The following is a 288,358-nucleotide window of genomic DNA, read 5'->3' as shown; positions in this document are numbered from 1 at the left end:
TTAACTGAATGTGTATGCATGTATGTCTATGCTTGGGAACGTGCATGTGAGTTCAGGTGCCCATAGATGCCAAAAGAGAGCATGGATTGGATCCTGTGGAGCTGGAGTTACAGGTAGCTATGGTGTTGGGTACGGTGCACAGGCCCTTTGCAAGAGCAGTATACACTCTTAATCGACAACCTATCTCTATAGTCCCTACAGCACTTACAAATGTTTCCATTCATATTTGAACTCCAGGCCTTCAGTGAGGGTATGATGCTGTACCAGAAATGTGAGGTCTTGAAGCTAGCTGCTCAAAAGCATGTGGAAAGGGTTACTGGGTGACTCTGCCCTGTTTGCCCCTGGTCTTTTCCATCTGTGTTTTTACTTCAGCTCTTGGCAGCCCTTCTGAAAGACAAGTGCTGAGTCTTGTCAAACAAATTTTTATTATACTGTATAGATCATGTTTAGGACATTTTTACAAAGCTTTTGTTGATGGTTTTCCTTCTTTGTAACATTTAAAGAACCTTTAGGAACATATTTGAACTTCAGTCAAATTGATTCTACATAGGTGAAGCCGGAATAAGGCTATACTGATTAAGTAAGGTTTTCTGTTCTCTCTCTCTCTCTCTCTCTCTCTCTCTCTCTCTCTCTCTCTCTCTCTCTCTCTCTCTCTCTCTCTCTCTCTCTCTGTGTACGTGCACATGAGACCAGAGATTGGTAATTGGTGTCTTCCTCTACCATTCTCCTCCTTGATTCTTGAGACAAGGTCCCTCACTGACCTTGCCGCTCACTGCCCTAAGCTCACTGCCCTGAGCTCACTGACTCAGACTCCCTGCCCTTCTGCCTTTGACTTCCCAGCTCACGGACTACAAGCACACACCACCACTCCTGCCTTTGTTGTGGGAGTTCTGGGGATCTGAACTCAGCTCTGCATGCTCATACAGCAAGCACTTTATCCAATCAACTATCTCTTTAGTCCCTGCTTCCATCCGACTTCTTACGTGTTTATTGATCATGATGCGAAAGGAAGCTTGTCTTCTCTTTCTTAAGTATCTAATATAGAATATGGAATCCATACATACAATTAAAATACATCCTTTGTGCTTTCTAGACACTTTTATCAGCATAACCATGCCAGCCTGCCAAGCTGTACCTGTGTGATGTGCTCATGAAAGTGTGGAGAGGAAATGAGAGGGGCAAGGCCACCACATCACCCCTGACTGCAAGGCACAGCAACCAGGCTGCCATAGTTACCTTCAAGTTCAGTTGCTAGACGGAGATAACTGAGGGTTACTGAAAACAACTCAAGTTTTGTGCAGGTGTGGTGTGTATTTGATAGCTAGACAGTAATTTTAGAACAATTTTTACCCATCCAGTAGTGATTTATTTTCTGAAATTGATATCCTGCCTGCTTGCACATTTTAAATGAACGTTAGCTGGTTTGGGTTACAAACACTTTGTAAAATGGTTTCAGTTGCCTACTTACAGCAATGCTTACCTATTCTCATTGAAATGTTTTGAACTTCACACATTCAAGCTATAATAGTATTTATGTCTGAACATTCATTTCTTTTAAAAAATACTTCTTTATTACTGCAGGCTTTAAATTATGATTGCAGAACAGGACTCAGAATGGGATTCATTTAAAATTCCTGTCAAAATTAAGTACGTTATTGTGCCAACATTTTTGAAAGAGCATAACATTTGGCTGCAAAATTCAGAATTGTCTCTTACTCTCTTTTGCCTAAGAAAAATTTGCATTTCATGTGTCAAACCTCTAGAAATTTGGTGACATGAATGTGAGACAGGCTCGCTGGGCTGTTCTCACCCTCCCCGGTCCCCACATCTTTACTTTTGCCCAGAGCGTACCACTGTGGGTGCAATAAGATTCACCGTGTAATGCAATTTAAAAATGAAAACGGGGCCTAGAGGCATGGCTAGGTCAGTGAAGAATTTGCTTTGCAAGCAGGGTGACCTGAATTTAATCCCAGAACATAAGCAAAAAATGCCAGATATGGTGGCACACTCATCATTCTAGTGATGATGAGGTGGAGACAGGAGGACCCCTGGGACTCAGGGGCTGGCCTACCTGGAAAGCTTTAGGCCGATGGGAAACCCCATTTCAAAGGAAGTGAAGGGTCTTCCTAAGGATGTCAGGTGAGGTTGCCCTCTAGCCTGCACACATACACACAGGCATGTACCAGCACGTGCATGAACTCACACACATGTATGAAAATGAAGTTGGTGTATTCAAGACAGATGGATACCATGAAAAGTCACATGGTCATAGCTCATAGAACCCCACGGACTGAAGCGCTGGCACATTATCTAACAGAGAAGCCCTCTTTCCATTGCAAGTCCCGCAGCCCTCAGGGCCTTTTGGCATTCAGTGGTGTTAACTATGACATCCGCTCCAAGGGTGTTAGCGCCGTTCCCTCTTGTGTCAAAAGCCATATCATTTCTGCACGTGAGCTCAACTATTCTAAAAGCTGTGAGAGCATGAATGTGGCTCGGTACAGGACCAGCGCTACTTAATCCAGGGAGAAGCTGCCTGGAGTGCCTCACCTCCAGGTCCCTCTTTGCAGAAGAGCCCTCGCATTTCCATCTGCAGTCACTCTCCACAGAATCAGAGTTTCATTCTGATTAGGACTGATCCAAGGGCTGGCAGCAAGGCAGTACCTAGCACATTCACTCCTCTGCAGAAGCCTGCATGGAGAGCTCAGATCATGTTTCCATCGGCCTCAGGTGCACAGGCAGGGTGGGGGTGGGGGTGGGGTGTCCTGCAAACCGTGTGGAGCCAGAGATGCAGCAGAGCCTGTCTGAGCATAGCTGCAGATATCCAGAGAGGAATGGGCAGAAATGAGGAGGACACAGAGATTCAATCACATCCCTGCTCAAGTTTCTCCTTCATTTTCTCTGCACACAGTCAGCTTCTTTATGGTTTGTTCCTTCGTTCACGCACAGATACTTCTTTTCATTGAGCTTTTAGTTACATGTACATAGAATAGACTCTTGCTCCATGCCCCCAAACTCTGTGTGACCTCCCACCATACACAAATATCTCTCATGGCCACAGCTATTGTTTCTCACCTACTGAGTTTATGGGAACTATCCACTGGAGCCTGGTGGGCTCACGAGTGGGTTTACAATGAATGGCAGTCAGTAACCCTTCCCAGAGTCTACCAACAGCCAACAGTTGGTCAGTGAAGACTGGACTCCGTGAGCCCCTCCCCCTTCCATAACTGTTGACAGTGTATATTCACTTGTGGAATCAGAGCGATGGAATGTGTATATGTTGTTTTGTTTATAGTAAATGCTTTGTCCCTTCCAAATGTTTTTGTTGTTGTTTTGCTTGTTGTTGTTGTTTTCTTTCTGACTTTGAAGGTGGCCACCACATGTAATCATCACTCAGCATTTCTCCACCTTCAATGCATGTACAAATCACCTGAAACTTCACTGAGATGCAGATGTCTCTTGGGAGGCCTCAGGGCCGTGATGGAAGCAAACTTTCTGTTTCCACCAAGTTCACAAGTGTGCTCTTGCCAATGTCAGCCAACCACAAGTTAAAGAGTAAGAAGCTAAATCAACTTTCCAGTCCGTTCTGTAGCTTCTGAGGACACTGTCACTACAATCCATGCCACAAGGGATCTTCAAGGTGTTTCTGACCTGCCCTATCCCGTAAGTCCCCAAATTGCTATCCCGATTTCTCAAGGCCTCTCTCTTATGCTGTCCTCCCTTTAATACTACACTCTCCAATTCCTTTCTTTGGTGTATTTTCTTCTAGTCTTATCATTTTCCTTGGCCTTCTCCAAATAGCTTCCCAGACCTCCTCTGTTCATAGGACCCCTTAACTACACAACAAGCACAGAAATGTCATCGTCAGAGATGAAGACTGCTCATTTTGGGTGGATCTTATGTGCTTCCCCCAGAACTGTGTAGTAAAAACTTTATTCCCAAATCCAGGTGCTGTTGGGAGGTGTAGGGAACATAGCGAGGAGGGGAGGGGGCTGGTGGAAGAGGTCATCTAGTCATCGGGTACGTACCTATAGAGGGGACAGCAGGAACGAGTCTTTCCCCTCACTCTCTGTTCTACACGTTGGCCAGGTGGTGAGGGGGTTGCTCAAACAGAACAGGAAAGCAGTGTGATTTTTTTTTCTCAAGTATGTGTCCCCCTACCGTGGCACAGGTTTACCAATACCAGCCAAAGAACCACGGCTAAATAAATCTCCAAATCTATGAGCCAAATAAACCTTTGCTCTTCGTAAGTTAATTATATCAGGAATTTGTTATAGTCATGGAAAAATGACTAACAAAGCTACTTTTCATAATTAAGAATGTATTTTGGCTGGTGATTGATATGGTTGAGGGTGAAGCTATTTGTTCTATTTCTGCCAATTTAATAAATTTAAAAATCTTAAGTTAGGTCGACTTTTATTTTAGGACCACGATGTATTAGAGCTATAAGACCTAAGAACGTACCGACACCGAGAACGTATTAGACCCTTAGGACCCTGATTATGAAGGCAAAACAGGGCCATCGTTCACAGGGAGAGTGTGTTAGCAAAATTGAATGGGTTAGTTAAGACACAGCCAGGAACTGTGGGCATGGTCACACCTGTCTGCTTAGAGGAACAGGAGTTTAAGGGGAGCCTAAAGGAAGCCAGGAAAGAAAAAAAGTAAAGAAGAGAAAACAAAAACAAAGAAAGAAGAAAGAAAAGGTGTAAAAGGGAAACAAAAGTAGACTCTTAAACAGGGCATTTCTGAGTTCCACCAAAAGCAAACTGCCAAAAAGGGTTAGAAATCACTGGATGAGATAAATGAAGTTGTCTTATACATAACCTTCCAGATTACATTTTTGACAAAAAATTTGAAAAGCTCTTTACCAGAAAATAGTGAAGAAGTCAGGCTTATTCCAAACTTACACAGACACCCACTGAGAACATGTGGTGATGCACACGGCAACACAGCACCATGGGAGCAGAGGCCTTAAGGCCGAGGCCAGCCTGAGCTGCAGGAGATCCTCCTTAATCGCCACTCCTCTGCAAGCCCCGAATCCACCACATCTGGAACAGATCTATGAGTTTTAAAGATGAAAAAGAGAAGGAAAGAGTGCTAACACACCAAGGCTGTGCTACATTGGCAAAGAGCTAGGGAAAATCAGGCAATTTCTTCCAAACTAGTGAAGGACTGAATATGCCAAAGGCAGAAAGAAGCCTGGCCAGTCTCCTCCCTTTCTTCTTTTCCAGGGACATCCATGGTCCCTACTCAAGATTCATGTGTACCAGTGTGTAGGAAACCATGGAAGGGCATCAAGTGGATGTGTCTGTGAAGGAGGTGCTTTCCAGGGTAAACTGTTCTGTAAGATGTTTGATGTTTACCATTGTCTAGACTTGTGCAAGAGGCTCTGGTGTTGTATCATTCCTGAGATTTCTGTGTTTCTACAAAGTTGCTCAAACAGAACAGGAAAGCAGTGTGGTTTTTAATGTCTAAAACTTTGCAATGGTTTTCAGAACATTCTAGCATGTATTCCCTTCTCTGCACTGTGGTCAGAACCCTGCAGGAGTCTATCATCTCGGTGGGTGACCTGCTTCTCTGGCCCTCTCCTTTGCATGCTGCTCCATGTCTTCAGTAGAGCGTTAATGGTACCCCGTGTTAGATACTATCTTGTGTCTTGTAATTCTTTCACTGTTTTTCAATTTTGTTTATCTGCTTTCTTCTTAACACTGAAACCGTCAAAAGAGTTTCTCATGAGACAGACATTCAGTTGTAAGCTGGACACTGACATGCTATCTACGATTGGCCCACCTTAGTAACTTTTCAAGTTTTTCTATTTTCTTCAGACAAAGCACTTGCAAATGCCAGAGCTTACACTATTGATTCCTGAGCCTACTATATTATTCTCTGCCTCCACCTCAGAGTTTAAAAGCCATTGATCATGGACTCTACTTGTGAATCTTACTACCAAACTCCCAATATTGCCTCCCTGCCTACACCATATCAGGTATTTAAGAAATTTGCATAAAGAATGAACTATCACAAGTATCGTGGAGTAATATGTCTTGATCCTTTTGGGAGAAAACAGGTGACATTTGAGTATTTCTGATTGAGGGGAGACTGGCTCAGCAATTGCATTTAAAGAAGCTTTGTCAATAATTCTGATGTTACAGTCTGTCCTAGATGTCACACCCAGGAAAAGGGACCCCCGATAAAGGAGTTCCCTCCACCAGATTAGCCTGTGGGTATTTCAGTGGGGCATTTTCTTCATTTCATGATCAACATAAGAAGGCCACGCCCACTGTGGGTGGTGACACCTGTGGGTAGGTGGTCCTGGGCTATGTAAGAAGGCAAGGTGAACAAGGCATGTTGAGCAAGCCAGTAAGCAGCATTCCTCCATGGTCCCTGCTTCAGTTCCTGCCTTTGAGTTTCTGCCTGAGTCCCTGACCTTACTTCCCTCAAGGATGAACTGCAACCTGTAAGCAAAACACACCCTTCCATCCCCTAGTTAGTTATGGTCTATACTTTATTACTGCAACAGAAAGCAATTAACTGTCTGGATACCTAAAGTAATAATATAAACTACCCAGACTTCAGTTACTTCATCAATGGAAAAGAAATCCTAAGCCGATGTTGCAGAGGTAGATGATTATAAGAAAAATCATTGGGAGTACTAATTATTTGATTGACATTATTATAAAAATCCATAGTGTCTTAGCATAAAATAGAGCAATGGATCCACGGAGGTACCAGTAGGAGGCAGCAGAATGAGGCATCTCAGTGTGAACTGAAGGGAGCAGTTCCTGGGTAGAACCCTCATACACAGGCTTCTCTAACATGTAGCAGGTGCTATGAACAAAACGACCAGCATTTATCTTGTGAATACAGGTCAGGATTCTGCTCTATTGCAGAGCCACAGTGCGCAGGTGCAAAGTTCACGGAGCCACGGTGTGCCAGTGCAAGGTGCCACTTAGTAAACTGTCAAGTCAGGAACTGCCAAATAATCTTTTCCTGTGCACTCAGGGTAATTCTTCTGGAAGAAAGAGCAAACAGCTGTAACTAAAGAAAACTCCTTAAACTCACAGACACAAAGGACTATTGGAATCGACGAGTCCATAGCACACTCTCACAGACTCATGCCTTAATCCCTAGGATGAAGTTGCCCTTGGCACAAGCTGCTGACCTTGGTTAGGAGTGTGACCTTCCTGTGACAATCTCTCTCACCTTCCAAGCTTGAGATGCCAGGAAAGTGCTGAATTTTCAGCCAATAGCTTTTTCCTTGTAAATTGTGCTAAAAAATCTCAGATGCAATGAATGTATTTCTAGCTACTGTCTGATGTGAGGTAATAGAATATTCAACTTTAGAAATACTAACATGGAAATGCTAATGTTCCCATTTACTATATGCTATGTTCATACATGAAGCACTTGAGGTAATCCCCACACAATCCTCATGAGTTGAGTAGTATTACAATGTTCCCTTTAAGCGACTCAAAAGCAATGGCTTAGAAAGTTTGTGTAAGTTATTCTTGCTGACTCTAGCCTGTGTCAACCTCTGGATTTGAGGCAGGTCTGATGTGCCCACCTATAGCCACAATGCTATAAATGCAAAAGAGAAGAATGGGAACAAGTTCAGGGACAGGGTGGTCTACACAGAGAGACTTTGTCTCACACAAACAAACAAAAAAGCCAGAAACAGATGACCTGGGTTTAAACTGAGTGGTTATATATATATATATATATATATATATATATATATATATATATATATATCAGTTTTACATCCTGATTTTATTAATTTTACCTTGAATTTACTTACTGTCAAGTTCATTAAGGATTTTTGTTATTGTTTAAATATTTATTTTTAATTATGTGTATGTGTGTCTATATAGGTGAATGTGAGTGCATGTGCCTACAGAGGCCAGAAGATGGCAAAAGATCCCTTGGAACTGGAGTTACCAGTGGTTGTAACTATGTAGGTTCTGGGAACAAAAGAATGGATATTTAAAATGTTATACATATATCAAATGGAATATTATACAGCTATAAAGAAAATGAAATCACAGGATTTGTTCGAAAATGGCTGGATTTGGAAAGAGATGTTTAAATAAGGTTACAATCTTACAAATGAAACATAAAACCCCAGCGAACACTGGACTGGCAGCCATGAAACCTTGCAGCTATATACCACACCAGCCTTTTCTCAGCCTTCCATTGTTCCTCATTCAGCCATGCCAAAGTGTAAGACATCCAGGACTCCCAGGCTTCAGCCTGGTAGACTTCTCTTATGGATCATACTTAACTGATGCTTCCTCCAGGAGGCCCTTCAAGGCACCCTTTCCTTCACAGCACAAACTTCCCCTGCCCAGCAGAGCTAGATCGAGCATGGGAGATTAGAGTTCTTCATCATTTCATCCCTATCGTTTAAACAGTCTGGCTCACAGCGGGTTCTCATGGAGACGTGTTGTAAGCACAAAGGAATACCAGAGCTGGGTGTGGTGGGCCCTGCTCGCTGTTTCCACAGCAACTTGACCCCGTTTTACGTTGCTAATTGGTGACATTTTATGGCCATGTTTTTCAAATGGGTTTTGAAGACTGTCAACAATCCTGAGTTGGTGCTCCATGAGAATATCATGTAACTAGGACAGTGTCTGGCAGTGGGCCAAGTAGAAACAGCATTTTTCATGTGTTCTACTTTCTGGCAATCTATGTCTCATTTTACTTTTAAGTAGTTAACTGAGACACGAGCTTAAAAAACATCTAGATACTCATGCATGCACATACATGCATACCACAAATGATTGATGGCATGGCCACTTGAAAATAATATACCTTAAAATCAACTACATCCTCTGCTCTTCCTTATCCTCTCATATTATCTTATATAGGTTTATGTGGGTGGATCTGGGAAGTCTGTGCAGTGGCTGGTAAAGGACATGAGGGAAATAATATCCCACAATTCAGTTTAGATTTGTATGATTGGCTCTTTCATCTTCATATACCTGTGATGTGTGACAATCAGAGGGAAAAAAAGTGATGGGAAAATTCAGGGATAGGTCCAAACTTCCACACCAGTGATGGTGAAGGACCACACCAGTGATGGTGAAGGACCACACCAGTGTTAGAGAAGGACCACACCAGTGATGGTGAGGAACCACACAAGTGATGGTGAAGGACCACACCAGTGATGGTGAAGGACCACACCAGTGATGGTGAAGGACCACACCAGTGATAGAGTCTTGTGGGCTGCAAGAATATATTATAGAGATTCAGCTGTATATTAAAGATATACTTTGACCAGCCAGGGGCCTGTCAAATGGGAAGCCATATATCATGGAATATTTGGTGTTACTCAGTTTTTAATATTTCAGCTGTCTTCTACTATGAAATTCTTGTGTTCCCAAATACTTCCAAACCATATTGACAAACAGCTAAGCTTCTCAGACACTGTTCCATTAGGTACTAACTTTCCCTCTCTGAGCCTAGGAGACAAGCAGGCTCTTAGATGCATAGCTTTGTATCTTGTGCAAATGAAGCTCAGACCATCCCCTTCCTTCATGCCTAGGGGCATGACAGAGAGACTGACTGAGGACAATAGGGCTTTTGCATAACCAGGAGCAGTAAGGACCAGAGCAGAACTCCAGAAAGGAAGACAGAACCACGTGGCCAGAGAGAAGAGAGAAAACAGGTTCTGTAGAGGGTAAAACAAATCTCTTATAGAGTTTATCAGGGCCAGGGGTAAGGAGCCAGGATGAAGGTGTTAGTTATTTGCAGCACTGTGCCCTTACCCTGCAAGGAAATGTCATGAAATACCACAGAATCCACTAATAAGAGTTTTATGAAAGATAAAAGGGACAGAGAGTGTGCAGGCCTGTGGAAGAGAAGAATAAGAACTGGGAACATGGTGCCTGCTTTTAAAGGCTAGGAGTGCACAGGTTGACGTCACTACTCTATGCATGCGTGTAGATCACATGGCTACATTGCGCGCCTACATAGCCGTGCAACATCACGGATTCTGGTCACGCAAGATGCCCTGACCCAAAAATGGCTATCCTGACCTGGAACTGGCTAGGTGGAAGTGTCCACTGGGCATTCGCAAACACACCCAACCATGAGTGTGCTGTGAACCCTCATCTCTGACTCCTTTAAAAAAGAAAAAAATTGTGGTTGACTGGGTATGGGGGTGACATTTCTCTCAAAGACTGCTTCCAGCTGAATAGTGGGCATTGGTTGGCTCTTGAGGGGGGATGAGAGGGTATCTTGTGAAGTTCTGGGGTGATGGTGGGGAGGTCCTGGAATGACATTCTGCTGTCCCCTTGTTCTGCAGCTGTCCATCCGTGCTGTGACTGGGAACCTTCTGTTTGACAAGATACTGTTGACATAGAAAAAGCTTAGAGAAAAAGAATCATTATTATTTTATTTTGGAGTTGGCATTTGTCTGAGGTAGATCTGGCCTGCCCAGATGGAGACATGTGACATTTACCTGACGTAGATCTGGCCTTAGTACTCTGCTTAATTTCTATCTGAGACAAGCCTTATTAGAGGTAGTTTATTTAAGGCACCTGTTTCCTTTATTAGGTTAGCATTTAGGAAACGCAGGTGATCAGTTGTTGAGTATTGAACAATGATAGATTGTTGTATTACATTTTTCCTTACCACCTGGATATTTTTGATGGTCCTTTTTGCCTCTGGCTCTGTGTGGCCCTAGTTGGGAAATGAAAGGATGATACCTTATTCCTCTGGAATTGGTGACAAGGCATTGGATCCTGATGTCCTCTGGAGCTTGAGAGTGAGAGGCCCTGTTTGTTTCACTGTATATGAAGAGAGATTTTTCTGGGATGGAGATGAGATAAAAGGTTTTAGATGAGGCAGGTGGCCCCAGTGAGGAAAGCCCTCGAGTTTAGCAGCTGTAGGAGTCACAAGAATTACCTTGAAGGGTCCCTGCCACTTAGGGGAAGGGGGTGAAGGGCGCTGGCCTGGAGGGAAGAGAAGAACCTGATCCCCTATGTGTATTGGAGGTGGACAATTATTGTCACATGGCTGAGGTAATGCAGTCTGCATAGCTCCATATAATAGAGCTTAGGTGACATAAAAGGGAGTTATTAGGCTATCTGGAACAGTTGGAGGGTTGGATAAAAGACCTGATGTTAGAACTGGCCTTCCATACATTAGTTCAAACACAGAGATTGAAAGAGGCTTTTTAGGAAGAGCCCTGAGCCTGAGAAGAGCTAGAGGCAATAATCTTACCTAGTCGAGATGAAGTTCTTGTGACATCTTAGTAAGAATAGTTTTTAAAGACCAGTTGGTACACCCCACCTTTCCTGAGGATTGAGGACGGTATGGGATATGAAAATGCCAAGGAATGTTAAGAGCCTTAGCTAGTGTCTGAGAAATCTGAGAGGTGAACTCTGGGCCATTGTCAGACTAGAGCGAAGCAGGAACCCCAAACCGAGGAATAATTTCTCGGAGAAGGAGGTCTGCAACTGTCTGAGCCCGCTTATTAGAAACCGGATATGCCTCCACCTAATTTGAAAATGAATCTACCATCACGAGGAGATATTTAACTTTCATGATGGTGGGCATATGGGTAAAATCGAGCTGCCAGTCAGTCCCTGGAAGGGAACCTCTAGCCTGGTGGGTGGGAAAAGGCTGACTCCTGTACTTGGTATTGGGATCTGTTTTTTGGCAGATCTCACAAGAGGCAGTGATAGTTCTTAACAACTGTAAGTCCTCAGAGGTGGGCTGCAGGTGAGCTTTTATGAATTGAGACAGAGCAAGATTATTAGGAGGAAAGAGCTGGTGTAGATAGGAAAGAATTTTCCCAGTGTCTGGAGTTCCCTGTGAGGGTGTAGGCTGTACTGTATGGATTCCCTGTGGTGGGTGAGATGAGACTTGGCCCTGGAGGGCCACTGTTCTAGCTGCCTGGTCAGCCCAGTTGTTTCCTCTAGAGATGATGGCGCTATTGGTCTGATGAGACCAGCAGTGGACAATTCCTATATCCCTGGGGAGGTGGGAAGCCTCCAGCATGGCCATTATTTGGCCTGAGTTAGATATGGATCCCCCTTTTGCTGTAAGAAGGCCATGCTCCCTCCAAATAGCAGCGTGGGACAGGAGGATATGAAAAGCATATTTGGAGTCTGTGTAAACATTTAGTGATTGTCCCTGTGCCAATTGGAAGGCACGGGTGAGAGCTATCAGCTCAGCCTGTTGTTTAGTTATGTGTGTGGGTAATGCCTGTGCCTCTATTATCTCAGTATCTGACACTATGGCATAACCCGTTTTATGGGTCCCTTCATATAAAAAGGAGCTGCCATCTGTGTACCAGGTATAAGTAGCCTGAGGCAATGTGCCCTCCTGTATGTGGGAAGGGTGAATTAGCAGCTCTTCTAAGGTTTCAGTGCAGGAATGAGAAGGAGAATAGTCAGCGTTAGGTTGAGGGAGGAGGCTTGAAATATTAAGAGGTAGACAAGTCCAGAAAGTAATTGTGGCATCCTCTAGTAATGCTACCTGGAGAGAAAGAATGCAGGAAGGAGGTAAAGTTTGTAAGCCTTTATAAGTTAAAAGATGGGGCAGATAATGGTGAGAGACAACAGTAATGGATGACCCAAAGCTTAGCTTCTTTGATTCCCGAATAAGGAGCTATGCGGCTGCTAAGGCATGGATGCAAGGTGCCCAGCCCTGACTGGTAAGGTCTAGCTTCTTTGACAGATAGGCTACAGGTGCAAAGGAGGGTCCCAACTGATGCCCTAGAGTTCCCAGGGCAAATCCCTCTTTCTCTGCTACATAGAGGGAGAAGGGACAGGTTAAGTCTGGGAGATGGAGCACTGGAGCCTGAAGAAGAGCCTGCTGAAGCTTTTGGAAAGGTTTAGTGACAGGATGAAGGAGGGGCTCGTGCAGCGAGCCCTGAGCTGCCTCATATAAGGGGCGAGCAAGAAGAAAAAAAAGATGGAACCCAAGACTGTAGAAAGTCAGCTATTCCTAGGAAAGACAGAATCTCCTGTTTAGTAGAAGGGACTGTGAGGGACTGGATTAGACACTTTCTGTCTACAGTAATAGCCTTGTGAATTGGAGTAATGGATAGAAGTAAATAGGTGACCTGGAAAGTTGACAGCTGAACTTTAGAAGGAGATTCCGAGTCACAGCACCAAAATGTTAGTTATTTGCGGCACTATGCTCTTACCCTGCAAGAAAATGTCACAAAACATGACAGAATCACTAATAAGAATTTTATTAAAGATAAAAGGGACAGAGAGTGCACAGGCCTACGGAAGAGACACGTGTGTGGAGAAGAAGAAGAACTGGGAACATGGCTCCGGCTTTTAAAGGCTGGGCATGCACAGGTCGACATCACTACTCCACGTATTCATGTAGATCACATGGCTACGTTACGCACCTACGTAGCCATGCAACGTCACGGATCCTGGTCACGCGAGACGCCCTGACCCAGAAATGGCTATCTTGACCTGGAACTGGCTAGGCAGAAGTGTCCACTGGGCATATGCAAACAGGCCCGACCGTGGGGGTGTGTTGTGAACCCTTCAGAAGGAACAGAGGACAAAGATCAGGTCAAAGGCATAGGAGCTTACTAAATCTATGAGGACAGGAAAACTGGGCACAGAGAGGAGCTGAATGTGAGGACAGGGCTGAAGCTGTATAAATAGAATTTTGTCATAGAGGAATAAAGTTTATGGACAAAAGAGCATAGTGTACGTAGATTCTTTTCCCTCAGATACTCCACACCATATGTAGCGTCTTCCCCTGGACTCTGGGAGGAATTTTCTCAGGGCAGGAACTTGAGAAAATTCTGTTATCCATAGTAGAGAAAGTCCACACCAGTGATGATGCAGAAGGGCCACACCACTGATAGTGAGGGGTCACATCAGTGTTAGAAAAGGTCCACACCAGTGATAGAGAAGGACTGCACCTGATGGGAGCCATAAGCCTAAGTGGCCCTTGACACACATGCTGCCATATTTGGGATTCTCTCCTCTTTTCTTAGATCTAGGCCTTGCTTAAGACTCTGTAGCACCAGAACCTCTTCTCACAAATACCAGAACCTCTTCTCAGAAATTGGGTGACCGAGCTGCATTTAGGCAATTAGGCAGTTAGGCAAGAGTAGATAGATAACCCCCAGAGCCACATTCCCTGCTGACTGAACAACCCATGATTAAAGTCTCTCCCTGCTTGGACCCCCCCTTGCCCTTGTCTATATATGCCTTAAGAGGAAAATAAAATTTTGGAGCTTGATCAGACATCCTGTCTTGCTCTCATTCTTTGTGTCTCTTGTCCCTCTCATTCGCAGGCCCTTCCTTCAGGTCCCCGTTGAAGACCCCGCTGGCTGGGGCACACACCAGTGATAATGTAGAAGGAGCACACCAATGAGAGTGAAGGGCCACACTAGTGTTAGAGAAGGGCCACACCAGTGATGATTCAGAAGGATCACACCAGTGATGATGCAGAAGGAGCACACCAATGAGAGTGAAGGGCCACACTAGTGTTAAAGAAAGTCCACACCAGTGATAGAGAAGGGCCACACCACTGATAGAGAAGGTCCACACCAGTGATGGTGAAGGGCCACACCAGTGATGATTCAGAAGGATCACACCAGTGATGGTGAAGGGCCACATCAGTGATGGCGAAGGATCACACCAGTGATGATGCAGAAGGAGCACACCAGTGATGTAGAGAAACCAACTAGAGCTGATGATGAAAGCCTAGCTCAGGCTCTCTTTCCACTGGAGAACAATGACCTTCCCCAAACATCTTGCTGTGACTACCAATATCTTCCCTTCATGTGGAACAGAGGGCTTCAATGCTCATTCTAGAAACTACCCACTAAACACTACAGACAACCCAAACTGCTTGCGCCTGAAGACCATCTGAGCCACTTCCCTTAAATTTCTTACTTGGCTTTTTCATTAGTAATGAAATAATGTGCCTTATTATTTACTTTATTATTTATGTTTTGTTTTTCGTTTTATTTACCTTGTGTCATGCTGGAAATAAAACCCAGAGCCTCTGCACATGCTATTAAAGCAATCTGGCAAAATGCATATATACCTAGAGTATTGGTCCACTGCTGTGTCTACTCATGCTTACTCAAGCCTCTACCTTGAGCAGTGTGCCTGAAACCAAATCAAACTTTCAGTTCACACACATACACACACACACACACACACACACACACACACACACACACACACACACACTGAATTTTCACACTCCCCACAAGAAACTCCCAGGTTTTTTTTTTTTTTGTTGTTGTTGTTGTTGTTGTTGTTTTTTTAATGAAGTCATGCTTCCCATGATCAAGGTCGGCAGGGCTCCCATTTCTGTCTAATCTATAGGTGAACTTCTCATGCTACAGTGGCTCTGAGAACTGCCTGGACTTCTTTAATGAATCACTGAACTATGCAGATTGGCTGACTGAAGAATTATTTCCTTTGGTAAATGAATTTCCCAGACAGTTGTGTGTACGTGTTCTGAATTCACAAATTTATATCTCTAATACTTTGTTTTATTATGATGGTTGCACTTAAATATGGAATGATTATGAGGAGTGAACAAGCTATAAGCAATCTTAGCAATTTTATCTTCCTGTACACATGTCTAACTTGCAGCAAGGATTATAAAGCTGGATGTGCACCCCGAGAATGAGCTGCTGTTACTCCAGCATGCTGTGTGAGATGTCCTGGTATTCTAGCTGAAGAGTAAGTGCATGGTTCACAGCTTAATTGCTACATTAGTCATCAGAGGGGAAGAAAGTTGGGCATACATAATAGGTTTGTTCTTTGTAAGGTGGCATTCTCTTTCCTATAAATCTCTGACCTCCTGTGGATGCTTCGAACAAAAATTACCATCATTTAAATTTCCATATGCTGTTAACAGGCAGATACACAGGATGGTTTAAATTACATTTAAGCACAATCATCAGCTTAGGAAATGAGCATTCTGAAAAAAAATAATTATTGCTATTATAGTATTACTGCATTTTAATAATGCAAACAAAGCCTTCACTTACACTTGGATGCTCTTGGAAAGATCCATTCTGGATCTGGAGTGTAGCTCTGCTGAAGACCACTTGACCAAGACATAGAAAGCCCTGCAGTCCATTCCCAGCAATCCCTATTCAAAAAGACTAATTCTAAATGAATTTATGAGCAGCAACTGGACTCATGTAAATTGGCAGAAAATGATAGAACAATTGGGGTTGGAGACATGGCTCAGGAGTTAATTTGCCCATGCTCCTCTTCTACAGAACCCCAGTTCAGTTCTTAGGGCCAATATGTAGCCAATTACAACTGCCTGTAACTCTAGCTCCAGAGGATTTGATGTCCTCCAGTGGCTTCCTAGGGTACCTGTACATGAGAAACACACACAGAGACAGAGACAGAGACAGAGTCAGACAGAGAGAAAGAGAGAATTTTTCAAAAGCTTAATGAAGTAGTAATAACTTTACAGATGGCTCCTATGGAGTTACAAAGGCATAGTAAATCACAGATAGACTTTACAGATACCAGTCTGGTTGGTCTTGGTACCAGCAGGTGTTATCTGCAGGTGTTACCTCCAATAGTTCACACTCTCTGAGGTAGGTGCTAGCTTGTATCATCCACATAACCCCATTGGAGTGAAGGATTCATTTCCTGAGGTCATGAATTATGATGATACTACACAAATGCCCTCAGCACAGATATCCTCTCAGAGACTACTGAAACTGTAGAAATTGCCCCTCTAGGGGTTCATGCCTCCTTATAGGGGCAGACTGCATTGAATGCCAGGCCATGGTAGGGAGATATGGGCCCCATGCCATTCAGCTCCTCCTGTGAACAGTCTGTGAGACCCAGGATCCTATCTAGTCCTACAGGTTTCTGTTATGCCCAGATTGTGACCCCCCAAAGAGACCACTGTAGACCTTTGGATGTCCAGAATGCAACAGCAAGGTTTATTCTGCAGATACAAGTCTAGACAGGGACTCATTCCTACACCCAATACAGTGAGGCAGGGAGGAGTCGTCTTTCTTGGGGAAGTTAGTTTTTATAGGCAAAACCCATAAAATTTCTTAGAGGGGAGGGGGTTAGTACGGGTCCATCCTTGATTGGTCAAGTTTTTCCCGGGCCTGGACTTTATCTTATTTTATCTTATCTGTTTGCCCAGTCAGGAGTTTTACAACTCATCTCCGGGGTCTGGTCTTGTTATCTCTGGAGAGGGGCATCTCCTGGTTAATTGGTTACCATCAGACATCCCCACTCTGTTATTTTGTTCCTGGGGCTGGCGCCATCATTTCTGGGGACTTGAAACTGGCCTGGCCTAGATCACAGTCCCCAAAGCTGCCACTGAATACTTTAGGTACAGAATGCAAAAGTAAGGTGTTTTCTAAGTCTCCAGGGAGGCTCTTCCAAATCTCTCACTCACAGCAGGGAGGTGGGGAGAAGGAGCCTCCCCTTTCTTTATGAGGCTAGTTCTTAAAGGCACAGACCATATAATTTATTTTAACCCACTTCCCTTTTTAGTCTTTTGGTCGAATATCCTGACTGTTTTCCAAAGTCCCTGTAGCAGATACAGCCACCTGGGGAAAAGGAGTCTAAGTTCTTATCTACACTTAGGAATCCTGGTTTAAGCTTCTCTTTGTCTGTAGGGGATAGAGTGGGGGGTTTTACTGAGGTATCACAGTTTCTTCGATGGGGTGCCCCACAGATCACAGAATCTTCCACAGAGCCTGCTTCCTTCCCTACCCTCCCACAGGTATCGATCTAAACAGACTTCTTAATCAATTCCAGACTCACAGATTTCCATGACAAAATTCTGGGAAGTCCAATCTATGATAGTGTACATTTCCTCTGTGTGAAACAAGGGTAAGATTCTGGAATGAAAAGTGAAAAACTGAAAATATTTATGAAGGAGAAAATGCCCTTCGAAGTTTAAATTGTGGTCAGTTTTATTACTCATTTTATTCAGGTATTTCCCTAAACCGAGAGGTCTCATCAGCCCCAACTGACTTAATAGAATTCCAATAGTTATGCTAATGAAAACACACAAAGCTACTTTCCTCCCTTCTCTGGGAAAGACACTTCTCTGGCCTGACTGAAGCTCTCATGTCCTCTGGGTGTGTATGGTCCAGTGTTTCTCCTGCTAATGAGTTTGTTCTCCAAACACAGGAGTGTTTGTTTTGTATCAGTTGACGCGCAGAGCACAGCTCTTGCCGTGGGCTGTTTGACAGAGTTTCAGTCCTTGGAGTTCGAACTCAGCGGTAAGGCCCTGCAGCCTGTGGTCTGTGAAAGGCTGTTACCCTCTGCTTTTTAAATAAGCTGTCTGAAATACAGCCCCAGTGTCCTTTGCTAGATGTGGTTGTCTGCCCTGAGGCCAGGTCAGTCTTTCAGCAATGTTCCTGCTTGCTCTTCCTGATGCCCGCTGGCCTCTGGAGGACACATAACTGAATGTATTCTTTTTCTTGTGTGTTCTCCTGCCTAAAGACATGCAACTTTAAAAATACATGGTGCAGATCTTCCACTGATACTTAGAGGTCATCCCAGCTCCTCTCATGTGAATGATTGCAAGTTCACTGAAGTGAGTAATTAGAGAAATCTACTGCTCTGTATCCATAGCTATTTGCTACTGCTTAATGAGAAAATGGAAACAAATAAATGGAAAGAAATATCTCTGAAACCTCAATTAATATAACGTGAATCACTTAAAGCTTGGGTATTTTGACTAGAAATAAATCCTGGCACTCAAAAGAATCTTTAAAAATGTTTTGTATAGCAAGTAGGCAAAGCAGTTAAGCCATTAAGTCATCTGCTCCCAGAGGGGAGTGAAGACCTCAAGGGACTGTGAGGTTCAACTCCATGGATGGCCCATTAAGCTCGCTCTCTCTCTCTCTTTCTCTCTCTCTCTCTCTGTCTCTCTCTCTCTCTCTGTCTCTCTCTCTCTCTCACACACACACACACACATACACACACACCACACACACACGTACACACACACACACACACACACACAGACAGAGACAGAGGAAATAGTGGAGGGAGAGAGACAACCTATGGCAAGCTGATCTAAAACAATCAGCTATGCCCATTTATCATGATTTTCAGGACAGCATTTAACATGTTAATATAGATTTTGTACAAAGGAAAAAAGGGGAAAAAGTCCCAAATATAGTTCAGATATGTGCCTTGCTCAATACTAAGATATTACATGATAGTCACAGTAAGCAGGACAGTGTGACATCAACACATACATGTGACAACATGGAAATGATCAGTTAACCATGGAAAGTACATCATGAGATAGAGGCTAAAGGATGGACTGCATAGTAAGCACTGTGTTCAGATTTTTACATGTAAGGGGAAGGCGCTTTCTGCTCACCACTACCAACTGGAAGGATAGCAGCACTGGTGGCTGGCACTGGTTACTGAGTGGAAAGGTCACAATCACAACAGAACCCAGTGGTACCTTTTAGAGCTTTATTAGGAGAAAGGGAGAGATAGAGAGAGCCAGGCCTGGTGGAGAGGAAACACAGATAGAGAGGCGCAGACCTATGCACACAGGCCCATGTGCAGAGATCACTCGGTCACGTCCGCATGACTATGTGACCATATAACCATGGGGCATGAGTCACGCAGGACGTATGACCCAGAAATGACTAGGCAGACATGATTAAGTGTCCTACCAGGCATGCATGACCATGGGGCGTGGTTGGAATTCCTATCACCAACTACCAACAAATAACAATTAGATTCATTAAGGACTTGCACAGCGAAGGCAAACACCTCAGACATCCACGTGGCAATGCAGGAGATCAGCTGTAATGGGAAAAGGTTTCTTACATAGAACCCACAATGTATATCCTTAAGAGTGATTAATTTGACTGCATTAAAATTAATTGTGTCTGTGTAATGTAAGACACTAGAGTAAGAGTGTAAAGATGAGCCCTTGTACTATGAGGAACCAAGAATTAATATTCAGAATTATTATCCATCCTGCATATGGAATGTAAGTAAATGGGCAAATGAATTAACCAAACATCTTCCAAAAGAGAAGACAAGTGTCTCTGAGTTATTGGTAAGAGTATGTATAATCTGCTACAGTTACGTCACTAAAGAGTTTGGCATACACTCATAAGGTACATCATGAGTTTATAGTATGTTCCTCATTTACATTTCTAGAGATATATGCAGAAAATTATTATGCATCTGTTTACCGCTATAATTGGTGGGGTGAACTTGGGAGAGTGGGGCCTTAAAATGAGGCAGACTAAAGTCTCATACAATAAACTGCTGTGGAATGTCATTCTGTATGCTGTGAATATGTGTTGCTCTGACTAGTTGATAAATAAAATGCTGATTGGACAGTAGCCAGGCAGGAGTATAGGTGGGATAAGCAGATAAGGAGAATTCTGGGAAGAGGAATGCTGAGTCAGGAGTCACCAGCTAGACACGGAGGAAGCAAGATGACAAAGCAGAACTGAGAAAAGGTACCAAGCCATGTGGCTAAACACAGAAAAGAATTATGGGTTAATTTAAGTGTAAGAGCTAGTCAGTAATAAACCTGAGCTAATGGCCATACATTTCATAATTAATATAAGCCTCTATGTGTTTATTTGGGTCTGAGTGGCTGTGGACTGGGTAGGACACAGCAAAGCTTCCAACTATAATAGACAACTTTATTCAGAGCATCAGACAATTTATACTCTAAGGGTAAAGAGGAGTCAAGTGAGTAAGATGTACAATCTCAAGGGAAAGCTACAGATGGCAAAAACATATCTCTCCCTAGAGACAAACAAATAAATAACAATAGCAAGTTGTAATGATAACAAAGTGAACTCACCTCTATCTACTACACCTGGGAAGGGCACAAAAGCACATTCCAAAAACAATTCCATGTTTTTGAAGAAACTGCGATAAAAGACTCTTGTCTTGTTTTCTTGGAGTTTTCTCACAAGCACTCAGAATTCCCCTCACAGGACTCCATTTTTGGGCTGTGTCTGACAAGTATCCATGTTTAGAAGAATTCATAATATATATATTCCATTTTATCAGAAAGGTGACTGATTGTCCAGACATCTGTCAAGAAGACAATGGGTAAGTAAGTGATTCTGAAACCTTCCAAACAAATCCCAAATGATTTATGTTCATGCACTGAAAATAATTATCTCTGAAAACAAAAACTACTTGAAGCAACATAATCACCAAACATAGACCAAATATTTCTTTCATGTATAATTCAAAATTGAGCAAAGTAAACCATTATATTTTCAGGGAAATACATTTATAGAGTAAAATTGTAGAGAATGTAAGACTAGTTGAACATCTAAGACATGGAACTTACAAGAAGGCAAGGAGGATGTAGAATTTCTATCATAGTAAGTGTTAGCTTTTACTGTCAGGCCACTTGGAACCTTTGTAATGTGAAATTTCACAAGAATCCCCAATTTGTGTAAAGTATGTTTCATCAGTCAGATGAGAATTAGTTTGTTTTTGACATCTAAGTGATTGTGTTCCTGATTGTAGACTGAATGGTAGAGTTGGAGTTTCTCTAAAGTGGTTTTTTTAAATTTTTTTCCAAAGGGATTGTTTTGCAGACATGTCCAAAGAAACTTAATTGTGCTCTTTGGGGTTCTGCACTTGGAGGAAGTGATTTTACACACGTGTTCTCTCCCTTCAGTGTCTAATACGGCCATGCAGAGAAACACTTCATAAACTCTGCTTTCACAATGTGGCATCTTCCTTCTCCTATTATTTCATCCCTCCTCCTTCTCCTCTTTCTTCCCCAGATAGTACTTATGAAAAATAAATTTGACTCTGCTCTGAGTGAAAATCCTCCTAGAGGTTGAAGCTAGAATGCTTTGAGTTTTCCGCTCGTGTATGCCAAGGATAGTTCTCCAAATTTGGCAGAAGGAGGAAGAGTCCTTAGCTACCAAATGATTTCCCAGATGGCTTACAGGAGAGGCATTGTGGTTATCATCAGTTACCTGAAATATGGACAGCAGAGGAGAAATGGTTCTGTGAATAAATGGAGCACGAGAGACTGAGCAGATTCTAAGTGGGTGAAGTAGTTGCTGAAGGCCATGGTCAGACGCACTGGAACCCAAACAAAAAAGCAGTGGTCCATGTTTGTAACTATGTCATTGCACAGGTAGATACAGGAGCTCACTGGCTATCTAACCTTGTTTGCTTGGTGGGCTCCAGGCCAGTGAGAGACTCTATCCCAAAAGAGAAGGCAGAGAGCTCCTGAGGAATCACACCTGAAGATGTTCTCTGGTCCCATCATGAACTTGAACACATATCACATCCACACATACACCTGCACACAAATGCAGATGAACACATGTATTTCACATAAGCATGTGTACACAGAAAGAGGTACAACATGACAGAAGGATGTTCCTAACAAAAGAGTGGTGTTACTGTGTGGTAGCCTGGAAATAGTTAAAATCCTCTAAATCTCATTTTATTTCTTTGGTCTTCTTTGTGTGTGTGTGTGTGTGTATGTGTGTGTGTGCGTGCATGTGTATCAATGTGCTTTGGTGTACAGGTAGAGGCCAGAGAACAACTTTGTACACTCAGTTATCTTCTTCCATGTGGGTCCTGGGAAGGAAATTCAAGCTATTGGGTTTGGGGCAAGTGGCAATCTCATCAACTCAAAATCTTTATCATTTGGGGATGGAACATTTAATATTTTAATATCTTGCCTAAATAGGTAAGATATTAAGAAGCAGATAAAAAGCAACCACACCAGTTGGTCTCAGTCTGTTTGTTGCACTGGCCTGAGGTGCAAGCTTTCCTACTTTTCTTCTCTGTACCTACAGCGTGACCCACGGGCAGATCTAGTTCCTAGACAAAAACTTAGACAAACACTGGCAAGCCAGATTACCTGGAGAACTTCCCAGACAAGCACCAAAAAGTCACTTGATATCTGAAAAGGAATGGAGGAGCCTTAATGTCCAGCAGAGCCTAGGATGGGTTCATCACATGATTCAGAAGTCAGAAGCATTCACTCTTCTGTTCTGAAGACTTCTTCCAAAACTGCAACAAAAATACAATCCATCTCGACCTAGTCATGAGGCTAAGACAAGCAGATGATAACAAATGATGTCATGTTGGTGGGAACATGGAGAGCACACTCACAAATATTTATTTTACATATATATATATATATATATATATATATATATATATATATATATATGTGTGTGTGTGTGTGTGTGTGTATGTCTATACAATAGATGCATGTAATAACATATATACTTGTAACAATAATTAATTTAAAAAGAGACTATGTTTGATTGACTTTTTTCTGGAGTTTGAAAGAGAACAGAGAAGTCTATATAGGAGGGTTTCAAAGGAGGAAAGGGAAGAGAAAATGTTATTATGACTTCAAAATTTACAAAAAAGTAAATAAAAATATTTACCCCATTACATGAAACCCATACCTGTTACTGTTCTCAGAGCCAAGAACCTGTGGTCAAACATTTTATAGGCCTTGGGGGCAAACTACTATTACTCTTGACATAGTATAAAGCTGACCCCTAATGACTTATCATTATACACATAAATTAGTGCATCTGTCAAACCTCATCAGAAAAGCTTCTTGGTAGCAGATGACCATAAAAAGGCCTAGAACTGCTCAAGGTACAGAAAATAAAAGACTGCAGAATGCCCAGCACTAAATGGTACATTAATATCACAGCCCTCCTCCCAAGGCTCAGGGATCATTGCAGAAGAGGGTTTAAAAAGATGCTAAGAGCTAGAGCTAGTGGATACTATAAGGAAAGACTGTTTCTCGGGCACAGCAGGGCAGCTGCACACATGAACTCATAGGGGTTGCAACAGCATGCGTAAGACTTACACAAGCTAGAGCCATATAAAATCCACATATGAAAGGGGAAGGGTGGAGATGAAGTACCACCACTAGCAGAGCAGCTCTTGACAGTTGATAGCTGCAGAATGAGACAGAGTCCGTGTTCTTTAAAGTTGTGGCGCTTGATAAGCTGAACGTCTTCCACTGGATCTCACACATCTCAGAGTGTATGGGAAATGCGAATGGGACTTGGGTTTAAAACAAAAAGAGAAGACTCAAAGTTGGATGGGTATGGAAGGCGGAGTGGATCTGGGAGAATTTATTATTATTATTATTATTATTATTATTATTATTATTATTATTATTATGTGCATGGGCTGTAGCACCACCCAATGAGTCCCTTAGCCATGTGCAGACTGTTCATCTATGCATGAGCATGAGTGATACATTTCACAACATATCCCAGCTAAACACACTTGCAGTGTGATTTAAAGGTTAAAGATGTGTTTCATTTAGAAGTTCCTTCTTCATATATACATCCCCATTTTCCTGTATCTCTTACAGTTGTTAGTCTGTGGGCTGCCTTTAAAGAAATGATTCAGTAAAAATAATGAAAGCTCAGATCTTTAGGCTAACTAGGTGACTCCATTTGCTTCTGTCACTGCAGATAGAAGCCTGGTCAAATATGAGGATTCTTCCACATAACATGAGCACAATTCAGCAAAAACTAAAGTAAATTAGCACCTCACTCCTTCATAGAGTGTAGACTGAGCAGCAAAGACCCGAAGAAACTGGAATCAAAGGGTTCTTCTCTCCATTCTGAAAGGCTAGACCTGCCTTTCTATTCCTGGGCATATCTTTATGAAAAAGGAGAAAAAGGAAAAGAAAGAATAGAAGGGAGGGAGGGAGGGAGGGAGAGAGGGAGGGAGGGAGGGAGGGAAGAGAAGGAAAGAAAGTTAAGTAACTGAGTCATCCCGCTGCATGCCTCCAGGCCCCATTGGCTTCCAAAGGCCTGTCTCTAAACTGCTATAGAAAGTCAGATGAGTTTTCATTGATAATTTTCCAGCTGCTCACATTCCACTGGACTATCAGTTAGAGACAGTTAATGGGAGTCTAGTGTCTAGGACAATATCAGATAAAGTCGCTGGTCTGGCATGGGCACTCTGGCCAATGTACTATCCCATTTCCCACATTTTTTGGTCTTCTTTTTTTTATTCTACCCAGCAGCTTGCATACATCTCAAGAATTTTGTCTAGATCTTTGACGATCCCTAAAAATACCCATAAATCACTGTGGGGTGATTATTTTGTGTGTTGCCACATGAACTCCTGTGTGAAGATTTGATGAGGCAGAATTTGAGACTCACACAAAACATTTTAACAACATTGACAGTTAGAATGGGTACCTGCCAGGCACATCCTTGAACTTCTGAAAATGTAAATGGAACCTAGGACTGAGTCTCCTGATCCCTGCCTCTGTATCTATACCTCAAGACTGTAACAATGACAGGGTGGGAAGGCAGGCTGGCCTGGTCCTTTCTAAGTAGGTTTGCCCAGCTTCTTGCTGGGCCTGGGTCTTCATCTGTCCTCTAAGTCCTTTTGAGGGACAAACACACAAACAGTGGCAGGTGGCTCTAAGTCTGTGCAGAGGACCAAAGCTACTTCAATTTGGCATCATTTTCCTTAGAAGACATTCTACTTTAGGGGAGCAGGGTTCCTTTTTCATAAATCCCACAGTCAGTGGTGGGGATTGAATAATGCAATGCTTGAGACAATCAAACAGGATGGCCTGTCTGGGTCATTAGCAAGCAGGGAACTGTCCCCATGTCTGCAGAAATAATCTACAAGTGAGAAAGTACCAAATAGGGTGTGCGTGCCTATGGTACAGGCACCAGTGTAGACAGAGATGTGGAATTTTACTTAAATTGAGTACAGTAAGGGATTGACCCTTTAGGTGTGAGACTTGGATGCTTGGATTACATGGAAAATATATACATAGTAGAAGAATTTCAAACATAGGAAAGTGGTGCCCTTGAAATCCAGAGCATCCAGGAAAACCAGATTGCTGCAGATTTCTGGGATGGCTGCAAGGTATCCAATAGTTACTGCTCACAGCCATGGCATCATTGCTCACAAAATCATGACATCCATCCTCCACATATGTGAAGAGTCATTTCTGGTGAAACTGAGAATAAAAATGGGTTTGTGTTTGCCTATCTGGCAGGCCATCCTTAAGCTTTGAAACCCATAATCAAACTAGAAAGCAGAGACTCTCATACTGAATTTCAGAGTGGACCACCACAGCCTTCCATACATTAACCACAGGCTTCCAAACACAGTCCTCGGTGATAGCTGTTGAATGAAGCTGAATTCTGAAATAAACAGTTATGCTTTTGTTATCTGGCCTGGGAACTGCCTCGGTCTGTTCCCAGCCACAGTGAAAGGGAGTATGTTATATTTTTCCTTGTACAGAGGAGAATTGCATGCGCAATTTGACTCATGACAAGCTCAGAACCTGTCAGGGGAATGGTAAGGGCTCCCAGTATAGAAGGCAGAAGAACCCTGTGTAGAGGTTGTCTTGACGGAGCCTCTTAAAGCTGCTGACCTTGCAAACAGTAGTCAGAGCTGAAGTCTCAGAAGCAGGTGAGGAGAAGAAGTTGTTTCCTCTATGGAGGGGACCTGGCTACTTAGCTATCAGAAATGTTGCTTTGGAAGATACTGATGAAATTGTACAACTTTGAAGAACATTTATTTACTTATTTTTGGAAATTTTGCACATGTATACAGTGTAATTGATCAAAACCAATCCCAACTACCTCCCAGCAACTCCAACCCTATGCCTTCTAGTGCACCCCGCTCTGAGCTGCCTGTCCTCTTTTTCTTATTTATAGACCACCAAGTCTAAACTAGTGCCGTGCATGTGTGCACAGGTATGGGGCAATGCATTGGGGTGAGGGAAACCTGCCATCATCCACCCACCCCCAAAGAAAAGTGACTCTCTCTCCCTACAGCCATGGACTGCTGTTAGCTCCTTGGCTAGGGAAGGGGACTCATGAGACTCTCCTCCATTCATGTTGTAATTGTTAACTTGCTTGGTCTTGTGTAAATTAACACAGCTCCTGTGAGTTCAAAAATACCAGAGCCGCATCATGTCTAGAGGACAGCATCCACAGCACCCCTCCCCATCCTCTGGCTCTTACACTTTCTCTGCCTTCTGATCTGCTATGTTCCCAGAGCCATGGAGTGTGTGTGTGGGGGGGTGATATAAATGCCTATTTGGAGCCCTCTCTCACCCTCTCTCATTCTGTCTCTCTTTATCTTCCCTATCTCTCCTTCCCTTCCTCTCATTTCTCTCTCTCTCTCTCTCTCTCTCTCTCTCTCTCTCTCTCTCTCTCTCTCCCTCCTTTGTCAGTTGCTTATTCTCAACACCTTGAATGGTTATGAGCCTCTGTACTTACTACTACTCCCTGCAATAAGGTATTTCTCTGACTAAAATTATAGCAGCATCAATCTGTGGGCATAAACATAAACATTTAGAAAACAATTTAGAAAAAAATAAAGTCAATAGGTCCCTAGGGCCTCTAACATCCCCATCCATGGGTTTTGAACATACTTGCGTATTTACATAACCAGGCATTTTTCCCTTCTGTGGAGCAGACCTCAAATCAAATCAAGAGATCAGTGGTTATTCCATAAACAGTCATGCCACTATCACACCAATGGACATATCTTGTTGGACAGGTTGATATTGTAGCATGAAGGGTACAGTGATACCTAAAACCATTGATACTTTTCTTCTTTAACTGCCTACAGAGCACTTTCCAGCACCATGAAAGCTATCCAGCAGAGAGTGCGTTTCCTGGTCAGTCCAAGACTGGTTTCTCTGTGTTCTGTTACTTTGGTCTGTGATGTCTTCAGCAAAAGTCTTACCATATACTTATGGTGGGCAACCAATAGCAATGCTAATAGCCTATATTGTTTTGAGTGACTCTAGGATCCCTGATTAATAATGCATCAATAAGAAAATATCCCTGGTCTGGCATTGAAATTTTTTTTATAATAACCATGTCTAGTAGGGCCCAAGTGTTCACCCATGCAGGGGACTTCTTCCCAAAGATGGGAATACCTGGAGGCAGAAATGTTCAAGCAGGTAGAAGAGTGGTGGGGATGGGGAGAGCAGAGCTTACCTGAAATGTCATGAAGAAGCTACATGGGAACCTGTAATCCTAACGCCCAATAAAAATATGATAGGAGACAGCAGAACAAATGTGAGGTGAGAGAACAGGGAGAGAGCATGCTGGGAGTTAAAGATTTGAGCTGGGATGAGAGAGGGGTGAGGAACAGACAATTATGAGGTAGGCTAACCAAAACCACAACTGTACAATGTTTAACAATTAGTTATGCCTTTGTTTTATTAGATATAAAATATATTATAAAGCAAATACCAAAGCACCTAAAACATCTTGATGTTTCAGTGGATGGTTGTTAGCTGCACACTCTCCCTTCTAAGCAACACCTCATAAGCACATGTGTCTCCTGCCCAGGGTCACCTTCACTCACTTGGGGAACCTGGGGATAGCTCACATCTTTCCCCTTATTTAATTAAACACAGAGAACCTAGAAAGGAATGGATATTAAGGAGAAAGAAAAAAATGTATAAAAAGTTGACAGATTCAAGAAAGGAAATGATAAATACTCTTTTACAAAAAGAAACCAAATCAGACATTCAATGATTTGGCTCTCCTAAACCAGAGAAAATTTGCCCTAAATTTGATTCTTGCCTTTTTTCAGTTTATTATATTTAATAAATTAAAAAGGCTAGCTCTTTCCATCTTGGAGATAATCTTTAAAATAGAAAGAGGGAAAGAAACAATAAATTGAAAGAATGAACTGACATGCCCTGGCTCATTGAAATCCTAAGGTTCCATGTTGTTTTGTGATAATGCCCAAACTCTTCATCACAGCATGTCCAGGTGCTGAAAATATGGTAGCAAAGGAAGATGCTCCCTGCACTAAGCTTTAAATGCCTCTGAGGCACTGAGTCCTCGTGGTTCCAATGCCTCTCTGTCTCACAGGCCCCTGTACCTCTCCCACTTGGAGATAATAAATCACATGGTTGAAAATGATGGTGCCTCTAACCAAGAACCCAGTGTGTCAGCACCACAGGCTGGCCCTGCTTCTACTTATGAGGAGTGACTTGGCTGATGCAGCCCTTTTAATACCAGCTTAGGATCCCCAAGTCCCTTTCACTCTGTAACCCTGCACACTTTAGGCTTTCACACTAGCTACCTTGAGTTTCTGCTCCGACTTCCCTCCATGGTGGACTAAAGGCAGTAATCTGAAAGAAAGACAAACAAACAAAACAGCTTTCCTCCACAAGTTGCTTTTGGTCATGGTGTTTTGGCACAGCAATTGAAAACAAGCTAGTACAATGCACAGTGATGCCCTTATTATCCACCTCTCTGAATTTATCATGAGCCCTCCATCATCAGGGCAGAGCCCTACTGAACTTGCAACTGTTTGCACTTTGTGGCCAGACCCTTGAAAGACTGTGGTTCTCTTGCCTCCCTTAACAATGTGGGACTTCCATGATGAACAGCTTTACCGTGCTATATATTATAAACATATGTCAGTTTTAATCACAACTACACAATAAGGTTAACACTATAATATGAAAATACAAATCAGTGCAACTTACGAGTGACTCTATATTTTTCTCATGCTCATTATAACAAAATCCATAAAAATGAATCAACTCATATATGCTGTGGAATAATCCTTCTGTACACTGTGAAAATGTGTTGCCCTCATTGTTAATAAAAAGCTGATTGGCTGATAGCTAGGCAAGATTTTCAGGGTAGAGAGAATGCTGGGAGGAAGAAAGGTGGAGTCTGAGGAGTCTTGAGCTAGATATGCAAGAAGCAACATGGGAAGTTCATAGATGAGGTAAAGGAGCCTCTGTGCAGTGCATAGATGAATAGAAATGGGTTAATTTATGTTGTAAGAGCTGACTGGAGACAAGCCTAAGTTATCGGTCAAGCATATAATTAATAATAAGTCTCTGAGTGGTTATTTGGGAGCAGCTGCCAGGACACAGAAAAACTCTACCTACACATATATACATGCTAATAATGGTATCAAACAGTATTTTATTTCAGCCAGTATCTAGATAAGTTTGGGAAAATTGAGTTATTGGTCCCCAACTATTCATGTATGTAACTCATCAGTTAATCTTATTTTACTGAAATAGTTTCTACTTCACAAATTGCAGACTAGAGAACCTTAAGTAACATATCTAATTTGTATTGGTTTCAGAACAAAGCATTTTGTAAATATAGAATTAAAAAATGATTTGATGGCTATAATTGTGATGTTCCTACTATTCCCACACTCAACAGATGTGTGGAATATATATATGTAAAACAGATGGAGAAATAAAGAAGAAACTGGGGTATATGGCTCATGATGATATTTACTATAACAGAACACAGTGTTAAGAGGGTGTCCTGTTTATTTTTACTTTTCTCACTGAAACACTTAACAGAAGTATAGCTACTTCATTGCTTCAGACTTGTGAAGAAGAAATGAGCCTATCTGGAAAAAAAACAGTTCACTCTTTTTATAGTTTTGTATCCCAACCAAACAGAATTCTAAAAATACAACTGCTTGATAGATCCTCAAAAATATTTATGCCCATAATGTAGCGATCCATCAAATGGTAGTTTTAATGCCACATGACTGCCTTTCTCTTTCTTTCTAAAATGAGTGATTCTTAAAAATAATATTACATTTACTCATCAAAAGAGGTTAGTTCTTTTGGAAGTGTCTTAACTTAGGTGAATTGTTCGTTTTCTAAGTACAATAATATACTGTTAATTACATACAGAATGCAACTCAGTTTTCCTTTAAGATTTATTTGAATTACTTTTATTAATTTGTATGCATCTGTATTGTTTCCAGCTATGTGTGTCAAGTATGTACACAGTGCCCATGGAGGCCAGAAGACAATGTCAGATCCCTGGGGTTGGTGGTGGTTGTGAGCATCTGACGTTGGAACAGAAAATGATAACCCCAGGTGTGTACCTTTCTTGGTCATAGCACAGTGGCCCTGTCAACTCTAGACCTCACCTACTGACCCTGTTTCCTCCATAGAGCTCATAGTCTGTGTGTGTTCCTTCCCCAGTGGCATTCTGGAACCTGAAGGTGAGCCCAACCCCCAAACCCCAGGTCAGACCTTTACCTGCTGCCATGAAGGAGGGACTGCTGGTGACTGAGGTCCCACTGCTGGTGACTGGGGTCCCACTGCTGGTGACTGAGGTCCCACTGCTGGTGACTGGGGTCCCACTGCTGGTGACTGAGGTCCCACTGCTGGTGACTTGGGTCCCACTGCTGGTGACTGAGGTCCCACTGCTGGTGACTGGGGTCCCACTGCTGGTGACTGAAGTCCCACTGCTGGTGACTGGGGTCCCACTGCTGGTGACTGGGGTCCCATGGCTGGTGACTGGGGTCCCAAGGCTGGCGTGTGTTGGCTTCTTTGATTCTGTCCATCCTCTTCGACCGCTGCAGATGGACTGAAGGTCTGCAGGACTCTCATCTCACCGGCGTGAATAGCGATGGAGAAACTGGTCTGTGAGGTTTTTCTGCTGCTGATTCATGTAATTTATCTCAAATCAGTTAAGAATTCCATGCCTGCTGGAAAGTGGCTATCTGTGCTGGTAAGCCTTGTACTCTATTTTAATGTTTAACTCAGGCTGAAACTTTAGAATGGAAGCTATAAACCTTCTATCAGTGTCCACTTGAATATTTATGGATCTATAAATCAGAAAGCCCTTTACCTTCCAATGTGTGTGCAATGTTTTCCTATCTCAGGGTAGTATTAACCCAACAGTATATAAAATCTTTTAAATATATCTACTCACTAGTTTATATATAAATGTTTATAAGAACTGAAAAATCTTTTTTTTAAAAATCCCAGAAAATAAGAACATTGAATTTCTAGTATTTTTAAGTTATTAAGAATTCTTGTAGAATTTTTCTCAGAAACATTTTGTAATTCTTGTCTTCTTTCTCCTTGGTTGGTCTCTCCTTCACCTCCTTTTTCCTTATCAGGCTTTCCTCATTTGTCCCTGTTGTATTTCTCCCTCCAGACCTCACTGCCTCTCTTGGCCTCAGAGCGCTTATCTACATGCAGGCGTCCCGTGCGGAAAGCCAGCCCCTGACCACACACAATTGGTGTTATCCCTAGCGGCACTGCTGGCCGCCTGTGGATGGAGGAATAGATTATGTGTGGGAGTTTGGATACATTCCTGGAACTATGACCCATATTGAGTCTTCTTGTCACAACTCAGTGAGGTTGTGATTATCCCATCTCTCTCATAGAAATCCTTATCTATGAAACTTTAGGCAGCATTTAGACCAAGAGACTAAAATATTATCGGGCAGAGGGGGGGCACTCCCATGGAGAATACTTGTGCCTCAGTCTCTGATGGAAGTAGGAAAGTTGGAGGGGGGGGGAATGAACTGATTCCTTTTACCCCGATGTGACTGAATGAATACCTGAGGAATAGCTCACAAGAAGCAACTTAAGGGAGGCAGAGTTTACTTTGCTTGGAGTGTGAGCAGATGCAGTGCAGTTAGCTAGTAGGAGAAGCATGGAGGCTGGAGCAGGAGAATCTGGTCACATCGCATCTGAAGTTAGGAAGCAGCCTGACTCCATGAAGTCACTTCCTCCAGGGAGGTTCCAACCCCTCAAGGTTCCACAGCCTTCTAAAACAGCCCAGGCAAAGACCAAGTGTGGAAATTCCAGGAGCTTGTGGGGCAGTTCACAGTCCAGCCACGGCACGAAGTACTTCAGTAATAAATGTAAGAAAGAGAGACTGGGAAGTATGTGCTTCAGAAAGGCAAATGAGAGGGAGGGATTATATGAGGGAGTAGGAGCGAAGTGTAAAGGTGCATGTATGGAGAGTCACAATAGAACCCAGTCCTCTGTATGGGAACTTCAAACATCAAAATGTTATCCAAACAGGAAAAAAAAAAAAAAGCAACCTTGCTCATCAGTGAACTCACGAGAATGCAAATGTGAGAAGAAGCAGCAATCATGAGGTTAAAGTTGCATGTTTTTGCAAGCCCTTAAATTCCCAGTAGACCTTAGTTATAAAGAGGCTGTTGAGGCCAGCGAGATGGGTCATCAAATTAAAGGGTTTGCCACCATGCTGACACATTGATCCCCAGGACCCACATTGTGGAAGTGGGGACTCTACTGCTGCAAGTTGACCTCTGACCTTCGCCAGAGCAGTCTAGCAAGCACTCTCCTCTACCCACACACATGAAATAAATAAAAGTTGGGAAAGGAAGAAAATATTTTTAAATAAATATGAAGGATGCTGTGACTCATATCTTTGAGAAAACTGGCGGACACCCCAGGCAATCACTTGCTGAATGGTAGGGCTGAACTGTAGACACTGAGCCACTGAACGCACATGAGAAAATGTGTTCACACAGCACAGGAATCTCCACAGCAACCTTGATCTCAATAGCAGTGACCTGTGGTGAGGGCTCACCAGGCAGAGAGTGGGTGAGTGAGGTTCCCAGCAAGGGAAGCAAGTCAAATCCAGCAAATGCATCCTGACTCTAGGGTATAAAACAACCTAAGCCACTCACACACAACGGTCCATGATATAGTGTTAATGCTTCTAAAGTGATTTTCTGAGGAAGCTTTACATGTTCGGTGAAACTACAAACATTGAAAAATGAAGAAAGTATACGACTGAGATTCAACATCCTGCTTTGGTGGGAATGGATGCTTAGAGGATGCAGAGAGGGATGATAAGGTCAAAGGAAAGCTACTTCCCTGGCCTCAGATGTTATGTGCACATCAGGGACCGTGGGTCATTTTTATAGAATGAAAAACAACTGATTAGTGGCCTTTGCCTGATTAGTGATAAGAGTATGTGATGAGAAATGAACAGAAAGACCCCAGTTGTGTGTGAGATTTGTTCAATTGAAAAACAAAACCAAGCAAATGTAGACTGCTCTATGGCTAAGTCACCTCTTCCAGATTTATATGTCAAAATTCTAAATTCAATATGGCATTTGGGGTTTAGAACTCTCTCTCTATTCCATGAGTTAAGGCAAAGGCAATGTCTAATCTTGTAAAGTAGAAATGGATAAAATGTGAAAAGACTAGTACACAAAAGCAAACAAACAAGAAAAGTATAAACCCATGGTAATCTTGTCAAAAAGCCACCGACAGAGCATCACACAAATATAAGAAAGATTAATAACAGCCACAATATCTTTGTGATAATAAAAATCCTGAAAGCTCAGCAAGGCCCATTTTTGTATGTTAAATGGCTCACAGATGCTTGATGAACAAGCTGGACATCTTTCTTGCTTAGGAAATCCTTGGGTTTCTGCTTCAAACCTCTGTGCAATTATGTTACTGCATAGGTGTATAGGAAAGGCAGCAGCTGTGTGGTCATGTCATCATGTACACCCTGCACAAAAGTCAACAGCTATAGATGAGACAAGATTTTGGGGAAAACTAAAAGAATCAACTCTCAGATCCCCTGGATGCCACTTAGTCCCCACACTCAAGCTTCCTGAGTTTCTGTCACTCCCAAGTGGATGCAGACTTGGGATATGACTCAGTCTGCAAAGGGCTTGCCTTGTCAACAGGAGTGCCTGAGTCCGATCCCCAGATCTCATGTAAAAGATGGGAGTTGTGGTGGCCTGTGCATGTTACCCCAGCACTAGGGAGGCAGAAACAGCTAGTCTATCTTATTTGTTAAGACCCTTTCAAAAAATATAAATAAAGAATAATTAAAAAGTGGAAGGCACTTAGTGAAGTGACAAAAAAGATTGTACTCTGGCATATTCACATATGTGCATATACAAGTGAGTATACACACACACACACACACACACACACACACACACACACACGAAGGAGGGAGATACAGAGAGCCAGAGAGAGAAGGAGGGAGGGAAGGAAGAGAAAGAGAGAGGAGGGAGGGAGAGAGAGACTGAACGCAATCTCTCCCCTTGACTCTATCACCTTCCACACTATTTTCATCACCGACCTTAACTTTCCCCTGTCTTTGCTGAAGCCCAACCAACCTGCTGACAGAACAAATCATCCTCCTCAGTGTTGGCCTGCCTAGTCAGACAGACAGACAGACACAGACACAGACACAGACACAGACACAGACACACACACACACACACACACACACACACACACACACACACACACACAGTATAAAATAAAATCAAAATGCCCCCTCTCTATACTCTCAGTGCAAGCTAAGGCATACCTATGGGGCCTGTGACAGCATCCAGGAGTCTGTTCTTTCCTTCTACCTTGTGGATCCAGGATTGAACTCAGGTTGTCAGGCTCAGCAACACACCCTTACATGCTGAACATATTGTCAGCCCATAAAGAAAAGTAAATCTGTTAAAAGTTCTTCTGCTTCCCTGCTTTGTATCATCACAGAAATGAATTTGTATTTACTAAGGACAATGAAAACTTGGACTTTTTGTCTCTATTTTCTTACTTCCAAATGTCAAGCTTAGAGTGCAAGTGGACAAACCCATTATGTATTGAAATAAACATTCATTGAACTAAATATAATTTTGTAGCTTAACAAACAATGGAATTTTCCATTTAGTGCAAACAAATGTCTGTCTCATTAACAGAGACAAGCATCTCCATAGCCTTGCTTATTCATCTAAATTATTTATCAATCATGAAATCATTGCTGTCCTCCAGAATTGGCATCTTTCAGATTGAGATTGTCTTGTAGTTTTAGTAATTGAACAGCTGGTTTTGAAATCAGCTCAGTCAACAAATCACTTGAGTAGACTGGCTGCCACTTCACCAGTGATGTCCGTCTGCCCCTTGTCCAGCCTTCTCAGAAAAAGTCATGTGTTTTCAGGGTTAGAGACCAAACCTCCAGCTTTGGCTGTGGTGGTAGGGCAGCAGCTCTACCACCACCCCAAGCACCCTTTGGGTTACTTTGCTTAGCTTACAAAGTAGGTCTCATTATGGGATTTTCATACACATCTAGCTTTGTTTAACCATCCCCCCTCATTGTCCTCATCCCTTGCTCCCTTGCCTACTTAACCCCTTCTACCCCAGTATTCTGCCTTTATGTTCATATCATCTTATTACCACAAACCCTCTCTCTCCCCTCTCACAGACCTTTCCAGTTTCCTGGCCTGGCCTCTGCACACCCACTCACACGCAAATACACTTACATAGAGCGTAGGAGCTAAGGTCAGCATCTGAGAGAGGACATGCCACGTTTGTCTTTTGGGGCTTGAGTGAATTCATATTATGTACTGTTTTATAGTTACACCCATGCTACTTCAAATTTCATAGTTTTTTTTATGTCTTAATAAAGTTCCATTTTGTATAGCCACCAAATTTAATTATTTATTTCTCTGTTGACAGACATCTCTGCTGTACTTCGCATTTTCAGAGCAAAGATGAACTTTTCCTCACTTTCTCTTCTTTCTTCACAGATGGTCTCATCAGTGAAAAATCCCTTGATTTTAGTCGCCTATCCTAAGAGGTCTGCCAGGGAGACCCCTACTATTAAACCTGAATCTTCCCAAAGACTTTATCAGTTTTTCCAACTGTGTTATCTTGCAGCTTAGAAGATAACTATGACACTCAGAAAAACTGTATCAAAAGACAGTTTGTTTGAGAATTACTGAAACAAGCACTTCTCACACAAGGCACCAGGTTCTAAGGAACCCTGGGTGTCTAAAGTGTGACCATCTTTCATTTATTTATCCTATTTTCCCTGGGTTCATGGTTCAGAGGCTCAAGGAAAAAGCAGCAGGACCCAGGCCAGCAGCAAGCATCCAACAGACTTGATTTTTTCCTACATATTTCTCACCTTCTCTCCTTCAAAATTTACTTTTCCTCCACAAGCAATTTCTGCATCCTGTGTTAAGCAATATTGCATTTCGTGTTCACCCACTGCTTCAGATCTAGCAACTGCATTGCTTGTGAACCATGTAATAGTGGAAGTCAGGTCGGTGCTGGCTTTGATGTGAGATGTTTATTGCACCTGAGGTGGCATTAATCGCGCTTGCTTCTGATCATGTCACACACAATAAAACATGGATCGTTGCATCTAGAGCACAGACTGGCTCATGAAGTTTACAGAAGTCTGTCTGTCCTTTCATGTGAAACAGACTGTTAATGAAGCAGAAAGGGAATGTGAAATTATATGCTCCCCCCGCAAACCTAAAAGGTTAAATTATAGCCATTGGAGACAAAGCGTGTGTGTGTGTGTGTGTGTGTGTGTGTGTGTGTGTGTGTGTGTGTGTGTACGCGCACGCGCGCATGCACACACACACACACACACACACACACACACACACACACACAGTCAGGTTTGCTATGAACAATAATACATTTACCTTTTAACATGTGGAATCCTAAAGAGATCTAAATATGGCAGCCATTATCCTGTCAGTTACATGTGGTTCCTGTGATTTTAATATGAACTTATTTCAGATAGAATGAGAATGTTGTACCAGTGAGTTAGAAGAGGACTACAGAGTAAAAACATAAATATGTTAAGCAGGAAAAGTCACTGAGTCCAAACTCTACCTGTGTTTGAGTCTCTTGAGCTCACTTGATCAAAAGTTAAATTGTTATATTTTTGTAGTGCTAAGAATCAAACTCAGGGCCTTGAACAAAAAAGAAATATAGTCAGTGAAAACTTTTTCTATTATATTTAATGTATGGAATCACATTTAAAGTTCTTAAATGGAAAAGAGTGTTTGGCTAGCAGTTTTTGTATGGTTTTGTGCGCATATGTGTGTGTATGTGCCTATTTGTATACATAAAAGTGTCAAAGACGGTGTAAAAATATGTGGAAGTCTGAGGCTACTTCAACATGTCTTCCTCAATTGTTTCTCCACCTATTTTATTTGTTTATTCACTTATTTTGAGGCAGAGGCTCTCACTCAACCTGGAGATTGCTGTTGTTTGGCTAGACTAACTGGTCAACCAGGCCCCGAAATCTGTCTGTCTCTGTCCCTATGCATTGAGGATACAGCTATGCACCCATGCCTAGCTTGGCAAGCAGGTAATGGGGATCCAAACTTGGATTTTTTTTAAAAAATTTCTAATGCAAAGTATTTTTATAACATTTCTTCTTGTTGCCCAACTTCTCCCAGATCCTTCTTGGTTCCCAAAGCCTCAACTTCATGTTCTGTCTTTGTGTGTGTGTGTGTGCGCGCGCGCGCGCGCAGGCGCGCGCCTTTATAAACCAAAACAGAACAAAAAAATAAACATCTAAACTTTGGTTTGGTAATTTTGTTCAAACACAGATCTTAATATAAGATCTTGTATATCAAGCTCTTTGCCCTGTATCATCTCCCCAGACATTTGGCTAGTGCTTTTCAACCACAAGACTGTGTGTCTTGATTAATCATGAAAGGGACCTTAATCACCACATCTTGATCTATTGTACTAATGAATAAAAGCCACACATCTTCAGGTTTTGAGTCTTAAATTTCCAATCAGCTACATCTTTGTAAAAATTGACCATCTCCACACAGGGTAGACAGATTTCACAACCTGTCATCACTCACAGGGCAAATCAACACTTTTCATTGAGTCCAATTTGAAATGTTTCTTCTGCATAAGCTTTAAATTCATAAAAGCAGAAACTTGTAAACTTGATTTCAAAATAAGGACAGAAACTGAAACATTATCTGCACTTCCATTTCTTTTCATTTTATCATAACAAATTTCAAATGCTTCAAGCACTGGTTGAGATTTATTTTATTTTACTCAAGTGTGAGTATATGTCACCTGTGTGGGATGCCTGGGAAAGGCGGGAGAGCGCTTCAGGTTCCCGAAGCTGGAGCTATGGGTAGGTGTGAGCCTCTAATGTAGGTGCGGGGAACCGACTTTCTGGAAAAGCAGCAAGTGTTCCTAACCATGACCCATCTCTCTAGTCCTGTGGCTGCCTCATCTAAAGATGAACAACAACTCTAAGTTATCATATGGAATGACAGATTTAAAATAACTCCGTGGCTGATTTTTACAATTCTTGGGCTATCATGATGTATGATTTTTTGAAATGTTCTTTTTGCATAAGCTTCAGATTCTCAAATGCAGAGACATAAAAACTTGATTCATCACAGGGACAGGAACTGAAACATATCACTATTGGATATAGGAGCCAATGACACCATGCCCTTGTGAAGTTATTTCCAAATATTATATATTTGAGTCTCTAATTTTCAGAATAATACAACTGAAAAATTTGTAAATTATCCCAAATAGCAAAGAATAGTTCTTAAAATAGAGGTAAAGGCAAATGAATATAGTATCAATCAGAAACATGTATATGCAGTATGTTTATGCACTATATATAATATATAAATACACACATTTGCACTTAGCCATTTAGAGGTCCAATACTAACAAAAATCTCTTCATGGAAGAATATTCTCTGGTCAACGTTGCATAATGCTGCCAGCAAACTGGTGACAATAAAGCTTGTTGACTCCCCACATTTCCAAACCCTTCATGCACAACATGCACCATCCTTATTCTCTGCCTTTGGTGCTCCCCACCTCTGTCTATGAATTCTTAGGCCGGCAAACTGCTTTTGGACACACGGAAGGTCCTCTTTGATTGTGTGCTGTCCTTGAAGAAGTCATCACATAATAGAGGGAGCCTTACTGTTTCTGGTCTGTCAGCATTTTCAGAACACATGCAGAAATTCAGATTACTAGTTATTTGGGCTAATGTTAATTGCTTTCAAATGGTGTATCTAAAATCATACAAAATATTGTGTTATTTAAGCATGAAATAAGTTTATAAAATTCCATATGGCTGCTCAATATTATCTCTGCTATGACTAATGTAAACAATCATTATTACAAATACTTTATGGGCTGAACTCATGTTTTTGTTTGTTTGTTTTTTTTTTTTTTGCTTGCTTTTTTTTTTTCCTATTTGAAATTACCAAAACATATTACTATTGGATGCTTCACTTAGTATGGCATTTGTGTTGAATCCTGAGGTTCCACAATGCAGGGTGGATGGAGTGAGCAAGGAGCTCTGAGCAGGTCTAAAGGCACAAATCTGGAGAAGGGAGGAGTCCTGTTTGAACACCTTTCCTCAGACCCTCTTCTGAGGTTAATGACTATGGCTACTGAGATGGGCATGAAAGCTTGTCCCCGTTAGCCACACTGACAAGCAGAAGCCAACTGTAAAAGCACCTACATTTATATGTCATGCTCAATGTTTTGGGAGCTTGTCAGAAGGGAGGCCACAGTCATGAAGACAACAGTTGAGCATGGAGCTTTGGACCTGGTCCTCAGGAGTGTCCGTAAGATCAGCTATCATGACCCATGGTTCTCTAGCATCTGGTAGGTAGAAGCCAGAGATACTGCTGTGCCATGCCCTCCTAACAAACTGAACTCATTCAAGAAATCAGTCTTGCTGAGGGTGAGAATCCATGCTGGAGGTTCTGAGCAGCCAAGGATCTTAGAATACACAACTTCACTTCAGAGAGTTTCTCATCTGTGTGGCCTTACCAGCCACAAAATCATGTTTAAATTATTTTACCCAGATTTCTAATTCTAGTCACCACCAATGCAAGGGCATTTCCTGAGATACTAAGAATAGCCTTTTGGCCAAGGTAACCTAACTTTAGGGATCTTTCTAAATTGTTTGAATCAGACTCTAATTGACAGGAAATGTTTTTTCTGATGCTAATTACTATGTAATTACACACATTCTGCAAGTGAAAATTATGGACTTACTTAAGGCATTGTAAATATTTGCTCTCACACACACTAGCATTTTTCTGTATTATGGCTTGGGTGCTTCACCACAAAATGTGGAATTCTTGTGGAGGGTCAGCAGGACAAGCAGCGCTGATTTGGAGCCATCCTCCTGCAAGGCTTATGCTTTGTATGATGAATATGTAAGAAGAACCTTTGCCACTTTGACTTTTACCAAGGAATCATTCGCTAAGCTTCTTCTGATGCATGCTGTAATTGAGGCAGGAAAGAGAGAGAAAGGATGGGTACATGGAAGAAAAAGCTCTCATTCTGAGGTCCAGGTGATGCTTCTCACCAGCTGAGAAGCCAGAATCCCAAAACAATTACCATTTATTATGAAGGCCTCCAACAGAGAAATGTCATTGTTGAAATGACATTGAGCTGGGCTAAGGCCTGGGTCTATATGACCTTGATGAGTGCCTCATTCCTCTCCTGAGACACTCTGTAGGAACCTCAAACAAGACTGCCAACTCTAGCTTTTGGCATCCCTGAGAGCTAGACTTTCCCTTGTCAATTGTAATTCTGTCGGGTGCCCCTAAGAGCTACCCTGGAATCTCATTTAAATTCCTTGGGCTCCCTTTTATACAAATCCATGTGTGTCAATTGTAAAGATGAAGAGAAGCCCACACCATGCTCTTGATCTCCTAGCTATGTGATTCTTTTTCTCTTATTCCTTGCCTTTAAAGGGAGGTGGGCACAAAGTCCCACCCCCAACTGAGGAGCTATTGGCAATTCACAGACTACTGCAGGGGGAGAAGCCACTTTCCTCAAGAGTGTGAACACAGGGAGATCTACCACTCTCCAGGGAGTGGCCACACACCCAAGACTGCTTGGTGGGTTTTTCTTTGTTTGTTTTGTTTTGGATGGGTTGGTGGGCTGTGGATCTGACTGAGAGGAAGAAGAAGGGCAAATATGGCCAAAATATACTGTACAAAATTCTCAAAGAACTAAAAGCATGAAAAAGATCTGTTAAAGCTGTCTTTTCATTAACTCCTCTACTTCAAACTAGGATAAATGACAAGAAATAAGCAGATGGATTTGTCCACAGGGTATCACAGCAGAACCCCAGAGTCAGCACAAGGAAATTTCCAGAAGACCACAGCACATGTGTGTTGTTTGTTTAGGAAAATACATCTTTAGTTTTTTTGTCTGTATATTGTTCAAGATTAAGGCTCACTTGGCCTCAAGTGGGGCATGTCTTGTTGCCTATGGCTACATAGTCATAGGAAGGAAAGGCCAGGAGGGTTGGCCTAAGCTATGGGCCTCTTTACCATTTTTTTTAAAACATTTTGTGTGTGTGTGTGTGTGTGTGTGTGTGTGTGTGTGTGTGTGTGTGTGGTTATTTATGTGTGTGTCATTATCTGTGTGTATGTGTGTGTGTGTTTATCTATGTTAGTGTCTCTGTGTGTGTATGTGCATCTTTATCTGTGTACCTCTGTGTCTATGTCTTTGTGTGTGTGTGTGTGTGTGTGTGTGTGTGTGTGTGTGTGTGTGATGCTAATGCACACAAGTAGGGATCAGAGGGCAGTGCTGAGGAACTCACTCTCACTTCCCCACATGGGTTCTGAGGACTTGACTCAGCTCTGATTGCTACAACTCTTGAGGAAATTTCTGGTCCCCATTCTTCTCAAAGCACAAGGGACCTTACCGACATGGATCACGGCTGAGGGAGTGTGCACCTGGGAAGCAGCCAGCCCCGGCTCCCAGCTCCATCTCTGCCTCCCCCACATGTAGGATTCCCATCACTAATTACTCACCACCATCTCTAACATATGTGCAATTCAATATTAGAACTTTTGTGAAAAACATTATTTCCCTTTTGACAGCTATACAATGATGAATGGAATGACTGGCACATGTCAAATATTGATATTGTTTTGTGCTTACTGTGTGTCTAAGAAAGGTTTTGAAAGAAAGAGTTTTGTTTTCACTTTGAAGCTGACTTTTAACAGAGCTTCACTCAGGCTGCATTTGCATGTTAGCTGCTTTCATTTGACTCCAGAAATATTCTTCTTCTTCTTCTTCTTCTTCTTCTTATTATTATTATTATTATTATTATTATTATTATTATTTTCTTTTCTTTGGAGACAGGGTTTCTCTGTGTAATTTTGGATCCTGTCCTGGAGCTCTCTCTGTGGACCAGGCTGGCCTCGAACTCACAGAGATCTGTCTGGCTCTGCCTCTGCTGGGATTAAAGGCATGTGTTACCACCGCCCAGCAATCAGAAACATTATTCTTAAAAAGTGTATTAAACATTTAATTTTTTCACTATGTGTTCAGGTATATTATTTTAGAATAATAAAAGATGTGAAAGATATTTTAACAGATTTCTAAAATACGACTATTTTCAATTCTATTTTGATAATACAACTACAAGTTATTATCTTTTAAACTTTCTAGACTAAAATCAATTTTGTTTATTTTTTTAATTCTCAGTATTAAATTTGCATGAAAGTCCAATACAAGTAACAGGGAAACCCCTTAGAGAAGCCTGGGTTTGGATCTTGTTCAAATAAGACTGGCTCCCATAGGAGCCAGTATTTGAATGCTTAGTCCCCAGGGAGTTACACTATTTGAAAGGATTAGAAGGATTTGGAAGTGTGGCTTTGTTGGAGGAAGTGTGTCAATAGGGGTGGGCTTTGATATTTCAAAACCCCATGCCAAGCCCAGAGTCTTACTCTCTGCCTGCCCATCAGGATGTGGAACTCTTCACTACATTTGCCACACCATGTCTGCCTGTATGTTGCCATGCTCCCTGCCATGATAACAATGAACTAAACCTCCGAAACTGTAAGCCAGCCCACAGTTAAATGTTTTCCTTTACAAGAGTTGTTGTGGTCATGGTGTCTTTTCACAGCAATAGAACAGTGATTAAGAAAGGTATATTGTTTGTGGGCTGACATTCTTGATGGCATGGCAAGGAAGGGCTGGATTCTTTACATTTGTTGGTTCTAATGGACTTCTTGTACATAGTTATAATTCCACATATGAAAAATAGTGTTAAGTCTAATAAATAGTACAACTGAAGTTACTTTGTGACTTGGAAATAAAGTATCCCCAAAAGCATTTCCCCATAGGCTAACACCATTTCACAGAGTGTGTGTAGTGCTACCAACATGACAGGTGAGGTTTTCTAAGCAGTTTCACTCTGAATAAAAATACACTGAATCAGGCCAGGTCGTAGTGGCACACACCTTTAATTCTAGCATTTGAGAGGCAGAGACAGGCAGATCTCTGAGACCAAGGCCAGCCTGGTCTACAGAGCAAGATCCAGGACAGGCACCAAAACTACACAGAGAAACCCTGTCTCAAACAACAACAATAACAACAAAAATACATTGAATCATACAGAAATAAGTTTGATTGTATATTATCTTCATAAAAATATTTCATTTCCAAGCATTTACAAGTAGATAATAAGCGATGGTCTCTGCACAGAATCTTGGCTATAATTACAAAAAAATGAATTGCATTTTTCAATTCAATTCAAAATTGCTAAAAGAGTGAGTAGATTTTACATGTTTCTACACACACACACACACACACACACACACACACACATACACACACACACACAATATGTTTAGGGTATGCAAGAGGATATATTTGCCTAATACCCAGGCTTGATGATTCTACATTGTCTGTGCCCCACACATACACATGATTATTATTTGTCAATTAGAAATATTATTCTAAAAAAGAAGAAAAACTATTGAAATGTTGTCATGCAAAAGGGAAAAACAAAGATATTTCGACATTCCACTTGTTTTTTGAACCAACCCTGTTCTACACAAAGGGACAAACAAGGTCAAGTCAGATTTCAGAGGCAATGCAGGTCAGACTCTGTGTTCTGGGAAAGGCTCACCTCACAGGAGAAAAAAAACAAAACACATACCATATAAGATTAGTGGGGAGTCAAGGAGAAATAGATGATCATTTGTTCGCATTCTGACAAACTAGCTTGAATAGCCTTTAAAAATAGATGATCATTTGTTCGCATTCCGACTAACTAGCTTGAATAGCCTTATAAGCCGTTTTCAGCGTAGTCTAAATCAATCCGTGCATTACAGAAGTTCCTTTACAGCTGTGAAATACATAAAATCAGGCAGCAACTTGGTTGTTCTGATGCTTGTGGTGAAATCAGATGAGACATTGTCAGCGGGGCTGTCACAAGTCATTTCCCTCCTTCAAAGCTTGTGATACTGATGCTCAGCAATGCGTCCTGACAGTTGAAGGCAATGCTGTGACCAGTGGTGACCAGCACCCAGAGGATCAGCCTCTGGTGACAGGTCCTTGTTCTTTGTCCCATGCATTTGCTGTGATCAGTGGTTCCACAGGAACTTCATTTTTAAATAAGAACTACCAGAGCATCATAATTACTTTAAAAATGTACTTCAGCATTGGAATTGCTGTTCTCATGAATACTCCTCTATCACTCCTACACAATAAGACCATAGCAATTATGTAACAGAGTCCTTTAATGTGAGCGATGGTGAACTGTGCACCCAATGATTAAAATAAATGATACTTACCCTCTTTTGCACATAGAAATATGCAGGCACCTAGGATAATCATATATGTGCAGGACCATACACAGACACACACTTATGCATACACATACACATGAAAAACATGGCACACACATATGAATACATATACACAGGACACACATGTACCCACATGCACATACTAACACACACAAACACTTCATGTCAGCTAGGGAACTAAAGAACTTTCTAGAGATGACATAATAGTCCTGCTAGTCATCAACCACACAGTATTGCTTGGACTTCACTGTTACTATATATAAAACCATTCTATTGTGTAAATGTTTGTACAGAAACCTTCATTTTTGAGTGAATTTTGTATCTAAATCTCTGTCATGCTTGGTCTTGAGGTCACTATGATGTAAGGGAAAAGTTCCAGATAGTGACACAGAAGTTACAATTTTGTTTGATTGTCACTCAGCCTTGAAAGGGACCCACATGAGCTCCAAGGTCCCATCATTCTCCACTCTGTGTAACTTCATGTTCATGTTCAGCTCCAACAAAACAAAATTCTAAATTGTACAGGAACTATTTATAGAAAATCACTCATTTTTTCCTTTAATCTATATTTGATGAAATGTCTATATCCTTTCCAGTTTTTTTTTTCCGAGAAGCCTATGCAATACGGATAACTTTGGCAAGAAAAATGAAGTACTATTCCAGAATCATAGACATGTTCACTTGAAAGTTATTTAGAATGGTAGAACTATATGTTTACCATGTAGCATGCTTTGTCCTTTTTGTTAAGCATTTATGTTTCTTCCTTGTTCTTCCATTCCCTCTGCAGACTGGGTCTGCCATTTAATTTTGGGTGACAGGAGTCTTATGGTGGCAGGTTCACCACTGTCTTCATTTGGGAGGGTGTTATGAGGGGTCTCCTGTTGCTGATGACAATGACTTAGACACAGAATGGGGATGAGCATGAAAGCAAACTGGATTCTCACAGCTGTCCATCAGGTTACACCTTGGATCCATTTACTCCCTAGCTTTGCCTCTGTCCTATGAGAATTTCAAGTCCAGACAAACAAAGTTAGGAAAGGGGCATTTTCCAAAATCTCTCAAAATGTGCATATATCAAATGCATAGTATGCCAGCATGGGTTTGTCTAGTGAACTGTTCTGCAAATCTCCCTCCACAATGCAGATGGAGGAAGCTACAGTCGTTGACAGAATCTGGATATGATTCTTCCCAGAGTGGACACATTCACTCTAGGATGGCCACACACTACTGAAGCTTGGCTGAGACCCCACAGATTGGTAGCTGTCGTCTGGACTGAGAGCACACATGTCCATCAATGCTACTTTTCTTTCTACTTATTCCTGTCTCATAGCAATGAGGAGCCCAGGAGGCTTCTGAGCTTTATGAAGCCAGTGTGTTGCCATTTAAAGTATATTAAACAACATTAATAATAATAACAGACACGGTTGGAAAGATTACACAAATACAATAAGGCTCAATGCCCCCAGGGAGGCAATCAATGCACAAGAACTTTCCCCAGGAAGATTGTAAGACACAAGGAAAATTGATATTTTTTTCTGTGATGATAAAACTTTCAGCTTAATTGCAGCTTCAATTCAATTCAATGTGGTTTAGGGCGGTCTGTGATTGTCCCTAATGTACTGCTATAATGTGTGAAATAATATCTCAGAAGAATTAATGGTATTCCTCAGTACATAAACACGACAAAAGTTGGCAGATTTTTTTTTCCTACACATATTAGCATGGGGAGCTTAGTTTAAAAAGCAACTATTTGGGCAATAATCTGAATTATTTAAATCTAACCCATTTGATTGAAATTTCAAATAACCAAGAAAAGCCAGTATGCTTAGAAATGGCCTCAATTCTGCTTTTCATTTCCTTTTGTGTTCATCACAGACAAGTGAACAGTGGGATAGAAGACATGTGGTCCAGTGGTAGTGGACAGTCCTTGACTCAGAGCAACTCAGAGCTGATTTAGACAACCGCAAAACTGTAAAGTAGAGCTGGGCAGCGGTGGCAAACACCTTCAATCTCAGCACTTGAGAGGCAGAGACAAGTGGATCTCTGTGACTCTGACGCTAGCCTGTTCTACAGAGAGAGTTCCAGGACAGCCAGAGCTACACAGAGAAACCCTGTCTCAGAAAACCAAACAAACGAGTATAAAGTATAAACAGAATGAGGGCACTAATTGTGGAAGTTGGAGATGGGGGGGTGGGGGATGGCTCAACGGGCTTTATAAGGATGAGGTTCCAGATTTCCGGAACTCAGGTGAAGCTGGACTCAGTGGTGCAGGCCCACACTCCTAAGGTGACATGGTGGCAGGGGCAGAAGAATCCATGGTGGACTGTGAAAACTGGCACCCAGGGCTTTCTACTGCCCTCCAAACACAGGGACAGGGATGTACCTGAACTCATCCATATGTACACACAGGTATACAGATACACACATACGTACACACATATATACAGATGATACAGATATATACACAAAAGGTTAAGTTGAAAAACAAAGTATACACAAGTTATTTAGTGTGGGATCATTTTATTAATAAAATACGGAGAGACATGACAACAATATTCTCCACCAGAAACTTGAAATGAACCAAGAAAACTAAGCATGATGAAGAATTGAAATATCTGAATACTCTTCTGGAATTTGAAGCTTAATTCTAAAATGAAGAGTGATCCCAATTGACGCCAGATAGAGGAAAAATGATATTTTGAAGAATCTTGGATTGTCTATGAACATATGAAGGACACCAGAATGAATCCAGTCAGATGTGAGTTAAAAACAAAAGTCAGAGTGATGTGGTACTGCACATCTGCAGAGAGAAAATGCAGCACCCAGAACAACCTCTCTGTCCTTTGTTCTAGCTTTGCAATTTGCCTATAGTTCTGTTTTAATCCTCTGAGTAACCAGTCTCCTCTTACTTTTTTTGTGTATATTTGTTTCCCAAATGGTGCTGCTGCCCATGAGAAGGCATTGTCTATATGACTCTTCCACACTGGTACATGGATGGATGGGTTATCTGACTTCATCAGAGTACAAGTGTCTCTTCCTTTCCACCCAGAGTTGATCCAGGGAATCCCACTGCCTCTGCTAGGATCCCCCCTGCTCTTGTGGGATTTTTGCTATGCATATTTGAATGAGAAAATGATAGGTTGACATTTCAGAGGGAGGCAGATGGGAAGCAGGAGAGAGAGAGAGAGAGAGAGAGAGAGAGAGAGAGAGAGAGAGAGAGAGAGAAGAAGAAGAAGGAGGAGGAGGAGGAGGAGGAGGAGGAGGAGGAGGGAGAGAGGAAGAAAGGGGGAGAAATGAAATATCCTTGTGTTTTATGTCTATGTGTGTGTGTGTGTATGTATGTATGTACACCACTGTTTGCATGTCTGTGGAGGCTGAAAGAGAGTGGCTGGTTCACTGGGGTATTTCTGAGCTGCCTGATGTGGTGCTCAGAACCAAAACCAGCACCTCTGGAAGAACAGTGTGTGCTTTTAACTTCTGAGCCATCTCAACAGCCCCAAAGGGAATCTGAATCAAACATTTAAGAGTGACAGTACCACAGCGTGCCACGAATTCAACATGGCTTTATGGAATGTGTGCTGTATGATAAACCAAGGACATAGACACGGCATAACAACTTGGGGCAATGAGAAGTGGGCTCAGGAGTCCTTTGTATGTTCATTCACAAGCATGAGTCCTCATTAGTTTTCTATATGTGATGAAGACTGTGCTGTTGTTCACAACCCAGCTGAGCAACCCAGAGTATTCTGGACTCTGCAATCCAGAATGCAGTCCATGTAATTCAGTTACAGCCACTTAAGCTGAACTGTAAGCACCACAAATCAAATTAGAAGAGGTTTTGCAATCCTGAACACAGAAACTTGGATCAGGCAAAATGATACTTTAACATATCTATTACATTCAATGCCTGATACATTGATAAACCTTAGTGTGGCAGGCATTATAACAGTCATGTTCAGTGCACACACCTGATATTGAGGGGGAATTGAGGGTCTGGGGAAAGGATTTGGCCAATGAAGTGTTTGAGGTGCAACCATGAGGTCCTGAGTTTAGATCCCCATCATCCCATCAGAAAGCTAAGATGGCATGTCTGCAATTCCAAAGCTGGAAGTGGAGACATAAGGAAGGGCCTTTGGCCAGCCTGTCTAGGCAAACAGACCAGCTCTGGCTCAGTTAGAGACAGTGCCGCAAAATATAAAGTGCAGAGCAACCAAGGAACACACACAATGATGTCATCTGGCCATCTGGCCTCCAAACATGAGTACACACTCGCATGTGGACACACACACACACACACACACACACACACACACACACACACACACACCACACGGGGGGGGGGCAGGGAGGGAGGGAGAACTGAAGAGGCAGAGCTCATTGATTTTTCTCTGCAACCAGTTTTCACATTCACCTTACCAGTCCTTCAGATTCCTGAGAAAGAATATGACAGGCCCAGCTAACATCACAGTTTGGAGGGGGGAACACATCTTTAGAGATCAAACAACTCCATCCTCTATCGATTCTTGATTAGCTACATGCCACTTGGCATTGGTTCAGATGCTCTCTGTACACCTACTATGTGTGACCTTTGGAGTAAGTGACAAGACACAAACAAGGTCACTAACCAGTAGAGGCAGTAGAGGTTTCCTGCTGAGGACAGAGAACATGGCATTAGCCAGAAATGACCTTTCTCGTAAATATATTTTCTCATGCACATATGCAAATGTAGCCAAACTATACCATATGCCAAACTGGAAAGTTATCTTTGAATGTGTAAAACATACGAAAGCTGGAAAGCTCAGTGTCCCGGGGAGTCTAAGTAGAAAATAACACATCCCCATTAAAAAATCTGTTTTCCTTAATTGGCAGTATTTCCCGGTGACTTTCTTTTTATCCTTTCCAACAAAACGCAAGTAAAGCAATTGACACCTGGAAAGCTTGGCAGCAGGGCAGCGTGGGGAGATGGAGGCCGGCACGCCCTGGCTTGCCTCTGGCGGGACACCAAACCAAGAGCTGAGTGCAGGCCTGGGAGACAACTGCTTTCCCTCTTCCCTGAGCTGGGCTTTGAATTTAGGTTTGTTTAAATAAGATCATTAACGTTGGAAGTTTAGGAGGCCATGGGTGGGGAGAGGCCCACATTTACAGACATCTTAAAAAAACACGACTGCAGAGCAGTATAGTGAAAGTCTGTTTTTAGCCATAGCTATTTTAAAAAAGAAGCAGAGAAGGAGGAGGATGGGGTGTTGGTAGTAGTAGTAGCATGATTTGGGAAGATGACGCAGTGGGTAAAGGGCTGGCCACACAAGCTCTGGCTTCTCCAAGGAATGGTTTCAGTGAGGTCTTTTTTCCTCTTCATTTTCTCCTGTGTTTGCCAATCCATCATTGTCTCTCACATGTAGTATCTTTTGGGCTTGTGAGCCACTAAGAACAAAGTCTTTGCTAACCCTGCCAGGTGTTGGTGGAGTGCTTTCCCAGGGGATCCTTTAATCTGTTCTTAGTACAGATGATGCCAGAAGGGTCCAACTACCATGTTTGTTTCTTGGATTCAGCAGTGAAACAGTTAATAGTAAGTGTGGTGTTCCTGGTTTACCTTGGTTTGAATCCATGATGATCAAATTTGGGGCATGATGACAGTCAGGAGAAATATTGATGGTAATAATGAGGGATTTTATCCCAGAGGAGAAGCAGGGAATGAGTGCTTTTCATCTGCTGTTAACAGTGGGTGGGTTTTCTCTACCTCCTCCACTGTGAGGCAGCACTCCTATGAATTTGGCTTTTTCTGTTAAGCTCCCAAACAGTTTCTTCACCATCTTCCACTTCTTGAGCCCAGGGGTCCAGTGTGCATGAGATCCTTCCTTTTAGGCATCATTTGAATGGCTTTTGCTGTGCCCATCCTCATTAGGACAAGATTACCAATGGCTATCATATGTCTGCCCCCATTCCTCTCTTATCTTGTCAATTCAGGCTCAGGACATTCTCTCAAGGTGTCAATCATTGTATTATGACTAAAAGGAGGGAGGGTTTAGTGCACTCTGTCTTGATTGCTTCTGTTTGGCAGGATGGATAGAAAGGCTTGGGTATGGCTCAGTTGACAAAGCTTGCTGAGAATGCATGAAGCCCTAGAGTTGATCCCCTAAACTGCTTAGATTCAGTGTGGAGCTACACGGGATGCCAGCATTCCTGGATGAGGAGGCAGGAGGATCCTAAGATCAAGGTCCTTAGCTACATAATAAGTTCAAGGCCAGCTTTGGATACATGAAAGCATGTGTAAGAAACAAAACAAAACAATAACAACAACAAGAAGAAAAAGAAGGAAAATTGTTTTCCAAACAAAGGGAAGTTTAGTTTTGATTCTCAAAAACCTTACATCTGTGTTTGAGTCTATAGTTTCCATCTTTATTCTTCCCACATGGCTTACATCATATTTATTATACATATTTTATTAGCAAACTTTGCCAATACAAAGCCTTTTACAGTATTTCAGGCAAATTTCAAATTTCAGAAATTCTACTTGTTTTCAATAAGACACACACCCTGCCCCAAAGATGCATGTTTCAGAGATTTGCTAATGAGAATATAGTCCTTCTGTAGGTAACTGGACCCGTAGGTCACTGACTACATCAGTGGGTTTATCCATTTATGTGGTCACAGAGTGCTCTGTAGGAAATGGAATCTGGTTGGTAGAAGCAGTCATGGGGCATGGTTTAGAAAAACACATATTATCCAAGGCTCCTCTCCTCCTGTCTGCTCCTCTCTTCCCCTCTCCTCCCCTCCCCTTCCTTTCCTTCCCCTGTCCCCCCTCCCCTCCTGTCTCCTCCTCTATCTCCCTGTCCTCTCCTCGCCTCTTCTTCCCTCTCCTTTCCTCTCTCTCCATTTCTCTTCTTTTGTCTTCTTCCAATTCATTGCTCAGTGAATCCTTCCTCTCTAATGGCCTTCGTTCTCTCGGTCTCTCTCACTGTTCTCTCAACTTCTCTCTTCTTTGACTTTCTCTCCATTTTGCCATCTTCCTGTTCTCTCTCTCCCTTTGTGTCTTTCCGTCCTTCCCTCTCCCTCTCTCCCTCCTCTATCCTTTTCCTGAGCACGATGAGATGAGCCATACTCCTGCCATCATAGACTGTCTCACCATGGCTCAGGAACACCAGAATTAAGGCAACAGGGAATGACACTGTGATCCCAGATAAATCCTCTTCCTTCTTCATTTCTCTCTCAGTTATCATGTTACAGCCAAGGAAAACCCGCAAATCCATATGGCGTGATCCAATAATTGCTTCTGAAGTGCACGTGGGCAGACTCCCTAAGTTATAGAGCATAACAGCTATGTCCATGGACCTTGCCTTGTGCTGCATAAGATGAGAAATTTATAAATTATTTAATGGATGCCAAGGGAATATTTGCTTCTATGCTTTAAAAAAATAAATAAAAAACAGACGCAATTTTCAGATTTTTGTGTCTTACAGGGATGCTGGAGCCATCAGGGATGATGACAGGGATGCCAGAGCCATCAGGGATACTGGAGTCAATCAGGCACATCAGCAGTCTGGAAGATCTTTCCTTAAATGCGATTGAATTTGCCTTTTAAAGTTAAAATGTTCCCATCACGACACAATTCTAGACAGCCACATAGATGAAGGCAGTGTGGTTTTAGGTCCATGTATCCTGTTGTTCTTGGCAGTTACTTTTCTATAAGGTTTAAGTGAAAGGAAACCATTGAAATTATGCTTGTGTGTATGCTCTTGTGTACACACGTGTGTATGTACATGCTCAGAGGAAAACCCTGAGTACATTCCTCAAGTACTGTGCACTTACCTATAGAGAACTCACTGATTAGCTGAGGCTACTTGGCAGGCAGCTTGGAGATCCGCCCATCTTTCCCTCCTATAGCTGCCATGACTGCTCACCATCATGCCCATCTTTTTATAACAATTCTCGTCATTAAAGTCAGGCCCTGTACTTTCAAGGCAAGCATTTTACCAACGGAGCTATCTTCAGCCCTCAAATTATGCTTTTGACACAGACACTAGACAGTGAGTAGGAACATGGAAGGGTTAACCTGGTCATATAGTAAACCTTTCATATTTTTGTTTTGTTCTTCAGTTTCCCATTCTTAGAGGGAATGTTCTTTTAATGTTACCTCTTTTTTTTTAAAAAATAAACCTCCTTCGAAAACTTTAATAGATTATTTGTAACAATTTACTTAAAATCAATCCATTTAAATCTCGGGATAATCCATGAATTTTCTCCACTTCTTTCCTTTGTTCTCCATCTTTCTTCTACTTTTAATACTCTTTCTTTTCCCCGTTGAGTTCTTAAAAAGAAACAAAGAACACTGAAATGTAATTTCTTCTGCAGTATTTTGTGTTGACACTGAAATTTTGGCCAGAAACAATGCTGCTTTAAACATTCAAGAGTGTGCGCCTGTTTTCAATATGAACTGAGATTCAGGGGAAACATTTTAGACTCACTCAGCCTCAACCGCATTGCCTCCCAGGAACTCCACACAGCTGCAAAACTCACTAATGAAAACTGGGATAATTCTTAACAGAAACAACTATCAAATATCCTCACAAACAGAAAATAGAGGTGGGCATAATGAGCAGAGTGAACGGTGTGTGTCTGCAGCTCTGTCTCATTCCTTCCATCTTTAAGGACAGTGCGAAAGTGAGTTGGTTCCACAGCCTGTAAGAGGTGATAGAGGTCACTCACCACACATTTGTATCATTCACACTCAAACCCAGTCCATTGTGGATCTGTCAAGAGACTGGAGATGTCTGAAAGTTGGGATAACCGAAGCTAAGAAAGTATTTCTCCTTCAATGACACAGACCCGATCAAAGAGTGGGAAATCACACTGCAGTGCTCTGTGTTAGCGCTAGGAGAGGTTGTGAGGTGGGCATTCATTTTATCACCCACTCATTTATAAGTCCACATCTGTGGCTTCAAGAACGTGTTAACAAAGGAGAATAAGAATCTTGGGGGTGGGGAGTGGAGGTGCAGCTGGGCAGAAACAATAGAGCAAGATCATTGTAATCACAATAAAAATAGAAGCAGGTGACGGCCCCAACCCCCCCAGCCAGCACCTCTCCCCAGTGTCTTACAGCATTACTGAAAGCTAACAATCAATTTCAGAACACCTCTTTCCCCTTGCAAGGGACTGGACTCAGAGCTACACACATGCTATCCAATTGCTCTGCTGCTGACCACATCCCCATCCCTTGAGACCACTTCATCTGAGATTCTGAATAGCTTTCATGTTAAACTCACAAGACTGCAGTAGTGTGCTGTGGAGTACAGAAATGTCTGAAAGATAATTTATCATTTTCTAACTCCAAATGTAAAAAATAGATGAAGTTTAGATAATATAGAACCCAAATAGTTTGGTAAATTTGATAAACCACTTAAGTACTAGTATTTTAGCCAGAATTGACCAATAGTCAAGAAAACTCATTTCTAGCAAACATGATTAAACTCCACATACATAGTCAACACTTTTAAAGACCCAATGTTGTTCTTTGTCCCCTAGAGGGTCATGTGTTTGAACAGTTGCTTCTCAGCTTAGCAGTATATTTGGGAAGGTTCTGGAACCTTTGGAGGTAGAGCCTTGATAAAGAAAGCATGTCACAAGGGCTGGGCTTTGAAGTCTAATATCCTGATATGACTTCCTGTTCCTTTTCTCTGTTTCCTGAGTGCTTGGTCACCCTCAAACTCACATTACACGATTACATGGAGTTTCCCACTATGATGTGTAGTAGAACACACCCATAGGGTCCAGGAAATTGCCTGAAACCAGTTACCAAGGCATGCACATAATGTACTTCCTTAGGAGCCAACCTGGAGTCTGCCTGAAGGCCTAACAACAGGCACTGTCAGAGCTCCTGGTCATGCCCAGCCAGTGAGGGACGACCACACAATGCCATCAGATTGTGGCACAGACTGAGAGGAGGGAATATAAGACCCTCCTCATTATTAAGTAAACAAGTTTGTTGCTTGCCTTCAACTGACTCCCTGTATCTGTGCTGTTAATACTGTGCTTTCTCACTCCCTCCCCAGAGGGAGCTTTTAGAAGCCAGCAACAATGATGGAGTGTGTCCCCTCTGCAACCATGAGCCAAAATCAATCCTTTCCCCTGAAGTTGTTGTTATCTAGTAGTTTATCACAATATCAGAAAAGGAACTCAGACACACAAACTCCAGAGCTAGTCATGTCTTCACATGTGTCTGTGTCCATCCCCGTCACTCAGCAGTCTTGTTGACAGTGTTGTGAAAATACACACACTAGTTCGGTCTCTCTTGGCTGTTTCTGCATTTATAGTCAGCATAAAAGAACCTGCAAATCCTTGAGTCATTTCACACAGAACTGAGGTAACTGGGTGGCATAGTTTGTATGTGAACATGAAATATAGAATATTTAAGTTCAAGGAAAACTCATGTTTTGGCTCTCCTTAAAAGCAAGTGAGTTCATATTTTTTTACATCTTTCACATTAGAAGAGAAATGGCTCCTCAAGGCAGATATAAACAGGCAGTCTTGTTCATCAGTGTCTTTGCATCAGACAGCTATAAATACTTGCATCCCTGTTTTGAAGGAGCACTATGGTAGATCATTTACATGGCTCTAGATCTTAAGATGTTTATGAAGAAAGATCGGTTTAAGATATCATCCTAAGATCAAGAACCCTCTGAGACTGTTCTCTACTCTTAAATGACATTTTAAAGAGTAGATAATCCTCAAGAGTACCAGACTGGGACCTTCCTGACATGAAATACCATCAAAATAGAAACAGCATTCTATTAATTTTTTGGCTGCTGATTCTGACTCTCCTTCCATGGAGGGATTATTTATATATATATATATTTTTTCCTCTCATGGAAACGCTGCCTTCAGCATTTTTTTAAAAAATAGATTTTCTTGCCATTTTATAAAATAAAAGTAAATCTATATTTTTAGTATTTGCATGAAACCTTGTTGTTTCTACTTTCCAGAAAGGCAGATTCCTGTCTGCACATGATCCCTGCCACCTAGGGAATGGGTTCTGATAACATCCCCATTGTGTGCCAGGCCGTAGTGTGGGCTGCCATGTGTCTGAATTTACAGTTGAGGAGTGAATGGACTACACTCTGTCAATTTTTCTGCACAAAGGAAGCAAGTTATTTTATTTATTTATTTATTTATTTATTTATTTATTTATTTATTTATTTTTAGTATAAAAGGTGAAGCTGAAAAGATGGCTCAGTTTGTAAAGTGGTTGCCACAGGCAACATCACAATCTAGTTTCAATTCCTAGAACCCACATAACATGACAGGCACTCACTCCACTTCAATCCCAGTGCTGGCAGGGGGAGAGGGGAGACAAACAGTTCCTTGGCGCTCACTGGCCAGTGAGTGAGTCTACCTCTCATGGTGAGTTCCAGGCCAACGAGATAGCCTGACTCAACAAACAAGGTGGAACTCAACAGCCAAGGTTGTCTCAGGCCTCTTTCACATGCATGAGCAGACTGGTGTACCCACATCCACACGAACACACACACAGAGACCTACACACAGGTAGATCTGTGAATGGTGGCAAGATTCAGTGTGCTACTGGGAAAAATGAGAACAAAAACTGAACTTATAGCACTTACATTGGTGGTCCTGTTTAAAAGGAATCTCTTACTAGATAGATGACTAGACGCCTGGCCACCGGGTTAGATGAACTTAGAGTTGGGACTCCCTCTTCTCCCCAGGGCTGATGTGATGGCAAAGGGTGGTGCTTTTTTCCAAACTGCATCGTGAGACTGGAGGACACGGCATTAGTGTAAGCAGCCAGTCCTACTCAGTGTAAGCACCCTCCTCTCCACTTCCCAGGCCAACTTCATTCAAGCTGGATGAAAAGTCAAACTTCGGATTAAATTATTTATTTAAGTGTAAGTACCACATGTTAGAAAAAATGTTAATATATGTTTGCAGCATCTATAATTGCAATTTTGCAAAATGCCTTGTCAAAGCTAGATTACAAAGCTTATTTACAATAGTCATTTATAACAGCTCATATTGTCATTGTTATGTATGTGTATTATGCATGCATGTGAGTGCATGTCTGTGGGCACCTGTATGGCTCAGCATGTGTAGAGGCCAGAGTCTGTTGTCTGGTGTCTGCCTTGACCACCCTTCAACTTATCCAATGCTTGGAGTGACTCCATTCTGTTCTGCCTCAGTCTTACAGGGCTTCAACAGAGTTGCAAAGATCTACAAGGTGATGTGTGAGCATGTGCTCAAGCCACTGTTTGAATTTTATTTGATCCCTTCCTATTAGGGAAATCAATGACAACATCGAGAAACTGTGAGAAAGTCAGTGGGAAGGATGAAGACTCAACGGACTTTTACCCCCAACCATCGTAGTCATTACATCGTAGTCATTACAGCACCTTTATTAAATGTCTCTCATTATCCTCTTTGGATGAATACTGGAGTTTTATTTAAGTTCTATACCTGTGGGAAATTAGCCAGTAACTTTCCCTTTCCTTCCTTTTCCTGGGTCATAATTGGAAGCAATGACATTTAGAATCCAGTTAACTTGTATAATGCAATCAGTGAGGGCAATGAGGCTAATTGAGTTGCCTTCATTTGGAAGGAAACATCAGCAGGGGAAGGTATGTCACTGCCAGCAGTGGCACAGAGATGCCTCCAGGAGTCACAGCCGGCCATTCCACCTGACTCAGTCCACCTTCATGCACCTCCCCATTCACTTTCATTAAAGTACGGAAGGGAAGTGTGGAGTCAAGGAAAAGTTGGGGTTTGGGGAATGGAGGAGGGGAGAGGATCTGAGGATTGGTGCATTGCCACACAAAGGTGATGAGTAAAGCGAACTCTCCAGACATGTAGGACAAGAGCCACAGGACTGAGAAAAATGGATTTGAGGTGAGAGTGGAACAAGAACTTTGTGGACAGAATATGAACTTGATGGCTGAGACACGGTCCACGAAACACAGAGGTCAGAAATAGAAAATCTGGATAAGGTGGAGTTAGAGATCACAAGAGAGGAGGTAGGTGGCTGAATAATGGGGACAACAACAATCCTGTGGGGGACCAAGTGCTTAGAGCCCAACCAGACCTTTATACTGAAAGTAAGCCTGACTCCTCTAAAATCAAAAGAAATCCACCCAGTTGGTCAAAAGTACTTACTGCATTCCCACTCTTTGCCTAATTTTTTTCTGTGTGCTAAGAACAAGGGAGTGATCAGTGTTCTAGCATGCAGTAATAGTGGGTACTACAGACTCAGTACTGCAGTCATGGTAAGTACTACAGATGCAGTAATGCAGCAGTGCTGAATATGAAAACTCAGTACCACAGTAGTGATGAGTCTACAGACTATACTCCAGTACTGGTACGACTCTGAACTGCTTCAAGTGTTGAGAATAAAGAATGACTGAGTGCTCACCCCTAAACATGCTGCAGAAAAACGGGCTGACAGACTGCAATCAACCACTGTCCTGTGAATGTGTCTCAGCCAGAGCTATCTTGAACACACAGCAGCTGTGGCCACCTGCACAAGGCGTGCACAAAACAGTAAGAACTGACACTGGGAAAGGAGCTGGTTGGGGGGAGAACGGTCAGCAGGAGTGGGAGCATGATCAGCGTGCAGTGGGAGGGAATGCAACCATAGGACCTTGTATACAAGTTCGAGATCCTCAAAAGTCACTCTAACACCGAAAATAGTAATGCCTTCACTTCACAGTCCTCTGGATCCACTGTACCAGAACCCATTAAACTGTGTAAGCAGCCTAACCGCATGCTGTGTATCTAGGGAAATTTTATTTAAAACATATTCTAAACTTGTAGCAATAAATGCATAGGAACTATTCACTAAAACAACTCTTAAAATATCAGCAGATTTTAGGGAAGTAAATTGTATGTGAGGAGCAGAAATGTGTGAAAGGGAAATATCTGACTTCTTTTTTCCTACCTCCAGTCACAATTTCACTAATAGACATGGTAAACATTAACTGTAATTGAACTATGGATGAAATTTTGAAAATACCGAGAGTTAAATTTGGGACTACAAAAAAGAGGACATTATAACATTATGTCATTAGCCACGTCTATAGTATCTGAATAAGATATAAGGCCCAAATTAAAATCATGTTGGTCAAAAGGCACCAATAGAGAAGAGAATGAAATGTTGTGCAAATGAACTACCACTCTTACATGTTTTGGTTTTCTTTCTTTACCTGTGGTTGCAGTCTGACTGAAGCAATTTAGCTTAATGAGGAAGTAGGCACAAGAAACCAGCGCAATGACCCCATGAATTTTTATGAGTCAAATTACTGGTACTTTCAGAGATGCTTCTGATAGCAATTCATCCTTGTAAACTGATCAGCTCTGATTAAAATGGAATTTAGCATTGGTTTCTGGGCATGTGAAGGAGTCTGGGTTCACATGAAAATAGGACTGTTTTCTTTCATAGACTTGATTTGGTTGAATAACTTTTTAAAGCTGATAAGTAAAAGAAAAAGAACATTTCAACTTGACACTCTTCTTTTTAAAGAAAACCAAAACACCTCATTTGAGCAAAACAACATTGCGGTATAATTACTCCTCAGAATTCCTTAAGGGAACAAATGTGAAATAATAATAGCTTTTTACTGTGGGCTTTTGAGATCCTAACAGGTTTCCTTTAAAAATGAAGAGTGAAAATTCTGAATTCTTGAGCAACAGTCTCTACATGGGCTTCCGGTCATTTTCTTAGTGGCTTACCCTGCATCCTGTCCTTGGTAAATGATACGGTACTGAGGAGAAACAAGAACATCTTTTTATGTTGAAATCTCCTAATAACAAATAAAAATGAACCATAAGAATTATAATCCATGAAAAATGTCTTCCAAAAAATTATTCCTGAAAAAAATGAATTCCATAATCATCTTTTTCTTAAAAGCATGTTAGAATTCATCCTTGCTTTGTTCCCACTTACTTATTTTTAATCGATGTTTTTACTTCCACACACAAAAACCATGGTAGAGTTCTGGGTTCCTCACTAGGACTGGCAATTTGCTATTTATTCTCAGTGTTTGCTATGAAGAAAAGAAATGCTAACTGAAACGCTGCAATTAGGTTAGTGTGTGCCTCTGTCATAGAAGCCTCCTGTAGAACGTCACTGTGTTTTCAGCTGGGCGGTGGTGGTGCACGCTGTTAATCCCAGCACTCAGGAGGCAGAGGGAGGTGAGGGAGGTGAATCTTTGTGAGGCCAGCCTGGGCTACAGAGTGAGATCGAGGAAAGGTGCAAAGCTATACAGAGAAACCCTGTCTCGAAAAACTAAAAAAAAAAAAAAAGAATTTCTGGCTGTTGAGAAGCTGAGGAGGCTAGGTCCCAGTGGCCTGAGTATCATTCCCTGGGGGTCACTGATCTATGGCTTTCCTGATCCAGGTTCCTAAGAAGGAACTGGACATGGAAGAACAGGGCTGCTGGAGCTCATGTGGTGCTGCTGTGGAGCCTGTCTGAGCGGAGAAAGAGTGCACATGTGAGCGACTGCACAGGAGAGGCCTCTCTTTCTTGTAGTACCTCAGAGGAGAGGAAAGAAGTGCATGGTGGTATCCCAGCCAGAGAGACACGGGGGGAGGGGCACCTGGGAGGCCCTAAGATGCTGGCTGAGACCTGAGAGGACAACCAAGGAGAAAAGGCCGCACTCAACCACCAGCACCTGCCAAAGGGAAGGGAAGTCAGCCTCCTAAGACAACACCCTGCTTGGCTTGCCCAGACCTCGAAGTCTTACCTGGTGCGGAAGAGCAGGGCACCACCCATGTGACCCAGCTAAGCAGGACTTTCCCACCAAAGGCAGCAGCTTGAAATTGGCTCCAGGAAGCGGTCTTGTGGTGGATTCACAAGGCTTGCTGGGTCTATTCTTCAGCCAGCGCTCCCATGTTTTAAGAAGCACTGGAAATTTCCAGTCTCTTGTCTGAACTGTTCATCTAAGTAGAACATTTTCAGCCTCATCTATAATTCAAGTTTCCTCTTCCAGCAAGGAGGTCTAGGGACGAATTCTCTTTTGATGTGCATTGATAATTAAGAAATTCTTTGGGGTTACTTCATTCCACTGTGGTCTGACTCCAATTTCTTGAGTTACATAGGCTTTATTTTGGAAATAGCTGCCATTACCCAAGTGTTTCTGAAGCTGTGTTTTTCTTCATGTGTATTTTGGGTTGTATTATATTTTTTTTTCCTCTGAATTTACTGTGCGTGCATGTGTGTGTGTGTGTGTGTGTGTGTGTGTGTGTGTGTGTGTGTGTGTGTAATCAAATCCAGGCTTTGCTGATATTAGTGACTATGTTTAAGATTTGTGTTGGGGAAATTGAAACATATATTTGATCAAGTGTCCAATGAAGATGCACCAGAAGCAAAATCAATCTTTATGGTTGCTTGTCACAGGATATTAAGACTGTCCCAGAGCCAGGGACACTGGCTTGGTCATCTTGCCACCCGTACATACTAGTTCTTAGAGACAATACCATGGATGAGAAACACCTATTCTCAGAGTTATACACTAGATTGACAGATGAGTGTCCTGGAGCAAGTTCCACTTTTTTTTTAATTTAAAATGAATGAAAATAAGTTCTTTTATTTTTTTTGGGGGGGACAGCAATTTACTGAAACAAATTAGCCTTTGTTAAAGCTGATTTATTGGATCTTAAAAGCGGTTTAACTCATCTGATCACCCTGCAAACAGGAGCTGTATTTGGGGTGCAAAGGAGAGAGCTCTTTTGAAACATGAGAGCACAGTTTTATACACATTTTAAAAGACAAGTATTTTGCAATAGCTTTGAAGACACCCCCCCCCTTTTGCCACAGAGTCTGAGAAAACACCCCTGTTCTCAAGTCTGCTAAATAATAAATTTCTGGGAAAGTCTACTAATAATGAAGTATTACCAGAGCTGCATTATTCTACTTCTGTTTAGTGGGGAGGCTAAGCTAGAATTTTGGAATGACCTCGCTTGCCGATACATCCTCCGCCAGGTCATGTGTTAAGTTCAGGGCTCATTTGTATGTGTGAACCACGTGAGAACATGGTGACAAGTCTATCACAAAAGCTGTTTTTGTGATAGAATTCTAGCTATTGACTGCTCAATAGCAGGCCGTGTGTGCAGGGTGAGGTACACTCAACAGAAGGGGCATAAAGTAACAACTAAATAAACCACAAGCCCCCAAGTTCTGATTGCAGAGACAACATACCTGCTACTGAGTATCAGTGCACTATAAACCAGTATCAGCTTGATTTTTACAAATTAGTCTGTGTGCCGACTCGTTTGAGGCCAACTTGACAAGAGCTAGGGTCATCTGAGAGGAGCAAACCTCGGTTGAGAAAATGCCTCCGTTAGATCGGGCTGTAGGCAAGCCTGCAGGGCATTTTCTTAATTAGTGATGGATGGGGGCGAGGGCAGCCCACCGTGGGTGGGGCCACTCCTGGGCTGAAGTTCCTGGGTTCTATAAGAATGCAGGCTGAGCATCCATGGGGAGAACAAGCCTATCATCAGCTTTGGTGAAGAGTGATGTGGAAACGGAAGCCGACTTTCCTCCCCAAGGTGCTTTTGTCCACTGTGTTCATCGCAGCAATAGTAACCCTAACTAGGACAGCATGGAAATATATTTTGGGATAATCTTTAAAAATTAATACTTCAGATTGATTATTTTTTGTTTTCAAATATTTATTCTTTGCACGATAACCAAGCCCTACCATTTTGAAGCATGTGAAAGCATTATTTATCTGTTTCCATTGTTTGGATTTCCTTCATTCCCTCTGATTTTAAATATTTATATGAAATGTCCTCATGTATAAGTTTAACAGCTGATACTATCAAACAGTGATGTTCTACGCACATACAGAGCAGTTTCAAAGCCAACACTGGCTAACATCAGCGGCTCCTTTGTTTGCGTTTCTCTGCGACACTCTGGGTGTTTCCTTAAAGATCATTTTGCAGCCCAATAAGAGGTTCTGCCTGATGGGTTATATTTCAAACTTTTATTCAGGTGTTGTGCATCTTCCCTCTTGTACCAGGGACAAAAACTTAAAACCGTTTCCATTCTTAAAGCTTAAGTCCAGGACCATGAGGCTCAGTGTACAGGGCATACTTTCGTCACGGCTGTGTGTCCAAACCACACTCCACATCTGTGCTTTGAAAAATGGGTGATAACATTGTGTGAACAGTCACATCTCTATGGAGATGTCCTAGTCAGCTTTCTGTTACTGTGACAAATACCTAACAGGTAATTATAAAGAGAGGAGGTTTATCCGGCTCATGGATTCGTCCTACTCATTCAGCCTTTGTTCTGTTTTTTGTTTTTTGGTTGTTTGTTTGGTTGGCCATTTTGAGACAGGAACTCACAGTGCAGCCCAGATTCATACTTGTGACCCCTCTTCCTCATGCTCCCCCGTGGTAGGAATACCACAGGTATACCACCATACCCAGCTAAGCCTCCTAGCTTTTAGGACCTGTGTGGAGGCAGCCCATCCCTGAAGAAGCTTGTGTTGGAACAAAGCTTCCATACCCACCATGCAGAAGAGGAGTAAGACCTGGTATGCCAGTATTTCCTTGGTGAGCACATCTCAGTGCCTGGGATTCCTCTCACTAGCCCCACCTCTTAAAGTTTCCACCACTTCCCACAGGTGCCAAGGCAAGAACCAAAATCTATCATGTGGCCTTAGGGCCGTATTACGGATCCAAACTGTAGTGGTATCTTAGCCATATAGTAATTGAAATGTTATTTGGGATGCATGTAGCCTCAAAATATATGTTTGTTCTAACATTTTTCAAAGTAAACAGGCTGATACATCACACTGTACACACAATACACGTTTTTAAAGGTAGATAAACAAAGAACAGATTTGCCACTACATTTTCTTCTGTTTCCTTGTGCTTAGGAATCGGAGATGACTGGATCAAACACCCACATGTCTGCAAACACTGGATTTTAAAGACAATGGAAAGTAGTTGTAGTCACAGAACATGTGGTCATCACATGGGAGGTCCTGAGGCCAATCCTCAGTGCCCCAAAATAAGTAATACATAAATAAATTCAATAAAGTGAGTAGATGGAGCGTATGATAGACTCTCAGTGACTGTAGAGCTTGCTTACCCTCTGGGGAACCATTGTCCCCTCAGTACTGTATTAGGACCTTATTTTAAGCCTCTTGCTCCAGTTTCCAGGTCCTTCTTTTCTGTTGACTCCTTCTAGGTCCTGAGATCTTGTCTCTTAAACACACAATCTTCTTAGATGCTTGCACTGGGCCCTGAGGTCCTTTACCAGCTGAATTCACCACTCTGTCTTCTGTGGTCTCAGCCCCCTCCATTTCTTCATTAATTTATATCTTCCTCCCATGGACTGTGAATTTTTTTTTCTGGTTTGTGTATAATTTCAATGTTTTTCTTAATCTAATATTGAAGAAAAAATGTCTTTGTGAGGAAGTCACTAGGTCCTCTACACTGAGCAAAAGTATCTAGTGAAAACACAATACTTACTGATCCAGTAATTCAGCTACATGATACTTTTTTCTCCATCTAATACTTTATTTCTATTTTCTTCCATTCCGTAAGCTTAAATGCGTGTCTACATGTTCCTGTTCTACTCAAAGAACACAATAATATTATTATTCTTTGAATCTTAAATGTTCCCCAAACATATGCATTGAATATTCAGTACCAGTTGGGGGATAATCTGGAGACAGTGAGTCTTTTAAGAGGTGGGGCACAGGACAAGGAAGTTGGTCCTGGAAAGCTGTTTGGGGGCCTCACTCCTTTTTTCTGTTTTCTTACTGGGCATCTTGAGGGGAGCAGTGTTTCTTTACGGAACATTCTACTTCATGATGTTCTGCCTGGACTAAAGCCCAAAGACATGGAACCAAATGGACTCAAACTTCTGAAGCCAGGAGCTTTCATTTGGTTTTCACGGGCATCTTGTCACACAAGCAGGAGAATAAAGGATTCTGTCCCCAACTCTGGAGTCCCAAAGTTTACTGTCTTAAGTGGAGACAGTTCTCATGACTTGGAAAAAGACTTTAAAGAGAGCTCCAGGTGTCCCTGCATCACCTCTTAGCTCAACACAGAAGATGCCCCATATCGTGGATGTAGGATGGGAGATGGGTGGAAGAGAAGCATGCACATGAGGACATATGTGAGTCTGTAAGAGGCAGAGGCCCTAAGTCCTTAGGGAAAAGCAAACAGCACAGATAGGTTTGCAGGTCCTGGGAAGCAAGAGGACAATGACTCTCAGACATGATGGGGTAAATATTGTGTCTAGTAGGTGCTGTGGTAGTTGACATTACAACAGAAAAGTGTGAGAGAAACAACCCCAATTTCTGTTTCACAATATTAAAGAAAGAGTGGGTAGAAATGGGTGGAGCAAGAAGACAGGCAGTTTACCAAACAAAACGACCAGCATTTGGTGGGGGGTGGGGTCCTTGAGTTGTTGGTCAGAGGTGTTCCCCAAACTCCCCCAAACAATACAAGCTGTTGCTGTGACTTTTGCTTGCCCACCAGAACTCGTATGAGACTGTTGCTGAGGACGCCACATACGTTGGCCACAGGACAAGGAGAAATCAAATTTGGTACTAATCAAATGGATGACCTCACCCCTGAATTTCCTCCCTGCTGACTGGCTCTCACAGAACAAAATGGGAATGTACTATGCAGGCTGCTGGGAGGAAAAAGTCATTAAAGTCTTACCCAGTAGTGAACCCTGTGAATAATACAATTAACAGTTAATGTAGCCAGACATGATGTTGCGTATAATAATGGCACAAATATTATGGAGGTAGCCAACCATTTTCTGATTGGGTTTCACTACAGGGGAGGAAATGTGTCCCTGGTACTGGAATCTGACCAGGAATCCATGGTTGGGGAGTTCACAGACTACCACCATTCTGCTAATGGATGTAGTATCAAACTGCCCTCCAAATTTGTATTTCTTTATGGTTAGATGAGTGCAACCCTCCAACCTCATCAGATCAGTTTCTTTCTGCAGTGGACAAAGAAACTCACAGTTAGTGAAAGAAGAGAGTATGTGTCTATGGAGTATTCCATGACAAGTGTGATATTTATGTCATGCCCCCTCCTCAAGACTCAGGAGTCATCACATAAGAGGAGGCAGAAAGATTTTAAGGGCCAGGAATCAGAAAGGACAATCTCTTCTGGATATTAAAGCCTCCCCACCAACTCTGCCCCCTGCCCTGATGACCTCGCAGTAGGTGTAGCTGCCTGCACAAGAACTATAGATCAAGACTGTCAATATTCTAGCATGGATCCAATGAGCCCCAACCCCTGGCTTAGGAGCTAGGGACTCTAAACAGCTTCTCAGGGAGGGAAGAATGAGTTTTCTTTAGGGGTTTGGCCCCTGTGACAAGTTCTATATGCAGAAGCATATGGACAGTGCAAACTGGAGGTGGAGGTTATTAAAAGAAAAAAAAATACATTGTGTTGGTGAGTAAGGAAGATCTTGTAGAAGTCAGGGGGATAAGTTAGGGATTAATATGATCAAAATACAGTGTATGAAATTCTCAAAGAATTAGTAATAAAAACAAGAAAATGAAGAAGAGGAGGCATGGAGGTGGGAACACTGTTCCTGGATCAGGCCAGGCTGTGGAATCTTTAACCATCTCAGCAGATCCCCAAGACCCTCTGACCCTGTGCTCCTCTCTAACGCCTGGCTCTGCTGAGCCGCTCAGCACCATATTCTGCTTGAGACAGACGCTGGCCCTCGCTCAGCTGGGTCTAATCTCCAGCCCATAAGAGGATGGGAGGTGAGGTCCATGGATGACCTCATCCCTGCATCAGAAAATGTACCTGCCTCAACCCACACTTTCTAGTTCGACGTGAGACATTTTCACCTAAAACCCTGTTCATGTTCTTTTATGATTTTAGCAGCAAAACTATGTAAGGATTGGTCTGTAGGATTGCAAGCTCATTGGTTTCAAATGAAATCAGACTCAATGAGTACTTTAGTGGTCTCTTGCAGAAGATGAGGGACTGCAGATCACTTACTCACCATGAGCTCCAGGCTGCAGTGGTCACTGATGGATCCCAGGGAGTGAAGCCTCACCCACATGAACCCACAGGCAGGAACTGCTCTCCGGAAGCCTGTGGTGTATTACTGACAACACCAGGGACCCAGCATATGTAGCACCAGAATACCCACTCACTGGTGAGCTTCTAATGTGCCCTAGTCCTTCTTGGTTTCAAATGAAGTGAAAGTCGGGGTTTTGTTTTAAAACTGCATTATTAGACTTTTAAGCCTGTTTATTTCTAATTAGTATACAAAGTAATCAGTTTCCTCAGGACATTTCATAGATACTTAATTTTGATTGGGCTCCCTCTCAACTTCCATATCTCCCCACCCCACCCCTACTACACCCTACCCTCACCACTTCTACATCTTGCTCTCATCGGGACTGCACCCTTCCACTTTTTTACATGCTTTCTTATCATGTATGTCCTAGCACCTCCCCCACCAGGCTCCTTTAAGCTCCCCACACTCCAGGTCTCTTTTCTAGTTTCCTAACCTCTACCCTACTGTCTCCTTCATAAATACATGCTCAGCACGTGGTAAAGGCATTTGCTGCCAAGCTGATGACCTGAGTTCAGTCCCTGCCTCACCAATAGTAGAAGGAACAAATCAACTCCCCAAAGTTGCCTTTTGACTTTTGCGCTCCCTGTGACATATATTCTCCCTATGCATGAGGGACATAAATAAATATTTATTTTTAATTAGTACCTAGTACCTGGAATCTGCATACAAGAGAGAACTTGTGTTTGTCTGAGCCTTTGTTACTTCTCTAAATACAATATTTCCATTTCTCTGCAAATTTTGCAACTTCATTCTTCTTGACACCCAAATAATACTCCATTGTGTACAGTGCAACACTTTCAATAGTTGCTTCTCAACTCCTGGAAACCTAGGCTGATTCCTTTCTTGAGCTATTGTGAGCAGGGCAGACTGACTGTGGACATGCAAGCTCTCTTTGGTAGGATCCAGAATCCTGGTTTCTGGAAGGTCAGGACCCCATGTGGCACTGCTAAGCTAGCATCTAAGACATATTGGACTCACATTCTGATCCTTGGGACATAGCAACAGCCCAAGTTGAAGTCACCAGTGAGGTAGAACAGATTTTATATTAAGTCCTTCTATGGAAAAGGACAAAAGCCCTGTCTGGTCAGGTGGTCAGTGAGTAGTCAGGTCACTATAATATTATTTTCTAAACTTTTTTAAAGAGTGATGACTAATGTCAAACTCTTAAAGAAAACAGAAATGAGGAAATGGAAGAAATAAAATGAATGCTCTAGCTGGGCCTTTCTTCTTCATATCAAGGAAATGAGCACACTTGATTCAAAACCACTCAGCAAGAGTTTGTCTGTAACCTAGAACCCTTATGCTTCATTTTCTATGGAAATAACAGTTTGCAGGCCACATCACCATGCCCTAGGTAAGAAAATGAAAGAGTGGGATGAGAGGCAGTTTAACAGTAAAACAGAAAGTTGAAAGAAGAAAGAAAAACACAAAGTTTGCATGGAGGCGACTGGGGATGCTTGCTGAGAAGTTTCAGGCTTCCAGACCCCACACAGATTTCCGCAACAAGAGGGGGAAAGGCTCAGAGTCCCAAAGACTTAGATAGCACGATGTGAAATAATGACTGTTGGCTTAAGTACCAAGTCAAGAAGTAGCCTCTGAGATTGACCAATATGAAAATCTGGGAAGTCCCTGGACCACAGTCCATCTTCATCTGGAAAGTGTTTCACTTCTCCTCTCAGACTAGTATTTATGTATAGTGATCAAAGATGCTCAGTGCTTAATGTCTTTGGGAGGGATGGGAACAGACCAGTCATAAAAAATCATAGTATGTGGAAGTTAGATAAATCTAAGTTTCAGAACACTTGCCTACCATGCAGAAGACCTTGGCTTGGCTTCTTTCTACAGCACAGCAAAGGGAAAACTTGGGAAAGAAAAATAGGACGAGTGAGACTCTCTATTGTCCAGATTGTAGTTTGTTCAATGGCTAACACCCTCCCTTCTGGAAAGTGTCTTGGTCACACTGAAAGTCATGTAGATTGAGTCTGATGCATTGCTTGAAAATATTTTAGTTGAGAAAGAAAAAATTTTACATGCAATACTGCTTTTTCTAAGGAAAATTCTAGAATGCAACACTGTCATGGGAACCTGGTGTAAGTGATCCAGAGCAGAGCATGAGAAGTTGAGATGAGTCAACTTCCTTTAGGAAGAAGTTCTACAAATAACTCACAGTGAGATGTTAGGTTGTAGCTGAAAGTTTTCCTGTCTCCTGCTCAGTCTGCAGCTGCTTAGATCCAAGTAAACACACAGAGGCTTATATTAATTAAAACTTCAGAATGTGTGCTTCAGAGAGGATACATGACTATGAACAATGATGTGAAATCAAATGATATGGAGGAAAGTTCCAGGTAGCAATGCCTATTTATTATGACACTAGTTTAATTTGATAACCAAACCAAGTTAAAGATTTTGATTCTTTAGAAAATATGAGTTAATGCTTATGTACACCAAGCACTTTTCTTGAGTATAGGGATGCAGGAAGGGGGAATGGATTAGATGTATCATCAGCCATGCCTCTCCATTCAGCACTCATATGTTTTCATCTCTGATGAAAATGTTCAAAGGCAAGAGGTAGCCAACTGTCATCCAAGATTAAGTGAATGTCAGTGCATGTAATCAGAAAGGCTAGTCACTGCAAAGCCTTTGCAGTACTCTGATTTCCTCCCACCTCCCAATAAAACACCAGGGATTTAAGAAGAAATGGCGTTCATGTTGCTGGGAGTTTCTATGAGAGCTACTGAGGAAGAAAAATAATCAACAGTCTTACACAACTGTGAAGTCTGGGAGCTATACTAAGGTTGGACCTGGCAAGACATGTCTGTGGTCCTGTAACAGCATAGTCATTTATGGAAAAAACCAATCACTTTCTGATGGAACTTACACCTAGTACCATTAATGGTGGCTGAGTGGGTCAATGCATCATTGGCTCTAGGAGAAAAGCCTAATCCTACTATTCTTCTAAACTCACATATTAATTGACTGCCCCCTAAGCTTTTAGCTTTATACCCATAGATTAGTGCATCTCTCAACCTCTTCAGAGGGACCCACAACTACTCTGTGTGCAGAGACAAAGAGACCAGCTCTAACTGAAACATCACACCTCACCCTTCCTCCCAAACGTCTGGGATCATTACAAATGAGGAAGAGGAAAAATTGTAAGAGTCTAAGGTAGTTGACATTTAGAGTGAAAAGTATTCACCAGATATGACATGGCCTTTGCACAGGTGAACCCACAGTGTCTATAACAGCATAAATAAAACCCAGACAAGATAAAGCTGGACAAAAATCTTCCCATGGAGAAGACTTCATGAGCTCACAAGTCCCATCCCTAACTGAGGAACTACTGGAAACATTATGGCTGCTGGGGGAAGGAGATCTGGTTTTCTCTGGGGATATAGCCCCTGAGTATTGGTTACCAGTAGATAGCCTCACACCTGTGCACACACAGCACTAAGTGAACTTTGGGCTTTAAAAAAGACCACATGAAGTTGAGATGGGAAGGAGGTTGGGTTGACCAAAGCACATTACATGTATGTATGAAATTCTCAAATCCTATTTTTTTAAGATATCAAAAATAGAGAAAACTGAATTGTCAAGTAAAGTAAGGCAGTAAGAAAAAGCGCATGCATGCTTCATTATGTTTTCATGCAAACAAGAACTGACAGACAAAGCAGCTTGAGTGGAAGATCTGGGAACTCCTCTGGTGGCGTCTGTATTGCCACACCTGTTCCAGGGACAGCCAGACCCTCAGAGTGACCCTGTAAACGGATCATGCACCCTTTGAGGCCTCTGAGTTTCTCTAAGCAATTGCTCGTTCCACGTTTAACTGAGGCAGAAACGGTAAACTGGCTTCGAATTTATGGTACCAGAAAGGAGAAAAGAAGTCAAGACACCAAGCAGGCCTGTCACTGCCGCCTGCTTTTCCTTTACAATCAAACACCTCATGACCTCTGAATGCTGGCACATTGCACTATGCCATCTGTGTGGCTCAGGGACATCCGGATTCTAAAGCCATCTTTTGATGCAAGGTGAGGCCTGCAAGTGTTCAGAGTTTTAAGAAGAAAAAATAGACATCTGTGATATTCTATGTTCTGTGTTTGTACAGTAGGCCAAACCTGCCTAATTAGATAGCCACAGCTGTCCCCAAGTAGATTACTTAGTGTTCCTCTTCCAACTATTCAGATTTGAGAAATCTGTTTATATGTGACTTGAGCGTTATATTTCAAGTTTGATATTGGCCAGTGGGGGAGGGAAGGAGGAAGAGAGGGAGAGAGAGGAGAGAAAGAGAAGGGGAGATTATTTCTTTGACAAATTAAGTCACTATTCCAGGCTCCAAGAAGGGATACACTCACTTGCCCCATACAGTGGGACCTGCTATGGAGATTGGGTCGAGAATATTATTCTGAAAGTAAATTGAGAACTGACATCTGAGGGATGTACATTTAACATGGAGGTCTGTGGAAAGTATTGTTCCCTCTTTGTTTCCATTTCTGTGGGTTTTACCTCTATTTCACTGGAAGGCCCAAGTCTCTGAGTGTTTTGAGTACTCTGTGCACCAGAACAGAGGGAAGGGTTAGAAAGGGGCCTCTCTCTAGACACGGCCATGATGCTGGCAGTTATTTGTAATTCAATAGCTCACATTTTCTCTTCTAGGTCTGCTTCCAGCCCTGGGCTCAGTCAATCAAAGCAGTGAGATTTGCAGTTTACCCCTGGGCTACAGAATATAGGCAAAACTTATGGTGTCTTTCCCCCCTTATTTTCAGGTGTATATACACTTTGTTCACCTCGGAAAAAGTCCCTTTTCTCTTTGGGGGTTGACAACACCAGAGAAACGGTCTTTAGAGCCTTGTTTCCCAATCACCCATGATGACTGAATTCTCAAAGAAGAAAAGCACATGCGTGCTTCATTATGTTTTAAGCCTATCAAAACATTTTGAGAATCCCCAAAATTAACACTTGTGAATATTTTTAGGGGAATTGGATTAAATCATTTTGAGTTTTTTTTTCTTTTTAACCTTAAAAGGAGAAATAATAAGCATTACAGGGAGGAAAAAAATTTCCACATCTCTTTTTCTCAGTTTTGTACACAAATGAGCCATGATCTTCATTTGAAATTAAACATTCCAGGATAAAACTGAGAAAAGAATAAAAGGAAATATTTTGACAATCATTGCACACATTTTATGGTTTGACTACTAAAAAGAGCATTTTCTTTAATTAATTTATGAAGGCATTTGGTTAACTTCACCGTTTTTTTTCTTTTATATATAATTTTTAGACTACATAGTTAATCCTAGTTATTTTTTGACATTTTTTTCTAGAATTCTTAGTCATGAAAGTGTAGCTGAATCTATGGTCATCAAATAAAGAATACATTTCCAAGCTATCTTTGCCACTAATTATGGCCATTTGCATGCTCCATGCTTCTTTCAATACTTGGTGCCCAAGAAGCATGATTCTTTCTTTTGGAAGTGAGAAAACATGAGTTTGAATATATATGTAGCATGTCTTGCTCCCAATGAGAATGTCTCATCCCTAATGACCCTTTCCTTTGCTCTTTGACATCAAGAGGCTCCGACAAAACAGCTGCATTGGGCCAGGTATCAGCCACACAAAGAGTCACATAGATGTTTGCCAGCTGTACATGTTACATAGAAAAAACATACCTCAGTCTTGAGTAAACCCTGAGATCCATATCTTGGTTTTTTAGCTTATAACCAATTAACACAAATTACTAATAATCTTCCTTTAAGAGAACTTTTCTTAGTAAGAAAAATGGAGCCAGTTGTTAATTTTTAAAAAGAAAATGAACACAAAGATGAATTTGGCAAAATTATTAAACACAATTTTGCTAAATGGATTACACATATAATTACCCTTAGTTCAGCACAAATTACTTGTTCAAGTTAGCTCTTCTGTTGTGACAAAACAATCTGCCCAAAAGCAATGGGGGTGGGGTAGGTTATTTGGCTTATGGGCTACCATCTATCATATAGAGAAGTCATGGCAGGAGTTTGAGGCACAAACAAGTGAGGGATGCTGCTTACTGACCTGCTGCTCTACCCTAGCTTGTTCAGCTAGCTTCTTATGCAGCCCAGGCCTGATTGCCTAGGGATGACACAACCCACAGTGGGATGGGCCCTCATCCATTAATTAGCAATTAAGGAAGTGTCTCAGAAGTGTGGCCATAGTCCTGATTAACCATCAACACAATTATTCAGCTGTGTTCCCTGTTGGAAGGTGACTCCCGGGTTGTGTCAAGTTGATAACTGAAGCTATGACAGTACAAGATATAAGTAGGTCAAATCTGATTAGGATAATACCAAAAAAAAAATCAAACCATCAGTGTCAACTTCATTTCTTCACACAGAAGTTTTAGTGGGGGTGATGTTCATCCTAAACTTATAATTTATGGTGGATGTATATTCAATAACTGCTAGTCATGGGCAGCAATACTCCAAGCCACCCACATAAGATTCATCTCTCTGTGTGTGCCCATGTATGTATCTATGTGTATTAAAAGTAGTTTCCAGGGTTAGATAGATGGTTTAGTGGTTAAGAGTATTTACTGCTCTTACAGAAGACCTGAGTTCAGTTCCTAGCACCCATGTCAAGTGGCACATAATTCTGCACCCAGCACCAGGGATACACTCAGGCCTTCTTGTACACCTGTACTCACATGCATTCAATCACACACACACACACACACACACACACACACACACACACACACACACACAATTAAAAATAAAATCATTAAACAAAGTAATCTTTTATCTGGGCATGGTGATTTGTATTTATAATCCCACTATTCAAAGGTCATCCTATTTCAATCAAAATAATCAAGATAATCTCCCATAGACATACTTGGAGGCCCAAGTTGAAAATTAACACCAGAGACTAGAGAGATGGCTCAGTGTTTAAGAGTACTGGCTGCTCTTCCAGAGGACCCAGGGTCAATTCCTAGCACCCTCATAGTTGTTCACAACTGTCTGTAATTCTGGTTCCAATAAAACTGATGCCTTCCTTCAGTCCCAGTGGTACCAGGTACATAGCATACAGACAAACACGCAGGCAAAACACCCCTACACATAAAATATTAATAATAAAAATTTTAAAACTTAACACTAAACTTCACAATTCCACCTCTTATACTGTGAACTTGGAACACAAATACAACAATTTTAAGCCATAACCATTGGCCTCTTGCTCCTAATGTCTCACATTTATCTTATGATATAAAATATAGGCCAACTTTAAAAGTCTCCACATTCTTTATAGTTTTAACATTTTTAAAACCCCAAGTGTCTTGACTGTGAGCTCAAAGGAGCTACATGGTTTCAATATATGTAATGCCAGGATAAACATCCCTGTTTGTAAAGGCAAGGATGGTGGCATAGCAAAGAATAACAAACAAAACCAAAATACAGCAGAGCAAACACAAAACCCACAGCTGCATGCCCGCCATCTGGGGTCCCTAATGCAATTCCCTGAGCTCCAAACTGCTCAGGGAGCCCAGTTCTCTAGCTCTGCTACCTGCATGACACAGAGAAGACACTCTCTGGTCCCAGCAGCTCCAATAACCTAGGGTCTCAACTGCAGTTAAGACTTTGGAGCTGTATATAATGGCCTCTTGGTGTTTCCCCACTGGGCCCTGAGCCTGCCACACAGTGCATGGCTTCATCTGTTCTCTCTGACCTACTCAGTCTTACATCTTTAATGCCTTCAAAACCAATACCGCATGAATGATGCTGCCAAGTTCTGCTGCCGGCTTGGAAGGGAGCCTAACCGCCCTGGACCACAGCTGCATCCTCTTCTGTGTGCTGAGAAACACTCATAGGCAGTGCTTTTGAGGATCAGCAAACCTCATTCTCCTGGTGTCACAAGGGTTCTGCTCTCTCCACCAGTTACAGGTGCTTCTTCAGCACCAGCTTGACTATTTTCCTGATAAGATTTCCTTTCCCAAACAAATCAGTCCATAATCTTTAAATTCAGCTCCATACAAGTTCTCAGGACATGAACAGAATGAAGCCAGATTCATGGCCAAAATACCACACGGATGGCCCACAATCCAGCTGACATTTGAGCACTTCCAAAAACATGAGCACAGTCCACATTTCTCTCAGCATTTGTGACTCCCAAGCTCCCACTAGAACAACCCAGTAAGTTCTGCTTCCATCACTCAATGTTTAATTCTTGCCCAAAGAACCACATCCTTTCATGTTGTAGCCAGAAACCTGTTCAATTTGCCTAATCTCACCACAGCCCCACTTCCTGGTACCAGTTTCCATTCTAGTTTCTTCTCCTATTGCTGTGATTAAAACCTTCAACAAAAACAACCTAAGGGAAAAGGGGTTTATGTAGCTTAAAGGTCCAGGCTACAGTCCACAGTGAAGAAGTCACAGCAGCAGGAGCTTGAAGTACCTAGAAGTGCTATGTCTAAAGGCAGAAGAGAAGCATAATGAACATATATATGCTAACACCAAACTCGCTTCACTACTGTTATACAGTCTTGGGTCCCTACCTAGGGAGCAACACCACTCACAGTGGGCAGTTTTACCCTCCTTGATTAAACTAATTAAGACAATCTCCCATAGACATAGACTAAGGCAATCTCTCTCACAAGGTGACTCTATGTTTAGTTGACAGCTGACACTAACCATCACAAATGACTTGAAATGCTAACCTCATTGTTTGGTGATTATTTATCTATTTTTTTCTTCAGTATCCATTGTTTTCATTTTACTTTTTGATCAGATTTTTGTTTTTCATCTAAGTTACTTAGACTCATTGACAATGACTCTATGTACTTGTATCTGGTGGCACAACACAGTGTTGAATACACCAACATAGAAGAAGGATGTTTTACTTTAAAAAAATCAGTTTGGATTCTCACCAAGACCTCTTTGCTGCCCCATGGAGTCCAATATTAAATCTTAACCCAAGGACCCAGCTCAATTCAAATAATGCTTTGAACCAAGTGAGTCAGTTTTCACAAGAAACAAGCATAGAACCAAGTTCAGAGGGAAAAAATAAACACTCTAGCTAAAAAAAAAAAAAAAATACACATTTGTGAACTGACATGGTAGAAACACAAGGTTCAAGGTAAAGATATGAAAGAATCAAGAATGTCATAAGAAGAAATAATGTAGATGAGTGGTACATATGCTGCCTATCACATAAGTATGAAGACCTGAGTATGATCCCCAGCACCCACATAGAAAGCTGGATACAGCAATATGCAACAGTAACTCCAGTCTGGGAAGGAGGACAAAAGAGACAGGTGATCCATGGAGTTCACCAGCCAGCCAGAACTAGTAACTTCCGAGTTCAATGAGAGATCCTGCCTCAAACAGAAGATGAAGAACAACAGAAGGCACCCAGTGTCGAAATTCATCCTCCACTCACATGCATACCCATGTCCACACATATGAACACAGACACCTAAAAATACATAAATACATAGAAATTCAAATAAACACAAGATACATCATAGTTTGTCCATGCCACTTTCTAAGGAGGTGTGTGAAATTGATAAAAAGCAAGTTTCTTTGATCTCAGGAGGAAGAGAGGAAGCCTTCTGGAGATGCTGCTTTGTGAACTAACATGTGTTCCTGTGTAACTACCTTCTTGAAGCTTAAGGAAGACAAAGGCCTCCCACAACACTGTGTTTCATTCTTAGTGGCTGACTGGCAGTGAGGCATGGGGGAGGCTGGGGCCGTTAAAGGGACATCACAGGGTTGGGCAGATGAGAGAATCTACTACCATCACGTCGAGGAGATGATATTATAAAACTTTCAGAAGAATAACATTTGTATTGATTGGATCCAAACCCCACAGAGGCCTAGAATTCTTGGATGAAGGCAGTAAATCAATACATTTGGCTTCAATTAAAAAACACCATTGGTGTTGAACTGAAAGGAGGAAAATTTTGGCAGATTCTTGACACCAATTTCAAGGCATGTTGTGTGTATGATCCCAGCACTGTGTAAAAGAACCTGGGCTCCTTTTAGGATGCTCAAGTGAAAGCCAAACCATAAATCCCAGCTGAAGCCCAGCCACATCCAGGTTGAAATTCCTGGGACACTAATCTTAGCCCCAAAGCATATCCCTTAGCCCACACATTCCCTGAGTTTCTCAGCCAACTTCTGTCACTCGGGAGGTGATAGATAGAGTGAAAAGCTATGTGGCCACAGTGGCTTCCAGAGCATTCCCAGCACTGTGCCTATCTTTTCTGTTCTTTTCTCTTTATCATCAGTGACATGTCAATATTACTGGAAGTCTGGGAAACTGAGACTCACACTCATATGGAGCAGGTGGCTTCAGATTTCATGTTCCCAAGACCTCAACATGTATTGGAGGATAGAAGACTGAGACCGTGCAGGTGGGGGTGTGTGGGGGAGGAGCCAAGCCTAGCTTCCTGGTATGGTAGTTATTCTAGAGGATTCTAGGAGATTATATTGCTAGCTAGGAAGAGGGGAGTGTGGCAGAAGCTGGGGATAGTGCTCCTGCTCCTCCTGGCAGCCCAGGCATGGTGTGAGGTCAAGGGACCATTTACTTGGTTCTCTGGGGCAATATCCATGCCCCATTATCCTTGGAGAATCCATTTACTTTAAATACTTCTTGGATCCACAGGAGTTGGCTGGTTTTCAGAGTAATCTTTTTGAACACAGGGTTCAGTCACTGTAGCTTAGCTTCTGCTTCTGCCTGAGCCCCAACACCTACAGAATCATGTCATTCCTCTCAGCCATGGTCTCCACATTTGTCTAGTGTTTTGTTATTTGCCTTGAACTTCTAGAATTTACTCAAATTATTCCAAAACCACTAGGTGTGGACTTTGGGTTGTTTTTCAAAAATTGACAGTACCCTCCTTCCATGGCACTTGGGAGCATGGGAATGCAAAGAGTTTGTTGGCACAGGAAGAGGAGTCTCCTGTGCGCATAGTGCTGACATGGTGGCCAAGGTTCAGTTCCCTTGGCCATCCCATTGCTGTGCCTGGACCATGTTTGAGACACTCCTTTCCACTGTCAGAAACTGTCACCGTGGAGACTCATGCTGCACATGCCTATACAGAATTATTTAACCTATATGTAAATAAAAGTCATTCCGAGAAGCAAGGACCAAAGTGTCAAGTATGTATAATCCTCAGAAATTAAAAGGGAGTAAACAAATGTTATACAAATGTATGCAAACAAATGTTTATACATAAACATATTCATACTAACAACATTGATAACCCATTATGTTGCATGCTAATTTAAAAAAATTAACTAATTTTGAAATAAGCCATAAAAATATGTGTGGTAATATTTTATTTGTGCTGAAATGTGGTGATATTTGATTTGTGCTTTAATAAAGCTTGCCTGGAGATCAGTGAGGAAAGGCCAGCCAATTTAAATAAACAAGAAGTCAGGCAGCACACACCCTTAATCCTGTCACTTAGCAGGCAGGGGCTCTGTGTGTTCAAGGCCACATTAGGGAACAGAGCCAAGCATGGTGACACGCCTTTAATCCCAGTACCAACCATAGATGTCTAGAGGTCTGTACAGACAGACAGAAAGTGACAGAGCTGTGTAGGAAGAGGAAGTGAGGTAGCTGTGCTAAGATAGCCAATGAGAGGGCAGAACAGCAGGGCAATAAAGGTGTGGGTAGATAGGAAGTAACTCGCATTTGGAAGCTGCAGAGTTGGTGAGGTAAGGTTGGCTGGTGCCTTCCCTATTTGCCTGATCTAAGGTTTTCAACCCTAAATTTGGCTCTGTGTTTTTTATTTAATAAGACCATTTAGAAATTCATCTATAAATATGAGTCATATATATGACCTATAAGAATGGAATGTTAGCTAGGCGGTGGTGGCGCATGCCTTTAATCCCAGCACTCAGGAGGCAGAGGCAGGAGGATCTCTGAATTTGAGGCCAGCCTGGTCTACAGAGCAAGTTCCAAGAAGGTGCAAAGCTACACAGAGAAACCCTGTCTTGAAAAACCAAAAAAAAAAAAAAAAAAAAAGAATGGAATGTTTGTTTTAAGATAATATTAATGTTTGGAACAATGGGAAAGATTCATTTGTTCAGTTTACCATTCTTAACTCTAAGGATGTTCCTTTTTAAGCTATCAAATCTTCAACTCAAAGAGGAATTGCCTTGGGCCTGTAGGATAACCCATGTATATTTTAGAGACTGGGGAGTGGTCTTCCAGAGCTACACTGGTCCAGATTCCCACCATCAAGTGTGGGAGTCCCTGTTCCCCCAAAGTCTCCCCATACATGATAGCACCATCAGTGGACCACACCCTGCAACCTGGTATATAGTTTACCTAACTTGTTATAATATCAATAAAAACTCCGGAGTCAGAGACTGAGATAAAAATGTGATAAATTGAAGTGACAGTGGAGGGGCGATTGGCTGACCCTACTCTCTACGTTTTCCTGATCCAACCGTGCCAGAAATCTCCCTCAGCCCCTCCTTCTCTCTTCCTGTCCTCCTCTATCCAACTTACTCAGTCCTCCAACATGTCTATGGCTAATCCCCAGCAGTTAATCAATGACTCTGCCCTTGACTCAAGGTGGCTTTATTGGCAGTGTGCACAATTCTCCCCGCAATAACCTGGCATCCCATTTCAATTTGCATTTTCCAAATGACATATTGTGTTACTCTGTCAAGGCTACCATTCTGCAATATACATAGTGTGTGGGTGTTAAATAATAAACATCTATTTTCTTATACTCATAAAAGCTTGAGTGCAAGATCAAGGAGGCAATGGGGTTAGACTTTGCCAGGGGCTCTGGTCCTCACTGGCAGACTGCTGTTCTCTGTATGGTCTTACATGGTACCCTTAAATCTGGGTTACTATTTCTACTGTCTCTTTCATAATGAGGACACAGGTTTTATTGATTTGGGGACCTATCATTATTTGAACTTAATTTTCTCCTTAAATACACCAGTTATAGCTGGGTGATAGTGGCCCCTGCCTTAATCACAGCACTCAAGAGGCAGAGACAGGTGGATCTTTGTGAGTTTGAGGCCAATCTAGTCTACAAAGTAAGCTCCTAATAAGTAAGTTCATATGTCTGGGACAAACATAGCTGTTAAACAGAGAAACCCTGTCTCAAAAAACCAAAACCAAACAAACAAACAAAAACAAAAAGCTGTTACACCTATTGCTTTATGCACCATGAGGAAGAAGAGAGAAAATGCTTACGGGTTTCAAAGATTTTCTTAAATTACCATATAAGCCGGTCACTGGTAGATCAGAGCTGCAGAGCAAAGACTCAGGAGGCTTGTTTCTCCTGACAGCCCTGATCAGGGGCGGAAGTGGGTTTATAAGTACAAAATTCACAAACATTCGTTGTCAAGTTATAGTTATAATTTCCATCAATTAGGATTTGGAGATTAGGAGCTTTCTTGGATGTTCCATCATTGTCAATCAATACACAATGCAAGCTTTTCAGTCCAATCAATCAGATTCATCTGTTCCTTCTGTTGTTAGGAACAGCCATAATGTTGCTAAAGAACTGAAGATGCATAACGACTACATCTATAGTTTAGAGAGGAGGTTGGTCAGCCATTGGAAAGTTCTCAGCTCGCCTAAGGCTTGGGAAATTGAACTTTATTTCACCCTTCAGATAATATGGAATCTGAAGTCAAAATGGCAGTACTCGGGTCAAAGTGCTTTTGCCTGCTCCCTTCAAAACAAAAATACCAGTTAATAAAGACCTTGTTTTCAAATACGGTCATAGTAGAAAGGAGGGTGAATGTGAGCATGGGAAGGAAGCCATGCAATCCGTCATGCATGTGATCTGCTTCAGCTTTGAGTTTGCATGTTTTCCACATGCACATCCCCTTTGGAAATACCAATTTAGGCTTTTGAGGCATTTTTAAGCTGTGTTCATTTATCCCTGTTGCTCCAGATTTCCGCTCTCTGGAGATTTCATGGTGATCCTTTGCCCAATAAAAGATTCCCAAGTATCCTCTTCCAATCTTTGTTTCATCTTTCAATTCTCTTGACTTCTGTTTACAGTTTGATTGTCTCCCTGCATTGATCTTTACTTGCTGAAGTTTCCATAGTTCTCATCCTGTTCTAGGTAGTAACCCAAGTGAGCGGCTACACACCATTCTGTTACCCTTCAAACCTATGTACTCACACGTCCTGCTTGACAACCTTGGTCCTTGCTTGTCTTTATATAAGGAAAGCACATCTGTCTCTGAAATCTTGATTGAAATTAATATAAATCATGGAAGCTGTCACAAGTTTGATGATTAAATTATAATTTTGCCTTTATTTCTTTATTATCATTTTTAGTTTGAATGCATGTCCCCCAAAGGCCAATATGTCATATGACTAGTCCCAAGGGTAGCAACTCTTGGGAGGTGGTGAGGTATTTGGGTGGTTAAGACTTTGGAGAGGTCCTTAAGTTAGGAAGGAGATGGCTTTCAGAGGACTCAGCTCCGACACTCCCTCTCTCTTCCTTCCTAAGTTGGAGTAAATGAATTAGCCCATAATTGAATTCCACCACAAAGTGCAGCCTCTCCTTCAGTTTTGGACTGTGGATCCAGAACCATGAGCCAAACTAAGAATTTTTATAAAATTGTCTCACGTGTTTTAGTAACAGATTATTGTTATGCGAAATTTTATGGTAGGAGTGTGCCACAATTCTTACTAAACAGATGAACAGCATAACTTAGCTTTACAGATTTGAACAGATTTGGATAGCATTAAGAAGTAATGAGAGTGATCTGCTACAAGCATTCTGTGCACTTGACCTCCTTAACCATGGCTGCTATGCATGTGTGAAGATCCTTTCTGTGAGACATGAAGAACGCATAAGCTGAGGCACTCACCCAAACTAAAGAGACAGAATTGTTAGGATTGTTGTACCCCATAAGACGAGAATGAGAGATCTCAATCCATCAGGTCACAATAAAAAGAAGCCATCTGAAAGCCAGACACAGACCCTCTCTTACAAGAACCTGGAGCAGCCAGAACCTTGACCCTGAACTTTCTAGATCAAAAACTATGAAGAAATTGATTTGTGTTACAGGAGACCTTGAGCCTGCAGTATTTTCTTAGATTTCCTCAAGAATTCAGTTCCCATTCAGACAGTAAGACTGTAAACTTCAAGTGAAAGAACGGAGTTTCTCTTCTAGTAACTGCCCCCATGTTCCTTTGCTTACATTTATATAATGTGTTGTATTTTTAAAGTTAACTTTTATCAGACTGGAGAGATGGCTTAGTGGTTAAGCACACTAGAGTCTCTTCCAGAGGAAGCAATGGCAGCTCACAACCATCTGTAACTCCAGTCCCAAGAAATAAAATTATGCTTAGTACCCACTGTCCAGCTTCCTTCTATTCCCCTCCCCAACTCTTTCAGCATCTAGTAAAGACTTCTTGTCATGAAGTTTCATGTGACTCCAGAACACAGGTCATTTGATGCTGGATTTCTCCACTGCGCATTCACATGGCATCTGATTACAACATCAAGGTGAGATCAGCAACAAATCAACTCATACTGACTGCCCCACAATATATCTGAGGTCAAACTCAGTGGACCATCATCGAAGACTAGTCACAGAAGCTCCAAATGTCCCGCAGTATCCTGGCCTTTTCCAGAGTGTGCTCTGCAATGTTTATGTGGGTAGAAAGAGCACAGTGAGCTCAAGTGAGGGACTATGGGGACGCTCAAGAGCCTGAGAAGTAAACAAGGTAGTGAGAGAGAAAAACGCAAACTCCAAGAGAACAGGAAACAGAACAAATATAGAAACTGCAGCTTGTGATTAGTAAGAATTATGCATACACACATGTTATTTATATATGAGTAATATTGTTTGTCTAAAGGCCTTTTGAAGAGCTGTTCCCAAAACACAGTGACACCACAATTGAGTGTGTATTTCAGAGAGCATAGCATCCCATCCTTCAGCCACCAGAAAAGCATCCTTCTTCCTTATGCACATCAAACAGTAGCTTTGCTAGTTCACTATATGTCTGTGCAATTCTGTCCACTGTTTGCTATGTACCCCGTGAAGAGCAGGGATGCAGTATGGAGTCCCCCATAATGATGATGACATCCTTATTTCAAAGTAAGCACATATTTGATGTCATTTCATTATTCATATTGCAAGAGTTATCTTATCAATATATTATTTCCTTAATAACCTCATTTTCCAAATGAGGTATTATTTATAAGCAAGTAAAAAAATATCTCCTGCTAAGTTATGTGAAGCATGTTAGGCTTTTTAAATGTCAGAGGCATAGGTTATATTATCACAAATCTCATATTTTGTTATGATAAAATAAAGAATATGGCCATTTAACTTCCACTACTGAAAACCAAATACTTGGATCATAATTTTCTTCTTCTGATTAAAACTCAAAAAATGGAGGTTTCTTAGAGTGATGATATTTTCAGGAATCCCACAGTACTACTGTAACATGTTAAGCACAATTTACATAGTACAGAACAGACTGTCTTCAAAGCAATGAAGACTGCTGTGACATCCTCATTCACTCCCAAGGACTGTCAACTATCTTCACAAATACATAAGAAATTCAGACAATCTGATCCACAGGGCACATATTTAAAGAATCTGGTTGTCTCAGATAAAGTTGAAAACCCACTGAAGATAAGAAGCCACACAGAGCCACACAGAGTCATTGACACTGGTCAATTTTAAGAGTGAATTTGTGTTGTTCTGGTTTCGTTGAGGCAGATGATAGGCATATGCCCGACACTGATCTGGCAGTGCACAGCATAAGCCAACAAAAGACAGTAAAATTAGAAGCTGCCATGGAAGATTTCCAGGGTGAACCTTGTTCTCTGATGAAGTGAAAGCACCTGTTACTATACAAAATATAAATGCCAGCAGGAGTCATTCCCTTCAGAACACTTTCTGCTTAGAACTGCAGCACTCAGCTCAGTAAATCAAAACTGTATACAGTAAAAGCAAAACCAAGAGCTAGTTTTATTGGGGAAAAAGTGTCTTAAGGGCGCACTAGACCATCAATTCTGCCATGAAGTTGAAAAGGCTGCAGTTCACTATGCAAAAGGCTCTTTATGCAAAAGGCTCTTTCTCCCAAAACAAATTTTAAATTGGAATCAAATATCTACAATCTTGCTGATGTTAGGGTTTGGCGCACACACACACACACACACACACACACACACACACACACACACGCAATCTTCTGTTGACTAGTCAAAAGTTTGCTTTTTCTTGCTTTCTGTTTTTAAAGACACGTGTGTGTGTGTGTGTGTGTGTGTGTGTGTGTGTGTGTGTGTGTGTGTGTGTGTGTGTGTGACAGGTACATGTGGAGGTCAGAGGACACCTTACTGGAATCATTTCTCTCCTTTCAATCTGTGAGTCTAGGAATCAAACTCAGATTGTCAGGCTTGGCCACAGGCACATCACCTTCTGAGCCACTGCCCTGAGTCTCTTCTCTTTATGGCCTCATTCTTCTTCCCTACCCCTTTCTTTCCACTAAGTATTTACCAAATGTCAACTCTGTGTGACACTCAGATGGAACCTGGGGAAAAGAAATTAACATCATTTTCCTTCCAGAAGTCCACACAATCCATTGACAATCTCGTAGTTGCCTGAAGTTAAGGGGCCACCATCAGACTGTGGCTGTGGCAGCAGTACTGTTATAAATAATGACATTAACCATTCTTGTACTTTCATTTCTATTTATTTTTGGGTTTTGTTTTGTCTTTCTGATGCTAGGGTTGGCGCCCAGGATGTCGCTAATGCTTCCCGAGCGACTAGTCTGCATTGAAGATACCTTCAGCATTTGCTCTGGAATATCATAGAAATTTCATTAATAGCGTGATTTTTAATTTAACAATAATTCAAATCATAATATCTCACTTTTAAGTTTTGAATAAATTTTCACAAGTATTATGAGTCAGTTTTACTAATGTGCATAATAAACCAGGAACAGAAGCTCATGCCTATAGTGTCAATATTTAGGATGGAAAGTAAAGTACGATCACCAAGAGATCAAGGCTGGCCTGAGCTACATCGTGAGTTCCAGGACAGCCTTGGACAGAATGTGATTGTCATAAAAGCTAAAACAACAACAACAACAAAGAAATGCTGGAGAGATGCCTTAATAGATCAACCATGCTTCACACACACACACACACACACACACACACACACACACACACAGCACATGGAATAAATTTAAAAACATACTGAGAGAGAGACAGAGACACAGAATCTTGTCGTGGACAATAATCCATAAGCAGTCCCTAACCCAGTCCCTGCTTAGTGTCCCCTCCCCCACAGAGTTATGTCCAGCTTTGGGCAGGGGACTATTCCTCTCTTCCTCTATCTATTCTATTCAACTTTACTAATACATGCTTCTTTGCTGTGGCTATGATAAAACACCATGACCAAGGCAACTTATCAAAGGAAGTGTTTATTTGGGCTCATGGTCCAGAAGGATAAGGGTTCATCATGGCTGAGAGGTGGCAGACCCGAGGGATGGAGCAGCATGCTGAAGGCTCTCATCTTGAACCTCCAACAGGAAGCAGAGAAAGCAACACTGGGGATTGAATGGGATTTTGATGTTTCTGAGGCTCTGAAACATCAAAGCAGTTGTTGTATGACAAGTCTTTTCCTGGACATAGGCAACACACACACATCTACTCACCCAGATATGAAGTCCACCACAGGGCCAAGTATAGGTACTGAAAGGACTGGACACACCAAGAACAAGTTCTCAGCACAAAGGAGATTTATTTGCCCCAAAAGAATAGGAAACAAAGACAGGAGACACAGGACAAGGGATATGGGAAAGAAAGGAAGGAGGGGGGAAGAATTTTTTCCCCAGAGGGACAAAGGACTTCCTGTGGCTAGAAAGGAGTCACATATGGCCCATAGGCAAAGGGCAGTTTATGAAGGGAAAAGGGGAAACCCCATGTTAGGATGAGGTGCTTACTTTTGATTGGGCACGTTAATTGAGGTATTCAAAAGAGGGCTTTTGGTTGCTGGGCTTCAATACTTTGACAGCTGGATTTGGTGGTCGGACTCAGGAGGAGAAAGTGGCCAAATAAGGGACCTTGGGGGCCGGCTTTAGGAATGTAATCCAACAGTTTATCAAGGCAGAGGGAATGAGGGAAGAGCAAGCCTGCCAGGGCCATGTTTGGGCCTCTTAGAGTCCTGCAGACACTGCCAAGGCCTAACTTGGTGAAACATTGACATTTATTTCCTTGGGGTTACTTGCAGGATTATGGGTGGGGAGTTACCTATAGGAGCAGAAATGACTCAAAGATAGCTACATCATTAAAGTGCTTCCCAACACAACTGACTGCTCACAAGGCTGGAAACTGGGAGCACACTGTGCAGACTATAGGGCCCTCTCAACAGGATGGAGAGTATCCTTCCAAATGACTCAGATCTAAACCTCTTCCAGGCAGTTGGTCTGTTCTGAGTCTTCTTTGCAGCTTAGCTGTCTGAGAGTGACACGTTTACTCTTGTCAGAAGGTGACTAGTGAATCTGGTTAGTTTCAGGGACTTCCTGAAACTGTTTTGAATTGTTTACCTCCCTGCCTAAGGAGTTTCCCTACAGGTTAGACTGTTCCAATCCAGAGGAAACAGGCACACAACAGCAGGCTTTCCAGTAGCATACTTCCTCTACCAGGACACAGCTCCTACACCTTCCCAAAGAGCACACCAACAGCAATCCACGTGTTCAAATGCCTGAGATCATCTCAGGGCATGGGGGTCATCTCATTCTAACAACAGCACTAAATACTGGCCCATACCTCTATAATTTGAAGCAATCATTGGGGTGGGGTAGTCTGAGACAGGGCTAGGCCTAGTAGTCCTGATGGTAGGGGAGCAGGCCAAGGGAAAATCACCCTGCCCTAAGCAACCATGCTTCAGAGTTAATGGCCAAGCAATACTTCTGGCCCACTGTGCTTTTTTGCTAGCTGACTGCGCATGCTCCAAAGACCCTGCAAAAGCTTGTTGTTCCACTAAGCCCTTGACTGTCTCCTTTTCCATTCAGAGACAGCTGTAATTCTGTTCTTCTCCCCAGTAAATCTCTTGTGTGAAGTTTGTTGCGTGGTGTGATTTTGTGGTATTCCCTGGTTCCTGACTGCCCTTGTGCTGGAAAAAAAAAAACTCTTAGACTGATAGACTTCACCTAATAAGCAGTTTTGTTTTTTTTTTTAATTTCATTTGAGTAGAAATAACAAGGCAGGGTGACTGAATCTTGGTGAACATAGAAACAGCATTGTCTGGCCAACTCTCAGTCTGACACCATTCACAAGGTGCAGACTGATTGATAACTTATGCCTCAAATGTAGAAAGGAACCACCTTATAAATCTGATTAAAATGGAACCATCTGAGCACATGGGAGTATTGAAATTATAGTAGGTAGTGAAGGCCTGATAACTTATCAAATGCACCAAACTGAAGAAAGAGTGGGTAACGCCCTCACCTGGACCCAATAAACAAGAGGACACTTCATTGCAATAGTGTTGGTTCCTCTACCAGCCATCTGACCACCCAGTGAGTGCATGGTCCCAGGACCTCAGTGTGGCTCATCCTTGGTAGCCATTTATTATCTAGCTCCGAACTTGACTTAACATCCCTGTGATATCATGAAGGAACAGAGTCTTGGCTTCTGTCAACACAAAGGCTAAGGATCTGTGAGCAAGGTTTCCCACTTTTCTGTATCCTATCTGATGTTTGAACTGATGTATTAGAAAATGTCTTAATTTATGATTTATTTTTTCATTCTTTTACCACAAAAACTTCACAAACACTGTTTTTATACCAGAACACGGTAAGTCATGGTCATTTATATTTGGCTACAGAACCAACTATCTCTCATTCTCTTTGGGGAAGAGCTGTTTGTTTGTTTGTTTGTTTTTGTTTGTTTGTTTGTTTGTTTCAGGCAGATGAAAGCCTAGCTGCCAATCCCACCACATGACATTCTCTGAAGAACCTTCAAGGGCAAATGTCATGACTTCACGCAAACTTTCCTTTCCTCTGCACAAACTTTATTTTCTTCATAAAAATTTATGATGAAAATCAGAGAACAGAAGGAAGGAAGAGGAAGGGGAGGGGAAAGGAGGGGAGGGGAGGGGAGGAGATAGGAGGGAAAGGGAAGGAGAGGGGAGGGGGAGGGAAGGAGAGGGGAGGGGGAGGAAGGAGAGGGGAGGGGAACGGGGGGAGAGGGGAGGGGAAGGGAAGGGGAGGGGAGGGGAAGGGAGGGAGGGAGAACAAATCAAGGAACTTTACATTACACCAGACCACAAATTCACTTCCACTCTGCATGCCATCTAGGCACGAGAACATACAATACGTACAATTCACACAGGTCATTTGTTTCTGTTTTTAAAATGACAGATCACTTTGGTCCTATGTCATTTTTTTAAATGTTCCATGTTCTCTGCCTCCTGTGACACAGAACTCTGATCTCTTCCAGGGCAACTAAATGACTGTTGCTCTTTACTGTGACTTGGTGCATGCTCAACACACAGCTTTCAATGAATCTTTAAAACTAATGAAGCCTTTCATGATGTGATCACACACTGAGCAAATGTTCATGGCAGGAGTACTTTACATTTACAAAAGGAGAATATAGGAGCAAAATCATAGAAGTCACTTAAAGAAGTTAACTTTGCCTGGAGGTGGTGGGGCATGCCCTTAGTCCCAGCACTTGGGAGGCAGAGGCAGGCAGATCTCTGTGAGTTCGAGGCCAGCCTGGTCTCCAAAGTGAGTTCCAGGAAAGGTGCAAAACTACACAGAGAAACCCTGTCTCAAAAAATAAAAAAATAAAAAGAAGTTAACTTTCTGAAAAGAAAAAAAATTCTAATCTTAGGAATGTTTTACTGATACCAATTAACCACTGCTACTTTTTAGTTTAGCTCCTTCATAAAGTATTGCTATTATTGGTCTCCATCTGGTCTAATTAATAAGAATTCTTCATCAACTGGTTCTGACCACCAGCCAAATTTCGTGTTTCCAATCTGTCTTGGTTAAGAACCAGTGTTACTCCATCTGCATAGCTGCCTTTCCCAATAAGCCGGACACACAATGACAGTTGAGGGTAACATCCCAGCTATGTTCTGCACATTCTTTGAATTTTCCTCATGCCAACTGGTGTGAAAGAGATTGAAAGTTTTCAGTAATTCTTCCAGAACAAAACTCTCATCACTAAACAAATAAAATGCACAGATTTCAAACTAAGAGCAGGCTCCTTTGGTGCTAGCGATAATCCTGAACCCTAATGTTACTCTTATCTTGCTCTCACTTTTTCTTAGCTTCCAGATTCTTGTGGTCCCTGCTCTGAGTGTGTGTTCTGACACTGCGCCCCCCCCCAGTCTTCTAATTCTGTCTCTAGGCAAGTTCATACCCTAGTTACTCTTTAAACAGCCCAGTGATTCTTAAAAGACTTTGCCTTTTCCATTACCTAGCATGATTTCCCATAGTCACCTTGGTGGCTTTCTTACCTGTTGTGGATCTGTGTTCAAATGTAGCATTACTGCTAAGACCTGACTTTAACAATACAAAGAGCTGCACTCTTTCATAATTATATTTTCAAGGAAAACTTAGAATACACACACACACACACACACACACACACAGAGAGAGAGAGAGAGAGAGAGAGAGAGAGAGAGAGAGAGAGAGAGAGGGAGAACCCAAATAGCTTTGGGATTGACATAACAGGATAATTGATAAAAATGGACCAATAGACGCATGTACAGAAAGGAGGATCAGATGGGACGTGCACTCTGATAGAGGTGCACCTGCAAACTCGGTGTTTATTATTTATGGCAGAAATTAGTAGATGAGTTAGCCAGCTTTGATAGGGGGTCTCTGGAGTGAAGCAGTCTCAGACAGCAGTCACTCAGATGGAGGAAGCTGGGGCTGGTACTTTCTGCATACACTGGTAACGTCTATACTTGGGTCAGGGGAAGGCCTTCTTATTTCCCTGAGCCTGACCCAGGGAAGACATTGCCATTCCAATAGGTCTGAGGCACTGGCATCCTTGACCTGGTCGTACTCATGTCAACAATACACATTCACTCAGGACTTCACATGCATGCATATTTTCATCCACGCACATGCCCATTCATATATATATATATATATATATATATATATATATATATATATATATATGCATGCATACGAACATATATACTCATGTATACACATATGTGCATACATTTCCACAAACACACATGCACACATGTGTGTACACCCCTACACACACACACACACACACACACACACACACACACACACACACACGAGTAGTAACTTCTCCCTGCCTCTGGACACAAGCTTCATGACTGGAAGAAGTCTGTCACTGGTTTTATACTGTGGCCTGATCTCTTAGAACAGAACCTGGCACACAGAGGAGCAGATAACACTCTGTAGTGGACACTGGATAGAACTCCAGAGTTCCATCCATGCATTCCACATGGCGCAGTTTTCTGAGCCTGCTGTTGCTCTCTCCTGCTTGCTTTTCAATTTCTTCCTTTTCTTAGGGAGTGTTTCCACCTAGCACTCCTTTCCCTGTGGCTAATTTCAGAATCCCAGGATGATCAGCAGTTGTGCGTATAGACCCTTGACCCTTCCATGCCATTCATGAGTGTTGTTGTATTAAGGCAGGGTGATTAGGAGGGGATGACAAGATGCTGTGCATTGGTCGGACCATGGAACACATGGAACACTGATTTTCTGTCAGATTTGCCCATGCCTATTAACAGAGAGTCCTGAAGAAGAGTTCTCCCCAAACCCAAACAGAGAGCTCTGCTGGGCAGTTCGTACTCTTCTTGCTCACTCCAGAGCCTGAGTTAGTGCCATTGCCCTCACGAAGCAGGAGTGAGTAGGAAAGAAATAATATTGAAAGAACATTATTATTTTTTTTTAGTGAAACCTAGGAAGTCTTTTCATGTACTTTAGAAGGTCATTTGAGACACCAAGCTGATGACCTCTGCCTGAGGTGCTCAGTTCAGCATTGGCTGCCAAAGGCTGTTAAGGGGTAGTAATTAAGAAAAATAGGAAATGTGTTTTTACTCTAAGCCATTATTTCTATCATGGAACTGAACTTTATAAACTCTAACCCATAATCCCTTCCCTTGCTTACTTTATGAAGCTTATTCATCTAACACCATAAGAATTAATGATCTGAAGAACAACCTCAGAGGATGATGGGGAAATAAAGCCAGTATGAAAGCCCAACTTTCAATCCTCAATGGCCCAGAGCAAACAATATTTTTGAGCGTCTCCTTCATGGCTATAAATTTTTTATGTGACATTAACTCTTCATAGAATTTTCTCTGCAGCCAAATTTCTCAAACATCGATATTCTTTGAACTTTTTCTCACAGGACTTCTTGCAAGTAGTCTATGTTTAGCAAATAGTGTCTTAAAATCTCACACCCTTGCACATCCTTTCAATTTCAGAAGGTCAAGAGAGCTTAAAGAGTTGACTGAACCTTCTCTCCCTTCTGCCCAAACCCACAGTCTTCGCTCACTTGCCTTCCCTCAGGGGTAGGAGATTCCCCCTTTCATCACAGCCATCTTGGCAGAGATACTTAGATCTGAACCCTCTCATTCTTCCAAGATTTTGGTCCAGATTTTTCCTACCTTCCTTCCACTTCTTGCCCCTCTCCTGTCCACCATCATTAACTGTATTGTTCCTCACCGGTATCATTCCCTACCTCTTCATGTTTTCATCTACCCCAATGTCCAAAGAGCCGTGCACATCATTAAGTGGACTCTTTCAACCACCCAAACATGTCAGGAATCTCATGTTTCTATTTCTTCTCCACCTCCTTATTGTGTTTGTTCACCCTGCTGTGCCATTCCTCAAAGATCTGCGATCAAAATCACCTAACAAGCTTATCAAAAACACAGGTCCAGACTCCTTAAAGAACATGAAGCTGACGCCTCTGTTCCTGAAGTTTCCTGGGTGCTTGATGGTGCCCCAAAGTCTGCAGACTGTGGCTTTAGAGCCGTTTTGACCTTCCACCACCTTTTTACTCACAACCATCCCTCTTCCCAGCTCTGAATGAGCTCCTCCTGTCTTCAACCTCTTCACTTTGGTTCTATGCATCCAACGCTGTGCACAGCATCCTGGTCCAGAAAAGCCAGCCAGTCTCCAGTCTCTTTCACTCTCTCTCTGAGTCACAAGCCACTCTCTTTAAACATCTGCATGTTTTGTTGTTGTCTTTGTTGTTTTTTTTAAATCACACCACATCTTTCAGATCTATAAGGAGACTGTTTTTACTAAAAATGCCTGGTACAATTTTCCATACTGTGTTCCCATTGGCACTCAGAACCAGGAATCTACATGAGACTGATGTAGCTAACAGAGCAGATTTAATATGGTTTTGACTTTCATGTTACTGGTGATGCTATGGCTGAGCAGATAGATGCACAGTTGTGTCTGTGATTCACAAGGGTATTTCTTTTCTTGTTTGTTTGTTTTGATTTTTTGAGACACAGTTTCTCTATGTAACAGCCCTGGCTGTCCTGGAACTTGCTTTGTAGACCAGGCTAGCCTCAAACTCACAGAAATCCACCTGCCTCTACCTCTTGAATGCTGGAATTGAAGGCATACACCACCACTCCCAAACACAAGTATATTTCTAATTCAAGGGCACAGTCAGCCAATGAATCACATGTTTATGGTTGGAAGAATATTGAAATAGTTGATAGAAAATTGACTTCTGTTCCTCTCAGAAAATCCTAATTTGTCTCAAAATTTAATTAAGCTAGTAAATATTTAATACATTGACAGTTGATTACAATAACCTATTTGTTGCCAAGTTATTGAAACTAGTCCATTCCATATGAATAGACAGCACACAAGGCTGTTCCCTGAAGCCCACATTATTTAACTCTCATATCTTGGGCTCTCAGTGCTCATCCTAGAACATGCTGTCATTTCTGGTGAGGACCCTTAGGTTTAGACTCCACAGATTACATGTGTGCAGTGGGCCTGCACATATGTGATCACAGACCTTTGTATGCTCCTATGTACACTCTACTCAATGCCATGTACACAAAGTCTAAATGTAACACACTTTAAAAAGTGTTAAAATGAGATATTTAATTGGTCCTCTGGTCATCCAGGAATTAGAAGGTGACTTGCCGCAGTCATCTGAAACCACTGTGGTTATAGCCGAGGCAGGGTTTTTCCTTTACACAAACAGATAACCTTGTCAATGGAACATAAATATTTGGCAAATCTTCTATGTGCAAACACACATTTACTATGTTGCTTTATGTAAATGGCTTCTGTAATGCAGATGATGCTGAAATCAAAAGGGCTTCATTTCATACATGTAAATATTTTACTTCTGAGACATGAGGGGAGTTTTGAAAACATAACAATATGAAGGACTGCTGTCTATCAGGCTATGTTTTGTTAAACAGTGTAACTCTAATGTCAACAAAATTGTTGAAAGGTCTATTAATAATCATAAGTGGTAACAAGGCACACATTAGGTAGATATAATGTTCACAAAGATTGCTCCTAAGGATGCTCTACTTTCCATTTCTGAAGTCACAAAGTCAGGTACTTGAGGAAGCAGAAAGCCTAAAGATCAGCTCTAAGTGTGGGGATGGTAACATATAAGTATTATACACAGACTTTTTTCAATCCTCTACATATTAAAATGCTTGTTTGAGGTAATATACATTTATTTTATGTCATTGATGTTTCATATATACTTAATAATGAAGTATAACTATGTATTAACATGAAATACTCATTAAAATGTCTTAATGATTGACACTGAATTGCATAAACATTTAATGAAACACAGTTGCTTGCATTTTATTATTCTTACAGTTCTTAACAAAATTAAACCTGATAAAATGTAATTCCCACATTAAGTGAATTAAATAGATTATATTCCCAGTGTCTTTCAAACACCATCCAACATGCACATGAATTTACAGAAATTGAGAGGCAAGCCCCTATTCAGTTGTGAAGTCACCCCCTGGCCAATTTGATCATGGCAGGGTGTGTTTTCTCTTGGTGCTATGTACAACTCATCTGTACATTGTAGGGACAGCAGACACTTCTCAGCACTTTCTACCCAGAATGTGAAGCAGATGTCAGATCACTGTGCATGTGATATTATTGACACTGGAATTCATTATAATAGTATCTCTCAGTAGCTAACATATCTGCAGCCTATCAAGGGTCCCACACATGTTGATATGTTTATTCTTCAAGACCATGCAGTAGTGTAGATAAGACCATTCAGTGATTATAAAATAAAAATCAGCAAGTGTGAAGTTGCATATAATATATATAAATAAAAGTCTTTGGTCAGAGAAGCCAAAGGATTGAGAAAGTGACAATAACATTTGAAAAACCAAAAAAACTTTATCAGAAACTACTGGAGCTAAAAATTAAATATCCACATAAAAATTGAAGACATGGTTAAAAATTGCTACTTAGAATGTGCACAAAGGTATAGAAAAGCACTCTCCTTAAATTAGAAACAGAAAAAAATTTACCCTTTCTGCTTGTGACTATTTACATTTGTGTTCCATAAGGTCTCTGAGAGAAAACTTGCTCTCAGAGTGTTTGGGACTCGAAATCACAGCATGTGATCATCAATCTTGACACTCATTTTGGTGGATTTAAGTTTAAAAGCAGGAAATTCAGGGAAGGAAATTTTGTTCTTTCATTTTAACTGTGAGAATGTTTGTGAGTAGGTATGGGCACGTGCTTTAGTGGAGGTGCACCCCGAGGCCAGAGGATGGTGTTGGACTCCCTGCAGATGGAGTTCGAGGCAAGTGAACCATCACACATGGGTGCTGGGAAGCAAACTTGGACCTTCTGCAAGAACAGTGTGCTCTCTTAGTCACTGAACCATCTCCGCAGGCCCCAGAACTGTCTGTTCTTAAGGCATGAATGACTCTCCCTACCACAACTTTCTTCATGTAGTTCTTACATTCATTTAAATACTGTGTTATTTAATATGTTATTTAAATATTATGTATTTTCTTTCATAAATAATATGAAGTGAGTTTGTAAACTTCTCTCACAATGCTCAGTAAGTAAAAGGTCAGAATTTAACTCAGCTGAATCTTTGTAAAAAGACATTTCTTGTGAGTAACAAAAATGATCTAAATACATGAAACACAAAATAAAAAATAGCAAGAATAGACTCTGCTCTCCCCTTTTCAGCTGTTTTCCACATTTTCCACATATTCTTTCTGGTTTTACATATGGCTTTGTGTAAGTAGTCAGCAGGAAAGTGATTCTGTGAAACATCTTGGTGTGTTTCAAACTGTTTGAAGGTGTACTTCAAACTGCTAAGTGCACACACATGCACAAAATATATACAGGCTTTTCTCAAATGACCCATTGCCATAGCCAGGCCCCAACGCCTCAGACACCAGCACATGTCAGTAGGAGCAGCAGGGTGGAAACAGGACCAAAGCCAAGGAGAGAGCACTGGAAAACTGGTCCCTACTGCAATCCAGTGGGTTAAGAAGGGAAAGTTGATGGTGTGCCCTACACAATGGGGCTAATCCAAGAGTGGAGGATAGAAATGGAATTCTAGAGTGAAATAGCTCAAGCTTTCAACTGTGGGCAGCCACAGCAGGCAGAGCAACAAAGCAGTCAGTATGGTCAGTGCAGCCAGTGCAGCCAGTGCAGTCAGTGCAGTCAGTGCAGCCAATGCAGTCAGAGCAGTCAGTGCAGTCAGTGCAGCCAATGCAGTCAGAGCAGTCAGTGCAGTCAGTGCAGTCAGTGCAGTCAGTGCAGCCAGTGCAGCCAGTGCAGTCAGTGCAGCCAGTGCAGTCAGTGCAGTCAGAGCAGTCCGTGCAGTCAGAGCAGTCAGTGCAGTCAGTGCAGTCAGTGCAGTCAGTGCAGTCAGTGCAGTCAGAGCAGTCAGTGCAGTCAGTGCAGTCAGAGCAGTCAGTGCAGTCAGTGCAGTCAGTGCAGTCAGAGCAGCCAGTGCAGTCAGTGCAGCCAGTGCAGTCACTGCAATCAGTGCAGCCAGTTCAGCCAGTCCATTTGGACTTACTGGTCATAAATATTAGAAAAATCACCAGCAAATAATTAGGTTGTTCCCATTGTGTGATGACAGAAGGAGAAGGAATGAATGTCATGAATGTCAGTATGAGTTGTTTCATGTTCAACCAGTAGTACCGTATTTTAGGAGAGGGCCACAAATTTCACTTAAAGGTTGACCTATTAGCTATGAGTTAAAACAGAACGAAGCTTGAGGGTGGCAAGCTGTTCCTTGCAGTAAATAAGGTCATCTCTCAAAGGGGTTGACAGTCCCAAAGCTATAGACAACAGACACGAAACCATGAGAGAATGCACAGGTGTAATGTCCCACTTAACTCACATGAAGATGAGACAGCAAAGAGAGTTTCTGGTGTTGAGGCCGATATGTCTGTAAAGTCTTGTGTGGTAATGTTTTTGTGTGTGCACATGGCTCTCTTCCAGAATAATAGAACCTTTAAGAGGGAAGGCATGATCAGGACATGATCCTTTCCCTTCCCCCCTCCTTCCCTCTGCCCCCCCCCACCCCCCGCGTGGCTTTTTCCCACAGCCTGCAAGCTGGAGGAACTGTGAACCTAAACCTTCCCTTTAAGTTGCTTCTCTTTGGTGTTTTGTCACAGTGGTGGAAATATCAGACAGAAAAACTCTGACAAGTAGCATTGCTTGTGTGAGCACACCAGAGACACTGGTTCACATGCTTGGGGAATTCATTATGGGGTCGGGAGTGGAGAAGTTCAGTGATGCAGAAAAACAGAGGCGTTCAGGAGTAACGTGGACAGAGTAAAGGGCAACTGTGATGCCCACTGAGGAGATCGGTCTACTGACAAGGACCCCAGCAATGGAGACTGGCCTGTGAGGGCACAGAGGGAAGCCATTCTACTGGGAACATGACTGGCTCCGGGAAATTCATAGGTTGAAGCCTCATCCTAGCGGAAAGGAGTTCTTTGGTGGGACCCAAGTTGGGAGATATGGAATTAGATGGGAGGAAGCCAGGGAAACAGTTGCATCAGGGTCATGGTGTCCCGACTAGTTAGACACCCTTGAAACTGAAGGCTGATACTTGCTGCCATATCAAAACTCAGGGGTCAGAACTCTTTTCCCAGCTGTCACAGGTGTGTATTCAGGAAAGGTCTGTATGATCACGATAGGGTACACACACACACACACACACACACACACACACACACACACACACACACACAGAGAGAGAGAGAGAGAGAGAGAGAGAGGTAGATGAAAGATAGATAGATAGATAGATAGATAGATAGATAGATAGATAGATAGGTAGATGTAAAAATATAATTAAAACCACAAGCCCAGCTGAGCAGACAGATACAACATGCTTAAGAATTATCTTTTACTGACTGAGTGGGTGAAAGCTAGCTTTGGCCCTCTCCAGCTTGCCAATCTCACCATAAAGCACCTCTTTAAACAGAACAGAAAATCACTAAAGCTGGATTCCTGCTTCCTTCACTCGGGAAAAATCAAACGGCATTTAAAAAATATTTTTTCTACTAAAAGTGAGTTTATCATTTTATAAGTGCAAAATAATAACCTTCAAAGGTAGTATGGTTCTAAGCAGCATATACCATCTCCCACCGTATACCATCTCCCACCACGGCTTGTGGTGATCTGTTCCAGCCACATACAGGCTCACTGCTCCGGGCTGCGTGTGAAGAGGGCACTTGAAAACACAGCAGTGAGGTAGAGTGGGGAAGGAGGGGAGCCTGCTGTTATTTCAAAGCCGGCGATGCTGAATAATTTTCATTCTCAAGTAGAGATCAAGACTCTCGTGTGCATAATCTTGTTCTGAAGAATTGCTTTCTATGTACTGGAGCCCAGGCCCCTCCAGAGTTTGTTTTAAAATGGTTTTAATCTCACCAAATAAGTGGATAAAGTAAGATTGAAAATAGCATGTACACCAAGCCTAGGCTGCAGCTGAGGGCCATGTCTGGGTCGTGGCCCTACCACAGCCAGGGTTTGGGTTGATATCCACGACTCCTGATACCACTGAAGGGCGTGTGGTATCAATACCAAATACCACCAAATACCCAGGATCTGGGCTGACACCTCAGGGCAGGTGGGAATCTGAGGGTCTTGCTGCAGCTGGGCTACACAGATCTAAATGACCTACACTGCCATAAGGTGCTATGATGATGTCCAGCACAGGATGCAGCTGAAGACCATGTCTGGGTCTGTGACCCTACTGCAGCCAGGGTCTGTGTTGATGTCTGTGGCTCCTGATACCTTCAAAGGCCATGCTAATGCCTGGGGTCTGGGTCACTACATGTGGCCATGATGGTATCTAAGGGCCACTATGCTGCTGGAGCCTTGCTGATCTGAGTGACCTGCACTGTCACCTGGGGCCAAGGTGAAATCTTGGACCTAGGATGCTGATGAGGACCATTTCTAGGTCTGTGGTCCTACCACAATGGAGGTCTATGCTGATGTCTATGACCCATGGTGCCACCAAAAGTCACATGCATGTCCACACACTAGGCTGCAACCTGTGGCCATGTTGCTACCAGAGGGCTATGCTGCCTCTGGGGCCACCCTAATCTAAATGACCTGTGCTGTCACCTGAGGCCATGGTATCATCCCATCTGGGCCTGGGCTGCTGCTGAGGGCCATGTCTAGGCCCATGTCCCTACTGCAGGCAGGGTCTGTGTAGATGTCCATGGCTCCTGAAACCATCAAAGGCTATGCCAATGCTAGTGGTGTGGGCCACCACCTGGGGCCATGTTGATGTCTGAGGGCCACGCTGACAATCTGAGTGGCCTGTCCTGCTACGTGGGGCCATGCTGACTTCTGAGCTCAGGCTGCTATGAGGACCATGTCTGGGTCTGAGGTCCTTCCACAGCTGGGACCATATGGATGCCCAGGGTCTGGTCTGCCACCTGAGACCATGTTGGTGTCCAATGACTGTGGTGATATATTGTGTCCCTCAATGTATTGTGCACCCTAATAAAGTTTGTCTGAGGATCAGAGGAAAAAGCCAACCACTATAGTAAACATAGAAGTCAGACAGTGGTAGTACACACCTCTAATCCTAGCATTCGGGAGGCAGCGATACATCCAGACCTCTGTGAGTTTAAGGTCGCACTGGGAACATTGTCAGGCATGGTAACACACGCTTTTAATTCCAACACTAGTTAACCATAAAAGTCTGGAGGTCTGTACAAACAGACAGGAAGTGACAGAGCTGGGCAGAAAGAGGAAGTGATGTAGCTGGGAAGAGAGAGGAAATGAAATGGCAGAACAGAAAGGCATATAGGTGTGGGTAGACAGGAAGTAGGTCTCTTTGGAGACTGAGGGCTGGTAAGATGAGGTTGGCATGGCTTTTCCTATTCCTCTGATCTCTCAGGCTTTAACTCCAATATCTGGCTCCAGGTTTTTTATTAATAAGATCGTTTAGCAATTTGTGTTACAAAGGGCCTTGCTGCTGCCGGTGCCATACTAGTCTGGGGGGCCTGTGCTGTCACAAGGGCCATGGTAATGGCTGGGCCAGAGTTGCCACTGAGGGCCATGTCTGTGTCCATGTCCCTGCTGCAGCTGGGGTCTGTGATGTTGTCCATGGCCTGTGTTACTGCAGAGTGTCATAGGACAATGTGTGCTGAAATTTGAGGGCCACGTTGAGCCTGCCTTGTTCCTCACTGGCCCTGGGATAGCTGTCCTTGCCCTTCACTGGACACTACAGCAAGAGAGCTGGTCTTGCCCCCATGGGAGAGCTGTCTCCCCAATCCTGCACAGGTGTGGGAGAGTTGGCCTTAATGTCAGGGGCCTAGGAAAGCTGACTATGTCCCTCACCTGAGGGAATTGGACCTATCAGCTCAGGTACCACCCAGACCACATCCTGGGCCTTGAGTTGGCCCATCCTAACATCTACCGTATCTATGACCTGATGGAGTATGTGAAGGGACTGGTCCTGCAGAATGATGATCACAGGATATCCTTGACTTGGGGCAACAGCAAATATCCAAGAGGAGTTTCCATGAGGGACCAGTGATGATGGTGTACCAGGGGCCTTGAACAGGACCAATGACTCATTGCAATGAATAGTTTATGGTTGGGACTGACTGGATAAAAGGGTATGCCTCAGCTCCTGATGCTGCTGGGATGAACTGAAGAGGTGGTGTTGGAAAGACAGAGGTGTGAGGGGGTAATTTTTGTTTGTTTGTTTGTTTTGTTTTTAATTCATTTTGGCATGGTTCTTTTGGGAGGGCTTGCTTCTGGGATGAGGAGCAGAAGGACGGTGAGGTGAATGGGATTGGGGAGAATGATGTGAAATTCCCAAAGAGTCAATAAAGAGTGGGAGGAGAAGAGAAAGGGGGAGCTGCAATTGGGATGTAAAAATAAACAAATAAATTAAATTAATAAAAAATTTAAAAAAAGAAAATAGCATGTACTACCCTTGATTCTTTTTGATGTCACTCTTGAAGAATGTAGATGCCATAATTTTGCACAACCACCACCCCTGCACCCCCACACACACACCATGCTTGCTAGAGGTTCTTTGCTTTATGAAAACCCACAGAAATGTCTTACATCAGACCTGCAATATACCTTAAAGTCTGGGCATGAAGGGTTCTATTTCTGGCTCCTAAAACTGATTGTTCTTTGTCATCAGGACCCTGCTCTTTCCAGTCCTTTACTTGGCCTCACTTTTATCAAGTTATTTGAAAAGGGAGTAACATAAATGAAAGGTGTTTCTTTGTCTTGGTCTCCAACCAACAGGCACTGCTAGGCTTCTTGGGGTGGGGGGCAGGGGTGGGGGGCTCCACTAATCTGGCCCCTTAGTGGTTGGGTCTTCCATCTCTCGGTGCTCGTGGGAGGTTCAGGAGCTTAGGGAACTGGACTGGATGGTGGTCATTTCCTCGGTGTTGCCTCCAATAAGCTGTAGTGTTTATAATGGCTCAGGCCTCGAGGTATTTTGTTCTTCTTGTATTATTCTTTCTGTTTTCCTTTTTAATGAGAGAAGCTTGGATCACTAAGCACTCTGTAAATCACATTCTAGATCAGACATTTTACCTCAGCATTTTATGTAAGACATGCAATGACACTGAGAGAGGCCCTATTGTGTCTAGAAAAGTAGACAAACACGTGCACATAAATAATTAAATAAATCTTGAAAAACGTAACCCCAGATCGACCTTTGAAACACTTCCACATCGAATGCAGAAGCATCAAGTGTGTGCAGATGGGTGTGTGCCTGGCCTCAGAAGGCTCTCATCTTGTGAAGGTGACACCCACGCAACTGAAAAGTCCCCCTTCTGTTCTTCGCCAGCCTCATGAGCCTCTGTTCTCATCCCCGCTTCATACAGACTTCTCTGTGTTTAGCTAAAGTCCTCTCGGCCCTTCTGCTAAAAGGATATATGATTATTTAGGGCCCACCCACGTGATCTAGGACACTTCTACACTTCAAGATGCCTGTGAGGAAACATGATACGGAGGTGAGAACTGGGGGCATGCTCTTCCTCTTGTGAACATATCCCCATGGCTTCCTGAAGCAGGATGTCAATTCCTTAGTCACATTTTCTTCCTGTTCAACTTTTTCCACATCAGAAAGGGCTTCAGAAAGTCCACCATGTATTGAAAGGACCCCTCATGTGGAGATCAGAAACATCAATAGTGGTGTGATATATACCCCTTTATCTAGTCAATTGTCAAAGGGTCTTGAGGAATGACCTGGATGATCTCTTTTAAATTAGAGCCCCTAAGACTCCTAAGACATTTTCTCAATCACTCTCCCCAGGGATCATTCGAAAGACAGAGAAGAGTCCTTCTGCTCAAGTCACCTGATAACACTACTAAACATCTTAAGAGATTTTTTTCAATGTCTGTTATAACTGCTGTGACGTTAATACTTACAGAGAATGAGGAATCCTTAGAACCCATAGTCTCCTTGGTACTCATGTGGTATCAGACACCCCCCCACACACACACATACACAAAAGCACTCACCATCCAGATGCAGAGCACAGTCCTTGTCAAGGAGCTAGAGAAGTCATCCTAACTGAATCCCAGCGGTTCTGTGAATCAAGGGCCACCTATGTCAATGAGGAACTTTCTTCTGAAGTACAAGGTCCAGATATTTTCTCTGTCTTATTATCCATACTATGTTCTATCTCTTTGTTTGTTTGGGGGTTGCTGTTTCTGAGCTATTTGACAGATAATTTGTCAATTTACTGAGCATGTTTTTTTGAAGAAGAATCATACTCAAGAAATGGCATCATAGGCCATCATAACACCTGCATCTAATTTTGTTGGCTAAAGACAAGACTCTAAGCTTATGATGTGTTGGGATGAATTCTTAACATCTTGACATTTTTAGAGCCAATAAAAACATGAAACCCAAGAGAAATGATGGAGGATTGAAGATCGACAAATACTTTTATATACACCTGTCATCAAGAAGGTGAAGTAGAATCTGATTCCTCTGGCCAAAAGAGAAAAATAGAAGACACTTAAGACATGGCTGGTGCATTCTTGCTCTGCTTAGAGAAAGCATACGTCTATATGCCAGTGATCACATGGTACCACCACAGGAAGAGCCACATGCAGACACCCCACCACACAGTGCTGAGGAGGTAAATGGTAGCCAGAGTCTACTGGCAACGATGAGATGGAGGCATCGTGCTGTTCATCACCAGCCACTGTGAAGTTTTCTGATAAGGTTCGCCCATTCCATTTGTTTTCCATCACACTCATGCACTGAGAAATGACTATAAATCCTATTCTTAGCCACCATGTCAGCTAATAACACCTATCAATAGATAAATACAAGGAGGCATCTTTTTCTACTTGAATTAGTTTCTCTAAAATTCTGAGCCAGTTTTTCTAGAATTAGCTACATGATCATGACCTTCCTTTCCAGATACTCTTGGACCCTGACATGTTTCCCTTCAATGTAAAGGAAAGAGTTTATTATTTAGCCAAGTGTCTCTTGCCTCACTCAGGGTTTATTTCTCTTTAGAATGTAATCAGCATGCTTCCTGTACATGTTCCTGTTCTGTTTTTTATGACTGACTTACATTTCACCTCTCCATTTTAAGTAACACAACAAAAATCCAAAAACATTGAAAATTTGTACCAAATGTCTTAATAACTTATATTTGACATCATGTTGACATTTTGACCATATTTCTACCAGGGATTTTAAAAATGAGTAAGATCTTAGCACTAACAGATAGAAGAGAAGCATGTCCATTTAAGCATCTCCCAAGTACTCTTACATTGGGTCTTCAGAGCCAAGTAGAAAACGCCAGTATAATTTACATGCGGGAAAGAAAAAGAAAATTCAGAAGCTAATATAATTTATGTGGTCTTTGACACAGGTCAATGTCTGCTAGTCTGTGTGGATGAAATGTTTTCATGAGGTAAAACACACACTAGTAGGGAGTCTTCTTTACTCTGTCAACTTGTATAGGTACCACACCTGTGTGGGAACTCCGCACAACTAGTAAAATAGCTAGAGAGGTGTTGTTTAGTATGTTAGTTCCTATAATGATGCTATAACCAGCTAATGAAGATCTGTAAATTATATAGCTTAAAAAACAGACATTGATTTTCAGGGGTATAGACTGGGAAGTCCATGGTCAGGTTGCAGATGGATATTTTGCAGTAGAGAACCCATCTCTTAGCTTGGGATTTCCACTCAATATTCTTCACATGGCTGACAGGGATCTCTGTGGTATTTTCTGATCACCTGAGGGAGTTGGTTCCATCACAATGCCCTGAAGACCTCACTTAAACCTAACTGCCTTGCAAAAATCCCACTTCTTAGGGCCATTATATTGAGAATTAGGGCTTTACAGTAGGAACTGAGGAGGCAACATTCAGAACATAACTTCCTTTAATATTTCCTGTTTCATTATACTGTTAATGTGAATAAAAATGACTTTCCTTTTACAGAGTGGCAAATTCCTGAAGTCTCAATGTTTTTTTCACTTGAAAATGTTTCAGTCAAACATCTGGTACCAAGGTAAAGAGGCCCTGACTGAAATATGAACTAGATGTGGATGTTGCATTCTCCCACTCACGCCCACACCCTCCCCAGCTTGAAAAGTTGTTGTTTTTTACTCTAATAACAGACTTTGTTTTTGTTTGTGTAGTGTGTTCCCTTGGAGGCCAGAAGCTAGTGTTGGAGTCCCCAGAGTTTGAATCAAAGGAGACTGTAAGCTGCCAAGTGTGGATTCTGGGAGTGAAAGTGTGTCTTCTGGATGAGTGGTGTGAGCTCTGAACTGCTCAGCCATGCCTCTCATTTTACTCTTAGGTGGTGCATTTGATCAGTGTTTATTTATAGTCTATCGTGTATTTGTTCAAGAACTCTTTCCCAAATCAAAGTTCATCAAAAATATCCTTCTTGAAGAGTCGGTTACATGTTTAATTCTGCCTATTGCATCCCCAACTTAACAGGAAAAGCATGCGCTTCCTGACAAGTTTGTAGGAAAATGGCAGGTATGGTAATGCTGCTGGTGACCCTCCTGTTATTGCCTCTCATCTTTCTCTTGCCGCTAGAAAGTGGTTTAATCACAATTCTTCCAAAGACGAGTGCATTCTGGCCTGGCCAGACCCCAGTGAGCAGACAGGCGGCTCTGCCTTTTTTCCCTTCCCTTTCCCATGCCCAAGATAATGAAGTCTGCACAGGAAGACCAGAGTGAGTGCTGGGGAGGAAAGAAGTTTGCCACGACAAGAACTCAAGGCAGGCGTCAGCCCTCTGCTACTGGATGAGAACTGATTGGCAGGAAAGAAAAAGCTGTTTTCTGTGACAGTCTAAGTGTCATTAGAAGAGGCCGTTGGTGTGTCCACAGTTAGCTTCTCTTTCTCAGCCCTGGTTTCATAGGTAAAGTGTGTAGATGGATCTTAGAAGCAGCTTAACTTTCATATCTCATTGCAATAACCTGCAGACCTGTGGAACGGAGCACAGAATCTTGCCACATACAAACGGCAATCACAGACAAACACCCACAAAAGTTTCTAATTTTATATGCTGGCATTATAATTATATTTGAATTGTCAAAGATGCTTTTCTCTGAAAATATCTAAGTTGTATTAAATATAGCCATTTCATGGACTGAAATGAGCAATCTATTTCCAAAGGAAATGGTCAAGGTTTGATATTCTGCTCATGAGTAGGTAGGGCTTTACCTCATTGGATGCTTTTGTTGAAAAATTGTCAAGTTTTATCAGGCTTTAAAATGCATGTGTTTTTAATTATGTTCGGAGAGATCATACAGTTGGAAACAGTTACTCTCACAGTGCACTGTGAATCGGCAGGCCTTGATTGCTTACCCAGTAGGACGCCTTTGAATTGGTTAAATCAAATAACTGTCATGTTGGACAATCCAGAGGGGACTAATGAAGTAGATGGAAGCTGGAGAAAAGCCAAAACTGCTCTGAAATGGGAGGAAGATGACCGTGAAAATGACATAGCGTGCGGCTCCCATGCAAACATGCATCTGTCCCCATTATGCTGCAAGAATTCATCATTCAAATGTGTGCTGCAAAGGAAGGCTACCAGACAGATAAGCAGTTCGTTTAGCTTCTAATAAACACCAACGATAATGAACAAACAGTCCAATCTTCGGCAAACCATCTGTACTTGACCATACTGGAAAATTCAATTTCAAAAGTTACACACATAAGCTTCACTATGCTTTGTCATTTTTAATACCTACCAGTACCACAAATGTTTGTTTTATGTGAAATTCTAGATACCAGTAATTAATCTCAATTAAAAGTAAATTTATTAAGTTTCTGTAACATTGTAGAATTTTTACACATATTAATACTAGATTCCATGAATTAATAGAAAATGTAATATTTTAAAGGGATATTTGCTCCTTGTGACAGAGTAAAAATATGGAATTAAATTAGTAAACCTAATAATTTAATCTCTCAACAGTCAAATTACCAGTTTGATTCAGATGACTACCCCATATATTAATAGGCATGGTTTTATTTTTGTCTTCTAGGTTCATGTTGAACTTCAGTGAACTTTTTTTGAGATCTCTGGGTTCTCTGGTGCTGTTATGTTTGGGATCTTATGGCCTTAAGTGACATCCACTGTTTCCCTTACTCCCTTGCAGTAAAGGAGGCAACATGATTTCTAGAACTTCAACTGCCAAAAAGGAAACGTCTTGCTTTCTTCCCTTACCTAAATTTTCTTGGTCTTGGTCATCATTTCTTTCCTTGTAACATTTCAGGAAATGTTCATGTTTTAAATATTGTCGTTAACTAATTGCCAACACTACTGAACACTTGGGCAGCTCTCCTCATTGCTGATAGTCATGGCATTCCCCCCAGTACCAAGAGAAACCGCACATTTCTAAGAAATGAACCCCTTAGAAAGAGTTGCCATTTTATCTGGATGATTAAGCCAACGAATTTTTTTAAGATGTATTTATTATGTATATAATAATATACATTATTATATTGTATATTATTATATTGTAACTGTAGTGTTCTGTCTACAGGCCAGAAGAGGGCACCAGATCTCATTACAGATGGTTGTGAGCCACCATGTGGTTTCTGGGAATTGAACTCAGGACCTGAGAAAGAGCAGCCAGTGCTCTTAACTGCTGAGCCATTTCTCCAGCCCCGCCAACAACTTTTAAAGTTCCTTACATTAGACTTGTCCTCGTATGTTACTGAATATCTTTTTAATTTCTTTCTTCTCTGAACAAACCATGTGTTCTTAGGAATTATGGGGCCCCACAGTATCTTACACACTTCTTGATTCTCGTGGTGAAAATTTCCCTAAAATATTTCCCTGAAATACTGAAAAATCATCCCATCAACAATGGAGGGGTTTTCACACACTGTTGTCAAAGCTCCATAATTTTATAAAGTTTTAGTAATATTATCTAATCATGTATTAATATTACAGTTGTCCTCAGAATTGTTTAATAGTTAAGAAACTTAATTTACTAAGGATAAAAGTGGGGTTGTAGAGATAACTCGGTGGGTAAGAATGCACACTGCTCTTACAGAGGACCTGATTTGTGTTCCCAGCACCCAGGTCAGACTGGTCACAATAACCCGTAACTCCAGTTGCAGAGGATCTGATGCTCTCTGATGGCGTCTGTGGGCACTGCCCTCACACACACAAAACCACACACAAACACAAATATGACTAAAAAAAATCAATATTTAAAAATAAGGAACAGATGTAAGCCAACATAATTAAAATACAGCTTGTGATTTCACAACAGCATCCTTAGCCGTTTACAGATGTGAATGCATTCATTAAGCTCAGCGAGTCTGATGGTACCAATGAGAAAGATGAGATGGAAGAAAATGAAGAATGTGTTGAAATTCACAGAAGCAGAGCGTGACATTGGTACCCTGCAAGCCAGCACTTCAACGCAGCGATGACACTGTCAGGAGAACATAAAGCAAGACCAGTCAAGCAACTGCAATCCTTCATTGCTAGTGTGCATCAAGTATTTTTAAAATAGTAAATGAAAATATTACTTCTGAACCTCTATGCATAGTAAAATCCTTTTCTTATCTCCTCCCAACAAAACTCCTGGAACTTTTAACTATTTTCCAAATGTCAGCAAATCTCTCTCTCTCTCTCTCTCTCTCTCTCTCTCTCTCTCAATCTCTCTCTCTCTCTCTCTCTCTCTCAATCTCTCTCTCTCTCTCTCTCTCTCTCTCTCTCTCTCTCTGTGTGTGTGTGTGTGTGTCTTCCCTTTAAAATTTTTATTTCTCTTTCCCAAACTAAAAAGAGTACATTTATTTAATAACAAAAGATATGTTGTGCACTCTCTGATTTATTCTCAGAAGTCAGATCCATTATCATGAACTATTAATTGTGTTAGCAAGTAAATACTCAGAATCTATAATGTGTAACAAGTTACTATGGTGGTGGAAAGATCACACTTAGTTGAGTGAAATATATTTTATCTGATGAAATCTAAACTGAATTTAGAGGTGAGAGTAAAAAACAATCTAAACAAATTCGTACTGTACCAGGCAGAGAGAAAGACTCAGAGGAGCCTGGAAGTTTCCATTTCATTCTTGGCTGCCTGATCGGACAACAAAGATCTAGGCTAATGTTCCGATGGGTGTGAGATAGCCCCTCATGTGGGTTTCTTATGACAGATAATTTCAAACAGAGAAAAACTGTCCACAGCCAAGGTGAGCATGTGCCTGGAATAGTTACAAGTGGAAATAGAGGGGAAGAGAGACAAGAGGAGATGAGAAGGCCGGGGGATGGGTGTGAGGTGGCAAAGAGGGTGAGCGCTCAGCTTCAGCTCCCTCTGCAAGAGGTGGGTGATGATGGATGATGATGGATCATAACCACAGAACTAACGGAACCCCGTGTGTCTTCGTAGCCTCTCCCTTTCTTCCTGTCCCAGGCAAAAAAAGATCTAAGCAGGAATGAAGAAAAACCAGAGAACTGTACAAATTTGTCATATGCTATAAGCAAAAATAACAGAGCTCTGGACTCAGGGGACCCCGGGGAAGTAAATAGAAGGCTGTGCTGAAATACAGACAAGTGCAGCGCACTGATGCTGAGGAGCTGAGGAGCGCGGTGCTGGAGAAAGGGGGCCTTGGATGATGTCTGACCTCCATAATTAAAGAATGGGCTTGTTCATTCCCAGGAGGAGACTGAAGCCCACAGAGTCAATGTGGGAGCTCAGTTTGGGACACGGAGGTTGAACACTGAAATTCTAACAGTGTCCAACTACTACATCCCACACCTTCCTCCAGGAACACTCTGGTTCAGGCCAATATCACCTCTCCGTGGGTTATTGCAACAATTCCTGGCTAACTTTCCTTCCCTTTGCCTCCTACGTGAATTCTCTCCACTCCCTGTGGTAATAGCTGTGAAAACTATATGGAGTGAGTCAGATTGCCTCGCTCCTACAGCTTAAACCCTAATTTGCAGTAAGCTGGAGGTTATCATGGCCTCTTACTTGGCAAGCAACATCTCTCCAATCTCCTAATCTCATCCTAAACCAATATGTCAGACCCTCCTAGCTGTGCCAACGTGTGGTTTTATCATCAGCCGGGGGACTTGGCTCCTTTTGTTTTTTTAAGTTGAAAAATCTGCCAAGTTTTGGGTGGGACTAGCTTGGGCCTGCAGTTCGGCGTAGCTCCCCCTCGGCAGGGCTGGGAATGCATCTCAATGGCAGAGAACACACTCAATGTGCACTAAGCCCGTCTGGGCTCAATTTAATTCCTCAGAAAGAAAAAATTAAAACAACAAAATAACAGCAGGAACAATGGAAAATGAAAGGTTTAGAAAATGGAGAATGAAATGAGATACAGAAAATAAAAGATTTAAAGCAAACAAAGATGAAAAGAATTAGCGACAGCAAGAGCAACAGCAGGAAAGGAAGAGTGAGGAGAGAGAATAAATATAAAGGAAGCAGGAAACAAAATTATGATAGAAGAAGAAAAGACAGAAAAATAGCAGTTAAAGAAGAACAAAGTTATAAAAGGAAACTGGAAATCCACAAGGACAAAACCTGACTGCAATAATCAGTTTAGGGTAGATTGCAGGCCTGAGTGTGATTTTTGAAATGGTGAAGTTTCTAGAATGTGACATGCAAGAATGTCTCCACACTCTTGGAATGGGGGAAAATGACTAAGATAGGGTGTAATCTGATCACCCTGAAAGAACAGCCTGATACATTGGACTCAATATTGTACACGTTGGGTCACGGAAGAAACAGAGGGCGCAAAAGTGGGCTGAGGAGAGGGGCAATGTGTCTGCCACCCACAAGCCTTCAGAGACCAGAGTACAAAGAGCATCGTAAACAAGAAAAGAGCATCTTGTACAGAGCAAGCAGAACGGCTGGATAGAGGTTTATAGGATGAAGGGGGATTCTGCTCTGGCCATACTGGATGTCACGGCACAGTGCCCATCCTTCAGACATTCACCCTGAGATAGGCCCCCTGAGTGAAAGCAGCACATCTTTGCTCTTTTCTGCAGCATTAATTTATCTCATACAGTCATTGAAAATGTCTTAGAATCAAACTTATTTATATTGCAGTAAGAAGGATGTTATCAAAACAACCCTTTACCATGCAGAGGAAGGGAAGCAGCCATGGAGAGTGGATTCTTGCAATTCCTAAGAGAAGAAATGGGGTCTCACAATGACAAGACAGCACACCCCGAAAGGAAGGAGATGTTAGAGAAAGGAGTGTGTTGTAAATGGGGCTTACTGGATGAGTAGGGATGGCAGGGGATAAGGCCAAGGAAAGATAGATAGCTTTGGGGTTTTATAGGTCTTGGGTTTATGGCTACAAAAATATTTCCTAGAAATATCAAACTATTCCTATGTTTTGGTAGAACACAGAAATATATGTTAATTCTATGCATACAAATTTCTTAAGTCTACACTTCGTTCGCAAATGATTGCAACTAGACTTCGAGCTAAATAAAATCTGAGAGTGGAATTCCAAAGCCAGAAATGCCGTACACACTGGGTCCAAGAGAGGTAAAAGAAACATTCCCAGTCCAGCTTGCAGTGTGGGTCTTATCGATAATCAAGTTTCTTTACAGTACAAATAAAAAGGAACCATAAAAGGAGGAAAGCTGATTCTTCTGGGAAGCAATCGAGTTTAATTAGCTCTTTATAAGTGGTGTGATAATTGGCAGCATTCAAACTGCTGACAGCTAGGCTTTCGCCGTCCTTTTTTTTTTTTTTCTATTTTAATTCCCTTTTTCCCCATGCTTCTTTTAAAGGAAGATCAAAGCTTTTATAGCGAGTGAATGCTAATGGCGCATACATTTATGGGAGACACTTTAAAGTCCTTGAAAGGCTGTACAGGAGAATGTTCTTTATTCCCGAATGTCTGCCTGTTAGTGTATTTGACACTATTAGCAGGAATTATCTCTATTCCCCTTCTCCTTTTAAAAAGAAAACAAGTCTACTTTAACATTTTGAAATGTTGGTTAAAACGTGAGTTGAGTAACCTTTTTGCATCTCGCATGGGATCTTTACTTTGAGCTGCAAATCACCACAAAGTTAATGAGTCTCTTTGCTCCGCGCATGCGTCTTTGTCCACATTGTATGTTGCTAGGAGGGCCTGAGCCTGCCACACAAGCTTGGGAAAATGTTTAGCCCCTCTTGTGGAATATCTGTAGCCCTGACAGGTGGGAGGTGTTGCTCTTGAGGTTTGTAAAGACAGAGTGGAATATTTTCAATTGGACAAAAACATTTCCCAGATTCTTACATGAACAGTTTTCTTGAAATAATAAGATCTACTCATGGCAGCTTTTGCAGGATTCCGGCAGGGTTCTTGCAGAGAGCAGCGACGGATAAAGACGAGAGCTGAGGAGTATGCTTAGGAGGAATTAACTTCCTGAAGCATTGGCTGGAGCTTCCAGTGTGTGGTCCTCAGGCTCCACTCTCTGAGTGCAGATTATAGCATGTTTCTAAGTGTTTATTGGAGCCACATCTCAAGGGTTACTGTGTATACTTGACCACTCTGCCTGAGATGTAGACATCATTCAGCTATTAACTGATTCTCATATTGCTTTTGTTGAAGACATATAAGAGTAAAGAAAATATAACACACAAAATACGGACAGGGCTCAATTGTGTTAGAGTTTTATTAATTCCTTCCAATAATGTTTCACGTTCTCCTCTCAAAAAGAAAAAAAAAAGCAAAAGAAAAAAAGACTGCATTCCATTAAAGGATACTTGACTAACTAGAAGAATGCAAACAAAAGTAAGTACGACCAAACAGAACATTCCAGTAGGGAAAAACCTGATTTAGAAATAATCTGGCCTTGTTCTGTGTAAGAAGAAATACCTCCCCCCAGGCCAAGCATAGGCAGGAGTTAGAGGAAACCCCTCAAGTAAGGCTCAGAAGCCAGAACCTCAGCTGCCCACCAAGGAGCACAAAGCACAGCCGTAGTGCGCCGCCTGCCTTGTGTTCTCCACTCTTAATCCAGCTCATCTTTGAGACTATTGCAGAGGATAAAACTGAGGGCCCAAAATGGTGGTGATTTGGACAAGAAGACAATAAACTTACTCTTGACTATGTTTCCACCTGCCTACAATACACACACACACACACAAAGGCTGCTAGAAAAATATGAGCTTTGCCTCTGAAGGACTTTGAGCTATTATTTTATAATGCTGGATATACTAACATAATAAAAATATGCCATGAATTGAGACTGGTGGGGGGATTAAAGTCACTGAAGTCTGTTTTGGTCAGAGTATCCAGAAATCTGTTGATTGTACCCACCAAGGAAGACAAGGATTATCTCCATAGAGCATGACATACAACAGCCATTAGAGGACATTTCTAATAATGGTCCACACGTCCTACTGATTCAATATCCTGGTGATTTTGTATTTCAAGGACCAACTTTTGTTTGATGGTGGCACTTGTAGAAGCCAATCTGTGTTCAACCCCCTGTCCACTGTCTGCTGAAACTAGACATATTTCTGAAACCTGAACAGAGGGCATTGTCCTCAGTTCTATTCTGGCTGAGCAACATGATGACTGTTATTCAATATATGAATATCTCCCTGGGTCTCTATGGTAACAAAGACATGTTTTGGCAGTGATTGCAGTGGGTCCCGTGATTGAAAGTGTGATAAGAATTATTATTATTATTTTTAAATTCCAGGCCATTTGCCAACATTTTAGAAAGCCATCATTCTTTAAGCCTGTGATTTTTATTAAACTGAAAAAAATTTAAAGGAAGAACTCCCCTAGTGAGGAAGGCTACTTTCTATTACAAATTATTCTAGAACATCTTGCATTATGTTGGCAAAGAACCAGCGTTAATGGGGTCCTTTTCAAAGTTAGATTGGGAACTGATTTGTAAAATGTGTAATGATCAACTTGTAGTATTCGACCATGTGTAAAGCTCTGAGCTTAGCTGTGGACTAGTTCATGCTACACAGTCACATTACAGAAAGGAGGGCTCTAGAATGTGAGTTGCCATGGAAACTTCACAAGGTCACTCAAAATCAGTTTAATTTAACCTGGTTGGTAAGCTTACACTCTTAATCACTTTACTATATTATTCAATTTTCAGTTATTCCAATACAGCCCAGTTAAAGCATCAAGAAATTCTAACATTAATGTTCTTGTTCTGAAATTACATTGTGTTGTGTGTGTTTAGAAGTTTTTACCAGTCTTATAGCATTCTACGCATCTAAAGTCATTTCTTTCTATCAAGAGATAGATCTTATAGCAGTCTGCATATCTAATGTCTATCAAGAGATAAATCTTACAGCATTATATGTATCTAACGTCATTCTTTCAATCAGGGGATTACTTAGGATTACTTTTCTTCTGCTTGGGCTTACCCTACGTGAAGGAGCTATCTCAAACACCTGATGCCTAAACATGACATTACTCACTTATAGAAGGGAGGTTAGAAAACAGGGACCTCATAATGCTAGATTGCACACCAGACTCTTCCCCCTCCCTCTGTGTAATATCTGTCTCTATGTGACTTATTTTTTTCTTTTTTTAAAATTTTATTTTACAATATAATTTAATTCTACATATTAGCCCCGGATTCCCTTGTTCTCCCCCCTCCCGTCCCCCTCTCCTTCCCCCCAGCCCACCCGCCATTCCCATCTCCTCCAGGGCAAAGACTCCCCTGAGGATTGAGATTAACCTGGTAGACTCAGTCCACGCAGGTCTAGTCCCCTCCTCCCAGGCTGAGCCAAGTGTACCTGCATAAGCCCCAGGTTTCAAACAGCCAACTCATGCACTGAGCACAGGACCCGGTCCCACTGCCTGGATGCCTCCCAAACAGAATTCTCAACAGAGGAAACTCAAATGGCTGAAAGCCATTTAAGGAATTGCTCAGCATCCCTAATTATCAGGGAAATGCAAATCAAAACAACTCTGAGATGCCACCTTACACCTGTCAGAATGGCTAAGATCAAAAACACTGAAGACACCTTATGCTGGAGAGGATGTGGAGCTAGGGGAACTCTCCTCCACTGCTGGTGGGAATGCAAGCTTGTACAACCACTTTGAAAATCAATATGGTGCTTTCTTAGAAAATTGGGAATCAGTCTCCCCCAAGATCCAGCTATACCACTCTTGGGCATATACCCAAGGAATGCTCAATCATACCACAAGAGCACGTGCTCAGCTATGTTCATATCAGCATTGTTTGTAATAGCCAGAACCTGGAAATAACCTAGATACCCTTCAACTAAAGAATGGATAAATAAAATGTGGTACATATACACAATGAAATACTACTCAGCAGAGAAAAACAATGACATGAGGTTTGCAGGCAAATGGATGGATCTAGAAAAAATCATCCTGAGTGAAGTAACCCAGACTCAGAAAGACAAACATGGTATGTACTCATTCATAGGAGGATACTAGATGTGGAACAAGGATGACTGGACTGCTACTCACAACACCAGGGAGGCTACCTGGAAAACAGGATCCCAAGAAAGACACGGGGATCACCCAATGACGGAGAAATGGATGAGATCTATATGAACAGCCTGGATGTGAGTGGGGGTAATGAAGGATCAGACTCTTAAGTGTCCTGTATTTCATTCTTTGCTTATCTATGATGCATAGTCTGTGCTCATTTTACTTCTGGCTTCAGAGGGATCTCAGCCAAGCTTCTGAGGGGATGTGGCATCTATATGGATGTGGCGAGCCCAAGATAAATGTGTGGCATCTAATGTTTGGTTCAAGGCACCTCCTTTCTCTCCTAGAAGACAGTAGAGTAGACAAGTGGATACAGACCACTTTTTGTTGGCTAAACCAACAATATTAATCCTTGTAAGTCCTTTCAGGACTATTACTGTCTTTCTGAGCAACTGTGGATGAATGAGAATGAAGTCACCATCCTTCAGGGAAGAAGGTGATCTCCTTGTAGGGATGGGCTCTGGGAGGGGTAGAGGTTAGGTCTGTCACCAGGGTATGCCCTTGTACTCAGATGGCCTTGCACAAGCAGGTGCAGCATCCCTTGGAGGCCTATGCACAAAGTAGCTATGGAAACCAGACACTTGTGCCCTGCGTATATAACAGTCATCGTTGACAAAATTTAGCAGCTGGAAGACATAAGAAAATCCCTGAGTAGAAATGAAACCACGCTGGTTGGAAAGTAATAGTAGAGGAAAGGAAGTAAACTCATGGAGCTCACTCCTTTCTTCTTCTGCCCTGTCTGAGTGCAGCAAGGGCTTCTTTCAGGCCATTGTTCGCCTGCAGCTAGACAGTGGAACTACCTGGAGTGGCCAGTCTTAATCCTCAGGCCCTGTCTCAGATCAGACAGAGGAGAAACCCGACAGACAGGCTCCGCAGATGCCACAGGTGACAGTGAGGGACGCTGAGATTCATGGCACACTTCCGTCAACACTGGAGCTGGCACTTGGAATCAGGTTAAAGCTGTGCATTCTCCCATCATTCTCACTGCATGAGTCTGCAGGACTCAAATTATTTGCACTCTAAAGGGTCCATTTTATTACCTTTAAATTCTTCACTACTGCATATAACTCAAATCAGTGATCTCTCCTCAAGTCTATCAAATGGCTGAATCCACATGTTGCTCCACATGTTACTTTTCTCACTGCCATGATGAGGAGAGCCAATGTAAAGGAAGAGGGGTGGCCTTTGGTTCACAGTGTGGTGGAGCACTCCATCATCATCAGGCTGGGGACCACATGGCAGTGGGAGTGGCTCGCAGCTATGTGTTGGGATCACTGTTACTTGTTCACATTTGAGTGGGTCAGGATGCTGAGATAGCTCAGTCAGAAGCTGAGGGGCTGTCACCGTCAAGGTGCATATCCTAGGTACCCACTTCTTAAAGTTAAACTGCACTTTTCAAAGGTCTACAACTTTCAAAATGAGCACCACCAGTGGGGATTCAGGCCTACAAAGCATAAGCCATAGGGGTCCTTTCACGTCCAAACCATGAGCCTAAATACTTAAACAGTGGAGTGTAAACATTACCAACTCTTTTCAGAAAGCTCTTACTGAATAACAGCAAATGACTGTGACTTTCTTGCAGAAAAGGAGCTTTACACACACACACAGAGAGAGAGAGAGAGAGAGAGAGAGAGAGAGAGAGAGAGAGAGAGAGAGAGAGAGAGAGAGAGAGAATTCTTGAAGAAATAATTCAGCTTGGGATACCCCCTCTTAAAACTTTTAGCTACAGTAATTGCCAAAGAAAAGCTTTAGCACCAAATCAGCATTTCGCTTTGTGAAAGAGCTGTTTAATAATTCACAAATGCTCCATCTGCAGAAATATAGTGGTGCCAATAACAGCGCCATTACTGGGGTGCAGCGCTATCTAGTGTATCGGCAAACCACACTTAACAGAACAAATATTTTTGGCTGTAGAGGGGAGGCTCTCCAAACACAAATTAATCTCCTTAATGCATTTTCCTTACCTTCATGAGAAATCCATTATGGGCTCTTAAGTCACACTCCACACATTGTTAGGGCTTTATGTGATGTGGGGTTGGCACAGAGCTGGTTTTTCTTTCACACTGTGGGTATAAAAACAATGAGCTGGGTGGTTTGGAGCCAGACTCCTTAACCACTAGGTGAGAACTGGCTATCCAGAGAAGCTGCATATTCCTAAGACCTCAAGACACAAGACCTCAGATTCTGTTGAGCTTTTCAAAAGTCAATCTCTTCAGTTGTTCAAACTTTTCCAAGTATCCAGAGAACTGTCAGTTTTAAGCACCCTGATCCTATAAATTTACTAGAGGAAAAATATCCTGAGAGGAGGCTGATCCTTTCCATCCATGCTTAAGTCCTAGTCGGAGTATTCAATGCCATGAAGAGGCCTTGGGACAGGAGCCACAGCAGACTGTGGCCATAAGGGCTCCATATTATCAATTGTATTACACAGTATTGCATTGTGTCTAGTCTTCATTGTGCATGCATTTCTTTACAGTGGGTCTAAACTGATGGTCATTTGTTCAGGACTGGATAACCTCATTAGCCAGGTCGAAGCCCAGAGTAGTTCAGTGTACACCACCTCTCCTGTGTTAGGATGTACAAAGGCCTGGTGCGTCCTGGTGGTGTTTGGTGGGACATGAAGCCAGTTATGAGAGTGCAAGGAACCTTCACAAAGCAGATGCATGATCCTTATGAAATTGTGTACAGTTTGGTGACTGCATGCTCTTCACCTTTCTTCAATGTCTCCAGTTTGAGCAGTGTAAAACCATTCAAAAACCACCCAGATTTTATTTTCTTTAAAATGGAACTCAACTGTCAGCCTTCAGCATAGGTTGGAATAGAACATCCTAGCAGTGAACACAGCTTCTGAGAGATGTCACCTGGAGGCAGAACACAGAGAAGCCTTGCTACACTTGGGAGACATTCCTGTTGGAATGGCAGGCAACATAGGCATCTTCAGCATACAGTCATCCCTCAAGTACTCCTATGGCTCAGCAGAATTGCATCAGGAGTCAGGGGCAGCGTGGAAGCCACTGATACCCACACACGGGATCCATCAGGTCCTTCAGTTTGAGGCCAAGTGTTTCCAGACACATTGCATACATACATCGCAGGGCCTAGACATTCAGAGTTGCCAGTCTACAGCCCCAAGCACGACTAGTTTACCATAAAAGCAAGTGATGGAACATCAGGTGGGTATTTCCACATGTTGGGACAATTCCACTAAGTAATCAGCCATCATATTAAAATTCAGAGCAGTCAAGAAGGGCTGTGACTATGACCTCAGAGCCACCGCTTTAGTTATGTAAGGTCACATGATGCTGGAATTAATTTTTTTCAATTAACTGTCTCCAGCAGTCTATGAATTTTCTGTTAGTCATGAACTCTAAACCCAGGAAAAATCTAATGTGTGCTGTGACTAGTTTCCCAAGCTTTGCAGTTAATGAGTTTTCTAGCCTTGTGGCTAGAAGTCAATGTTCTTTTTACAGTAAACTTAGTAAAAGAAAGTATTTTATCTCCGAAGCATCAGCTTAATCGTTACTTATTTCATTTAAGGAGCACTTTCTATTCCAACTGAGCAGATGAAAATATAGAAAACAAGCGAGCCTTTCTTTGTACTCCTTGGCCACTACAGCTGACACAAATTAGGTCATGTAAATTTCTTGCTTAAATTTAAACCAAACAAACAAACAAAATCTTTGAGCATTCCTAGTTGTATTAATGAGACTCTAGCTATTTATCCATGTCACCAACAGCTTAAATCACTGGTGTCTGCCACCTCGCTCATGTCTGCTTGGGCTGCTGCTTATCCTCCTGTAGCTCCTCCCATAGCTCCTCCCCTTTTCCTGTTACCATGGTTTGAGCGCTCAAGGCTGCTGCTTGTAAGGTACTTCACCAGTCCACTCGAGAGTATGTTACAAGTAAAGCATCGAAAGTGCGATTACGGTTCTAGAGATAAGAGATAAGCTTGGATTTTCTAATTGGGCTCAGTATAAGCACATAGATGCTTACAGAGGAGGCAGAAGCATCAGAGTCACAGAAAGAAGATGCAGCGAAGGAAGCAGAGGTCAGAGAGAAGAGAAATGCTCCTCGCTGTAAAAATGGCACAAAGGGGTACTGGAGAGACAGCTCAGCAATTAAGAGCACTGGCTGCTCTGCAGAGGACCCAGGTTCAATTCCCAGCACCCACACGGAAGCTCATGACCATCTCTCACTCAAGTCCCAAGGGATCCAATTTTTTATTCCTACTCCACATGAAACAGGCACACCCATTCAGTCAAAGCAGTCCAACGCATAAAATAATAAAAATAAATAAACCTTTAAAAAATAATAAAAAATAAACACACTTCATGAATGTGTGTTAAGTCCCTGCCCTGATGTTGCCCTCCTACAGGACATATCAAAACAGTATCTCCTTCCATTTCCCAGCATACACCAGCCTCCCCTCCAATGAAGGACTTTCCCTCTAGACTTTGGGCGTAGGAAAGAAGGCCTTTTCTAAGATTGTGCTTCCCTTTGCCCCTAGTCTCCTGGACCAGCCAGGCACTTAGTAAATAGTTGTCGGACAGATGAACTAGATCAGAAATGAGGAAGGTAAACAGATTCATTTGAAAAAGTGATTTAATAGGGCGACCCCCTTGTTCCATGAAAAGCTAATTATTTTCAAAAATATGTCTGCCAGGCATTCCAAGTATGTCATTGCTGTGAGCTTTTTAACCTTTACCCACACTGTCTTGCGATGCAGAATGGTCTTCAGAAAGACTTAAATAAAGAAGAGATGGGAGGAAAGATATATGAAGCCTTCCCCACCCCTGTCCTCTTCAAAAGTGTTAATTAAGTAACTGACCACTGCAAACACAAGCACCCTAACATCTGACTGCCAGAGCCTCCCCCACTGCCTGGATTTCAGGGTCTGCAAGGTCCTCACATCTTAAATGGATGGAAATGTTACAGGAGAATGAACACTAGGGATTTTTAGAAAGATGGAAATTGATGAAGTTGGGATTAGGACTGTGAGAATCAATGATCCTCACTTCATAATAAGAGCCCTGGATTCACAGAGCACTGAAAGTGAAGCAAGCTATTTTATAACCTTTCAAAGTCTGACCTTCGCTTAGAAAAAAGGCCAAGATGGCTAGCACAAACTTGGTTCAAAGGAGTGATTATTATAGTCCCTCATTTCATTAGCTCACTGCCTCAATTTCTCATTGGCTAAGCTCTTCAGGAAGATACAATCTTCCTCATGGGACTCCATCATTGCCTCCCCCACCCAGATTATCCATTTTATGGGTTCCGCATGAAAAGCCTTATCTGATATACATCCTAGTCTCCCAGTTCCCTCCTTTTCTGAGTAGGCTGAGTCACACAGCAGATGGCCTGTAAATTTCCAATCCAGGATTAACTGAGTGAATCTAGAGGAGCAGACACCAAGATCTGGGGAAGACAGGGGCTTAATGCCTCCTGCTCCTCTGTGGTTCTCTGGTGAGCTCTAAAGGTACTTCTTTCTGGCAATGGATCATAACGTCTTGTTTCTTGCAGGACTAGTGGCTAATGCCACCAGCGGTCTTTTTTATACCTAGGCCCAAATAGCCATCAGGCTAAGTGCTTTAATCCCATAACAGCCTGTAGTTCAGTGAGCTCCTTCAGAAAGCAACATGTGAATCTCTTTCACTCCTAGTTTATTCCTAATTCTTCATCCAACTGTTGTTGACATAGACCATCCATCATCAGGAAGAATGTGAGATTGTTTTGTAGCCTCTGTTAACACATATAATACACTGTATGGAATGTTCTTCTTCATGTAATAAATTGGGAAGAAGGTGTTTATGGGTAGTTTCAATTTCTTATCAAATGCCAAGTTGTAGCCATGCTTGTGTGTGCACATGGATGTGGACAACTGTGCAGGACGTTGGGAGATTTCATCCGTACGTCTCCTCTTTATTGCCTTGGAACAGAGTTTCTCAATGAACTGAGAGCCAGGCTGGCTGGCCAGCACTTGGGATTGCCTACCCCACACCACCCCCTGCCATGGTGGCATATACTGCATGTACAGCCATGCCTGCCTTTTTATACAGGTGTAGAAGACTCAAACCTAGGCCTCATGCTGGAATCAAGTGCTCTGGCTCCCCAGGCATTCTTATCAAAGGCAATTTTCATTTGCTGTTATTTTTAAAGACTGTCATTGTAAAGGTTTTTCAGGCTAATTTAAAAGCATAAACTCATATTGGTATATAAATTGAATAAAAATTTCTTAATATATATATTAATATATATATATATATATGCATAAACAACATTTGCTCAAAGAAATAGTTTTAGTTTCCATTTGGGGTGACATATAAATATGGTGTGAAGATACATTATTTTATTCAATGGCTCTATTTTATTTGACAAATAACATTTTGCCTTTTTGAAAAAGTCGAAAATTTTGAGTGTTTTTGTGTTAGCTTGAATTTTTACAAAGTACCATTTGTTTATATATACCTTGAAAATATCTTTTATCTATTAACCTGATGCTGTTCTTCACTTTAGACCTGAGAGGAATCATTTCCTACATTAAGGAAGTTGGCCTCAGGTCATTAGAGGGTTCCTCAGCCCTCTTCCTCACTGGCACAGTCTAATGTGACAATGTCTGATAGAAAATCCCTACCTAAGAACATGTGCGCTATGGTCTCTAGGTCCACTCCACTCCAAATGTATTCTCCTGACAAGGAAGAGAATGAGCACTTGGATAAGTGCCATTTTCCACACTGGTGATCAAAGGATGACCTGGAACTTGCCGAGTGTGTGCTCTGCCTCTGGGCCACATGGCCAGAACCTTGTGTGGGCATTTTCTCCTGTGCTCCCGGAGACTGAAGTCACAGACAGCCTCAGACCTGCTCATCAGGCTGCGCGATACTTTCAGATCTGTATCCCCAGCCCAATATATTGATGTCTCCATAAGAGAAAATAATACTACAACACAAAGAAAAGGCATAAATCATGACTTTCTCACTTCAAAGAGGAGTCTAATGATAAAATAAGTTAAACGATGTTTCCTTTAAATATTTTAATGAAAGTCCCAGGAATTTAGAGCTATTTTACTGCCAGACCGAAAATACTCATCCCGAAGAACTCAAAGTGGAAAAACTTTGCCTAGCGTCCAAGACTCATAGCTGCCATCCCCTGGGATACAGGGAGCTTAATGGAACTTCAGATCTGCTCTAAACATTCTTCTGTGCTCTGTCAGTATTGTGCAAAATGTCAGGCTTTCCTCTGCTGTCTTTGCCTGGAAAAGCTAGATCTTTGTCAATTATTTAGAGTCAGAAAAGGTTACGTCTTCTTCCAACAGGAGTGGTTTAGCTGCAACTGTTAGAATCCAAAGACTCTGGCCAAGATGTCAAATGCACAGCACACATTGTTCAACTACCTGGTCTGCTACTGAAGTTTCTCAGAAAGATCAAATGAAATGGCTTATACTGTGACTTTGGGGGCCCATGTTGTTGTCTATATGTGAAAACAAAATAGTCTTTTACCAAAAGCACACCTTTCAAAAAAAAGTATTGTGATAAGCTGGGGGACTTGGCTCAGCAGCTCAAAGTACTGGCTGCTCTTGCTGAGGACCTGGGCTCAGTTCCCAGCACCCACCTCGCAGCTCACAGTCATCTTTAACTCCAGCTGCTGCAGGGAATCCCAAAGCCTTCTGTCTTGCCACCATGGGCACTGCACACACGTAGTGCACAGGTGTAAATGCAAGCAAAACACTCATACAAATAAAACTTAGAGTAAATAATAAAACATTTTAATTAGTGTGCCATTCTTTTGGAGAGCTTGAGCTTTGAGGCTTTTGGTCTGACTTCCCAGTGCCCCTGAACTTTGACATAAAAATGAACTAGCTTACTTAATACTGGAAGTGTAGCATCCACTAGAAGACCCTCGTCTGGCATGTTGCTGATTGTTCTGGCTTTTGGTGACAGGCGCTGGGGAAATCTGTCCCTCAGCAAAAGAAATTCTAATGTTTTGATTCTTTCCTGATTAAAAATCAAGCGTTATGACAGTTAGGAGAGAACTCGGAAGTCTACATGGCCCCACAAGCCACCAGGTTCCTGGAAATTACTGGTGAAGTTCAGAAAACCAGTTTTGTCTCACACCGACTTGTGCACACTTAATAAATTTGAAGAGGTTTCCAGTGTTATTACTGCATATAAAACATGGATGGCTAATTAGCCTCTGTTGAATATTTAATGTGCTCCTCTGTAATACAATTTTTAATGATAGAGAGTAAATCAAGTTAATATTACAGGAAGCAAAACCTGCAAACTGAGGCTTCTCAATTGCCGCCAGAGGAAACTAACAACCACCGTGGGTTCCGTGAGGCATCAATAATTCAGTCAACAGATGGCACCATGTGCCACTAAAAATGGTTCTCCTTTGCACTCATTTGTCTGGAGATAAAAGTGGAATTATGGCTTTTTATGTTAATCTATGTACATTACTTACACACCAAGATATTTTAGTAAAACAAGCTTGAGCCCTAAGAGAATATAAAGGGTTATTCCGTGGTTTCAAATCTTCACTGTTTCTATTTCAACCTATATCAAGGCCATCTTAAGTTATTAAACCCAAAAGTTGATTTTACTCAGATCTTTGTTTAATTCATTTTTTCCATTTGAGTCCTCTGTGCAAGAGTGACCTGTAACTGGACAGCCTGTTCGGTCACAGCAGGGGGTTTGTTCGCTCACATACTTGGCCTTCCTTTCCATGTCTTTGGCAGCTTGATTTTGAATCCTCTTGGCAAAAGAGAATGACAAGTGCCCATAGATGATGCTCTTAAGTGCCCTGTTACAATGCCACATTTTCAGGTATAGTTAGCAGGGTGAAGATTTTTACTTGGCCAATCATGCTGTCAGGGAGCTAAGAAGCTACACTGTGCTGTGATCACAGTCCCTGCAGGGACATGCAGCAACCTTGGAAATATATAGCCAATGCTGTAAGCACAGTTCATTTGTGTGTGTGTGTGTGTGTGTGTGTGTGTGTGTGTGTGTGTGTATAAATGTGCAAGAGTATGTGTTTGTTTGTGTGTATTAAAAACGCTTGATTTTTAATCAGTATGCATATATGTATGTGTATATGTATGTTTGTACATGTGAGCATGTATGGGTACATGTATGTCTGTGTGTGCACAAGTGTATGAGCATGTATGTGTGTGTGCATGTGAGTGTGTATGAGTGTGTACATGCCTACATGTGTACCTGTGAGAGCAGGTGCAGTATGTAGAGGCCAGAAGGCTACCTATGTGCTAGTCCTCAGGTGCACTTCACCTTAGTTTTGAGGCAGGGTATTTCACTGGCCTGGAACTGACTAGCCAGTGAGCCCAGTCAGAGCCCAGACTGGCCACCTGTCTCCACATCCCAACATAGAGAATACACTAGGGTCCTCATCATTGTGAGACAAGCACTTTGCCAGCTTAGCTGTCCTTCAGCCACCTGAAATAAAATTCTAAAGTCACGGACCCAAGTTGTCCTGACTCCAAAACTAAGTTCCTGGTGCTTGCAAGGACATCAAGTAGCTGTGACATAAAAATGAGGGGATATTGCTAATAATTATAAAAATAACACTGGCCCATATTGTCATGTCTCTGCAATAGATTGAAAGCCTCAACAAATTTACCCATCAAATACCATAAAAGGTAATGGAAGGGTAGAGATTTTATTGGATTATTATTGTGAGTTATGAGTTTATCTACATTATGACACATTGGGAAACAGCTCATTTCCTATTCTGTTTTTTTTTAACTTGGGAAAAAAGATAAATTGATGCTAAATAATTATAGCAATATCATGTACAAATGGGGTAAAAAATTTTGAAAGATATAAAATGAATACATTACTTGCAAACAAAAAAACATCAATACTGAAACCTTTTGTGTCAGGCCTGATTTAATTCTAAGCACGCGCTCCTTGGGAGTGACTGCACTATTTTAAGAACATTGTACTGTTTACCAGATACCATGGCAGTGTCAGAGCAAAAAGACATTGATCCAAGTATGAGGTCATCTGTCAGCCTACAGAGCTATCATCATAAACAGGGGAGCAACATGGAAGCCCCAGAAGAGGAGCTGGCACCTCGCTGGCACCAGCATGAGGCACCAGGAGCTCCTCCAAGGTCAGAGCAAAACACTTCCTGGAGCTTTGAAATCATGTGACAAAGCACAAAATTGTGTGTGTGTGTGTGTGTGTGTGTGTGTGTGTGTGTGTGTGTGTGTGTGTTAGCGACTGTGAGATCCCATAGCAGAAAGTCAATATTCTGGGAGAGCTGATACTTCTTTGAGCGAACTGGACACTAGTCATCCATATTGCTCAACAAAGCCAGCAAGCAAACAAACAAAACCCAATAAAGTTATTTTACTTTCAAACACTTCTTGTGCTGGCACAACGGCTCAGGTGGTAATAATTACAGTACTTGGCAACTCTGGTGCCCTGAGTTCTATCCCAGAGACTCACATGATGCAAGGATAGAATTGAGTATCAAAAACTGTCTTCTGACCTTACACACATGAGGAGGCATACGTGTACCCCAAAGTATGCATACAATAATAACTTAAAATTTTAAATGCTTTTTGTCTCTTGAAAAGTGGGGCTTCCTTAAGTAGCTCATCATCTCTCTTTACACATACACAGCAGAAAATTCCAGTAGGAAAATATAAAGAATGACTTTCAAGGGGATTTCAATTTAATCTCTTAAGCTATTCCCTCTTCATCTGGGACATGATGTATCAGGCTTCATAAGCTTTTAGGATTAAATACCCACACTTATTAGATGGTTGTACTGAAGCTGCAGTGCCTGGGAGGCGGCCCAGCTATCGCTGTGATTTTCTCCTCTCTCTACACGTCAGCGTCTTCATCTCTTGAGGATTGAAGACATAGCCATTCAGAAGACCCAAATGGCCTTGTACAGGGAAGAGCTATGAGTGAGACAGAACCTCAGGCTGGCCATTTGCTTTATATAATTAATAAGAAGTGTTTGCAAAGAGCATGAAAGGCTGAGTGGGCATTGTCAGAGCCTAGTGACCCACTCAGAGAGCATCAGAATAGATACCCTGATATTCTTTGCAAATGCATTGCATGTGTTGTGTTCTGCAAACTTCCCGAGGCCAGGCCTTGCCTTGTCCTTACTCATTCCCTGTTGGTGGGTTTTTCAGGTGTGATTCTAGCTACCTTGGGATGTCAACTTCCTAAACTCTGCTGAGAAGTAAAGGAGAGAAAATGTGGTAGACTCAACACTTCAACAGATAATGGAACAAGAGACAGAAGGGCAAATCCCAGCAGAGACCCCTCATCCTTAGAAGGCTTTACAGTGGATAGAGCTGGCTTGTGTTTGCAAACCCCAGCATCACTGATGGTAATATAAAATAACTTTTCAAATTACCTGGTATGTACTCATTCATAAGTAGATACTAGATGTAAAGTAAAGGATAACCAGACTACAACCCACAACTCCAGAGAAGCTAGCTAACAAGGAGGACCCTAAGAGGGACACATAGATTGTCCTGTGAATGACAAATCAATGAGATCGACATGAGCAAACTAGGAGTGAAGGGGAACAATGGGGGGCAAGGGATGGGGGATGAGAACATAAGGAAACAGGAGGTTCCAGCTGGAACAGGGACAGAGTGGGAGAGCAAGGAAAGAAATACCATGATAAATGAAGACATCATGGGAATAGGGAGAAACAGGGTGCTAGGCAAGTTCCCAGGAATCCACAAGGATGACCCTACCTTAGACTACTGGCAATAGTGGAGAGTGTACCTGATCTGGTCTACTCTGGTAATCAGATTGGTGAATACCCTAACTGTCATCATAGAGCCCTCATCCAGTAACTGATGGAAGCAGATGCAGAGATCCATGGCTAGGGAGCAGGCCGCGCTCCAGGAGTCCAATCAATGAGAGAGAGGAGGGATTCTATGAGCAAGGGACATAGAGATCATGATGGGGAAACATACAGATATGGCCAGGCCAAACTACTGGAAACTCATGAACTTTGGACCCCCATGGGACTAAACTAGGCCCCCCTGGATAGGTAAAACAGTTGTTTAGCTTGAATTGTTTGGGGTACCCCATGGCAGTAGGGTCAGGATCCTTCCCTGGTGCGTGAGGGAGCCCAGTGCCTATGGTGGGACACCTTGCACAGCCTTGATGCAGTGGGGAGGGGCTTGGTCCTGCCTCAACTGAATGTACCAGGCTCTGCTGACTCCCCATGGGAGGTTTTGCCTTGGAGGAGGTGGGAATAGGGGGAAGGTTGGGAAGGGGAAGGCTGGGGGTAGAAGAGGGAGAAGAGAGGGATCTGTGGTTGGTATGTAAAATTAATTGAAAATTTCTTAATAATAAAATACAGTGGTATGTGTATATTAGAATGCCACAACAGAGTACACTAACCATAAAGAATAATAAAAGTGTAAGATCCACTCTTGATTGATTAGTCTCATAAAGGTAATATAGGACTCAGATTAGATAAATCAGTCACAAACAGAGAGATCAAAAGAGGGAAGGAGGTGTGTTGGTAGTAGTTTAAAGGGGGTAAGCTAGGAAATTCACCCTGTAGTGGCATCTGAGGAGTGCCCTCATAGAAATGAAAAACAAGGACAGACAGTATCAAACACCACTGTTGTTCCAGACTGCCTTTGTTCTCAACAGATTGTGTCCCATCCATCAACGTGTAGGACTTGGACATAGGACATAGTTTAACCATTTTCCCATAGGCCTATCAAACCAACCCAAACCAATACACAAGATAAACAAAACTAGCAAAAATAATCCAGATGAAATAGCACTTAGTAACTGTCTCCAAAATTTTAGTCAGCTCCCACCCCTGATTCTAATAAGATCCCTGAATTTGGAACAGAACAAAAATATATGCTACACAACTTTTGTGTCAAAGATGATTTAATCTTTTAATACAACTACTAGGAATGAAAATGTGCTCCATAGAATTTGATTTCATTTCATCAGGTACATGTCGAGAATATGGACAGTGTGCACTGCACAGCTGTTAGGAGACAAGATTGAGTGTGGCTCCCAGCAGCTCAGGCAAGCATCGAATACCGGCTTAGTCCATGGACTGCAGTCAATGAGAAGAGCTGTTGAGGAGGCCTGGCTTGAAGCAGAAAGCCATCAGTTCCCTGCTTTTAACTACAGACTCTGGAGGACACTGAATGCAGAAGGCAGGGTCACAGGGAAGAGTACCAATGGTACATGGAAGCCTGAAGAACAATGGCTTCCAGCTGCACATCAAGCAGGCATCTTACAGTAAGCCGTGGGGATGTCCTTTACCTATTTTGAGGCTACCTTGTGGGACCATCTATTGCAATTGCTGAGAGGTGATTTCTCTCATCAGTTGAAAGGCAACCAAGTTACAGAACCAAAATGGGCAATTAAATATAATTTTATGGAAGTATTTTAATTTCATGCTTCTTAGAATGTTTGTGATGGGGGCCATGTGTTGTGTGAAGTTTTCTCAAGTAGACAGTTTGATGGTGCTGTGGTTTATACAAATTAAGTGCTTCAATGAATATTCAGTGGGTAAGGGAAGGAAGGGTACCCTCAGAATGGAGGCTAACATTTTTTCTTTAGAGTAAGTCACCTCACTGCAGGCATCCTGTTTTGGAAGCAAAATGCCAGGAGACACTGTCAACAATCCTTATATTTATCTTCTTTTTAAAAAAATATAATAGCTTTGAGCAATTAAAGTATGATTGAGATGTAATGACCTGTTTCATAAAGGAATTCCAGGTGGTTTGTAGAACCAGTCATCGTCTTTGAACACAGCCTGTGGATCTCAAGGCTGTGTGTCCCATGTCCTCATTTCTAGTGGCTTTCCTGTTTGCACACCTTCTCAGGCTATGGAAAATGCAATTAGGCCTACTATGATTCTTCCTTCTCCTCCCTCCTGGGATGAGGGACTTCTTTCTTGGCTCTGCTCCTGGCACCTCCTTCTCTTTGAAATCCCTCCTTTAATATTCAGTCTGCAGAGGCTGTCCCTGAGCCCCCTCCTTAGCAGCCCCCTCCACCTTTCTCCCTCCTGCCAAGTCTCAGAAATATCATTTTAGAACCAAGTGAACATCAACTTTGCTGACTCCAAATCCACTCTCTTTAAATCTTTTGTTTCAAAGAATATTTTCTCATCTCAGTATCAGCACATTGTCAAAAATACCCAAGCTTCAATGTTAAAAATGATGCATGATTCTGTTTAGATATGAATCTACAATACAGCATCATTGTTACCTTTGCAGGACCTATGTCTGAACTATTTGCTCTATTTCCCTCTTCCTTTACTAGAAAATCCTATCTGTATATTGACATGCCTCCAAAATTATTTTATTATGTTTATTTATTTTGAGGCATGGTTGTGAGTGTGTGTACACATACCACAGTGCTTATTTGGAGATAAAAGAACAACTTACAGGAGTGAGTTCTCTTCTTCCACCACGGGGGGGAGGGGGGGGTCCAGGAATCTAACTCAGGTCATCAGGCTTGGCGGCAAGCACCTTTACCTGCTGAGCCCTCTCCCCAGCCATGTGTGTCAATAGTCTAAAACATTCTTCATTTTACCTTACTAGAACACAATTTTATTTTTAACTTGTTATGCAGTTGTCCTCCAAATATTTAATTATTCCTAAATTTGAGAAATCTGACAGAGACTGCATTTCTAAGCATGTTAAAATTTTTCCCAGGTCTGATACGACAACCAATCTGCTTTCTTCTTCTAATCCTGCCCACTATTCCATGTTGCCTCTGTTTCAGTGTTTTGTTTTGTGTTGTTTTTTACAAAATTATAAACTATTTACCTTGCTATTGGAATGATTTACTTATTAAACAAAATATAACTGAGTGAGTATATTCCCAAAGTAAAACCAAGTTTTCCAATAGTATCAAACATGCAACCAAGAATTTCTTTTTAAAAATTTGTTCTTTCAATTCAGTCTATAAGGATATCATCTTAGTTTCTTTTCATGTTTCTGTGATAAAATGTCCTGACAAAAGGGAAGTTTAGGTGGAAAAAAGGGTTTTTCTAGCTGCCTGTTTAAGGTTAGAGTTCATCATGTTGGCAAGCAAGAATAGCAGGAACTTGAAGTGGCTGATCATGTCATAGCAAAGGTCAGAGAATGCCTGCTTGCTAGTGCTCAGCTCAATCTCTCCATTTACATAGTCCAGAATCAAAGACGATCTATGGCCAACTTTTCTTAAACCATCCAAAAAATAGAAACTGAAGTAACATGCCCCAGTTCCTTTTATGATGCCAGTATGACTCTAATACCAAAACCAGGTAAAGACAACAACCAAGAAAAGAAAACTACAGGCCAATGTCTTGAATGAATATAGACTTCAAAAATCTCAATAAAATACTTACAAACAGAATACAGGCACACATTTAAAATTTAGCCACCGTGACCAACTTGGTTTTATCCCTGAGATGCAGGAATGATTCAACATATGCAAGTAAATAAATGTAATAAACTATATAAATGGACTTAAAGACAAAAGTAATGTCATCTGAATAGATACAGTAAAAGCCTTTGACAAAATCCAACATGCCTTCATGAAAGCAGTCCTAGAGGATGTTCGGCCAGATAGAACATACTTCAACATAATAAAAGCTATATGTGAAAAACCCACAGCCAACATAGCACTAAATGGGAAAAGGCTCAAAGCAACATCACTGAACTCAGGATTGAGACAAAAGTGTCACTATACCCACTCACTTTCACTATATTGCTCAAAATACTAGCTACAACAATAAGGCAAAAGAAGGAAACTAAAGGGATACAAACAGGGAAAGAGGTCAAGCGATTCCAACTGATGAATAACACAATATACTAGAGATCCAAAAAATTCTACCAGAAAACTTCTGAAAATGGTAAACAGTTTCAGCAATGTGGCAGGATAGAGAATCAACTTGCAAAAACCAATAGTCTTTCTATACAACAACAGTAAACATACAGAGAAAGGGATCATGGACATACTCCAAGTCATAATAGCCTCAAAGACGTATAAGTAAACCTAACCAAGGAACTGAAAGACTTGAGCTGGATCTGTCCATAAAGACTCCTCCCTAAGGACAAGTTTTCATGGCACCTACCAGAAGGGGTGTCATATGAGCTTTCAAAGAAAGGAATCAAGCAACAGTCCATACTACATCTATGATATCTACTAGCCGTAACAATGGCCAGCATGACACAATGACCCCACAGGGGCAGTAGTGGTACACATACCTTGGTGGTAACAAACTAATTGGACTTAATAGCTGCTCAACAAGAGGGAAAACATGTACGGTACTGGAAACCTAACCAATTATCCAGGGCTAATGAAGTGATGGATCTTGGAGGAGAAACTATAACTACCACGTTACTAAACGAGCATAATCCCTAACAACATCCTAAAGATTGATCTTATACCCACAGACAAGTATGATCCTCATGCACTCAAAGAAAACCAAAAAAAAAAAAAAAGCAAAATTTCTTTTTGCAACAGACAGAAACCCACAAGCAGTCACCGGAGCCTGATCCCAGTGGATACATCTCCCACACAACTCCGGCACCTCAGGCTCAGGGAACATTGTGGAGGAGGGGGTGGAAAGATTCTGAGAGCCAAAGGGACAGGGAGTTTGCCACTAAGATGTTGTGTCTCTTAGGAATGTTAAAAGCTACCATAACGTCTCACCAGCTTGACTGCCCAAATGTGTGTTGACCAAAGACAACATCGATAGACATGCTAACACGGACAAGGGAAACCCAGGAGTCCTCAAGCCTACACAAAGAAGATAGCAACTAAAGAATGCTGAGGGAAGGGGAGAGTCCTCCCCAAGGATGAGCACACAGATTGGTTATCCAGTACCAAAAGGATACATACAAGTAACACCACTGGGTCTGAGTGGGTTGTATTTATATATTTAGGAATACACACATACACACATATATACACATGTGGCAACATGTAGGTAGCAACAACTAAAGAAAAAGAGTCTATGAATTTGAAAAAAAGAGCAAGGGCATGTGTATGAGAGGGTTTGGAGGAGGGAAAGGGAAGGGAAGAAACGATGTAGTTATAATCTAAAAAAGATAAAATTATTATAACAAAATAAAACCAAACATTGTTAATGTATAATCTTTAAATAGTTAATAAGAGAATAAAGTCCTCTTAAAGGGAAATGAAATCATGTCAAATTTTGCCAGAGAAAATTTACTGCGAAGCAAGGATATATAGAGCTATTTTATTCAGCTTCCGCAGAATAATCAGAAAAATGTATGACTAGAGAAACACATGTCAGAAAATACTTGAATCGTGTGGTCACCCATCTTGCTTCTTCACTCTGAACGTCTTCTTTCCACAGGCTGCAGCCACAAAGGGTCCTGTGTCAGCTCAAGCAGCCCAGGGAAATTAAAATGGAAAATCAACAACATTGCAACTGCAAAGCTTAGGGAGCTTTGAGACAGGGGGACAGATGTCAGAAGTAATTACTCAGTATTTCGGGACTTGTAACCAATGCAGACAGCAGCCTTGTTTACCACAAACTCAGCAAAACATGATAGTCTGGGAAAATGAACGTATTTTTTTTCCTGGAGATGACACCCAATCTGTAACTGTATTTGCCTAAAATCAGTGGGACCCGCTTCAAGATGGCTGTGTTCTGACAGCCGCTGCCTGGAGGGTTAGCTCATGGGGATAGTATTCAAACATCAGGATTTTAATGCACTCTTAGCTAATTAAGACAACAGAAGACTACTGAAAGCATCATAAACTGAGCTGTTCTTTAAAGCTCACAACACATTTTAATTACTTTTGAAACTTAGTTTGAGGACCACTGCTTAGGAAACCATTGAAACAGTTGATCACCCTAGATACTGTATGTGGGGGGGGTTGTGGATTACTGGTTATCAAATTTGGGGGTCCTGTGACTGTACCCCAAGTTGTGTCAGGACACTCATCCTCAATAAAGCAATAAAAAGAGCCAAGATAGTAGTGGAAAGGAGGAAGAGGAGATTTATTCTATGTGGACACACTGGGGAGAGGGACAGTGTGGTACAGGGAAGCCCCCATGTCCACCTCTGGGACCTGAAGTGAAATTAAAGCTTAAAGACTGGGCAGGATGGCCCATCGAAGCCAGCAGTCCTGGCCAAGATGTGGTCCTGCCATTGACCGCCATTGCCAGGGCTTCAGGTTCATCCTGTGAGGTGGTCAGTGAGTTGGTAGAGTTGAGTGACATCTCTCTCCAGGGGACAAGATCCCCCTCTGGCTGGGGCCCTTTTCTTCTCCTCATTTCTTTAGAGTCCTTATTTTCAACAGCCTGATAGTGGGATTGAGCGACACAAGGGTCTCTTTAGAACATCTTCATTTCTGCCAGGCCTTTATGTAAGCATACTTTTCTTTGGAAATATTGCAATAATTCCAGGGAGATGGGGCTTTGAAGCCTTTAATATGACCAGATTGGATAAAGGGCAGTCTAATCACCCAAAACTACAAGTCCTCTTTTGTCAGAGTCAACTTTTATTTTCATAGTTGTCTGTGTAGTTTGGCAGCTAAAGATTCCTGTCAAGCAATGATGTTACCCAGACTCACAGGGTAATGCATAAGGCAGAGTTATTCTTTCCTTGATAAAACACAAAGACCAGTTCAAACCCGGCCATTGAATGTAGGATGACATGTGTTCTAGTTTCATTTGGTTAGGGAGATAAAATATCTCGATAAAAAGCAATTTAAGGGAGAAAGAAATTGTGGTGGTTTGCATAGAAATGGACCCCATAGATTCATGTGTTTGAACTCTTTGCCCACAGGGAGTGGCACTGTTAGGAGATGTGGCCTTGTTGGAGGAAGTGTGTCACTGTGAGGGCAGGCTTTGAGGTCTCATGTGCTCAAGCTACGCCCAGAAGGACACAGTCTCCTTCTGCTGCCTGTGGATCAAGATGTAGAACCCTCAGCTCCTTCTCCAGCACCATGTCTGCCTGCATGCTGCCATGCTTCTCACCATGATGATAATGGACTAAACCTCTAAAACTGTGAGCCAGCCCCAGTTAAATATTTTCCCTTATAAGAGTTGCTGTGGTAATGGTGTCTCTTCACAGAAATATAAACCCTCACTATGGTAAGGGTTTATTTTAACTTATATTGCAGGTTACAGTTCTCTGTTATAGGAACTCAAAGCAGGACCTTTAACAGCTGGTCATATCATATCCACATCCCAGAGAAGATGGCGCTGATTTAATAGAGGCTCACTTGCTGACTCGCTTGTTTGGTCAAAGAGTTGAGGACCTTCTGCTTACGAGTTGGAGCAGCTCACAGTGGGTTGGGTCTTCTTCTGTCAATTAACTAAGATGATCACCCAAAGACATACCCAAGAGTCAACCTGATGTAGATAATTGCCCACTGAGAAGCTCTTCTCTGGTGATTCCAGTTTGTGGAGAGTTGACAGTTAAAGCTGACCATCACACCTGGGGATATTCTTTCATCAGCATAGATGGTAGCTTGTCTCTTACAACTATCTCTGATGCTTCAAAATCTACTGGGCATTCCATGAACTCATTTTTTTTTTTTTCGAGTTGCATCATGACAGCCCAAGCCTTCCTCCTTCTTGGAGTATCACTCGATTCTCTTTCCTCTGAGCTTCAAGAAGGGAAGTGTGTGGTTCCAGTTCTCTCCCACATCCATGCAGCACTCTGCAGTAGATGTCATTTTGAGCTTGGTGCCTGGATTACATGGAGGATCCAAATGGCCTTGTCAAGTGATGACTGTGATTGTCAATTCACATTTCTTTCTCTTTTATTAGTTCTTGGAGAATTCCATACATGGTATTTTATCATGTTCACCCCTCCCCCAGCTCCTCTGACATCCATTCCTTGCTGCCCCACCAAGCTTTGTGTCTTCTCTCTTTTGTGCATTAAACCATTTAGCCTACTTTGTACTGCCCATCAATTCAAGATTCTTAAGGATGGGTTTGCCAAAGCGACAGAGAACAAACCTTTTACTTTCTCTTCAAGCTATTCCTACAGCTTACTAGGATCTTATGATAAACCAACCATATGACCTGACTTTGCGTGGCATCACCTCAAACTCAGTAGCCAGCCATATTTCTCATCCCTTGGATTAGCAGTTGTAAAATAATGCACACATTCTTGCAGTAGATCAAAAGCTCTCATTATACAACTTTCCAAAAGCAACATTTCCCTGGAACATTTTGTCTTTTGAATTCAGTCAAACAACAATTGCTAAGGCACATTTTAGGCCAGGACCAGCAGACAGAGGATGAAAAGGATGACTTGAGCATGAAGGCGGCTGAAGCAAAATGGAATCTTATTTTGATCAACATCAGCAACACATGAAATGTGGTTTCAGTTTGAAATTAGGAATCAATGACATTGCCAGGGAACTTTGTCCACAGTCAGTTATTTTATTTGGACTAGAACAGCATGGAGATTACCATTCCAGCTTCTCACCAGAATACAATACTGAGATTGTGCCTCATAACCTGACTTGGGAGCTCAGAAAACAGATTCATAGCCTAATAAAATTACATCTGAATGGGTCACCTGAAAGCTCTGCCTTTAGGGAGAATAGTTTTATAAATTCCATGGCTATTCCTTCAGACAAGGAGACTCCCTCACAGAATGATGCTAGGAAATCTACTTCAGACATATCACATGTCTTATGAAGAGTTGAAAGGTCTGGCATTAATTTAACACATTCCTTTACTAAATGCAAGTGTTCTTTATCTATGTTGATAGCAATTATGTATTTTCAGAACTGTTTATGTTAATTATAACTATGGACTCACTATTTGCATGTTGTACAGTGCATGAAAAGACTTCCCCAAGAGTTTGGTCACAGTTAATGACCAAAATATGTCCTTCGATTTTAATCTCATTTCCCCACACTCCACTTGGATCCCACAGATGCTTCAGAATACTTTAAAAAAACAACTGTGTTACTGATGCAGATATGGAGAGTTACCTATGTTCATTTCAAATGAAGAAAGATTAATTAAGATGCTATTTGAGGACTGCATGTGGTGGTAGTAACCTGTGACGCCAATACTTTGGATGCTGAGGCAGGAGGATTATGAGTTCAAGGGCAGCCTGAGCTACATATCAAGATGTAGTCTCAAAGGCCAATCACAGAGTAAAACCTAAGAAGCTTCTGGTGAGGTTCTTCATTGTCTTGAGCTCAAGCAGAGATTAGTAACCACGGCTTTGGGGTTCTTCTTTCCCTGAGAATGCATCTATTTTATTCACTTTGAAAAGTATTTTTGTTGCAACTGATCAATTCTTAAATATAAAACTCAATTTCTAACATGAAATCTTCTCCCAGTCCCTCATCCGGGGGTTGTGCACACACACAAGCCTTAGTGACAACAAAATGGACACCTTTGCCATCAGCTCTCTGGAAATAATTCTTGTCCGGCTGGTCTTCCTTGACGTTTAGGATGCTCAAAGGGACAGAAGAGTCATAATCACCAGATGATTCCTCACAGCTGTATCTGTCTTGTTCATCTTCTGAGCCTCAGTTGGACATAAAAGCAGAGTGGATGAACACCCATGCTGTGAAGTCCTTCTGTAGTTTTGCCTGGTCTGGACTGCCATTCATACAGATACCGTTATATATGATGGTAAGGAAGGAGTTGCTGATACTGACTTGTTTGTTCCAGAATCACTAGAATAGAATGTCTTTCTCCTCACTGAACACGAAGAAATCTGCTGAACATATACAAATACCTTGCTGCTTCTCTTGGACAAATGGACTATGCCCAACCATGTGACTGGTGTATCACAGTCATTCCCTGCACACCAGGTGACCAATCACAGCAGAGCCTTGCTTCACACCAAGAGGCCACTCACTGAGAGGCCAAGTTAAGAGCTAGAGCACACATCATTTCTGAATTCACTTCTCCCATGGAAAAGCCTTTTCAGCCATTTGAAATACTATTCCTTTAAAAATTGGGACCACAGAATAAAATGAGAAAGAAAACCCTGTTCTGCTGAACTGATTCAAAAAATGTTTCTTTTTTTTTTTTTTAAAAAAAAGCATTCTAACTTCTCACTGATTTATTCAGGCCAGAATGTTAAATTCAAGTAAAACAAAATGCATGTCTGCCTGTGATGTCAGTGATTTGTTCTTAGATGGAATGTCTGGAGGGAATAAAGTTGCTTTGTGATGTATTTTTTTCTTATAAATAAAGTATTTATGAAGTCCATGACTTTCAATAGTGTGAGGACTCTGTTTCCCATTAGCCTTGTTGTTCATAAGCATTTCCTTAACAACATGTAGCTGGGGAGAACTGTGCTCCAGGCTCTTCTCATTCTCCTTAAAAAAAAATGGTTTTAATTTATCTTAATGAGCTATCAATGAATCAGCTAACTTAGGAAATTCTAGAAACAACCTTGAAAGCCACAGGGATCTTCTCCTCAGGACAGAGTCCTGTGAGCTCTGTGTTTTGCCTGTGGCCTGAGGACCTGGTAACCAGCTCTGCTCCTGGCTGGTAATACAAACCTCTCACCTCTCTTCCCCTTTTCCCTCCTGCCTCCCCACTAGAAGGGTTAAGGTTCGTCTTGAAAGTCAATCGAAATACTTGGTTTAGAGACACAAGAGAGTTAATGGAGCGGCCATATTCCAGGAAACCCAGCGAGCCTTTCATTGTTTATCTAAAACTCCAAGGTTGTGATCGTGTGTGCGAACACTCAAGTGAAGATCAGCCACTTATTTTGTTGAGATTGTTACCTTGTCAAATTTGCCATCATATCCCCCAGACAGTATATTCCTGCCACCTTGTGACTTTGGAAAGTTGAGTATTGATTTAGATTCTCTGTGAGACTTCACTATACATAGATCTGATTTTCCCTGCAATAAACCTTGCCCTTGCTTCAGAGGGGAAGAGCTAAGAGGAGAAAATACTGGGAATGTCCTTATGAGAGTACCACTTGCCCTATATTAGTTAGGATCAGTTGAGAGGGCAGAAGACTTTGAACTCCTTCATGTTCTTCATGTCCAGCTCTCTGCCCTTAACCCTTAGTGGTGATCTTCTTTGCTGGTTTACTTTCAGCTCTGTTCTGAATTAGAGTTTGTTTCCTCCAGGACTCAGAGATGCTTCAGAATTTGCTCAAAGGGAAGACAGTTTCCTGTTCTGAGTTATACAAAGTAATGAACACATCCCCATATTGGGTGAATAAACTTGAAACACTAAAATGCACAGGGAAATGCTAAGACAGGATGGTTCATCACAGGTGACCCAAAAAGACAAAATCAGATCAGCATTTGATACTATGATTTAAATCACATTAAATGACTATCATGATTTAGATTGTCATCCACATTTTACATCTTATCCTGAAACAAAAACAATAATCCCAACATTTTTTAAATGCCAGAAAGAAATTCAGGATATATTGCAATTTGGCTGTTTTAATTTAAGATTTCTTTTATATTATAAAATCCATCAGCTGTGTGCTGATGGCTGGTGTTTAAGAATCCTCTTAACAAATACAAGGTTTGAGGAAAATATTTAATTCTAAAATGTCCTGGGATGCGGAACAAGGTCATTTAAAAATGTTCTGGGGCTCTTTATAGACAAATAGGTCCTGTTGGGGGCCACTCTCTTTGGAGTCACTTTTCTTTCTTAGTTCTGGAAAACAGAGCTTAGCCTTGACTACAATAGCATGCACACTGTGTAGACATGTCACATGAGACTGGACAGTAACTTAGAGATGGCAACACACGTAGGAGGCCATTTCTTTTACCTGCCTTGGATTTACAAAAAAAAAAAAAAAAATGGAGCTAAACACTTGAAGAAAATCAGGGCTAGAGATCTTTCACAACTGGCTTTAATTCATGGCTGCTTCTACAGCCATAAGTCCCATCTGGAACTGTATCGCAAAGAACAGATTCTAATGGGAACTTCTAAATAGTAAATGTGCTTAAACAGGGCCCATAATAACGTTGGTCTTCCTGAACTCAGCTAGTCTAAACTCAGCACACTGAAAGGAAGTCCCAGGACACTGTAAGCAGGAATGCACTGGGTGGCTTTAAGATGTCTTTGCTGGCTGTTATCCATAGTAAGTGTTGTGGTCTGTGGAAGTTCATCTTATGATATGCCTTGCTAACAAAAAGAGAATATTCTCAATTGCCCACATGAGAACAGAGAAAGGTAGAAACTGACATTCACCCTAGGACACAGTATTTTAAATAAATATTTTAATTCTATTGTTGGCATTTACAGGTAGAAAGCATACAGTATGTTACAGATATCAAACTGTGAAAATATGAATGTTACATAAGTAACAAATGTAAAAAAACACATTTTCTTACCTTCCCTGAAAGCAAGAAAAGTTTCCGGCATAGGAAAATATCAGTATCAAAAACATAGCTCAGGTGTAAAAAAAAAAAAGTTTTACACAGTATTAAAAAATGACCTAGAAAAAGACAGAAAGTAAGAAACGTTGCAATCTGACTTTATATAAATTATAAAACTGGGTACTTGGGGTAAATGTTGAATGGCTAGAAATGAAAACCAATTAGGGCCTGCTTAGGTCAATTTGTTACATGTTAAAAGCATAGAACTTTTTTTTTCAATAAATAACTTTTTTAAAAAAAAATGTCTCTTAGAAGTGCGCTGAGAACGTTATTCCGGAAGAGAAAGGTGGCAGTGTTCTGGGGACAGTATGCGGTCATCTTGTTCCTTATGAAAGCCTGAGGTAAGTCAGGAGACCATGGCTGTTCGCACAGAGACACATGAGTGTCAAGACCATTTCTAAGCAAGCTTTAAAGTGCTGAACAAATGACTTAATCTTAGTACCCACCGTCGTGTGAAACAAGCCCTTAGCATGTCTGAGCAACGTCACCTAAGAACCTATACGTCTCAAGAGTGTCAGTGTGCAGTCCTTCATCCCAGGACGGGAAGTGTTCCTCCTTCCTGCACTTTGCATGGATTGGTTCAACTTAAGCGATCTTGCAACAACGTAAAACACAATCCTAACACTACAATGGAAACAAGCACCCCCCACTGTGAAAGCACAAGCTCCTGTCTGCAACTGTAATGGTATTAACTGTAAAAACCACAAACCAAACACAAAGCAAAACTCCCCAATGTTGCATGCCCCCCAAACTCATCACAAAACACAACGCATGCAGGAGGACCGTTTCACCAAGCACATTTAAATTAAAGAGTCGTTTGGAGTTAATGTGAGCAGCTCTGTGATTCCTCTTAAACGCGTCCTGCGGCCACCGGTCTATACTGGCCTGTTTTCCAAGGGTGACCCACGCGAGTGGGCAGCCACATATTGCTTTGCGTGTTTCTTGCCCACACAGACACTTTACACGTACTGTTCGGCCTCCCCATCTTTGGGGGCTGGTTTAGCTGCCCCGCTTTTAGCTTCTTCATTACCGGCCGCCTTTTCCGGGAGATTGGCCAAATCTTTAAAGACGTCCACATAGTGGCCAAAGCCCGGGCCCCAGTTCAAAAGGTTATCCCAGTTGAAGTTGCCTGCCTGCTGCCCCAGCTTCAGGGTGCTGTCTGCAGCCCCAGATCCTGCTGCAGAGGTGCCCACCGGTCCCCCCTCAGCCCTGCGTCCATGGTACCTTCTGGGTTTCAGTCTGGCCCCATAATTATCTTCATCATCTGCGTCAGATTCGTTGACTTGAGACAACTTGGGCATCCTGGAGGTGTAGACCATGGGCTTCTCCCTATCGTATTCCATTTCTGAGCACGTGAAGGAGTCATGGGAGTCACTGTCAGAAGAGGATTCTGGGGCAGGGATGCCATCTGCTGGGTTCCTGGTTCGGGACAGGGGTCTTCTGCAGTCTTCCTCGGAAGAGGACCGCCCATGGTCTGCACTACAGATGCTGGGGTTTCTAGGGCGAGGGGTGTTGAGCCTCTCTACCTCCTCGATGGAGAGTCCCACAGGAGGAGAGGATTCTAATGGTATCTGTGCTATCGGCTGCTTGAGGCGACTCCCAGGTCTTGAGCCGTGGGATGCCATGGCCTGGGGGCTCTTGCTTCTCCTCCCCAGCCTGGTGGCATAGTTGAACATGCCAGGTTGGCAGGGGTCCCCGTGCATTTCCAGTGTACCCCCATCCCGCAGAGGAAGATGCAGTTCCCGGGCTGGGCTGTTTCTGTAGAAAGCAGATGGCTTGGAGAAAGGAGCTGGGCTGTGCCTGGACAGGGGGTTGGGAGTGGGGCAGGCCGAGTGGCTGAGAGAGCTGGTTCTTAACGCCTGGCCATATGAAGAAGGCTGGTAGGTCAGACTGCTTGCTCCCAGGGGCATGGGGGACTGCCTGGCAAAGCCCAGAGGGCTGTGCCGCTGGATGGAAAACTTAGGCGTGTGGCTTCGGAATTGTTTGTAGTGCTGGATGATGTCTGCATCTGACGGCGCGATGCTGCTGGCGTTGTCGATGTCGTAGTGCTCAATCTCCTGCTCTGGAGAAGCCAGCGGGGCACTAGGGATGGTTTCTGAGTTGTGGGGGATGTCGGTCTCATCAAAGATTAGGTAAGGGTTCTCACGCTCTATGATGTCAGGCTTGGGATTCCCCTCAGGTTGCTTCCTGACTGCCAGATCATCTCCATAGGGCGGGATGTTGTCGGGGTCATCAAAAGCTACGTTCTCACTGCCCTTTTTCTTCTTCTCCTTTGGCTTTTTCTCCTCCTTGGGGTTTTTGGGCATCTTTCCCCTGCACTGGTTGCATAGAATCAAGCTGAGGACAAGCAATGCCAGGGCCGTGGCACAGCTGCCCACGATGGCCGGCACAGCCCACAGAGGTAAGGAGAGCTCATCTGGGCCCTGGGTCTGGACACACACGTGTCCCCCGGGACTTCCAGCCTTGCACACCTTCCCCTGAGGACAGAGGACACCAAGGCAGGCCACCACCGTCTCACAGGTCCTCCCTGTATGTGACTCTGGACAGCTGCATGTGTAGCCGGAGAGCAGGCCTGGCTCACAGCTGCCTCCGTTCTGGCAGGGGTGGGATGCGCAGTCACCAGGAGGGACACATTTGTAGGCATACCACTGGTTGATGCACAGAAGGTCGCCCCAGCAGGGATTGCTGGCACAGATGTTGGGACCCCGACAGCCAATCTTCACCGAAGGGTCGGTTTTGGAGATGGAGGCCAAACTGTGCTTGCCACTGAAGGGGAGGCTCTCTCCACCATAGAGCACCGAGGCAATGCAGCCATTGAAACCTGTGGGGGAGACACAGCAAGAGCTGCTTTACAGAAAATCAACCATTTCACCTCTAAGTTATGGGATCTGAAGAAGAAAAGATCCACAGTCCCCCAGGAGGGTCTCCAACCAGGCTCCCTCAAAGATGGGAATGCATGTCTTCTGACATTAACTCTAGAACCATGGAGTTATGTGACACATGAGAAGAACTGGAAAGCTTTGGAAGATCTCTCTCTGCACCAGGATTGTCTTGATATCTCTCTCTCTATCTCTCGATCTCTCAATATCTATCTATCTATCTATCTATCTATCTATCTATCTATCTATCTATCTATCTATCTATCTATCAATCTATCTATCTAATGATTCATCAGTTTGATTCTTACATGCCACAGACCAAGAGTTACTTAGAGATAAAACTTATTTTATGAACAACAGAAAGCAAAATAAAAGCCAGTTGCTTCAACTGCAAGACCATGGAGTGTGCAATCACAGATTGTATGCCTGCCTAAGATACTAGTATGGGCCCTTGTAGATCAAAAGAAAAACACTGACCACTACAGTGTTTGGGGGTATCTGGGATGGGGGGAGGTGACTGTGGCACCCACATTGTAAATGGTCAGGATGCCAAAGACAGAAGAAAAAATATCCCAAGCGGTTTGTTAGTAGTGAGTTGTAATGATAGAAACAATTAAGAGATCCTTCATTGGATTTGAACACACTGATGTCAGGAAGCATATATCTGAAGGCAAAAAGATTTACTTTGACTAACAGACTCCCAGAATCTACACTGTCTTGATTTCTTACAAAATCCAAATAGATTGTGCATGCTCTAAAATCCACCAAATAAGGACTTATGACCCAGAATTCAATTTTTGTGCATTAATGATATCATCTGTGACACATTTTGTGTTTTCCTCTATTTGGACATGCCTTCCCACCCAAGTGACATTTGTCAGTGTGATTTACTTTTTTCAGAATTTCCTAGAATATTGAATCTTGGTTCTGCATCCCCTGATTCCGACTTCCTTTCCTCTTAGTGGCTCGCCCTTCTCTTTGTGACATTTTGTGTTCTTTGAAAGTTCCACATGTTTATACTGACTTACTCTTCTTTCTATAGTTCTTTCTATAGTTCTTGTGGTTTGGAGTTACTCAAGGCTAGACCCAGGGCTTCCTATACAATCTTACTCCCACCACTTCACTTACTTGGTACTGACACCTCTCCTGGGTCTACCCTGAGTCCAGGTCATCCACGCAATGTCCTTTCAAATGTGCTTCAAAGCCATATGTTCTACAGCAAACTACATGCTTTCCTGAGACTGCCTCTCTATTTCTCAGCAGTTCTCTTTCTTGGTGGTGCAATTGTTTAAGATGAAAACTCAGAATTCTCCTTGATTTTTGCTGAAAATGGTCCCCAGAACAAGTCGGGTCCATCCACATTGACTTCACTCTTTGGCTATTCCATTAGAATGCAAATAATACCTTCTCCTGCAGTGCCTTCCAGATACTGGCTGCTAACACCTGAGCCCTGGAACCCCTCGCCCAGTTCATCCTCAGAACCAGCCTGAAAGATCTTCAACTCTACTTCATGTTTAAAATTAAAATTTTAATTACTCCTTAATGTTCTGCAGGTGGAATCAATGCATGCACATTTTCCAACCTGAACACCTATTTTGTTCTCCGGCTTCACTATCTGTCTTACTCTAGCAGCCTATGAGCTGTTCCCTGGCCTTGGCCTCTTTTGTTAACATTATCCATCAATTAAACCTTCCAACACTCTCACCCTCCTGCTGATGTAAGAACTCATGAGTGTTTCCATTTTCTTTTATATCGCTGATCTAAGATAACATCTACATCCTGTGAGGACCTGATTGATATTGGTTACCCCTGTCTCCTGCATTACTTAGGGAGACTGGCTTTGATGAACTGACTGAACAGACAAAGGCCTTGAGGACAAGCCAAGCACCAAGAGGAGTCCATGCTTAATTCAGATCTCAGGAGTACAGTTGAAAGCCGTTAATGGAAGCGACGGTGCCACTAATCACAATCTCTCTGAAGATGGTTATGTTAATTAGAGGGTTCATAATTACCAATATCAGAAATCCAACTACTCCTGCAAAAACTATACTGTGATAAAATTACTCTGTGGAAGAGAGTTATATAAAACAAATTGGGCTTTAGCCCCCTCCTCCTATTTGCCACCCAAACCACCTATGTGGTGGTATTGTGTTCCCCAAAATATTGTGTACCTTAATAAACTTATCTGGGGTCAAAGAACAGAATAGCCACTAGATATAGAGGCCAGAAAATGTTGGCACATACGCCTTTAATCCTATCACTTGGGAGGCTGAGATACATCTGAATCTCTGAATTTAAAGCCATACTGGAAACAGCCAGGCATGGTGACTCACACCTTTAATCCCAGGAAGTGAGCCTTTAACCGCAGAAAGTGATGGCAGAAAGCAGAAAGGTATATAAAGATGAGAACCAGAAACTAGAGCCTGGTTAAGCTTTTAGGCTTTTGAGTAGCACAGTTCTGCTGAAATCCATTCTGGATGAGGACTCAGAGGCTTCCAGTCTGAAGAAACAAGATCAGCTGAGAAGTTGGCCAGGTGAGGTTAGCTGTGGCATGTTCTGCTTCTCTGATCTTCCAGTTTACCCCAATACCTGGCTCCAGGTTTGATTTTATTAATAAGAACTTTTAAGATTTGTGCTACACACCTACATTCTGAGGAGCAGATTTTCCTGAGACATTTACCTGTCTGAGTGTCTCGGTGGGCTTGGTTAGGTGGGATTCCTCCCAGAGATATGGTAAGCACCTCGAGGCCACCAAAGTCTTGAGTGAGGTGGACAATGTCTCTGCTGTATATTCTGTCTACAGACAGCATCGTGGTGCTTCCATTCTTTGAGATCCGGAAGGTGTGCCAGTGGCCATCTGCAACATATGCTTCAGGAATGCTTCTCTCCACTTTCCCAGCAACACCTGCGTCCGACGTAAAGTGCACTTTGCCATTCTTAATCTGCAAGATGAATTAAAAACAATGCACAGATAGAACATGATATATAAATAAAAAATAATTCATTTAAAATATTGACCAATCCAAAGGAGCTCGAATGGATGAGAGGTCTGTAGTATTACAACACACTTACATATATCATCACCAAAATTTTAGACAAGATTGCTTATTTACTAATTCTAACAGTTTTTAATTTTATAAATAGCTACTTGAGGGGCATATAACTTTCCAGAACAAAACTGAAATACTGTATTAACTAAGTATCTTAAGTAATTGACACTAATTGTGATTATTTGTATTTCAAGAACAGAAGGAAGTATGTTAAATCACTAAGTTTAGTAAAAAGGCCAGAGGAGTTAGAAGATAAACAAGAAAAGTGAATGGGACATTCCAAAAGCAGAGTATTTGAAAAAAAAAAAAGATGACAAAATAGCTTCACCTTTATATCCACTACCCTGGAGTTTTAGACAAAAATGGGGCTCATTATTCCATTTGGAATACCATAAAGTAAGAAGGAGATTTGGCCAAGACTTCACTACAGCTGTCTCTTCACTTTATCTAAAGGAATTCGATTTCTTTTAGTTCACCCAGCAAAACACTGGGTAACAGGACACTCTAGCTTCCAACTTGCAAGTTTCCAGTATTAGGAGCTGACCCTTCAGAACATGAATAATTTGTAAGGCAAGATGAGCCCATGGGTCAGAGAGCACATTCCCATCCCTGCTGCCAGATAAGACTGCCGTCCAGGCACAGAGATGAAGTGTCCAAGGAGCCACTGAAGGGAAAGCAGAGGTCAGTTTCGTGTGTCACTCGCCTCAGACTCTGTCTATATGCAAGAAACACTTCCAGAAAAACTGAAAATCTGTTCATTTGTGCTTTGTAGAAAATTCATGTAACTAAGTTACATATAGATATCATATAGTAATATTTTAATTGAATATTCCAGGTTAAAAATATTTTTCATAGGCTGAGAGGAGACTCAGTGCTTCCTCTGTAAGCATGAGTCCCTGAGTTCAAATCCCCAACATCCACATTACAGGCCATGTGCCCTGTAACCACAGCTCTGAAGGGCAGAGATAGAGATCTTGGGAGCTTTCTTGCTAGACTGCTTAACAATATGTGAGGCTTCCAGTTCAAGACAATAGGGCAGTGAAGAGTAGAAGAAGACAAGAGGTGTCTTTCTGTGGCCTCCAGTGTATGCCCACCTCCAGCATATGCATACACTACACACTCACACAATGCATACATATGTAGTTCATATGATTATGTAAATTAAATTATCACAGCAGAGCTGTTCTAGGATTCTCCCCTCAATTCTTCTAACTATCTCCTCCTGATGTACTCAAATTACCCAGGATCTCCTTCACCCAACAACTTTGCTCATTTCCCTATCATGGGCATTAGTGTGTGTGTGTGTGTGTGTGTGTGTGTGTGTGTGTGTGTGTGTGTGTGTGTCTGTCTGTCTGTCTGTGTGACAGAGACAGAGAGAGACAGAGAGACAGAAAGAGAGGGGTGGAGGAAGAGGGAGGAAAGGAAGAAGGGGGGAGTTCAATAAATGGAGAGTTTAAGAAAGAAATGCTAAGAAGGCTAGCCAAAGGAAACAAAAGCTGGGTTCTTGGATGGCCAGCAGCTGACACTAGCTGAGCACATTCTGTCCAAGCCTTCCTCAGTCACACTCCAGCAGACCCAGTTACCTCCTGCCCATCATGGCTACTTTCTGAGTCTGTTTTGCTCTTTTTACTGGCTGCTTTTTCCTTTTCTACTTATTTCACCTGCCAAAGTCCTTGTTTTTGAAAACCTCCTGCTCATAGTTTTCTCACTAAATGTCGTGACTGCTAATTATTGGTCATTTTGCCTAATTCCCTTTTTAGCTCTGTGGCACCATGTTGTGGAGGTGCAAGCTGCCATCCTGCTGAACTTCACAGGAACAAAGACAGACCCTATCACTCAGCTGCTTCCCAGTGGAAGATTTCACTCTTCAAACATGTAGCATGTTGACTGAATTTCTTGGCTGAAGGAGACTGCAAATAGCAGTGTGTCATATGTCATTTAAATGGCATGGGGACTTGGAGACAGCTTAACAGATAATCTCATGCAAAGACTGTAGTGTGGCCTTTCAGAATGGAGGAACTCTGAGCAGAAGCCACTTAGGGTCCCCTCTCAGCAGGGCATGATGTTCTGGCCAGATGAACCCACTGTCTTTTAGTCATAGCTCTCTCTGTAACTTATGGCTTGATTGCTTTTAATTTGCTTTTCAATGGAAATTATCAACAGCAAATTTGAACACTTCAAGAGTTATCTGTTTCACAAGTTATATTAATTGGGTAACCAGGATATTTAAGTAATGAAGATAAAGTGAAAATTTAAAAATGTCCCTGTAGGAAAGCAGGGATCTGTCTCAAATTCAGCACTGATTGACATTTCTGACCACATGATCCTCTACCAGGCATACTGTGTGTATTATAGGATGCTCAACTCTGTTCTCCAGCAACTATATGGTAGTAACACCCTCATCTCTCTAATAAAAAATGTCTCCAAACACTGTCAAATTACCATAGGGGTAAAAATCATCTCCATCTAGAAACAGATGGGCTAAGGAATATACAAGTGGATCACCAGGAAAAGGAATGGTCTTTGTGTGAGTTACTGAAAACAGACACCTAAGATAAAGCATGAAGAGTCAGTTGCACAAAGAAACCTGAAAAACCCAAACCTAAAATTTATGGATGAGCATCAACTTTATTTTTAATATAATTTGTGAATTAAATCAAGCAAATGCTAATTCTGTTCTGTGTGTTTCAAAATATTGATAGGAAAAAATAGGTCAGTAATCATGGCCTTGTTTTCTTAAGGATTTACTGAAATGAATACAAATAATATCAATAGAATTATAAAACACACAATGATCTTATGAAACAGTTGATGAAACCAAACACAAGATCTGCTGGGAGAATTGATGCTAATGTCTGTCTATGAAAGAAGGTGGTTCTCATTTCAGACTCTCAGAAGGTTGCAGGAAGTAGGCAAAGAATGGCTCATGGCTAATGGATGACTGGCTTTGACTTCTGCCTACAGGGAGGAAAAGTGAAGTAAAAGCCCAGAGAGAAATCCCCTTTTTATTGAATATAAATTTTGAAAAACATTTTTGAATATTTTATTTGAAATGGGCAGGGGGATGGCTCACTAGGTAGACTACTTTCTGTACAGATGTGAGGATATGAGTTGGGATCCCCAGCAATAGCTGCAAAGGAGTCAAGCAAATCCCAGCACCCATGTCAATAGCTGCAAAGGAGTCAAGCAGATCCCAGAAGCACACTGGTCAGTCTGTGCTGGAAAGCAGACATGAGAGCTCCAGGTGCAAAAGAGATCTTGCTTAAAGGAAAAAGGCAGAGAGAAGCCACCCTATGTCCTCTTATAGCCTCCATAGGACTAAGAATATATCCCTCCATAGGACTGAGAATACATTTCTCCCTCTTGCCACTAAAACTTATTTGGAGATATGAAAAGAAATTTTACTTACAATAAATACCAAAAAAATTTAACTTTGTGGATTTTACCTAGGTAATAAATAGAATGTGTATTTCAGAATAAAGTCCAATCTTTTCTAAGTATTCTAATCTTACCATTTAACTTATATTATCAGTGTTTAAAATAATTCTTTGTGAAAATAATTTTCCATATCATGGCATATTCTTTTCATGCTTTACTTTGCTTATAGTAGTAGCAAAGTGATGCAGATTTTTATCAGTCAAAGCAGACATGACTACATTTTCTGTGCTGGCCTGGCTGGCAGTGGTTTCTACTCTAAAACAAGACAAAGGTGTTTAGAAACTGGTCCTCTCAGATCTTTGTTACTTTGGCCCTGGGAACACTGAGGGTGGATGGTATTGGATCACTGCCTAGCTTTGGTCAGAACTCTAAGATTAGAAAGAAAAGGACAGAAGTTGTGGGAGACGGAACTGCTGCCCCAGAGCAGGTAGGAGTTGGTTGTCAGGTGGGTAAGCAAGGGCTCCTTTCTCACCTTCACCGTGGTATAATTGCTGCTTTCCTGGATATGGATTAAAATGCCATTCTCACTTCGAGTCCTGAATTTTACTTCCAGACTGTTGACACCAAAAGGCTCCAACATGGCATCCCGTATACTCTGCGTCAGCAAGTATTCTCGCTTTTCACTCTGACTCATGTGGTAGTCCAGGCGTCCTTTGCCTTCTAGTGACAAGGCAGTGTCCGGAGTGACAGCTGAGAGCCAAGAAGAAAGGGAAAAATTTTGAAGGCTTTCACTAGACGTTTTTAGAGCAATCTTCAGAGTGGCAAAAGGTATTAAAAATGACAAAAGTTCAAGTTTCTGAAATTACTGTCCCTGGTCCTACTCTGGGAAAATAATTTCCATTTGTGAATAATTATGTAAGTGTATTGCCAATGGTTGAGTCCTTTTGGATCTGTGAAACATAAAATCCTTGATGACAATCATTAATCACTTGGGGGACTTGTCATCCAATCTCCTCGCTATGGGACAGAAAGCCTGGACATAGAAGACACAGCCAACTGCTAAAATGCACAACTCAAAACTTGAACTAATTTCAATGCATTCCTGAAATTATTAAGCAAATATGTTTTTATAGTTGGAAACCTTTGGAACTTTAGTCTTCAGTCCCTCTAGTCTCTGATTTTTAGAAATATGTACCCAAAAAAGTGTCCAGTCAAAGACTACTAGTTGTAACTTGCTCTCCCTGGATCCATCACCATTGATGGTGCATCATCAGATGCCATGACCTGTTAAAAGACTCCCAGTCCAGAAGTACAACATTTACTTCAACATAACCAATAGCATAGCTCAGGAAAGGAACTGGGGAAATGGAATCAGGGGTAACTCTACCCTGGGTGTTATACTCTAAACAGATAAACAGAATAGCACGTGCAGAATTATGTTTAAATTTACAAAAAGAAGTCTCAGTGCAGCTCATTAAAGAAACACTGTGTGGCAACTCATTTTTTCTTTTTCTATTATAGCCAAGCTACTAAGATACATCTATGCTGTCTGCCTCTAAGATCTTTTGGATTCTATTAAATTCCAATGTTTTTGCTCACTTCTCTTCATTTTCATATTACAGTAGCCACAAATGTTTCCTTAAAAAGTCACAGATGCTAGTGGCTGAACGAAGAGGTAATCATTCATTTCAAAATAAAGCAGTTCTCATAAAGTTGCCCCCAAGGGCACAGGGTAGACTAGAACACACAGCTTCCAGTCAGAGAGCAAGTCTTTACTGATGGCTTGAATATCACTGATGCCTTGATCACCCTGCACCTGGTGCTTAATTAATGAGCAGACTGAATAGTGCTACTCCAAAACAACTTAAATAAACTGTGGCTTTTATTTTAACATATTAACTATTACACAATGTTTGGAGCTAGGTGTTATTCAGTGATACTGCACATTTTATTTGCCAAATATAAAAATCTGACCAGAGAAATATTCACCCACAGTGGACTTATCTACAACCTGAGTACAGTTGCTGACTTTAAATTTCCTAACTACCCAATATGTGACATAAAATAACCCAGTGATACATTTATAAGGTGAAACTAACATCTAAATGTTAAACTAATTAAGATCCAATTCTTTAAGAGAATGCTACCCTTCTTCAGGTTAAAAAGCCAATTTACAACTGTTTGTGTTTCACCCCATTTGGCACACTTAATGTTTGCCATGTTAGAGTCAAAATGCAGGAATGTGCTTAGGTGCACATATTCCTGCTTTCTGGGGCTGTGACAGCATCGCGTGAATGTGAAGATGGTAACCTACATTTCTCACAGTACTTCCCAGTCAGGCCCTCCATGCACTGACACTGCTGCCATGACCAGAAGTCCACACAGGTGCCACCGTGCTGGCAAGGGTTGCGAGCGCATGTGCCTTCAAGCCTAGGGCACCTGGAAGAGAGTCACAGAGAAGACGGGTAAAACACCAACCTGGAAGGAGGAAAGTTGACTTGAAGCAGACACAGACTGTTCAACGTGCTTGATCTCAGGTTTGCAGTATAGGGAGGGACTTGCCCCGGCTACCCTGCAGCAATTAATGATGCAGAAATCTCGTAACCTAGTCTTCCTCACATCAGAAGAGAGGATAAATAAAAATATCTTATACAATGACCACCAAAGGTTGCAATTTCCATAAGACCACAATGGTCCAGAAATCCCTTATTATCATGGTCCAGAGCCACATATTTACTTAGGTCCAGGTGTATCCCACAAAGATGCTCATAATTATGGTTTATTCACTGCCCAATTACAAGCCAGGTATGACACCAAGCATGGACATAAGGGAATGAAATAAATGCACATACTCATGGAGAAGGATTTCTTTTCCTGTGTGAATGACAGACAATAAGGGAAAAAGTGAATATGTGGCATGTTAGACAGAGATCCTCTACAAACTGAAGAGTGTGTGAGCTTAGGGGGTTTCTGTATCTCTACATTGAGGGTAAGGGGGTGCTTTGGTACTGAGATCTCAAGGTACGATCAGTCCAGGCCGAGGACCCAGCAGTGGGAAGTCCTACTGTGCACTAGGAACACCGGGTATAGAAAACAAAGGGACAACATGACTAGAAAGAGGGTGTGGACCAGTTACAGCTCAGGGCACATCGCAGAAGCTCTGTCAGTCAGGTAAGGCCTCCACCTGGAGGCTCAGAATGTTCAGCATCTACATTTGCATTTTTTAATGGTAAGAAATAAAATCTTGCTGGGTGTCGTGGCCCACGCCTTTAAATCCCAGCACTTGGGAGGCAGAGGCAGGAGAATCTCTGTGAATTTGAGGCCATCTTGGTCTACAGAGTGAGTTCCTGAACAACCACAGCTGCACAGAGAAACCCTGTCTTGAAAAAAACAACAAACAAACAGATAGATAGATAGATAGATAGATAGATAGATAGATAGATAGATAGATAGATAGATAGATAGATAAAAAATAAATAAAATGAAATCTTACTGATCAAGGATGCCTTGTGCTGCAAGAGCCTGACTGGGCTCCAAGGGTCGTCCATTGACAGCAAACTCCATTACACAGCCTACAAAGTCATGGCTCTCCACATGTCCCCTCCTCTGAAGGATTGGCTCTAGAGACCTGATTCCCCCAACAGTGACTCTGTTTGGCTGAACATCAAGGGTCCTACGTGAACATGAAAGGGTAAAGATCTCAAAAAACAACACAAGACATCACAGTCAATGACTTTGCTTTCCCAGAATGAGCGTCAAGGTCAGCACTCAGCCTCAAAGCAGGTACTCCCACGGTTGCTTGGTCTTCTACAACAAAGACAGTGAAGCTATAACATTCTATTTGAAACTATCCAAATTGGATGCACACGGCAAAGTTGTCAGCAAAAATAAGCATTCTAGAAAAGACCAAATAAATGCACAGAAGCCAAGACTGTTCCTTCTACAGGTTCTGGGGTTCTTTAAGACCACAGCAAGCTGTGCTTCGTGTGAATAAAAACAGTGGGTGGGTTGGGAGGTCGCTGTACATCTCCATTTCTCATTCCTGACAAAATCCCTCTGCTTTTGATTGGCCAATGCCACAACTCAGCTTGAAGTGCTATTAGAAAACACACATTAATTACCACACAAATGAGAAGAGCACGTGTCTGAATGAGTGGAGGTCACGCCCTACGCTCTTACAGAACTCAGGAAACATGAAAGGGTTTCATGAAGGAAAATCGAAACCATTCTGGCTACAGGAGACACTGCTTCCCCTGGTTTTATTTTTGCCTCTATCACTTTGTGACTTTTTAATCCAACATTAAAATAATATTTCACTGACACTAATTACTTTAAAGTATGAATATCTCTTTGAGGAAGCATATGACCGTTCCATGTGGAGAACAATTAAAGTTCTTGTAAATTATAATTTTAATCATGATAAGAATGGAGCTTTGATTTTACTTACCAGTCATCTGAAACCGCCACATTGCTGACAGTACAGTAGCCTGGCTCTTGGTTCTCAGAGCAGGAGTCTACAGTTAAAGAAGCCGCCTGTAAGCAAGAAAGGGGGACCATCATCACGTGCCTTCTGATGACATCAGCCTCCCAAGGAGACACTACCAGCACTGCACTCATGTGGAGATAATTGAAATTATTATTACCATGTTTTTCTTGATTTAATGTATACCTAACATCCCATAATGTGCTTCACATCTTAAGTTATGGGCACAGATCTCCTTGGTACCTCTAATTCTAATTATCTTTACACCTCAGAGGGATGAGGCTGCTTGAAATTGTCGGCTCCTTGTGCCTCATTTATACAAGAGAGAATTAAGAAGTCATTAGTCTTCCTGGAGAACTTAGACACTGTGAGATTATAATTTCAATAAAAATATCTATCCTACTATCCAGTATCCTAAAAAAATTCAAATTTTTTTCAAAAGACTTATTCTATCTGCCATATTAACAAAAAGTTTATGAAAGTATATCATATATACTATAATATGTGGCAATTTATTTTAAACATTTTTTCTTTATAATTGAAAATAATTATTTTCATGCAATTATTCTAATCATGGTTTTCCCTCCCTCATCTCCTTGTAAAACCATACAACCTCAGATAAGTGCCCTCATCAGTGTTAAGAATTATTATTTCAAATAACAGTAGCACACACCCGTGTTAACAGAATGCATGGCTGTATTGTCAAAACTTCTCAAGTGTTTCAGAAACAGCTAACAGACATTGCCATGTAAGCCGAGCGATCACAGTCCTCCAGAGCTTCCTCTATAGTCAGGTGTGTGAATATACCTTTTGATCAATAAAAAATGCCAACTATTGTGTTCAGAAGTCCGATTAATGGATCAAGGCCAAGGTCTTCCCTATGGGCAACAGCCAAGGAGACTACTGTTGTTAGAGATAGGGCTGCATTTCCACATTATTCTGTTCTTCATAGTGAAGCTAGATGACCACTCCCTGATTGTCAGTACGAGTCACCAAATGGCGAAGCTTTTCATATTTTAGTGAGTGTGAGGTTCCGAGTGTAGTGTTGTAACACTGGCCAGATAGCCCCAGTTAGAGGGAGAATGGACTTCTTTCCTCTCCTGGTACAATGAAAGGGGTCTTCCTAAGTGGATTCTAATGCTGTGGCACATCCATGTGAGGGAAGTACAAATGAGGCACTGCTTTGTACTTCCCATGCATGACTGTGGCATGTGAGATCAAATTTCCAAAACAGTGGAAACACCACAATGGCAGAAGCAAGTTCACCAACACATCTCACGTGTATGTAAACAGGGCAGATACCAGGTCCCCTATGTTATAATGAGGCCATATTCATGATGGATGCAAATGACTTCACTTTGTCAGCACTGCTTGTGAATTTTGAGGGCTGTCCACAAACATGGCTTTTTAAATTCAAGATTTGAAAAAGTTTGTCATAAACCTCTCACAATCTTAGGAACTATTAATACAGTTTATTTATCACTATTGTCCACTGAGTATTAAAACACTAATATTAAAACATACTATTTATTTGCTTTTAATGCACCTAGCAGCTATTGAAATCTCCACAAACTCTTGTGAGCTGCATGAATATTCTTCTCACTTTCCTCTTAAGTAAACTATAATAAATGTTAGCATTTTGGGGGAAAATGTACTCTTCCAATCACATGTCAAGATATTAATTCATCACTTTGTTTACTCCTTGGTCTGTTACCTCAAAAACTAAGGAACACTGGTCTCAAAAGTGGCATTGCATTTCATAGATTCACTCCACCTGCTTCTGGGAGCACACCTCTACATAGCAACTATACAAAATACTGACATTAGAGACCCCAAAACCCTTTTATAAAATATACAGTGCTCATGTACTTGACTGGTTGGCATGTACTTGACTGGTCAGCTCTGGTTGGCATGTGTGCTGGGCATTCTCAAGCTGTAATGTATTTTCCTTTTTGGTAAAAGCTTTGGGATAAAAATCAAAGAAGATCTTAAAGTCCTAGTCATTCATATGATTTAATCTTTGGAATTCTTTAAATGTTTGTCATAGACACAACCTCATAATACTACATTTTCTAGGAAATATATTCTTTCTTTTCCTCTCAGCAAGAGTGTAAATTGAGACATCTCCAGTCTGACTATGTTATGGTTAAGGCCTAGAGGCTATTGATTTTTCCAGCTTCCAACAATTTTGTTTTGAAATGTAGAACATAAGAGATTCAAAATCAAATAGGGGCTTTAAAAAATATTTTCTGAAGTAAGGATACATATTTCCCCTGTAACCAAATTAATAATGAGAGAAATATTCTTTTCACATTTAGTATTACTCAAGAGTTGCTACATGGTCCAGCTCTCCCTGCAGCCAAAGGTAGAAGACTTCACCAGGTAACTGTGGCTGTGTCTTATAATGAGATAGAAGAGCGAGAAAGAATGGTCCAATACATTGTGAAAAATACTAAATATCATCTTTTACTAAGTTTTTCTCAGTTTCAACCCCCTTTGACTTTATATTGTTTCTTCAGTTGGGATAATGAAACTCCCAGACAGAGAGTAGTCATTTTAAATGTAGTTCTAGGCTGCCTTTCAAACCTCTGAGAAGTGTGGGCTGCTAATGCATAAGGCTGTTCACTTCTCATCCTTCTTTTTTCTTGAGACAACAGCATAGTTGTTACACAATAAGCACACATCCTGTCCTTTAATGTGGACCCCGATGCATGCTTCCCAGGAGGGCTGACTGACTGCCGCAGAGTAGTGAATGGAGGCTTGAGGAAGAGGGAGACCTCACCATGCCTGCTCGCCGCGCAATCACTGTGTGGAATTGCCCATCCGACACCTTCTTCATAGTGGTCAGTTTGTACGTCCCACTGCCCAGATTATATGAGAATCTGAGTCTTTCTTCAGCAATTTCCAGTGCCAGGAACTCAGCCCGTTCTCCCGTCTGGTTGTCATAGTTATAAAGCAATAAAGCATGACTTTTGATAGTTGCAAACTTGACATAAATATAATTGTTGTTGGGGTCCAAGCTGGGAAATTCCATATATGATAGTTCCTCAAATCCATAACTGTTCAGTTCACAGTGTTTCCCAAAGACACCTGCAGGGGACAGAAAGACAGACACTGAAGTCTAGCTATGTTTCCTTGAGTTATATTGAATCATGCACTTCAAAATGTCATTATCACTGCCCCTTCCTCAAGTGCTACCCAAAGTTGCCAGTCTTGTAACTAGAAGAAGCTCCATGATCATGCTTGCCAGGACACAGGCCCTGCTCACAGACTTGCAAAAGGAAGACACAGAACAGTTATGCGAGAGGTGAGATGCCAATGTTGTTTGCTGAGTTAGGAATTTGCCTAAGTGTTACTCCATTTTAAAAATTAAGGACAATGGGAAGGAGTATGTTTGAAGAGAGTTCCCTCCTAAAATACTTTGAAAATTAGTTTCTTGATGCTTGTAAAATTTACAGTACTATAATGTTCAACTATAATACTTTTCTAATATTATGTAATTTTAATCTTTTTACTTTATTTTATGGATGCAGGGTTTCACTGTGTAGCCCAGGCTGGCCTGGAACTCACAGAGATACTCCTGCTTTTGCCTCCTAAGAGCTAGGATTAAAAGCACACATCACTATGAAGGCCACGATACAGGATTATAATTTAAAAAACCATATTTATTCAATTGAAGACAGATAGACTCATTTGTTCTGACTTAAAAAATCCAGTCCCCAACTCAATGGTATTTTCCAAGGTTACAAAATGAGGAAACGATATGCTGCCTCCAGCATAGAAGTCACTGTTTTAAGTTTGTTTATTAGTCATGTTGTTTTATTTTATGCAAATGGATCTTTGCCTGCCTTTGTGTATGTACACCATTTTTATGCCTGGTACCTACCAAGGCCAGGAGAGGGTATTAGATGCTCTGGAACTGGAATTACAAATGGTTGTGAGCCGCCATGTAGGTGGGTGCTGGGAATGGAACCTAGGTCCTCTGGTAAAGCAGCCAGTGCTCTTAACCACTGAGCCATCTCTCCTGTTTTGACTTTTAAACTTGCTTTGGGATGAGTCACAGGAAGTTCATAGAAATCATTTTGTTTTGGTGTTTCCCTTTGTTTGCACAGTCTCTTTCTAACTTGAAAGTGAGTTGTATTGATGCCACTGTACTAAGCAAAAGCCTTCTCTTCCACACACTGGGAGATGTGACTGATGATTGGAAAGTAACCCATGGCAGCAGTCAGGGGTTATATTCATCTTTGAAAAGGTTTCACTCTTTAGTTTGGATTTTATATCTATTGTAAATGCACTGAGTTAGAGTCTGGGAATTGCTCAGCTCAAACGAATGAATGCCACTATCACAGAGTACTTACACTTGAACCCAGGTCACAGAACGATGGGAAGTGGAGAAAAACTTTAAAACCATATACACTGATCTTACTTAACTGTGTTCACTGCATCATCACATTTTATAGCCAGTCTTTGAGATAAAATAGCCTGGAAGCTTTTGCAATGTCTACATAGATAATCTTATTTTTTACCTAGGCAGAGATAAAAGTCGATAAAATAACTAGGAAATACATACAATTTATTACTTTAAATATTGAACCAAAGTTAAAAAAGAAAAAAAATAGAGGAATGGTATATCTTTAATATAATGTTTAGATAGGCTTCATATGTCATTAATTTACATCTACCATACATTATTTTTGTATTATGCATTTGTATTACATATTATTTATACAGACAAGCAGTAATGCTGATATACTAATTAGAAATAATTTTGTATATTATTTCTTCAAACAAAGAGTAACTGAAGTGAAATAAAAAGCAAAGATAAATTATTTACACTGTGTGTTTCTGTGGGTCTTGTTGCATTTATAATTAATATATAAAAAGATAAAATTTGAATGTAAGTGAAGTGACTGAATATCAGGTGATGAGATTCACATTTGTATTCACACTATTCTCACACTCTGTTGAAAATACTCACACTTTTTTTATTATGAAAATATGTGTATAAATTTTCCTCAAGTGTTTGTTACTATTTCTGTAAAAAGGAATTTCCTGTCTTTTAAACATAAAAATAAAATTTAAAGAATATTTAAACTTTGTCTTCCAAATATCTGTGCGAAATAAGCCAGATAAAGATCAAGAGAAATTATAAAACTACTTTAAATATATGTATCCCAGTATCTTTTATTAGAAGAGTATTCTATAATCATAAAATAATTAGCAATTATACATAATATTTGCACATATATAATATATGGTATACACAAACACACAGGATAGTGTACGGGCTGCTATGCGACTACACACACATAACCCTTGCATATGTGTAACATATGCAATAACAAAATAACAAAATTCTAGGAACTGAAATCTCACAGGCTAGGTCATCTTGTAAAGCTGGAGGCATGCTTGTTTTCCTAAAATACAATCTATCTATCATCTCTCTATCTACCTACTTACCTATATATCTGTTTATCATCTATCTATTAGCTAAGTATCATCTATCATCTATCTATCTATCATCTATCTATCTATCTATCTATCTATCTATCTATCTATCATCTATCAATGCATCTCTATCATCTATGTATCTATCTGCCATTTATCTATGTATCTCTATCTATCATCTGTCGATGTATCTATCATCTATCTACTTATCTACTATCAAGCTATCTATCCTTTACCAATCTATCCATCTATGTATCTATCATTTATCTACCTATCTATCATCAGTCTATTATCTATGTACCTATATGTCTATCATCTATGTATGTATGTATGTATGTATGTATGTGTGTATGTATGTATGTATGTATCTATCTGTCTACCTACATATCCATCATCTACTTATCTATCTGTCTACACCTACCTACCTACATATAGATGAATATAAAAATGTATCAAAATCTAAAGAACAAATCTTTGGCTGATGAGACTATAAATAAAACAGTTGTTTCTAGCTTCAAATCCTAAAGAAGCTAGTGTTTGGGGTGCGTGTGTCACCACCCTGTGTCTCACCACCCCAGGTCTTAGTCTGAGGCATTTCCCTCTGCTGCTTCTTTCTGTGTGTGTCACCCACAGTCAATTTGAGAAGGCAAATTACTTTTCCTTCTAATTCAGTCTGGGCAGCTTGGAACAATGTATTGGATGAATGATGAATTCCAAGGCTTTTTACTTTGTTTTTCTTTCTAAATGCTTCTCTGGTCAGCTGACAGTGTCTACATTTCAACAGTGCTTTTGGATTTTGCCTTTGGAAGGAATTAGGTGGGACCTGGACTGCCAGCCTCGTGTCTACTGTAATTTATAGTGCTATTTCCCTTCCCCAGGGATGTCTGCAGGGTGAGGAAAGGTACATTGGATCCCAAGATACGTCCCCTGAACCCCTGTATACAGTGGGTTTTATATCAGCACCATATGGGAAACTATCTTCCTGTTTGGCATTAATTGTTGTGAATATGCATACTTGCCTTGAAATGGTGAGGAATTCCAACACCATAAACACTCGGTCAGTCATTTGACAATTATTTTCCACTTTCCACTCCAACTTATTTTTCTTTCATTCCAAAACATAAGTTAAGTCATGAAGCCTGACTGTGGATCTCAAAGAACTGGCCTTGTAGCAGAGCTGAGGCAATTGTTGTCTTCATATGAACAGATTTTACTGCTTTGTGGGCATTTGGATGGGACCCTAAAAACCTGTAATATCAGCACGATACCAGCAATGTCCATGGGTTGCAAGTAGCACCTGTTCTCCAGTCACATGGACATGGTGCAATCCTTTACCAAATTCTTCTGACTTTGGATAAGTCTCTTAATTTCTGAGACCCAGAGACATTGGTAAAATTGATTTTTCATAATTATGTTTTATTATTGTCATTATAATAGTAATTATTATTGTTGTGTGTATGTGATGTGGGGGGACGTGTATGACACAGCGTGATGGGGAGATCAGAGGGCAACCTTGGGGAGTCCACTGTTCTCTCTCTCTCCACCACAGTTCTAGAGACTGAACTCAGACCTCAGTTTTGCAGAGAAAGCAACTGCACCCACTGAGTCATCTAAAGGGCCCCAGAGTTGCATTTTAACATTCCATTTCTAACATCATTTCACTGTTGTGCTTAATTGGAAAAAGAAAACTAGAGTGTTGAGTTGTAGTTTGTTTGTTTTCAATGACTGGCACCACAGACATTTCACTGGTCACTAGAAACTCAGTTCTCTCTACAGGCACCAGAACTGCAGATCCTAGGTCCATCTAGCAGGGAGAACACAGGAGGAAAAGCAAGAAAACCACCTTCTTCCTCCCTAGAGACAGACACAGCCCCTGCAGGTGTAATGTGCTTCTGATGAGAAGGTAAAGAAATCTTAAATAAATGGATTAGTCACAGTTGCTTGCTGGCCTATGTCTGGGTAACTTCTGAGAACATCTGGAAGAAATCAGTAGATGCCACGAGAAGTTCTGATAATGTTCATCCTCAAGAGAACACGGTGGTAGAGTTTTTATTAACTATGGAGAATTATCTATAGTGGCCTAATGTACATTTAGTTTCCAAACTCATCCAGTAGTAATGATTGGATTAATGTAAAAAGGAAACACACAAACTCCTTTTAGAGATTTGAGGTAGAGTTGACAGTGTTTGGAGGATATTTTAATTTTTAAGCTATAGGCTAAAAGAAGGCATCCATAAGGTTATTATCTTGATTTTTTTTTTAACTAACAATAACTAAAGAAAGTACTTGGTAGCATTTCCATAGTTAACTTTTAAAATAGGATTACATATTTCATTTTAGTTCAACTCCTTGTGCAAAATGATTAATAGTCTCTTAAACATACATTGCTATAGTATTATTTGTGAATATACATATATATGTATATATAATTTCTAGCAATAGAGTCTCTTATAGTACACACTAGTTTTGAACTCCCTATGCATCTAAGGAAGAGTTTGAACATCTGAACCTCCTGCCTCCTCTCCTGAGCACTGAGATTATGAGTATGCCACCATGAGGTGCTGACACTTAAATCCAAGGCTCCATGCATACTAGGCAGACTCTCTACCGACCAAGCCACATCCCATCCCCAGATCAGTATGACAACAGACACATTCTACTCACCAAACGGACAATGGCAGTAGTATGATTCCACGCCACTCTGACAGGAGCCACCGTTGAAGCAGGGATTGCATTCACAGTAATTGACAGAAGATTCACACATTTTCCCTAAAATGTATCAAACTTGTTAAGAAAACTTAAAAATAAATATATGAACCACATCCACTGTAACTGTATGAATAACTACATCCTTCAGGACTAAATCCCAGAAAGGAGACACAGAAGCCTCTCTCCTCCACAACAGGACACTGAGACCATACCACAGAGTTCTGTATCCTATCCAGATGTGCTATTATATACGCAATTTGTATAATTTACATAACCATCTTGGAGAGAGTCCTATTTCAAGAGACTTTGATGGTGAAAACACTCGAATTATTTCCCTGACTTGTTGCCCATGTTAAGGTTGAACCTTCACACTGACACATTGGGAATGGAGTTGAAACTTTCGACAACTTTCTTTCCATCATAGGAATTTCAGTGACTCCGACTTTAGAAAGGGAGAGTTGGTGAGACTGAGTTTGTCAAGCTACATATTTACCACCAAAAAGGGTCCCTGAACTTATTCCATGCCTTGTGTAAAACAAAATAGGCAATAAGAAAACCCATCAATCACATTTTCAATTTCTTTCATTTATTCTCTACCACAGTCTATAGACACTTTGTCTTTTTTTCTGAAAGAATAAGAACATGCTGCACATTTCCAGCATATAAATGCTATTCTTATAGATCTTGTTAAATCAGATGCATTCATACTGGGCAGGGCAGGGAATGGATGGGGAAATAGCAAATAAGAAAGCAGAGAGCTCCCTGAAGATGTCATTTCCTTTGTCACAGCTGAGATTACCCCACAGGAAAGAAAGATGGACACACGTCACAAGAGGAGTCCTTAGAAGTTTGAGGGTAACACTGTCAATTTGGCAGCACATTGAGTCTCCATGAGCACAAGTCTCTGGGCTTGTCTGTGAAGGATTTCCAGATCCTGTTCACGGAAGTGGGAAAACCCACTCAAGTGTGGTACCATTCTATGGGCTGGAGCCCAGGACTAAACCAGAAGAACTGAGCACCAGAGTCCATCTCTCTGCCTTGCTGTGGGCTCCATGTGACCAGCAGCACCTGCTCCCACTGACATAACTTCCCCAGACTATGAGCCAAAGTAAAGCCTTCCCTCTTTAGGTTGCTATTTTTGGCTACTTTGACACAGGACCAAGAAAAGTGACTAATATGGAAGTAAGTTTCCTGCCTGAGAGGTGATAGATGAGAGCACTGACCAAGCACGTTCTGCTTCTGTGTTCTGTTCATACTGCGCTGGGCAAGCACTTGCTATCTTGGCAGCCAAAATGCACTGTTTAAATCCTCCTTAATTTGCTGCTTACTTTTATGTAAACATGAATAACTGTTCTATAAAGTTAAAGTGCTATTTTAATAGATCTATTTGAAAATTGTTAGTTTCCCAATTCTAACAAACAGTGAGAGCGTGTAGTTTCCAGTTACTTTCCATTTATTGAAATTAGGGTCTTAATTGTTATAGTCATCTTCAAGAAATCTGTTTTCATGTGTATATGTGTGTGTAGCATGCACATGAGTGTGTGTGTGTGTGTGTGTGTGTGTGTGTGTGTGTGTGTGTATGAGTATAGAGGCCATGTGTCTATGCCAAGAGTCTTCCTCAATGCCTTTTTACTTTAGTTTTTGACCTCCTGTTTCACTGAACCTAGAGTTCATTGACTGAAGCTGACTGGCTCATCAACTCCAGGAATCCTCCCCTCTCACCTTCTCCAACTCTGGGATTCCAGACACATCATCACACAAAGCTTTTGAAGCATGTCTTATGGATCTGAACTTGGGCCTCTCATGATCGACTGCCAGCAATTTGCCATCTCATCCAATTCCCCCAGCCCTCAATTGCTTTTTCAGTGCTAAAGATTGAACGTTGAACCCACTGTATGCTAGGCAAGCACTCTGCAGAGCTGTTTATACTGCACGGATGAGCACTCTATGTGTCTTGCAATCCAGATATGTTTTGCACCATAGTTAGAGAAGGGTGACCACAGACAACGCCTTACATCACAGCAACTTTGCTGAAAACACATCTTACGTTTTTGTTTAACTCATTTTTGTTTTTGTGGCTTGATTCTGAAGCCACAGTGGTTTGAGTCTGACATTATAAATCTGAGTCAGGCAAGCCTCGTGAGCCACTTTCTGAGCATCACAGAATCACACATACAAAATTTTCCTTTATAAACAGCACCAGTCACCTCCTGACAAGGCAGAACACAGCACATTTTCAGAACACTCCTGAATTCTAAGGAGAGAACAAGAAAATAAACAAGTAGCACATTTAGAGGCACCAAAAATAAGTTCCCAGTGGGGTAGAAGTGAGACACAGGCTAGACCGTGTTATTGTAAGTTTGGGTTGAACTTCACACCATTGACGCTGGCTAGAAACACATCCCCCTCCATCTGCCAACTCATTTTCCTACTGGATAAGGCATACCTCTTTTTAGAAGTTTGGGGTTATTTTTTCCTTGTTAAAATGCCATCATTATCCAAAACAGATTTAAATAAGTCCCACTGACTCAACTTTCTACTATTTTCCTACAAGAAAGTCATATACCACATCTTTCTTTTATTTCTTTCACTGTAAAAGAATATGGAATTTTCACATCTACTAACAGTGTAAGTACTGTTTGGTTTCTCTATTCTCTTCTTTATCTGAATATTTCTTTTAGAGTAATAGTAAAAGTGATATATATTATCTATATAGGCCTATGTATCTTACAGGCAGTGAATGTAAGACACAGACCATGCCAATGCATTAAGAGGCTGTAAAATGCCAGCCTCAATTCCTAAAGACCAGAGATAGGGAAGCAAGGACAGAAAACCTAGGCTGGACCATCAGGAACATGGGCTCCCATGCTAGTTAAGAAACAATAGGACTTTTAAACCCATAAGGCTAATCTCTTACATTTCTACACCAGGGACTGGAGAGATGGCTCAGTGGTTAAGAGAAACTCCTATTCTTCCAAAAGACTGGAGTTTGGTTCCCAGCACCAACTTCAGGTGGCTCACAACCATCTGTAACTCCAGCTCTAGGGAACCTAACCCCCTCTTCTGGCCTCTCTGGGAACTGCAGTCAGGTGTACATACCACCACACAGAGACACATACCCATAATTTAAAATAGAATAAATCATTAAGAAACAAACTCCAACTCAAGTTTAATCCTACTCTAAATATCACCTTTGGTTTTTTCTATTTAAATAATAAAATAAATTCAGGTGCTTTTGTGCACTTTTAATATTAATTTCTTGTCATTCAGATTTAAATATTCACTAAAGGTTATTTAAGTTAGCTCAAAGAGAAGCAGAAAAATACCCTAAAATAAATATAAGCTTTGATCTCACATTTCAAATATACAATAACTACAGTCGTGGCTAAAGTTGCTAGAAAATAAGAAACATTCTGAGAATGACTGTCTTCACAACAAACAGATTTTCAGGGGAAAAAAACCTATCATTTTATTAAGCATTTTAATTTACTCTCTCAGAATATTTTTAGAAGATAATGATCAAAATACATAAGTAACTTCACAAAAGGGTTAGTTTTTGTCAGAGTTTATGAGTTATTCACCATTTGGAAACTTATTCTTCAGTGCTCCTTTAATGAGTAAAACTTACTTAAAATTCATTGTACTGCAAGAGTCAGTAGAGCTATATATTCATATTCAAAGACACAGTTTGAAAAGCTAAGGCTTTAATTTGAATTACAGACTCTAACGGAGCCACCAAATGTCTCCTCAGGTGTTTAAAGTTCAGACTCTAAGTCCCAGATGGGAACCAACAGTCAACCCTGAATCTGTGTGGGTCTCCCTGCAAAATGCTTCTGCTAAGGGTGTCAGGTCAGTCAGAGATGGCAGATTTCAGTCACTACTGCATCTCCTGGTATGATACTCTGTGTGCTGCAGCAGAGAAGAACCAATTCTTGGTTCATTGACTTAATTACTGTTCTGAGTCAATCAGCAGTACCTATAAGACACTTGAGGCTTGCAAGCTCTCTGGAAGTGGCACAGAGTAGATCTGTGTCTACAATGTGCCTTCTCACTTCAGACACATTTACGTGATAGCAGGTATTTTGAAGAATGAATTGTTCTTGCTGCTTTGACATCTGGTCATTAACTGTGCTGATAATCACTATGTATCATAGAAAAATGGAGAGTTGCTTCTGGTTGTGAAGATTCTGGTCACATTTTGGAAATTGGGAACTAGCTAAGGTGAAGATTAATATGTAATCTTCAGATGGTGTGTCCACACAACTCCTGAGAGTATAGTTCAAGTGTACAGGAAGTGCTCGGCCAAAGATGCATGGTCTGCAGCAGAAGATGGGAGGTGGCTTGAACTCAGACTCAAGATGGGGGAGCCCGTTCAAGAGAGACTGAATACAGGAGGGTTTACTAAACACAGGCCGAAGATGGAAGTGTTTGATGAACACAGATTGTCCCTGTTGGAAGTACCCGTAGTACATTTATTAAGGAAAAGTATTCAAGGCTTAATTGTTCAACACTGTATATTTTTTGATAAATGAGTGGAGCTAAGCTAGCTGTTAGCTGTTAAACAGAGCCATGCTGTGTCAATAAGGATTTTTTTTTGAGATCCTATAATTGATGGGACTTTCTGTTTCTCTAACACAGCTATGCTTTGCCACCAGAAATGCTGCCGCATCTCTTGTGTTCATACACAGAGGAGAAAGGGAATGTAGGAACTATTGCAGTCCATTTTAGACGCAAATCACTCTATTAATATATTTTATCATTAATATTTAGGTATGAGTTATTCATTCTGAGGATGTATGCTTGGAATAATTTTTAAAGAATTTATTATTTTATGTGTGTAAGTGTATTCCCTGCATGTTTTGTCTGTATCCTAAATTCACGCAGTGCTTGTAGAGTCCAGAAGAGGGCGTTAGACCCACTGGAACTAGAGTTACAGAAGGTTGTGGTCTGTCATGTGACTACAGAGAACCAAACCTCTGTCCTCTGCAAGAGCAAAAGTGCCCTTAGCTGCTGTCATCTCTCCCACCCTTAGAACCATTTAAAGTTACACACTGTGTAAAATGTTTCCATCCCTTTTTCCAGGGAAAGCTACCACCGAGAAATTTAATTCATCAAAATGCTTTTTTCAAGTTACTTTTTTTTCTTTAGAAAGGCATGCCCTAACTACTCACAGATTTCTTTTCTTTTCTATCACACATCTCTATCACCACACAGTTATCACAGCACTTTCATGTAAATTGGGATTCTCTTTTCAATACCTCTTACTCTGTCCATTCTGTGAAAGCATGTGTTTGGCAAGCTCCTTAGGAAAAATTACCATGTACAGTGTGTATATAACTTTTTTCTGTCTGGAAAAAATATACTATAAATTGACACAAAAGTGATGAATGGACAATTTTTACTTTCCCCCTGAAATAACAAGACATGCTTCAGAGCAGAGGGAAATGTCACGTGGTAATAAACCCAAGGCATACTTCCCAAAGCCACGCCTGACCTGCATCCAGATGTGTGGCAAAACCTAGAAAATCTTTTCAGGTGTTCTATCATATAATAAACTCATTAGTCTTTTCTAGACTACAGCTACTCAGAAATCCACTCTGTAACATGAAACTGAAATTATTGGAAAGTATGATTAAACAAAAAGACTATTAGCTTTAATCATGAACATCAATTTGCTGGGATTTGGAGTCACCTCTGGGTGTGTCTGTGAGTCTGTTTCTAGAGAAGTTTAACTGAAGATCGTGAATGTGAGTGGCTCACCCTTGACCTGAAGTCTCAAGCTGAATAAAATGGTGAGAGTGATGGGAACAAGAGCATTCATCTCTTTCTGCTTCCTGACTGGGGGGCAGTGTGCCCACCCACCTCTCATTCCTTTCCCCGTGTTTTCTGTGCCGTGATAGCCTGTACCCTCAAACTGAGCCAAAGGGAACCCTCATCTCCTAAGGTAACTCTGTTGGGCATTTTATCATAGCAATGGGAGAAGTCACTAGTACAGAACCATAAAGAAATTGTGGATGTCACAGACTCACTATTTTTATCTTCTTTTGTTTTATTTCTGGTAACTAAGGATTAGGAACCTAAGTTATACAAAAATAATGATCATTTCCTTAAATCATGCATCTATATACAAATTGGCACATGTTTATTGTGTGTAGAATCCGATATCTACACTGGAAAACAAAATTCAGAGGCTATAAAACTGGGTAATGAATCAATGATAATGTTACAATAATCATGTGCCCTCTTCCCACTTCCATGACATAATCATCATTTTCATGCTTACAGCTTTACTGGGAGTTTTCAGACACAGGATCTCTCCCCACACAAAGTTGCTAGGGTCACATCAATCACAACCTCTCACTCTTCTTACCTCTTCTAAATGTTAGCAGAGCTTCCCATGCTCAGCGACATACAGCAATGTCTCTCCTGCTCCTTCTCCCTGTCTCTCTGTCTCTCTCTCTGTGTCTCTCTGTATCTGTCTCTCTCTATTTCCCTCTGTCACCCCTACTATCTGTCTACCCCCTGCATGTATATGGTGTATAAGATATGAGGATCACTGAACAGTAATGATTTTTAATTCTGTAGGCTTTAAAAACGTAGATAAAACACAGGAGAAGATCCACAGCATTAAACGGAGTCTAAGAAAAACACATGTTGTAAAACAGCTCTGTTAAAATACACATGGATATGTTTTTTTGTGGTTAACAAAGCATGGGTATAACAGGGCACTGCCATAAGTTGACATCTACAAAAGAAGTTTGCACCTGTGGTCCAACCCCACTCCATCCCTCTTCTCCCCTACCTCCTTAGCCTCTGACATCAGCTAGAGTAATTTTCTTAAGAAATTTAGAAAACATTTATTTCCACAAAATGTTAGCAAAAACTAAAATCTTGTTTAAAAACCATTGTAAACCTATGTGAATGTTCTTGATGATTATGTGATAAGTAAACCACAGACATTGGGTAAACATGTCAAGAAACAGTTAGGGCTAAAATACCTGCTAAAATGACTCCAGTGGCCTAAGAAACAAAACCAAGAATCCACAAATAAAGTTGCATGACATTAGAAACCTTATGCATGATGAAGAAAAGAATGGAGTGAGGGAAAAAACAGCATGGGAGAAGATCTTCGCTGACTATTCATCTGATAAAGAACTAAATAATGAACCACACAAACAACTTAAAAACCTTAAGTACTAAGAACCTAGATGATCCAACTAGTGGAGAAGCCAATGAAACAAATAGTTCTCAAAAAAGAGGGTACAGGTGGCCAGGATACGTGAGAATCCTGAATTACCAGGAAAATGTAAACTAAACCAGCATTATTTCCCATCCCAACCAGAATGGTTACCATTAAGCAAATGGGTAATACAGAATGCCCCAGCCCCTGTATCTGAGATACATAAAATCATATATATAAAAGCCATATGTCTATATATTCATATATATTAATGTATTATATATGACAGAAAAGCAGACATGCAACTGTCCATGGGCATGAATGGGATTGTAACAGCAGGGGAAGAGAGTGGAGAGAAAAGGATAATGAATGACCAACATACACAAGGTATGTGAAAACATGTTTAGGGGCCATCACTGTGCAATGAGCATGAGCCAATAAAAAGAAAACCATGGGCTCTAAAGGAATTAGTGGACACTTAGGGAATAAAAACGCTTTAATATATGTATGATCAATTCACATGGGAAGAAAAAAAAGGTTCAGTGTCTGTTTTGATTTAGTTCCATATGTTCTTCTGTACCTGGCTTGTTTCGGGTAACATAATACCTTCTGGTACTCCATAAATACACACAATTATTAGGTGTTATTTATCAAGTGATATATAAGCTACATAAAAATAAAGAATATAAAAAATAGGATTATAAAATAAGAAGAAGTCATACGTAGCTAGCAAAAGCACTTTTGTAAATTCTGCCATAAGGTTGCATGTGCACACACATGAGCCTGGGATTTGTTGTGCGGCCCATTAGGTTTGACTTAACACTTTAAAACTAGAAATAAAGGCTAGAGAGATGACTAAGCACTTAAGAGTAATTGTTGATTTTGCAGAGAATCCTGGTTTTGTTTCCAGCACCCACATTGTGGCCTGCAATCTATAACTCTTGTTCCCCAGGGACCTGACACCTTCTCCTGACTTCTATGGGCACCAGGCACCCTGCATACATGCAGGCAAAACATTCACAGATAAAATAAAATAAATCCAAAAGTTAAAAACAGAACTATTAACCCTTACATCTAAGGCTCTACATGACTGAAGAGGGGTGGAAAGACTTTAAGCCCAAGAACCAGGATGCCAGCTTCAGATGGTGTCTTGGAAACATGGAAAGGATGCCATACCCATGAAACCTCAACAATATGGTTGTCTAAATGAGACCTGAATAATGACCACACCAGCTGCCATGCCAATATGAATGCTGAAAATATAACAGGGCCCTCGCCCCTATCCATGTGCATATAAGCACCACTAAATGGACTAAAGGGACTTGATATCTGCATATGTATAGACATGTAACAATAATAACTATAGAAGAGATAATGAACTTGAGAGGGAATCGGGAGGAAAATCGAAAGAGTTGGAGGAGGAAGAAAGAGTGCTGGGAATGGCATAAATATAGTATTCGTGTATGAAATTCTCAAAAAATTTAATAACTAAAAAACTATATTTTAAGTGACAACATTCATACCAAGGCTAAAGTCTTTGAAAGGAAACCTGTGACACGCACAGGAAGTAACACACTGCCTTACCTGTGTAGCCAGTTTTGCACACACAGTTGAATCCTCCAGGGAAATTCTGACAGACAGCTCCATGCTTGCAAGGGCTGGGCAGGCATTCGTTGATGTCTCTCTCACAGGCTCTCCCAGTGAAGCCATCTGGGCAGCTGCAGGAAAAGCCCCCAACTAAGTTGTGGCAGGTTCCCCCATTGTGGCAAGGGGCCGGAAGGCATTCGTCAATATCCACTTCGCACCAGCTTCCAGCGTAGCCTGGCACACACTTGCACTGCTGAGGCTGCAGCGGCTCGTTGGCCACGATGACGACAGGCAGACTCTCCTGGATCTTCAGCGCAGAGCCCACAGCAAGCCTTCGAAGGCAGCTGCCTCCGTTCTGACACGGGCCGTGAATGCATGGGTCATGATCCACGGATTCCACCTTTACTCCGCTCTGACGGAAGAGGATCTCTTTGATGCTTTCAAAGAAGGTGGTTACGCCACTGGGGTTCACATACTGGTTATTATTTCGCTTCACAGCCGCTAAAAGGAACGTTCTGTTGTTCTCCTCATAGGCAGCATAGAGCTGCACTGCTGTGCCCAAGCCTGTAAGCTGGGAACTAGCGATGCGCAGGAAGTGAAGGTAGTGGTTAGTCAGGAAGTCCTTGACTGTGGGAACGCCAACGCGGAGCAAGATGCTGTTCTCTATTGTAGCATTGGAGAATCCTACAAAGAAAACTCGGATATTGTTGGTGACTGCGCTGTGAACCCCATCGCTGCTGACAACCGTCAGATCGAAGGTGCCATCTGTGGACCTGGGCTGGGAGCTCAGGTCACAGCTGCCTGCTGGGATACTGAAGAGGCTGGTGACTCCTGAAGTGAGGGAACAGTGGAAACTGTCTAACACATCTGGATCCTGGGGCTTCACCGAGCCCAGATTCCCGCCAGGAAATAAGTTACCGTAATAATTAACAAATATCTCCACTGTGCGGGACTGTGAGGGGTTGTCATTTTGATCTAGAACAGTGATGTGTACGGTTCCCGTGGACGACATTTGAGGTGCCCCAGAATCCCTGGTGACCACAGACAGATAGAAGTCTGCAATCTGCTCCCTGTCAATCTCCCGGGTTGTGCTCAGAACTCCAGCGGTGCTGAGACTGAAATAATTAGTGGCCGGGCCTGTGCTCAGCAGGTAATAGTTGAAGGGGCCTTGATTTGGGGGGAGGTCAGGATCTGTGGACTGCAGGGTCATTACGAGAGTTCCTGGGCGTTTGTTTTCTAGAACTTCTCCTTCACTGACAGTCAACACCGGGCCATTATCATTGATGTCTTCCAGAGTAACCAACAAAGAAGCACTTCCTGTGGCGGAGGGGGTCCCTGAGTCCACAGCCAAGACAGTGAGATTATAAACAGGCAGGCTTTCCCGGTCCAGCCCCGAGGTGACTGTGATCTGTCCTGTCTGGGGGTTAATGGAAAAGGCACCGTTTTCATTCCCTGATCCAATGAAGTATGAGAACCTGCTCCAGCTAGGGATGGAGTCTGAGTCAAAGGCGCTCACAAAGGTCACGTGGGTCCCAATGGGGACCCCTTCACTAATCTGTACCCTGTAGGTGCTTAGACTAAACACTGGCGGGTCATTGGCATCAAGTACAGTGATGTTCACAGTGACCTCATCGATGTCTGCACCCCGAATACTGCCGAAGTTCTTGGCCAATACCTTCAAAGACACCCTTTCTTCTTTTTCTCTATCAAGAAGCCCAGACACATAGATCTGCCCTGTCATCTTGTGGATCTGGAAGCCCTTCTTCCTGCTGTTCCCAAAGATCAAATAGTGTACTTCTCCATCAGCACCCATGTCCCTGTCACTGGCAAACACTTCTCCAACAGCAGTCCCCCTAGGAGCTGCTTCTGAGACTTCGAAGTAGTAGAGCTTGGAAACAAAGCGAGGCACATACTCATTGGTCCCCTTCAGCTGGATGTCAACGGTGGCAAAGCTACACTTTTCCTCATCGGGGACATTGAAGGCTTTTACGGTGAGGTGATAGCTCTGTTTGGTTTCAAAATCCAAGAAGCCTTGAGTGGTGATGACCCCTGTGTTGGGGTCAATGACGAACAGGTCACTATCCGATGATTGCACAGTGTATGCAATCACAGCATTGGCTCCTGAGTCAGCGTCTCTTGCATTTAGGTGAATGACAGTGGTCCCACTCGGGGCATTTTCCATGACAGTTGGGAAAAATTCATCAGGAACAAACACTGGAGAATTGTCATTCACATCGATCACATTCACAGTCAGGCTGCAGTAGCCAGTTCTCGCCACCCATCCTCCATCAGTGGCACTAATGGTCATCTCGTGCTTTGAGCACAGCTCATAATCCAGAGCTTTGGCTAATGTTAACACACCTGTGGAAGAATTGATTGCAAAGATGCCCTCTTCATTCCCCGAAGAAATGTCATACCTGATCAAACCGTTCATGGCTGTGTCCCGGTCTCTGGCGGAGACAGTTCTGACCACAGCCCCAATGCTGTGGCTCTCAGGGATGGTGGCACTTATATGGCTCTGAGAGAATTCAGGCGTATGGTAGTTCTCTTCAGTGACTGTGATGTGAACAATTGCTTGGGAAGAGAGTGGAGGGTTCCCTTTGTCCTTTGCTGTGACTGTGATTAAGAAGTTCTGATTTAGGTCAGAAACCAAGGGAGAGGCGATTGACATCCACCCGGTATCATTGTCCAACTTAAATTTCCCTAAGTGGTTCCCACTGGATATGAAATACTCCACTTCAGAGTTTAATCCAAAGTCCTTGTCATCCACCGCAGTCACTCTGATTAACTTAGTGCCCACTTTCACATTTTTGGTAACTGGAGTGAAGTAGTTATTTTTGAGAAACTGGGGTGGGTTGTCATTGCTGTCCACTGTGTTGATGGTAACCGTGGTCTCGCTGAGTAAGGAAGGGTTGCCTCTGTCAGAAGCCGTCACAATGAAACTGTGCCTATTGATGTTCACATTACTGAAGCCGCTGACGTTTTGGTATTTTAACACCTGTTTATTGAAAATCTCTCCAGTGGTGGCATTGATTCTAAAATACTCTGACTGTGACTTTATGAAATAAAACACTTGTCCATTTGACCCCTCATCGGGGTCTGTGGCAGATACTTGAGTAACTCTGGAGCCAACCTCAGTAAGTTCAGGGCAATCCAAATAATAAGAGGGTCTGCTAAATCTTGGCGTGTTGTCATTGATGTCTGTCACAAATATGGTGACATCAGTACTTACAGTCCACCCAGAATCGTGTGCAGATACTCGGATCCTGTATCGCTCTGTATCTTCTCTGTTTAAAGGTCGACTGATGACAATATCTCCCGTGTTGGGGTTGATTGTAAACGGAAGACTTGTATCCACTATGGAATACCTACTAATCGCATTTATGCCAATGTCTTCATCAGAAGTTGTGACACGGGTAACCGTGTATCCCAAGGGGGAGTTTTCAGAAACATAGGCACTGAATATCTGAGAAAACCTGGGTGCATTATCATTTTCATCTAAAATATTGATGATGACTCTTACTGAGGTGCTCTGAGAAGGCGACCCTTTGTCTGAAGATTTTACAGTGAGCTCATAATGAGATATTTTTTCTCTGTCTAGTGGTCGAATGCTCCTGATTTCACCTGTAGCATGATTAATGGTGAAACTGCTCTCCTTGTTCCCATTCACAATCTCATAGTTTAGCTGTCCATTGGGCCCACTGTCCTTGTCTGTTGCTGAAACTGTAAGTATTTTTCGAGGGGATAGGTTTTCCAGGATCTCAGACACAAATGGATCTTCTTCAAAAGCTGGAGCATTGTCATTGATATCCAACACTGTGATGTCCAGCTTCTCATAAGAGGAGAAAGGCGGGAAGCCCCCGTCTCTGGCTTCAATCCAAACAACATATTTTTGTATCTGTTCAAAGTCCAAAGGCTGACTGATGGACACCTGTCCTGTTAACGGATCAATTTGGAAAGTATTACCCAGATTTCCACTTGCAATGTAGTAGGACAATGTTTCTCCTCTTAAAGAGGACCCTGTGATGGTGGTGACCAGTGTGCCTACTGGCTGATTTTCTGGAAACATGAATGTTTGTTCTTTGGCTCTGACTTTGGGGAAATCTGCCTTGTTGGCAAACCTAACAGTCACTGTAGTAGAATCAGTCTTTGGAAATGAGCCGCCATCTTTCACATGGACAGAGAATGTTACCTCAGAAGCTCCACTTAGCGGACCGGTTGCCATGATTGCCCCCCTCAGGGGGTCGATGTGAAATTTTTCAGAGTTTCTACCTGAGAGTGAATAATGGAGTTCAGAATTGGATCCGATGTCCTCGTCGGTGACCGTGACAGCAAAGACAAAGGAACCTGAAAGAGAGGAGGTTCTCAGTTAAAACTGCAGGTAGTCCTGTGACTTCTATGGATGGGTCCTTGGTTAGTCTGAGGCTGTGCTGCTGATGGGTTCGACCTTCCCACCACTACTGGAAAGAAGAGCATCAATTTTATTGTCTCTGAGGTTTCTAGGTCAAATCTGACTAACTACTTCAGAAACTGGCCTTTAATTTTCTCAGCCAGCCCCACACAAGGTGCTAGATTTATTTATTAATTTCCAAAAAGCCCTTGAGAGAACCATGGTGAGGACTGGCTGTTATCTGGAATCGCAGATCCTGTCTGCATACCATCTTCCAACAGACACGAGAGTTCATGAGCTCTGCCAGGAGCCACTCTCCTGCTCAGTGAAGTTTTCACCACTCCCTAGCATCTGAAAACAACCCGAGGTCGCTCCCCATGAAAACCTGTCAACCAATATGCTCCATCCCCAAACACTGCTTTTGGGTCACTGTACTTTTTATTTCCTGGCAAAATTCTTTCATCTCTGAGCTACTACCAAATAGAGATAAAGTATGTGTGTAGACACATATGTGTAATAGATTTAAATAAGTGTAAGGTAGTAAAAATAAGAAATGAAGTCATGGACTCAATTTGGATTTTAAGAACCAGCCCCTGGCAGGATGCCCTTGAAACAGACTGTAGTGGAAATATGCAGAGAAGCATCCAGACGGGTAGTTTTTAAAGATCAATATCTCATTCAGAAAACCTTGCCCACATCTCCACAGAAGTGTCTGTGATGAAAGTGAAAAGCCGGAATTTCCTTAAGAGCCAATGAGTCTTGCTAAATATATGAATGTAATGAGATAAAAGTGGTCATGGTCAGCAGCTCATTTTGCCTAAAGGATTCTCCTCTGTACATCACACTGGATGGATCAGAATCATGTGTTCAGTATCATGCCAGCTGGATTTTCAAATGGAATTTATGACTTCTTATTTGTATTTCTTTTTGATGGAAATCTGGCATATCCATTTATAGATTTTCCTCATTCAACTGGTATCAGACATTCTGGAGTTAGGAGATCAAACATCATGGGGATAAATACTGAATCCACTCATTTTTTTCTTCTAATAAAATATTTTTAATGAAAGAAGATAATGTTACTTGTATTTGTATATTTTATTGTTTATAATTTCATCAAAAATTACAGATGCCAGCATCTCTGCTTAGTTCCTGAGAGAATATACCACTATTTATGAAATAAATGATAAACTAATTTTTTTAATGCAGGTAGATAAATTCATGTTGCTACCAAGATTACAGTTCATAGTGGGCTCATAAGCTTGAGAAGAGAAGCAGGACTGGGATAGGAAAATGCAATATTTAGAATTAGTTACTAATTCAACTTTTTGAAAATACATCTATGAAGTATTGAAGTATTTATTTTCCTTCAACCATGAGGAAATTGGTATGTGGAATAAAGATAATACCTCCCCTCTTAGGAACTTACATACAAATATGTCAGAACAGGCCCATCACTGATGATGGAGGGAGATCTATTTTATTCATTTACAGTGTTGAAGAAACATTATAAGAATTAAAACCAGGGAGCTGCGACAGTTGTAAAGTCCTGTACACAGCTAATCTGAATAAAAGAAAATGACTTACAAGGTAAGAATTGGCATTCTCTTCAGTTTCATTGGATCTAAACTTCATACCCTGAATTTTAGAGGGTTTTCCAGATGAGACTGTATTATGTGTATTGTATGTAGCTCTGTTCACAGAAGATGTCTGATAAGTTGCACACACCTGAGTGATCTCACTATTGAATTACCTGAAAGAGTAGGAGATGGGATGTGTGTGACATACGGGTGATGTTGGAACCGGGGTGGGTTGTCATTGACATCCGTCACTGTCACAAGCACACTAGTAGAACTGGAGAGAGACTCTGGAGACCCAGCATCACTGGCAACCACGACCAAGGTATAATTATCCTTGGTTTCTCTGTCCAGCAATGCGCTGGTGATGATCTGTCCTGTGGATGGGTTGATGGTAAACTGCGAGTTTCCACCGATGATACTGTAACTGAAGCAAAGAGCATGAAGAAGCAGGTCACATTCAGCTGTGATGTCATGACACCCTGCTTTCTATAAATAAATAAATGAATGAATAAATAAATAAATAAATAAATGGCAAAATGTAGATATTTAACAAAAAAAAATTTAAACACACAGCAATGAAAAAATCCAGATAGGAAACAGTTACTTGAAATGTTCTGTGCTGTCACATAAGCAATCATTATTCTAAAATGTTCAATGACCACAAGGGCCCTGCAAGGTCCTTAGGAGTCTCCAAACTCTCAGATCAGATCGCTGCAAGGCCACAAAATCAGCCTAGAACACAGCTGCCATTCAAACAAGTAAGCTAGGAATTACAACCTGTGCCTTGTTCTAACACTGATGTTGGTGGCCAGAGTCATCACCAGTGGATATGTTTCAAGCACCTTTAAAAGCATTTCTCTGCTCTATCTGTAATAAAAAGGATCACTTGGGGATGTTATTCTCAAAGACAAAACACTGGAGTTGTAGCATGTTGGCTATCTAGCATAAGCAAAAGGGCTGTTTGCACAGAGAGGCATTTCTTTGTCCATGTTGCCTCATTCTTTATTCCTCAGATGGCCTCACTGCTTCCCTGCCAGGGAAGGATGACATTTTCCTGGACAGTATGATGCTAAACAGATCAGTTAACTCTCAGGAGTTTTCACTGAGTGCAGCTTCTCCATTTTCTCTGTCTGACAGGGAGGCTGGCTATCTGTGTCTGTTCATGGTTTTGTGTCTCAAGTGGAGTCCAATTCGAAAGTTAGAGAAGCAGCCTGACTTGAAAGTTCACAGAACAATCTGCACTCCATTAACTGCAGATCAGAAAAAGTAGATGTCTTTAAAAAAAATCTTCCCTCTTTATATAAGTGCCCTCCTTGGAGTCAGAGGTGTGCCTTGGTTTGGCCATGTAAGCAAAGCAGTAGACAATGTCTACCGGGAACTGCAGGGCAAGAAACACCCACACCTCACATCACAACAGCCAGGTGCATGGTCTACAATATGCCCACAGCTAAAAGCCAATGCCAGCTTTTCTATACTTTTTTAGGGATATGATACATTTTGAAATTCATATTTACAAAGAATAGAGGTCCTATAAAGCTGAATCAGAAGTATAATAGAGAAGGGGTTTGGTGGAAAAGTGACTTGGATGTATAAAGTAGGTGATATTGTTCAGGGCTTCACCATTTTTGGCATACATATATGCCAGAATTAAACCTAAATCAGGATAAAAATTATTGTATTTCTTAGAGTTGAAGAGTCTTCTAGTAAGGTACAACTACCACCCCTCTACAGTTAAAATCTTTCTCTGTAAGTAAAAATGTCAGAGGTTTATAGACAAAATTCTAAAAGTTATCAAACCGAGATTTATGGAATACTCAAAGGAACTTGCCTTTCTGAGAGTTCCTGGGGAGCTTGGTCATAGAAGCATGTGATTTCTACTCTGAAAACTTAGCATCGGTGGCCATAGGCATTTTCCAATAATTAATAGGAAAAGAAATGATTTGTTCTGCTATGAACATTCTTCAACAGTTTAACAGCAACAAAGATCAAGTTTCAACCATTTCCTCCGCTAAAACCCATTAAAAACTGAGAGGAAAAAAAAGTGAAAGAATCTGAATTCCCATGTTTTCTGTATGGTGGAGAACAAGGAGCAATGGTTGAAAGGCAGATCATGTCCCAGCAGCTCAAGTTTAACCAAATGATAAAGGAAGCTCCTATTGTAAAACATAGGTCATTTATTTCATGCCTTCAAACACAGAATTGCCTGCAAGATTGTTTAAAAATAGGTAATATATTTCAATTTTAAAAAACTACCATATTGATATGATTCTTGTTGGGGGCTTTATTAAATTCTAAAATTCATGAAAAGTTTATTTTAAATATGAAGTATGCTGTAACACCCCTTGCTTGCTAATTTATGCTTCCAAGTTGAGAAGAGAGGAAAGGAACACAAGCCAGTCTATAAATAGACTGTCACATAAAGTCTGGGCCAGGAGTTTGATGCCTCGATTATTGGAGGCTCCGTTGGGTTTTCAGCACTGGGGAGACGCTTGGGGCCCTCAGGGACTGTTGGACAGTCATGATATCATTGAGCCATTTAGTGGTGTTCTTTTACTAGTTGAATATCTATGCTGTTCCTTAAACATTTCCAACATGTGATCAACATCTTACTGTGTTACCTTCACTAGGAAATTTCTATATTCATTCCTTGAAATGCAAAATGATTCTAACCATTTATTTTCAACCTTAGAATCTTTGCAGATGAAGTATCTAAATCTATGGGGAAATCTATGTACAAAGAAGTTCACAAGCTACAAAAATAGCTGATCTAGATGGGGGCTACAGCCTTGGTGGTTTCAACATGCTCCTTGCCCATCACCCTATGATATTAAGATGGAAAACCTCTAGTGAGGTTGTATAGTGAAGATAAGAAATGCCATACCTGGGGCCAGGCATGTTGATGCATGCCTTTGATCCCAGTTCTTGGAGGTAGAGGTAGGTGGATCTATGCAAGTTTGAAGCCAGCCTGAAGTATATAGCAAGTTCCAGGCTTGCCATAATGGCCTAATAAGACCATATCAGAAACAGAGAAAGAGAGAAAACAGGAAGGGAGGGAAGGAATAAGGAAAGGAGGCAGGGAGGGAGGGAAGGAGAAATGAAGAAAGAGAGGAAGGGGGAGGGAAAGAAAGCAGGTTGAAAAGAAGGAAGAAAGGAAGGAAGGAGGGAGGGAGGGAGCAAGGGAGGAAAGGAAGGTAGTGAGGAGAGAGGGGGAGAGAGAGGGAAGGAAGGAACAAATTAACGAACAAAGGAGTGGAGTCACAGTCACATGTACAGTTCAGATATAGTGCATAATAATTGACATAAATACGGCACAGGCAAAGGAAAGGGTACTTCATATTCTATCTGTCCATCCATCCATCCATCCATCCATCCATCCATCCATCCATCCATCGATCTCTCCATCGATCTCTCCATCGATCTCTCCATCTCTCCATCTCTCCCTCCCTCTGAAAAAGGAAGTGTCAGAAATGCTGTGGGGAATGTTTGAATTGTTTTGTAGAAGAGGAGGAAACTCAGATAGCTCTCAATGTGCGGCCAGAGTGCCATGATGAGAGAGACTCAAGGAGTCAGTGAGGAGAACACTTGTCAGAGAAAAGAGAGGAAGAAATGCATCAAGAATGAATGAAGTGTTACCAAAGGTGAAAGAAAGACAAGACTCAACAGCCCCCTGGTAGAGTCTGCAGTTTAGTAACACAATGAAGGAAAACTCAGAGTGGAAGACTGTTGGGAGTAAATGGCAGAGGGAAATTAAGTTGTGTGAACCTCCTTTCAAGAATTCTGTGGTAGAGCCAGGGTTGCGGCACAAAGCTCTAATCCCTGTATTTAGGAGGCAGGAAGATTGCCAGGAGTTCAAGACTAGCCTAGGCCTCACAGCAAGACCCTGGCTGGAAATAAACAAACAATGTGGTAACTGTAGAGTATTAGAGATATTCGTTCAAGGAATGGATTCTACTCTTGTGGAGCTGGTGAGTGCACTCAGGGCCTCACATAGGCTAGCATGCAGTGCTCTGCCACTGAGCTGGACCCCAGCCCTCAAGGCATTGCTGGACCAATTTTTAAATCAAGCGCCATGGTTGAAAATCACAGAAAGGCATTGTTCAGTGAATCTTCATGTGTGCTGGAGCAAACCAGCAGAGTGCCATAGCTTTTTACACTAATAATGATAGTTTGTGGGCCAGCGAGTGAAAGCATCAGCTGGTGAGCCCACAGCCTTAGGCTGGGAATTGAGACATTTCAGACAGTTCCCACCACCCACCAGTGATGTGCTAAGCTGCTTGTTTTGGAGAGGATTTCCTCTTGCTGGGTAATAAAGAATTACAACAACACTAAATTTTAGGATAGGAGAGCTCTCCTAAAATCTTCCTCAGAAAATTACTGAGCAGCAACTGAACAAAGAGGGCTTCAGCCTTCCAGGAATTAGGACAATGTAAATTACAGAATTAGATGCACTCACACACACACACACACACACACACACAGACACACACACACACACACACACACACACACACACACACACACACCACATCACATCACATAAAGGGGAAGAGGGAGGAATAAATAAATAAAACTCTTGATTTGCGCCAAAACTGCTCCCCCTCAAGTCTTCCCACTACCATGGTCTGCCCAAGTGCTCAAGGCCAAAGCTTGACCGGCAGATGACACTCATTCTGTCTTTGCATTGCATGGCACTTTCAGTGACAATCACGCCTCTATTCTTGTCCCTCAATTTCCTTTCCACAAGCTAGGCAAGCCCATCTTGGCATATGCTTGGGTCTCTATGTGAATTAGTCCTATGTGATCTCCATGCTTCTTTCTACAGTCTTGGGCCTTACTTCATTAATTCAAACTGAATACACAAGTCTCTATTTGCACCTCAACTTTAAAACATTCCAACAATCTCTCCCATATGCAAGCAAAAGTTAAAGATCTTAATTTTATACTGTAACCCAAAAGCTCTTAGAGTGCCTTAAATTGTTTGCTCCTAACTCTCCAGCCTCTTTGTCACACTGACCCTGGCATGGTGTCCTTCTTAGATGTGCCAAGTTCATGTCCCTCCCCGTGCCTGATCCTTCTCACATATGGACATTACCTGACAGAGGCCATCTGCTAAGTGCTTGGTGAGGCCTCTGATGTCCACAAGGACTTGGGGACATGTTCATCTGCATCTGCTCATCCCTTCTGAGATGGTGCAGCAACATCCACTCCAGAGGATGCAGCATCAGGAGACATCATAGAAACCATCCCCTCTTGACTGCTGCCTTGATAACCCCATGACCCTGTCTTTCCCAGCATCTATCATTGCATGCAATACACCAAAGCAATTTGCAGGCTCCATGCTTTGAAATATTTGTTATAGATTCACACACTGTGATGGTTAATGGTGTGACTTGATTGGGCATAGAGACTGGAGGTTGAGAAAGGATACCTCTGGGTGTGTCTGCAAGGGTGTCTTCAGAGATCAAGAAACCTCTGATCTGAGCATAAAATGTGAACAGACTGCTGGAGGTTGGAGCTATAGGCAGTGGGACCTGAAGGGAGAAGTAAATCACTAGGGTGTGCATTGGGAGGCCCTGACCCTTTCTGTGACTCCTGCCTGTTTCCTGGCTACCATGAAGTAAGCAGCCCTCTGTATCACATGTTCCCACAGCTGTGCTGATCTCCTTCATCCCAGGCCCAGAGCCATGGATCCCTGGGTAAAGCCTCTGCAACTGTGGCCAGTATCAACCCTTCCTTCTTTGAAACATCTTCTAGAAGGTATCTGTCACAGTAAAAACAGGGACTAACATGGCCATCTTTATAAGGACAAACTTTAAGCTTTAGAGCATACCCCTCATACACCCCTAATTGAGTCATTCACTTTGTATTGAGGTAACATCATACATGAGACAATCTTACTTCATCGCATTTCACTGGCTACCTGACAAGGGGAGAAAGTTCAATGAAAGCAGACCTCTTGCCTTATCTGACACATGCTCAGACCAGCAAATCAATGTTTATTAACTGGGACTGAGTCTGGAGCCTCTTACGCCTTATCTCTGCCAGCAGGAAGAGACCAGTTTCCCAAAAGGCCCTTGTTCATGAGAAATTAATAGCAAGTGACAAAAATAAATCATTAATGAAGCCATCCCCATATTAATACATATGTTAGCCTTTTATGACAACTGTCAGACCTCTTTAGATTCTGTCACTGTGTTCTTAGTCACCTAACTACACAGCCCACATGGAAATGTAAAAATTCTTCTTCATGGGTTGGCCCTGGAAATAGGGAAATTTTTTCCTTATCAATTTAGAACTAGCTGGGAAGAAGAGAACAGGGCTATGTTAGCCAAACATAACATATGACCACCTCCTTGTCTCCTTGAACAAATGTCCACACTGCTGTCCTCTATGTTGCCAGGACTCTCATAAAGAAAATTTAAATGAAGGAAACATAAATGTTAATGTTGGGACTACTGCTTAGTTATAAATGCCCAAAGGCTTCAAAGTTCCTCCCTTCAGGCTTGGGGTGTATTTATCCTACTGGTGAAGCTGCTTTGATCATAGAACATTCTGGAAGTGATATGTGACGCTTGCAGGCCTGACCTTAGCTACAAGCAGTAATCGTCATCTAAAGCTCTTTAAACACATAGTCATCATATCAAAAGTCAACTATTCTCTTAAGAAGCACAGTGACAAGTCATGGTTCTGTGAGAGAAGAGAGGGAAAAACTGAGCCTAATCTGCACCACCCTGATAAAGCATGTGCATATGATGCCATCCTCACACCAGCTAAATATCACTGAGTATTACCAGGCAGCTACATGGTGCAGGACCTCCCACCGCCATGCTGAACACAGAACGTAAAATAGGGAATCGGCAACAAACAACAAAAGAAATCATAGCTGCACCATCGCTAGGCACTATAAATATTAAAACGGAGATTAATATGCACAGCTTTAGAGGAAGCAATCATGTTACTGTCTATTTCTCAATTCCAGGACACAGGAAGAGTATATTAATATGGAGTTCCCCGTGCAATTAGATATCATGTTCTGTTAATTTAAAGACCAGATCTGATGAAAAACTAGCTTATACAGTCCAGTGTGCATACCTGATGATGGCATTTGCCGCAGCATCTGCGTCTGAGGCATTCACCAACAAGACATCTGTCCCCGTCGGAGCATCCTCAGGAATTGCAGTAAAGTGTATGCTACTGGCAAAAGTGGGGACATTGTCATTGATATCATCTACCAGAACGTTGATTGTCCCTGTTCCTGTCAAGGCTGGGGATCCTGGGAAGAAGAGAAAATAAAGTCTTAATGTTTGTAGATGGCCACAACCATACAGTTAACCATTCTTAGCTGCAGACAGAAATGTGGGAGAAAAGTTATAAAACATGGAAGCAAAATTTCTAAACATGTAAGACATGTGATTTGACCTAAGGTCTGAACTGTCTCCTCCTGACTCCACAAAAACACATTGGCATGCTCCTGTTCTGTTTCAAAAGTATAGACTCATCAATGCAGGGAACAATACTCCAGAAGAGACACTACACATAATGTATCTGAAATTACGTTAAAATACTGCAAAGACTTGGGACAGCCTGCAGGAATGGAAGAATTGGCCGCTAAATATACAGATCTACACACTACATGACTGCTGTGACCATCACCACTACTACACGAACATCCAATAAAACTCAAGTGTTTAAGGCCCTTTTCCGAATAATCAATACTTGTGTATAAACAGGAGAAACTCTTCAGATTATTTTTCCAGCATAATCTTCATAAAAGTCACTTTGTATATCCTTTCTAGTTAACATAAGCTTGAAATAAGTCATTTTAATTTTGTTTCAGCTGTTGTCAGCATATAGTCAAAATTGAACCCTTAATCAAAACTCCAAGTACCGCGTCTGTGCTACTCAAATTCAGCAGACTCATCTTATGGTGAACGGTTGGGACGCTGTGGGTTTGCCCTCATAACTGAAGAGAAAATCATCTCCTTTTGTTGTGCTTTCAAAATGTAAACTCTTTTCAAATGTAAACTCTTCCAAATAAAAACAAAGTCGATGCAGTTCACAGCCTTTATCTAAGACAAAACACAGTCCAGACTCCGTCCTTTTCTCCTTGCAGGGTTACTTGTCTCTTCTAAAGCTTTATTGTTGTAGAATGTTATTTTAAGGTGTGTTACTTTTGTTTATGTTGCATTTGTTTAACTCTGTGAAGCTCTGTTACTGTGCCTGTCTAAAACACCTGATGGTCTAATAAAGAACTGAACAGCCAATAGTGAGACAGAAGAAAGGATAGGTGGGGCTGGAAGGTAGAAATAATTAAGAAAAGGAGAAATCTGGGAGGGAGAGAGGGAGAAAGCAAGTGAACAAGGAGAGGAGGATGCTAGAGACCAGCCACCCAGCCAGCCAGCAAGGAGTAAGAATGAAAGTAAGATATACAGAAGTAAGAAAAGGTAAATGCCCAGAGGCAAAAGGGAGGTGGGATAATTTAAGAAAAGCTGGCCAGCAAAAAACCAAGCTAAGGCCAGGCATTTATAATTAAGAGTAAGCCTCTAAGTATATTTATTTGGGAGCTGGGTGGCAGGTCCCCAAAGAGCCCCCAAAGAGCAAAAGAGTAAAAGAGCAAAAACAGCCAACAACATTTCTTCCTCTGTAGGAAGCTCACATGGTCTTCACGTTTATCCCACCATGTTCTGAGATGAAAGCCACACTTCTGGTTGCTGGAATAAGCTTCATGGAGTAACTTTATCACCAGAGTGATGCTGAGGTTCCCTGCTTTCCTGTGTTATTTTTTTTCTTGTAATCTTGTGATTTGCTGATATTTATTTTGACACAATTTAAATGTCTTTCAAATGGAAGTTTGTGGCTGCTCAAGACGTAGGACCAAATAGATATATGGTCAGATGTGTAGGAACCACAGTGATCAGACTACAGAATTACACAGTGGTCCTGGTGATCTGATACATGGGTCCTGTATGTGGGTACTAAACTATATGTCAAATACAAAAAACTTCACAGGCAGAAAAGGTAGACAGTTGAGGGAAGCTTAGCCCCTCCCAGAAATTTATCTCACTGAATTGGGGCTGTATGTTGAGAATCAATGTAATAAACTGTATATGTGTCTGTGTCCTTCTAAATAAGATGCTTTATGTTACATTGTGTATTTCATTTACATTTATTTTCATGGTCACAGAAATACTCTTATCAGAGACCAGGTTTACACACAGGGCAGAAAATTAGCTCCCACCATATTCTACCTATAATCCATTGTAATCTTTAAAACTATACTCTGTCTTTTGAATAGTTGCTTAGTATAAGTGGCAGAAGGAAGGCTGTGTTATGAATGTTCCACACACAAAAATAATTTTGAATCCACCCAAGGAAGTATCTCTAAGCATGACATTAACCTCTCATGAACACACTGATACCTGAAACAGAATGCTCATACTAGGTTCTTCAATGTGTATGCATGTGTTTACAAAGCTGACATCATGATTGTCCCTGATCCTGTGAAAGAACACTACTGTGAATTCCTTTTTACATGTGAGTAAAACAGAGGGACCTTTGCAAAGCTAAAGTCCCAGGTCCTAGAGGGGAACAGAGCCAAGATGGGAAACATGGGTCCCTGCCTGGAAGTCTGCCCAGAACTCAGCCTAGGGTGGAGCCAACAGTTGGAAGGACCACATGGCTTGGTAATCTGTGAAAATCACCAGTGCTGTACCCAAGCTCAGGGAACAAAAATCAGGACATAACAAGGCTGCTTTAGCCCATGAGGCATATTGACTCAACAGTCTTGACTCAGGTGTAAAATTTCTCACAAGTAACATATTCAAGCTAAAATATTTTGAGGAGCACTATTTGTGACCAATATCTGGGCTTCATTTCTTGGATGCTTAACTGTATTCAGTTTAATGAAACAGAAGTTCACAGGCTCGCTCATATTCACAGTCCTTGGCCTGGCTTCACTAAAAATTAGTTAGCTAGAAAATATCTGTGCATCTGTGGGAGCAAAAAAGGAGATCAAAGTCCCAGCAGCAGCAGATGGGAATAGGCAACATCTTTTGTTTGTTTGGTTTTTCGAGACAGGGTTTCTCTGTGTAGCTTTGCGCCTTTCCTGGAACTCACTCTGTAGCCCAAGCTGGCCTCGAACTCACAGAGATCTGCCTGGCTCTGCCTCCTGAGTGCTGAGTGCTGGGATTAGAGAGGCATGTGCCACCCAGCTGCAATGCCTATTTCAACATCTTTTACTGCTGTTTTTCTCTGTTTGCTAAATGAAGAATAAAAATAGAACTTACCCTAAAGGGGCAATAAACAATACAATGAATTAAATACATTCCTTGTTACTCATTGCTCTTCTCATCCTTCAGACTTATTTTTATTTTATGTTCTTGAGTGTTTGTCCACCTGTATGCATGTGTACTGTGTGTGTGCAGAGCCCATGGAAACCAGAAAAGGTCACTGTGTCTCTTGGCACTGGAGCTACAGAAGGGCATGAGCCACCATAGCTGAGAAATGACCTAGGGAATCCACAAGTGAAGGTTCATCTTTAAGACAGTAAAGAACCTGATGATTCACAGCATGGAAGCCTACCACAGCAATGACTCACAGTCATCACCAAGTGCACGCAGGGTCTTCCTTTGTCTACAGCTGCTGCTGATGTTATCCGAGATAGTAAAAAACAGAAAGAATGGAAACTGCACATTCGATGCCACTGTCCTCACAACCCAAACTACCTTCTTTTAACAGACAGTTTTATAGAAACATCAAGCAGAACCAATGATGATACTCCTGGCCTGACAAGTGGTCCCGCAGATGATCCCAAAGCCACATAGAACCATGTACCAAGCTGAGGACTCCTCTCAGAGTGATACAGCCCACTGCATAATCATGTGTATATATCCATCCTCACAACTTTTGTTTACTCAGGATCAGATAGGAAAAAAGCAGAGAATTTTAAGGTTTTTAAATTAGTGTGTATGTAAGGTGTGTGTGTGTGTGTGTGTGTGTGTGTGTGTGTGTGTGTGTGTGTATGTGTGTGTGTGTGTGTGTGGTGACTGTCTTGTACAGTATCTGTGTGTGTATATGTGTGATGTGTGTGACTATGGGTCTGCATATTTATGATGTGTGTACGTCTATGTGCCAGCATGCATGTGTGGGTATTACCTTTGGGAGTGCCTGTGTTTATGTGTGTGTATCTATGTGTCTTTGTGTATGTATGTGTGTGTGTGTGTGTGTGTGTGTGTGCAAGTATGTGCCTGTATGTGTATGTGTGTGTGTGTGTGTGTGCTTGTGTGTGTGTGTGTGTGTGTGTGTGTGTGTGTGTGTGTCTGCAGAAGACAGAAAGAACATCAGATTCCCTTAAGCAGGAGTTGCAAGTAGTTGTAAGCCTCCTGACACAGGAGCTGGGAATGCAAATCAGGCCCTCTGGAAGAGCAGTACACCACTGAGCCACTCTCCACCCCAATATTACAGGTCTGTGCTCCTATCTGATGACCCAACTCTCCAGCCCCAATATTATTACTGAATTCTTAATATCCGATCTACGGTTGTTTAATGTGGGCAATTCTCATTTCAATGCACATTACATGAAGCAGATGCTGTTTTTAGGTGTACTGGTATTCTGAAATTTAAAGGACTAGGTCTTTCTTTTTTCTTTATCCAGACTACAGACAAGAGCAGGGAGTTATCAAGTCTTTCAACAGCCTTTCCTCCATTCATTAATCTGAGGCCAAACTATGGCATCCCTAATGCTCATATTTACCCTCCATTGTCACGTTCCTCTAATTTGGAAGCTGAATGTGGGAAGAAGAAACTTACTCATCTTTGTAAATGTCCACAGTGAAGATCCATGGGCCGTCCGATTAATGTAATTGCTTTTGTTTTACACGTGGAAGTCAGTGCTACAGACTAACTCTGTGGGTGGAGCTCAGTGAGCTAAACACCTTAGTGACGCTGTTTTCTAAGGCAGACTTCAACCTCAGGCTGGGGTCAGAGAGTAAGACTGGGGACAAAGGTCAAAGGTTTTGCGATTTCTAAGTGATCTGCACAGAAGGCCTAATGAAGTCTCCATCCCCGGAAAGGGAGAAGCCCAAGTGTAGCCCAGCAGATGTGATAATGGTGCTGTGATAACACCAGACAGTCCTGTCTCATCTGGACCTGTTGATCACAACCAGGAGCAACCAGGAAGAGAGGCAGCTAGAGAGACACACCCCCAGTGGAATGTGGCCTAATGAAAGAGACCAAGTACACAAACCAGCAGAAGGCAAGGTCTCAGGAACCAGTAATTACGAAAGTTGGACCCTTGAATTAGAAGCTGGAACAACAATTATAATCCAAAAGTTTAATTGCAATCAGCAATCAGAAGATAAAGGAATTTCATATTTCAATTTATAAAATTATATATATTATATAAAAACATGCATGTGTGTATTTATATACATATGTATGTGCTCACAAATGTATTAATGTGGGTAAATTTACAAGATGCTTCCTAGATTTTGATAACATATAGCAAACATTCTCCATACCTGGCTTCTGAGTCACATTTTCTATTCATGAATTTGGGAACTAGTTAAATTTGTGCCGCCTTAGTGACTGGTGGCATTGTAAGCTCCAACACATCAAAATGAAGTTTAAAAGTAAGTTTAATGGACTACTTTCAAAAGAAAATGGTTCGACAAAACATACTTTAAGTATAATCACTGGGACTACATCCCTAGAGTCTGCACCTCATACAAACTGGACTCTGATGTAAGCCCCTCACCATTACACACATTTTCCCCCAGTGGGAAGAGCTGGAGCAGAAGCAGAATTTTCACTCTGTCCTGTTGCCTCTCAGCAAAGCTGACTTCATTCCTGATTGCCCTCACACAATGTGCCCCGTGCACCATGTGATGATCCGTGTGATGACATATGTATTGGATGCAATAAAGTCTAGATGCATTTGTCCCTGTGATATTGGCCTATTTTTCTCACTGTTACCAAAACATCCCTGAAAATGGCCAGAAGTTCAGCCACTCCATGTTGACATCAAAGGTTTGCAGGTTATATTTACACTTGAATCCATAAAGCACGGCAAATGGAATGTACGAGCCTTTTTAAATGTGACTGACAGCTTTGCGTTTATTTTTTTTTTAATTTCATAAAATACTGTGTTCTGACCAGTCAGTCATTCTGTGAGCCTGCGTTAACAAACCAAATATATGCAGGTGGCTATCACTTGACATGTGCTCATGTTTTAGGATTGTCGGTACAAGCTGCATTCTGCAGAGAGAAGGGGAACAGAAAGAAATAGTAATACTCTGCAAATGGCCATATATTGCCCTAGGCATCAGTAGCCTGTGCAGTCAAAGTGCATTTTACAAGAATGTTGAAAAATTATAAAATTAAACAGCGTCAGCTGAAAGTTTTCTTCCAACAGAAAGCACAATGTGAGGAATTGCTGTATAGAGTTGAAAACAGAAACCCAGAGAGTGAAACCATGAAACACCAGAGCGGTGTGCAAATACTGAACTCCATCAGCTCCGCCACTCAACAGAAAGGCCAAGTTACAGATTCACAGAATCGAGAAATCAAGCCACGATCTGCTGTACATAATGTTTATGTAAGTTTTGTTTGACACTGGGAACAGTCTCTCCTCATTTCAGGGTTAGAGTTCTTGTGTCCCCATCTCCAAAGCTCATAGAAGAGTGACAGTACAGGATGTTTTATTAAGTTTTAATCTTATGGAATGTAATGGAAAAACTAGGTCTGATTTAGTACTATTTTTCAAGTTAAATTTTTGCCTGTTTTAAAATCTCCAGAAAATTAAACTCTCCATGGTAAGAATTTTTAATATTAAAGGCTAGGTTATATAAAAAAATTAAATACATCAACTGTTATATTTATGTTACTAAGGGACATGATACAAAGCCTTATTAGAAACAAGAGGAAATGAAATAATCATTTTGAAATTAAGACTTTAATTTATTAATTAAAATCATTAAAGTATTGGTTACTGAGTTCCTGGCTAAAATCAAAACTTGTTTTTTTAGAAATAAGGAAAAAAATCATTATTTGGCCACAAGCAAAGTCACCCTGTAGACTCTAGAGTAGAAGGAAGCTCCATGAAACTCATTGATGATAACTAAAGAAAGCTCCACCACTATTTCACTCATAGGCTTATGGATTTGATTTTCATCATTAAAAATCCACCATACCACACAAGGCAATCTTTCCTAAGGCATAGTTGTGCCAACAAAATGCAGCCTTCCCGAAATACTCAATAAAACTCTGTTCAGATGTGTAAGGTGGTACCAACCACGCTAGCCTCTTTTTTATCACAGATCCACTTGACCTCCCTTATTGCAATGACCTCCCCTTAGACTAAGCAATGGGATGAACATTATTAACTCCAAATGTCATCAGGTTCCCACAATGGTGGAAGATGACACATGGTGTTTGGTTCTTTTAGTTGTTCATGTTAAGTTTTGCAAACACATGTTTTCCTCAACCAAAACCACAGTTCCCACCCTGTCTCAGAATGCAGCCCATTCCATCTTTCAGCCAGATGATAAATGTCCTTAATTAGAAAAGCTGATAACTGCACTTGTCCCCACAGACCTATTAATTATCCCAACTCACAGACACTCTAAAGAGGAACTTTCTGGACAAATCTGCAGTCAGACTATTGTGCTCTCTTAGTCTCCAAATAGATCAGAGATGAAGCACTTTATTTATGTTCAAATTAATCTCACCCCCTTATTAAATGCAAAGCCACAACCAAACTGACAAAGTTCATCACACATGTCATACCATGGTAGTATAATATAAACATACTGGGTACTGTATGAAACCCTTGAATGTACATTCCCCGATATGGTGAGGATGGTAAATGTGAGACTAATATTTACAAATAGACTCCCACAAGAGTTATTTTATTGATGTAGAATTAAAAATAGTTTATTAATTCTTAAGTCAGTGTTTTTTTAAATAAAAATGTCAGTCCCCAAAGAAGACACTCATAGCTACTTTGTAGAAGGAAATGTGGTTGGCAAAGCACATGGGTGAAAATAGTCAGGTTCAATGAAGAACTTGTCCTTGATATCTGCAGAAGTACCCAAAATGGCAGCTAAGAAAGACCCCACCCAAGGGCCTTGACTCTGATAATCAGCCAGGGGTTGGGCTTTCAATTTTAAATCACCAACTTTGAAAATTATATGTAACTAATTAGTTATTGTGAGAGTAAAGGAGATGATACGCTGTCTTCTTCTTAGAAGCACCCAGGTGTACACAGAGTTTGTACATACAGAGTGTCATCATACCCCAAGGTGTACCTGAGTGTCTTCTCGGAGAAATAAACGTTTATATTCAGCATCCATTTCACTAATCTAACTAGATTTCTCATTATATCACAAATAAAACATGTCTAAAAATAATTCTTGATAATCTCCACTAATAAAATATTTGTTCTAAAATAATATTTTATTAAACATTTGAGAATATTACACAACATATTTGGATCATATGTACTCCCCTCCCTCAACTCCTCCTAGATCCACACTCACCTCCCTTCGCATTCAACTATGCCTTTGGTTTTGGTGTTGGCTTAGTTGTTTGTTTGTTTGTTTTATCTATATGTGGTGCCCAACTACTCTTAGGTGTGAGGCCTGCTATGGAGTGTGACAAGCTACCACACATCAAAGAAAACTACCAATAGCCATTGATTGTCAACAGCTTCTAGCTCCTTTCATGTCCACACCCAACTTCTATGCTAGGATTTTGTCTGGCTTGAGTGGTCACAATTGTTGTGAATCCATATGTGCAACTGCCCTGTTATGTCCAGAAAACAGTTTCCTTGAAGCCCTCCACCGTCTCTGACTAAACTTGATTGTGGATAATAGAGATGGTAACAAAAATTCTGTGCAGAAAAGGCTAAACTCTATAAAACTTTGCACTTATTGTCACAAGTAGCTATAAAAAGAAACAACATCTCTTTACCTACCCATTATCCCCTCACATTCTGGTCATCTACTATGAAAATCCCTGAGCCTAGGGAGAGAGGATGTGATACAGATGTCCTGTTTCGGGATGAGCACTCCATGGTCTCTTATTCTCTGCACACTGACCAGTTAAGGACATCTGTGCCAACTGCTAAGGAGACGCTTCTCTGAGGAGGGGTGAGCATTTCACTGATTTGTGGTGTAGTGTGAAGTCAATATTAGGTTGTGTATTTGAGAATGAGTGGGGGGAACACAGGAGGAGTTATGGAGAGAAGGGTTGGGGTAAATACAATATTCAAGAATAAAATTCTAAAAAAAAGTATAAATAAATATTAGTGGAAATGATTTGGGCACATGGTGTAGTCATCAAGGTCATGACTGTCAATGGCTTGAAAATATTCTAGTGAACTCTTTTAAGTTTGCTTTTTGTTGCCCAGATAAACAGCATGACCAGAAGCAACTTGAGGAAGGAAAGGGTTTATTTGGCTTACATTTTCAGATGACTATTGCTGAGGGAAGTCAGGGCAGAAATTCAAAGCAGGAACCTGGAGGCAGGAACAGAAGCCAAGGCCACAGAGGAATGTTGCTTAGTGGCTTGCTCCTTATGTCTTGCTCATTTTTCTTTCTTATACCAGGACCACCTACCTAGGAGTGGCACTGTTTAAGTTTGGGCTGGATCCTCCCACATCAACCAACAATGAGACAATTCCTCACAGATATGGCCACAGGGCAATTTGATCTCAGTATATCCCCAATTGACATTCCCTCAGATGACTCTGGACTGTCCATATCAAGTTGACAATTAAGCTTACTAGGCACAGATGTTCAACATGATGTCTACTTGCTGTCTGTGGGTACAGGAGTGAGTGATGCTCAGAGTTTTCATCAGGGATTTTGCTACTAGTGACTCTAGTGGAAATTATTATTAAATTATTATGTGCACTGCCAAGTAGGAGTAAAATGAACAGTTTAACATAAAGCACATGATTACACCTCACAGGAAGACTTTTATATTTACTGTTTGTGATGGTCTGTTTTTGTCAACTTGACATAATCCAGAATAACCTGTGAAGGGAATTTCAATGAGGAACTACCTGGACTAGGTTGGCTTGTCTACATGCTTGTAAGGTATTTTCTTAATTGGGTTAACTGAAATGGAAAGATCCACCCAGAATGTCTGTTGGCAACACCATTTCACAGGCTCAGTCCTAGACTGAAGAGAGAGGAGAGAGCAAACTGAGTGTTCCAGTGCATCATGTGTTCACACATTGCCCTCTGCTCTGAACTGTGGATGTGTTGTGACCAACAGCTGGGACTTCCTGCCACCTTGACCTCTTCACAATGAGGGGCTGTAACCTAAAATGAAGAAACAAACCAACCTTTTCCCCCTACATTGTTTCTTTCAGGGTATTTTAGCACAGCCACAAGAACAAAAACTCAGACACCATTACACTATTTCACAGAAGATGGAAAATGATGATACAATCCACGCAAATGATAGAGAAACCAGAATGCAAACAAACACAGTTTGAATTCAAACAAATTCAGCCCTTCCCTGTGCTGGCTGTGATCTGGCTGGTTATCTACCAGATGACATGGGTATGAATATTTTATCTGAATACCCCTTTCCCAAACATTAAAGTCTTAGAATATCCTGAGCTCTGAGGCCATGCTTCATTCTGACACGGTCATTCACTGGCTATGTGTTACTCAGCAAGGATTAAATGCTCTAAACTTGATTGTGGATAATAGAGATGGTAACAAAAATTCTGTGCAGAAAAGGCTAAACTCTATAAAACTTTTCACTTATTGTCACAAGTAGCTATAAAAAGAAACAATATCCCTTTACCTACCCATTATCCCCTCAATTGCTGCCACGCCCGTTGATTTCTCTAATCCTTGGGAGTCCTTAGAGGGAAGGGCATTATGGCCTATGTGGGAAGGTCTTTTTCTGCCATGCCTCTTGGTTTGGAATACTTCAAAGTCAGACTCCCCGGCTGGGACCCTCTGTGTGCTGTGCCCTGCCTGTCACAGATAACCCCAAACTGAACTTCCAAATCCTATTTCCCTCCCACATGCCAGCCAGAATGTCCACCACCACTGGATTCCCTCCCAGAACAGCAAATTTTATGAAGACAGGGGCCTTGAGGGGCTACGTTCCTCCTCCCTCTAGTTTCTGCTCCCTGCCACGTTGTTTCCACAAACTGTACTTGTATTTGTGAGTATCTGAGGTTGGCCACATGCTTCCAGCTCTAACAAGTGAAGACAGCTGGGGCTGCCTTATCTTAGCAATAAAACCATGGTTCTAAAATCCATCTCCCTAGCAGTTTCCACCGAGTTCAGTCCATCTTCCCCAGGGACCTTGGCTGATTTGCACAGCCAGTTTCCATTGGTTTTATGGGAGGATGCTCACACCTAAGAGTCTGAGGGCTGTAAAGGATGCGGAACAGGGATGTGACAAACAGGTCTCAGATTAATTTGGATTAAGTATGTGGCTGACACACCGTATTCTGTTCCTCATTCCCTGGGGTTTTGAAGCTTTGATACAGTGTAACAAGGTAATTCATACATACCAAAAATAGAAGGGATAATACATTTTTCCCCAAGAGGTTGGAAGTGAAGGCTGGAGCAAGAAAAGGGAAGGTAGCATTCAATTAAAAATGAGTAGCACTATCCTTGGAGTATGTCATTAACTGTAATCCCAAAGTCCTCTACTGGTTTTTGAGGGGGGCTTTTAAACAGTATGCTGACTGCATGGAACTGAGCATATTCAACAAGAATTTCATCATGCCGTATTAATATAAAAATTTTCACAGTAAAATAGCCCATTCAAAATCTTTCAAAATTCCATAATCCTACTTGTGTACCTATAGCACCTGGAAAACATATATATATATATATACCTTCATATGCTAATATATGCACGTGTGGCTATATACATATATCATTTCAGTTATCTGTCACAACAAACCTGCCTTGAACATTTCAACCAATATTTTTTCCTAAATGAATCAACATAATTAAAACATTGGATATAAGGCAGTTATTCTCAGGAAAAAAAATTATACAAGGCAATCATCCCATAATTAATTCATTATCTTTTGAAAACTCAAACGTTTAGTCAGACATTTGCTCAACAAATACTTACACAATTCTAACTCCGTCAATCAGATTCTTTAGAATGTTTAGTTGTTTCCGTTTTAATTTGGAGTGTTCTCCGTGTGTGAACAGTCTACCAAGCAAAACAAGGCAGTGTAGACAATACCATCTCTAGAACTTTGGCATTCTGTTGCTACATGCCAAACAATTTATGTCATTGCTATTTTAAAAAACTGAAGGCTAGAGAATACTGTTTTTTATTAAGTGTATTGCTGTGGGAGTTTATCAAGGCAGACTATCATGGACACTCCGGGGATGAGCAAATACACTTAAGAATGACGACGTTTAGAAAACTATAAGAGCGAAATAGAAATCTGGACCTTTTTTCTCTCCAGAATCTTCTGGAACTATCTAGATGCTTCAAATTCCTCCTTACTCAGTGTGTAGGAGTAGAAGGCCACACCCATAGGTGCTCAGGTAGCTTTCAGGGCAAGGAAATTTTTCTGCACAGAAGCTTCCCCTCAGTGGTGATATGGGGAAATCTCTTGCCATTTTACACTGTAATCTCATTAGCTATACTCAATGTATTTAGGATCTATTCCAAGCATTAGTAAATTTCAATAAATGTGATACAGTTACAAATTAAACTACATTCATGCTCCTGAGGATCTGACTCACAATGGAGCAAACTAGTCAGGACGCACCTGCATCAGCAGCTGTGACAACCAGTACGAAGTGATCCCTTGCTTCTCGGTCCAGACTCTGGGTCACCCGAAGCTCCCCACTGGCTGTGAGGGCAAAAGCATTGTCTTCATTTCCACCAAGCAGAACATAGGAGAGCTGGCTATTCGGCCCTTGATCATCATCTCTTGCCACCACCTACAGGGGCGAATAGTCACATGGTTATAATATGGCACCTAACATGAGACAAATGAGTCATCACAAGACAACGGGAAGGGGGTGGGGAGCGAGACAGTGCTACAAGGCTGTAGTTTCAAATTTCTAAATTGAGGGCTGGAGAGACCGCTCAGCAGCCGAGAGCTTTTGCTGCTCTTCAAAGGGACCAAGTTCAGTTCCCAGCACCCATGTGGTGGCATATAACCATCAGTAACTCCAGTTCTAGGGGATCTGATGCCTTCTTCTGGCCTCCTTGAGCACGAGGCATACATGTGGCACACACGTAACCCGCACATGCATGCCTGAGGGCTAAACACTCACACACATAAAGTAAAATAAAGTCTAAAGATTTTGTAATTAAAGTAGTAAATAATAGTAATGTATTATGTACACATATTTGCATAAAGCCAACACATAGGGTTTGAGGGAGGCTTCCCATAAATGTACAGTATAGTTTTTCTTTTTTGTAAAGAAGGAAGGTAGAACAATATTTTAAATGAACTTTTCCAAATTTTGATATCATCTTATGTATGAATATTATTCTCATCCTAAAACAAAATTGAAAAATCCTCCTCACACGAACAATGGGTGTAAAATGAGTATACACAAAGGAAATTACTAAATCTTGGAGACAATATTCGTAAGCATTGATTTTCAAGGTTTTCTATATCTGCATCTATCTCCCCCTGGCAGTGAGAGGGAGGAAGAGGTCTTGAACATAGTTCAAGAAGTCTTTTGGTTTATGTCTTAGGGCAGGATAAGCCCCATTGTGTTTAAACATACTGACCTGAAGAATGGTTCTGGGCAGGGTCCCTAAATTTTCAGGGACATTCACAGAATATGGAGACAGCTCAAATACAGGGACGAAATCATTCATGTCAAGTAAAGTGATGGTGACAGTGCAAACATCCGTTCTGGGGCTGCTGCCCCGATCTGAAGCCTGAACAGTTAGCGTGTAAGCAGGGGTTGTCTCCCGGTCCAAAGACTTAGCCACTGTGATGGTGCCTGTCACGGAGTCCATCCTGAACTCCTGCTGTGCGTTCCCAGCCAGGATGCCATAGCGAACCTGCCCATTGGTGCCTTCGTCACTGTCTGTTGCTGACACTTGGATTATATCTGTGCCGGTGAGGGTGTTCTCCTTAATCTGCACTCTATACACAGCCTGAGCAAAAACTGGGTTGTTATCATTGATGTCCAGGACCATAACCACAACCTCTGTAGAGGAGGACAGGGGTGGTTGTCCTTTGTCTGTGGCCACCACTGTCAGGCTGTAATTGGAAACTTCCTCTCTGTCCAGCTCTCCAGTGAGATGCACCTCACCGTCGATGGTCCCAATGCTGAACTTGTTTGCCGAAGGGTTCAGTAGAGTGTACTCAATGTAGCTGTTGGGGCCACTGTCTGGGTCTGTCGCTTGAGCCTTGAAGACAACAGTATCAATAGGTGTGTTTTCTGGAATGTACGTCAACTTGGGGGAAAGAAAGATGGGTGGATTATCATTGACATCTAACAAGATGATGGAGACTTGGGCTGTGCTTGTGAACCTGGAGGCAGGAGGCTGGGGTGAGTCATGGACCTGAATGACCAGGTTGTAGAAGGACTGGCTTTCACGGTCCAAAGTCTTGAGGGTTTTGAGGACCCCGTGCTTATCCACTGCAAACTGCCCAAGGCTATCACCTGAAGCGATGCTGTAGGACAGCTCAGAGTTGACACCTAGAAGTGATAGAGGAAAAGTTAAGCTTATTAAACAGGTGATGGTTGTAGTCCAAGCCACACCAAATGATCTGACACGTACTAGAGCCTTTCTGACGCATTACTACTGTAACGACTTCCAGAGTGATTCCACATGAATCATTCAAAGTGATTGTGAATGATTTACCTATAGCTAAATACCCTGAGTGAATACTGCTGAACACATGAGTCTTCCACTGAGCTTTTGATAGGAAAGGCATTTACAATCTGGTGTACAAATGATCTATACAGGGTGTGTTACTTAGAGCAATGTTGAAATGTTAAATTACCAAAGTGAAGAGGAAGAAAACATTCCAGAGAACAGATATTTTTCTAAACTTTTCTTGGTTTCTATCACATAACTCCCTGGGGCCCAACACTACAAATGTCACTCTCTATATTATTAGCCAAACATTTATAACTTCAGTAATTTATTGGGGCCGACACCAGTTTTCAGAGAAGGGTAATAAAATGTTCTGATGTTGGACATTAGTCATGGATGCTTAAAGTCTCCTTTTACATTTCTTGTCAGAACTAATAAATACTTTTTAATTCCTATTAAGCATCTGGCCAAGCAACATCCTTTAAGGAAATAGCTGCTCTCAAGGTTTATGTACATTCAAACGTTTGAAAAAGTATCCCTTAAAGGAACTGTTAGCAATAAAGTTATACATGAAAGTCTTCAGGCAGAAAGGTTCATGGTGTCCTTGGCAAATGCTTAGATTATATACATATACATATACATACATACATATATATATATATATATATATATATATATATATATATAACTTTTTAACTTAAAATTATATACTCACTTTTAAAAGTTGCAGACATAATTATAGCAAAGATACTAAGGAGAGCATATCTGCCACCATGTTTCAATCAGTTATTGAAGGGTAGGTTCTACATAAGCAACAAAAACCAAGACAGGCTGGATTTTGTGCCTCAGAGCAGTATTGTCCCAGCTAGCTCACAATGCCACCTGGGCTCTCCCATCTCATCTGAAGGAAATTCAACTGTTTAACGTACTGAGTCCTACCTACCAGGAACAATGTCTGCTCTTTGCCAAGAGCCTCCCAGAAGAGTTTACTAACTTGTTGTGAAAGCCATTCCTCAGTGATCTGCCAACACTTGAGTACATTTGCTTTTCACTTCTTTTCAATCTTGTGTTCCCTTTCAGGCAGATTACCCAAGTCATGGAATTTCCTCCTCCAATGTGGTCCTGTTACTCTGTCTCTATGACCTGAAGATCTCTCTCTAGCATCTTTCCTCACATGCCAAAAATAAGGAAACACATTTAGAAGGCAAATCTGGGCACAGAGGGACTGATCTAGAATTTCTTGTGTGAGCTTTGATGCACAGATCTCTGGAGACACAGACTATGCCATGTGGTCATTCATCTGTGCAGTTTACAGCAGACTCTTCCCACATGAATGGAGCAGAGGTTATAAGCTTAGGAGCCTGAACACCAGGAAAAAATACAAACAGTTCAGGGGCCACATATCAATCCACCTGCAGGGAAGGAAGGATGGGAAATCCAGAGCAGACAAGGTCAGCTGAATGCTTCACCGTGTCTTACATTTTCCCAGGTTGAGAAAGGTTCCACCTACTCTGCTATAAAGTGTGATTGAATACGTCAGGGGTGCTTTTTACATAAAGTGTAGTTTTATAAGTACATTTTCCAAGTCTTCTAACACAAAGGTCAGAAACAAATGTAGAATCCTTGTTCTTCTTGAGATCCACAGTCACCAAAACACAGAAGTTAAAGCAATACCAAAGAACCTCCATGAAAAACTTAGTTCTGTGTAGACATACAAAATGGTTCACAGTCAAGATCAATGGAAATTAGAAACAATAATAGCATTCTACACAACTTCAGTGGTGACCTATGGGAACCGCACAACTCAGTCGGACTGGTAGCCATTGCAGCAAAGATCTGAGAATCCTTGTTCTTCACGGGTGTTCATTCAAGTAAGTAAGTGTTAAACTTACTCATGGCCCCACAGAGAGCAGAAAGGCCCCTTTCATGAAGGGAAAGGATGATAGGAAGGATCAGCTGTGGAACTAATAAATGTGAACCTTTAACTATCACTGAGAATAAAAACATTTATATTTACTTTATAATCGCAAATAAATCAAGGAGTGCCATTTAAAATCAACCACATATAACTATGGTCTTTGAAACAAAAAATAACTGTTATTACACTAAATAGTGTAAGGTGAGAAATAGGTCTTATCTCAGAACTGGAATCAGAACTGGATAGTGGAAAATAGAGAGCTGCACTTTAAGAAGGGATGTTTCCCTTCGAAGAGGCTAATTCGTCAGGTAACCTTTGTTAGCATTGAGGCATCTGTACTGGCCTGCCCTTTGGGTCCTAATACGATACGTCCTCAGCTGCAGCCACTAAGAGCACCCCAGTGTGCATTCACTGCTTTCCCTTATAAAAGGAGGGCCTTGCCCAACTCCCATCTCTTTCTCTTCCTTCACTCTCATCCCCAGGGACCAGTCTCTGACCCCTTCTCTGCTCTTCTCTCCCCTCCCTTCAATAAACCTCTCATGGGGGCCCTGCTGTATGGTGTGACTCCTTCCCACCATTTTTAAAATACAACAACCTTGGCCTTAAGATCTGCACCTAGGAAATGCACATGGCCCCAGAGGGACTCAGAACCTCCCAACACTGGCTCTGTCTGGAAAACATCAAAGATCTCATCATTCCCCTGCTCTTTGCAACAAGTGTCTGAACAGTAAGATGATAAACACATACTTAATTTTGATTAATAAGTTAACATTTTTATTTAGGGGCTTTTACAATCCAGCAGATCACTACACTGAATATGGGCTGTTTTTCCAGCCACTCAAGTTCAACTTGCTGGAAGTCATGTGGTTCCATGAATATTCTTGGGATTGGTTGGGGTGAGTGTTGTGCAGCTGCTAAAGGTGTGTACATGTGTCTGTGTTTGGGGAGATGTGCATAGGTATGGATAAGTGTGTGTGCGTGTTTGATTGTGAACATATGGTATTTGGCATTTGCTATATGGTTTATTCCCAAGAACTGTAGAACATTGTATAAATACATAAAATGTAAGTAATGCAACACATTCTGAAATGATAAAATTAGCTGGATTATGAATGTACACATTTAGCCACAATCTATAGGTTTTGTCCTATGTATGTGAAGGGCTAATATTTGCTTGCCTGTGGCCTGACAAAGATGCACAGTACTGACAGGCTACCACTCATCTTCAGGGAATGCTTTTAACAAGGTCATCAGGGACCTGGACTATGGAATGGGCATTCGTTCAATTGTGCACCAAAGATAAATGGACACAGTCATTCAGAAAAAGTGACAGCGTGTCACTATTCAAATATACTGTAACAGCCAGGACACCTGAAGTGGGCATGGTTTCCAGAAGGATACAACAGCAGTAACCTGCATAGTGTCATGATGTTCTAAGCTATAACTTTTGTTCCACATAATACTTGCTAACTATATTCATAGACACATTGGTATTAATAAAGCTGTGACTTGTGCATTAACATCAATGTAAGATTTGCCTCATTGATAAGATTCTGTAATCCAAAGTGTTAAAGTTTGAACTCTGAATGCATACACAGACAACACAAAAGGTCAAAGTCCCTCTCCTAGAACATTCATCTCTGTAGAAGACAGCACTGTTCCCGATCGGGAGCTTTCTGAACAGAGGCCAAGTTGAACCTGTTAAACTGAGTGTCCCATTTGTAGACACACGGGAAGTGTTCACTGTAACTGTGCTGGTGTGCTTACAAACAAAGTCACTCTTATCTTTATCCTCCAAATCCAGAAGGAATGGGAACTGTGTCCTCTATTTTAAGTCAAGATTCAGGAAATGACTCTGATAAAAGTATTCAGCCTGAACAATGGCTAAAAGCGGTTTGAAACTTTCACAGTTTTAACCAGCACAATTAAATGGGGAAACACCCTTAAAAAGAAAGAGAGAAAAAGATTTGTGGCTGCACATGCAGGAATCGTTCCAGAAACTTTTTTGAAAAATTCATACACTGGTGCCTTTTAATCTTGTTCGCATTCCTTTATATTTAATTTTGAGGGTAAAAGAAATTTGTTCCAGAGGATAGCTGGGGCTTCAACAGACCCCAGTCCACGTAGGCACCAGGCAGAAAAATGTTCAGCATAGAAAGCTGACCCCAGGACTGCGGTTATGACTCCAGCAGTAAACCGCTTGCCTTGCAAGCATGCAGACTGTGTTTGATCCCCAGAACTAACATAAAAATGCCAGGCCGGGTAGTACACACTTGTCATTCACATGCTGGGGACCCAGAGACATTTGAAATCCCAGAATCCATGGCCAGACAGACAAGCCAAGTTTCAAGCCAGTGAGAGATTCTGTTTCACAAAACAAGGTGCACAGTGTCTGCATAATGACCCAGAGGCTGAGCTCTGTCTTCCATGCTTGTGAACACAAACAGACATGTTACCACACAAACACATGCATACGTGGACATATCCACAAGAAAAATTAACTCAAGAATGTGTGCAGGACATGGCAAAGGCTCCATATTCATGTTCTGGAATGGTTAGAATAAATAAAAGTGATGTAAGCTTTGCAAAGGACTTGAATCCAGATCCTAGCACCCATCTCAGGCAGCTCACAATTGTCTGTGGGATCCATTGCCTCCAGCCTCCAGAGACACTTGCACACACGTGCAACATCCACATGTAGACACAGACACACACACACACACACATACACACACACACACACACAAATTAAAATAAAATAATCTCTTTTAAAATCCTTAAATTTATTATATACTATAAACTAAACAATCCTTTCCAGTCAATGAAAACACAAATGCTTGCCAAAATATTATTAGACTTTTAATCTAATAATACATAATTTAGTTATTCACTATAAAATATTTGCTTTAAGACTTTTTTTTCTCTTTTTGCTTTGTATTTTTACTTTTTCAAAGTCTAAGTGACATACAGGCCAGTCAAATGGCCGAGCAGAGTAAGCTGCTTCCTATAAAAACTGATGACCTGAGTCTGCACCCAGGACCCACGTAGTAGAAGGAGAAAACTTCTTCTACAAGTTGCCCTCTGACATACATACATACATACACACACACCATGGCACATGCATCCACATACCCAGACACACACAAAGAAAATCAATAAATATAAAAATCAAATTTAAAATTTTGAGCAATATACACACAGAGATTTTTTTTTTTATCTAACACAAACTCAGAATGAATCTTTGGCCACCACATTACTGAACTACAATGCTTCTAAAACATTTGAAGCAAAACTAAAGATAAATTTTGTTAAAGATGTTAACTTACAATCAATAGTATGATTGTTATGAAAAATTATGCTATAAATTGCTTGATTTTTAAAAATCCTCTACAGTTAAATCAAAACTCAAATTCCCACCTTTAGATACATAGTTATAGAATATCATTCATAAGCCGGGCGGTGGTGGCGCACGCCTTTAATCCCAGCACTCGGGAGGCAGAGGCAGGTGGATCTCTGTGAGTTCGAGGCCAGCCTGGGCTACCAAGTGAGTTCCAGGAAAGGCGCAAAGCTACACAGAGAAACCCTGTCTCAAAAAAACCAAAAAAAAAAAAAAAAAAAGAATATCATTCATAAATAAATATGAATAAATAAAACAGTTAATAAGATAATAACATTGGAGTCATTAAAACATGCACTCTATTTTAGTGAGTGGAATTTTTAAGGACACCACAGAAATGACATACCGTCATCTGCGTCAGTGACGTTAAACACCAGGACTGTGGATCCGAGAGGCAGATTTTCCATTAAGGATGTGCTATAGGAGCTCAAGCTGAAGACAGGTGGATTGTCGTTGACATCAAGGATGTTGAAGTAGGCTCGGATGGTGCTGAACTGACCCCCACCATCCTCAGCACGGACTGTAAGTATGTAATATTGCTGCGTTTCATAATCCAGGGCTCGAGTCAAGTTGAAGACACCGGTAACTGGGTTCAGGAAAAACACACCATCCCCATCGTCTTCATCCACCACATATGTGATTTCTCCATTCACACCTGAGTCGTCATCTGTGGCTAAAAGAGCTGCCACTAGAGAACCTGCCAGAATGACAAACCAGGTCTAGAGTTAGTAGAACAAGGGGTATTGAGGTATGTCTAAAAGTATAGACTGACCAAGAAAGTGTTTTTATAGTCAAGGATTTTAAATAGATGGCTTTTGTAAAACAGGAAGCTTGGTATTCTGCTGACTTATAGACTGACACACCCATCCCCTTAAACCACAATCCAAGGACCATGGCAAGCACCCCATGAGGCTCAGGCTGTAGTGCAAGGGTTAACAGAGAAGTAATCTTACTTCTGACACTGTCTCCACCCAGTGCTCCCAAGCAATACACTTATCCATAAGTCAATGCATAATCATTGGAGCCCATAGCTAATGTGTGGAACTGGGATTCCAAACAATATCATGTGTGTGGCCTAGAGCTGGCAGCCTATGATACCAGTGGTCACTACAGTAATTAATATAGAAAAAAATGTGCTAAGAAATTAAGGACTGGGCATATCAGCTTAGAAAATGAAGGGGGAACTGTCAGGGAGAGGGATTACCAGGGAGTCACTTCTATCCAATTTTCTGTGTAGCCCCCCACTGTCCTGGAACTCTCTCTCTCTCTCTCTCTCTCTCTCTCTCTCTCTCTCTCTCTCTCTCTCTCTCTCTCTCTCTCTCTGTAGACCAGGCTAGCCTCACACGCAGAGATTGACTCCTCTGCCTCTGCCTCCCAAGTGCTGGGGTTAAAGGCATGTGCCACCATGCCTGGCTGAATTTTGATTTTTGAAGACAGCAACACATTGTAGTCAAGGCTGGCCTCTAATTCCCAGCTGTCTCCCTGCCTTACCTCCTGAGTGTTAGGATTACAGGTGTAGCGCACCACACCCAGCTTCACATTGATCTTCTAAATTAACACTTTGCGGATTCTAATAATTATTGTCTCCATATTACAGAAGAAAAGGATGCTTGAGAAATGAGTTAAATAGCCTGGTCACACAGCTAATGAGGCCTAGAACCCCTAACTACAGTCTTTAACACACTCATTTTGGTTTTATCCATTTTAAAAGTATAAAAAGAGAATGGAGCTGGCTGTTATGAAAGCTGATGACCTGAGGCACAGGTACATTCAGAAATAGAAGTGTCTGTAGTTATTAATCACAAACTTACCTCACCTCATCTGCTCTAACTTATTAGTCATTTTTTTGGGAATTACACACAAGATGTTATGCAAAAGATCACAAAATGTGAAGTATATATTTTCACAGCTGGAAGTAAACATGTGTTAAATACTACTTATTGCTTAAAACAACCAGAAGAGTGGTTCCTGCAAAACGCCTCTCAGGGCATGTCACTTACCAGGGGTTGTATCTTCTGGGATGTCAAAAGAGTACACAGGCCTGGAGAACTTGGGGGTGTGGTCATTCACATCCTTGATGGTGATGTTTATCCTCATGTCAGAAGACTGAAGGCCATCATCTGCTCGAACCAGCAATGAATACTTGGACCTGTGCTCTCTGTCCAGCCTCTTGGTGGCTATGAGATCTCCAGATTCGGGGTCAATTCGGAAGCTGTCATCAGCTCCACTAATGAGAGCATATGTGACCAGAGCATTTGCACCCTGAGGAAAAAGACCAGGCATGTGAACTGCTGGAGTCAAGAGCATCATTTCTTGAAGTTTTCAGTGATCATGAATTTGACAAAGGAAGACCTTGGGGCTTCAACTGCATGTAACAGTGTACAATTTCAAAAGGTGGGGAAGAGAAATTTAACTAAGGAGGGGAGGATTTGTGCCCTAAAAATTTTAAATCATCAATGAAATAAAAGATCAAAAATTCATCTGATATTGTACACTGGATAACCTAATACAGCTACCAGGTTCATACATACTATAGCAATCTACAAGGTCTACATAGGCTCTTTCAAAACCCTCATGGCACTTTTTATAGAAATAGAAAATAACACAGAGGATTGGAGAGACGGCTCAGCAGTTAAGAGAGCTAACTGCTCTTGCAGAGGACCTAGCTTCCATTCCCAGAACCCACATGGAGGCTCACAAATGCCTATCACACCAGTAGTTCCAGGAGAGCTGATGCCCTATTCTGGTTTCTATAAGCTCCTGCATGCATGTAGTGCATATACACTTACACATAAATAAAAATCAGCATTAAATAGAAGAGAACACAACTTTCAAATTCATGTCGAAACACAAAGGACCTAAATGAAACAAATCAGTGTTGAAGAAGAAAGCTGGAGACATTACTCCTCCCGACTGCATAGTATATTTCAAAGCTACAGTAATAACACTGTATTCCTAGACATATTCATAACAGAGAAGAGCAGAAAGCTCAGAAATAAATCCATGGGGATGGTCAACTCTATACAATTAGAAAGAATAAGCAATTCAGCAAACGGTGTGGGAAAATCTGATTATTTATGTGGCAAAAAAAAAGCAGGGCTCAAAAGTCAACACATATCAGATGAACGCCTCAACATAAGAGCTGAGATTCTAAGTCTCTGAGACCAGATGCAGAGGTCTTTCTTCCTGATGGCATTGGTCCTGGTGATTCTGTCACTGTCACCACACTGAAAATGCAGGTGACAAAACCATGGAGAGGTAAGGGAGGTGGCATCAAAGTGAAGGACTTCTACCCTGTGAAGGGATGGACAGTTGTGAGAAGAGCAGATGTTAGCAAACTGTACACGTGATAGAAGGTTCATTCCTGAAATACCCACAGACTGCAAAATATTTGTTTTAATAAAACAAATGACTAAGGATTCATGTAGCCATCTCTCCAAAGAAATAGGGGACAGCAGCAGGTGTGTAAAAATTGTACAATGTCACTAACTGCCATGGAGATTCAAACAAAACTTCACAGATGTGCCACCTCAGACCTAACAGGGCAGTTACATCGGAGCACCATAAGAGACAACCAGTGACATTGGGGAAATAAGCCAGGCACTGGTGGCGCACGCCTTTAATCCCAGCACTCGGGAGGCAGAGACAGACAGATCTCTGTGAGTTCGAGGCCAGCCTGGTCTACAGAGTGAGTTCCAGGAAAGGCACAAAGCTACACAGAGGAAACCCTGTCTCGAAAAACCAAAAAAAAAAAAAAGAAAGAAAGAAAAAAAAAGAAAAGGAAAGAAATTGGGGAAATAAGAAGATCACTGTCTGTCAGGAAGAATGCAATAGAAACAATAGGAAAGGTCTACACACACACACATACACACACATACACACACACACATACACACACACATACACACACACACATACACACACATACACACACACACACACACACACACACACACACACACACACACACACACACAGCCTGAAAATGGATTCATCAATTCTATTCCTGGTATTTATACAAAGGAACTGAAATTAGTATTTCAGAAAGAGATTGACAATTTCATTTTCATCACAACATAGTCAAGGTTGGGAGATGAACTAGCCCCTCAGTGGATGACGTGAAAAGGGGTGTGGTCTACATGTGCAGGGTTATTAGTTCTGGAAAGAAAATCATTTCACTCATAAGAGCTTGAAGATGTCACTCACAGAGGATGGAGGTCACATGACATCAGTTACATGAGCCATCTGAAATAGTCAAGGAACTGAAGTACAGTGCTATATCTGGGGCTGGGAAGGTAGTGAGGACTGCCAGTTCCTCCCATTCTTAGAGAGGAAGACATTGGGTGGAGATCTAGCTGTCATACACCAGCTCCACTGAATGCGTCAGTTTGGGTTCCTAAGCTCCCTCAGCCAGGCTCAGTTCATGTGCCCCCCAGTGCTGTGCTGTAATGGCAATTAAAGGCCAAGTGCTAAATGGAGGGGCTTTGGAGAATAGAAAGGCAAGGAAGAGAGATGCTGTGGGATGGTCTGTATGTCAAATTGCTCTGATTGGTCAATAAATAAAACACTGATTGGCCAGTGGCCAGGCAGGAAGTATAGGTGGGACTAACAGAGAGGAGAATTGAGAGAACAGGAAGGTGGGAGGAGACACTGCCAGCTGCTGCCATGACAAGCAGCATGTGAAGATGCCAGTAAGCCACGAGCCACGTAGCAAGGTATAGATTTATAGAGATGGATTAATTTAAGAAGTAAGAACTGGATAGCTAGAAGCCTGAGCCATTAGGCCAAATGGTTTAAACAATATAAGTCTCTATGTGTTTACTCAGTTGGGTCAAAGTGCCTGTGGGACTGGCGGGTGAGAGAGATTTGTCCTGACTGTGGGCCAGGAAGGACTGGAGAAAACTTCAGCTACAGAGAGAGGGGCCCTTCTGGGTGGCTTTCAGGAAGATACGATGCAAAGAGGACAATGGCGTTAAGTATCATAGAGTGCAGGAAATGTCTTGAGTGTAAGCAAGTATTCACAGAGAAAGAGTGATCGAGGCAAATAAAGAGCTTGGAAGAAATGGTCTTGATAAAAACGTTAGGATATGTATTGGAGAATTTCAAATGTAGCACAGATTGGCTTGAATTCCATAGTCCTGAAATGTGATTCTGTTTCACCTGGAAGCATGTGTTGATGGACAGACAGATAGAGACAGAGAGAGCTGGGGATACAGACATGGGTACACTGTAGATACAAGGAGATGGCCTTCAGTGGGGAAGTGCTGAGAAGACACTGAGTAGAATGGTAGCCAGAGACATTGCTGCTCCTGTACCCAATAACTGGGTGAAGTGATGTGGTGACCAAGAACAGCTCCACAGAAACGGCAATCTGGCAATCAGAGATTGAAAATGACATGACATCTAAGAAGATCACATTAGGAGGTGAGAGAGCAGGGCCAAGACTAAGCATTGGCTGTTCAAGAACAGACAGGGTGTCATGAGCCATGAGGGATAAAAGGTGAAGAGGGGCCAGAGAGAAGGGTCAGGTGGAGGGCTGCCTAAGGTCAATGCAGAGGCCTGAGAGGAGGGTAGCCTAGCAAAGCTCGAATGCAAGGAGACTGCAAAGTTAAAGACCATGCCAATTTGTTAGTGGAGGCACTGGCTTCACAGCAGTGTGTGTCTCATAAATACACTGCTGTCCTTGGAAACTAAAAAGCAACTGGAGTTGTAAACTCTTAGCTGTATGCCTTGTGATGGAAGTGCCAAGTGTACACTGTGCAGGCTGGGGTGTCATCCCCGTAGCTCCTTGTCATAGGCTGAATCCTGCTCTAGCACTTCTGTGTTGCATTGGGCCACACACTGTCCTCTCTCTGCCTAGCCATCCTTGTAGGCGTAATTGGAATCACGTGACTAACTGCCAAACAGTGCTGTTTCAAAGATTAAATTGGATAATACCCATTTTCACAGTTAGAGTGATCCTTGATAGAGGATGTAGGAAAATGCTAGTTGACCATATCCTTCATTTTCTAAGGGAAGTATTTGATGATGTGGCCATCTACAACTGGAGAGAAGAGTCCCTGTTCTCCTACAGAAAGTAGGTCTGATGCCCTGTTATAACCACTGACTGGAACCCCAAGGTAGTAAGTATTGCTGGAGTTCTTGGTTTTATACCAAGAACTGTTTTGGTTTAAACACAAATCCTGTAAGGAATTTGCTTTTTCTTATTTGTTACTATCCAGAAATTGATTCATTAAAATATTCAAAGAACTCTCACAAGCAATACTAGGAAGCAAATGGTGTTGGGTGGAGATCAAAAGTGGACTGACTGGATTACAGATCCTAAGCTCCTGGACAGCTTTTATGTCAGAGGTTTTGATGTTTTCCTGTGTGTGTTTCTGTTTTCCATGCATGTAAAAAGATCATCTTTGACAGCATGAGGCAAAAACACTCTCATTCAAAACTTATGTTCAGTGGCCTTTATAGGCTTTTTTACAATGTGTTTCCAAAGCCAATCTTAAATTTAATAAGAAAGTGCCTCCAAATCTCCCATAACTTAATAAGAGAAGGGCTGAGTTTGACACGTTCTTTTTGTGGATTCACCTGTATCTAACAATATTCACTGTAGTTTTATGGATGAACAAAAACATCCAAAAAGCATTTTCTGCTGCTAATCTACCCACATTCTGGACTGTTCCATGCCACGAAGAATTCCACCACTCTAGTGGAGCCGTGGCCACAGTTAACAGCTACACTCCATTCTGAACCATCAAATGATAGACTAGTAAGCTAAGAGAATTTGAAGAAACAGGAACATTTTGAAACCATTATTCAAATGATTCCATACTTAGAAAAGCCCCATCTACAAAATGACTCAGGATAATAAACAATGTTCTTCAAATGGTAATCGTTCTCCTGAAAGGAAGTGAAGACCATGTCCATACAGCAATCTGTTCCCCTTCAGAATCAGCTGGTGCTATTTACTCATGAACAGCTAAAACGTCTAGTGGTTAAAGTGGGGGTTTTGTAAAGTTTGTTTGTTTAACATCTCAGTCCTGTCAAGTGGGGACACACCATTAAAGCACTACCCCTGTGCAGACAGAGGCAGAGCCCCAGGGGAGGATTTCAGGGTAAATGACAACAGCATGCAGTTGACTTTTCCAACCTGAGGTGTTGTTTTCAAAAACTGAACTTTTGAATGGTCTGAGCTGTTCTTAGCCTGCAGACTTGGTAACTGAAGAATGTGGCCTTCTGACACGGATCCCTTTACTCAGTGACCTGTGGTTTCTCTAAAATATGAATATCTCCATATCATACATATTGTCTTCCTATATGTAATATATTATATATATTATATTAAACATATAATATATATCTAATTATATATATTATACATGAGTATTTCATAATATATAACAGATATATTAATTAAAGAGAAGTGTATAGATTATAAACCAATAAGATGATTGAAATTTCAAGCAACATCTACATGCTCAGTGCCTTGAAGATGCTCATTTCTCCTCAGTCGATAACACAGCAACTTCCTGTGTCACTACAGAGTAGAAGAGGCATCTTACATTTCAACACTGTTCTGACAAAGCAGAGTGCAGCCAGGGCTTCAGTGGACAGGAAATATTCCCATGAGCTGTTTCCAGTCCAACCAAGAGGTGAGGTGCTGAGAAAGCAAAGCCCATAGACTGAGGGGTTATCAAAAACAACTGACATTAACCCACCACAAAGAACTCAGAGGAGAAGATAAATCTCTGGGTCCTATAGGGAGCTTGTGTGTCTATCCTGCTCTATACAGTCCAAGAAATGCCGGCTCCCCACAAGAGCTGAAATATCCTGGTGCTGTGGGAATCTCCGCCTATTAAGACAAGGATGTACTGAAGGAGGAAAGAATCCCAATGGGCTCCATCTTTTTCAAACAAAGAACAGTGAGTTCGAGGCCAGCCTGGTCTACAGAGTGAGTTCCAGGACAGCCAGGACTCATACACAGAGAAACCCTGTCTTGAAAAACAAAGCCAGAAGAGAACAGTCCTAATGCAGACTTCAGATTTCTGGTGGGTTTGCTGATTCAATCTCCCTGACACCATGCTTTTCTACAACCTCCCACACAGCCCTTAGAGTCTGGGGCACCCCAGTCTTCTCCCCAAGGTTTTCCCTCTACTGCCTTGACCAGCTGACAAATGGCCCCCAGGCTATTTATTCCTGCTTTACCCTCCTATACCTCCACCCTGCCTGACCCTGAACAAGCCGCTTCACTCCATGTCTTTACATCCCATGGCTTTGTAAAGTGAGGTGTCAACATGACCGTACCTGTATACTTACTTAAGAGTTAAATCTAAAAACCACCTCTCAACAAAAATAAAACAAGGTGCATGAAAGCCAATTTGGGTGTAAATACCTAGAGACATAAGGAATCTCCCAGTCCTCCTCAAATGTCACTATGACTACATCTTAAAGATGAGTTTGAAGGCAGCTGGGCTTGAGCTGCATACACTCTTCACTCTCAGGCATAGCAAAGCCCCAAGAGAAGCATACTATGCATATAACATGACACTCGTGTCAATAACATGTGCTCTAGAAAGGGAAGTGTAAGGATAATCATCTCAAGATAATAGTTAACAATGGATCTGATAGTCCTCAGGGGACGGTTCTTAGGAGAGTCATATACTGATGAAAACAATCAAATTTTCATACACAATTTATTTGCAATCCACCACAATTTGGGTTGAGTAATCCCATATCAATCATAATATCCCACAGAGTCAACATCCGTACCACTAAAATATTTATTAAAATTAGCATAGCTATTGCTTCATTTTTCTGAAGTGATTAGAACAAAACATTTCAAACAAATGAGTTACATTTCTCTCCTCTTCAATTGCCATTACAGCCATTCAGTGCTGATTATCTTACATCAACAGCATGATATTCATGTTGATGTTATATTCAAATTGGAGTTCATGAAATTTCATAAATGGATACAGCTAAATATATTGTATCAGTGACGAGCTTTAAGAAAGTGAACTATTTGCTAAACTATATCAGATGTTACATAGAATCAATTAGTACAGGTGTTCACTCTCACAACTGTCAGTGACCACTGACCTGGGAATCAATATCAATATTTCTCTATACAAAATAAAGTAGTAGACACTAACAAAAACCATCAAATGTTTTCTAGAAGAAAACTACAGTTATCTAAAAACTTATGTTTTATTCTCTTTCCTTTTACTAAATTTTATAAAATTAATCATGACTAGGCTATGATATTTCTGACTCTCTGTTATTTACTTTTTGTTCATTTATTTACCTTTTTATTTATGTATTTTTGAAACATGGTCTCACTGCATAATCCTGGATGCTGGCATTCTCCAGGTAGACCATGCTGACCTCCACCTCACAGAGATCCTCCTGTCTCTGCCTCCAGATTAAAAGTGTGCACCACCAAATGCATTCTTGTTCTACCTACTTATTCAATGTTAAAGAAAAAATCTATAAACCATTTAATCATAGTTTAAAAAAATCAAATGTGCAAACATTCCTGTGGTTGAGGAGGAAAGACAGTTCTGGGTAGGGTTTTGGCTGAGGGATAATGGGAGGATGTTCTGGTGTTTGGGAAGGCTTTCCACTCAATATCAGAGCAATAATTAAAACTTTCACTCACAAGAAAGGAGAAACCAAGCAAGGAGCTTTTATGTGAGGAAATGTAAATTAACTCTATAACCTCCCAGGCCATTTGTAGTATGGCTATTGTGTGTCTAAATTTAACATCTGCCAATAGGTATGAAATTTGTTTATTACAATAAATTGAAAACCTCATTAGTTTTTCTGCATGAAAGCCTTAGGTATTACAAATTTTTAATTAATATAGGCATAAATAAATATAAGATATATAATTTTTAAAAGTATAAAGATTTTAAGGTCACCTTAAATATTGTTAGTTTTAAATTATTTGTTTTTCCAATTACAAATGAAATAATAATAGATCCTTGGTGCTTTGAAAGCAAATAGAAATGATGAAAAGGTAAGAATAAAAATCCAATTTCAATGTCTTTATTTTTTAAAAAAATGACTTGGCCAAGAAATCTAAAACACAAAGGAAAAACAACTGAATTGTCAATTGAACAGAAAAGACCCTTCTGACTGACCTTGTCTATTCTCATTCTTTTCTCTTATTTGTGTTGAGAGGGTAGGGTATAGGCTTACATGGGTGTAGGTGTGTGTGAGTGCATGTGAAGATCAGGGGTCAACTTAGGTATTTCTCGGGGGTTACCAAACTTTAAATTTTTAATTCTGTCTCTTCGTCTCTCTGTCTGCCTGCTCACTCTCTGTCTCTGTCTCTCTCTCTCTTTCTCTGGTGTGTGTGTGTGTGTGTGTGTGTGTGTGTGTGTGTGTGTATACATGCACATGGGTGCAGTGTCCATACAGGTCAAAGAGTATGTTAGATTCCCTGGAGCTGGAGTTACAGGCAGCTATGAACCGCCCAAGGTGGGTGCCGGGAACTGAATCCATGTCCTCTACAAGAGCAGCCAGTGCTTTTGACTGCTGAGCCATCTCTGCAATTCCACCACAGAGTCTCTCATTGAGACCCGGGCCCACCAAATGGCCTAGATGGGCCAGACAGCCTGCCCCAGAGACCCTCCTGCCTCTGCTTCTCCAGTGCTGGGTTTACAAGCCAGAATCACTGCACCCAGCAGTTTTAGGAAGGTGAAGAGGCTCGAACTTGGGTCTTCATGATTGTGAAACATACATTTTACAGACTGAGCACATTGCATTCTTATATCACAGTTAAAGCAAACTAATAGATGCTGTCTGGGGAAGAACACAGCATCTATAACCTTAGTCACTGCCCACCAGAGCTCCCAGCATGCACTTCAGATTCTGTAAGTCACTGCTATTACAGATTCTAAAGACATGAGCTACCTCATCAGCATCCACAGCAGTCAGTTGCATAATCTTAGAGCCATCTCCAATGTTCTCCTCCACAGTGAGGTCCAGAGTGTCTGTTGGAAACACTGGTGGGTTGTCATTGATATCTTGAAGTGTTATTTCTACCTACAAAGAAAAAGAAAACAAAACCATTCATGAGGGCTCTACCCAGAATGCAAACCTGGAGTCCATGCAACTATCCTTCCCAAAATGAATCAAAAACAACTCAAAAAGCAGGACTCCTTGAAGGAAGGGTATAAAATATTCATAGGGTCAAATAAGGGCAATCAAACAGCATCTGACTCGTTGATGGTGACTGATTTTAAATGGTCACAATGGAGTTCATACTGGAAAATGTCCCCGAGAGTTGTCACTCAACTCCTTTAAAGCTCTCCCTGAACTAGGGACCCTCTATCTTGCAACCCATGATGTCAGGTGACCCTGGAGGTGGTATAAACAGTTTTGCCAGAAATGTTTGCACAGTGTTGACTAACGCCTGTGGGAAGTAAAGACAGCCACACATTGTTTCAGGAAACTCTTGAAATGTCTCCATGTAACATTAACCCTCTAATTTGGGAACACAAAAACTACACACTTGTCCATCTTGACTCCCATTTGCAGGAACAAAAATGCACCAAGCACCCCTTCAAAAGCCATGTTCCAGAGATCACAAGTATGAACTGCTTCTTTGAAAGATCTTAGAGCTAATTTCCCTGCCTAAGAGATATTTTCTAAAGCAAAGATCTACAAAGTCTGAACAGTAACTTTTCCAGTCCCTGTGTTTCTCATCTGAGTTGGGGGCGAGAATGAGAGGCTCTGAGGAGAGGGCAGACAGCTGCCAGAGCAGTGAAGGCTTCCTTGAGAAGATCACAAATTAAGTCAGGGAGAAAAACTCACCCAGCCAGTCAGCAAGGACGTGTTTCTCATAGAATCGGTGTTCTATAAGAAGCCATTATTCATAGCTATCCTGTGAAGACCCTATCAGATCCAGAGGACTGAGGGGAGAAGGGGGCCAGCAGAGAATATGGTTTCTCCTCAAGAGACACAGGAAAGGGGAAGAGAGCATTAGGTGGGCCCAATGTCACTCTCTGACCCAAAATGTTGGGTAAAACTCAGACAAATTAGACAACTAAGTGGATGAAAAATTGATAAAAATCAAAAAATATACAGAATTTAATATTTAATAATTGCTATGAGTCTCACTCTACCTTTAGTGGAAGAGATTTGCTCACCAGCAAACAGCTCAGCCTCTCCCAGCCAAAGGCAAGAGAGGCCAGCAGGAACCTGCAGCTTCCTTGTCCACCAGTGAGGGCTCTCTCCACCCTCCTAAACAGCACTCCATGACAGCTGTAAGAGGCAACCAGGCATCTGAAGCCTTACAAATGCCATGGGTTTACAAACAAATTAGGCTCTGCCCCTCCCCTGACTGAACCTGGACACTTCATGTCTCTTGGCCTCTATCCCTCATGTCAAAATCAAGTCTGCGTGGGAAAACTTAGAAATGCACACACACAAATGTCTCCTGTGGCTGAAAACTTCAGGCATTGGTTCTGACTATCTGCCTTGTTCACCATTGCATACTCCAGGCTTGCTAGCTTACCTGGAGATCCATCCCCCTGTCTCCACTTTCTGTCTAGTTCTGGCGAACTCGGAATTAGAGATATGCTACAGTGTCCCAGTTTACTTCTGGGGATTAGGACTTGGGTCCTCACCCTAGCACATCAAGTTTTCTACCCACTGATACATCTCAAACCCCTAGAACAACTAGCTCACAATTAGCTGCCAGTGACAGATCTCAGATCCACAGTGGCCCTTCATTTGTCTTTTAAGAAAAAATACAGAAAGTATTTTTCAACATGCATTCTTTCCATTCAGGAATCTAATGAACTATTTTAGCATTCCAGATAAATCACTAATAATTATTGTTCCCTCTAAAAAAATCAATCAGATTTAGAAAGAAAGAGGTCTTTATGTTAACTATGTTTTTGGATACATTTGCTAAACTTCCAGTGATTGACTTCTGTGTTTTATATGATAGTGCAAAACAAGCCTTTCTACATCTTCATCCAGGCAGGGCATAAAAACAGTTAACATAGGAGTCAAGACAGTGAACCAAGTGAGAAAGGACTGGTCCTTTCTGTACTCGTTGAGAGAAATGACCGCACCAGTGTGAAAAGGCAGCTCAGAGAAATCCCCAGGGTCGGGAGACAAATTTCTTTTCCCCAAGATGTCAACAGCAGGTTTCCACTGGGGGAGGAAGGATTTCAGTGTCTCAATTCGCACATCCATCTATAAGCACATTTCACCTTTTCTCTTAATGAACAGTGTCTCGTCCTATTTTCTCCTGTGATGTTCACGGCTAACACAGGCCCAGCACTTCATAGACTCCAAAACGCTGGATGATAAATGTTGGAGTGGGTGAGCATATCACAGGCAAAGCAGTCCAGATTCCAGAAGAGAATAATTTGTGCATGTGTGAAAATGTGTTTATAGTTTGGATATATTTTTTGAATATCACTCACTGTATTTGTTGGATACACACAGGTTTTCATAGTAACACACTGTTCTGTACAACTTGTAGCTGACGTGCACCGTAGTTCTGGATTATTACTAAGCCCAGGGCCTTCACACCCTCACACCTGACTCCCATGAAGAAGGCTGTGCATGCTTGTGTAAGCGCACATGCATGCGGGCGGGGACACACACACACACACACACACACACACACACACAGCCTAAAACAATGTGTGGCATGTGTACTAGTTAGTTTGTTATAACTATTAAAATACACAAGCCTGTTAGCCAGTTCATGTGCTTAAGGCATCATGAAGCCTGTTTCAAAGACTTTGCCTGCATCAGCCTTTGCAAAATGATTCTCAGTGAGTGGAGAAAATGCTCTGTGTGCTTTGTACGCTTATCGAATGTGTGGCGCACTGAAAGCTCAGACAGCCAGTCATTTACAAAATGTATTAACATTTAAGAAACCTGGGAGAGTATCATGCTCATTTCCTTTTATTTTACAGAGATCGTGAGCCAAGGCATTGAAACGTCAAGTGCTTTTATCTAAAGAAAACAATGAGAGGCCACAGGGCCAGGATCCATTGAATTTTCCTCAGCTGAGTGCCGAGTCTGGAATGCTGAGCTGGTTTGATGATGTACCCAAGGCCACCGGCCTCTGCCCTTAGTTTTAAAGCAGAAACCTATCACTCAAAGCTTGTCCTTTGTGGTGATATATTGTGTACCCTAATAAAATCTGCCTGAAGATGAGAGGACAGAACAAGACACTAGATTAAAGGTAGAGGCCAGGCAGTGGTGGCACACACCTTTAATCTTAGCACTCGGGAGAGAGAAATCCATCTGGATCTCTGCGAGTTCAAAGCCACCCTGAACTACATGAGATTGATTCAGCCTAGGAGAGAAACCGAGCCAGGCAGTGGTGGCACACACCCTTGATCCCAGCACTTGAGATCTCATGCCTTTAACCCCAGCACTAAGAAGGAAGTGAAATGGCTGAGTAGAGAAAGGTATATAAGGCACGAGGAGACAGGAACTAGAAGCCTTTTCGGCTGAAGCCCTTTCGACTGCCAAATCAGAGACATTCAGTCAGAGGATTCGTGGAGCTGGCGAGGGGAGAAGTAGCTGTGACTTGTTCCTTTGTCTCTCTGATCTTTCAGCATTTACCCTGATATCTGGTTCTGGGAATTTTTATTAAAAAGACCATTTAGGATTTGTGCTACAGTCCTTATTCAAAAGTAACATGAAAATTATGTTTGAGGAAGTTAATACCTGAAGAGATGTGTGAAGAGCCAATTGGTTAAGAAAGTGAAATAGAGAGAGAAAAGAAAGGAAGAAAGAGAGGGGAGTGAGGAAAGAAGGGAAGGAGAGAGGAGAGAATAGAATAGAAAAAAAGAGAGGAGAGGAGAGGAGAGAGGATTTTATCCAGTTTTCCCAAATTTAGGATATTTCATCTGAGGCTTGTGGAAAGATATTCAGATAGGTGTGTCTTCAAGTTCAATCACTCAGTAGGAAGTTCGAGGTGTATATTACAATACAATAGAGCTGCAGTGTAGATACAGGTGTAATTGATTGCTTTTCAAAATCAGAAAGATCTGCTTTCTTCCTAAATGTTGAGATCCTTTTAAACATTTCAGAAATTACTGACAGCTAAATAGTTGGAGAGATAGAAAGTACACAAACTATGAAATAGCGAGCCACACTATGTCCGGGCAGAAAAGGCCATTGGCTGAGCGGCAAGCGTAAGACAGAACATCCCTGCCATTTTGTGTTTATGGAACTAACACTTTAATTAAATCCCATGTGTACTATCAGATCCCTGGATTGTATAAATTATGGAAAGCATTGCATCAAAAATAAAAATTAGAGTTCACATGTACATGTACTACCTCTATGGATATTGAGGGATTACATCAAGATTATATAAAAGTACAATTTTTAAGTATTTTATAATTGTGTGTGTGTGTGTGTGTGTGTGTGTGTGAGAGAGAGAGAGAGAGAGAGAGAGAGAGAGAGAGAGAGAGAGAGAGAGAGAGAGAGAGAAGCACACTCATGTGCATGCACATAGATACAGTACCTGCAGAGCTAGGAATAGAGTTACAGGTGATTGTGAGCTACTCAGCGTGGGTGCTGGGAGCTGAACTCAGGCCCTTTTGAAAGAGTAGTGTATTCCCTTAACCTCTGAGCTATCACCCCAGCCCTAAGGGTACAACTTTTAATGAATTGTTTTTGCTAAAATATATCTCAATAATAGAAGGTTATAGCTCTAAAATTTCTACATCTATCCATGTGCTGCTGAAGTTGGTAGAGACTGAGAAATGCTTATTCTAAATGCTTAGGGTCGGCGCTTTCCTGGTGGGCAGCTGCTTCTAGAATTGGGGATATTTGTATAGCTATAATGACATACTTGGAGCAAGGAACTCAAATCTAAAAACCACACTCACTTTGTTTCATAAGTACCCTCTACACATATATTTTATGGCATATTTTCAGTTTGCCTGTGTCTTGACTGCTTCCCAGAGGCAAGGGTGGAATTTTCCATTTGTGGCAGCATTTCCATGCTCCAAACACTATGTGTTTTGAAGTATTTTAGATTGTCAGAGTAGAGACATTTAGCCTGTCACTGAGACTCTCCAGTTCCCAAAACCGTTAGTAACACTCAAAATAGTGACTTCTAGATTCTGAGATTTGGAGAGGATGAATCTGTCTTGTTCATATTTACTTCCCCCTTCCTAACAGCCTCTTTCTTCTAGGGATGTGTCCTTAAGGCAAACCCATTTTTAGACTTCTGCAACAGGGGCTTCCTACTGGAACATGAGGAATACACTGATGGAGCTGTTCTGTCGTGATAGCTAGAATCGCCCCAATCCGGTTGCACTCCCAGCTCCTTTGCATCCCTCTGGCCACCAAGTGTCTTCCTGGTGGCACTGAATGCACTGTGATGATTTACTGACACCGTGCCAGTAATGATGGCTGAAACATTAACAGAGCTTGAGACAAACATCACTGCGACCTGGGCAGAAGGGGTTCCATTTGAGAGAGCATGTGGAATCCTCAGCGGGACCCAGCACCACGCCAGGTGCAACCAAGCTGAGTAGCAGAGTGAGCATGGCCCACACCAGGCCATCAGGCTGTCCCTCCAGGGCCACTTTGCTAATCGAGACCTAGGTGATAAGCATGTAGACTGGGTATGCACTACTGAAAATCGCTGAGGAAAATATTCTAGTCTTACTCTGAAAACAGTTTTTATTTTATTAGAGTGAAGTAGATGCTGGAAAACTACCACCCCCTCTTCTGTATGGACATCCCACCTCCTCTTCTGTATGGAGGTCCCCCCCTCTTCTGAATGAAGGTCCCACCCCCTCTTCTGTATGAAGGTCCCACCCCCTCTTCTGTATGGAGGTCCCACCCCCTCTTCTGTATGAAGGTCCCCCCCCTTCTGTATGGAGGTCCCACCCCCTCTTCTGTATGAAGGCCCCCCCCTCTTCTGAATGAAGGTCCCACCCCCTCTTCCACATTGAGGTCCCGTTGATCCACTCCAGGATCTGTTCAGTCCTCATGTATGATCGGTCACTTCCTTTGGCCCTGAAGAGGAAAACGCCACCTTTCCTGCCTGACCTGAAATGTCATGTGGATTTTACATTTCCCAAAGATGTCTGGGCTCAGCTGTGCAGAAAGCCCAGGATTGCTGGGACACAGGACCTGACCATCTACCCAGGATACTAGAGAGTACTGTTTATTACACAGACAGCAGGGTGACTCATTAGAAACACAGCTCTGGGTAGATAATCAAATTTAGATGTAATGTGTTAATATCTACTCTGACTAGAACCAGATACTATGTGATTTATATTATTCAATGGGATTGGCTCATTGATTATTCTCTGTGAGCCCCTGGGAGCAAATATTAAACTCATGTGAAAGCCTATATTTGTTATAATACCCCTCCCCTCAGGTGCTAATTATCAGCCAGAACTCTGGCATTCTGCTTTCGTTTTGTTTTCATATTTGGTTATAGATGAACTAACCAGATGGCTTCATCAATAGAACAAAAATCCAACCCCTGTTGACACTGTAACGTGTGGCTTTGGGCTCTATGTACTTTTGCTTCTTAAAATGAAAACTAGCACAGCTGTAAAGGTTAGTGCCAGGGTCCACCCAGCTGCTTTGATTTTGTTCTTCAATCCTTTCCCTCTTTGGGGTGACCACTGGGAATTCTGTTGCCATGAGTCTGGGGGAAGCTGTCCCTGTGTTCTGAACAGTCATCATGCTACAGAGCCAATGTGCATTACAGTTCACGAGTGACTCACATTTTAGTTATGAGAAGGTCTTAACAAGGAACAGCTTACATTTAAATGCCCAAATGTCAGGACCGCGGTGTTTGGACTGTGGAGGCACACAGGGTCATGTCAGTTGATGAGCAATACTTTCAGGTATTTATTTATTTATCATGTAGAACCAACCTAGTTCCACAGTCTGCGGTGATAAGAGTGTGTGTCTCATTTCGACGGCTGACTGGAATCCTGATGGGAGAAATCAGACTCTGGAGGAAAGACTTCACGTGCCACCATCTGAGAGCCTGGGAGGGGCTGTGTGTGAGCTGTTAGGAAAGCCAGGGGGAGCCACAAAGTATGTCCTGCCTCAGTGAACCCCACACTCTTGAGATCTGAAACCTGCTACAGGACCAGAAGCTATTGAAGTCTCTGGAGGCACCAAAGGGTAATTCTATATATTTAAGCATCTTGTTTCTTAAGATTTATTTCATTTGCTTTTTCTTTTACATGTATGAGTGTTGCTTGCATGAATGCATGTGCATTTTGTGCATGCCTGGTGCTCAAGGAGACCAGAAGAGGGTGTTAGATCCCCTGGAACAGGAGTTATAAACAGTTGAAAGCTGCAATGTGGTTGCTGGGAATGGGATGCAGGTCCTCTGTAAGAGCAGTCAGTGAGTTCTCATAACTGCTCTCTCCAGGCCTGGGGTATCTTTTCCTACTTTAGAACTGAAAAAAGCCAGGCGTGGTTGTTTAGAATCATAATTCCGGCATTCGGAAGACCTAGGTAAGTGGCTGCCCAAAGAGTGGGTCAGCCCAGGCTAGAGAACAAGACCCATTTTAAACCAGACAGCTGAAGGAAAATTCTGTGAGACTGGAAAAAATGGTTCAGTAACTGACCTTCTTTTCACGAGCATGAAGGCCTGACTTCAACCCAGGATCTATGTGAAAAGCCTGGGCATGGTGGACATGGTGGTGGGTACTTCAGGTCTGAGAAGATGGAAACAGCTGGCTTCCTGCAATTCCCTGGCTGGCCAAGCTAGACTTTGCGCAAAGTCCCAGCAAGAGGCCCTGTCTCAAGTAGTTTATAATAATAATTATCATTATTTGTGGTGGTATTATGTTCCCTAAAATATTGTGTGACCCTAAACTTATCTGGGGTCAAAGAACAGAATAGCCGCTAGATACAGAGGCTAGAAAATGGTGGCACTCACGCCTTTAATCCTAACATTCCAAAGACAGAAATCCATCTGGATCTCTGAGTTCAAGGCCGCACTGGAAAGACCCAGGCATGGTGACTCATGCCTTTAATCCCAGGAAGTGAGGGCAGAAAGCAGAAAGGTATATAAGGCGTGAAAACCAAGAACTAGAGCTGCTTAAGCTTTTAGGCTTTTGAGCAGCAGTTCAGCTGAGATTTATTCTGGATGATGACTCAAAGGCTTCCAGTCTGAGGAAACAAGATCAGCTGAGGAATTGGCGAGGTGAGGTGGCTGTGGTTTGTTCTGTTTCTCTGATCTCCCAGCATTCACCCCAATCCAGGCTTGTACTTATTAATAAGACTTTTAAGATTCATGTTACGCTGGGCGGTGGTGGCGCACGCCTTTAATCCCAGCACTCGGGAGGCAGAGCCAGGCGGATCTCTGTGAGTTCGAGGCCAGCCTGGGCTACCAAGTGAGTTCCAGGAAAGGCGCAAAGCTATACAGAGAAACCCTGTCTCGAAAAACCAAAAAAAAAAAAAAAAAAAAAAAAAAAAAAAAAAAAAAACAAGATTCATGTTACAATTATTGTTGTTGTTGTTATTACTATTAAAAAAAGTGAATCACTTCAGAGACCCAACACCCAAAGTTGTCTGACATCCATACACAAGTAGGCACACACACACACACACACACACACACACACACACACCTGTTCACACACACAAACATACCCATACATGCACAGCTGCAAACACACTTTCACATAACACATATATTCATATACAAAATGAAAATGCATTAGGCTTTTACTAGAAAATGAATAGTTAACTGTCATTGCATCTATACATTGTTTTACAGGAAACACTTTACTAAAAGAAATATGACTCAGAAAGTAATCTGCCTGCTAACAATGAATGTAGTAGTTGGTTGCTTTGGGGATGTAAGGCTATTATGCATTTCTGCATTTGAAACTTTGTCCAGGATAAATTATAGGTGTAGGTAGGCACGTGTCCATTACTTCACACAAAGATGACTTGTTCTCGTCCAGTTGTTCCTGAATATCAGGGAAGAGGGAGCATGTGCCTTTTCAATTCTTTAGTTTCACTTTTAAAAGCAAATTGGAAATCACATAAAGAGCTTCAAGACACAGCTTATTACCCATATACGCAACACGGATGTGACCATGCCCAATTAAATTTCTCAAACCAAAGCCATTATGCTAATCTCTCACCACTAAAGCTCTCCCAGCAGTCGGGAGCATATGTTCTTGGAATTTTGATGCATTTCTCATAGGAAAGGAATACTTGTAACAGACAGACTTGGAGAGGAGCCAGTGGTGATGAGGGTGGCCAGGGGTGCAGGCACAAAGCAATTATGTCCATTCTGCAGGCAGCGTGCTTTCCATAGCTCACTAAGTGTGTGGTGACATAACAAGAAGCCAGGGCTGGGGTGCTTTCAATACTGTTCAAGTCAGAACCAAATAAGGAGTTCTAAGGCCACCATACGCAACCACGTCAACTTCTCCTGAAATCAAAACTGCATAATTTCTACATTTGCCCAGATTCTTACACATGCCCTAAAGTGCATGCAGAGCAAAAGATGGAATAAAAGATGTGTGGTTTTCATGTGGAACTTAAGTAAATTTTTATGTTTCTTCAAAACAAACACATTGCAAAGGCATTCCAGAATGTTCTTTTTGGTAGATGTTGACCTGAGTAAAGGACACACATATCAGAGGGAAATTTTAATAAAAAGTAAAAAAATGAAAAAGTTCTGTCAAGATTTGTGAACCCACTTTTTCCTTACTTAGTGGGCTCTAGACATCATGAAGCAGTGATTCTGTCTCTGCAGATTCCTGAAGGGGTGGGAGACAGCTCAGCCTATGAAGAGCTTGCTTCATGCTCATGAGACCCTGGCTTCCAGCCCTAGAACCCTTGCAAAAGAAGGCCAGGCATCCTGGTGCTTGCTTGTTATAATAGAGCTTGGGAAGCACAGACGGAGGCCCCTGGGACTTGCTGGCAAGCTAGGCTAGCCTGCGTGATGTTCTCCAGCCAAAGAGAGATTGACCCAACAAAAGGCAAAAGTGTATAACACCCAAGGAACAACAGCCAATGTTGTCCTCTACACACACACACACACACACACACACACAGCTACACACACTCCCTGACCTGTGTCCATAAGTTTAATGTTCTAAGTCATAGTTGATGAGACACAATAAAGAGAAAAAAGCCAGTGGTTCATGGCCTGAGGCATGCCTGGTACTCGAGGTATGTTTTATTGCTCCGAGCTTGTTGATAAGTTCTACTGCCATATGTAACACGCCAGTCTGCTCTCTGCTGCCTGCTGTGGGCATGAGGGGTGGCAGCAGTGAGTGTGTCGTTCCCCCATCCAGGGCAGCCAGATGAAAGCTCCAGGATAGCTGAGTAAACATCGTTGATGTTGAGCATGATACCAACTAAAACGTCAATTTCCACAGAACGGAGGGGTGACTCAAAGGTACTAAAATGTACACTGGAAACGACAGCCTTTTCAACAAATGGTGGCAAGAAAACTGGACCTGACCTGTAGGGAAATGAAGCTAGAATCCCCATCTCCCACTCTAGACAAAAACTAACTCCAAATGGATCAAAGACCTTGACGTTAGATCTACAATGAAGAGTATAAATCAGGTAAACGATTCCACTTACAACAGCCACAAAGAAAAATGATTTTAAAAATCCATTGTAATAAACCTAACCAAGGAAGTGAATGGCCTCTATGATAAAGACTACAAAACACTGAACAAAGAAACTGAAGAAAACAGAAAGACCTCTCGTGCTCACAGATTACAGAAATAGAAATCCTGAAAGTCCTATCTCCCCTCAAAACAAGGGCAGATTCCATGAATCCCCATCGAGTTTCCAGCGACATTCTTCGTGGAAATAGAAGAAAATCTTAAAAATCATGTGGAAACACAAGAGAGCCCTGAGAAGGAAAGTGATTGTGAGCAAAAAGGATGCTGCCGGTGGTGTCCCCATGCCTGATCTCAATTTACACTGCAGAGCCATCGGAATATAAACAGCAGGGCATGGGCACAAACGCAGCAGACTCAGTAATAAAACAGAACAGAGGAATAGACACGAGAACCTGGACACAAGGCCACACAACTACAACCACCTATTCTTTTAGATACATGACAAAGATACACAATGGAAAAAGACAGCATCTTCAACAAATGGCCCTTGGAATCCTGGGTAGCTGCTCATAGCATGAAACTAGATCCTTATTTCTCATTCTGCTTGAAAATCAGTTCCAGATGGATCACAGGCTTCAGTGCAGACCTGAGAAGCTGAAATTGATAGAGGAAAGCGTGGGTGTGTACTTCCCAGTCCAGGCATAGGTAAGGATGCTCTAACAGAACCCCAACAACTCGGGAGATACAAGTAATAATCAACAGGTGGAGCTTCACAAGACTAACACAACAAAGGAAACTGTCAAGTGTAGAAACAACCTACAAAATAGGGAGACAACACAATTTTGAAAAGTGGGCCAGGAATCTGAACAGAGTGCTTTCAAAGGAAGGAATACAAGTGGCAAACACACATTAAAAATACCATCAAGACCATTAACCTGGGAAATGCAACTTGAAACTGTCCTGAGGAGCCACCTAACTCCATTCAGAGTGGCTAGCACCAAGTAAACAATGGACAGTAAAAGCTGTCCAGGATGTGGGGAAAGGAGAACACTTACCCACTGAGGGTAGGAACGTAATTGATGCGGCCACTATGGAAGTCAGTGTAGAGGTCCCCACACAGCTAGAAATAGATCTTCCATATGAGTCAGCTATTCTACTCTAGGATATACACCCAAAGAAATATATATCCCTCTTGCACATTCCTATTCACTGTGGCTCTATTCACAATAGTCCAGAAGTGCAAATAGCCTAGATGTCCATCAACTGATGAACGGCTGATGAAACTGTGCTACATACATACAGTGGAATTCATGTATTTCCACTGTAAGAAGGTGTGCCTTCCACCAACACACCACTCATTAGGCTCGATGCTCTTACAGAGGCACTGAGAGAAAAATGGGGGTCCATCTGAATGCTCTGAATGTTAGACAGTGTACATGGCTTGAATCCATACGGGAACTCAGATCTTATCAGTACTTGGGCCAGTTTCATAACGCTTTAGGACTAGAGAGCTAACACCCTCTCCATCACTGAGACTTCAGTGCTGCCAGAAGCCCAGCACACTGTACATATGTTAGAAACTAAAAGCAAGCTGCAGACTCAGCCTCTAAGACCCCAGACCACTCAGGCCTTTGTTCTTTCACTGTTCTGCACTTGTTCATGTTACTCTTCACTCCAGGGTGCACATTCTCCCACAGCCCACCAGGCTGTGCGACACTTCCAGGCTCATGGATGGCGCTTGGATTCCAGCACCTGCCAGCACTATGTGGTGAGTGAGGATACCCTGTATGTTGTTCAGCACTGGGCAGCTTTTTATTTTATTTTGACCAATTAACTGAAAATCACTTTGGTATAATAACCTCCCAAAGACACCACATAAAAGATTAATGTTGTCTCTCAATCATATACTCAGTCCTGAACTCTGGGCACCTCGGTGAACTCTGCAGTTGAAACGGAAATTCTGAAGCCATAAAGCTTCGATGAGGGTTTTACACTTCCACTGTCAGCTACACTTTTGTGCACTTCCTCTCACATCAGGACCTTGACAAGGATGCCCATCTCCCTGCTCTTACTCAATAAAGGGCTCAAAGTCTCAGGCTATATCAGTTAGACAGGAGAAAGACATAAAAAGAAGAAAGAACAATCCCTGTCTATATGTGCCTTGGTTCTGTACTTAAGAGCCCTGCAGAATCTACTATAGTAAACACATTCATCGCACTGCAGAATGCAAATCACTATTTAAAAAAAAAGCCTTCATTTGCATCAACCATGTATCCCTAGAGCAAGAAATTAAGAAAAATTAATCCATTCATAAAAACTCCAAAAGAAGTTAAATACATTTGACCAAAGAAGAGAAAGACTGGACAATGAGCATTTTGGCACACTGAAAAGGGAGTCAGAGAAGGTGCTAGAAGATGGGAAGACCCCCCATGCTTCTGGAGGGGCAGAATCAACATTGTGAAGATGGCCTTTCTACCAGGACAAATGTACATTCAATGGACAGTTTATTTATGTGGCCTTTTGGCTTTGATAGCCCACGGTCTTCTCATCTGAATGCAGGAGGAAAGGACAAGGAAGCATCTAGAATGTGGTGAGATAGGGAAGTGTTCAAAATGGGGGAAAGATAATGGTAAGATGAAAGGCAATTTCAACTCCATCATACAGAATAGAAACCTACATCACAAAGAACCAACATCACCGCCATGCTTGTAAATCTAGTGTGGTCCTGTCACCTCAGCCCTACATTGGTTTAGACTCATAGATCTCAGATCTCAAGGGCCACGGCAGCAAACCAGACAGGACCATGAATATCCATTCCAGCTAAACAATATGTGCTGTGAATGATATAATATTATAATACTTGTCACTCAGCTTTAAAGAGAAGCCAAACTGATACTTGCTGCAATATGCACAAAACAGATCTTATCCAAGTGACATGATCCAGCTACTAAGCTATTATAACACAAACCCCTTCCTTGTGCCTGTCACCAAATCAGTCAAAACTCATCAGAGTAGGACTTCAGTGTCAGAAGCCAAAACCACACAGGCAGCACACAGTGATGACCGCTACAGAGCCCTGGGGAGGCTCCTGAATGTCACTGAACGATATATTTATCATTGGTTAGAATGGAAAGTGCTAGGTTATGTGTATTTTATCAGAATTTTTTTAAAGTGCCATGGCACATTCCCATCATTCATGTTGAAGCAGGACAGAAGGGAGGAAGGAAGGAAGGAAGGAAGGAAGGAAGGAAGGAAGGAAGGAAGGAAGGAAGGAAGGAAGGAAGGAAGGAAGGAAGGAAGGAAGGAGACGTGGAAATTGCTGCAGGAAAGTCGGGAGCTTTTGCTCCCTCTGGGCCGTCACTGACTGCACTTGCTCTTTCATACTGATACAACTGGGCTCACACAATTCTGAACAGTCATCAGTGTAGTGTTGCTGTCCACCAACCCCAGAACTTGAAAATGGGAGGCTGGAAGTTTCAAGACTATCTTGAGCTGCATCGCCAGTTCGAGGCCAGCCTAGGCTACATGAGATACAGGCTCAACCAAAAGAAAGGCTTTTACAATTAAACTGGGATAAAGACACAGCTGGTTTACCTGAAATCTCATCTCCCTTGTGCCTTCCAACCATAACACACGTGTATCCAGTGTCTGCCATGTGTTCAAGTTTAGTGGGAAAGCAAAAGCATGGTCTGGGTTGATCTAACACAAAGAGACGTACTCATCAAATATAAGAAATCTAGCTAAAGCTGTACAAAATACCCCTCCTTGGCGCACTCATTTGTGAAGAAATTGGAGGCTGTATGGGGCCAAGCACAACATTCTTCTTCTGTCACCTTGCCAAAGTGAAATCTGACCACCGAAGTCTACAGGACGAACAAGACAAATAAATGAGACTATAAAACCACTCCAGTAATACTTGGGGCCACAAAAGCATGGAGAATATGATTACCTTAAAAACTAAAGTTTCCACAAATTCTCCTAAGAATTCCTCAGCAGGCATTTGGCTATGGTCCAACTTTTCCTTAAAAAAGAAGAAAAGGCTTTGGATATCTTCCTATCTTGACTTTCTAGAGAGATTCAAGGTCTTGCCAAAAGCCAAGTGGGCATGTGGTATATTTTTATTCATACTTTAAACATTCTTAATTTGCACTCAGTTTTCAGTTTCAAAATCAAGAAAGTCTCAAGTTCAACCTCAAGGAAAGAGTTAATTTTCATCCAATGATATTTGTGTGTGTGTGTGTGTGTGTGTGTGTGTGTGTGTGTGTGTGTGTGTTCATGTACTCTAGGGAAATATTATAGACTCCCTGGCTTCCCTCCAGACTCCACCAAGTCAGTCTCAATGGCTCTGTTCCAGTTCTATTCTAAAATATCTTTCCAGTTTGCATTTCTTTTGTCTTTTCCATATTTTAACAACATAGATGGTTTACTAGCAATGTTGTGGGGTCTCCCTCTTAACCAGTGACATTAAAAACCAAGGTAAACAATCACAAAATTGCACTGGTATGAATGGCCTTCAGAATCACATCCTTGGTCCCCAAGAACTTGCATAGCCCCACCTCAGACCTGTATTGGTCTAACCTTACCTCCTAGATCTGGACCAACCCTCCCAACCCTTCCTCCCAGACCTGCACCAGTGACAGGACAAGTTCTTGGACAAGGTGAAAGGTCAACTCAGAATCCTTCCATTCTTTGCCAAAGTGTTTACCTATAAATGCTTAGCATGTCATCCTCCCTCCAGAAAGCTAATTTCTATGCTAGTAACAAATACTACTAGGAAAGTCCTATGAAACAGAAGCAGGCAGAGCATAGGCCTGGCAGGGCTACATTATTCCACACCATTAGGTAAGAAACTGCCTTTGCACTCTTGTCCATAATATCTGTCTACCTAAGATGGATACACACACACACACACACACACACACACACACACACACACACACACCTCTGTTTTCTCCTCTCTTATCATCAGTCTATTGCTTCATTATATCTGAGACGACAACCAATACACAAATAACAATTTTAAAAAAAGGAAGAAGATCTTTTTAGTTATGTTTCTGTGTGCCTGTGAGTGAAGGTACCCCTGGATGCCAGAGGAGGGTATCAAATACCTACCCTGGGGCTGGAGCTGCAGGTGATTGACAGTTACCAAGGGTAGTTGCTGGGGGCAAGACTCCTCCAGTCCTCTGCAAGAGCACTGTGTACTCTTTTCCACTGAATGGTCTCTCCAGCTGCACCAGTCACACCTCTTGGAAAGCTTGCTTTTTCCCATCTAAGTGCGCACCTGCATGCACAGCACTCAATGCCTCCTCTGCCATGAGGATTTCAGTGTTATTTCTTTAGTTATATTTTGAGCTAAAACAGAAACTCATTTTCCTAATTGGACAATTGCATTTTCCTATTGAACTATGAGGGCTTCACAATTTTTATATAAGCTAATCAAGTATGCCAAACTAGAAGACAATCCTTCTCTCTGTGGAGGATGCTGTCACAGCTGGATCCCTCCAGGAGAACTTCGTGTGTTTAAGGATGTCCTCTTTTATTTATTTATTTATTTATTTATTTATTTATTTATTTATTTATTTATTTATTTATTTTTACTTAATACTCATTTAATTCAAACAGACAAATAATTCTCTATCAATAGTAATTTTGAATATTTTGCTCATAAATCCATTCTGTACTCATCCATGGAATTGGCCACACTGGACATTTGTCTCTGTAGCCAGCTTCCTAACTGAAGAAAACCTCTGGCAAGGTTTGCATTTGTATATTTTTAAAAAATGTTATCCATTTTCTCCATCTTATCAAATGAGGAACCATTTCTCTTCTAAAATCCACCAAACTTTGGATCTCTCACCCTTGAAATGATATGCCCACTCCTGACTTAAGTGATTGGAAGACACAAAAGAACAATAAGACTCAGTTTTCTGTATGGAAAATCTTCTCTGCCCACATCTCACCTCTTCTTTCTTAAATTAAATCTATATTAATATACATCATCCATGATACCACAGACAGAAGAGTCAGGCATGTCAGATCCTGTGCGACCTACCAACAGAGTGAGTAGCCCTTTCCCTGGGCAGCTTCTGCAGCTACCAATAACTCAAATTTAGTCAAAAAAGAAAAGAAAACTTTATAGTAACGGTTGAGTTACCTGTCCCCTCTGTTTGCATTTCTCTTTAAGTTACTTCACAGGTGTTGAATGAGCATGCCAGTTGCTTCCCACGTTTCCAACTGCACAGCATCTTTCCTAACTACACGGTGACATTCTATTTCTCCAGCCTGTCCTGACTCCACTGCAAGAGCAATCCTGCTGATTGTCCAGGGCTGACCTGCCCATGCCGTTCCTCAGAAGAAGGTGCCAGGCCCATTCCTCTTTTTCTCCTGTGCTTTATGCTTCTGTGGTTTCACCACCATGAACAGCTTCTTATATAGCACTTCCCTAGAAGCTTGGCTAAGAATGGACAAAATCCCAAAGAACAGAGACACATTCACCATGCTTGAATTTCCCTCAACACCTGAAAGACAAGGACTAACTGAAATGTCCATGCCCTGTGTGCCATGCAAGCAGTCCAGATGTCCTTCTTGTCATCTTCACATATAGATTGTGAAGGAGCTCCTGAAGGACAGGTGCTATCTCTTGGGTCCTTGGACATGACAAGTCTGATTAAATTGCTCCTCAATTCATTATTAGCTGAGAAATCATGACCTTAAAGTGTGTTGCAGTGAAGAAGTAAGAACAGCTAATATGCAATCTGCATTCCAAATTTCTTGATAAGGCACTGAGGTCACTACACGGCTTTACATCTCTCCCATCCATACTTTGGTGCATATTTTTAAGACAAATTATCAGAATTTTGATGTTTTCATTTCTACCTTCTGCATGACCATTCAGTGTTTAAAATTCTATTTAAATCTCAGTGTAGTTATCCAGAGTGCAAAATGCCAGGTGAAATATTTTTATATGTAATATTTTATAAGCAATGTTTATTTTGTTAACTTTATTTTTACTAACAAATATATTTACAAACCTGAATAATTTTTCCATTTTCCTTGTCATTTTAAAGAATGATTTTTAAAATATTTTTATTTATTCTTTGAAGATTTCATGTGTTCACCCAATGTACTTTGGTGTACAATGATGGAAGTTTTAAAGGATGGATATGACCTATTATCTCATGAACACGAGAGTCCAACTCTGACAGTAATGCTAATAGGAGCCAATCTGCAATAGTGACCATCTCTGACACTTCAGTTTCCCAATGGAACAGGGGTGGTACTTAGTCATCTTGGTCCATTGGACACTTGAGGATCTGTGATGCCTGGGACACTGGATGTGGGAAGGAGTGAGGCTTTCTCCTCAGAAGTGGCCATTGCATCAGTAAATTACAATAAGCAGGGATGATGCAACCTGAAGCCACTCAGCACAGTGACCAGAATGCTCGACAGTCAGTGACAAGTCCCTAAGAGGAAGGACTGAGCCTTTACACAAACCTTTGAATCAAACATACCACCAGGGCTTTCAATCTGAGCTACAATAAGGAAAGACATCATTTTCTCTCTACTTAGGAGAAAGAGTAAAGTTCTTATTGAAGACTGGTCCAAATGGAGAGACCAGTACTGTCAGAGCAGCTGAGGTAGGTAACAGGTTTCATTTAGCCAATACTGCGAACACATTAGTAAAATAACTATCATCAAAATTCTCCTCTATTCTCTTCTTTTTGCTATTGGTACTGTTAGGACCAAATCATCTACATATTTTCTGGGTTAAGACACATTTATTCTAAGCTTTGCTGAGCAAATCCTTTGCTCATATGAATCTTATCAATGTGAGAGAACAGATGACAATTTTGACTCTGGGTCAAGAAGTTGAGTCTCTGCCTAAAGTCATCACAAAATTAGAAGACCTTATTCAGACATTTTCATTCTCTGGAAACAATTTTGGCACTTCAGTCTATGATCTTTTGGCTTATAAGATGATCTTAATAATTATTTTGTGTTACATATGTCCAGAGACACAGTTATTTGTAGTTGAGCATAAGTAAGTTCAATTTTGTTCATAAAAAAATGTGTTGGTGTTTTATAAACATCATGGGATACATTCACCTCTTACTTATTCATTAAGAGGCATCTATGATGAAATAAAATAGGAGAAACAGACATACATAGTCATGTCCACAGAAAATCTAATTCCACAGTGTCAGATTCATGAATGTCTGTCATAAAACTCCTGTAGGTATAAGGTAATGTCACCATCTATCATAATGTATTATAATTTAATTGGTAAATGTCTGCACTGCAGCTATCATAGTATCAATCAGATCTATATGATTATTACATTTGCTCTGTATCTATAGTGTCAATAGAAATAAGTGATAGACATGTATTCCTATATACCCAAACAATATTAATCTAATGTGCCTGACATTTGACTAAACTATTAGAATATTGCATGACTCAATAACTGACTAAATTATTAGAATATTCCATGACTCAATTATATCAAACTTTTTAATAGTATCAGTCTAGTCACCTGTACTACAAAAGAATGTGTGTGCCTGAACATATATATGTCACCACATGCATGCAGGTGCCTGTGGAGGCCAGAAGAGGCAGTTTGATCCCCTGTAACTGGAGTTACAGAGTTGTGAGCCTCTGCGTGGTGCTGAGAATCAAGCACAGGTCCTCTTCAAGAGCAGTGAGTGCTCTTAACCAGTGAGGCATCCCTCAAACCCCCAAATCACTTTTTCACTTGATTTGTATAGCATCTGTTGAAATGCATAAGTTTACTTCACAACCCATAAACGGCATGGAGAAATAAGCAGACCTCGATCTCTAAGCAGAGCGGCATCCCTGTCAGGCCCCTCTGCTTCAGTAGCAAAACAAAGAAACTTCAGCTGCTTCTGTAAATACCAGCGTTATATATGATTCGTTCAAGTGACTGTGTAAAATAAATATTGGCTCAGACATATCATAAATCTGTAGAGTACCCGTCTAGCCTGCCTTTGAAGACGAAGTCCCTAGGGAAGTAGAGATGTCAGTCCCTCTATCGCAGATCCAGCTTGAAGACATGCCGACATTTTGAAGATGTATGGCTGTTGGGTGACTTTGCTCTCTGAGCTGGGTTATGTGAGCCAGGAGACACTGGTATGTGATAAGACCACCCGAGTGGCTCCCAAGAACAAGATTGGGGTTGCTTCTTTGCTCTTTGAAGTTGCTCAGTATGTTGCTTTGCGCAGACTCCCACTCAGGGGCGGTTCTGACCACTGCAGGGAAAACACTCTGCTGACAGAAAACCAAACAGGGTCCTAGCCGCGGGTGCTCCTCTGAGATGTAATAATGCCAATCAAAGAACACAGCTGCCGTAGGTGAAGGCCCTGGTGCAGACAGCCTAGAGGGAGGGAGGTGTCGTGGGTCTGTGCATTGTCTCTAAGCTGAGGAGGTGTCGTGGGTCTGTGGATTGTCTCTAAGCTGAGGAGGTGTCGTGGGTCTGTGCATTGTCTCTAAGCTGAGGAGGTGTTGTGGGTCTGTGCATTGTCTCTAAGCTGAGGAGGTGTTGTGGGTCTGTGGATTGTCTCTAAGCTGAGCCTGCAGGAAGACAATGCTTTGAGAATCACTAGAAATCACCTTTGCTGGCCTCACTGCAATTGTTCATGTTTTTCTCTTTCACAAGGCACCCCTGGTTCTACTTCTTTTGAGTTCATTGATTAGCTGAGAGAGGAGGAACACTGTCTCCACATCATGGAACAAATAAGATAAATGTAAGGTATTTCACCTGTATAATGAAAGTTGTATAGCAACATGCTGGCCATATCAAACCCTGAACACAGGTGTTTCCCACAGGCAGATTTTTTTTAAAAAGTTGAAAAATCACACCAAAAAGAGGCTTAAACAAAGTTTGTGTTTCATTCTTCCCAGTTGGTACAGGGCCACTCCTCCTCCTCCTCCTCCTCCTCCTCCTCCTCCTCCTCCTCCTCTTCCTCCTCCTTCTTCTTCTATTATGGGGGGGGTGAGACAAGATTTCTTTGTGTAGTTTTGGTTCCTGTCCTGGATCTCGCTCTGTAGACCAGGCTGGAGTCAAACTCACAGAGATCAACCTGGCTCTGCTTCCCCAGTGCTGATTAAAGGTGTGTGCCACCACTGCCCGGCAGAAATGAATATTTCTTCAAGATTACTTTAACTCTCCTGTCTAGTATCACTGACATGTCATAAGTTGGCTGGATAGATGGGTGGAATCACTGAGCTCTGGATTCAAGTGAGAGGCTCTGCCTCCATATGTAAGGTGAACAGCATGGAAGAGAGACAGTTACAGTCGACCTCTGGCCTCTGTGTGAGAACAAAAGCACATAGTGTTTACACACATACAAACATGCATAAACGTATACACCACACAGACACCTACACAAGAAAATAAAAGAGAGAAGACTGAGCTTTTAGGTTCATCCTTTGGCCCCCACAGCAGTCAGGCAGTAGCTGTCTTTGAACTTGGCATGGCTGACTTGACAGCCTGTATTCAACAGTCCCCTGTCTTCAGTTTCCACAGACTTTCTCGGTTGGGTTTGAGGCTTGGTGTGGTTTCCTAGGCACTGAGTTTGGCCTTGAAAAAGATGGTTTAGTTTCTTTTCCTGGATAAATTTGTTGGCCTAGAAGTTGTGTTAGGTATGTAGCTCTTGACTGTATTGTCCACCACATGAGAAAGAAGATAATTCTCTCATAGTCCACCATCAAGAGACAATCCAGCCCATTTTCAGCCAACCACATTTAAAAAGTCATGAAAATCATGAAAGTTGACTTCATTTGCAAAGACAGCCTGGAGAATCCTAAATATTCCTTTCTTCATAACGAGAACAAAAGTCCCAAACCCAATCAATATGAACTCAGTATCACAAACAAAAATGTCCATTATTCACAAATACCTTAAAATAAAGTGCAGTTAATTTTGACGTCCGTGGATGAGATTAAACTGGTCATTTCCCACTTATGACAAATCTTATAAAACATCTTAGTAATAACACTCTGAGATTCTTTTTCTAACATAAACTATAATCTCATCTCTCACCTTTACCTTATAAGCATACCCTATTTTGAGGACTTCCTTGTTTATCTTGTGAATTTTACTCATTTTGGAAAGTTTTAGTAAGATTGCAGAAATGAAGATTAAGTGTTAATCTGTCCTGGGAAGCAATGCTTGATGATGGGATATTTATAAGGCCTTTGGGTAGATAAAGTCTATAATGATGGCTTTGTAAATTTTCAAACACAATGGTCCACCCAATGCACACTCTGCCTAATCTTCATTTTGAATTTTGAGACCATACAGTTTACTCTAAACAGTAAGACAAATGTCTACTTTTAATAGAATAAAGCTGGATTAACCACATAATAGAATCAACAGGCCTCCTTTATGACCATAGCAGCATTGAGACTTTCCATAATTCTAAGATCTGACACAGCACTGCTCTATTATAATAGGCCAATTTCAGTCTTAAACCTGATGCCAAGCCTTAAATTAACCAAGGCTGACAAAGGATTGTAAATATATCTGAAAAGGGTTTGCTTTAAAGCACAGTTATCTCACTTCTGAGTTAATTCCAATCTGGGACATAGTTGTAAACTGGAGGGTAAATAAAGAAATGTTTTAATTCATAACATCTTCTTAAACAACATCACACGAGGCAAATCAACAGGGGACAGATGTGTGATGATGCCTGAGGGGCAGGAACAGCATCTTCATGTTGGATTTGAGTTGGTATGGCTTCTGTAGATGACTGTCACTAGACACCACTGGGTTTCATTTTGGATTGTTGTAAAACTGCTTGAAGAAAAAAAATGTCATTTTGACTAAATGCCAAACTTTCTATGGAACTGACATTTCTTGAGAAATAAAATCTGGTTTGGTTCATTTGAAATCTTTATTAGTCGTTAAGAATTCACCCTTGAGTCCTTCTAAAATCTTAGAAGGATTGGAAAGTATCTTCAAGTTAGAGTGGACTCATATTTTAACAATTCAGTATGAAGACAGTGAATTGGAATTAAAAACATATTCTTCGGCTGTGTGCAGGGCACTCTGCCTGGGGGTAGAGCAATATAGAAAAGAAACTTTCTTCTAATTCTGCTACAACAGCATAAGCTTTCATATAGTCATATTTCCTAGACCTTGGAGTTGGCATTTTGTCCTTCTGTGCCAAGATTGGGAGAATAAACAGCAGATAACCCCAATTTCATTTCAGAAAATGGCTTGTGGTGGTTTGACTGATAATGGCCCCCCTAGCCTGATTTACTTGAAAACTTTGTCCTTGTTTGGTAGGAACAGTTTGGGAAGGCTTAGGGGTGTGGCCTTAGAGGAGGTGTGTCACTTGGGGTAGGCTTTGAGTTTTCAAAAGACTCATACCATTTCCACCATCTTGAGTTAACTTTCTCTGCTGCCTGTTTGTGAATGGGGATGTGAGCTCTCAGATACTGCTCCAGCACCATGCCTGTCTGCCCACTGCCAAGCTCCCCACCATGATGGTGATGGACTCTGTCCCTCTGGAATTGTAAGCCTCAAATAAACTCTTCATTTATTAGAAGGCAGAAGATTTGGATTGTAGCAACTCTAAAAGCTGAAACACCTGTTGCTTGTGGAAATGCCACTGCAAAAAAAAATGTTGCATATGGACTAACTGTCTCCTTTTCTGAAATGAGAGATACTGCAATGTTAATTCTGGTTCATAAAGCCCGGGTTCCTTAAAGCCAAGTTCACTCCAAGTTAGGAAAGTCCAGACTTTAATAACAAATGGTGAAATTCTGAAGAATCTGGCTTAGAACAGAGAACACATAATGATCAGAAGAGTTCGACGATGAGAATGTGGTTAATGGGGTCATACTCAAATGGAAGAGTTTAAAACCAATTCAACCTCCATTACCAAAAATTGCAAAGTCACAGCAGATCCCTGCCTCCATCTGTGATATGCCTAACCCCAGGATCATATGCACTTCAGTCGGATAGACCCAGCCAAGGAATCAGTACTACCCAAGAAGCTTACACTCTGAGGAGCTCTCTTTAGCACACACTAAGATCGAATTTCTCTTAATAAAGAAAGTGAAAAGGTAGATCTACAGTGCAGCAAATATGCTGAAGCAATCTCAATGGTAATGAAACAGGAATTGACAGACAAAGAGAGCTCTTGGTGCACCAGCAGAGGACAGCCCAGGGAAACACACTATGACACACTATTCCAAAGGATACCAGAGCTCTGTCTGCTGATCTATGAACAATAGATACTTCAGGAACTAACTGCTCTGTCACTAAATGGACAAAAGTGTACTGATCAAATCCACACCAAAATGAAACTTGTGACACTTTTCAAAGTGAGCCCTGGTGACTGGTAAGGGACAGTCGGTTCTTGGATTTAATAAGTGCATTAATTCTAGGTCAGTGGCATGAAATTTACAGTCATGCAGATTTAAATCCAAAAATTCAGACAGTCTTAAGATCCAGTGCCTTAAAATGTAAGTTCGCTGTGTAAAGAAGAAATGGCACAGAATTTAGAAAACTAGAGATGAGGTTTTAGGCAACCTGACCAGCCACAGTTTAACCCTTGGAGTGGATCTAGATGACATGATGCAGGACTAAGTTGGAAGTCCTGTAGAGACATTCTATTGCCTTTAATCCAACAGCCATGATAACGTGGGATTCTTTCCTTCCATAACATCCAGAGGGAATGTAACAGGACAGCAACCTTGGAGTTTGGACACTTAGCAAATGCAAGGGGGATGTGACTGGCAAGGCTGAGGGGCCAGCTCAGCAACCTTTCTGCTCAGTCCTTCCCCCACCTCCCCAGTAACAAACACTAAATGGCTCTCTGCAGGGCTGGAGACTTTCAAGGAAAGCAGCAGGAGATCTGTAAAGCTGTTTTCCTGTGGATAGCAGCCAGGACTCATTCTCCCAGCTTGTGAGGTTCCAAGCCTTCCTGGAGGCCAGTGCTGGACAAAGGTGCTGCTCCAAAGCTCATTAGAGATAGGAACATTCGACCTGAATGAGAAACACAGTAAACAAAGCCAAAACTCCCAACTGGGAATGCTGGCTGCACAAGGCACACTTCCTTCCTACGCTTTCACACTTACAAAGCTCAAACTGCATTCTTCCTGCTGGACACAAAAAACCAAGTCAGGGAGACGCACTTTGGGTAAATCAGTGTTAAAGGACAGGACTTTAAAATGGTCATCAAGCATGGACAATGGAGTTTGGGTTTTTATATTTGGGAAACAAAAATAAAATGACATCAGTAAAGTCAAGTCCAACTCTATGACTTTGCCGTGTTTTTATTAATTGGCCTGACCCACACAGAGATAAAACTCCAAATGTCTCATCATAGGGAGGTTAAAGAAAGAAAACACCAACTGACCACAGAGAAACATTACCAAGCTACACGTGCATTTAATGGGCTGTAAAGTACCAGAAACTGCTAGAATCCAAATTTATGATCCTTTGTGTTTCTGCCAAAAGCTGCCCTCCTCTTCTCTCCCCCGCCCCCCCCCCCAAAAAAAAAACCTTTAAGAAAAATTTCACTCACTATGCAAAATGTACATTTTTTCCCCTTAAACACCAAGTAATCAAGCTTTACCGGATATAAGTCTCTGCATTCACGTTTAACTGAAATTAATCAGTCTACACACACACACAAATTGACAACAGTTTTAATGGCGTCAGCAAGTTTAAATGTCGGATGTGTCTTCGGCTTCACATTGAGCTCATGCCCTGAACAGTGTCAAGTCAGACTAGATTGGTGATTGCACTCAATCACTTAATGAAACTTAACAAAAGTTATGTTTGTGGAATAACTCAGGGCATCTTTATAATGTTTAATTCGAGCCAGTGTTACATAAAAGGCAAGCAAAATCATAGTCTAAATGATTTCATTGTTGAACTCTAGAAAGCAATCGTGAAAGATGCCCCAGGGGATGCATGTATGTATGCATGCATACACACAAATACATACACAGGAAGCATGTGGCACATGCTATAGATATAATGTATAATTCCACTATACTGTTTCCCTGTGTAAGTCACTATAATTCTCTCGAAGCATGGGCTTTGACATTGGGACAGAAGAACTTCCAATTTCATAAGGCATTTGCTTCAGTATTCTTCCACTGATGGGGGAAACATGTTGCCATTTGTAGATGGCTGTCAGAACCATTCACAACTAAGTTAAATCTCCTGTAAACTTAGATTTTTAACATTTCATCTCTTATAACAAAGACATAAATGTGCTACACTTCTACTACATCTGTTACAAGCTACAAGGTATAGCGACTATGTATAATTTGCTCATCATTTTAGTAACATAAAGCAATATTTAAAAAATCTTCAGTGACTTTGTCACTTATATTTCCATCTGCAGAATTAAGAATCCAAATTTTTATTTATCTTATTTTATTTTTATTTATCACTGTTGTTAATATGTTTTTGTGAGTGTGGTCAAATACATGCCATGCTACACACATGTGGAAGTCATAAAACAACTTTCAGGAGTTGGCCCTCTCTTACTGCTTTGGAAGCCAGAGATCTAACTTTAGTCATCAAGCTTAATGCCAACTGCCTTTAGTTCCCATTACATAGAGTCCTTACTATTAGTTGATTTATTCAGTTTCTAATCTTTCTGCTTTGGTTGGATATTGGAGAAGTAACCGCTCATTCTCTTTAGAGAATTGTCTACCAACTCCTACATTCCTCCACCCTCTTTGGCATCAAAAAGTACTCCTTCAGTTTTCTTGTAGATGTGATATATGTACATGTATATGGTGTGTGTGTGTGTGTGTGTGGTGTGTGTGTGTGTGTGTGTGTGTGTGTGTGTGCAAGTTTCCCTGAGCTTATTTTATAATAAGCTCAATCACCATTATCAGTATCATCATGGAGATTATCCACACTGAGAGAATATTATAGTATAAATTGAACTGTTGTCTTGGTTAATCTTAACACAGACACATACTGTACTTAATCTCTCTCTCTCTCTCTCTCTCTCTCTCTCCATACAAATACACACACACACACACACACACACACACACCCCATATACATGTACATATATACACACATATACACATAACACACACAGGCACAGAAGGCCTTTTAGACTATAAACTTGATTACAAGCACAATTTTCTTATTAACTTCCCTCCACTCCACTCTAGCCCTAGGAGTTACTTCCTTGTCTTAACAAATCATGATAGATTGCTCTATGCATTAGGTGTGGGCTCAGCCCTAGGATCATGGTAAGGAACAGGAGAAACCAGAACTCAACTCCATAGAGAACACATCACACAAAGAACCTCATTCCATGGCTGAGGAGAGCATGGCTCCAATGTCCTCTAAACTTAGAGATGGTGAGCTAAATGTTATTTTACACACCAGAGACACATTCTAATGTGTACAACAAACAGATCTTCCTTTGAGTATGATGCTTATATGGAATCTCCCTGGTTGGATGTTTGGGATGGTTAACTATTAATAATTAGGACTAGAACTAAATAAAAACAGATAGCAACATCTTTGTTTTATTGATACAGAAATTAAGATGAAAAAATATTCAGCAACTTTTCTAATGTCATTGACCCAGTCCACAGAGTTTGTGATCTGAAGTTTGAACTCAGACCCTCTGATTCCCAGATCCAGCATTTTCCTAGCTTTTCAGAGTTACATTGTGTTTTTTTTTTTTCAATTTCTGGACATCACAAATGGTGTATACATGAGTTACTAAACATCAGTGTGAGTACACTAAAAATCCCTAGTGCTGCAATGAACAAGTGAGTCAGTCATGCACCACATCCAAATGTCCAATAATATCCAGTCACGTGACCTCAAATCAAAACTATGAAGTCTCAGTCTTTTCAAAGGTCAAAATTTTAGGAAATGTGTATTCAGATCCACAGTGATTTCAAACAACTGGTTCTTACATGGTTCTGATGAACAATGGGTTTTCCTCAACAGGAATTCAATATAATTACAAGTTACAGTGTCCTGTATATTGATATATTTACCCAAGGATTGTATTTAGTCTGTGCATTTTGTATATATAGTCCAAATTATATATTGAAAATACATCCAAACATACAAATTATGGTTTTTTTTCTTTTCTGAAATGAGTGTTATTGCTTTAGTATTGACAACTATTGTTCATAAATACCAACCAACTATAGAATTACCAACAAAAAAAAAGTTTTACCAGACATTCTTTTGGAATTTGCTTCACTATTTAATTACATTTTTTATCTATTTTACTGAGGGGTGGCACTCCTGCTATAGTGTATATGTAGAGATTGCAGGAGTCAGTTCTCTCCTTCTAACAGGTGGGTCGTGGGGACGAAACTAAGAGTGTCAGCTTGGTAGCAAGTTCCTTTACCCTCTGAGCCATCCTACTGGCCCCTTGATGTTTGCTTTAAAGAAACCTGTGGATGTCAGGATTTTGTTTTTTCTTCATTTTTTTTGCCATCATTCCATTTTTCAGTAGCATCCATTGTACCGCTATGTCTCTCTATAAATTTTCTGAATTAGTCTTAAGATTGAAGGAGACATGGAAATAAAATATATACAAAACTATTGTGGTGGTGTGAATGAAAATGGCCCCCATAGGCTCAAAGGGAATGGCACTATTAGGAGATGTGGCCTTGTTGGAGTAGTCATGGCCTCGTTGGGGGAAGTACGTCACTGGGGGTGGGCTTTGCAGTTTCAAGCACTCAAACCAGGCCCAGTGGCTCTTTCTTCCTGCTGCCCGAAGATCCAGATGCAGAATTCTTAGCTACCTCTCCAGCACCATGTCTGCCTGCATGCCATCATGCCTCCTGCCATGACAATAATGAACTAAACCTCTGAGCCTGTAAGCCGGCCCCAGTTAAATGCTTTCTTTTATAAGAGTTGCTGAGGTCATGGTGTCTCTTCAGAGCAATAGAAGCTCAAACTATGACAACTACATATTATGATAATAAAGAATTTATACAATATTGTTGATAATGCATACCATTGGTTGATCATTAATTAAAACCATGGAAACCAAAAATGAATAATTTCTTATACAGCTATTCCTCACAATGAATCTTAAAAGTTAATAATGTAAGGCAAGCATATTGATGCTTACCTATAATTACAACATTTGGGAAGCTGAGGTAGGAGTACTGCATTGAGTTTGAGGCCAGAGAGATCTATAACATGAGACTCTTTCTCAAAAGAAACAAAAAAATAAGAATTTAGTATTGATTACAAGAAAATGGTAAAGGTTTAAGGGGCTAGAATTACCATTTGCCCTGATTGTATCATTAACCAGTGACTCATAAAACAAACCACGCCATTGTGCTTCATGAATACATACAAATATTATTTGATGCAAAAAAAATTCTAAAAATTCAAAGAAAATATTTTTGCTTTTTTCAGCTTTCAGAAGGCCATTAATTACAAATACTCATTTTCATCATTACCCAATATCTCATATTATTTATTGAAAACACAGCGTGGCTCCCAAGAGCCACTGTCCCCACCATTGCCCCATCATAATTCACTGACATTCCCACTCAGGGAAGCAAAGGCCACAGATCCCCAGTGATTCCACTGATACTGCTGCCAAGATCCTGTCTATGATAACATTGATTTTGTTTCTATTAAATTAATCTATGCAGAATATGAGAGATTAACAGAGCTCTCTAAAATGGATGGAGGCAATAACTAAATGTTGACTTGTCTTTTCTGTGTGATTAGATGCATAAATTTACTATGAGTTAGAAAAAGATAACATGCTCAAGGTTCATTATTCATTTGGTTAGATCTGCTGTCTTCTGTCTTTGCCTGGCTCTGAGACACCCTCTCAGGCTCACACTCTGGGACATCTGTAGTCCACAGCTTCCAACTTACTTTTTCCTTTTGTAGTGTCTGTTCTGACTCTGACAGATCACTGGATTATATCTGAAATATTCCTCTTACCACACTGTGGCCTTATTTAGAGAAAGAGGGGGCACTTGCATGAAACAGCACCCGAGGAAAAGTCGGTCAGCTGCAAGACACAGGCCTACTGTTCCTATTCAGGGCTTTGTTTTAAATCTTGCCTTGTTTCTCCTCAACAAACCCTGGCACAATACTGCCGCCTGCTCCCTCCCAAACTCCATACAGGTTGCTGGGACCCTGAATATGCGAGCAGGGCAGAGCTAGGCTTCCCATGAAAATCAAGTCAATGACCTGACTCACTGGCTTCTTGGGAACCAAAAAACAACCATAATTTTTCATCCGTTCCGTTCTCAAGTGTTGTCAATGTTCACTCAGGTTGTAATGCAATACAAAACGCGTCAATTCCCCCAAAGCCAGTTCACCATGCATGATTTAATTACAGCCATCGGACAAAACTCTCTTTACCTCTTCGACCAAAAATTCATTGACCTGACTCCGAGAAATATTTCCTTCAATAGCATGCATTACCAGGATTATCCAATCAAGGGGAAGAAAATGAGGTGGTGTCAACATTGGTTTGTTAAGAAAACCTAAAGTATGACCATAAAAGTCTTTATCAGCAGACTGCTGATCCTGAAAGACCCAAATTCAGACAGCTGACAGCAAATTGACAGCCACTCTATTTCCCAGCCCGCTGCACCCCAACTGGAGAAACAACAAAGGCAGGAAGCATTGCAGCTACTTTTATTCAAATCCCTCACACTCTGCAGTCGGGTGGAAGTCAGATATACAAAATTATGCATGGTTTTGCAAAATTTGCATGTAAAAGATTGCACACAGGCTTCAATGCAGGTCGCTTTGCTGTGACCATAGAAACATCAGAAAAGTTAGAAAATTCAGTCCACTGAACTTCAAATGACTTTATTAAAGTGTCACTAATCAGAGTTAAAAGACAGAAGGTTTTAGTGTCTGAGCCAACAAAGTGAGTAACTCCCGAAGTCTAATGACCAACTAAGAAAGCATTACTTCAAATATAAGAAAAGGGGTGAGGGGAGCTTGCTGGAAGCAAATTAAATAAGAAAACCTCCCTTGCCTTCTTCCAAAGACTGACCTCATTGAGCAAGGACAGATCAGAGAGTGCAATAGACCAGAGAGTGCCTGCACTCTGGCACCTCCAGCAGAGAAAAATCTACCTGGTTAACATCAGAGGCCTGGTCTATAGAGATTTGCCCAGCACACACAGGGCAGACTTTGGAGAAAAAACTATAGCTGCATGTCTAGGTCAGGTCCACACACCCCATTGGAGCCGAACCAGGGGCTGAACAAATCCCAGCATGCAAATGTGAAGGCAAGCTCATAAATAATGCAAGCAAGAGAAGAGGTACACAGGCTGAGAAAGCTGAGAGGTGCCACCAGGAGTAATGAGAAAAATGACCTTTATTTAAGTGCTAGCTTTGGGGACAGTTCTGAATCCCAGAAAGAAAAAATGAAAGGAAAACAATTTACTTAAAAGAAAATACTATACATCACCATGTTCCTCCTTCCTTCTCAGTCATTTGCAAGTCCTCCTAGCATGTTTCTCTGTGGCCTAAAATTGTAGATTAGCAGGGAAAGAAACATGAAATGCCCCAAATTGCCATCTCAGACAGGACAAACTCAGCACCTGAAATGCCCAGTATTTTTTCTTTTTTTTCATTCTTCACCACAGTCAGTTACATCCAGGCAATTAAGAAGAAGACGGTTCATACATCTGATGTTCCCTACAGGACTTTTTTTTTTCAGCTCAGCAACTGTAAACACCTACTGGTCATCCATAAAGTGTTAGGCAAGAGCCTGCTACTCCTGGGCTACAGTGTGGTGTTCGTTACTGCGAGCAATCTGCATCATGACCAAACTGCATGCAGACCGCACAGGAGAAATGCCTATCCATACATACATGCAACATGGGTCTTCTACAGGCTGCAGAGAGACAGCAAGGCCCACACACATGTACACAATTGACTTCAATGTGTTTGTCTCTTGGCATCTACTTGGCAGTCAACACTGTGGATGGATGTGAAGGACCCAGGGATAGAGAAGGACACCAGGTCAAAGAGACCGTAATCTGGAGTGGGGGGGGGGTGGTAGAGACAGATAGTGTAATTCACAACAATCGTGGTGCTAACAAAATTATTTGAACTAAGGAGATTTGAATTGAGGAGCAAATAATTCTATCTGAATGGCAACCAAGGACACTTCCCCCAAAGCTGTACCCTTGACCTACGAAAAGAGGAGGAGAAGGAATCCTCCAGACAGGAATGTTAATGAAATTGGCCATCATGAGCAAGGGAAAAATAAAAAATTACCCATGAAACATCTGTTTGGGGCATGTTCTGGGATTTTCTAGTAAATGAAAACTTGGGGTCTGCTGACTAGTCTCCCTCAGCAAGCTCACAGGCTTAGACTGCAAGAGGCTCCTTCTTTTACTAAACTGTTGGTATATGGCTGAGTACTTTATGAAAGTCATTTACCTAACCAATTTTCACCTACATTTTCCCCAAGTGGTTCAGAAATCCATTCAGCACAGGAAACAGAACCAAGGATGCACACAGTGCAGTGAAATCATAGCCCTCCAAAGTAGCTCGCCTTACTCCAGGGCAGTGTGGCACATCTTTTGGGCATGTGCTACCCAAACTTATAGCACTGCTAGATAGCTGTCAGAAAAATTTACATTATGGCAGTTGAGCTAGAAGTTCCCAGAATGGCAAAAATTTAAGTTGATCACTTTTTTGAGGAAACCCACCCAAATACCTTTTTCTGGCACTCCTAATTCATGTAACGAATTAAGTCTTTGCCAGTTCTGTTTCGTGATGTGACTGGAGGACTGACCAGCTCAGTTTCTGGTGGTTGGTTTTTGTCTTGTCTGCTTTTGCTTTCTTTTACATTATTTTGGGCTGAGTTCACCTTCAAAGATGCCTCATACTTTGTCTCTTTACATGACATTGATATTATCACAAGACAAAACTTCTTTGTAGGAGATTTTCAAATTAATAGATTTTAGAGTCTATCTAACTTGTTCTTCATATATTCACTCACTACTGGCCTTACTCACATGTGCCGGGTGGGTCTTTCTGTAACTGTAGCTTCTACAGTTTCTCTCCACATATATGACAATTTCAACTTCTATCACAGAGCACGAAAGTTCCTCTAGCAGACAACAAACTCAGATTTTAAACCTTCAGGTCTACCCCACCAGGAACTCACCTCAAAAAGGTTCTACAATCTTCCAAACAGCAACACTAACTGGTGAAAAACCTTGTGTGTGTGTGTGTGTGTGTGTGTGTGTGTATGTGTGTGTATGTGTCCCCGTCCACAAGTTTTTGAAATATGGGATAGATGTGATGTGTGTCTGCGTTTATGTACACAATTGTATCTGCTAGATAGATGCAGGGAAACAGCTCTCCTAGCAGATCTGGACACTGCTCTTGCTAGTGGGAACAGCAGTCTAAGCCCCAAGTCTTAGGAAAAGAAATATTTTGCAAGTATAATGAGGTATTTTATCAAGCTGAACAGAGTGTGTTGTCTGATAGAGAACGCAGAAAATCAAACCAGGTAATGTGGCCATTCTTCCCTTCCAATGAGGACATTTCAAATTCCAACAGAGAAAAGTAATCCTTAGCATCCCAAAATAGGAGACCACTTAGAAAGCATGAGCTCTGACATTTGACTCCAATATGAAGAAAACCGCAAAGCAACATTTCATACATTAGGAACAGAGTGCCACGGAGCACTAAAGAGCACTGCTTTGAGTATATACAACACACCTCAGACTCAATTACACACATTCCTATCACAACCACTAAAATGTTATAAAAGTAAAGAAAATACATCATGTACAAATGTACTCACTTACATAAATATAGCCTTCAAATCATGCCCTTACAATTCACTTGTTCTTCTAAGAATGAGTTAAAATTATGCATTTTTGGTTATTTTCCAAAATAATTTTTACTACTCTAGTAAATCAATATGCTTACCATACAACATAAATAAAGAGATTAAAGTCTTGTAGTGTTTTGTTTTAGTTATGAATAACCAAATAAAACAATTAACTGTAAATTCTAAAATAAATGTAATTATTGATTCAGATTATTTTAATATTGGTCATTGAGACTGAAGATGAACAATAACAACAACAACAAAAATTGTTTTAAAGAGTTGAGTAAATTCAGTCCCCCTGAAGTGAGTTTTCTGGGAATTGGTGTCTTTAAATTACTCTCCCTATTTTTCTGGTGCAGATCTTATCTTATGTAGATGGTGCCATAGGAAGCCACATCAATTTAAATATGGTGGAGGTTCATGTGTTTTTAAGAAGAAATAACAAAATCTTACTTCTACATGTAGAGTAATTACATGTAAATTTTGAATAATAGTAGACCACTGAAGAAGTAGCCAGGTTTCCACTTTGACTTAAGTAAAACATGTAAATAATACATTTGTAAGTTCAGTAATAAAACTCTGCTGCAAATTAAAATAACATTCAATAATTTAAATGCCAAAGACTAGGGCAATGACACCTCCAGATAATCATATTCTATAAAATTTAGTTTAGAATCGCTGAGAATGTTTGAGCCTAGAAAAATTTTTACTCATGAAATGTCTTACTGAAATGGTTCATTCACATAAAATCATGTCAACTCTATGCCTTAAGTTCTTCAACTCCAGTTACCATTATGAAATTGTTGAAGTTCATAGACTAATCATTAGATTTACTAAAAACTCTGTCTTGAAAAACAACAAAAGAAATTTATTTCATAAAATTAGTGTAATATCGACAAATCATATATATATTTATCCATTATTTGGCCACCATTCACAATACCCAGGGTTTTTTGGTTTTTAGGATTTTTTGTTTTGTTTTTCTAGATAAAAACTTATATTTTATACCATTTAGTGAATTCTTGGAACAAAATATTTTGGATATTTCCTGTCTCTTTGGTTTACATACCCTCAAAGATTTGTTTTTGCTTAACTATATTGAACATTTTATAAGCTGAATGAAAGGAATTTAGAACACCATTAATCTTTCATGTATGATGGAAAGCCATGCATCGTCTCAATAAATCAATGCTCTTGAAAGACACAAAAGAACTCAGCTTTAATTCTAAATCCTCTACTTAAAACACCAAATGTCTTTGTATTGCACCGAGTGCTCCAGATGGCTAACAGCGTTTCAATTATGCAGAATTCTGCTTCTCCTTAAGTGTTCTTTTCCCCTGCGCACACAGACTTTACATTAAAAACCACTGCTTGTGCATCAACGGTTGCAGGCTACTATATTCTTGTATGTAAATGTGGGTATTTTTTAGATAGGGAAGAACATAAGGGAATCCAAAGCCTTAACAACACATTGGTACAGACTTTAAAACACATCTGAGGATGTGATCGATTCTGATAAGATCTTATTAAGTTCTCGTCTATCATCAACCAACTTCCTTTTGAAAAGACCTTACTGTCTTCTCACGGTTTTGCTAGTTCAGTCCTCCATCTACCACGTCCATTTCCAATTGTAATCTTAGAAAAAATCCAGATAGTGACTTTCTCAGGGCACCTCATGTGCTTTTTAAAACAATTCGTACATCCCACACAGTGAAACCATTTGCATACATTAACTCGTTTATAAAGGAGTTAAAGTGGCATTTTTAATGAGTGCTAAGAAAAGCTCTGATTTCAGTCCATCTTACATGCTTACCTTGGGCGGCTTACAGGGCCTGGTTCCCTGTATTTGAAACAAAGCACTCTCCTCACCTCTTCTTCTCTCCTTTCATTAGCTAAGCTCGCCTTAGACATCAAAAACAATTGTGACAACAGACACTGGTCAGCTAAATAAAGCGGGAGTTGTGAACAGCATTTACATCCGAAAAAGCAACTTCCCATTGATATCTTCATGCTCAGGCTCCCTATGCTCCTGCCATGGTTAAGCTTCCTGCCTGCCTCCCTGTGGAAGCTTCTGCAGCCGCTGCTCCAAACCCCAGGGCTTCTGCTTTGGCTGTTCTTCATGTGCTGGAGCACCTGCTGCAATTGCTGCTGCCACGTCCCCAATGGGACTGGAGCTGCCCCTTCTGCAGTAGCTCTGAGAGTCATTACTGCTCCGGGCACCACTGGAATTCCTCTGCCACACAGCTGTGCAGCTGTTGCTGTTGCCCCACACCGCTGGTGCAGCTGTTGTTGCTGCTGCCCCACACCACTGGTACAGGTGTTATTGCCACACCAACCGCTTCCATTTCTACCCCAATTGCTGTTTCAGAGCCAGGCTGGTTGCTCTCTGAGACAGCTGCTCTTCCGAATATGCAAATGTTTAAGAAGCAGGAGTCCTTTCCGAAGAGGATCTTTGCTAAGATGCCCTGGGTGCTATTTCATCATCACTGCTTAAGTTCTGATTCACATGTTTTCCCCCCAAGAATTTTCCTTAAACTTTTGAGAATTATTTACACTATAAATGGATGTCCATGTAAGGGATTCTCATGTATAGTAACATGTGAGAATGAATCAAATTAAAACATTTGCACACAAAAGTCAAATATTTTCTAAACTTTAAATTTTTGCTTTGTTTAAATTGAATATATCTACTAAAAACATATAGATTAAAGAATAAGAGGCCTTGATTTAAAAAAAAAGTAGAGAAAAGTATTTTGTTAAGTTTCAGTATGTTTTATAAGTCAGGATTTTAGCAATTGCGTTCCTCATTCACTTGACTGAAATCATACTTCTGTGTTTAAATCATTTTTGTTTGTAGCTCATTCTAAAAGAAGTTCAAGTGATATTTGTAATCAATGCTACAAACACATACAAATAAAAAGCAATAGCAATGTATGACAAATGCAATGAAAATAGCAGTTAAGCATTTTCCCGACATAGTTATTAAAAAGAAAAAAAAGAAAAAACAAAAAACTGCAGTCAAATGTGCAGTTGTCTAGAGTGACGGCTCAAGCCTAGCCCCGCCCCTTTCTAGTGTATGCTCAGGCAGTTACTTTTTTCTCTGTCTCCATTTCACCATCTGCAAGATGATGCCAGCAACAGAACTTATTTCTAAGCATCATTTTAAGTTTGAATGAAAGAGCATAAGTAGCCATCTGTTGTTACTGAATGCTAGTTTCTATTGTCTCAGGAATAGTAGCATATTATTGCTCAATGATATTGTTCAATACGTGCATAGTAACTGCTTACTAACTACTAGTATAACTAGAAATGATGTTAAAAATCAGTGAGTAATTGCATTTCCTGAATGAGCTCTACAAATATGGTATCTAAGTAGTCAGATGGCCAGGGCCTCTGGGGGAGAAGAGTTTCTGGAGAGCAGAGATTATAGTCACATGGGGTGGACCTGGTTTCAAACAGGAAGGAAAGGAAAAAGGCAGTGATCACAGTAACACAAAGTGAGCCTGCACCCAAGCAAGAAGGAAAGACAGGCATTTGAAGTGACTGCAGCCTGGACCTGGGTACAGGAGAGAACCTCTTGAATGAAGCTGGTGTCTGCTTAATTACATAATGATGTTCCATATTAAATTATTGAAAAACAGGAAAGAACAAAGATAGGCATCTTCTAGCAGATGTCACATTATGGAGACCAAGAAATCAATTTCATCTCATACAGGTCAAATAATCCAAGAAATCCCTCTCTAAATCTAACACTGCCCTAGTTTGCTTTCTGCTTCTGTGATCTCAAATAAAAGCAACTTGGGGAGAAAGGGTTTATTTGGTTTACACTTGCAGGAACAGGTCATCACTGAGGCAGGTCAGCAGTACCTGAAGCAGAGGCCATGTAGGAAAAATGCTGACTGGCTTACTCCCTCCTGCTTGCTCAGCTGCCTTTTTTATACAAGCCAGGATGGCCTGGCTAGGGGTTAGCACCTCCCACAGTGGGCTGGGCCCTCCTATATAGGTTAGCAATTAAGAAAATGACCCACAGATATACCCAAGGGCCAATCTGATGAACGTAGTTGTGGTGGTATTGTGTTCCCCAAAATATTGTGCATGCTAATAAACTTATCTGGGGTCAGAGAAGAGAACAGCCACAATATTAAACATAGAGGATAGGCAGTGGTAGCACACGCCTTTAATCCTAGCATTCCAGAGGCAGAAATGCCTCTGGATTTCTGTAAGTTCAAGGCCACATTGGAAACAGCCAGGCATGGTGACTCATGCCCTTAATCCCAGAAAGTGAGCCTTTAATCCCAGAGAGTGATGGCAGAAAGATACATAAGGCATGAGGACCAGAAACTACAAAGATTTGGCTGGTTAAGCTTTCAGGCTTTCGAACAACAGTTCAGCTGAGATTCATTCTGGATGAGGACTCAGAGGCTTCCAGTCTGAGGAAACAGGATCAGCAGAGGAATCCGCAAGGTGAGGTAGCTGTGGCTTGTTCTGCTTCTCTGATCTTCCAGCATTCACCCCAATAACTGACCTCAGGTTTGATTTTATTGATAAGCACTTTTAAGATTCATGCTACAGATAGTTCCTCAGGAAAGGTCCCTCTTACCCTTTGGATCAAGTTCTACCATAAACAGTAAAAGCTTCTGTGGGATAAATAATGAGTCAGTGAAATCAACTGGAAACACCGCTCAATGTGCAGTCTTCTAGGTTTTCTGACAACAGACTAAGGTCCATATGCTGCAGGTATGGATTTGAAGTGGGGCTGATTGATGCCACAGTACTCAACAGTATTCCAGGGAGTGAACAATGGGGTAAGATTGATGCCCAGGAGGTGACAGCAAACTGTTCACAATAAAAATGAGAATAAGACTCTAATGCAACCCCTCTGGTTTTGAAGTCTCTGGCTATTGCTTACAGACGAGCAGACTCTAACCCAAGGCCAGGGTCGGGAGTACAGCCAGTATCCTCCTGTCTCTGTCTTCCATCTCACTGCAAAACTAGAAATGCTAAGTGGTTTCCACCCTCTGCTGAAACAACCCAAGGGAACTCTTCGACGTTGGCTTTGTCTAAAGGCTGAGAGGATGAAATCTGTTTCAGTTGACTCCCATGGCTGTGCTCACCTTTTATCTCAAAGTAGCAATATGGAACAAACTTCCAAAAGGAACCAAGTGATAAGTTACGGACTGCACAAAGGCATCCCTGCCCAGATCCAAAAAGATACCACCACTTCCTTTCCTCATTACTCTGCATAGCCTCAGACAGTCTTTATTTCTCGTCGAGATTTCCCAGGTCTGAAGCCAACTATCTAATTCTTGGTTCTCAGCTCGAGAATATGAGAAAATAGAGGAAAGTGTAAGAAATAAGCCCAGTAGGGGGTCTCAGGTATTGACTGAGTGTCCTAAGGGAATGTGGGAAAATAGGCCCACCTCTTCTCTGTTTGTTCCCTGATCACTATGAGGGTAAGTGGCCCCCTCTACCCTGCCTTTATTTCCTTATCACTATGAGGGGAAGTGGTCCCTTATCCCTGTCTTTATTTCCTTATCACTATGAGGGGAAGTGGTCCCCTCATCCCTGTCTTTGTTCCCTGGTCACTGTGAGCAGAAGTGGTCCCCTCATCCCTGTCTTTGTTCCCTGGTCACTGTGAGGGGAAGTGGTCTCCTCATCCCTGTCTTTATTTCTTTATCACTATAGGGGAAGTGGTCCCTCATCCCTGTCTTTGTTCCCTGGTCACTGTGAGCGGAAGTGGTCCCCTCTTCCTTCTGTCCATTTCTTGGTCGCAGTGAGGTGAGCATTCCATTACACTCTGTGCTTCCTGCTGCCATGCCTACCAAGCACATCCAAAAGCTACTGACCAATCATCCACAGGCAGGCCTCTCTACAGCTACATGTTTGTGCCTTCACAGTGTCTGGGTTTGTTGCCACAGGCCTTTGGTGGTGTGATGGGCATGTGCCTCTGCAACGTGTCTGCATGATACAAATCCCATTTACAGTTAGGCTCCTTATCATCTCTTCCACCGCTAACAGGTCTGTGTTCATTAACAGTTAGCCTACAGAAGGTGAATTTTCCTTCCCCACAACCACTACTAGAAAGCAAAAACCAACTCATTCATGTCTGAGATTTGATTAGAGACGGCCCCTTCAAAGTCAGCTTCACATCCAAATTTAATTTAGCTAACTATAAATGCGACCCAGAGAAAAGACACGTTTTCTGTTCCCTAAGCATGTCCTTCCTCTTCTCGCTTTGTTTTTCTTTGTCTCCCTTTGAAGCCCAGGCAAGCCTTGAGCTGGCCAGCCTCCCTCATCATGTTGATTTATACTTTATACTTCCCTTTGCAACTAATTAATGCTTCATTGAATGTGATATATTCACGTTCTCTGAAAGTGAGCACTATTAACTCTTTCACAGAAATGTTGCTTGAATATATTTTCTGACTTAAAAACGGGCGAATCTTCACTCAACTACAAAGGAAATGGGAAGTTGGATTTACAACACGGGCCAGCCTGAGTGCTGTCAATCATATTCCTTGAAGCTTCATCTTTTCATCTCATTGTCATGTGATGACTTAAGATGATGTATAGTAATTAAGAGCAGAGGGATGTATTAGAAAGCAAAAGCTTTGGAAACAAATGAACTTGAATCCAAGTCTATCCAAAACGATGTGCTCCCGTGGTCATGGTTGCTCATAACCTCTGGGTGAAGTGGGGTACATCAGTTCCTTTTTTATTGGCGTGATAAAACACCATAAGCAAAAGCAGCATTGAGAGGGAAAGGTTTATTCATCTTACACTTCCAGATCCCAGTCCATTATTGAGTGAAGGATCCTGAGTGAATCATAGCAGGAATTCAAACAGAAGCTATGGAGAAAAAGTACCTACTGCCTTGCTTCCTGGCTCATCCTCAGCTAGCTGACTTTCTTACATACCCCAAGACCTTCTGCCTAGGGATGGTGCCACCCACAGTGGGCTGCCCCCCGCCCCCCCCCCCACATCAATCATCAACCAAGACAGTGCCCTCCAGACAGGCCCATAGGCCAATCTCATAAGTTCTTTAGGAAAGGTTCCCTTTACCCTGGTCACTCCAGGTTGTGTCAAGTCAGCCATAAAGACTGTTCAGGACAGTAGGCGTCCAGCTCTGCCTTCAGGGTCACTGCAAACGTAACATTTTTATTTCGAGAGATGTTGTTCTGACAACAAAATAAACAAATAAAAAAGAAGACTCTTGCTTCATTTCTTCCACTACAGCACCAAAAAAGAGCATGGGAGTGAGACAACAGTAAACAGAATGGGCACTTTCCACCAGAATTCTTCATAGAAACACAACTCAGAAACTGCAGTGTGCAGCCAGCAGGCGAGGGTGTTTGAAGGTTACCATTAGGAAATGTTCCCTATAAGTGATTAAATTAAAGCAAAGGTCCTTACAGCCTGAACATGGCCTGAATTCTCCTTTATGACATAGTCGCTGAAAACTCAATGTCCCTTTCAGTATTTCATAGCAACCCCTAGATGGAATATAACTGAAAAATGGCTTCAGCGCCAAACAGGTATCCAAACACACTATGAACTAAAGAATGCCCATCTGGGTTTGCATTACAAAAAATACAAGACAAATTTTGTTAATTACCTAAAGTAAATGTCTGCAAAAAATAATATTTCAAAACCAGGAGTCATTTCCTTCTCTTAGTTAAAATCCTTTCTGTTCTGAGCTTTTCCTTCCAGCTCACTGGACATTTGCTGTTATTTAAATTGTATTTGTGTGTGTGTGTGTGTGTGTGTGTGTGTGTGTGTGTGTGTGTGTGTGTGTGTGCTAGATTTCAAGTAATGAAGAAAATCACCATGGAGGTGCTCTGATGTGCATCCTTACTAATTCCCTTACATTTAAATGCTCGGTTTATTCCCGTCCACACAGTGTCTTTAGACGTGTCGCCACCATCCCCTTGTGAACAGTAGCTATTTCCTTGACCAGTAGTTGTTTACATTTTTGTGAAATCACTGCCTTCTGGACCACACAAGGAGTAAATAGTCGAATGCAGGAGCCTCAACTGTGGGCCCAGCACCCTTCAAGCCCAGTCTATACTGCTGTGCGCAGCACCTTCCCCTCCCAAGCCTCACTAAAGGCTGCACTGTCCTCCCTTAATCAGACAAAGGCACAAGGCTCAAAGAGCCTGGGCTTCAGCCTGAAGTTCCCGTGGCAGGTAGGGCTTTAAACAAGCTACTCTCCTTTTTAAATATGTTCACCAGGAAACTGGAGAGATGGCTCAAAGGTTAAGAGCACTGATTGCTCCCCTAGAAGTTCATGAGTTCAAATCCCAGCAAACATATGGTGGCTTAGGACTATCTATAATGGGATCCAAAGCCCTCTTGGGGCACGTAGATGTATGTGAAAACAGAGTACTCATGTATATATAAAATACATAAAGAAATAAACCTCAAATTCTGCTGACTATAAAACTTTACCATGCAGTGTGCCTCCGTACCTAATATCAAAAACAATAGAGAGCCCCCCCACAAAAAAATTGAAATGTATATCAAGTTCATTAACGGTGAATGGAAAAATTGACTTTAGGAAATCCCAAATTTAAAAAGATAAAATTTAAATTGGGTTTTATTTCTCCAGTTATTTACATTTTGTCTTTGTCTCATGTTATATCAACCAATAAGAATGTGTTTAGAGCACTTTTTAAAAATACTTTTCATGTGTGTGTGTGTGTGTGTGTGTGTGTGTGTGTTTATGGGTGCCCATTCATATTTAAGAGGTGTGGAGGTCAGAGGTCAATTTCAGCTTTGTTTCTCAGTTGCTATCCACTTTTGAGTTTTTGAGATAGACTTTCATATTTAGACTGGAGTTAGGAGGCTAGGAAGCCTGGCTGGTGACCTCCAGGGGTCTGCTTGGGGTGTCTCCTTCAGACAATCTCTAAGATAGGAGGATCAAATGCCCTGAGAAGTAAGTGTGTAACGTGATGAAGTTAACCCCAAGCAAGCGTGCCAAAGTCCGGTCCCACACAATCACTCTTCCCTGTGTTGCTACAGCTCACCCCCAGCACCACCCCCCAATCCAGCATTCACCACCGTTCTTAGACAAAGAGGATCTATTTAGTGTGTCTAATGTGTATCTTGGATGCTCGGTGACAAATATTCTTCATGGGTATAAAGGCATCGATGGACTCCCACAGATACGCAGAGCAGAGGACACAGGATCTCTAACGCATCAGCTGTCTGTGCTTATACACAGAGCAGAGGACACAGGGATGGCCATCTCTATTGCATCAGCCATCTGTGCTGGTTTGACCCAAGTTCTTGGAAAGCCAGATTGACCCTCCTGTCCAAAGCTATCTTAGCCCACAAAGAAAAACTCCTCTCCCACATCCTTCATTTCTCAATAAGTCAGAGGTCAAGTGGTGCTCTCAGTTTGCCCGTCCCTGGGCTCAGGACACTAAAGATTCATTACTTACTTCAAACTAATTCCGACCCAAATGGAAAGATAATTTCTGTCTTTTATTATGCAGAGTAATAAAACAGTAAGCTGGCTTTGCAACACTGGCAGCCCTGGCCCACATAGACACAAACATGAGCAGCTATTTTAATGGTTTTATGGGTGATTTAATACACTATCTTAAAAAATAGACAATGACTCAACTTTTTGTGGCAATAGCAGGACTCTGAGTGGCTCCTACTGAGAAAAAAAAATCACTTTGACAGAGAAACAGAAGCAGTTCAGTAACATTTAGTGGCAATTATGGTTCAAAGCTCCACTATTACACAGTTTGACATAATCACACTTAAAACTATCATTAAAGCAACGGATAAAGTACAGGCCTCATTTTATATACTACCTCTAGTAAAAATGTCACAAATCTGAAAATTGCTATAAATTTAAAATAATCAGGACAATATTTAATATACTTTTAAATTTAAAGACATACAGCTTCTCCAGAACATGAAATGAAGTAAATTTCTGAGGATTCTCTGGAAAATTCAGAGGTGTTATCATGTACAAAGAGGGCTACAACCATTTTTTTAGTGTAAATGATGTCTTGGGAGCAGCGATCTGTTTGGAACCGTGACAGTTTCATGGAGCGGGGAGAGGGGATGAGAAGTATTGTCTGTGAGGCGAATTTCCACAGCCAAACTTCCATCTTCAAGTTCAACTCAGTGTTCATTTGAGACGTCTTTGTGAGGCTCATAGGCCTGCTGGAGTCTCAGGCTGAAGCTTGGGGTCAGCCCTTGGCGGAGGCTGGGAAGTGGGTAATTTCCACTCCATGACATCTCTGCCACTGACATCTGTCATGTCAGCAGACTGACAATCACTGCTCATCTTGCTATCTTTTCCAACTGAGGCTGCAAAGTCCTCGTAGCACTCAAAGCCTGGGCCTCGCTCCCGTCCTCAGCCCCCTTCTCTATCCTGTGACTGCCCCTGTAGTCAGACATTCTCCAGGGGATGAGTGGATGCCACAGTCATTCTGAGTCACTTGTAACGTTTGAAACCACGTCCCATCTCTAAAGCAGCATCCTCTCTTCAGTGGTTCTGATCGCTTACAGCTCTAGCGGTTCCGATTTCTTAATGAGTAGAGACAATCTCGGCCACAGATGACTAGAGACAATATCAAGTATTTTAACCACTGTCTAACGCTTTACAAAAAAGAAACGGTCCCCTGCAGGTTAAGCTACAGTTTTCCTGAAACGCCCCTTAGTCAGGTTCCCTGCGACAGTCTGGAGAGCCACTGAAAAACACTGACAGGAGCTTCTCAAGGTACAGAGAGAGAATTCCCCCAGGAAAGCCCCTGGGAATCTCTTACCATTCACAAACTGGCTGCCAGAATTTCACTTCCATAATTTACCATGTTCGTGGTGTGGGAAGAGGGAGAGAAGCTGGGGGGGCGGGGCAGGGGCAGCTAGTCTAAAAAATGAAGAGTCACAGGTTTCAGTGACATGGAAGCTGAGTGACGAGGCATTTGACAGACGTGAATGACTAGGGCTATAGACTTTGAGGAGCTTAAATACGACAAGCATCTGCAATGCCAACATGATGAATGGCGTGGCCATCATGGCCGCCTAGGTGAGAACAATTTCATCAGAGCTCGTTCATTGTTCAGGTCTGGTAGGAATGACATTGGAGGTAGACAGAACACAAGCAGGCAGTGTAAACAACTCGTTCAAAGTGTGTTCTGAAAAGGACATTTAAGAAATGAGTCAGCAGACATTGAGATGTCTCAGTGGGTAAAAGCATTTGTTGCCAAGACTAGTGACCTGAATTCAATACTTGGAACCCACATGATGTAAAGAAAAAGGAGTGAGTGACACCTGAAAATTGCCCACTGATATACAGACAGAGATACATATGGATGGAGAGAGAGAGACAGAGACAGAGACAGAGAGAGACAGAAAGAGGAGACAGAGACAGATACACACACACACACACACACACACACACACACACACACACACACACGAGTAAATATAATCTAATAAAAACGTGTAAGGAGTCATAGGCCTGCAGAGGTGGCTTAGCTGTTACTTGCTACCCTCACAGAGAACCTTTGGTCAGTCCCCAGCTTCCACATGGAGGTTCACAATCACCTATAACTCCTGATCTAGGGGATCTTTTACCCTCTCTGGCCTCCATATGTACCACATGCACTTTTTGCAAACACATATGCGGAGGCAAGATATTTACAGATGTAAAATAAAAACAAGTAATTCCTTTTGAAAACTGAGTGTGTAAACCAGAAGCACAGAAGTCACCCCTGCTCGAGTTTAATAAGACCGGAAGAGGTTATGATGAACAATTGCCCTTAGCAAGACTGTCAGATCCCTGCATCCCTGGCCCTGGAGCAGCACCCAGGTGCAACCCTGTCACTTTTCTCCTTCATTGGTGTGGAAACCTTTAGAACAACGGAAATGCTTTACACAGTTAGAATCCTCTGTCTACAAAAGTGAGAAAGAATATGTCATTCTTAAAACAAGCAGCAGGGGTGAGAGCTGCTGGGAACTAATGCCTATGCTGCAGTCACACCAGCATGTTCCTAAGTGGCTCCCAACATCTCCTTAAACCACAAACTTCTTTGATTTTCACTCAGTGTTTCTTAAATTTGTAAAGAAGATCTAGAGCCAGGTCTTGGCCTTATGTAAATTATCTGCCAATCAGATCCCTATTTTTCAACATTGACTTCACTGTCTAATCTGTCATGTGTGTGTGTGGGGGTCCACCCTTTGTACAGTAGGAGCATATTGCTAACAGATCATTACATATGTATTATCGTTGTTATTATTGAATTATTAATATTAGTTGGGGGAGCCACAGTGTGTGTAGGAGTCAGAAGACAACCTTGGAGCTGGTTCTCTTTACCATCCATGGGATCTAATTCAGGTTACGGGGTAAGGAGCAAGGACTTTAACCTACTGAATCAACCTTCTGTCTCATGTGTGTCTATCTTATAATGGAGATTGATGTAATAATTTCCCCTTGTCTTCTGTATCCCACTCTCCTTCTGTGGGATGCTCTTATACAGACTACTGAAAGTCTGGCATTAGGAAATACCATCATGGGTGGTGGTGGCACACACCTTTAATCCCAGCACCCAGGAGGCAGAGGCAGGCAGATCTCGAAGAGTTCTAGGCCAACCTGGTATACAGAGTGAGTTCCAGAACATCCAGAGCTACACAGAGAACCTTTGTCTTGAAACGACTCTGCAAATATGGAAATATCATATTCTATTTTTTGGACACTTTAAGGAACATTCAAATCTACATTGGCCTCAGTCATTTCCCAGTTATCCTGTCCTGAATTAGGATTCTACATCTGTCAGTCACTAAAATTCAGAAAAGCCAGACTGTTACACCTCCCCCATTAATACACTGTCTAGCTGCCTTAGTTCTTCGGCAGGTCCACGCCCAGCAAATTCAGCCATCTCATCTAACACGAACCAGCTCTAATTCTAAACTGCCTGAAATAAAATTATTTTTTAACTTACTGTCTAGCACCCAGCATCTCCATCTTCTCTTGGTAATCAGTGTGGCTTTCTTGTGAAAATTAATAGATTATCCAATTGCTAAAGCTCCTTCTAGTCTTAATTAAACACAGTCCAACCATGTACATAGGTGTCTATCTGGATATTATCACCTGTGTGGGGTCAGAGGTCAACATCAGGTTCACACCAGTACCCACAGTAAACCTGAATGCTAGTCTCACTAAAAATTGAAAAATGTTCTTTAGAATACAGTACAACTATCAATTGTGTCTCAATGTCTTATCAGTGTTCTGTGTTACATGGGATTACACATGCACAGAGACTCGGTGCTCTGCACCCAGATAAGGACTGTCTGACTGTGCCATGAGCCTCAGAAGCCGCTGTCTGGGGAAGCCCATTTCCACCACAAAGAGCCACTGAAAGAAGCTGCTCACTTGTACAGTGAATGAAGGGAGCCTGGCACTTCAGGCAAAAGAACCAACGATGTTAGTGGTAAGATTTGAGCTAATAAGTGAAACTTTGAATTGTGAATAATTTTTAATAATCCCAGGGGAGTTGAGAGTCAATACATGGAAAGAGTTTTCTGAAAGCCAAATGTCATGTGTCACCATAAAAACAGATGCACATACCGCTGAAAGAGAACAGCAAGTGCAGAGGCAAAGTCACGGGCTGCTGGTGAACCGATGTGCAGTAACAAATGTCTGCGAGAACACACCATGGGGAAGGACAAGTCGTCACTGGACGGTGCTGGGGGAAGCCTTGTTCATATGCAGTGTGAATCACACGAGACCTTCATTCCTTGTCACGTTAAAATGGACTGAAGATGAAAGGCCAGACCTCAAGATGAACTTTAGGATAAATCACTTCCCCCGGTGCACTGGTACACTTCTTTCCAAACCAGTGATTGCACATTTTTTTATTAAAAGCTCAACAATACAGACAATGGAATAAAATAAAAAATAGGCAAATACAAATCAGACTAAGAAAGCTTCAGAATCACAGAAACAACCAACATAGTGAAAGAAAGATATCAGTTAGAAAACAGCCACAATGGATGGATCTGACAGGGGTTAGTGATGAAAATATAAGAGGAATTGAAACATATCAATAGCATCAAAATGAGCAACAGAGTTAAATTGTGGGCAGAAGACCTGACAGTTCCAGAAGAAGATGCACAGATAGATAGCTGAGTCTGTAAAGAAAGTTTAACATCGAAGAGCTCCAGGCAATCATGACCCCAGGCTATCATACTCCACTCCAGTGACACTCCATTCTAATTAGAATGGATGTTCGCAGGGGCTGATTGGCTTTGTATACAGTGCTCAGTCAACATGGACATGGACTTGTCTCTCCCAGGTCTGCATTTCCTCTGTCTGGACACATCTAGTGATGGGTTACTGTAACCCATGGCACAAACATTAAAGAGAGAAGAGCATCAGGAGCTAAGTGGGCAAGGTGCACATGACACATGTACAGTGATACTACATGGTTGTCAGAACAGTGAGACCTGAAATCTGCAGTCCAAGGATGAGCCTTGAGGGTGTGCGGCTGAGTGAACTCACCAAGCACATGGTGATGCCAAATGACCTGTGTGCCTCACTCAGACCTGAGAGTTTGATGACGTAAGATGAGAGTACAGTGGGATTCACAGTCTGGTGTACTTGGAGGGGAGATGGTCAGATTTGGGTCACAACTACACCACAGCTGTTAAGAGGAACATATTTCAAGAGACATAATACACTGCAAGGCAATCACAACTGCTGATGATACAGAGTATTTGTGAGACATGCAAAGGAGGTGTGAGCTATGGACTCTCATAACAAAATAATTATGTTATATAACAAAGTGACAGAGCAGTAAGGTTTGACTACATCATAATAAACATACACACACACATACATGCATGCATATATAAAGACATATACATACATGCACACACATACATACATGCACACACATACATACATGCACACACACATACATACATAAATCACACACTATCACACATATAAACACACTTATGCACATATACATACATGCATACACACACATAAACACACTCATATACATACAAACATTTTCTTCAGAACCTTCATTTATCCATCATTTAAAACAAGCATATTTGAAATTTATGAAATTTCAACTACCAAAAAAAATCCTGTCTGAGAGAATCTCCATCATTTATACCAGTATTTTCTGAATTACAAACAGCTGACAGATACATCTTAAATAGGCAAAGACCCACTTGGAAGGCAGCACAGACCATACATTTTCACATAACTACACAGGTACATCTGCTGATCAATATCCTGATGTGTTTCGAGTAAGTCCCAAGGCAATGTCCTTCCTGGGTTGGTAAAATCAATAATTACCTGTCAGGACCAAACCAAAATGCTTTTCCAGTACTCTACTCAACCTACCCATTTGAGAATGTAGTAATCTCAGATATTTTAACTGAAAAATAAAACAAAACAAAACACCACTGTGAAATCTACCAGGAAAAAAAAGGTTTGAGATGCCTAGTGTATTCTGTAAGTCATGAGCCAAAGAGAGTTTTTAAATTCAAGATATCATTACTTCAGATTTTCAAGTTTGAACATGTAGCATCTTTAGACAAAAAAGAACATCATGTCCCATATGATGTTAACAAGCCAGTATCCTCTATTTTTCTGTTGCTTTGGTAAAACTAGCACCTCAGTTACTTCTCTGTGCCTGAGATATAATACCAAGACTGAAAGCAACTTACAGACAAAAGCATCTGCCTTGGCTTATGAATGTAGAGGGATCAAAGTCCACTGTGATGGACAGGCATGGCAGCAAGCCACAGGAGCAGCAAGCTGAGAGATTACATCTCTACTGCAAACAGGAAGTGGAGATGGAAACTAGAAGTGGGTCAGGGCTACAAACTCTGTAAGCCTTGCCCAAAGACTCTTCTACCAAAGCTCCACCTCCTAAAATTTCTTAAGTACAGGAGCCTGTGGGGGCCATTTCTCATACAAGTCACCACAACTAAAAAAGAAAACTAGTTAAGGCACACCCTTAACCGGGAGGCCCTTGGGGAGTTCCAGAGGAACATAAGGGGATCCAGAGGCCAGTGTCCTGGAAAGCAGCAGATGTGACCCTGGTCGGGTGCAGTCCCCCGTCCACTCACACAGTCACCCTGTGTCAGACCACCCTTTATTCCCTCTGTTCTTTCCAGTTTCTGACAATCCTCATTTCATTTGTAGAGCAGAAGTAATTACTATTCTCTGTCCTTATTCAACTGATGGGTTTTCTTGGACTCACTCCTTGAAGGGGGAGCTGTGTTCTGATCTTGGTTCGTCTACCATGTTACTCAGCGTAACAAGTTTGCAGCACCTACTGCATGCTGGGTAATAAATGAGACTCTGAAATAAAAAGGATCAATATAACCAAGTCCCTGGTCATCATGAGTTCTAACTGAGACCCCTACACTGCAAGTGTGCAAATAAAACAGATTTCTAAATTTTAATTAGAATTCATTAATTAATTGACATATTACAGAAGACAGCCTCTGGAGTCATTCCTGCCCTGTCAAGCTTTAGCTTTGGAAGGCAGATTGAACGTGTCCTTTGGGCAAGTGTCCAGAGTGAGCAATACCAAAGGTACATCTCTCATGCGCATCCCAAAAGAATGCAGGCCAATCGTCCAACCCTCTCATCAAACAGAATGCCTGACGTTGTGACACTGGCCTGGGTGCCAAGCAAGCAGCCCAGACACCTATCAGGTCAGACAAATGCATGCTTTCAAATACACTCAAAAGTCTGAACCTGGAATGGAACAATGTACAAGTCACCTTTGCCGTCGATGCTTTATGTCTTTTCATAGCAGAATAATAGTAAACCAACTGAGCAAAATAAAAAAAAACTAGTTTACTTTACATATTGGAAAAACACAACAAAGAATAACATAAAATTTTACCTCCAAACTACTGCTTTCAGTATTCTTTGAGCATAACAAATAAAATATTTGCTTTAAATTTCAGGAGTGGCTGTAACTTGGGAACTCAAAGTTGGTTTACAATTTCTGCACTTTAGTATACTGAGGGTATCTTGATCCATGGGCGAGTGTGCTCTCTCTCTCTCTCTGTGTGTGTCTCTATGTCTCTCTCTGTCTCTGTCTCTTCATCTCTGTCTCTATGTTTCTCTCTGTCTCTGTCTCTGTCTCTGTCTCTGTGTGTGTGTGTGTGTGTGTGTGTGTGTGTGTACAAGAGAGAGAGAAACATGTACAGTCATACAGGTACACACACACACAAGTCTTCAGATCAATTCTCCCTTGGTTTGTCAATACAGAGGACCCTGGAGGTCTGAAAGAATATGTTTCATACTGATATTAACTGAGGTTAGAGTAAAGACATAGTGGGCATATTGCTCCCCTTCCTAACAAAAGTTATTTGTAATAATAATTATTTTTAGTCTTCATGCCTATTTCAGAGACATCACTGTCCGGCACATTTATGGCAAGCCAATCTTCCCCTACTGAATGGATAAATCACAGGTGTAATGGATCTTCTAATGGCACCCATGAGCATTCCTTCCAATGCTCTGCACTCCTCTAATAAAAGCAGTTGAGTGAAATAAACACCTAATCAGGTCATCTGCTTAACAAATTCAGCCATTATCCAGAGAGACTTAATTGCCAGCCTTCAGTAAATATTTTGGTGTTCAAACTAATCAAAGCTGTTCATCTCAGAAATAACTGCAGAGAAGAAAGTGGAAGATGGAATAAGCTCAAATCAAGTAATGATTTAGTCATAAATCATGACCAGATCTAAGCCAAAGACCTCTGATGTTGAGATCGCTGAAGAAGTAAGCAGACATAAGGAGACAATTTAACTCTGAAGCCTCTCGGGCAAAGGCGTGCAAGGAAAAATTGAAATCCATTTACAATGACATCACCATTGGGAATTATATTTCTAATGAGCACTAATGCCCTCTGATCCCGTCCATAGGATGCAACAGCTAGCAATCAGAAAAAATAAATAATCACAAAGAATTTCAAAAGATAACAATAAAAACAAGCCCTCAAAATGAAAGCATCCTTGGTCTCCCCCGAGGAGAAAGCAAGCAAATAAACATAGCAGACCCCATTTCACCACCGCGTTGTGTTTGGACCACTGCCAGGCATCAGAAACCACACTTGATCTTTTGAGTTTTTGGCTGAGGGGCAGAAGCTAGGACATCTCTGAGAGGAGTGGGAAACAGGAGGGAGGACTCAGAAAACATGCATCAAGCATTCTAGAAGATAGCCGAATCAGTTCTTGGCGACTTTCACACAGCCCAGAAAGGGAGGAGCCTAACGGAGAAGATGTCTATCAGGGATAGTAAGATGGGTGGAGGCCACAATCCAGCCAGCACCTTCTGGGGGATGGGCGTGGGACTGATTTGTGCCCAGAGTAGCCTTTCCCACCCGGAGATAGGACAAGCGCCCGCATCATCGCATAACAGCACACTTTCATCCCAAGAGTTGGAGTGGAACTTCAGATCTAACTGTTCACAGCTACCTGAGTCAGTGTAGGAAGAAAGAGAAGCATTTGCTCCTTGCCAGGGGGTAGTTTGTAAGCTTCTCAGGCAGAAGAAATCAGGAATCTCCACAAACTTGGCTCACCACGTTGAGATTACTCACTGTCTATAAAGAATCTGCCAAGCTTGCTGAGGATGGGGAGGTCAATGCCGTCCTGATGTAAACTGCCACGCAGGCTCCAGCACAACCCAGCTCAGAAATCTAACCCACTCAGAGATCTAGCAAAACTCTTCACCTTGGAACAGATTTCTTTACTAAGAGAAGTCTATGTGAGTACAGTGCCTCTGCTCACACAAATGGGCTTTAATTACTTCTGCAAATGGCAAGTGCTCTGTCAGTAACCTTACACTCATGGTTGCAATTAAGGAACATTCATCATTTTAAAAAAGTTCATTATTTATTGTAACCTGGATTATAGCTGCATTTTTCTGAAACTGTCAGTGTGTGACAATGTTTTCTAAGTTGTCCCTGTTTATAAACACAGCCATGAAAACACAGTTAAATCATAGAGAGTAATCACAATGACAAAGACATTTAGAAAAAGCCCACCCAGAGCAGATAATAAAGGAATCCAAGCTCTCACCTCTGCTCTCTGTGTCCTGGGAAAGGCAGATGACTTCTCTATGGCATAAACATCCACCAGGTAGAGACATGCTCCCTGCTCCCGGTCCAAAATGGCTGCAGTTTGAATGACACCAGTCTGCCGTCCAATGGTAAAGAGACGTCCAACAGTCTTTTCTTCACAGTGAACGGAAACGATGTAATATTCCACTGGAGCTTCTGACCCTCTGGGGCTAGCTGCTTCTATGGATATGACATTGGTACCAATGGGCTCCCCTTCCTTCAAGATGGTTATGTATTTGTTCTGTGTGAAAACCGGCCCATCGAGGCCCTGGAGGATGACGGTCAATTCCGTGGTTGACTTCCTCCTCTCTGGGCCCAGGTCTGTGGCTGATACTATGAGGTTGTAGATGAGCTGTGAAGGCACTAATGCAGAAGCCACACGAAGGTCTCCACTGTAGCGATCCACAGTGAAGGTTTCTGTGTCTCCATTGACTATTTCATACTCCACCTCACCATTAGCGCCTTCATCAGGGTCTGCAGCCATGATGGTAGTCAAGACAGAACCGATCATGGCTGAAGGGTCTGCAGCCAGGGCGTTTTGTGATATAAACATCGGGACATTGTCATTGAGGTCTGTCACCAAAATGGTCACATTTTTCAAAGCATACCTCCTAGTTTCTATCGGCACAGCTTGGTCGTTGGCTTTCACTGTTAACTCAAAGAGATTGGCAAATTCCCGGTCGATCTCAGCACTGGTGTAGATGGTTCCTTTGACTTCATCTATGCTGAAGTGGTTGCCTCGGGGCATCTGTTGAATGATGGCGTAAGACAGCTGCCCATTGATATCCGCATCTGGGTCATGTGCTGTCACAGAAATGACAGATGTACCAAGAGGGATGTTCTCCACTATAGACTTAAAAATGTCTCCCGGAGGAAAGCTTGGGGGGTTGTCATTGAAGTCCCTCACATGAATCACCACTGACATTGTGGATGACCGAGGAGGTCGCCCTTGGTCTTTTGCTGTGATGTTTAATTTATATAGAGACTGTGTCTCAAAGTCCAACTTCTTGGCAAGAAAGATACTCCCAGTGTTTGGGCTAATACTAAAGGTCCCATGGTTGTTTGATCCTGTGATGGTGTAGTGTAAGTCTGCATTGACACCCGAGTCAGAATCAGTGGCAGTAACAGAGGACACCAGTTCACCAATCCTCATGTTTTCCAAGACATCCACAAATAGTGTTGACTTCGGGAATGAGGGTGTGTTGTCATTTTCATCCAAAATGTCAATACTTAGAGTACAGGTTGAGTTGAGGGAGATGGCCCCTGAATCCACTGCCTGGATGAGGAGGGAATAGGCCGGGGTCGCCTCATAGTCTAACTTACCTACAAGAGTCACCTGACCAGAGAACTTGTCTATGGTGAACTGTCTTTCTTCGTTTCCTTTGAGGATAGAGTAGTGAATGAGGCCGTTATTTCCTTCATCCACGTCGGAGGCAGACACCCGTAAGACCTGGGTCAGATTGGTCGCCGTCTCTGACACGGTAGCTTGGTAAAAGTCTTTTAGAAACTTGGGGGCATTGTCATTGATGTCCTTCATGTAGACATGCACGGTGGCCTGGTCCTTGAGAGGCTGAGGGAGGCCCTGATCTGTGGCTATCACTGTGAAGCTGAAGACTGCTGTCCCCCGCCTCCTCATGAGTGACTCCCTGTCAAACTTGTGAGTGTTGGTGAGTTCCCCAGTGACAGCATGCAACTCAAAATCAGGCTGTGCCACCTCAAAAGCATACCTTACCTCCCCATTAGGCCCGAAGTCTTTGTCCACCGCACTGACCTTGCCTACGAATGACCCGGCCCTCTGCTCCTCTTCGAAGTAGAATGTGTAATTGGTACTATTAAACAAAGGCCTGTTGTCATTCACATCTTCTAAAATCACAGTGACATTCACAGTAGCACTTAGGGGCTCCACTGCCCGGTCAGAGGCAACAACCAATAACACATATCTCTCCTGAAGTTCACGGTCCAATTCACTTTTGATGTACAACTGGCCATCTGGGAATATGCCAAAGGCATCCCCAGTATTCCCATCTGTGATAGTGTACGCTATTTCCCCATTTGCCCCAGAATCTTTATCAGAAGCTTGCACTTTAAAGAATCGAGAATTCACAGGCTCCGACTCAGAAAGTGTGACCTCATAGGAAATCTGGTCAAACACTGGTGGGTTGTCATTCACGTCATGGACATAAACTGTCAGAATGATGCTGGAGGAGAGCTGGGGGACACCCATATCAGAGGCCAAGATCTCTACCTGGTATGAGCCAGCGTGGACATCCAGTGGAGCCAGCAGACTGATGTTACCATTCTGCTCATTGATAGCAAACAGGTTTTTGGGGTTCTGCTTCAGGCTGTAGAGCACCCTGCCATTGACACCCTCATCAGGGTCCACGGCTTTGGCCTGGAAGATGCTATGTCCTGCCTGCCAGTTCTCCACTGCGTTTATGCTTTCTACTGCCTGGAGGAAGTGGGGAGCGTTATCATTCAAGTCTTTCACTGTGATGTTAACCACGGTGTCTCCCGTTACTGCTCCCCCACTGGCCACGACTCTCAGCTGATAAAAAGACTGCTCTTCCCTATCAATCACACTTGCTGTGGTCAGCTGCCCTGTGACGGGATTCATAGCAAACATGCCTCTCTGGTCCCCGGTAGTGATGAGATAGCTAATGTTGGCATTGAGGTCCATGGTGGTGGCAGAAACACTGCCCACGTGGTACCCCAGGGCCACGTTCTCAAAGACCACGAAGCTGTAAGCAGCCTGGCTGAATACAGGTGGGTTGTCTTGTGTATCTAACACCGTGACTGTTACTATGGCCTGGTTAGGAGACTGTAAATTGCCCCCGTCGGTCGCCACTATTTGCAGCTGGTAGGCTGTTTTCTCTTCTCTGTCTAGGGCCATTCTTGTAGAAATAACCCCGCTCTTAGCATTAATCTGAAACCTCGACCTGTCTCCAGCTGAGATACTGTACTGAACAGTTCCATTGGGACCCATGTCTGGGTCAGTAGCAGACACTGTGGTAACATAGCTACCTCCAGGCTCATTCTCCTGAATGTGAGCAAAGTATTGGACTGGGTAGAACACAGGACTGTTGTCATTGATGTCCAGGAGACTGACATTCACCTGAGCTGTGGATGACTGGGGAGGGGAGCCCAAGTCTGTCGCTAGAACCAATAGACAGTAGAAGGCTTGTTCCTCTCTGTCTAGGGAGGAGATAGTACTCAGCCTCCCAGATACAGGATCCAGGCGGAAGAGCCTTTGGTCACTCTCAGCCTCTTGCAGGGAGAAGCGCACTGTCCCGTTGTCACTCAGATCCCCATCGGTTGCCCCTAGAATCAACAGCTCAGTCCCAGCTGGAGCGTTCTCAACTACAGACACCTCATAGCCTTCAGGCTGGCTAAACACGGGCTTTTCATCATTGACATCCAAGATAGTTACCACAAGCTGGGCATAGGACACCTTGGGGTGGACCCCCTGGTCTCGGGCACTGATATTCAGTACAATCTGGGAGGCAAGTTCACGGTCAAGGCCCCCCGCAGCACTGGTGGTCACTAGACCACTGTGCTCACTAATGTGGAACCAGCCCAACCCATTTCCAGAGACGATGCTGTAGCGCAGGTTAGCATTGAGACCAGAGTCACCGTCGGTGGCAGACACCCCACTCACATAGCTCCCCGGAGGCGCCTCCTCGCTCAGGTTCACTCTGTACACTTGCTGCGCAAAGACCGGAGGGTGATCATTGATGTCATTGACAAAAATCACCAAGCTGGCCACGGAGGAGCGCGCCTGAACCTCGGCGGTAGGGGGCGCCCCAGAGTTATCCGAGACGGAGACTGTGAGGTTGTAGGAAGGAATTCGCTCGCGGTCCAGGGCGCTGGCCACCTTGATGAGACTCAAGTTGGGCACCTTGCTCCTCTGTACCTCAAAGTGGCGTTGCTCATTGCCCCCGAGAATCTGCACTGAGATGTTTCCATTGGCTGCCGGGGAGTCCGCGTCGGTCACGGTGAGCAGAGCCACCACGGTACCCACCTGAGCGTTCTCATCCACCGAAGCGTAGCGCGAGGTGGCGGGGAAGTAGCGAAACTTCACTACAGGGTCGTTGTCATTGACATCCAACAACTGGATGATCGCTTCTGCGCGCCCAGTGAGCGAGGGCACGCCCCGGTCCGTGGCCTGCACTGTCAGCGAATACTGTCGCCGGGCCTCAAAGTCTAGCGGCTCTCGCACGGTGATGAGCCCCGTCTCCGGGTCCATCTGGAAGGGGGTTCCCTCATCCTGCAGCCGGTAACGGATGTCCGCATTGGTGCCCTCGTCTGCGTCCGCCGCCGCCACCTGCAGGACACTCGAGCCCACAGCCGCGTCCTCAGGCACCCCCGCCTGGTAATGGGAACTGCCAAACACCGGGGGATTGTCGTTAATGTCCTGTACAGTCACATTGACCTGAAGGTAACCCCGCCGCTTTGGCTCACCCTTGTCCTCCACCTCCACCAGGAGCTGGTACTGAGGCGTGACCTCGCGGTCCAGCCCGCCCTTGGAGACCAGGTGCAGGAACGCTCCCTCGCCACTGGGGTTCAAGGTAATGTCCAGGCGAAAGCGACCCGCCTCGTTGCCGCGGACGATGCGGTAGGAGCGGTGGTCCACGCCGTTGGAGCCGATGTCAGAGTCCGTGGCGGTGTCCAGAATGACCTGACGCCCGCTGCCACTGTCCTCCTTGAAGGTGACCACGATCGAGGGATCTGGGAAGACTGGGGCATTGTCGTTGAGGTCACGCACCAACACCCGCACCTCGGTAGGGTAGGTGGGCGCGCTGGAAAGGACCACCAGGTTGACCACGTCGCTGGGCAGGCTCTCGCGGTCGATGGTGGCTGTGGTGTACAGCGCTCCGGTGCTGCTGTTAATAGCGAACAGGGCGTGGCTTTCGCTGAGCCGGTAGGTGAAGCCGGGGCGCGTTGGGATGGTACCCACCAGAGTCCCTGGGGGCTGCTCTTCCATCACCTGGAACACCTGACGCTGTTCGGCCGCTTGGACCCGGGCCGGGCCCGGGAGCAGAGACAACAACCCCCAGACTCGCAGCAGCTGGCACAGGGATGGAGAGAGTAGCAGGAGCCGCCTGCGGCCGGGAGCCGGGTCTGCGGCCAAGTTCATGGTCCTGGTTTCCAGGAACCGCGAGAGGAAGAGAAACAAGGTGAAGGAAACGGGCTGATCCAGAGGGCTTCTGAGTGGCGCCAGTAAAAAGCCAGTTTGGCCGGAGATCTCTACAGTTTAGAAGAGTGAGCGAGGGGCAGTTGCCCAGGAGAAGGCTCCTGGTGGCCGGGGAGAAACGCAGCGCAGGGGAGGATGAGGCGACAAGCGGCGGGGCATCCCTGGGCTCTCCCGAGAAAGTTTCCAGGCCTCCAGACACTTGGATTGGAATCCCGAGTCTGAGCGTCCTGACCGCGAATAGGAGTTGCGAGAGGCGGCCTGGATTTCAGGGACCCGAGGAGTCACTCACTGCAAGCACATCTCTCCAAAAACTTTAGAACTTACCCAGAGCGCGACGCCAAACAGGACAGAGCCAAGGGCCGCAAAGCCCCTGCACCCCGGAGACAGAGCGAGGACGCCGGGAGAACCCGAAACTGGTGGTGCAGACTCTTCTCAGTTTTTGCTCCGGGGGAGCTGGGGAGGTCGTCTCTGGATCGGGCACACTCGCGGAGGCAGCAGGGGCACCGCGTCTCCAACAGCGCTCAGCTCCGTCCCCTCGCGGGTAACCCAGGCTGCCTTTGCGCCAGCCGCTGCTTGGAGCCCGAAGTCCAGCCCAAGCTGCTGCAGGCGCTGCTCCGCATCCTTCACCTCCGCGCGGGCATCGATTGTACATCCACAGAGCGCGGGTTCCCCTTCCTCCTCCGCGTCGCGGGGGTCGGGCAGCAGCAGCGGCGGCAGCAGCAGCGCTGGTTCCCCGAGTCCCCTCCCCTCACCATGCCAGGGGCTCTTCCCCGGGCGTTAGCGGGCACCAGCGCCCCCGGGAGCGCCTCGCCCTTGTCCTGGGATCTGTGCTTTTATTGTCCCGGGTCAGTTTCACTTTGTAATCCGCTAGGCTTTGTGTTTGGGGAGGGGTGGGTCCCTCCTTCGCGGTCCCCGCGGACGATGGGGACTCGGAGGTGCGGTGCAGCTGCACTGGGCGCCGGGTGGGCGCGCTCCTCCACAGCCAGGGCTCAGAGGTGGCACCACGGCGGATCTGGAGCCCGGCGAGTCCCCCGCTGCCTCTCCGGGTCCCTCGCACTCTCCCCGCCCCTTCCCCGCTGCGCGCACACACGCACTCACACACACGCGCGCACACACGGAGGGGGGAGGGCTGTCCGCGATCGCGAGCAGGACTGAGAAACTTTGCTCGCCCCTCGATGCTCCCGGACTCCAGTGGCCGCCACTCCCCTGTTCTGGTCCTGTCACCCGCGGGCCCTGCCCCGCTACAGCCCATTGGCCACAGCCCCGCCCGGCGTCCCCGCCGCCCTCGCCTCCAGCCGCCACTGGCTGGGGCGACGCTCGTCACCGCGGCCTCCGAGGCTGTGGGCGGGCGGTGGGCGAGCCCCGCGGCAGAGGCGCAAAGAAGGGGCGACCACCCCCAACTCCTTTCTATTTATTTATTTTCCCTTTTGGTCAAACCTTGGCCGGTGTCGGCGCAATCACAGCAAGAGGCAGCGGCGGAATAGATGGGGGTGGGGTCAGGTTTGGAAATAAATAAGTTTAGTGGCCGGAGCTGGGGGTGCCATTAGGCTGTTAGGCTGGTAATAACTCGGTGGAGGGGGTCGAGGGAAATGAAAGAAAGGCTGGGGGCGAGGGTCTGTTAACGCGGGAGGAAGGATTAGGCAAAGCCTGTCTGGGAATGCGCGCCGCTGCTGAGCTTTAACCATTTCCTGCCCTAGCCAGGGGCAGTGCCCGAGCGAGCTTCTGCCCACGGGACCCCGCAGAACCCCAGCTCTTCCCTACTCGTGAACCTGGGTCCCAAGCTGCTGTCTCTCGGGACTAGGGGACATCGAGGCCTCGGTGCCTGCAGACCTCCAACTTCTCAAAGGAAGAGAGGGGCACGCCTGTACCCGCAGCTTGGTTAGTCTCACAGCTGGAATCCGGTCTACAGATCAGTCCAGAGGCTTCGGCTGAAACAATGGCAGCTTCTGCGGGGACAATTTCCTCTTACAAACCCAGTTTGGAATTTTGACCCCCGGTGGGCTCCCCCTGCCCAACATTTTCTAGCCAAAGGAAATCTAATAACGTTTGGTTTCGGTTTTGGTCTGGGGGGCGGGAGGAGGGGGGAGAATAGCTGTAAGAAAATAGAAATAAATGAAATGAAGTTTAAATTTAATTTTTTTTAAGTGTCACACATCACCGACTGTGCTCAGATGATTCCCCTGCCTCATCTTATTTGTGTGGTGCGCGCGAGGTTTCTTTAAAAGAAAAATAAAACGTGACTAGGAATCGGGTCAATAATTTTCCCCTTTAAGGGAACCAACTTGCAAAATATGAATTGAAGCCAAACAATGCAAATATAGGGCATATGTCATACAATTTTGCCACAGGAATCCCTCCAAACCTCAAACTTTCTGCGCCCAAAGATTGTTTAAGCGCGGGCCAACACTGCCCCCTGCTGGTTACAGCTAGTCTTGCAGAGACGGTGGCTGGTTTCGTGCTTGAAATTAAATGCAGACCGGGAGGATCTGGTTACAGAGCTAATTCCTCCTTCTTGCCAAGGGATGGGGGCAAAGAAAAGGATCTGCAAGGATCTCCTACTGCCTTTCCTTGTGTGAGGTCAGAAAACAATCAAAAGCGATAGAGAAGACAGCACACTCAAGTCTTGAATGCAAACCGACTGTAACCTAAACGGAGGAAGGATGGAGCCTGATTCTAAAACCATCGCGAATTCCTTTGTTTAGTTAGAACATTCGCTCCTGTCTCTTCCACACCTACAGCGTGATGGGTGAATTGGACGCAGACCAGACAGTTAGTTATCTCTATTGCTGCATTTTTCAGACTACATAACTATTGAACGCCTATCATTAACCTCCCCCTCCCGCTAAAAAAAAAAAACAAAAAAAAAAACGCCCGTCAACATTATTTTATCACTGCCAACTACTTACCCCTTAAATGCCATTATTTTGTTGTAATTCAGCCAAGAAATATTTGTAGATTAAAGTTGGATCTACAAGTTAATACAAGTCGTGACTGTGAGTGTGAAGATTGTAGAAGTCTTTTTTTTCCTAATCCTGCGCGGTTCAATACTCGGACACATAAGAACAGGAAGAAATCACTCGGATATATTTAGGGGAGATGGTAGGGTTTTGCTGGTTTGCCTGGCATCTGTTTGGAGAACATGTGAGATGCCTTCACAGCTCGACAGGATGGAATTAACATCTTTTGCCGGTGAATTTAGTTTGGGAAAACAGGTAATTTAATTCATTCTGTGAAATGAACTGTTTACTCTGTGAAATAAGTATATAGTCTTCATTTTACGAAATAAAGCAATACAAAAAATGGGTCATATTCAGACCCCAAATATTTGTTTGGAAAATTCCGAGAGAAGATTTCCACAAATTATTTAAGCAACGATATGGTTAGTTAAACTAACTTTGCATAATGATATAATCTACTCATTTGTAGATAATTCTATACAAAACTACAATTTTGTATGCTTAGTATGTAATTTAAAAAGAAATATAGAGAATGTCTAGTATAAAACATGAAATGAAGCTTTTGTTACGTTTTATTTTCATTGTCTCCCTTAGATTTCTAGAGCTGTGTTAACATAGTACACTATCATAAATATATGTGTACAATTTTTATTCCTCCTGGTAGGAAGATGGTTCGCTCACTGGGTAAAGGCATTGCCAGGGATGCTTGACCACCTTGGTTCTACCCCCAGAACCCATTTAAAAGCCAGGCAGAGCAGCACAATTGTCTGTAACCCTGGCGACCCCTAGCGGGAGATAGGAGGCATACACAGGAGAATCCGTGGAAATCAGGCCAAGCACCTTGAAGGATGCAGTGTTTAAAAGAAGCAGGCAGGAGCAAGGTGGGAAGAGTGGACAGGCACCCCAGGATTATATTCCCAGACCTCCCAAGGTGGGAAGAGTAGGCAGCCACCCCAGGACGTCCTCTGACCTCCCAAGGTGGGAAGAGTGGGCAGGCACCCACATGTCCTATGACCTCCTGCATCCATACACAAGCGAACACAAGCACATCTCTCTAACATACAGACAAAAGAAACATTATTCTTCTTGTAAAAGTGAAAGACACAAGGTCATTGTATACAGGAAATATATTTTAAAACCATGAAACACACTCATAAGTAGCTGTCAAATGTAATGCAGCCAGAGAAGGGAGATATAAGGGACATTTCTAGCTGTACATTTTCTCTTGTCTTCCAGCAAACCTAAACAAAATACAGTTTATTTTGTATACCCATCTAAATTATTTTTCCTATCTTAATTATTTATGAAAATGGTGTTAAAGTCAGAGTTTTTAACAAAAATGAAATTAGAAGCCAACTAGGAAGCATGCTGGTTAGCTCTTGTCAACTGGACACAAGCTTGAGTTGCTGAGGAAGGAGGGAGTTGCCTCCTTCGAGTGGGTCTGTGTCGTGTCTGTGGGTCAGTTTCTCGATAAATATTTGATGCATAAGTTGAGCCACCCCTGGGCAGGTGGTCCTGGGCTATGTAAGAAAGCAGGCTGAGCAAGCTGTGGGAACAAGCAGGTCAGCAGCATTCCCCACTGATTCCCACCCATGGTCCTGTTTAGGTTTCTGCCCCAACCTGCACCGGTGATGGACTGTGATGGGGATGTGTAAACCAAATAAACACTTTTCTCCCCGATTCAGTTTTGGTCTGTGCTTCATCGGAATAAGTGACTAGAACATGTGGTTCTCGGGGAGAGGTCATTCGCCAATGTCAGTGGGTAATAAGGACACACATTTGTGCCCAAGCATGCGAGGCATCAGAGAATTCAAGTCATTGAACTTCATAGCTATATTGAGACAAGTGATCTTGTGGTGCTCTGTTATGCTCTGAACACACTCTTGCAACCATTTAATTTGGTATCCAAAATGTTTTTCTATGGTTTTTGGACAGAAGTGACAACAATTAGTTGGACCACGCTCCTCAGTTTCTAATGCATCTGCAGCTGGGGCTAAATCTCTTCCTACCTTCCTCCAATTATCTTTCTCCTCTTCTCATCCCTTCTTTTAGATTTCCTCTCTGAATCCAGTCTTCCTCTAGTGAAGACTGTCAACGAGGCTGGATCTAGAATTATTGGTGAGAGAAACCTCTGAGCATGTCTGGGAGGAATTTCTGGTTTAACTGAGGTGGGAAAACTCACCCTGAGTGTGGGGGGCACCATCTCATGAGCTGGGCTTCTGGACCAAATAGAATGAAGAACTCAGCTGAACATCATCCCTCGCTGCTCTGCTGTCTGGCTGCAGATGTGGCGTGACCTGCTGCCTCCTACTCCTGTGGCTATGATGAGTCTGGTCCTCAGACTGGGAGCCAAATTAAACTCTCCCTTAAACAGCATCATCCCACAGCAACAAGCCAGTTTCCCACAGCAACAAGATAAGTGACTAAGATGAAGCCCCTCCCCCCCATCATTTCTTCTCTTTCTCTCTTCTGATTTTTGTTCTTTTCTATTCTGGTTTAAATGTCCAATGTGCCCAAGTGTTCGAGCATGTGGTGCTCCCTCTGTTTGAGAAAGATGTGGAAATGTAGGAAGTGGAGTCTTGATGGATGAAGTGGGTCACTAGAGGCGGTCCATGGGGCTTTGTAACCTCCTGCACATATTCCCTCTCAGCTTCCTGAGCATGGATGCAGCCAGTCTCTGGCTCCTACCATCATACCTTCCCACCTTCATTGAAAATCACCTCAAGTTACTCCTTGAAAAGCATTTGGTCACAGCAACATGAAAAGTAACCAACACACGGACTGCCCGTCCACTCCCAACCTCCAGGCCCACCACCGTGCCCTCTCTCCCCTTCCCTCCACACTGGCCACTGCATTCCTTACTCTGCCCATTCACTCTGCACTCCTCCTTATCGCTCATGCCCACCACACCTCACTCCCCAGAGGCAGCCGCCTCAGTCGAAGACTGTTCCTGAGTGGTCTTGTGAAAGTCCACTTTAGCTGTGCTGCAGTTTTAGCTGAGGCACGTGACATTGTGCTCTGCGTGTAGTTCCCCCTGCTGCCTGTTGTACCACACCCCCACCTTTCTATTCATCCCTTCACTGCTGCTCTGACTTTGGCACTTTGCTCTGTCTGTACCTACAGTGGCCACGCCACCCCATTGTGCAGTCAGACAACAGCTCACCTCCAGGTCCCTAGCATCACAAAGAACTCTGCATTTTTTTTGTCTGTTTGTTTCCTTTTTGTTATGTTCTCAATGTTTAGTTCAGTTTTTCATGATTTTTTTTTACATTTTCTCATATGCATATTGAAAGCTATTCATTTTCCTCAAGGTGCTGCATTGGCCTACCCATAATTAGACAAGTACTTTATGCAAATGAGAACAAAGAAACACAGCTGAAGACAAAAATCTTGTCCACCTGCATAGATACGACTAAGAACTAATTATTAGAGGAGTTTAAATATCTTCTAGATCAAAGTCTAGTTCAAGTTCTACTAAATTCAATTCTGTGAAACTTAAATTCCCTAGGCAGAAGTTAGCAAATTACTCCTACTTCTGAAAGGGTCTCCCCCAAAAATCTCATTTCCCACCAACACAGCTCTTACCTAGCAAGCCTCTTAGTTAGCTGTGAGCTTCCTGCATTGTTGAGGAGTCTCTTCCTATGACACCTTATTCTGCAGAGATGTCCCCATTCACTTCCATATCTGGTTTATAAGGATATGCAAAGCCTTTTTAAGACTCTCTTGTTCCCAAACAGTGCGTTTGTCCTAGAAATCTGCTCTGACACACAAAGCCAGTCTTCTTGAATCCACTGTAGTGGAGTGGAGTTTTCTCCTGTCTTTTTCCCCCATCTTATTTTCTGCATCCTGACAATTTAAGATTCTGTTTGTCATGATGTTATCATTTGCTTTTGTTTGTTCGATTTTTCAACTGTTTAAAAAAATAATTATTATATTTTACCTAGAACTTTCAGTCTGTTCCTATGTAGTATGGTCAATTACGTTTGTATTTGTATACTATGTATGATGCTTTTCTGCCTCTGGGATAAATACCATGATCATGGAAACTTAGAAAGTAGTCTATTTTGACTTGTAGCTTCTGAGAGAGTCTATAATGGCAAGGAGGCATGACATCAGAAGCAGGCAGCCAGCTGATCACTTCTTTAACTACACGTGGGAAGCTGACAACAAGAAGTGGAGCCAGTTATAAACTCACAAAGCCCACCTTCTGTGACATACTTCTGTCAGCACAGCAACACCTCCTAAAGGCTCCACACCCTCCCCAAACTGCACCATAAGCTGGGGCTCAAGTGTTCAAATACATGAACCTTTGAGTAGTTTTCATTCATACCGCCATGTGTCCTTCACGGTTCTAGTTCTTCTGTTTTAGTTTATTTACTTTATTTTTTCAGAAGTTTTGCATTGCATCTGACAAGATTGCTCAGTAGTAGGGCATTTGCTGCCAAACCTGAGGATCTGAATTTGATCCACGAAGGACCCACAAGTTGGAAGGATCACACCAACTTCTGAAAACAGTTCTCTGACATGCACATAAGGGCATGTGAGAATACACACACACACACACACACACACACACACACACACACACACACACACCACAGAGTAAATAAAAATGTAATAACATATTTGAGAGCTGGTGGGATGGCTCAGTGAATAAGTGAACTTGCCACCTAACCCAAGGATCTGAGTTTGATTCCTGAGAGGAGCATGGTGGGAGGAGACACGCAGCTTCCACAGGTTTCCGTCTTACCTCCACGTGGCACATGTGTGCTCCCCCAACACACACACCATAGGCACACAAATGTACAATTTTTTATTTTAAAAAGTGGTATGTATCCTGATGCTCATTTTACTATGTCTCATGGTATCATCTTAATAATTTTAATTTTATTTTTTCTCTGTTTAATTCTGAATATTTTTGACTCATCTTCCAGATTAAAAACCCTCTCTTCGGCTGTGTCTAATGTACTTCTAAACATGTCCACTTAGTTTTTGGTTAAATTGGTTACTGTTTCCATGTGAATACTCTGCTCTGCTGTTTCACAGATGCCTGGGCTCTAACAACACTGGCAGGATTGTTTGCTACTTTTTTGAACAAACTAAACATAGTTTTGACATTGTGCCTGACAATGTCAACATGGAAATATTTAGCCTTTTCTGCTTTCCCAATACTATTTTATCATAGGTTATTTGGTCATTCATATAGCCAGTCTTGCTGGGACAGAGATGCTCACTTTCATTTAAAACCTTTAGTGGTTGATTTTTGAGTACTGGAATTTTCTTGCTTTTGTGAAGAAAATCTCATAATTCTTTGATTAGGTGTCACTGGTTGTCTTAGCTTTGTTTTCTGTTGTTTTTTTTTTTTTTGTTTAAAAAAAATACCCTGACAAAAGCAAAGGATTTGTTTTTGCTTACAGTTCCAAGTCACAGCTCATCACTATAGAGAAGTAAGGGTAGCAGCTGACCACACCACAACCATAGCCAGGAACAGAGAGAATGAATGCCTGCTTGGCTTGTCCAGCTTGCTCTGTCCACTTACACAGTTCAGGATCTCCTGCCTAGGGAATTGTGGCACCCACAGTAGGTGCGTTTTCCGACCTCAGTGAACCTAATCAAGATAACCCTTCATAAACAGGCCCACAGGATACCTGGTCTAGACAATCCCTCACTGAGACTCTCTTTCCAGGTTATTCTAGGCTGTATCAAGTTGAAAATTAAATACAACCATCCTGTTGGGTTATCATTTTATCTGAAACCACTTTTTTCCTTGAAACTGAAATATTCACCATGATAAAACAGGACTTATGAAATGCTATATAATTACAAAAAACTACAGACATACTTATTCTCATGCTGACCTCGTAGTTCATGCCTCTAACCCCAGCACTTGGTAAGTTGAGACAGGACAATCAAGAGTACAAGGCCAACCTCAGACACAAGAGGATCTGTAAAAAAAAAAAAAATGTGCAGGCAGGAAGATGGAGAGTTTGTAGCCAGCCTGGGCTACATGAGACACTGGGAGGTAGGTGGGTGGAGGGGAGCAGAACAGAGGAAAATCTAATTTTCTTCCATTTAAATTTTATTTTAAAACCTTTTAAACTGTCATTTAAATTAGTGTTATTCTTATTTATTTACAGAAAGAAAACTGTAAACCAGGTTAGTTCGATTTTCTTATCACAAAACATCCCACCAGGTTTCCTGCTTTTCTCTAACACACTGACACTGTTTATCTGATAATCATTTTTCTGTTATTACTGAGTCATAAGGGACATGTGATGTTCAGCAAATATAATATATATCCAGACTATAAACATTATTAGCAAGATAGAGTCAAAAGTAAATGAGTCTTTACCAAAAAGTGATTTTTATTTAATAAAAAAAGCCAAAAACATGGTAATTTGTGACTTGAATCTGCTTTTATTTCTACCTCACCATCCTAGTAATGTGGTCTTCAGAACCATTTGTGGCTTCAACTGTTCACTGCTGCCCCCCCCAGCCACACACACACACACACACACACACACACACACACACACACACACACCTCTCCCAGGCTAATCCTGGCATGACCGTCTGTTACTCCCCGTGGAAAAGGCAGGGTGAGTAAGTTGGTGTGTCTAGTTATCTAAGGACTTAGGGCTGGGCTGTGGTAGAAAGACGCCTTTCCTTTCCTACTAGGGTCCATTCCTATGTGGAGCTCTTTGCTCTCACAACCAAAGGCACCTTGAAGGGAGGACCAGGTTTGCCAGTTGAACAGAAAGCATCCCTGCAGGGCTACTTTGGAACTCAGCTTACCTTTCTGAGGCCTCATTCTTTTCCAGACTTCATACAATAAATCCCGGTATGGAGCCAGCTCTTCGATCTTTTAAGAAATATTATAAAACTGTAATTTTAGTTAAGTGACAAAATAACAGCTCGATGTGTTCCTGGCCAGGAAGGGCTATCACTATTGTTTCTTCAAATCCTTTCCTTTTTCTGACTTTCTTTTGTTCAGGGATGACTGTACCCTTTGGTATTGATCTGCCATCGACAGCTGTCTAGCATTCCCTCTGTCTTTGGGAAAATTTCCTCTGTCTTAGGGAAAATCCCTTAATTCCTTTGCTCAGGCAGCTAACTCATTCCTGAGGAATATCCAGCTAAACACTGACTAATGTTTCATTTTAACTCATTTTTTTTCATAACTGTCCTGGCTACTTTTACATCAACTTGACACAAGCTAAAGTCATCTGAGAGGAGGGGACCTCAAGTGAGAAAACACTTCCGTAAGCTTTTGAGCATTTTCTTAATCAGTGAGTGACAGGGGAGAGTCAAGCACATTGTTGGTGGGGCCATACCTGGAATGGTGGCTGTGGGTTCTATAAGAAAACAGGTTGAGCAAGCCATGAGGAGCAAGCCAGTAAGCAGCACCCATCCATGGCCTCTGCATTAGCTCCTGCCTCCGGGATCCAGCCCTGTTTGAGTTCCTGCCCTGACTTCCTTCAGTGATGAACAGGGATGTGGAAGTATAAAGCAAATGCATCATTTCCTCCCTTAGTTGCTTTAGGCATGGTGTTTCGTCACAGCAACAGTAACTCTACCTAAGACAGTAACAAAGGTTTCAACTATATAACTTTGTACATGAATTTTGTTTTTGTCTTTTCTGATGTCTATATATCAAATCAACCTGCCCACTGGTACCCATCTCAGCACACATACATTCTTGTTTGCCAAGTTGAGATTCATTCTTTCTGTGGCCCATGTTATTAATCTTGCTTTTTATAAAGTGTTATTTTTCTTAAGATTCTAGTAAGTTTGTCAGATGAGTCAGAGTTAAGCTGCTTCTTTAATTTGTGTTGAGCAGAGGCCCATGGTCAGGCTATAGTCTAAGATTAAACATAATATTTTTATATAAGTAACAAGATATTAATATTTTGGAATTTAAAATTTGATTATACTGATTATTGTTGCTTTCATAGTGCAACAAAAAAAATGTGACCAATTGATTATGACCATGCTTTGATAAAACTTTATTTATAAAGACAAGAAGAAGGAGCCAATCTGGCCATATATTATCCCTTGCTAGCTCTTGCTTCAGGACACAAAATTTCCTTGCAGAGAATCCTACCCAGAAGTGCAGCTGCATGTCTTTTGTAAGCTTAATTTAAAATAAAGATTTTTTTGTAATTTTTATGAAATGTTTGCCTACATGTATGTATGTGTATTATGTGTACCATGTGAATGTAGTGCCCAGGAAGGCCAGAAGAGGGCATTTGATCCCCTGGAACTGGAGTTGCACACTGTTGTGCTCCACAGTTTTGCTGGGAACCTAATGTAGGTCTCAGCATGAGCCTTAACCACTGAGCCATCTGTTCAGCCCCTGAAAGCTTAATTTTAAGCTGTTTTCACTCCCCTAAGATATCCATCCTTTCTCATCTTTTATACAAACCTCTTGTTTTTAGTTTTTCACTTGTATTATCTATTATCATCTTCATGTATATATACATAATCATGTTTGTAACACACACACACACACACACACACTTATGTGTGCCTTTGCCTATATAAACAATAAGCAATGTTATGTATGTGTACCCCTCTTAGTCAAGCTAGCATTTAATTTAAAAAGACTACATGGAGCTTTCATTTTCTGTAAATAAATATAAAACTGCATGATGGAAACTAGAATCTTATTTTTTAATGTCACACTTATGGAAAAAAACAAATGAAGGGTTTGCTTCAAAATTCTTCCTAATACCATATGAGCGACGGCGTGAGCAAACCCACTGCAGTGGAAATTCCTTACACTGAATGTGAGCCTCCTTCTCTGAGTGTTGTGACGGTCACCACAAGCTAGTCATTACTGCCCAGGATGTGGAGAAACTTCTCAGTTCAACAATTGTTTGGAAAATTCCACCATTTTGTTGAAACATATGTCAAAAACTGGTCATGTTTTTGTCTTTATTATCTAGACGCCTCCTACCTATCTTCAATCTCAAATAATTAATGCATGTGATGGTTAACAAGCCTGTGTCTTCTAGCACGAACATTAGGATGCACAGCACAGTGGATATGTTACTGGGCTAGAGAAGAAAAAATGATATGTACGTGTAATTAATTCACTGTGAGTGTTTGTGATAACAGGTAAGTGATGTGATCAGCTGAACACGTGGGCATGTCAGAAATGTAGAAAATATTACTGAGACTTTATCAACATGAGAATGGGCAACTGGGAGAACCCAGTAGGAGAGTCCATCCGAGAGAGTGGAGAGCCCCTGTCCACTACCGAGAGTCCATCTGAGAGGGCGGAGAAACCCTGTCCACCACCGAGGGTTCATCTGAGAGGATGCAGAGTCCTTGCCCACTGCCCACAGCTGGCGTCCCATTTTAAATTAAGGTAGGATGGGAGCTACTGCAAGATAACCTGTTTTGGGTTTTCACTGAAGTAAGTGTTCCTGGTTGTAACAATAATTCAGCATAAATGGTTCCCCACTGAGCAGCGTCTCATTACATGAAAGGGCCAGAAATCATAACTTGTTCCTTTTATGCTCATTAAAGAAATGTCTAGGCTCCCTTGTTGTTGCAGATGATGCTGAGGCATCCTCATTCATGCTTCTAAGACTGGTGCTTCAAAGTCACTGTGTATTTGGGTGTTTGAAAAAGACATGGAGACACAGCAGAGAACAAAAAACAGACCACTTCTCGGTTTGTTTAGCCAAAATAAAGAAGTTTCTTTAAAAGAATGCATATATCAAAATCACTCAATTATTAAAAAACAAAATCACTCAATGATTGAAATAAATTCCAATTTATTACTGCTTGCTTAGCGGTTTTGTAAAATAATATATATCTATGTACAATAGAAACTGACGTGTATCACAGCTTTCTCAGAAAGAGAACCAAATGCATTAGTGGGTAGCTTTCTTAACTCCTGAGCTATCTAAAGAGACAAAAGAGGTGGCTTCATGGTTATATTATTTATATTTTATTCTCTCATGAATTATTTGTGGTGTTCACCAATGGAAGCAATTGGGGTCTCAAAGATACATTCTTGGTTATTTTGCTACTGCTGTTAAATATATGTGTTAAATATACAATTCTTCTAAATTTGTAATTCAGTTTGCTGCTACCCAGAGGCTGAAGGAGGACACAGAAAACTATAATTATAGGTTGTTGGGTTGTTTTTGTTTGGTTGGTTTCTTTTTCCCTGCTTGTCTTAAATGAGCGGCACTAGTTGGTACCACACCACAGGAAAGAGACAATTCTGTTTTCTCTATATCTAACACGATGCTTGGAATTCAGATAGTATTGAGTAAAAGTCTCCCTTCCTTCCAGGAGAGCTAAAGTTTTACAAAGCCTGGCTAGAAAAGATAAGTGAAACCAAGACTTCCACCCTCCAATTTAAAGCAGTGTCTTTCAAAGTCACCACTGCTCAGGGATGCTTCCAGATGGCTCGGAGGAGGGTTTCAGAAAGTCTGTTTGTAAGTTCAAAGCACTGTGGTGGGTTACTGTGGCTTGACATTTGCCATCGGTTCACGTCTTGCATTTCTAGACACTGTTTTCCGACACTCTCACCCCCGTGCCTCTTTGTGAATAGTTCTACTTACAGCCACTCACATGGATTTGTCAGGAAAATTGCATGAGAAGCCATAAGCCATCTCCCTCTGCCACTTGGCAGAGCTGTGGATGCTGGACCACCCTGCTTAGGGCCCAGCTTGCGTCTGCTGTCAGCGACCCTGGTGCCTTGTGTTCATGAGTCACGTTACTTTCCTAAGCCCAGCGGGACTTCAGTTCCTCACCTGGATGATTTGGGCTCACAGAACCAGATAAAGGAGAGGTTTATACAACCAGGCATTTAAGAATGATTCCATTTTTATTTCTTTGGGGAGGAGAATCGTCTGTCCCATAGCAGAACCTTCTATGTCCTTCCATAACACTGTATCCTCCTTTCACTGAAAGAGGTCCGAGGGTGCTGTGTGACAAGCATAATTCATAAAAATCAATCCTAAATGATAGTTCTTGATCAAGACATGATTCTCTTTAGTAAAGAATAATAATAGCTCATATGCATCCAAGTATTTAGCACAACGCATTGAAATAAAAAATAAAAATAAAAAAGCTCAGAGCTTGGTGTGTTGGGAGAGGTCATTCCCAGGGCTGAACCATTTCTAAGAGCTCATGGTGTTCAGCCTTTGTACAGGAAAGAGTGTATTAGCTGAAGGACTTCTCCAGAACAGTCCAGAGAGCTCTTGTCTTACTGAACCTAACGTGTCTTAATTCTTTGTTTATTGGAAGTGCTTCTTGGGCCCCCTTCTTTTCACTGCATCCTTCATCACCAAGTCTGTGATTAAAAGCAGCAAACATGCATTTTGAGAAGAAAATGAGCTGTGATTTTGGTTGGAAGCAGTAATTTCTCAATAGCAGAGCATATTAACCCCTTCTTCTGCCCTGTTCATAAACTCATAAGAAAACCTAATCCAAGCCTGCTGTGTATCCCACACTATAGGGACCCAAGGACATTGCCCTTCATACTCATGGCACCAGGGAGAGAGAAAGAGACAAAGAGACAGAGAGAGACAGGGGGGATTTTGATAATGAATCAAGTAGAAATCCTGGAAATAAAGATTTCAACAAATCAAACTAAAACAAAAACTGTTTGGCAATTGGCTTCAGCCCATTTAAAAGAAAGAAAAAAGAAAAATAAAAGAGAAAAGAAATATAATAAAAAAAAGAAAACTTACCTTCAAGAGAATGTGTGTGGAGGGTGGGGGAGCTGGAAATATGGCTCAGGGATTAAGAGCACTGGCTGCTCTTCCAAAGATGCTGAGATTGATTCCCAACACCCACATGGTGACTCCCAACCATCTATAAAGAGATCGGGTGCCCTCTTCTGGCCTGCAGACATACATGCAGGCAGAACACTGTACAAATAATAAATAAATATATCTTTAAAAAGAGAGAGAGAGAGAGAGAGAGAGAGAGAGAGGAGAGAGAGAGAGAGAGAGAGAGAGAGAGAGAGAGAGAGAGAGAGAGAATATCTAAGGGCTTAAGGATACAGTCAACAACAATCATACGAAGTCATGGAATGCCCAAAGGAGAAGGGGGAAAATGTTGGAAGGAAAGGCCAGGTATATATGTTGGATGTCATAATAGAAATTTTTTTTTCTAAGCCAGGAAAAGATGCTGCAGTCAAACCATGAATATGCAAAAAAGAATGAATCTTCAGAGCTTTATGAATTACGAAGCTCCATTAAAAAAAAATGGAACTTCTCAAGAGAAACAAGAACAGAAGGAAATATGGGCCACCAAACAAGCTTGAAAATTAACACTTGTGGGAGTCTGTATCCAGAAGTGAGAGACAGGGAACCAGTGTCATGAAAGCATGGATTCTAAGATGAAGGCAGCTACACAGAGAACACACTGTGAAAATTAAGATAGTAGAGTGTTGAGGCAGCCCTGTAGGCTGGTAGATTTGAATGCTTAGCCATCAGAGAGGAAAATTGTTTGGGAAGGATAAAGAGGTGTGGCTTTGTTAGAGGAACTATGTCACCAGGGGGTGGGTTCTGAGGTTTCAAAAGCCCACATCAGGCCCAATGTCTCTGTCTCTTATCTCTTCCTGTCTCTCTGCCTCTCTTTATCTCTCTCTGCCTCTGCCCATTCTCTGCCTGCTGCCTGTGGATCAGGATGGTAAAGCTCTCAGCTACTGATTTAGCACCATGCCTGTCTACTTCCTGCCATGATGATAATGGACTAACCCTCTAAAACTGTAAGCAAGCCTCCACTTAATTACTTTCTTTTATAAGAGTTGCCTTGGTAGTGGTGTCTTTTTACATCAATACAACAGTAACTAAAATACAGTAAGCCATTAAATGTAAAGGAATACAAAAGATAGCAAAGGCCAATATAGCTTTATTTATTAGCCAATGGGAGCAACACATATTCACAGTAAACAGAAAGACATCCCACAGTGCTTTACCTTTTCTGTCTGATCAAAAAGGAAGGTTTCCATTTTAATATAGTAAAATAATATGTAACAGAATAGTTATCAAGCAAGAATTACAGTTACAATATCTAGTCTATTTTTATTTGGCAAAATTAAATAAAATATTTTATTATCTATTCTATATTTGTGAGTCTGAAATTTCATATCTAATTTACCTTTTACCATAACTAAGAAAAAGTATAGTTATAACTATCTAGTCTTCAGCTCCATCCAAGACCCCAGAAGGATATAAGATTACCTGAGTAAACAGGAAGTACATTATAAGCAACTTCCAAAATTCTGGAAATAACAAGAGGTATCTGGTTGCCTGGACAGTCACCCAAAGTTCCTCTGCAATGTTAGGGCATCCATTTTCGGCCTATAGGCCTAGAGTCCCTCCCACAGCAATAAATGGAATAAATTCTCCAATTAAACAATATAGATTATGTTGATGAGTTACTAAGCATGGCCTAATAATACACTGCCTGCCTCATCAATAAAAATGCACACAGGCTGGAAACAAAGAGTGGATATCAGGTTCTGATTGACAGGAACCCCAAGGTAACCAGGAACTGCTATGGTCACAAGGACAAATGGAAGACAAAAACTGCAAGAAAAAGAGAGCTTTCCTCTAGAGGCCAAGGCATCAGTTAACCATGAAGATATGAATGAGAGTATCTGTGTCTCACACTGCTTTAGGAGTTTTACAGGACCAACACCATTAGGCTAAAGGGAGGAGTGGACTTGGACATCATCATGGTGTGCTGTTCATTACCCATTTTCACCAATAGACAGGTCATCCAAGTGAAGAGTAATAAGGAAATATCAACCTCAAATTACCACAGGCTTGTCAGACATCTACAGGACAATCTGTGTGCCAGCTGAGAGACATCTCTAGAGAGAGTCATATGTTAGCCCACAAATCTTTTTTTTTTAAAGATTTATTTATTTA

At 41.9% G+C, this 288,358-nt stretch overlaps 1 protein-coding gene and 1 long non-coding RNA gene across 2 annotated transcripts; both read right to left on the bottom strand.

Annotated features, from left to right (window-relative positions):
* Nucleotides 1–53,304: 53,304 nt before the first annotated feature.
* Nucleotides 53,305–60,197, bottom strand: LOC143273723 (uncharacterized). Its single transcript, XR_013051909.1, has 3 exons — nt 60,087–60,197; nt 59,873–59,943; nt 53,305–53,450 (listed from the first exon to the last, which is right to left on the bottom strand). It is a non-coding gene; the product is annotated as an uncharacterized LOC143273723 (long non-coding RNA).
* Nucleotides 60,198–138,793: 78,596 nt separating this feature from the next.
* On the bottom strand, nt 138,794–271,742 carry Fat4 (FAT atypical cadherin 4). Its single transcript, XM_076574027.1, has 17 exons — nt 266,260–271,742; nt 213,679–213,810; nt 204,768–205,029; nt 203,114–203,464; nt 196,409–197,331; nt 195,429–195,603; nt 182,747–182,927; nt 175,828–176,078; nt 169,682–174,031; nt 160,873–160,977; nt 155,543–155,850; nt 152,725–152,810; nt 151,771–151,950; nt 150,592–150,716; nt 148,810–149,027; nt 144,530–144,791; nt 138,794–141,791 (listed from the first exon to the last, which is right to left on the bottom strand). Exons 1-17 carry the CDS (start codon nt 271,432–271,434, stop codon nt 139,930–139,932), a joined length of 14,946 nt encoding a protein of 4,981 aa, XP_076430142.1. The 5' UTR covers nt 271,435–271,742; the 3' UTR covers nt 138,794–139,929.
* Between the last annotated feature and the right edge of the window lie 16,616 nt (nt 271,743–288,358).

This window comes from Peromyscus maniculatus, chromosome 6, assembly GCF_049852395.1.
Source record: "Peromyscus maniculatus bairdii isolate BWxNUB_F1_BW_parent chromosome 6, HU_Pman_BW_mat_3.1, whole genome shotgun sequence".
In the NCBI taxonomy this organism is placed as follows: Eukaryota; Metazoa; Chordata; class Mammalia; order Rodentia; family Cricetidae; genus Peromyscus; species Peromyscus maniculatus.
This window is presented reverse-complemented; position numbering and strand designations above follow the sequence as displayed.

Bases quoted from the DNA above. Each gene is read 5' to 3' on its own strand.
- Fat4 (XM_076574027.1), bottom strand. From the start codon at position 271,434: ATGAACTTGGCCGCAGACCCGGCTCCCGGCCGCAGGCGGCTCCTGCTA. The intron at 149,028-150,591 runs GTAGGTTACCAT...CTTGGCTCTCAG, and splicing joins TGGGAAGTACTGTGAGAAAT to CTGTCACTCCGGACACTGCC. The intron at 141,792-144,529 runs GTAAATGTCTCA...TCTCCCCCACAG, and splicing joins CCACCGAGACACTCAGACAG to GTTTCAATGGCTGCATTGCC.